Here is a 274,497-nt window from a genome sequence, read left to right on the forward strand (position 1 = left end):
GTCCCCCAAGGGGAAAATTGGGCAGATGGGGATTCCCGGCATCACACAGGGAGTGTGGAGGGCGTGCCATGAATCACACTGAAATCACCTGCAGGACAGCCCAGCGCTTCCTCACCAGCTCCTGTTGCTGCCACACAGGGCTGGAATGGATCTGTGCCTGGGAGCTGTCTCCAAAACCCTACACAGGCATTGGGACAACCCTGCCAGCCCCAGCCTTGTGTGTGAGTGTGCGTGTGTGTGGCAGGGAAGGAGGTGGCAGGATTCTCCTCCCTGCTGCCTCCACTCCCCGTTGTGCACTTCTGGGCAAAATCCATTTGCTTTGGCTTCATGTAGGGCCAGAAGATTCGGCCCATTGTGCTGTGGCGCTGAAGAGCCGGCGAGGAATTGTCAGCCATGCTGAAACGGTTACATGGGGAGTCATGAAAATTTACTGCACCACTCTCCGGTCCCTCGCCAAGAAATAAAAGCAAAAGATCACAACAGGCATTTTTTTAATTTGAAGCAAAATTAAAAAAAGAACGGATCTGCACTCAGAAAACAACAACCACATCCACAGATCAAAGCAGCTGCTCTCCTCTCATTCGGGGTTTTAAGAGGTTTCTGCAGCTACAGAGATGTTTACACAGGGAGAGAGATACATACATTGTGCTGTCTTGATGCTGCCTCTCCCCCCTTCATCTGGCAAAACATTCCCTGGGAGGCGATATGAGGTCATTCCTAGCCCCTGCCTTGTTTTCCTCAAGCTGCAAGGCTGCGGGGCAAGAGGCAATTCAGTTCCCATTAGCACACACACATTTGCACTTGGAACCCTCCCATGTACATTTTGCCTGAGGGGAGCCCTTGCCTGCTCGTTCCCAGAGGGAATTCCAGCAGCCGGAGCTGCCGTGAGGGCCAGCGGCTTTGGCAAAGCCCCTGGGAAGGGACACGGAGCCGGGAGGTGGGCTGGCATCTTCTGCAGACCAGCATCTTCTGCAGACCAGCCGTAATGTTTCTGTGGCTTCCACCACTTTTACGACGAGAGGGGCTGAACGGCTCTGGGGAGCACTAATGGACTGTAAAAGGCTTTTTCCCCTCTGCCTCCTTGGCTCCAGCCCAATTCCGAGCGGCAGTGAGCCCCACTCCGGTGCTTGCGCAGGGACGGAGGCCGTGGGAACGCGCCAGGGCAGGCTCTGCCTTCACCTCTTGGCATCAGCACCTTGGTCCTGCTGCTCCGTGGGCAGCACCCGCTTTGGCAAGCAGATGGGTCCCGGCTGTGAGCCAACCTGCACTGTGCAAGTGATAAAAGCCTCCGAGACGATTCTCCCCATCTTTAGCATGGGTTTAATGCCATGTGCTAGGAACGAGCTGCATCTTCAGCTGTGTGTGCCTGTGTGATGCTGAGCCAAAAGCAGTTTCTGAGGCTGCACAAGAAGCTGCTGAGAAGCAAAAGTCCCCGAGGCCCTTAGGGCTTGCAGAAGCAGCTATTCAACCAGGCAGGGATACTGCAGGCAGAGAGGGAACCAGATTTCCCTTTCCCTCCAGTTCACGAGAACCAGAGGGTCAATGCTGCCAGTCCAGGGCAGGTCCCCCCGCTCTTTGCCCGACCAAGCAGCTGGGGGGATGGATGCTGGCACCACATCCCGACCCTGAACACTTGAAGGTGCTGGCTCGAGAAAACAGCAGCCCAGACATTTCAATGCCCCAGCAAGGGCTGTGGTCTACAACTTGGAACAGAATAGACTATTTTTAAAAACCGAGAGGAAAACACAGTACTCCCAGTAACACGCCAACAGCCCAGGCTCACGCGGCTCAGCTGGTCCCCAACACTCGTCCCTCATTTCCCCAGCCTACAGTTTGATCCAGATGCCTCCAAGGTGGGTAAAAAAGCACCAGGTCCCACTAAATGACTGCCTGGCACCCTGTGACACCTTTTTTCCAGAGTCATGGGGCTTCCCAAAACGCTGTCTGCGAAAGTCCTTGTTTGTAATTCCCAGTCTGCAGCAGGAGAAGGTGACACACGCTGAGGTGAAGTGACTTACCCCGGCGTCACCGGGAAGGTCGATGGCAACGCCAGGAATAGCCCTGTTCCCAGTTAACCACTAACCACACTTATCCCAGAATAAGGGTCCCTTTTTCCAGCTGAATTTATAACAGCTTTCCAAGTGACATAAGGTCTTACAGAAATAGGCAGGCTTTTATTCCAGAATAATTACTGGGAGATCGGACTGGAGCGTGTATAATTACACTGGTGTCGTTGCTGCTGGTGAGTCGGACCCTGTGCCACTGGGAGACAGCTTTTATCTCATCCTACTTTTCCACGAGCACATGTACGTCAGCTGGGAGATCATCAGGATGTGGGTGGAGAAGGAAGGGGCTTTGGGTAGAAAGGAAAGTGATGTATCACTCTCTACAGATCTGTTAATCACATTTCCCATAGAAGATGATAAAAGGTCTTCAGCTACTGAAGTCAAAAGGAGTCTTTTGGGGTGTGCTGGGTCACACCCCAGATGGACTCAGCAATGCTTGCTGCATCTGCTTTGAGTCAGACACAGCTTTGGAGCAGGTGGGTTTTTTAAAATACTTTTTATGTCCCACACTAGTAAAATCAAGCTCTGAGTCCAGGTCGAGGCCTGAAACACATTTCTGACAGAAGCTGTGGGAACATATTGTAGGAAAACATCTTTTGAAAGTAACCTCATCATTTATCAGGTGTTGATGTGTTTGTGCATTGGCAAGAATGTGCCTCCAGAAATGGGGCTGTGGGGGGCTGCTCTGCTGCCCACAGCCGTGACAAGGCAGGGGTTAACTGTGACACCACGGGAACTCCAGGACCCAGACACACATGTTTAAAAGTAGCACTTCTCTCCTTAAAATAGTTTATGGATCTTACTTGGGGATAAATCCAACACCCTGGAGCAGAAGGAGACCTATTAATTCCTGAGTTTTTTCACGCTGTAGTAAAGCAGCGGTTTTATTTGCCCGCCTTGTGTAAGATGTCAGTCATTTTCCCACTTGCATTTCCATCTACAATTTAACAAGGCAGCAGTTTATTTCCAGAAGCCCCGGCCAGACCCCAGCCAACTGCGTCAATATTTTGTTGCTTACACAAATGCCACCATTAAAGTCAATACTGCATTCCGGGGGAGGCTTTTTCCCTTTCTTTTTTATTAGATGATGCATGTACAGCTCTGGAAATATGGGAGGGTAAGAGCAGCCTCTCCGAGCCTGTACCTGGTGCAGAGGCACGGGCACACTGCTCAGGGCACTGCCCTGACCAAAGGCATTTGCTAATTAATTCATTCTTCCAAGAGACTTAACTGCCTCTTGCCTTTGGAAACCAAGGTAAAACCCGAGCCAAATCCAGAGGCTGTCAGAAAACATGGAGAGACCCTTATTGAGTGCAGAACACTCCAGAGGAGGGAGCTGGCTGGTGCCAGCCGCGGAGCCGACGGGGGGCAGGCGTCCAACTCCAACCGGCCCTCCGCTCTCCCGCACGGCTCCTCAGGGATAGAGGGGAGAGGCAGAGTTTGGCTGTGCCATGGGCTCCCCACCATCCTCAGCCTCCTCCCACAGCACTGCTTCGGGGTGTCTTTCCTGTGCTGCAGCAGGTCACCATGGGCTGACCACGGCTGCTGGCTTGTTTGAGGGATGCTCCTGCAGCCCACACTGTCGTGTTGCCTTTGGCACGCTCTCCCAAGAACCCTCAGAGGTTTTCTGGTCCAGCATGAGCTCATCCCTCTGCCCCAGCCTCCCCGTGCATGGGGCTCTCAGGGCACCCCCAGCACCTCCCTGAATCCACACCCACTCACCCCCCCCAAAAGCCGGGGGGGGTTTAACCCTACACACGGCTAAAATGGGATAAAATCCCAAGGGGAACAAGGAAAACCCAAAGAACAAGGGGCTGACAGCCCAACCAGCTGGGGAAGCCCGGCAGGATCTCCTTCCTAATTCCTGCATCAGACCACTTTTGCATGAGAACAGAGCGGCCTTAGTGTGTCAACAAGCCCTAAATGCCCGAGGGCAGCTGGAAGTGAGATGACATTATTTTTTTTATTTAAAACGGACTTCTTAACCTACAGGAAAGTAAATGTTCTTCTAGGATGGCCAAGAAAACCACACTGGGATTTTCCAAATGGGCATGACTGACTGTTTATGAGCAGAGGCTTCCAAACGCAGGAATAAATGGCTTGCTCTCAGCAGGTTTTCCTTTCTATATTTACCCTCACCTGAAATGAACATTATTGCACACTGCAACACTTATTCCCTCTGATCAGGGGAGCGGGTGAAGAACTAACCAGCCACAACATGTCAAATAAATTGTTAATCTGGTGTTTGCACGGGCAGGGGGAGGAGGGAGTCCCCTGGGTTTGGGGCAGGCCCCAGGTCCTGCTGACAACTCCCATCCCAGCTCTGCAGGAATGCTTTACTTGCTTGCTGCTGCTCCTGGCTGCTAAGAGATGGAGCTGGGCCCCTCGTGGAGCTGATCCACTGCACCCTGAGAGGTCTCCAGCCCTGTGGCATCCAAGCAATCCTGATCACAGGCAGCTGGTGGAAGGAGGAGGCGTCTGGTGCAAGGACCTGCCCAAGGCTGCATGAAAAGTCTTTTGAAGAACAAGAAAGTGCATCCAGATCACAGGTGTAGGTTCAAGCATTAGATAACCCTCTCCAAAGCACTGTGCTTTGCCATCCGTCTCCACAAATTCCAGGTTTCACACTGGGTGTTTCTCTGCCTGTTCTCAAGGTGGGAAGTCCCTATGAATGCAAAGGGGTGGTGCCTCCCAGGGACAGGTTCCCTGCAGGAACAAACTGTTCTGCTGATGCCCAGCTTGGCCCTAAAAGACCTAGAAGTTTCCTTGGTAAGGGGCTGGGGGCTGAGCCATTGTGAACCAAACCTCACCATGAGGCTGGTCACTCAGCTGTAAAATCTCCCCTAATCCCAGCCTTGGGGAAAGGAGAGGACAGGGAGATCACCTGCCTCTCCAGGACATTGCCCACATCACATGGCTCCTTGGGTCATGCTCACACCCATCACCACCTTCAAATCTGGGCTTGACCTCCCATTTACCTTGAAGTTCACTAATTGTGCCATCCACTCTGGCACGCCAGCCAGAAAAGGGGCTCACATCACCCCAGGAAGAACAGGGAGGATTAATCCTCCATAGTAGTGGGGGAAGTTGATCAGTCATCAGTGTCTGCGGGTGCCAGGGAGGCTTGGATGTGGGCAGCAGGGATGAAACAGCCTTGTTCTGCTCAGAAAGCTTCCATGTACTCATGCCAGATGGGACCTGGCTCTTTTTCCCCAGCTCAAACTTTTCACTTTTGGAAAAGTCTGTCCTTGTCAGAATAGCTGAGCAAACCCTTCCCCAGGCAGCCATTCCAAGAGAATTTGTGTTAATCCAGATTAACGAACATAAAGCAATCTAGATAAACCGCATTAAGCCAAGAACACCTTTGAACTTTTTTTTTTTTGATCACAATCCCTCCCTGAGCGCTGTGTGTGGTTTGGGCCTCCCCGTACCCTCCAGCTTCCCCAGAGCCGAGCTCTCCACCGAGCCCCAATTAAGTCAAGTCAGCAAATACAAAGATTATCCAGAGCCAGCAGCACCAGTGCTTTGCACGGGGAGCCCAAACCTAATTTTGGGTGTGGAGGTGTCCAAAGGGGTGAGATGGCATGAGAAGCATCTCCCCAGCTCCATGCACAACTCCCAGTCACAATGCCTGACCTGTGACCAGGCTACCCATGTGAGCATGAACCAAACCCCTCCAAGCCTCAGTTGACCCAGCAGCAGCCCATCCCCTAAACACACAGATGACACATTGGTCTGGAGCACCCTGAGAGTGGGCACTGCCCACAGGAGGCTGGACAAGACAAGGGCTGGTTTGCTCCAAGGGGCTGCTCCCCATAGCTCAGACTTGGCCACTGTGACCGAGGTGGCAACAGCCAGCTCATGTGCATGGGATGTCTCACAGGAAAGGTTGTGACCCACCTGAGGAGTAGGGAATTGACAGATACCATAGCTGCTGGTGAAGCATGTGCTATGTTATGGGCACATACACACCTTGCATGCCCACGCCACAAGAGCACTGCAGCAGATACTCACTTCTCCAGAGGACTCCCAACCAAAACCAGGGATTACGACAAACCCAATGCCAAGACATCCTCTCACCTGGACAAGGTGTAAAATACCCCTTCACACGCTTGCTGGGACACTGGGAGCTCCTCAGGATCCAGCTGTCTGCCCACGTATTTGCACCAGCATCCAGCACGGGAACAATCCAAACCTTGTCTGGCGCCCAGGAGCTCCTGCAAAAATAGCTTTCCTGGCGGACTGGGCAGAGGAAAACTCCAGTCTTCCCCTGCTCTCCCCTCCACACCCTCCCAAAACACCTGCTAATGCTTTCTGCTCTCCACCCCCGTTGCCTTCCTCCTGTAAGGCCAATTTCCAAGAGCCACAGATGCAGCTGCTAGGCTCCAAATTCCCTCCCGTTTTGGAAGTGAGGGCTGTGACACCACCGGGGCTCTGCCTCTCCTGTTGGGACGAGGTTTGCTTTTCACAGAGAGCCTTCTGCGGCTGCTCAGCACAGCAGCTCACAGCTCGGGGCACTGTGCTTCACTCCCAGGTGATTTGGATCGGGACACACCAGGAAGTTTGTTTTCACCTCCTCTGTCGGCGCGTGGGCGTGCAAACAGTGACCAGTTTCTCCGCTGGTTCGACTCTTTTAAATGGGGACTTTCATATTCATCAGGCTTGGAAAAACATTGCCATCTTTTAAACAAAAAATCCATTTCCCCTTTCATTGGGAAGGTATTTCTGTTTGCACTGGCAGGCTCTCCCCCTTGCCGCGCCCAGCACGGTCATGACGGTGGGGCTGCAAAAGTGTGGCTATTCCACAGGTGAGGAAGGTCCAGCCATGGAGCTCTCTCTGCTCCTGCCAGGAAAATGGGAGCCTTCTTGGAAAGCTAAGCCCTCCACACCAGGCTGGGTTTAATTTCTTAGGGAACTTGCTTCAAGCAGGGCAGAGACCTGCGTGGGCTCTCCACAGCCCCTCATCAATGAGGCAGCTTCATAGCCCAAATGGTCCTTTTCCAATGTGATCACCAGGGTTACAAATTTCTGAGGTGATAAAAGGGAAAATTGGAAATCTCCCTGTGGAGTTTGCTGCCTAACACTCCAAGGATTCACCCTGAAAGACTCAAAATCCCAATTTCCTCTGTTGGGATTTCAGCTAGATGGCTTGGCTAAAATAAATGAGATTAATCTAATCAGAGAGATGGATGGAGCTCATTAAAACAGTAGATTAAAAGAACCCACCCAGCCCTATTACCAGTGCTCCTGAAGTCTTCTGCCTCTGCAGCAAGCTAAACCCACTCAGGAATTAGATTGCCTTGCAGAAATCTGCAGGAAATGCATTAAAAATACATTGTGCTATTACAATCCTTCATGTCACCAGTCACTTGGGAAAGGAAATTAATGCAGGGCAAATGCATATATATTTAAATACTTCCAATTGCTTCCTCTGGGATCAGGATTTATAGCCTGGAAGCAACGGGCCCTTCTCTGAAACAGAGACAAGAGCAAACTGCAGTCCCCTCAGGAGCTGTGCTGTTCTACTCCCTATAAATGCTATTTCCCCATCCTCAGCTTCCTCATGGCAAGCTAAAGATCAGAAAAGAGCAGGAGCTGGGTCTGGCATTGCACAAAGCTGCACAAGGAGCACCGAGGGAAATTCTTGAGCAGGATTTGGGCCAGGCAGGTCTCACAATGAGCTTTACTGGTTTTGTTTCTCTTGACCAGTTGCTTTCCCAGTCACAAGCTGTCCCCACGATTCTGAGCAGCCGCCCCATCCCCATCCCCGTCCCCGTCCCCGTCCCCATCCCCATCTCCATCCCCTGTCCCTGCCCTGTGGCCCGGGGGTTCTGTAATCTCTCAATGCTGCAGGTGCTGGGCGGCAGCTGTCATGGATGCTGAGGAAATAAATTAAAAAGGGGGTGAAATTGCTGGGAGAGAGAAAAAAGGCAAATTTTTTATTGGCACGCAAGGAGCCTCATCCCAGGGTTTGTGGGTTTGCCCTTTGGAAGGATTAACCCCAATCCCAGAGAAGTGCAGGAGAGGTTACAGCAGGTGACTGGAGTCAAGCCCTTCCTTCTGGAAAGGAAAAAGACAAATTCAGAGGAATGAAGGAGGAAGGATGCACGTGTGGTGGCTGCACGGCCAGCAGATCTCCCTTCAGCTCCCTTCCACAGCCGGGCCCCGCGGCAGCTCTCGGGGTGGCAGGGCTGGGATGGCCGGGGTGCGATGACAGGGCCGGGGTGCGATGGCAGGGCCGGGATGCGATGGCAGGGCCGGGATACGATGGCAGACCCCCGGCTCCCCCCGGGTCTCGCCGCCGCGGCCGCCCTGTCCCTCAGCGCGGCGCCGGGACTCCCCTCACACCGGGGCCGTTGTCCCCCTCGCTCCCCCCTCTGCCTGTAATGGGAGCGCCCCGCCGCCCGGCCTCAGCACGGCGCCTGGCGCGGCCCATTCGCGGGGCAGGGGGGAGCGATTGCGGGGAGTCTCGGCCCGCCGGGCCCGAAGGCGGCTTTGGGTTGGGCCCGGGACCCCGGGACGGGGACAGCGGCCGAGGGCAGTGCCCGGTGATAATTCGTTCAGTGCCTGGTCATCATTCGCTCAGTGCCCGGTGATAATTCGCTCCGTGCTGGTGTTAATTCAAGGAGGCCGGCACTAGGGGTCAGCCCCGCGCCGAGGATCGCGGGTCCCCTCACACCCTCAGCCGGCGACGTGGTTTGTCTGTACACAAACCTGCACGTTTTCACTCGAAAGCTCCTCAGTAAATGCTTTTAACCTCCTTTTCCTCTCCAGGCTGTGGCTCGCGTTCCTTCTCTTACTTTTATCCTGCTTTTCTGCAGCCAGCTCTGCACCAGTTCTCTCCTGGAACGAGCTCTGGGCAGTCACTGGTGACATTTCCTCACTGACCATTGTGCATGAAATTGTCCTTAGAGCAACTTTGGACTGCTTCTTCCACACAGGTCTGCGTGTATATAAATAAATATCTATATATTCAGGCTTGGCTTTTCACTGTCTCGTAGCAAAAAATGTGTGAGAATAGGGATGGAGATGGATTTGTGTCTGACTGTAGAAGTACCAAGAAAATAAGATGGCTCCTGGAATAAGCAAAAAAAAGTTGGAGCCTGTTTTATTTATTCATTGCTTCACGATTTACTAAGAAGTTCTTAAATCTGATGAGTGTCAGGTATGAGTCACTAATATGGAAAGATTTAGAGGCTCCAGCTGTGTAAGCTGTGATTGTGACATGAACAAAGCAGACGCTGCAGAGGAGCTCTCCTCTGAGTTATTGGCGTCTCAGCTCAAGACCTGTTTAAGTGACTGACACTCTCTCACTGCAGAAACAAGCACTAGCTAGAAAAACATTCTGTTGGTCTTCATGAGGGCAGGGAGGGTTTCTCTAAGAAGTGCTGTGCTCTTTTTACCCCTCAGCTAAGACAGGGCAAGTGATGCATCTGATGAACTTTCTCAGCATTCCAAAATAGCCTCACCTTTTTTACTGCAGTGTAGAACCTTCAGTTCACTGTCTCATCCCAAAGAGGTTTTCAGGGTTTTGCATTTGCTGAATGTCACCATCCAGACCCTCTATACTCACTCGATGTCCAGTATGAATGGAAGAAATTCCAGGAGGTCTTGGAAAAGCTGCCTAGGAAGTCAGGGAGAAAAGAACTGCTCCTACAGGAACTACTAAAGCACTAAATGGACCCTGGATATTCCAAACCTGATGCTTTCATCACCTGCTCAGTAACAGATGAAAGAAATGCCTCTAAGAGCCAGAGGCCTTTTGGATCCCTCCCTCCAGGCCTGTCACTGGCACATCTCACACAGTGAGCCTCTGCCTCTGCATGCAGAAAACAGAGCTGAGAGCCTTCCCAGGAGGAACTGGGAATTCTCACAAGTTTGAAGGATTCTGAGATCCTGCGAGGAATGAGGGAATGCAGTTAGGAGGCCTCTTTAAAAAGGAAAAGCTGCATTTGATGTAGACTTTTTTCCTAGCCTGCAGAGATTTCTCTATAGCTGCCTGTCTCCCTCCTCAGACTTCATTAAAGGTCCTTCTTGGAGGCTGAAATCTATCCAGTATAACATTCTGTGGATACCAGTTCCTGGAGCCTAACCCTGTGCTGGGACGTGTGTCAGTGTAAGCAGTTCCCTGCTCTCCCCTGCTGCTCCTCCCACACAAACAAATCCCCCCAGCCTGCAGTGCCCTCCAAACCTGCTTCTTGCTAGCTGAGCATGACCAGGCTGGTCCTGCAAACATCTTGTGCGTTTGTTTGTTCCCCTGGGTCACCCCAGAGAGGCTGAGCAGCAGCAGCCCCCACCCCACAGTCAGAGCAGCACAGCAGAGCCAGGTCTCACCTCCTGGTAAACCAAGAATCCATGGATCTTCTCTGCTGGGAGCCTGGGCAAAGGGAATTATTCCCTGAGGTAGGAGAAGGGCTCAAATACCTTCACAGCTTTTTCATAAACACACACAAATAAACAGCTGTGCTGCCTCTGCACCTTCTGTAGAAGGATCTGGCTGGATTCTGTCCCCTCCACACCACAAGTCACTGATGTGGCTTTTTCCTGCGTGAAAGAAATTGGATGTTTGAAAAAGAGAAAGCAAGGTGAGTAGAGCTGATCCTGGAGCGCTCTCAGGTGCCACACAGTGTCCTGCTGGATCCTGGTTTATCTGCATCCCTACAGAGCATTCCTGGTTCCTACAACATCCTCCTGCAACAGGACTGTCCTTAATCCACTCCTGGCTGCCTGAGGAAGCTTCTCTCACAGGAAATTTCTCTTGACTGACCAATTATTTTTTATTTTCATATTTTTCCTCCCTACCGGGCAGTGGATTCATTCCCTCCTCAGCCTTTTAATTTTCCTCGATGGACAATACTCTCAAAAAGATTTCCCAAAGGGCCTTGGTTCCATTCAGGAGGAGCTGCTGGAAGCTGGGTGCGGGTTTGGAAGTGCAATCTACAACAGGCAAGAGTTTGGGAATTCTCAGGAAGGTATTTCTCCCAGCTGCAAGTTGGATTATTTCTGATCACATTCTCCACGTACCATGCAGGGGTGGAATCCATTCTCCTCCAGTTTCTCAAATCTTGTAAAAATCCATCCGACAACTCCATGGAGGCCAGCAGGAGGTGACCCTTGGCACATCAGGATCTGAATAAACCTCTCAAAGTAGCAGTCTTTTTTCCTGAAAAACCTGTCACTATTTGGTGGGGAAGGCAAGGGGCTGTGGAGCTCATTGAACTGCAGTGCAGATCAGGCCTTTTTAACTCAAGGTGTTCATTCTGCCTGGGGCCTGTAACCTCTGCTGAGGTGTCAGTCCCAGCCAGGGCTGTGGCTGTGAGGGATAAAGCATCATGGTGTTTCAAACCATTAAACCAGCTCAGTGTATTTCATGTCAGCCTGAAAACCTGACTCGCCTTGTTATTAGAAATGGAACATACGGTATAAATTTAGCAATCCCTGGTGTATTTAGCATTTCACATCAGCCAGATTTTACTTGACACGAAAATCTGAACTTTAACCTGTATTTAAATGTCTGGATTTCTTGCTCTAATTTTACATACTGAAATGTCCTAGTTCCTTGCAAGCCCCAGCTATTTGCTGGGTAAATGTTCTGAACTCTGGCTGCCCAGATGGGTGCTGGTGTCACAGGAACCACTCGCTGCCACGCTGCAAAAAGGGATTTCAGTGGCTATCTCCAGTACATGACAGCCCCCAGGGACACAGTCCTTGCAGATGTACATTAGTGGGGGTAAAAATGAGCTTTTCTAACCCTCCATCACGTGTAGAACACACCCACAATGGCTGCAGACCCTCGTGCTGCCTTTAACAGAACATTTGGATGTGATTTTACGCATAAATTAGTCTCAAAATAATAATACTGAATGTTTGGGTCATTATGACTGACTGCAGAAAGAGCAACCAAAGCTCCCGAACCCCCCCAGCCAGTGCCTGCAGGATGAGAACTGCCCTGCTTTGACACAGACCCCCAGGAGGACTTGGGCACAACACTGGGGCCACACACAACAGCACACACGTGTGTCTAAGGTTGTTTATTAATTCGGTCTGTTCTAAGTTGTACAATTATGAAAACAACAAAACGACTGCTGGAAGCCCAGGAATATTTACAATCTCGCCTTGTTGTAGTGAGGTCAGTCTATGTTGTTGCACAGATTGGTTATGTTTGGTACCACAAGATGTTTAAAATTCAGACAAATTTGAACAGATTAACAATTGTATATACAGGAAATAAAAGGAAATTCAAGTATCAAAATACAGACAGATTAAATAACATTTGTATTACAAATCAGCCCCACTGCCATACATCACAATTAGCAAAAATGTCCACATTGCAAACTGAACTCGACTGTCTCTGCCCTGTCAGGGAATCCCAGGTTATTCTTCTGTGGGTAAGAAAAATGTCTGAGCTGGGTTGACTTAGCGAGAACAGCACAGGTACTTTTCTTTTGGGAAATCATAATTAAGGTAATACCAATGTGAGATCTAAAGGGGAGACCTTTGCAACACGACAGCGTTGTGAGCGCTGTGCCGGCTCCAAAACAGAGATCTGAGCAGAGCCAGGGGAATGCTGCTGCTGCTGGAAACTTCTGAGGTGGTGGAAGGAGCATTAAAGCATTGGCTCCACCTCAGCTGCACACAGAACGGGACGTGTTTGGGGCTTTTTGGCATCTGCTCTGTGTCTCAGCAGTCTCCTGAAGGTACAGACTTCACTACAGGCACAGCCTTGAAGGTGCTGCATCTTCTCTCTGGGAGGGGGGACAGGTGTGTACCCCAAAAATGTTGCATAATTTCTTCTAAAAAGAACAATCCCAAAGCAAGGTTAAAATCAGCTGAACAGCTAAGATTAGAGCTGTTCTTTTTCTTCTTTGTAAACACAAAATAAAAAAAAAGGATAAAGCATCTTCAATTTGAAAAAAAAATCATTCCCTCCTATAAAAAGAAAGACAAAACTCGGCAACTTTGTCTGCCGGGCGTGAGTGAGGGCTCAGTCCACAAACCAAAGTCTGTGAAACAAAATCTGTCTTTAAAAAGAGGAACAAGGCCCAGGGCAGCCCCAGCTCCTCCTTGGCAGGTAATACAGCAGATGCAGTTGGATGCAATGTCATGTTCAGCACCAGAAATTTGGGGCACTTTCCTCCAGATAGCACAAAACCCTGCAGGGAGGAAGAGCCTGAATACTGCACAGTGGGTGGGTGAAGGTGGCCAGGAGCCAGCAAGTGGCACAGCCCAGGGTCAGTCTCCAGCACCGAGTCCCTCGAGAGACCCCACCACACTGAACTGCCAAAACAACTGCTCTGTCTGTGAGGTGAGAAAGGGAGTATCTGGCTAAAGAATGGATCACTAAAGACAACCACAGGTTTACACATGGGGCTGGGATGGACCACCAGGGTCCCTGAGCCCAGTGCCTGAAGATTGGAGTCTTCATCACCACGTCACCTCCAAGCCAACCTCCAAAAAAAGCTCACGAGTCAGAAAGGAAAGGCGTCCCTCCTCCCAAGCAGAGGTTCAATTTGCAATCTCACCAAAGACTTGTTGCCAACACACCAAATATTTACATTTACACCAGTATGAATTGCAACATGTGCATAACAAGGAATGTTAGGTTTCCTAAATTCATCGACTTAACCCAAAATCTCCACTCCTCCTTCCCAATCCTTTACAGGTCTGTGCCCTCGGGATTATGGTTCACTTCCCTCCCAGCCTCACTGGTGAGAGAGACTAAAGGAAATCCTGACATACAGCAGCAACTGGAGTTAAACAGGAATTACTTGGGCACAGCGTTCCCATGTGGCAGCAGGTCCCACAGCCCTGCCAGGGCCTGACGAGATCATGACGGACGCGCTGCGCTACATTTTGCATCTGAAGAATTCAAATCACAACCATTTGAACATTCTCCCCAGAGGGGAACAGTCTGAAAGCACGTCAGTCACAGCCCAAACCACTGTGAAACACTCTGTAATTCGGAATAAAAGCAAGCACACAGCACCTTTGAGGTGGTGTCTTTGGGGACACTGGGCTCAGATAGGGCCAAGCCACCCTCAGGCTGATGTGGTTTGTCCTTGGGGATGGACTGTTTCAGTGTAATGCCCAAAATTTAACTCCTTATTTGTTCATCTTCTGAAACGGTTGCACTAATTAAATAATCAGCTAGTATCAAAAAAGTGCTAAATCACAATTGAATATACTTAAAAAAACCCCCAACCCTTCAGGGCATAACTGCATTTAAAAACAAGATAGGTGCACAGAGGCTGGAGCAGGGAGTCGTCCCCAGGAATTCAGTGCGGAAATGGGAAGAAACGGGGTCCTTGCCATAGAAATGTCAAGTATTGCAACACGACAGTTCAGGGGGATAAGGAAGCTTTGTACCATCGAGGATATTGGCCACAGCTGCTCTGGGGTGAAAGATCCTTTGCAGATTCTTTTCCTCAAGTTGCTTCCATTTGCTACAAAAGCGTGGAGTGGCTTGGATGCAGATTTAGACCACCAGGTTCTCACATGGGAGGAAGCGATTTCCAAGAATTTGGCGTTCTCTCCTGTTCCCCCAGAGCTGAAGCAGAGTAAGTACCGTCAGAAATGCGCACACCACGCCCCTGCTAAGACTTTCTATCGTGCTCCTCGCCGGACTGCGGGATTCTCAGTAAATAAAAATTTGTGTTGTTTTTTTTTTTTTTTTCCTCACGAAAAAGCTGCAACGCTACATTGAAACCGTGAACCGGATTTGCTCTGTGTCACTTCGTTAAAAAAGAAACGGGTCGAAAGATGTTTTGTCTCAAACTAGAAAAGGCGACATCGCTCTCGGCCTCCGAGTCTCGAGTTTTCCTTCGCTAGGAATGGAGAGAGAGGCTTTCCTCGGTGGAGGATGGGTCCCTTCCCCCCTCTGCTCTGGGAGCCCTCACCGAGCAGCCACGCACCCACTCCGAGGCAGCCACCCGTGCCAGAGGGAGATGATCTTCATGTCAGGAGGCCACTGCATCCCAGGTCTCTGCCCCGCTATTACATCCCGTGGTAGGAGACGGCTGCCTGGAGCTCAGCTTCGCAGAGGCAAACAGAAAGGAAGATAATGGAATGAATTTCCGAGCTATACAAAAAACACGTGCTGGGAAAGGCGAGGTGAACGGCCCGGAGATGGGACACAAAAACCATCAGGGCTATGGACACAGAGCGGCAGCGGCGCGGTTTGGGCAGGGCTGCCTGTGATCCCCGCTGGGTTTGGTCACCTTTAGAAAGGCACATGCTCTCCTGACCCCGATTTAGGGGGTGTGGATGGACCTGCCCTTCCCAGCCGAGAGCAGGGGGAGATGAAGAGCTCAGACTCTCTGACACTGGGCGGATGTGTGGCAGCTGCATGGTGAACACCTCCACACAGAAACTGCTCTGCCACCCACACCAGGGACTTAGTTTCTCTTAAAGGGACACAGAAATCTTCAGGGCATTCTTACAGCTTGGAAAAGTGCTGAAGGAACCCAAACCCAACCTCCCAGAGAAGCTCAGGCACAGCAATGTTCTGCTGTCCACAAGGCCTGGGCTGGCAGTGTGGCCCTGCAGGGCCTGGGCAGTGCTGACTCTGTGTCAGGGGGCTCTGTGGCATATGAAATGTATGCACTACACTGAGCTTTCCTTTGTTTTTTTTTTTTTTTTGCTTTAAGACAACACTTTTAGTCCTCTCACTGGGTTCCCACTAGCTGAGCCCTCAGTCTGAGGTCAGTCTGCCATTAAGTTGCAAATGACTTGGGAGATCAAACTCATTCCTGAGAAAGAGTTAAATAAAGACTTTGAAACATCAGATTTCACCACAGGTGAGGGGAAATGGAAGATCTGAGGCAGCAGCTCCAAAGCCATAGCAAAACTCAGACAAGCTGCTGCTGGGCCCTAACACCAGGGGCAAATAACCCAGGGCTGCTCCCTGACCTCTCCCTGCTGATGCTGCTTGTGGTGTCCAGCTGACACCTCCCCTCCCCAGCCCGCAGCTAACAAAAACATGTGCCTTTGAAAGCTTAAACCACAGGCTGCCATGTGAGAACTACACCAGCACTCAGGAGAAGTCTGGCGAGTGTAAACACAAGGACTATGAGGGGAAGAAAAACCTACAAGGGACTGAAATGCATGCAACCAACTGTCCCCTCATGTCTGGGGGGACGGAGCTCACAGTGGGAACCATCACACCCAGCCCAAACCAACGCTCCCCCACGACCCAGAGCAAGTTCTGTGCTGGGCTTGGAGGAGGGAGACTGTGGGCAAGGGTGGCCGTGAGGAAATGGAAGTGCCCGTGTGTTATTTGCAGAGAGCATCACAGTGGTTAGTGTCGGTTCGACTGGCAGGGAAGGAGAGGTGAGTTCACTGAACAGTACACAGCCGTGGCTCAGTCGGGAAGAGAAGGATCTAGGAGGAGGGAGTGTGTGCACCGTAGAGACAAGAGGTCTCCATCAGTCCAAGGACAAGGTGAGATAGAAAAAAAAAAAAGGCCTGGGGAGCATCACATTGCCCCAGGGATTCACAGTGCCAGAGCAAGGGGGGAAGACGTGAAAATAGTGGGCGGCTTTTCTGGATCCACATCTCCGACTGGCAGCCTGCCCTCTCTGCTCCTCCCGCCTCAGGGGCAGCTACAGCGCGTTACCCTTGTTTCCGAGTAAGGAGATTCACAGTGTTCAGCAGCGATCAGGTACAAAAGCCGTTTAAGTCTACAGTCTCCTAAGTGCTGCTGCCTTGGACGCGGTGCCTACGCGGGCTCAGGGCGAGCAGCTGGAGGAAGAGGGAGTTTAGAAGAGCAGACAGATCAGATCGCAAAGGCACGGTTAGACGGGGCGGACGCGGGCGTTTGCTTTAGAAGATAGTGGTCTCATACTTAGTGCTGAGGGTCCGCTTGGAGTCCTGCTTGGGGTCCACGACCCAGGAGACACTGGCATGAGACTGGGAGTCTTGGTCCACTTCAGGGGGATCCAGCTAGAAAATAAGGAGAGAAAGGGCATCTTAGGACATCCGTGGTTCTGGGACAGAATGAGCGGGGATTCAGCATGGAGTGCCTGCCTGCCTACTGCCCGTCCCAAAACCGTGCACGTGTGCAAGGAAGCAGCTCTTACTGGGGAGGCATTTGAGTCCTTCACAGCTAAAACATGTCTGGCCATGTCAGTCTCAACCCAGCACCCCAAGATGATTCCCTGCATTAGGCTGCGAGTCCCTGTCACCATCAGCGACAGCTTTGCTCATCTCAAACAAGCATGAAAAGCGGAATGCTACAGAAATGGGACAGAGGGAGACAGCTCCTGGCAGGCAGGTGAGCTCCCACGTGATCTACCCTCCTGACCAAGCACGGCTCTTTCCTCTTGTCCTGCTAAATCAGGGTGCCACGGGGAAGTTATTACCACCCCAGCAGGAGCAGCGGGGTTAGCTGAGAGCTGCCACACTGCATCAGTGGGGGCGGGAGGGAGCGGCAGATCCCCAGGGTTCATCCCAGCGTGGGCCAGAACGAGCAGGGGGAGGAACAACAGCGAGGCAGGACACGGGGACACAGCAGGAGACACAGCAAGTGGGGAGGCAGCCCGGGTCGGTTCGGAAGGGAGGAGGGCAGGAAGAAGGGTAAAGACCTTCACTCCAGGACTAACAGACTGCAGCGGCAGGTAGGAGGGGCGGTGTGTTGTACAGGTGTGACAGTAACAACAGCGGGTGTCGGGAGGGAGCGGCACCTGAGCGGGGGGAGCAAGCAGAACACAGACAAAAGGAGACATTAAAGGAAGGCAGTGGCTTGTGCAGCAGTCCCTGCTCCTTAGCAGCTCCAGTCTTGGCTGGTTTTGGCTATGGGGAATCCCATACTGCAGCTCACCTACGTATCTCACTGCAGCTCTGCAGGGTTTGCACATGGAAGCTTGTGCTGGACCCAGCAGGGCACTAAAGCCCCATCCCACCTGGGCTATTTCCACCTCTGCCTGCCCTCCTGCTACCAGGAGAAGCCCCAGCCCCGCAGCAGAACTGACAAAAGCACAGACCTGCAGTGCCAGCAGCAGCACAGGGCACCTGGACCACGTCTGGGCTCCCCCCCACCACCCAGGGGAGGTGCAGGGGTGTGGTGCCCACAAGAACCCCCAGCTCAGCCCAGCAGTCGCTCCTGCCCACGCCCACGTACCGCGGATTTCCTCATGCCTGCTCGTGGTTTAGGCACCGGTTTGGAAGATTTTGTTTCAATCATTTCTCCTGCTCCAGCACCCAGAGGCTTTGCCCTCTGGGCTTGCAGGGCGAGCTGGTAGGCGACCTCGAATGCCTGCCCCAACGTGAGGATGATCTCGTACGTCAGGTTCTTTGAGAGAACACAGAGAACACAAAGCTGTCAGATCACACTTGTGCTCAGAAGCTGCTCTAGGGTCACAGACCTTGGCAGAGCTGGCGCCTTCCCATCCAGCAGGTCATATCCTGCTGTGTCCCTGGCAAAGCCAACTGAGCTCCTGATGTGAGGCAGCCTGGACCACGCTGCCTCCCCCAGGGCCCTGTGCCCAGGACCCCCTGCCCACCTGTAAAGCCCCACCAGCACTGCAGTTCAGGAGCATAAAGAAAAATAGCCAAAAAATCTTGTGCAATTTTGATTCTGCTCAAGTATAAAAGCAAATCACACTTCTACCCTCTCTGAGTTAAAAGGTTGTTAAATCAGCCCATTATGCTCAACATAATTGAGAGCGTGTTAGGGGTTTGTGCACAGCACATTCCCCAGGAGGGAAAGCTCCTGCCCTGCTTTATTCAGTGCTGGAGACAGCAGTAACGAAGCCAGACAAATATTCTCATTGTCCACAGAGTTCCAAAGGACAGGCATTTTGAACCAAGACTACTTTATGGTAAAAATGGGTGAAAGAACCCTGGAAAGGAGCAGTCTGTGATAAGTCAATAAAGCTGAGGGATGAAACAAATGGGCTGTGAAGGACTGGGAGATGTGAGATGTGACGTGACAATGCACTCACCACATCCACAGTGCTGAAGACATGGCAGTAGTGATGGCTGGTCTGCAGGTCCTTGGTGATGTAGGCAAACGTGCAGAGATCCTCAGGGTCCTGAGCAGCACAGGAGATGTTCCGGATCTCGTGCTCAGCAATGACATTCTGCCGGGGTCAACCACAAGCACCCGTCACCCTTCTGGAGATGGCAAATACACCCGGCAAACAGTGGCTGTGGAGGGTGTCCTGAGGACAGGGAAGGGCAGCCTTCCAGCCAGATCACTCCCAGCTCCCTCCCATGGCAGGAATAAATGGCAACCTGGTCCACAAGCAGCCAGTCTGCCAAGCCTTTGGCACTCAGGTGATCATCACCACCTTGGTATTCTCTCCCAGCCCCTGAAGCTCCCCAGGACCAGCAGTGGCTTCTGGAGCTATAAAAAGTGATCTGCAGCCCCCAGGCAGGTGGGATTGCAGGCTGTGTCCCTCCAGACACCAACTTTGAAGCATCTGCAGCTCACCTTGTTGGAGGCATCGATGAATTTCACTCCTTTGTATGTGATGGACAGGATTATGGTTGGGATCTTCTTCATGTGCTCCGTGGATTTCTTCAGAAATGAGAATATTCAAGTGACCAACTGCGAGTGGATGTTCCCTCTTCACCCCTGCCCTGCTCCAGCCCACCCTACCCCATCCCAGAGACCCTCAGGCCCATACAGGAAGTTTTGGGGATCTGGGACCAGGAGGAAGAAAGTTAGCTCCTGGTGGAAGCAGAGGGGAAGAGACAGGGACATGAAGAGAACCCAGCCACCACTTCCTCAGTGAAAACAGACACTCTCCCAGTGCACTGGGAACAATGCTGGGAAGGAGCAGTTGACCAGAGACAGTGGCACTGCCTGTTTGGTGGCTCCCCTGGAGGGTTTGGGGAACCACTGAGTTCCCCCCTCCCCAACCCACATCATCCACCACAGGCTGCGAGTGAAGCCCCCGGGGTCTCCGTACCCTCATCTTGGCACAGGCGTCCTGGGTAGACTCTGTCCCTCGGAGGTCTTTGATCAACATGGAGCCCAAGTACTGCGGGAACGAAGGAGAGATGTTAAATCCTACTAATCCCAAGGCAGTGACATTTCCCTGAGATCCCACAACCTGGCCCCCAGAGCCTCCTCATCCTCACCATCCCACAAACCAAAAGCCACTTACGTTGGCCTCGTACCCGCAGGACTCGAAGATGAGCTTCTCGGGCTGGTGCTGCCAGTTTTGCACAGGGGCATATGGGGCTGCCAGGCTGGGGGGGCGCAGGGTCAGCTTGGACTCCCGACGGTCCTCCTGCACGGGAAGAAACACGGATGTGAAGCCACAAGGGGTTCAACCTGGGTTGGAACAGCTCTCAGGGGGGCTCTTTGAGCTGAGGGGATTGAGGTTGGCAATGACAAAGTGCCCCAGGAGCTGAGTGGAGGCAGCACATGGGGTTAAGGTGCCAGTGCTGGTGGAAGTGTGAGCCATCCATTTTTGAGGTGAAACTGAGGCATAAAGGAGCTGCTGGCTTTAATGTCTGAGGGAAGCTGAGCCTGACCAGCTCCCTCCCTGCATCACCCTCCCTTCTCTCCCTGGCTCCAGAGATGGGGGAGCCTGTGCAGAGGGCCCCAGGACACACAAAAGCACCCACTAACCTGTGCTTTGTAGCGCTCAGCTCTGGAGTAGGGAGTGACCTCAGTGCCACGATCGTGTTGCCTCTTGGCAGTGTCCCCCCCGGCGGGCAGCAGGAGATCAGCAGATCTGCCTGTGCAGGAGTCGTTCTGGCTCAGGGGTGACGACGTCTGCGACATCAAATCCTGGCACTGGAAGGAGCAGACACCAAAAAGGGTCACAGTCAGCTTGGGCTCTGCTGTGCCCCCCATTGCCTAACACAGGATGCATTGAGGGTCAGCTGCTGCTCTGGGGGGCTCCTGCCTCAGTGCCAATCCCACCCTTTCCCTTCTGCATGAGACACTGATTTGCTCCGGGATGGTTTCAGCCATGTACTCAACCCTTTCAGCTTGCCTCTGCCTCTGCAAGCTTATCCCAGGAGGCCAGGGGACATGCCAGGCTAGGGGCAAGGTGATTCCAGAGGGGTGGGCTCCCCTAAAGCACTAAGCTGAGCACCCGAGGGCAATGATGATCAGCCACCCCAGCACAGGAGCCCCGGGAGCCGCCGCCAGAGCGCGCCCAGGGCCCGCAGGCACGGCCAGAGCTCGGCACAGCTGCGGCCGCATTATTCCCATTCAGCCCACTCGCTTGATTTGCCATTGACGTCCGCCCGCCCCCCGCGCCGCAGCCAGCGCTGGAGCTCAGCAGCTGCAGCGCCAGGAAATGCTGCAAATGGCCCATTCTCCCAGCCAGCCTCCCCGGGCAGCATCTCAATCAGCTAAGCAGCCCTCTCCCCACCTCTGCCCTGCTGCTTTCCAGTCTCGCCCGGCTCACGGTGCAGATCCTTGGCTGCTGGTCCTTCCCATGCTCCAGCACAGGGGGTTGAGCAGGGGGTCTGTACTGGGCACCCTCCCAGTGCAGCACCAGTGTGAACTCTCTCTGTTCTCACACTTGAACCCAGTTCTTAAAAATTCCCCTGTCAGCAAGCAGAGCACAAGAGCCCAACTCGTTTCAGCTAAGGCTGGGTTGGAAAGCTTTGGGAATCCAAGAGGGCAGAGCTCTGCAGCAGGGCAAGGACCAGATGTTTAGGATGGGTAAACTCTAATCACTCAATTCCTGCTCCAGGAAGCTGATTAGCAATCTCTGGGAGGAAAGCAGCACGACATGCTACCCCATTCCTGAGCTCACAGCGTCGCTCTGAGCCCAGCAGCTTTTGCCAAACTCAGCTCTCAAAGCCAGTTTTCAGGAAGAACGGGGAATGTGATGCTTCCCTCCCAGCCAAGTCCCATAACAAGGGCCTGACATCCAAATGCTGCCACTCCTGTAGCAAAAATCAACATCCACACATCTTGTCAAGTGTTATTTGGCAGTGAGAGCAGAAGCTCTCAGCAGCCCAGCCGGGCCAGGAGAGGGCTCCGGATCCCAAGGGTGCAATCAAACACCAAGTCCCAGCTGCAGTCCCTCTCCAGCTGGGCTGGGTCACTCCTGCCTGCTGAAAGCTCCCACATCTCTGACCAGGAAACAAGGGCAAGAAAGTGGGCTCAGAGCTCCCTTCTGTGCAGGGCAGAGGTGGGAATGTCACCTTGCACCCCTTCAGTGCAGGCACCTGATCCCAAGGGGCAGCCAGACCTTTCCCATGGAGTTAGCATCCACAGGCTGACCTGCAAGGGCTGGAATTATCTTGCCCCACTCACTGCAAGGCTGCCCCTCCACAAATACTTGCTGCCTGGGTGGCTGGAGAGGATGAGGTGAGGCAGCTGAAAGGACACCACTGATTTCTGCCAGCACTGACACACGAGCCAGGCAGGGAAGCACGAGCAGGGACTCACTCTCAGCTGAGAGAACCGTGGTGGCTTGGCTGGTGGCTCCTCGTAGGGTCTGTCTGCCAGTGAGGCAATGATCCTCTTCCGATGGCCCAGCAGGTTCACTTTCAGCACCTGCAGGGAGAGATCACGGTCACCACGGGCACAGAGCTGCTCTCAGAGACTTGTAGCAAGTCCCAGCTCCAGGGAACAGGGCAGGAGAGGGGTGTCACTCACATTTACTATCTCGAGCTCCCAGAGGTTTTTCACAGTGTCGATAGAGCTGTAGCCACTCGAGAGGAAGGACTGGATGTAATCCTGCAGCCCCAGGGAGTCGAGCCATGCAGGAACTGATGGCTGGCTATTCCCATCACAGCCCAGGGGTTTCAACTGTGAAAGCACAAGAAAGGTGTTGAAAGCTGCAGGAGCTAGGATCCCAAGGCATATGGGGTCAATGAAAATCTGTTTACAGGCCATCACCATCTCCACTAGCCAGTAACAAAAGCACTGTACAAACAAAGAATGTTCTCGGGATCAAGACTGGCAGGAGTAACAGTCCCAGCAGGGAGCTACCACCATCCACATGGCCTGGAAGACCAGTATACTCCTCCTCCTCCTCCTCCCTGCTATTCCCCAAGCCCTTCCCACAGCCCCGGAGATTCCTCCATGGCCGGAGGTGCAGGGTCTGGCTTTTGTTTCCCCATCCTTGGTCGGTGCTGACCTTCGGGAGGGAGCGAGCAGCCTGGAGCAGCTTCCGGCGGTGCTGCGGGTCACCGATCCCGATATCCCGAAGGTCCTGGTCTTCCATGACATTACAGCCCTGTGGGGACAGGAGGGAGTGACATGGGAACACGGGACAACAGGAACCCACAGGTGTGTGAATTAGCATCACACAGTTACAGCACATATCCTGGCAGCAGGAGGAGGAGGAGGAGGAGGGTAAGGAAGGCTTCCAAGGCTGGGAGCTCTGCCCCATGTACCGACCTTGGGCACAGAGGGCTGACACGAGCAGAGCTGCAGCACAGAGAGCACTGCCCTCCCCTCCCTGCTCTGGCTTCCAGCCTTTAGCCCCGGGGCATGGCTTACAGCCACCTCCCATGGGATTCGACACACACAGGCTTTTAACATCCTGAAACAGTGCCCAGCAAACCCCAGCCCCCTCCATGCCCAAGCAGGGGCTCTGAGTTCTCCTCAGCCTCCCTCCACAGCCACAGGGAAACCTGCACTGCTTTCCTTGGCAGCAGGGGAAGGTCAGGCGTCTCCTTCAGCCCTGGGCAGGGCCAGAGATGTTCCAGTCACCCCACACTGTGCTGTTAAAACCCATTTACTGCCCCTTTCCCCCTGCAGAGCAGAAGCCCCTACCCCCATTTAAAAGCCTCTCTCATGCTTCTCTGCCCTCCTACCTGGGCAGAGCTCAGCAGGACACTCTCCCCACGCCTGGCAGAGCCACTCTGCTGTGTGACTGAAGGCTTCAGCTCGAGCCTGCACCCCCTCCCTGGCCCTGCCTCCCTCTGCTCCCCAGAGAGCCCCAGCAGGTGTGTGCCGACAGCACTTCACTGTTCCACATTCTGGTTTTATAAGAGAAACCCAATTAATGCCGGCCGCAGGGAAGGTGAGGGCAGGTGAGATTGCCAGGCACCCTCCATAAAGGGCACCAAGGGTTTCCTACCCTTTCCCATCCACACTTGTGTGGGATTTCAGCACGTGTGCTTGTTCTGCTGAGTGCTACCTGCTTTAAATGCAGCGAGCTGCCCCAGAGCAGCCACCTCCCGAGCGTGTCCTTGCTCCTGGCCACGCCAGCAGCTGCTCTGCTCCTGCCAGGCAGCATCGCTGCCACTTCCATGGCAGGTGTGGTGACAGCAGAGCAGGATGGCACATGGCTCTCCACCCAGGAGCTGCTCTTCCCTCGGCCACAGAGGACTGTTCAGGGAAACAGGGAATTAACACCAGAGATAAGAGATGCCCAGAGATCTCTGTGCCAGGCAGGAGAGCTGCCCTGCAGCCCAGACTAGTCATTTAGCAAACAGCAGTGGCAAAATGAGCAGTGGGTGGGAGGAGGCAGAGCCCTCAACACCCCCTGATGGGGCTCCTCTGCCTCCCCCTCCCTTGGCGGGTCAGATCCCACACACTTCATTCCTGGAGAGCTGGGAGGGGACAGGAAAGCAGAGCCGGAGCTGACAGCCACAAAGGCATTTATTTGTCTGAGAGCTGTTTAAACAACAGAAAAGTTGGGACTAAATGGCTCTGCAGCCCACAGAAGGGGGTTCATTCCATGTTTTCCCAAAAGCCAGTTCACAGACTGTGCCAGTCGGGGCCATTGTGCTGGGAAGAGCTACTGCCACTGCCCCAGAGTCCCTGTGGACACCAGACCATGGCCAAACCCATCTGCCCTGCACCCCACAGCCTGTGAGCAAGGCCAAGGGACACCGGGGCCTCACCTGAGTGGTGACACTGCACACCATGAGCTGTGACAGGATGGAACCACATCACATGAACTGTTCTGTGCACCCCTTTACTGCACAAAATCAGTAAGAAGAGGCAGGTTGTTGCTGAAAGCTCCAGGCTGCCGATTTGGTGCACAAACAGCAACCCTCCTGGATTGGGAACAAACTCCCAGTGATTAACACAAGGAGCTGCTGCTGCCAGGGCAGTGACCTCTGGCTGGTGGGCAGCAGCATCCCACCAGAGAGATGGAAACATCCCCACCCCTTTCTTGTTCATGAATTTTAAGCCAAAGAGCCACATTTAATGTGCATTCCTGTAACAGCAGGAGATTGTGTGCTCGGCTCCAGGGAGGAGGGAAGGGATTAATGGGGATTAACTCCCCTGACAGACACCTCACCTGGCAGGAACACAGCATGTGTGCAAGAAATTCATCTCCCAGAGATGGCTTCCAAAGGGCTTTTTGAAATGGACAAAGAGGGCCAGAACAAGTGATGGGATTTCTCCCATAAGTTTGGAAAGCAAAGTATTACTGCCCTGTGTGGAGGAGGAACAGGGAGGGACTGAAGTGCCCACAGCATGTCACACCTCAGGTACCTGAAACCTGCAGATCCCAATGCCTGGACCTGCTCTGTGTCCTTGAACTGCCCATCTTGGTGCTCTGTGATTCCATCCCCCTGCAGAGAGCCAGGGCTGAAGCTGGGGTAGTGCAGGGAAGATGTTGGCAAGGGTAGAGCTCACAGCCAGCCCTTCCCTTCGTGCCACCCAGACAGCAGGAACAGTCTGCAGCCAAACGAGCTGTGACAATGGCAGTGCGTAATTTTCATGTATAAAAACTAAACAAGCTTGCTGATCCTATTTACATTTTCACTCATGCTCACTTTCCAGTGTTGATCCCTTTTTGGTGCTAATCCCCTTTGGCAGGGCTGTGATCCCACATGAGCAGCACGGAGCTGGTGGCTCTGCTCTCCTACAGAGAGTGGGAGACCAGTGCCAGCCTCAAGGCAGGGCTGTAGGTGTTCTCCCACCTTTGGCATCTCAAATTCCAAGAAAGTGGCTTGCTCTGTAGCAAGGATACAAGGTAGTTAAACACTGTGAAGCCTACAGCTTTCTCCTGCACTCCTTATTTTTATGTGTCACATTAAATTCCCTTGGTGGCAGTCCATATTCTCTGGGTACTTAACAAGGATAGACAAAGCGTAGCAGCTCCGAACAAATCATTCCAGCCCCTGGTGCAGGAGAAACGTCCTTCAAACCCACCCAGATTTCAACTCCCATGGAAAACAATAATCTGCCACTAAAAGAGAGAATTAAATACAAGGACACTGGAGATCTTTTAACCTTTGCCAGCCACACAGAGGAGCCAGACTTTAAACCTGTCTGCACTGAACATGCCCTCAGACAAGAGCCAAGGGGCAGAGCTGCTCTGCATGGGCCACTGCTGCTTTTTGGTTTTAGCCAAAGGTTCCTTTGGTGTGTGCCACAGGTCAGCAATGCCACCTCCCAGTGCCCCTCTGAGGGCACAGAGCAGCCTCAGCTCCCACCAGCCCCTCCCCAGGTCCTCTGAGGACAGGCTCAGTGTGAAGAGCAGGGCTCTGGGATGTGCTCTGCCATCAGCCCAGTCCTCCAGGAGCCTCCAGAAGCAGCCTCAGAGATGCCAATTAGAATCAAAGACTTTCCCAAGATGTGTTTCCTATTTTATTCCTTGTGACAAGTGCTTTTACCTTGCATGTTCCTCCTGGGTGCCCCAGCTCTGCGGGGCTGAGCAGAGTGAGAGAGGCTCAGGGCTGGCCTGGGCCAGAGCTCTCAATGTCACCCTCATTTTGGGGCAGTGAGGGACACCCAGCAGCTCCTTCATCCCAACATCTCACCGTGTGCTCTGTCAGGAACCAGCCCCCGCCTGGCTGGTGGTGAAGGGACACGGGGTGAAATGCATTACCTGGGGCTGAACTCCTCTGCTCCAGGCAGAGAACTTTGGTTGCTCAAAGAGCTGAACCATCAGCCCAGTCAGACACCAGAACTGGTTAGGCTGAGTTCCACCCCGGGTCCCAGCTGGCACAGACGGGCTGCCAGGCAGCCTGAGGGGACTTCATCCCCCGACCTGGCCTTCAGCTTCCTCCAAGCCAAACTGAGCTCCTCCATGGAGAGGCACAAACACACACCACCATGAGGGACACTTCTGAACCCTGTCTTTGCCCTCCACCCTGCCCCGAGGGAGGGCAGGGGTCTGTCAGTGATCCATGTCCTCACTGGGAGCCCTGTGGGATGCCGGTGCAGCCAACCCGCCTGCAGAGACACAAGTTCTTGGAAAAAGAGTTGGTTTTGGTCACACCTCACTGCCTGCACTGTAGTTAACAGCCCGTGAGGCTCCAGGTTTCTCATTAAAGGAGAAAAAAAAAAGTCAGAGGTTACCTGGCAGAAGGCAGCATCCCCTCCTGCTACCGAGGTGACCCCAAAGTGACTGAGCCAAAGGCAGCGCTGCCGAAATCTGCCAGATTCCTCCTCCAGCAGGACACTCTGCAGGCACTTAACTACCCAATTTTCAGATGCTGCTTCTTCCCCAGAGCCTGGCGTCTGTCCATGCTCTTGTTCCAGCTAAGGAAGGGCCCGAGGCACCGAGTGTTCCGTGCAGGACGCGTGGCCGGGCCGGCAGCGGATGGACCCCGATGGCAACGCTGCTGTGAGCACACCCTGCCCGGGCAACCACGGCAGGACAGGGACCAGGACGTGTCTATCGAAAGCAACAGATGCAAAACCCAAACACAGCGTTCCCAGACTCCAAAAGCTCCTGCAAACATCCCAAGCAGAGAGACAGCTGAAGGCTCTTTGTGCATACAAAGTGCACACAAAGCTCTTTTTCTTTTTCCCCTGAGTGCATTCGAGACAATTTGCATCTTGTCGAAGATTCTGCTGTCACTGCTATTGCTTTGCTTTTGGCAGCCTGGATGTGGGAGATGGAGACGTGTCCAGCTCACAGCTGGGTCCTGCACACCCAGATCTCAGAGCAGGGAGACCCCATTTCTTCATGCAAATCTGTGTTTGTAATTGGCCTTGTGATCTGTGGAGCTTGGTGCCTTCCCTTTCTGGCATCTGCAGTCTGGGATACTTGAGTAGGAAGCAGGGGAAAGGATCTGTTTGCCCACAGGCACAATGAGCAAACCCCAGCTCTTCACAGAGCATTAGTGGGGAAAGGGGCTTGTACACAAAACCCTACAATAAATCTGAGATTAGCACACAGCCACTTCATTTTTGTTTAATTTTCTTCCCCATGTAGACTGGCAGCGTGACAATGGCAACGGAGGGAATCGGTCATGGTTGTCAAGTTTAGGCAATTTTATTGACAGAAAAAAAAAATTTACTGTAACTTTATTGGCTTTTTTAATGTTTATGGGGCCTGGAGCTACTAATGAATCAAATATAAGTATCCTCTAAATTGCCAGTTCTGGTCCACCCACTTTGCTCCTCAAAATCCACTCCAACCTCTCTGCTCCCTGTGGAGTCCATTCCTATTATCCAGGGAACTTTGGCGCAGCTCTGTCACATTTCCCAAGATCCTCAAACTTCCTTCAACCCCAGATCACTGCATGCCTCTGCTCTCACCACTCTCTTCCAGAGGCAACCCAAACATCCCTACCATGGTGGATAAAGCACAATCCTTGAGAACCTCCCAAGGACCAGCCAGAACCCACAGGGGAGATGTCAAACAAAATTCATTGAATTGAATGAAGCGATTCCCACTCAGGGGCTTGGCAGAGATCCTTACCCCAGGGTCCAACCCCACTCTTAGGGGCTTATTTAACACTGCACAGTCAGTCTGGGGACACTGGCACGTGTTCCTGGGGGCTGGCAGCAGTGACCAGATCCAGAAACAGCCACCCAGAGCTTCTGCCCAGCTGAGGAGACCTTGCTCCAGTTCCAGCCTGACACAGCCCAGGCATGAGCTACACAGGGCTCACCTGAGCCTGAATGAAAATCTCTGCACTAGCTGAGGTCAGGCCATGTTCTTGCTGTGTTTCAGCAAAAGCAGATGCAGTAAAACTCTGTCAGGGGTCTCTGGTTCCCCTGGTCCTCACAGATCATTCCTGGGTGCAAACCGCTACCAGAATGTGTCAGTGCAGTTTTGCCCGAATGGCTACTATAAAATGACAAGTTCTTTATGAAAATAGAAAAAAGCTCTGGGGCAGACACATTCCCAGAGCATGTCCAAATCCTGGCTGCTGCCCAGGGAGCCAGCAGCTGCGTGCCAAGCTGGGCCATTCAAAACTGGATCAGAGATGAGTGACTGAGGACACAGGAGATGCCAGTGCTTCAGCAGGGCAGGTACCAGGTGAGAATGAGGATCATGCAGATCACATGAGGATCATGTCAGCCCACACCCAAAACCCAGGATCTGAAGAGCAAAGGAGACCTGGCTTTGTTCACACCCAGTCAGATGTGGATTGGGGCTGTCCTCGGCCCAGGAAGGCACAAGCTCAGCTCACACCCCCAGCCAAGGTGAGCCAACCTGAGCCAAGGCCTCAACTCCACATTTATCCTGGTTTTGCCTGCACACACAGAGAGGAGAAGAGGAAGGAAAGGCTGTTCCATTTGTGAACAACACTGCAGGCTAATCTAACATGGCCCTGAATTGCATTTAATCAAATTAATGTCACTACTCTAAATTATTTGCAGACACCCCATTCTTCCACCACCATCATTTTTCTACCACTTCTCCCCAATTATAAAAAAATAAATAAAATCCCCCAGAGGAGCCCAGGGCACTACACACAGAGAACAGATTTCCCTTTCTGACGCTGTCTCATTGAATCAGCATTAGCTGCTTTCCACACACTCCATGGGAATCCAGGCTTGAACAATAAAAAAAAGCCATAAAAATGGTTTATGTTCTCTTTTACCTGCTCATTTGTGAATGAAAATATCTTTGAACTGAATAAAAAGTTCAACTCCAGAACACTGGTACAACTGCCAGAGCACGCGGGGTTTGCCCTTCTCAGATGTCAGCCCAGAGGAAGCTGTCGGGGCAGCAGCAAGATCCCGCCCTCCAGGGGAAGGGGAAAGCTTTTGCAAGCATCTCGGGTACATTTATGGGATCTGTGGGATCACAAAACACTGTGTGAGGGAACAGGTAATGGCATTTCCTTCCCCACGTCTGTGGAGGAATTCCACCATCAATTACTGCAATTCCTTCTCATTACAGTGGCCACGTCCTTGCCCTCTCCAGACGGGCAAAGTCCAGCCTGCTGTTTCCCTGGGTTAATCCCTGTTTGCTGCAGAGACCAGGAATGCACTGGCCATCCCAAAATTCATTTTCTATGGACTTCCCACGAGGGGCATCTGTGGCAGATTCTCTGGTGAGCACAGCAGACACGATGGGGCCAAGCTCCAGGAGCAGCACAATCCCCTCTTGGTCCATATTCCGGTGACATTTTTCCTGCTCTCCCAGCTCCCCAGCTCATTGCCCACCAAGGACAATTAAATGCATTTATTGTGCACTTTTCTGGATGACACTTCTCACTCACTGCTGTTGTGATCTGACCTTTCATTCCCCTCCTCTGGTGAGGGATGAGGCAACGAGGCTCCAGGAACTCGCTCCTCCACGTGGGAGGCAGCAGTGCTGCTCCTCCCGGGTGCTGGGGTGGGCATTCCTGCTTCACTGGAGCTGTTCACATTTGGCAGGCAATGCTGCTGAGGCTTTTATCCTACTTGCAAAGCTGTATTTTTGCTAAGTCAAGGACAGCACAGCCACTGCCAGCAGCTTTGCCTCGCTTGTGTTCACCCACTGCACAAATAAACTTTCCCCTCTGATGAAGGAATCCCAGCGGGCTGTGGAGCAGAGCAGGAGGATTGGAAGCACTATCTCCATTTAAGCTGTTCCTAATCCCAGCTGCCAGCACAGGCTGCTGCCCAATTCCAGCTCCATAAGAAAAGCAGCAGCTGAGTGTCCCAGTCTGACTGCCCCGTGGCAGTGGTGCTGGCCATGAAGGTCACTTGGTGGCAATGCAGAAGGTGAGGGAAGGAAGCTGCTGTCCTGGACAGTGGGGTTTGTGCTCGAGAGTGGCAGAACAACAGGGAAAGCCTCTTTGCCATGCCCATAAACAAGGTGTGGCTACTGTAGGCAACCTGAAGGGAGTAGAAGAATTTCTGCAGACACAGAGATGTGGCCCAATATGCAGATGTGGGAAGAAAACTCAGTGTTTTGTAAAGCTAAGCTACCCTAAATCCATCTTTTATCACCCTTTTCTTCCCTCAATCAAGCCAGAAGATTACACAATCCAAGATCTGTGCAGACCTTGGTCCCTTCCCAGGAACACGTACGCTCCAATGTCACGTCACATCCATGTCCCAATAATCCTGCTGACTTGTGCCAGTGATACCCACCCCGAGAGCAGCCAATGCTTCATCAAGATCAACTTTGTCCCAGATGCAGAGCTGGAATTCCCAGGAGCAGAGAGGAGGCTCCAGAGCACCTTTCCCTTCCACAGCACAGCCTGTGAGCCACTCATGGATCCCACTGTCACCTGCAGGAGCCGTGGGTCACCCGAGCCCCTCTCAGCTGTTGGTCAGCAGATCCCAAGAGGAGCAGGACCCTCATCCCCTCCCTGCTGCCCACTCCAGCTGCAGCCTGTCCAGTGAGGCCGGCACGTGGCTGGAGCACAGCTAATCCCCTAATCCCCAGTTCCTGGAGTTCTGAAAATAACGGAATTATTATTTTTGGAAACAACACATGTTTCTGCCTTCCTATATTAACATCTAATTAAGAAGCCAAATATATTTACAGAGCACTTTTCAAACTCCCTTTACACACAGTGTGCTCATGAATCATTTCCCTACCTGGGGGTAAAAGCTCTTGTGACATGGGGCATAGATTAACACAGGAGCCAGCTGAAAATACCCAGGGAATCAAAAATTCCTGAAATCAGACCCGGCTGCAGTACAGGCCACCAAAACACCAGCAAGACCAGCACCCCTTGTTTGTGTCTCTTACAAAAGAGACACACAGGGGGCAAAGAGTAAACTTTAAACCCTGGTTCTCCAGTGAAGAACAGCACCAAGCACTCCAGTGCCTGCACACACCAGCTCTGACAGGTCCCTGCTGCAGGGACAGGATACACTCCTTCTTAGACTGTTCTTAACCTTCCTCTGAGTTGCTATTTACTACAGGCTGAGTATCTTCCTCAGTAATTAATGGTTCTTTTAGGACACTGCCCTGCTCTGTAGCTGCACAATTTCTGCACACTGAACACTCTTCTCCTGCAAAGCTCCTGGGTTTCCCCCTCAAAAGGCACCTGGTGACCCTGGAGCAAAGGGACCATCCTGGCACCCTGCAGGTGTCTGAGCAGGGAGCAATGCAATCCACAACCCTGCACAGAAAAAATGTGTTTTCATATCAAAGGACTCCAATTTCCTAGTTTGGGCTACTAAAACTTAATTAACCTCATAACCCACCTGGCGATTTGCAAACCATTACCCGGCGTTCTTTGGACCTTGAAATATTGAACACAGTGAGGCCCTAAGAGGGACTAAGCCTTTCATAGAAACTGTTTAATTTCAGGAAAGTAGCACTTTTAGCTTGGAATATTCTCTGTTAGAAACTGGAAGGGGCAGCCAATAAAGCAATGGTTGTGCAAAGAAGAGGACTGGGCAGCCCAACACTCAGAGCTCAGTGTCCTGAGCCTCTGCTCTGCCCAGCTTCAGTGTTCACAACAGTTTTAATAATTCATCCAAGAACATCAAAAACACCACTAGATCCAAATTAACTACTTGTTCCTCACTTGTGCTCTATCTGAAGGTTTTGCTCCCCCAACACCAGAAGCTGAAGGCAAGGAACACCACAGAAGGAAAGATTCTAAATAATTCAACTTTCCTGCTGAGCTGATGTATTAGCTTGGAGTTCTCAGGGCTGGGATGAATGGATTTAAAGCCAGGGTTGGCACGGGTGCCAGGGTCAACTTCCTAGGAAAGGAGATAAGCAGCAAAATGGAAATCAGCTGGGGTTTGCAGGAAATCTTAGTGAAATTATTTGACCTTTTAAATTTAAGAGGAATGAGAAAATGACTGTCCCATCCCCTGGATCCAGCAGCAGCCAACTGCTGCAATGGGAGCAGCCACCCAGCACTGGACACGGAAGAAAATCGTCCAGCCATGAAGACAGCAAAGCCTACCATGTACCAAACCACCACACACACTGAGGGACACACACAGGAACCTTTGCTACTGGAGTTCTGAGCTGAGTGAGGTCCATCACACCTGGCCAGGCAAGGGAAAGGTGTTTTATCTGTAACTGCTGGGTGAGAGCAGCCACTGACACCACAATGATCACAGATCCATCAGCAGGGGATCCCAAGAGGATCTACAAGGTTATTTCATTTAAATTTGTTGTACCATCTCCAAACAGCTCCAGCACACACAGGGATGCTGAACCCTCACACATCCCTGGCCAAGAGTCCACTGGGTTTTGGGACTGGGCAGGTGGGACACGGGGTGAAACCCACAGCAAACCCCAGCTCTGGAGGGGAGTGTTGGCCCTGCCAGGGGAAGGGAAAGCAAACGGCCTGGCTGCTTGCTGTGGAGACCAGGAGGCACAGCTGGATAGATCCCACAACATTTATCCTCCTGGTCAGGTAATTTTTTAAAGGCAGGGTGTAATTATGCTTTAAGTAGCCCAGCAGATGCTGCTCAGGTGTGTGCTTCCTTGAGCCTCCATCCTCGCCCTTCCCTGGCTTCCTGTCTCTCTCCAGCTGCCCCTCACACCCTCCCCACCAGTGATGGCCACTGTGTGCTCCCAAAACCCCTCACCCAGCTCACATCCTCCTGGTGTCACCTCTCTGCACTGTCCTCAGCACCAGAGATGTCACCACTCCCGTTCCAAGGCAGGATGCTGCATTAGCCAAAATGACTTTTCCAAAGGTTTACGTCCATTTTTTTGTTATTTGCCAAACTTGGAGCCCACGTTCAAAAGCATTTCTTTAAGCCATGCAGGGAAAACCTCTCCTGCAGCACCACAATTTTCCCTCTTTGCAGTTCATCCATCATTCCCCGCAAATTCTCAGATTTTTACACCATGCTGCTTTAAGTTTCTAGACACTGGTTATTAAAACCCCTCAACCCTGAGCATTACCGTGTCACCATCATTAGGTTTCAGAGCCAACAGTGTCAGTGCAATTAGGTACAGCTCATTAGCATACTGCCTGCATGCTCTGAGCAAGTACAGTTCCAACAAGAGGTCTGCTGCCTCCTTCACAGCCCAGAGCACAGACAGCTCAGGGGCTTCATCAAAACACCAGCGAATTTCAGTTCCTGTTTCTGGAGTAAATTGGATAATAAAGATTTAGAGGGCAGATAAAATAAAATTTTCTACCAAAATTTTAGCGAGAAAACCAATAACCCTCATCTATTCCTTCTGCCCAACCAAGACCGTCGTGCCGGGCGGGAGAACCCGGCTGTGCCCGGCGCCCACACAGGGCATTGGTAACATGGGAACCTTTGGCCAACCCATTCCCTGGAGCCCAGGATCCCTGCCAGGCACTCACCAGGAAGCGAACATCGTCGAAGCCGTTCAGGAGCAGCTTGCTCTCGTACTGCTGCAGGCCGATGGACTCCAGCCACTCCCCAACGCTCTGCTCCAGCATCCGCGAACCTGACGAGAGAGGAATCGGCAGCCGCTTGAACAGGGAGAAACCGTTCAGGCGGTAGCAGCGGCACTCTGAGGAGGACAGATGGCATTGCCACATCATAGTCATTACCATAAGGAAACTCAAAAAATTATGCTCAGAGTACAACAAATCAGCGGGCAGACAATTCCTCTTGTGTGCACAGAGCATGGACAACAAGCTCGCAGTGCCTCCGTGGGCTCCGGGTGCAAATCTGTACAGCAGTTCACACTCAGAAAAGAAACTCCTCTCCCGGGCAAAGATTCAGAGGCGCTGCCGGGGCGCTGAGATCACAGGCACTGCTGTCAGGGCTCGCGAGTTCCTCGCCAGGCAAGCACATGAAGCCCAACCCCACGGGGATGCGGATCCACTCCTTGGCTCAGCGGAAGGGGGCGGGAGGAGAGCAGCAAACTTCCATCCGAGGCATTCCCAGGCAGTCACAGGTGTGAGGGAAGGGAGCAGAGCTGTGCCAGTCCTCTCATCCACGCACCTCTGGACACAGCCCTGGCTCAGCGGGGAGCACGGAGCAGCCTGAGAGAAAACAGCTTCATGCAGCCGAGCCAGGTCGGACACGGCGGATGCTCGGGAAAGCAGCAGGAGCCCAGGCAGAGCTGCTGTCCGCGGGAAGACACGCAAGACAAAGGAAGCACAGACTGCAGCAGCGGAGAGGAAGGGCTTGTGCTCTTCGTCCCCAGCAGTCCTGAGAGAAGCAAACCATGGCAGGGGTTTCTTCTCGCCGTTACTGTGTTATGGGCACCCCAGGCACACGTCCGGCAGCCCTGGCTGGCTCTGTCATTCTACAGGCGATCCGGTCACTTGGCATTCCAGCACACTCCCTGGACCTCTTGGCATTCCAGCACGCTGGCCACAGAGAGCCCAGCCCCACCGCTGCACTGTGTGACAGCACAGCCAGGACAGTTCTCACCCAACACTGCTGGTCCTGCCAGGTGTTGGGCACGCACCTGGATTTGCCCTTCCTTCATTTTCTTCAGCCGAGCACAGCCGCTGGATCGAGCCCCTCACTCAGCCAGGGAGCAGCTCTGCAGGAAGGAGGCATTTCGGTTCCCTGCTTCCCAACCACGGCAAAAGAAAAAAAGCAAATGCAAGCACACTCTCTCCTCTTCCTGCAGCAGCTCAAGTCCGAGCCATGCCCTGGCACCTCCCCTTCAGCCTCTGATAAAGGAGATTCCTCCCAACACCTACGGAAGCTCTGGCAGATGAGCTCTCCCTTCCCTCACATCTGGGATGAATCCAATGACTTGTTACTCTCCTCTAGTAAAGCTCAAAACCTTAAGTACGACCAAAAAAAAGTTCAGAGATCTCCTTCTCATCAGGGAATTTGCTATGCAAGACAGGCAGATTTTCAGGCTTCCTGGCATGCCTGTTTCCAGCACGGATGCAAAGAAAAGGATGATCGGGAGACCCCCGTTTGCTTCCTTTGAACCTCCAGGTCAGCTGAAGCAGTTTGGTACCTTCCAGCCATCCCTCCCCACTGTGCTGCAATGGCTGCACACACAGAGCTCACGGTGTTATCTGCAGATTCCTGGGGTAATTCCTGCTGTCTGCTCCCGGGGGTTGCTCCTGTGCCGGTATTTGGGAGCGCCGGCCGGTCCTTCCAGCGCACGCGGCAACGCCGAGATCACAAAAGGCTTCTGCCTCCCTTCCCTGAGCCAGCCCATGCTCCGGGGCAGCAGCTAAGCCCGGACTGTGAGCCAGGAGCTCCCGCTCGCCAGCTCTCCATCCTCTCCATCCTCCCCTGCATCCTTTCCCCCGCCGGTCCCTGCGCTCCGCCGGCGGCTGCGGCGGCTTTGTCTGAGCCGCGAGCCCCACGCTCCACGCTGTCCCTCCCTTCTCCTCATCCTCTCCCCCCTCCCAGTGCTCCCACCCGCCCGGGAGGGAGGCAGCAGCTCCGTAACTCTCCAGTGGAAATCACTGACTCCTCAATATTTACTCGATGATGGACAACATGGCTTGGGGGTTTTAAAAAATGATGTCACAGGTCTGCTTCGACAGATCCAAGTGATTTGTGGCTGGCTCAGAATTAATTTATCAAGAGAGAGGTGAGGAAGTGCCTGCTGCCTACCACAGTATTCCTGGGAGCTGTCGGGGTATTGGGAGGGGGAATGAAACCACAGCTGGGCTCCTGAATTTAATTTTTGAAATTACTTACTCTCTTCAGCCCTGCATGCACTTCTAAATTCATTTCTGCTTTTAAAAGGGAAACCTACAGCGATACCAACTGCAGGCTTTCTGTTTACAAAACCCTTTCAAGTCATGACAAAATGAAGAGAGTGAAGTATTTGGATGGAGGGAATGGAGGAGTTTCCTTTAAAAAGAGAAGAACCCACACCTAAAACATCCCAGGCTGAAATCTAAGATGCCTAAAACTAAAGTACACCTGATATCTCTGTGTTACAAGGATGGTACAAGAACAGAATAGAATAATCACAGTACTTGTGCCCCTGGCAAGATCTTGATCACAACTTCTGACTGAAACAAATTCATATTTCTCAGCTCTATCCTTCTCTTTATGCTCCACATTCTGGGAATGCTGCCTTTGAGAGGCCTGCAGCTGGCAGAGCTGGAATGATGAGTGTATTCCCAAAGCTGTGGTGCTTCCTGTAAGGCTCTTCTCAAGTCCCTCAGCACAGAGAAGAAGAGGCTGCCAGGGTTCAGGAGGGGCTTTCAGGTCTTATTGTTTCAGTAACAATCTTTAGTGTGACGTTTGCATTTGTCTGGAGGATGAAATCGTGCGTGAGCTATGCTGGACCAACATCACCCCACTTGCTCATGGAAATTTGGTGCAGAGAGACACAAATGTCTGTTCCAAGGCCAAAGTCCCTTAAGAAAGAGGGCAGGTGGAGTTTGGTATCCCTGAAATGATGGTGTTCCTTGACTGCCCAAGTTCCAAGAAGGCCTAGGCAGCTCTTATCCAGACACAAGGCAGTGGTACAGAGTAACTGCTCATACAGCCAGCTCCAAACACACTTATCCCTACAGGAACTGCCAACAAGGCATTTCACCTTTCCAGACCCCAAGCTAGTCACAAGCCTCAATATCATCAAACCTCACTCATTTTAAGGATGAGAGAGCATTTGGGGAGCTCCCTGCAGTTCCCATGCACATTCACCATGACCTGAAGCATAACAACAGTCCCACAAAGCCCTGTGGAGGAAAAGCCAAATGTGTGAGAGCTCCCAGCCAGAGGCTGGCAGAGCTCTGCCTGCTCCAGGGAAAGGAGGCACAAACAGGGAATGTGCCCAGCAGAAGATCTGCACAAGAGGGATCCCAAACTGAGAGTGACAGAGCACAGCCTGTGGGAAAAGCCCCAGCTCCAGGACACAGCAGCTCCTGTGTCCACCTGCTCCAGGGTTTCCATCTTGCTGAGAGCTCCCTGCACAGCTGCAGGTCTGCAGGAGCACTGGCTCTTGCTCTCTCCTCCATGTCCGACCTTTCCCTGGTGCTATCAATCCATCACATCCCAGAGCTGTCGAGGGCTGTCAGAGCAGGGAACACAAACCCACCCAGAGCTTCACCTCCTCTGCAAAGCCACCCTGGAAAGCAGAGCCTGAATCAGGCTAAACTCCCACTGGGAACAGTGGGTTCCTCCTCACCTAAGCAAAAACCTGAGTGACAAATGGATATGAGGTGAGCTCTGTCACAGCCCCTGTGAGCTGCATGTGTGGATCTGCATTAGCATCTCATCAGGAGGAGCTCCTGCCCATCCTGAGTCAGAGCTGTTCTGCTGCAGCAGCCTGGAGGTGAAGGATTTAAAAGGACAGAATCCCTCATGGTGGCAGCTCTCCAGCAAGCTTCAGTTCTGCTTTTGCTCACAATTCAAAGGCAGAGAAGGGAATTCACATTTTAAGTGCCCTCCAGAAGCCTTGTTCAGTGGATATCAACACACGCAGGTGCACTTAGAAATGCCCAGGATCACCCTCTGGCAGATTAACCACATGCAAAGGGCACAGCGAGCATGGCACCCACACTGACCCACCCGTGGCACCATCCAGCCCTGCTCAGCACAGCTGCTGCCCTCATGGAAAGAGCTGGGAGGAAAATCCTGCAGCTGCATTCTTCAAATTTAAAGCAATCTTCCCAAGGAGGGTAGAATTAAAATTGCTGGCAGCAGCATTGAGCATCGTGTGGGAACCCAGGTCTGCTCTCCTGTGCCACAGCATTCCTCTCCCTCCCAGAGTCAAAGCAGGTGAAAGACATCCACACACAGGAGCCAGCACCTTGTTTGTGTGCAGAGCACAGCCAGGACAGATGGACACATGCTGGGTACTCTACCTGAGATCCTGTGCTGCTCCTGGGAAAAGTCAATGCCTTCACCGATGGAACTCATGATCTTTTCAATCTGGAAATAAAAAAAAGAGCATGTCTTGCATTATTCATAAAGCCTCAGGAAAAAGTAAAAGCAGCCCAGGATTTCACCTCCCACGTGACAGCTGAAGAAATCCAGCAAAGGATGTTAAGGTATCTCTGAACCAGAGGAGGTATCCTGAACACCTTGACAGGTCTTTGCTGGGATGGATGGCTCAGAAAGGACATGTAGAGGTTGAGACTCTGCAGAGCCATCCCTTCCACAACTTGCTAGTGCCTGGAAATAAAAAGCTTCAACAAAACCATCCCTCTGGAGCACAGTCTGAGGGTAAGAAAGGAGCCCCAACCTCCTCACTCACCCTGCAGAGCACACAGCCCCCTTACACCAGCAGTGAAGCTGCAGCAATGCTGTCACCCACTCTTCCCCAGCAAGCAGACTGGGAGCTCAGCTTCCCCACACTCTGTTTTGTTGGGCACTTTTGTTTTGGCTTGATTTCTTTTTTAAACCACCACATTTCCCAGTCCTTTGCACGGAGCTCTGCTCCCACCAGACCAAGTGCTTCCAAAGGGTTTGAAAACAGATTGTTTGGAATAGCAGCATCATGGGGAAAACTCCTGAAAGACCCCAGGAGAGGGGACAGGAGACAGCTCCATCTCTGACCAAGCAATTCACAGGCTACAGCTCCAGGTAAACCTCAGGCAATGAGGGAGAAAAGGTACAAGCTCTGCTGGAATGGATCCGAGTCCACTAAAGAGCTGCATAGAAATGGCTGCATTTGCGACACACACAAAAGAATAAATTTATGCAGGTTGCAATTCCCAGTGAACCTTCAGGAGACTTCCTTAAATGAGAAGAGAAACTTTTCATGCAATTCTTGAGCAGAATTCGTAAATCGAGGTTTCCAGTGCAGTGGTGCAGAGGGAGAACTGACAATTCCCAGGTTAGTTTGTAAGAGGAAAGACCTGACAAATTGCAGCTCAATTGGTCAGTTCAGACACTTCAATGGTCTCAGCACTGAACCCCACTGTTTCTCAAAGAGCAACACATTCAAGAGGCTCAGGGCTGGTTGCTTAGCCCAGTCTTCATTCTATAACAGAGCAGAAATTTAAAAATTAAAAGAAAAAAAAAAAAGAAAGAAGAAAGTGCCTCCAGTAAGACTCCCAAAAGGGAATCTCCCAAGCAAACATTCCTGTGAGGCACTTCTGAATGGCTGCTGCTGAATGCAAAGTGACTGGCTACAGAGTGGGGGAAGAAACCTCAACTCTTATTCAACTTTTTTTCTCCTGGTCATTTAAGGACATATTTGGGGAAGGAGTCCAAGTTTCCCTGGACTTCACCCCTGGCTGCCTCTGTCCTGCTTGGCTCCCAGTGTGATGCTGTGTTTGGTGAGTCCCCAACCACCCCAGTGGTGTGAGGAGCTCCTGGGGATGCTGAGAGAAGCTGGATCTGACTGCCATGCACACTCAGGGGCAGTTTGGAGCTGAGCTCCACCACAGAGGAGTTCTGGTGAAACAAAAAAAATCTCCTACAAGGCTCCAGCCAAGGCAGATGTCCAGGAATCCCCTCCTGCAGGGGTACTGCATTTGCAGTGTTCAATGTCCCCAGGGACCAGGCAGTCCTGTGAGCTGGAACAGAGCTATTAAGGATGTAGGTCCTCTGCACCTGGAAAACCACGAGGATGAGCACCTCTACTGGGCTTGAAATACAGTTAATGACCATTTACTGGGAGATTTGAAAATCAGCCTGGGAAAACCATCAGAATCCCAGCACATATAGTAGAAAAGGGAAGTATCATCTAGAAAGAAACTCCAGGAGGGGTTTGGAGTCAGTGGACACATGGATCCTGTCCTAAGGCAAAAGCATTCTTTGCTCCTCAGCCCTTGGATGGAGCCAGGACCGATGCTGGAACTGCTGGATTCATTCCAACAAGAACCACCACAGCAGATGGTTTTGACCCCAAATGCAGCAAATACTCTCCAGCAAAACCTCCACATTTCAGAGTGCCCTCAAGCACCCTCAGGACATCATGGCCATGCAGGACTGGAGGGAAATACAGGGATGGTGCAGAACCAGCCCCATTCCCAGGTAACACCAAGGGCCCTGGCTGTTCTACTCCCTTCCATGGACAGGCACCGAGCCCGAGCTGCAGAGGATTTCTGGGACACTGCTTCAACCCTGAGCAATTTGGGTCTTGAGGTCAATTCAGTTCAAACTCCAAAAGTTTAAGAACAGTAAACTTTGCAGATTGGTGTCCATCAGCTTCGGGACAAGGTACATCTCTGAGCTGGAGCTGCTCTTGTACTTTGGGAATCTCTAGCTGGATTCAAATTGCAAATTAACTCTGAGGCCAAGTTCCTTTGTTTCCATTGTGCTGCTCTCTCCTAATCTGAGAGAGAGTTGATGCTGTCCATGCTCAGCCCCCAGCACTGCCAGCTCTGCAGTCCCAACACTGCCTTGAGGACTTGCAGGTGCCTCTGAAGCACTGAAACACCCACGACCTTTTCCTCAAAAGCAGGGAATTGCCTTGTGCTATATAAAACTGAATGGAAATTAAACAATCACGTGGCAGAGGATTACCTTTCACAGCCCTCCTCTGCCAAGTGCTGGTCACGGTTACACACAGTCCCAGCTATTACCATTAATGCAAAGGGAAATCCTGGCCTGCCCTCGGCTCTCCATGAAATGCAAACACCTCAAACAGACTCACACACCACCTCAAACACGGATTTACGGCTGACCAGCTTGATTTAACTGTTAGGAGGCTGCAAAGAGAAGAATGAGGGGAAGGACAAGCCTGGAGAGGGAATCACTGCTTTAGAGCATCCCTATCCTCTGCAGCCTTTCCTCAGCTGCACTCCAGCATGGACATGGGGCTGAAGAGAAGATACCTTGAAAATAGCCTACGCTAGAGTTTTTAGGCTGCTCTTTCCCACTGGTTAATTATTAAAATACAAAAATACCATGTTTAAATATAGCGCTGCAACTCATACTTAGTTGTAGCCTGAACACTCAGTTCTGATTTGTTTTGGCTTAACCTGTATTTTTCCACTGAAGCACCAAGTGCCCATCTCTGATTGTGCTGTGGGGTTGGTTTGGGGTGGGGATTCTATGGTTTACTTGTTTTACAGCCACAGAAATAAAACCACAAAATGCTTCCCCCTTCTAAATTAATACAACCATATCTGTTATCCCTGATGCAGAGGGGCAGCTGGCTCCACGCAGGGATAGTGAGGGTGAGCCAGTGAGCCCTCAAACCCCACCGGGGAAGGAGAAACTCCTGCACAGCTGAAGTCCTCTGGGAGAAGGAAAGGCTGCAAGGATGGGAGTGTCCCTCATTAACCCCACAGCAGGAATGTGCCTGGAAGGAGCTGTGGAGCACTCACCAGGATTGGAGCTCTCGGATCTATTTGCACATTTGCCTACATTTGGTGAAAGACAGAAATGCCCCCAAAAAAAGAGCTGGGTGTGGCCGAGAGTGCAGCCGGGCTGGGGCGAGCTCTCCAGGCAGGCAGGCGGCCATGGGAACATAGCAACTGGCCAGTGACTCCAAAACAGAACCCGACTCCAAACAAACCAGCCCGAGCAGAGTTCTGCTAACAGAGGAAGAGCCATTAGTTTGCAGAAGGCCAGCGAGGCCAAGGCAGCCTCGTGCCATGCCGAGGTCTGTCCTGCTGCAGGACAGGAGGCATTTCCACCCCGGAGTCCTGCACAGTAATTCCCCACCTCAGTGCTCATGGCAGGATGCAGGACGTCTCCTGTTCTCTGATCCCAGCCTGCAGGAGCTGCAGGGACCCACACAGGGACAGGTCCCACACCTGTGTAGAGGGCAGTGACAGCCCTGTCCCCAAGGGCACACAGAGGCTCTGCTCCACAGCCAGCCCCGTTCCACACTCTGCCCTGATGGATGCCAAGCCATGGTGTCCATACTGACCTCTCCAGCTTTTCTTCCCCAAGCCACTGCTGAAGTTTGAAGTCAATGAATCCACTGGCAGAACTGAGGGCCATTAAACCAGCCCCAGGGCTTTTGCCCCCGGAATTAAGAGCTTCACACAACACAGGCTGTCTGCCCACACACAGAGTAGGAGCCTCATTTGGACAGCACCAGATTGACCATAACTCTGTCAGGGTGACACTCACTCAGTCCTGGAGGCACCTTGATGCTCCTGGAGCTTTCTGAAAGGGGCTTCATAAGCCCTCACCTTACAGTCACCATCAATGCAAATGCAGAAGTTTGTTCTCAGTCTCTGCACGCAGCATCAGAGGCTGCCAAGGACACAGCAAGGTCACCCAGAGAGAACTAAAATCACAGAATCCTCAAACAGTCTGGGTTGGAAGGACCTTAAAGCTCATCCAGTCCCACTCACTGCCATGGCCAGGGGCACCTTTCACTATCCCAGGTTGCTCCAAGCCCTGTCCAGCCTGGCCTTGGACACTTCCAGGGATCCAGGGGCAGCCACAGCTTCTCTGTGTCAGGGCCTCCCCACCTTGTGTGGGTCGATGTCTTCTGCTTCCTCTGTGGCCCCTTACCAAACTGGCAGCTTTAAAATCACCAGTGATTCCTGAGCACCAAGAAAAGAACCTGCAGTGCACCTGCACAGGCCTCAGACTGAGCATCGAAGTTACTCAAATAAAGGTCTGTAATTAAATAAAACCACACAGAACCAAGTGCACACTATCTGCCATATGGAGGGCATTAGTGCACTATAATGACACCCTGCAGCAGGAGTATAATTAAGAATATAGCAGGATTGCCATTATAAATCCTTATTACTGAGGGTTCATAACCTATTGTACAAACCCGCCCGGGGCTCAGGCTCAGCAGACAAGAGCAGCTCCAGCAGCAGATTTCAGTCTTGAAAGCTACTTACAATGTTGGGTGGAAAGGTTATCAGGTTTTTAAATTTCTGCAATTCCAGTGTCAGGAGTTAAGACTTCATTATTTCCAACCTCTAACAGCTGGGGGATGGGGCAGATTTGGTTTTAAATTATAAAAAAACACCACCCAAACAAGCTGCATCTACAGTTTGAAACCCCTTTGAGCACAGCAAACCCCCAGTGATGATGTGAGCAGCCCCTGAGCACAGCAAACCCCCAGTGATGATGTGAGCAGCCCCATCACAGCATAGCAGGTCAGCTCTAAACTCCAGGGGAGAACTTTGGGCATGTGAGGTCGACAGATGATGCTGAGGCAGCACAGGATCACTGACACTTCCATTCTGCACCAATACCACAGCAAACCTCACATTACTGACTGATACTGCACCCCTGAAGGAGGAAGGGAGGCTGCTCAGACTCAGCTGGAATATATCCTGGAGCAGAAGAACGGCAGGACTGCAGCATCCACCAGCATGTCTGAAAGGAATGGAGCAAGAGTGGGATCTAGGATGATAGCTGCTGACTTCTTAATACAGGTACAAACCTGAAAAATTTGGATTTAGGCCATGAATCTCATTTCTAGGTTGGTGACAGCCCTAAACCACTTCTGGTTCAGTTGATGCTTCAGCTTCTGTTCTCCCATTGCCAGCCCATGGAGCACACGGCTCATATTTCACCACTCAGTATATTTCGTGTCTCCAAAAGACACCAGCCTGGATGAACTCAGCATAACAAACACCAGAGGCCTGGAAAACATAATGCTCCATTTATGAATTCAAAGCTGAACTGCACCAGCCAGTTGTTCACGGCACATTTGAGTGCTTGAATCCAGAGTTGCTGTGCTCCATCCTCCCCGAGCAGCCTTCCACAAAGCATGGAGACTTGCTGAATTTATTTCAAATCATTCTGCAACTGTTTGCCAGTGATAAAGGCAAACACATTTTCTGGCTTAATATGGTCTCTGAGAAATTCATTTGGATGGAGACCAGGGCCTGTTGCTTCATGCCACTCTCCAGCCTGTGTTTTTGTACAAATCCCAAAGTTACAAATACAAACACGTACTAAAAGGAACTTATGGTATAAACTTGAATTTCACAACAGCGTGTGATGGATCTGCAGTATCACAGCCCTCCAAATATCCACGTTGTTTAGACAAACAGTAAAATCCAACACTGACATGATAAAGAGAATGGCCAAATGCAGTAACACATCTGCCCACAGCAGGGAAACAACTGGAAAATAGCTATTCTGAGTCACCATAAAAAAGAAATTCAGAAAGCACTGAATCAATTCACTGTCTTTCCATATCCCTGCATCCTAACACAAACCCCAAAGCAACATAAGGCTCTCAAGCAAGGCTGGCTCTGGCCTATGGGACAGAGCAGTGAAGCTGCTCCAGGCTGGAGAGAGAGATTTAAAGACTTTTTTTAAAATAAAAGCTTCAGAAGTGCTGGAAGATGCGATGTAAAGCGGAAGAGAACATAATGAAGGACTGGATTTAGTAAGGACACTGCAGCCGGACATTTCTGTTCCCGAGAAACAAAAACGTCCCCAAAACTCCCATGATCACAAGGCTGTTACATAACCAAAACATCCGTCAGGAGCACGAATCAGTCACACAGGAATCAAAAGCTTCTGATTCACAAATACTGAGTTCACACACTTGAGAAGCTCCCAGAAACACACACACAGGTGGATGGAGCTGCTGTACTGGCAAATATTATCCCTATTGTGTCCAACCCTTGCTGCTGGAACAAAGCATGCCTGGTCTTTACATTTGCCTTTCAACACACCAGTTTTCCTGTAAAACCAGTAAATTGTCTTACACTGGCTTGAATTGGCTTAGTTCCACATTGGCTCACAATTCCAACAGGCTGGGCCTTTGCAGCAGATTTAAAAACGGTAGAAACACAAAAGCTTTCACTTCAGAAAGTTCATCAGGCTGGAGGAAATCTCATCAGTGGGGGCAAAGAGAAGAGATTGGACATGAGGGATGATGTAAGAATTCCTGACCTTAGCACAGGAAAAACAGGAGGAAACATTGGGATCTGGAGACAATAGAATAATCAGCCCAATAATTAAGCAGATTAAGACCTCGATGGCCATGCTTGTTTAGCAGAAATCAAGACCAAAAATACTGACCCCACTACTGCTTCTGCCCTAGACAAAAGCGAATTACAACTATTTCAGACAAAGGGGAAACTGGAATGTGAGCTGAGGGCGAGGGTCTGCTTGGGGCAGGGGACACCTGGGGACAATTCAGGGCACCCTGCCTGGTCCTACCAGCCAAACCAGGGCAAGCTGACATTTGAACACCTGAACCAAGAGAATAAATGACACATTTTGGGAAACAGAGGCTGATGCCTGAGCTTTTACACCATGCAATTTCACCAGGCACAAAACCAGCAGCTCTTCCTGAGTAACAAGGAGAATATTTGCATTTTCTTTCAACGGTGCTGGCTGGCAGCTCTGAATTTCAACTCCTGGCTGTTTTAAGGCAGTGGCAGGTTTTGCATCAAAAGCTTTCCAGAAAGTTTCACATTTCAATGCAAATGTTGTTAATCCTCCCAAGTAAGCCTGTAATTAAGACACTGATTCCACAGGGTACTGGAGCACCCAACAGTCCAGACAAGGTTTAAAGGCACCCACCCACAGCAGCCACAACCTCCATCAAGTTGCATCCCAGCTCCAAGCCTGAGGTGGAAGGCACCACAGATGTGCCATCTGCTCCTGGCATCCATCCTTAGGGGACATCAACAGCCCCAAAACAGGTCAGGAACTGGTGAAACACCACATCCATGGTTACTGCAGATGCAAAGCATTCCTTTTGAAGGAGACACGGAGCACCACTGCAGTTAGTCATCAGAGATGAATGTCCAGTGCCATAATTAGCTACAGAATATCCATTAGTTCTTCAACTTATTCACTTGGGAAAAGAAAAAAAAAAGTGGTGGACTGTGCACCTCCTTTTTTCTAAGAAAACCTAAAGTAATGTGCATGTTTTATTCAGTTCCCTAAATTGTTTTTGGAAGGATGTTTAATCTCTTCCTAGGAGGACTTAAGTCAGAACACAGAACTACAACCTCATTTAGTGAGATGGATACTGGAACGTCCAAAATTCAAATTCAGGATGGGAACAGATGACTTGATAGCAGGCAGCTGGAAGTGGAAGATATCAGGGGATGGTAAGGGATGTCAGGAGCCAGGTCTGAGGCTAATTCCCAGCAGCCTTCCCTGTCCTTTGCCCTGATCATTTAGCAGATCGTTTTTCCTACCAGCACCTAGGAGGCAGAAGAGCAGCCCCATGTCTTGACTGCAGACATCCCTGCTCGGAGCCTGGAGCATGAACCAGGCTGAAGGGCAGGTCTGGAGCTGCTCTGGAGAGCAGGAAGGCAGAGCAGAATCAGGTTAATCTGCCCAGAAAAGGGGGCTGGCAGTGGGGCTGGGGGCCAGAGCCCCCCTCCCTCAGAGGTGCAAATACAGGTTCTGAACCAAACCCCCTGTGAGCTGCTGCTGCCCCACTCATCCCTGTCTGCCCAATATTCATGAGCCAATGATGAAAACCAAATCCATCACTCCAGCCCTCAGACAGGTTTGGAAGGATTCAAATATTGATGCTGACTGAGAGCTCTACCCCCTCACATGCCTCCTTGCCCCTACCCTGCTTCCCACCAGAGCAGGACTGAGCATTTTCAGTCCTCACCTCCCTGGGCAATACATGGATGTTTGATGGAGGAGTTTCTCTGCCCTGCTCACACAGAAGTCCCACCTGACAGTAGCTGCAGGGGCACCACGGTGCACTCCCAGCAAGGAGCAGGGGTCAGGAGCAGACGGGACAAGGTCAGGAGCAGATGGGACACGGGCTGAAGGGGCTCCTGGACAGCACAGGGACAAAGCAACACTCTGGGCCAGGTCCTTGGAGCAGGGGAGCTACAACTGGGAACAGGGATGAGCTTTGCCAAGTGAATCATTGCTTCCCCATCCCACCCTTTTGGCAAAGCCAGCACCACCTTTCACTTCCAACAAAGGGCATTGGCAGCGCTCGGCCAGGGCAAGGACGTGACCCTTGGCTTACAAACAGCAGATTTTCTGCTGTCCCCAGTCAGCCACCACAGCCCAGAGCAGGGTCAGCTCAGGCTCTGCTGTGGATCTCATCTGTCCAGGGACACCACAGATGCCTCCCCGAGCCCCTGTGCCCTGCACAGACACACCTACTGCTGGCCAGGCCAGCAGGCAGAGTCCTCAGCTTGCAGGGTACAGCTGGGAGCCACAGAGAGCTGCACATGATCACTTCCCTCCTTAGTCACCTGCATAAAGGCCATTAAAATTAATAGAGTGATATAAATCTGCCATTGTTTCCCCTCAGCACAGAGGGAAAGCCAAACCATTGCTAACAGGGGTGGCTCAACAAGGTTTATACTGCCCTGGTAAATGCAGAGGCTGCAAGTTGCATCCAATTCTGAGCAGCTGCATTATCCCATCCAGGAAACTAATTCAACATACAACCACAGAATTGCATTTATGTTTAAATCTCACTGTTGCCATTATGACTAGCCAGACTTTTAAAGAAGTGAGACCTGCCCCACTGCAGACAGATGTGAATTTTTCACATTCTTTCTCTGATTTCCTCACCTAAACATGAGGGGAAGGAAAAGCAGATTCCTCTCCTGGGGCTTGTCCGGTTGCCTCAGGGGAAATGAGGGATTTGTTTACAGGCAGGAGGAAGCAGCTCCGAGGGTTCATCTGAGCAGAGGAAGCAGAGGCAGTGCAGGCAGCCCAGCACTTGACCTCTGCTACCAATGCAGTCGTGCCAAAGGCTTCTGCCCTTTGAGTGTCTGCTGCAAACAGCTCAGATAAAAGCACAGGGAATTATCCAGCCCTTCCAGAGAACCTTCTGCTGCACAGCCTTTCCCTAAGCCATGGTACAACTGACCTGGGCAATTAACAGTGAAGCCTCTCCAGCCCAAGCAGCTGCAGAGGAAAATATCTATTTGGCAACCTTGAGACCCAGCAGGGAGTGAGGGGGAGGGAGAGAACGGACTGAGGGATGGATTCTCACGTTGCTCTTAGCATCTCTAAATACCTCCCTCTTCCCCAGATGATAATTTTCTCTCCAAGTCAGGGCTGGAGAGGCAGCTGAGCATCAGCCAGTGCAGGGGCACAACCCTCCCCCGGGTTTCCACGCCCGGCACACGCGGCTCCACACCCCCAGCACCACGCCAGGGGTTTTAGTTCCTTTTCAGAGTACAAAGAGTGGTTCATCCGAGCTTATCTCTTCTGCAGCCCCGGCTCTCCCAGCACAGAATCATCCCCAAAGAATGTTTCAGTAATGTTGCGGTGCTGAATTTCAGAGGGACACTTAATCTTGCCCCAGTGGCTCTCTCCAGGGCCAACTTTCTGAGCATGAAATATTTAACTGTCCGTGGGCGTCCGATATGATAATAAAGTGACTGCTAACCAGCCGCTGAAATGAGTGTGTGAGGAGGAGAGTGGAGCTATCAAATACACAAACCAGCCTAATTACTGTCTTCCTTCCATCCCCATGAACCCCCAGGCACTGCTCACACTCCCCAGCAGCAGGGACCCAGCAACACAACACTTCTAAGATACTGGGATAGTCAACAGCAAAGAACTGGAAGGAGGAAATAATGTTGGTGAAGGGCATTGTTATCAAGTCTTTCTCATTTTGGGGATGTGAAAACATATTTGGCTTGCCTAAAAGAAACCAAGCCCTGTATTTGAACAAAAAACTTTGAAACTGCTTGCAACTCTGCTACTCCCCCACTCCAGTGAACTTTATCTTTTGGCATTTAACACCTTGCAGACTCCGAGTGAGCACGTGCCTGTTAATGCCCTGTGAGTGTTAGCAGAAGCAATGGAACCCACCCAGGACCCCTGAGGGCAGCATGGCAGAGGGGAGCTCCTGCTGCACAGTCATTCCTGGCACAGAGGATCTTCAGCAAGCTCAGCCTTACCTCATCCCACTCCGAAGCGAAGGATGGGGATTTCTCCAGCCGCTTCTTCCCGGTGCTGCAGTTGGAGAGCGATTCGCTGCGGCTCCCCATGGCATCGTCCTCCGTCGGGGAGCAGGTCAGCAGGTCAGAGTCCGACTTAGACAGGCTGCGGCTGAGTTTGAGCTCGGCTTTGGGCTTGCTGCCCGGGTGGGCTCTGCCCACAGCTCTGTCCCCCTCTGGCTCAGCACCGCCGGGGTGCTGCTGCACGTGGGGCGTGACTGCGGCGCCGGGATCCGCCCGGCTGACGTGCTGCACCGTGGCGTACACCACGGTCTGCGTGGGGTCTGGGGAGCTGCTCCCTGCTGGTCCCGACGAGGGTAACTCGGCGTCCTCCAGCTGCATAGCAGCAGGGTGGCTCGTGGCTTCTGTGTCCCCCTTGTCGGCGGAGGAAACGAGCCTGAAAGGGTCCTCGCTTATCTCACAGATTGGAGAAGAGCCGTGGAGCAAGCCTGAAAACTGCTCTGGCACCTGGATGTCCTGGCTCTCGGCAGAGTCCTGGCTGCGGCCGCCGCTGCTCCTCCTGTGGTCTTCAAGGGGATGAAAAAAGAGAGGAGGGGGGAAATTAAAAACATGGAAGAAGCAGCAGCAAAATTCCAGCTCTCTCCCTGCCCTCCCTCAGCAAGGGAGGGAGAGATAAAGAGAGAACAGTTCCGTATTGTTCCGCGTGCTCAACTTGTACCCAAAGTCATGGCATTTATGAAATTCCAAACACTGGCCCGATTTACGCAATCTGGCAGCTCTCCGTGTTTTTTATTCCTGTTAACACTAACTATCAGGCCTTGCTATATAAGGCCAAGAGAAGTGCTAACTATATCCTGCAGAGAGCAAGTGAGGTGGGAGCAGCAGAGACGGAGGCTCCTGGAACATCTGATCCGTTTCCATAAAGGCCAAAGCGTTATTTAGAGCCGTGCGCCCGGCTCTTGGCACGGGCTGCAGGGTGGGAAAACGCCTGGACTGCAATCGACCTGCGAGTTCCAAAATCCGCTCCCAAAAAAACCCACTGCTTCCCTCCCTAGTGGCTTCCGAGTTTAACCTCTCCTCCCTGCTCAGGGGAGAGAAATAAACAGTTTATGCAAGAAAAAAAAAAAAAGCTTGAGCAAAAAGTCTCTTTTACAATGAACTGAGCACAGAGTGGTCAGAGCTGGTGGAGCACTGGCTGCCCCAGAAACGTGACACTGGTCCCCAGCTATTCCTGCCCCAGCAACCTTAATATCAGGTACCAGGGTCCTGCATAAACCATGAAGAATTGACTGATCCCAAGTGCTGACACACACACACACACACACACACACACACTCACCTTCGTCACAGCTGAATGAACATTTCAACTGCAAAAGCAAAACTTTGTCAAGCCAACAAGTCTAACTTTGGTTTCCTAGGATTCCTTCACCCTCCCAGCATTGCTTGTGAATTTTAACTGCTTCCATTTAGTGCTGAAGAAACTCTTCAGTCTGAGGACTAAAAATTGATGCTGCAAAGGAACAATAAAGCAAAAGGCTCCGATAATGAGGCTCTGAAGTGCAGAGAGGATGTTTGGATGTGAAGAGGAAATCACTTGCTTTGCAGACAGCAGCTCTGGGAAGCCAAGGCAGAGGAACCCTCCTTTCCGTGAGCAAAATAATGAGTTCTACTCTAACTAAAAGCAGCCTGTTAGCAGCAGCAGAGAGTCCAACTCAGCTCCGAGCACCTTTCCAGCACCAAGCCTGACCAGGGGATTTTCAAACACCAATACCCATCGGGCTTTGTGGTCTGTGCTCACACCAGAAATGGGCAGGAAAAGGCTGAATTAGTAATTTCCCTTTGTGTGGGGGTGCCAGGTACCCCATGCCTGATGAGCATGGTGAGTCCCTCTCAAAGGCACAGGAGCAGCTACAGCCCTCACTGGGATCAAGTGATGCGAGGGATTATCTCATCCTGGATCCTATGAGTTAGAGATTCCAGGACAGTGAAGTAGTTGTTGACTCTCTTGCACAGGCACATAAACCACCAATTCTGTGACTGGAGCTGCCAAGGGGAAGGCAGGTCCCAGTGCTGGCTGAGAGGGACCAGCAGCAGCACCCCAGATTACAAGGCCAGACTAAACCCAGTTACTTTGCATAAAGCTCTGAAGCTCCAATGCTGGAGAGAAACCTCAGAGGACAAACCTCAGAGGAGATCAGATGTGCTGCATTCACACAGGACAGACTGGTACTAATGCAAAGCCACAGAGAGGTTAGCGAGACAGCAGTGATGGGACAGTCACATAAACCTGTGGGGAAAGAAAAACTTTTTTCTTCCCAATCTCTTCTCCTCCTTGGAAACCATTTCTTCCATGCCCTAGCTGATCCTTTACTGACATTTCTGCTGAAGGCAGAGGCGGCTGGCCAAAGCTGGTGCCACGTGCTCTAACACTTGAGTCCAGCCAGAACAAAGTGCTCCAAATCCAGCTCCAGCACCTCACAAAAGGGCTCCTGTTGGACAGGAATCCCAGTCACCCACTCATCTGCGAGCTGAAGAGGGACTCTGAAACACAGGGCAGCTGCCAGGGAAGGAATGGAGTGAGGGCAACAGCACTTGCTCAGAAGTTGTGAGAAATATCTTGAAGGAGACATTTCAGAGCCTGCTCTGAAAGCTGCAGACAGAAGAACTAATGTAGAAAGTAATCTCAGTCTTTTTGTCATCGAGGTGCACGCAGCAGGAACATGCAGGGCTCTCCAGGCCTCTCCTTTTAGGGGATCTGAAAGATTCCTCCTCCTCCAGTTACACCTGAGTTACACTCAGAAAGGGTCCTTGGCACAGGGACTTCTGCCCAGCTCCCTTCATGGATTTCACTCCCTTCACTGATTTCACACCCCAGCAGAGATCATTTGACAGATCCTGCCTTTTTCAGCCACAGCCTGATGCAGGTCTCACCCACAGGAGAGGTTGTTCCCAACCTTTCCTGGGATCAGGAGCCCTTCCTGGGTACAGACTGTCTGCATCCCAGGGAGGATTCCAATAAGAACTTCTCTGCCAGCAGCCTGAGGACTCCAGATAGGAAGCACTTCCCTAAACACTCCACCCTAAGCTGTAACCGCCCTGCCTCCACTGGATTTCGTTCCCTGTGTATCAACAGCAGGATTTGTCTCACAACCCTGGATTAGGAGAATGAATCTGTTCCTGCAGCTGCTGCCTGCTCAAGCTCCCCAACCTTAAAATTAGAGAGGGCATACAGCAGCCTGATTTGCACGTGGAAAAGGCTGCCCATGTTACACTACGCCAGAATTTGTCAAGTGAGGAGCAGGCAAATCTCCCTCCTGTAAAACAGAAGGACAGAGGAAGAAGCTGGCCTTGAGGGGTACATAAATATCCTTCACCTACAACAGAACTAAAACACAGCCCCACTCCACAGCCAGCTACTCTGTGTGGAACCCAGCTGAGGATGGCACACCCCTGTGTTAACCTCACCAAGCTCAGTCATTCCAGGCAGAGTTTATCCACCTGAATTGTGCTCTTTTGTATTCCCTCTTCAGAACGGGCAATGAGGCACTGCCCTGCTTAGAGAGATCATTAATGTGACTCTGCACAACACCATGACAGCAGAAACACAAGCTTGGGCCTGGGATATGGGACAGGAGTCTGTCCTCTGTCTGTGATAACACCATGTGAGGACACGTAGACTGTTTGAACTGTCCTTCATCTTCAGCAAACCAAGAGCTGTCCCTAAACCTTTGCCTGCAATAACCAAGTGTCCCCACAGAACTCCCACAGAGATGTCCACCCTGCAGTTTCAGCAGACACGTTCTGGCTCTCAGAAAAGGGCTTCTTTCAATCTCTCTGCAGTGTGTTATGATTTCACTGCTGGCTCATCCCAGCTCTCTGGTTAGCAGCACAGTCACACTGTGCTGGTTGAACCAGTACAACCACAAAGAAAATCTCTAACAGGAGGAAAGACAAAGTGGGGACTTCAAGCTGGACCTCCTACGGAAGCAGCACAGAACAACCTCAACAAGTACCAGTTTGTAAGAACTACCAGAAGGCACCAAGTCAGTCCTACCTGCAACAGGTCACTGCTGACAACACCTGGGTGTGACTGTTGAGAAGCCAAACAGGCCAAAACTCAAGGCTTTTCACCCTCCATTAGGTCCTCTCTGGAGGCAGCAGGAGCTGGAAAGTTTCCTCCTGGTCACACCACACACACTCCTCCTCTTTTGCCTTATTTTAACACCCTGTTACAGGGCCTGAGTGCCCTGACTTCACACATGTGACTGCACACCAAAGTGGATGGGAGAGCATTTGGCTTAAACCACTTCAGATCTCTGCCCAAAACATGAGGCCAACTTCTCCCAGTGCTCCAGCATGTGACAGCGAGCTGCTCTAACACACACAAAGGCCACCAAAGCCAGAGGATAATGCCACATTCATCTGCTGGCTGGACACAGGACAACTGGCAGCCAGAGGAACAAAGGCAGCTATCACACATGAAAGGCACCATTAAACCCGCGTGCCTGAAATTCAGCTTTCCACTGCCCTGAAACGCCCTTTCAACAGCCACAGGAACCCAGGCCCTCCTCTCCTGACCAAAGGCTGCTCCAGGACTAATCCAGAAGGCCAGACCCTCAGATTGAGAGCCAAGAAGCAGTTCAAAGCCATGCTTCAGCCTGTTCCATGTCTTGGGATTGAGCTGCTGCTTTTGATGCTCCAGGATCCTTCTGACCCCGAGGTGGGAAAATTCTCCAACACCTCAAGCAAGGCTTCGATCTCTCCCTTGACTCTTGCTTAATTCTGCCACTCCTTAAATTTATCTTCTTCCCCCATCATCAGTGCTGACTGCATTTAAAGAATGGGAAAGTCAGGGAAGAAGAGGAAAAAGTCAACTGCATCCTTGGATTTCTCCCACTGTAACAGTGGGAAGGGCTCCGGGCTTGTTACCAACACTTTCCATGGAGTGCAAACTGTAAAGTCACAGCTTTGATCTTTCCAACTGTACATTAAAAGATAGGACTCTGCTCTGGATCCATAAAAGGATCCATAAAGGTCTTCCTGCAGCCTCCTCTGTCTTCAGGTGCTCAGGGGAAGAGATCTGCATCAAGAACAGGCAGCTACATTAGTCTGAGATTTTATTTTGAGCTGACACATAATTAGGACACACCTCCACTCTTACCAATCAAGCCTGGACACAGCAGCCAGGGGAAGGAGTGGAGCAGCTGGAATAGCTTGTGCCTGAGTAACCAGCAATAGCTGCCCATGATGAAAGCCTGAAAGCCCTGGCTCAGGCTGTTGCCCAAGGACTGTTCCTGGCTCAGGCTGTTGCCCAAGGACTGTTCCTGGCCCAGACTGTAAAACACCAACCTAAAAAGCTCCCAAAATTTGCCTCTGGCAGTGAGGGGCTTTGGCAAGTGCTGGTGGGAACACAATGACCTCTTGTGCCACCCTGGAGCAGCCAGGAGAGCAGCAGGATCAATGATAGGAGGGGAGAAAAGCTGCAGGTCTGACAAAGCAGTCAATGAGGCACCACCTCAAGTCCTTGTTAGCCCTGTCCATCCTCAGAGGGAGGGGGATTCCAGTGTGAGAATCCAAACTAAATCCACCCAAATTCCTGCTCAGGACTTCTGAAAAAAGCGGAAATCTTTTCCCTCTAAACAAATCTTTTGTTGTTATTGTTGAAGGAAGGCCAAAAACAGCCTAACACAAGAGATAAGGTGTTCCCAGATGCTTTGTAAAGCTCTAAGGTCCTTCCAGAGGAGGAGAAACTGCCTCAGTATCAACCTGTGTACCCTGTGGTCTCACACAGTTCTTGTTCTTGCTCTACACATTTTTGTTTTCCTCCTCTGTTAGTTTCCATCTCAAATTAGCTCTAACACAGAGCAGGATGTTGATTTTACAGCAGGATAGCAGAAACCTGCAGCGCCAGCTGGATGGAGAGCACGGCTCACTGGAACGCTCGTGTTGCTCATCTTCCCTGGCAGAGGCACAGCCTCCAGCCTCTCACCCTCTGCCTTTGCTTGGCCAGGCATGAGATTTGGGCATTTCTGAGGTCACAGAGCAGATCCTTGCAATCTCTGAACTGTCCCACAGTGGAGCTGCCCTTCCTCCATGTACACTCTGTACAGGAACGCTCAGAGCTCTCCTTTACAGAGAGATTACCAGGAAACACAACAATCACCCTCCAGCCCCCACCCAGCAGAGACTTTCATTGTTCCACTTGCCCTCTGCCCCCGTGTTTTCCTGAAGCACATGCAAGCAAACAGCTCTGCTTTTTGGATGGTCACTCACCTTTTGTTTTCCTGTCCACTGCAACCGGCTTTTTAGTTTCTGCTGTAAGCAACAGCTCGTAGGGGTGTTCCTCTTCCTCAGCTCCACTTCCCCTGCTTTTCCCCCGGGCAGCAGAGGCCTAATGAAGAACAGCACAATGTGGTGGTGCTCTGCAAAGCAATGCTTTGTCCCAGCATAAACCCCACAGTCTCTATACCATGGGTTAAGCAAAGAATTGGCAGAGGTAACACCTCCACTGCGGAGCCTGAGCCAAAATGTAATACTCCCCTTTGGGTTTTTTGAACCCCCTCAAGAAAACCCCACCTAAACCCCTTTAATTTTTAGTATTTCAGGCTGCTGACAGCTTTCCAGCACTGACCAACTGTGCAAGGGCTGCAGACAGCCTGGAGGGGGAAAAGAGCTGAGACCGTTATTCCTGTTCATCCCATCTCAGGCTCGTTGTTGCTATTGGAATTTGCATCGTCATTCACTTTTTAGCTGCCGGCCCTATTAGGACAGGGCTGAAAAGAACAAAAGCCCAAATCCTGCCACCTTCTCAGGCATCTCAGATCTGCATTTCTGACCTCAGGATGTATGGCATATTCAGAACTAAAGTGTCCTCAGGCAGCACTGTATGAACTCAGTTTAACTTCAGGACGTGCAGAAATGATTGTGCTCATTTAAATCCTCCAAAGCCTCTACTTAGAGCTGGTTTGTAACCCTGGCAGATTCTCCTCGAGCTGTTCTGGAAAGCCACCAGCCATGTGCAGGATGAGGTTTTGGTGCAGGATCCAGACCAGTCTTGCTGCACACTCACACATGTTGGTCTGTATCAATGCCGAGGATGACAGGCACTGCTTAACCTCGTGTGCCAGCCCAGTGCTGAAGGGGCTAAAGTGGCCACCAGGGCACCCTGCCGGCACAGCCAGCTGCCTTTCAGCACCATCTCCTGGCCAGATCCTGGCAGGTTGATGCAGTCCTGTCCCAGGAGCTCAACATGACCCAGGAATGCACCCTAAGAGGCTCCAAGGGAGCTGGGGAGGGGCATGGAGTGAGAGAAAATTGTGAATGCCCTGGAAGTGTTCAAGGTCAGGTTGGATGGGGCTGGTTGAGAGGAAGGTGTCCCAGCCCATGACGAGGGCTTAGGACTGGATGATCTTTAAGGTTCCTTCCAGCCCAAACCACTCTGGGACCCCATGTGTGACTATACCCAACTACAGTGGGACAAACTCAAACCAAAAAGCAACAATTCCTGCCTGCTGCCAGGACAGGGAACAACAGGTCTGAACAAAACATGCCCCCAGAGAGGGCTTCTACTGCTCAGACTGCTGGACCTGCCACTGCCTTGCCAGCAGAGCACAGAGCACCTCCTGCTTTTCCCCAAAGTGAAAGCACCAGAGCTGCTCCAAGGGCAAACTGGTGCCTACCTGACTGCAACCCAGCCAGGAGCTCTGGAAGCTTAAAAGAGTCTTGGAGAGGCAACCAAGAGTCGGCAGCATAGACAGGATTCTGACATCCATGTGCTGTTCTGCACAAACCCAGCTGGCTTTTAAAGTGACTTTCCCAATGGGAGGAAATGGGCCCTGCCCGGCATGGGAAATATTTATTTATTCTACCTGCTTTGAGCAGGAGCTGCCAGGCAGACCTGCTCCTTTCCAGGTGAAGGAGCTCATAATGAGCAAATTAGAGAAAAATTCTGACCAGATGGTGGCACAAAACCATCAGACCAGAACAGCAGGTAAGAGGTTCTTGCCAGGGATCTTGGAAAAATCCTGCCCAGCAGCAGCCTGTTAGCACAGCAGCAGCCTGGAGCTTCAGCCAGGCTCTGGTGGTCTCCTGACACTCCTGTGGATGATGATTCCTGTGCTGTCCTCTTTAAATGCACCAAAGGCAGAAACTCTCCAGCAGCACACAGTTCCCAGTTTCTACTCTGTGAACTTTCACAGGCCTGGTGACACTTGATTTTCTCCATCTCTCATCCTTCCAAGCTCTAAATAGTGTTCCAGGTTCTAATTAATTCAAAATGAAGACCATTGCTGGAGAACACTGCTTGCTCTGTGGGCTTTATGACCAGGAGCAACACCACCAAGTAAAGTTTTCTTTCAATGCAGTTTTTAGTTCTTCAGCCATGTTGTTTGCATGCATAAATGTTCATTGCTAGCAAAGCCCAAAAATAAAATGCTGTGAACAGTGAGGATGTAAGGTGTACTTAATCCACAGTAGAGGACTTTGAAATATTTTTTCAAGGGTAACTCATCTCTTCCTCTTTTCTCCCTCCCCAGAGCTGCAGACCAAACTCCTGGAGCCAATGTGGCGCCTTGTCCTTGATCTGCACTTCCCTTCCAGAGACAAGCAGTAAACAACTGGAACTGAAGTTTAATTTGACAGTGCAGTCTCTTACTCAGCTCCAAACCCAGAAGGTTTCTGTAGATAGTGAAAGGCACCACTCAAGCACCTCCAAACAATCAGCTCCTTTGCCTGTTTGTACCAACGCTTTTCCGTGATGAAAGTGAAGTTTCTTGTTTATGCTCATCTGTTTTGACTGATAGCCCCAGCTTGGCAAGGAATAAAAAGACTACTTTGGAAAACTAGAGTTTGGCCCAACCCCAGAATACTCAATGACTAAGTGTCCTGGCTCCAATGGGAGAGCAGGGCTGGAGGGTGGCAGATTGGGATGCTGCAGCAGAATGTTTACAGCATTCCCAGAGCATGTGCACACCTGCCCGGCCCAGGGAGAGCATGCTCTGAGGTGATAAAAAATGGGCAAGAGTCAGAAAAGCAGAGCAGGCCAGGAGGAACAAGCAAAGTAAAAGGATCAGGCCCAAACTCCTCATCAGTGTGTCCAAAAGGTCATTTCAAGGCAGCCACATGCTGCCTGTAAGTTTCGTCACTGAAGTTGGTCACAAATCAAAGTCTCCCAGCGAGTCACTCTGCCATTTGCCAGCAAGATTCCCTTTAATGGATTGTGCTTCCAAAGCCATTAAAGGCAGGACAACACAGCGGGTGTTTGGTAATTAAACATGGCAAGAAGACTCAGCAGGAATGATCAGGGCACGTTTCCCTCCCTCGTGTTTATTGTCATAAACAAGTTCTGCTTCCCAATTACTCCATGACCTGCTGCCCAGCTCTGCTCTGCCACAGCCAGGCACAGGACTGGTCACCATCCCCTGCATTTGAACAGCAGGGCAGGGATCAGTCCACAGTGTCACATCCCAGTTTCCCTGTTCATACACAGCTCAGAGTTTACTCCCTCTCTGCAGCCGTTCTCTTACAGCAGGCCATGTTCACCTGTGCCTCGTGTGGAATTGACACTCTCCAGAAAACAGATCTCATTTGTGCCTTGCAGAACTCCAGCAGATCAGCACATTCAAAGAAAGCACTTTCAGAACCAGAGCCTGCTCTGACAGCAGAGGTGGCACACGCTCCACGAGCTTCACACACAACCCACTGCCTTTGGGAGAACACAGAAATCCACAGCATTTGGATTTGCTTTGAAGGTTTTCCTGGGTGTCAGCAGAAGTTGCCAAGGCACATTTGTGGTTTCCCACAGCCATGTCTCCCACAGAGTCCTTACATCTGAGGTTCACAGGCAGGTGAATAAGACAAGCAACAGGAAGTCCTAGCAGCAACAATATGAAATGGGAGAGCTTGAGTTCCATCAGAAAGCAGCTCACATGCACTACTGGGCCAGATCCTCAGATGAATTCAAGTCCCTGATCCCTGCTCATGTCAGTGGGACACACAAGCCCATGCAGCTCCTCCACAGCTGGGAGCTCAGAGGAAGCAGGAACTCACAGCCCCTCTGTGTTTCAGTCCAACTGAAGATGCCTGTGGTGGGATCATTACTAGTGGGCAATGGTCCACATCACAACGTGGGTCAGAAAAATCTCTTCCTAAGGGAATTCTCAGCCAAGAATAGGAAAGTAAGGCTGAAGGTCAACTCTGAGGTGCCCTGGAAGAACCGGACAAAGGAAGTTCCCATGGTAAGGGACAGCAGCAATGCTGAATTCTTCACATTCACAGCCCAACGAGCATAGGAGGTAACAGCATCCTTGGCTCCTCCCAAACTATTAAAACTGATGTTTAAACCACTCTCCCATGAAACACCCCAGAGCCAGCCCCATGTACCTCACAGGGAGCACTGTGGCCTGTCTTCTTCTCCACATTCTGCTCCTCCTCTTCATCAGGCGGGGGCTTGGCTGGTGGGGGAGGACGTTCCCTCTGCAGGTGAGACAGACACTGTCAGCTCATCCCTTCTGCCCCCACCAGCTCCATGTCCCCACTGCTGTGGATGCAGCAAGGACCTCTTCAAATTCATCTGGGTGGAGGAGAATTTCAGCCCTAACAGCACAGAGCTGGGCAATGGCTGCTGCCTTTCCTCCTCTTTCTCAGGACACTGGTCTCACTCAGATCCAAACCAGCATCTCCACAGCATGACACAGGGAAGTGAGCAATGAGCTGATCAGAAGAAAGGGCTTGTGGCTTAATGAAACTGATGCCAGAGGCACCTTTTATAGTGGAATACTCTAGGGATCAAGAAACTATGCTGCACTGCTCTCCTCCCATATCCCAGGATTGCAACTGAGCAGCTGGAGCTGCTGCCTGGTCCCGAGGCTGAGAATAAGCCAGAGCCACCTCCTGCCTGGCCACAGCTCCATCTAATGGCAAAGGGAGCAGCAGAGCTGCACTGCTCCAACTCCAGCAAGCTACTGCAGCACGTCCCTCTTCCCGCTCTCTTTTCACTGCAGTTCAGCTCTTGTCTTTCCTTAGTTGTGACAGAACTGAGCTTATTTCACACCAGACACCATCAGCACAGGACAATGACAAGATCTGATCAGTAACACGACTGCCTGGTACTGGACACCAGAGAGATCTGGCCAAAACGTCCATTATCCAAAGCTTTTGTCTCATTTCTATTCTGCTTGCTCTCAGCACAAGCCAAAGGCTGCACCTCCTCTTTGCACAGAAGGGAACCAAGGTTACTGTGCCCCCAGCAGTTTAATTGTTCACTGCTGCTCTGCCTTTTGTCCAAAAATGCCTCAACAGAGCAGGCTTTGGAAAACCAGCCAGAACACAGAGCCTGAAGCTGACCCAGCACTGCAGGGCCCGTGTCCCATCTACCCCACAGCAGCTTTCCTGCCGATCGCTACCGGGGCAGCAGATGCAGCTGACAGAAGGTGAGGAAGACTTCTCTGGGGACAGTTCCAGGAGCTCTGCACTGCCTTGTAAAGCCTGGAGTACCCTCTGCAGAGCTCTGCAAGTAATACACAAAAAAAACCCCCCTTCCATTGCCAACTAGACTCCAACAGGTTATTACAGGTAATTTCCTGAGAGCCTTAGCTTTGGTAAAGCAGTGAGACATGAGAAAATGCTCCATACAAGTTTCCAGAACTATTTTCAGGACAAGAAGCCAGCCCTTCTGCAAAATGTAATCTCCTGACAGACAAAGATTCACTAGCACCAGTGCACTGCCAGAAGACAGAAGGATACAACACGAGGTGAAATGAAGAAGTGGCTGCTTTTAGGCAATCCCTGTGAACAGGGCTGGGAAGGAGAGGCACCTGCCTGCTCTCATCAACGACAGGGAAGGATTTAAAGATTTCCTCAAGCTTGGGCAGCCTGCTGCAAAACCGGACCCTGCAGGTCAGCCCCCTGTGGCTCTAGGGCAGGCAGGGGTGAGCTACATACAGGCCTGACTCCAGCTGCTTTGAGGCCACTCGGCTCAGCCTCCTTATTCACAGATTCCCGGTCAGATGATCTCCCGCTGGCCAGGCTGTCCAGAGAGTGGCAGGACGTGGCATTGCACAGAGCTTCATATGGGCTCTCCTCTTCAGGGTTCACATCAAAATCGATGATCAGCTCTGTGACAGCTTTGTCCACATCACCTGTGGGAGGAAGAGAGAGATGGGATTGTCACTGGATCTCCTGACCTCGGTGCTGCCAGGGAGAGGAATGCTGGTGATGCCCACCCTGAGATGTCCGGCCCGAGGGATCGGTGGCTGGAGCGAGCGGGGCTGGAGCAGATTTCTCCACAGCTTTGGCACTTTTCTTCCCAACGGTGTAATCTGCAAGGGGGGTGGGGGACAGGGTCAGCTCATGTCACTCTGGCTTTCTGTCCCCTTCAGCGCATGGCACTTCCTCCCTCGTGGGTGGAAGGCCAACTGTCAGCTTATTAAGTGTCCAAAAAAAAATAACATTATTAAAACTTGCAGCTCAGATCCCAAAATAGAAGCATGCTGCCTCTTTAATCACAGGCACAAGGGTAGGGATGGTCCTTTGAACTTTCAGAGTCTTTAATCAGAAAGCTGCAAAGCTGCTGCATGGACACAGAGCCATGCAGCAAATTCGTGTTGTAGATACAAACTCCATCACTGAACAGAGTAATAACAAGAGAAATCAATTCCAGCTGCAGCCCCCTACTACAGGCAAAGCCAGAAACATTCAGCTGATGTAACATCCAATAGCAGCTCCCTCCTGGGGAAAACAGCCTTTATCTGCAACACCTTCGGATTTAAAGCCCACCTTTGTCTTCGGTTTCAGAATGAAGCTCAAACATTCCAGCCTCACAGGCACAGCTTAGTTAAAAGTCTGAGAAGTGCTTTGAACCTGCAAAGCTCCCAAATGCTCAGCATGAGTAACACACCCCAGCTCCAAATGCTTCTGATCCTCCCCACAGCTGAGAGGAAATGCAGACAGTGTAATTACAAGGTATGAATTTAGCCAAGATGTCACATTTCATTCCCGAATTTGGACAGACACAATGGACCAAGCTCCTTTATAAAATACAAGTAATCAAGGCCTTTTCTGTAAATCTCATCTGCAAATTCCATGCCCAAGCCTCACAACGAGGCGAGGAGCAGGATGTGAGATCTGTGGACAACGATTTGCCTACACAGACACGTAAAGGGGAGTTACACAGAACCATTTCTAAAGCTGTTACTTTGCATTCTGCAAGCAGATTTAGGCTATCCTTAATTTTAATTAACTCCTAAATCGAGCTAAACAAAGCTCAATTAAGCCCATTTAAACTGTAAAAGTCACGCCACACTCCCTCAGCAAAGGGCTAATCCTCCTAAATTCCCCCAAGTTCTCCTCCAAACATTTGGTCTGGAGAAGCTCACCCCAGCGTTTCAGCACTAGTTCTTCCAGCACAGCCTGAAGCTGCTTTGCTTTCAGCACTTTCCAGGTCTAGAAAAGCACATCCTGTATCTGCTCCAGCACAATCATCACCTCAAATTTTCCCCTCCTCCCCAGAGGCAGAGCTGCATTACCCACCTTCAATAAGAGCTGCTATGTGCTGGCTTTTCTGGGAAGGAAGCTCCCTCACAATGTCCAGAGCAGTCAGGCCTCTGTTATCCTTTATGTTCACATCAATACCTGTGGCCACAGGGGTACAGAGGGTAAAAGCAAGAATATTGTCTGACTATGTGCAGGTTGGTGTATTTCAAGTCACATGAGTGATCATCACTGAGGGGAGCTAAAAGGCACTCTAGAGACAAATCTAAAGCCAAACTCCAAGAGCCAATCTCTCCTACATCCTGCTCTGAGGAGCTCTGACAGCTGGATGGAGAAACCTGCTGCACTAGAAAGGGATTTCCTCAAGCTCTGGGTGAAGGGATCACCACATTAGTGCTTCAAAGGGGGAACATTCTCTCACCTGCAGCCAGCAATATTTGTACCACATCTGTCTTGCCAAACAAAGCAGCTTCGTGCAAAGCACTGCCTTTCTCAGTCTGCAAATTAAATGGAAACATAGCATGAAGCCAGACAGCAGGGAATGGTGAGGGAGGCATGGCTTAGAGGGTTACAGAAGCAATAAATACACGGCTGTACACGAGGTGTGGGCAGCACTACCTACAGCTCAGGATGGACTGTCAGTGTTATTACAATGCTGAGGATGTGGGATGGAAAAATGGGGACGGTTCCATCAGAGACACCAACCAAGGGCCTTCTGCAGCTTGGCAAGAGGTCATGTCCTGACAAGGAAAAACAAGACCCACATACAAGCCATTGCTGTGAAAACAGCACATTCACAAGTGGCTTGATAGGAAGAGACATGTTTGCCTATCAAGAGCTCAGAGCGCTGCAGGGCAGAACAGCTTCAGCTACAGAGTGTTTCTGTCCCTCACTCCGTGTCTGGGGCTTTGCCCAGCCCCTGCACAGGCGTGAGCCATGCACAGCACCCAAATCCCTCCGGGCAGCCTCCCCCAGCAACCCCGAGCTGCACACACAGCCCAGCAGAACACACAGCTCTCCTCAGCTTCTGTGAGTGCTCCCTCTGCGAGGAGTCTATGTGGAGCTCTCCAATCCCAGCCCAGCCCCACTACACCGGATACCTGGTAGTTGCTGTCCATGCCAGCATCCAGGAGGACGTGGACCACTGCCTTGTGACCGTTCCTGGCTGCCAGATGCAGCGGAGTGTGTTTCTTAGTGTTGCAGCTGAGCAGGTTGGGGTGGGCGTTCAAGAGCATCTTGACCACTTCCAGCCTCCCGTAGAGAGCAGCCAGGTCCAGGGGTGTCTCGAACTTGTTGTTTCGCATGGTGGGGTCGGTGAGCTCCTCCAGCAGCACCTTCACCACCTCGGTGTGGCCGTGCTGGGCCGCGCAGTGCAGCGCTGTCTCGTTGTCGTTGTTCTGCGGGGCACAAGCGGCACCGGGTCAGCCTCGCTCCAGCATTCAAGTTTCAATGCAAAAACAAGACCAAAAAAAAAAAAAAAAAAAAGAAAGCAGTGGGGAAGCAGAGAGCCCAGTCTGAACCAGCCTGAGCAATGTTTCACCGTCTCCCTGGGTGTTTAGCATCCCCTCACAAGCTCATTGATTGGCCCAGACACAGCTTCGGGGATGTCCAGAATAACACACTTCAGCTGTGGGAAAGAGGGACTTTCCAAGCACTAGGGTCAGAATCCAGGGGCTATGCTAAAGTTTAAGGGATGTAGAGCTGTATCCAGATTCCCACCTGCAGAAGGCAGTCTGGTATCTTGGCAGCATCCCAGACTTCAGGGTGCCACAAAAATAAAAGGCTGGCAACCTGTTGTGTGAATTCTATTTGCTGGAGCTTCATCGTCATCATTTCAGATTTAAACTTCAATTGTTTCAAATCCTACTTATCCTGGTTATAACAGTCATTCCACCTCTGCAATTCTGGCTGCTTAGAGAAAGGGAGCACCCAGTCCATGCAGTTTGTGAACCAGAGAGCTGTGCAATTCCACCACCACAGGAACAAGCCAGGGCTCAGGTCAGCTGAGGGAAGCAATGTCTCAGTGACAGCTGGAAGCCAGACCCAAACCAGAGCATGCAGCAGCAGCCAGGCTAAGAACCAGCAATGCAAAGCCCAAAGACGAGCAGTACAACGCCCCACATGTGTAGGTGCAAAATAGGAACATGGTCTAATCTAATAGAGTCTTTTCTCAAATTAAGGTCCTCTCAAGTTTCTAGTTTTACTACTGTGTGTCACCCACAGAGGGATTCTGGTTTAAGCACTTTAAAAACAACTACCTGACAATATAACCCCAAAAACATTTAATATAAACAGTTACACTCTTCAACTGAAAGCATCGTGGTTCAATTTGTCAATTTAACAACATTTCCAATAAAATAAACAGAATGTTCTTGTCCTGCTGGAGGCAGCAGCACCACTGCAGAAGGGAATTTGATCCCTGCCTGCCTGCTGTGAGAGCACAGGCACGCCTTGGGACACTGCTCAGGATTTTGCACCATATCACAAATATGCAGGGCTGTACGAGCACTCAGATCCAGCTGAGGTGTTTAGTCAGTCCTGTCAGGTGTTCAGAAGTCCTGTCAATCCCCCAGTTGTTTGTATCTGGCTTTTGCATCACTTCTCAGCCACAGGCAAAGCAGGAGAGGAGCAGGAGCTGGGGGAGGCTCCCCAGGTGCAGTTTGTGCAGCAGTGAAGGGAAGGAGGCAGAATCAGGCACATGCAGGGAGAGGAGGCAAACGGGGGCAAAGCATCAGAAGGTCCAAGGCAAACAGGCTCTATCCCGAGGGAGGCACATACATGTGGACAGAGGGTACTGCAGGATACAGAAGTCTGCACAAAAAATATACAAACGGAGTGAGAGGGGACAGAGTAGAGAACATCAGAGCTTGCACCTGCCTGTCAGCTCACACTGCTGCTCTCGGGCATTTACAGGGCTGGCAAATCCCAGTATTCCCATTTGCCAGGGTTGGGAGTGCAGGATCAGGGAGCCCACCTCGGCCCAGGCTCTCAGCCTGCCCTGTGGCATGAGGAATCCTTGCTGCCAGGCTTTGTGGAAAGACTGGATGACCCCAGCCCCTCTGAGCAGCAGCTCCCTGCCCCAGAGCTGTGGGGGCACACGCTGCCATGCCAGCCCTGGCCACTGAGGAGTTCCTTGGCTAGGACTGTCCCCCTCTCCTTTCTCCCTAACATAGGGTAAGTAACCCTGTGGGGGCTTTAAAGCATGCAGCAGCTCCAAGCACCTGCCTGAGGGCTCAAAAACGGGAACACAACATTGTTTAAAAATCTAATTGTTAGAGACTTCCCTCATCTTCCCGGCAATTCAGTCCAATTTTCCCTAAGTAGATTGGGGCTCCAATGCTCGAGGCAAAATCCCCAGACTTTCCTCCTGCAGCAGAGATCACCAGGCAGTAAAACTCCCCTGAATCATCACAGCAAGTCTCTTCCAATTCCAGATCGTGCAGTGGTAACTCCCACTACTGCCTGAGTCTTTATTGCCTCCATTTTGGGAGAGTTTTGAGGAGCCAAAAATACTACAGCTCTTCCAGGCAAGAGTTTGCTCCCTTCCTGCGTCACCTCTCCAGGCACAAACCAGAGCAGTGAGCAGGAGTGCTCAGACCTACAGATGTATCAGAGATGGAAAAGGAAAATTCCATTTCAGCAGCCAGAAGGCACATGGCTTCAAATTTCAGAACTACTTAGAAAAATAGAGCACTCAAGAGGGCCTAGGGGCTGCATTCTTGCAGAAATCCTTACATCCCCCCAGCTCTCAGCTGGAATAGAGGGTCTGGGAGCAATATCTGTTGGCAGAGCACAAACAGGACATGAGCAGGGATGGCTCTGCTTTCTTTAGGGCTCCAGCACAGGTTTCAAGCCCTGATAACGTGAAATCACTCACCACACACAGCCCTGCTGTTCCTCATCCCATGCTCAATTGGAGAATCCACAGCCCCTTCAAGTGCTGTGTCCATTCTGCAACCCCTGCTCCCAACACAGTGACACGGCCCTGACTGAGCAGAGGGAGACTGGGTTTAAATAAGGGAAGGTTTTCTGACCTGCAAAGAGCTCAAGGGTTGAATAAACTGCCAAAGAAAGGCCACAGAGCTGTGCCTCTCTGCGGTTTTTGAGAAATTGGTGGGCAAACCCTGGTCAGGAATGGTGTAAGGAGACTTGATCCTGCTCCAAGTGGCTGCACAGCCTTTCAGTCCCACCCACCCTACTTCTGAGATTCCTTGGCAGGATTTTTGTTGGTGTCTGAATGTCCAGAGTCCTGCCCTACTGACAACCTGCTCTTTGGCTGCTGCTGAGAAAACACCAGAGTCTGTGTGAGAGGTACAGCTCCACATGCTCTTCATCAAACCTGGCCAGGAACTGGAGCAAACCTGCTCAGAACTTGTGATGAATCCAACAACTGTGTACAAATCATCTCCCTCTCTTTAAAACCAAAGCAAAGATTCCCAAAATCTTGTCTTGCTCTACAGAGCACCTCAACCATTATGAACACTGAACTGAGGCTTTAAATGCATTCTCCACAGTATAAAACCCAAATTAGCAGACTGTGTAAACAAAAATTCACAAAAAAAGGAACTCCCTGGATATTCCCTCTTTACATTCCTTCTTCATTCAACATCCCAATACTGGGGTGTGTCATATTTTACTTGGTTATTGATAATGTTTTAGGAAGCTTGTTTCAGGCAACTGAACTGCTCAACTATGATGTTTTCACAGGAGACAAAGGCATCAAATTTCCAACTGAGTTTTTGCAAAAATCCCTGATTTGGATGAGCTTCATGGGAACGCATTTGTGCTCAGAGGGTGGGCACTGGTGACCCTGAAACAGGCCTCTGCAAAACCACACCTAACTCCCAGCAAGCACAGGAGCTCTGGATGTGTGTTTCTAAGGTCCTGCAGACCAAGCAGAGGAAAACTCTACAGATAAAAATCTGCCATGGATGGCCGGATCCAAAATAACTGGCTGGAAGCAGCTGTGGCATGGTGGCTCATGGCAGAGGTGTCTCAGGACAGAGCCATAGATTGTTTGCCACCCCTGGCTTGCAGATTGACTAGAAATAAAACTGAAAAATGGTGTCTGAGAAACCACCACCAGGAATTTGATCTACTTCTTCAACAGCTCAGTCTCAGCACATTGCACAATCTGATGTTGTGTCCTTTGTAGCTCAAAACAACTAAAAACAAGAGAGGAGCAAAACAGGCCAGAAAACAGGAACAGGAGACCAGGGCTAAAGGGTCAAATGACACCACAGACTGAACATCAAAAGAGAGACTGATGTAATAAGCAGGACATAGTAGACTGGGGAAGGGAGGCAGGAACATCTCTGCCATCCCTTCTCCCCACCACCACCACCACAGGAATTAACTGTCCATTCAAACAACACACACAGCATTATGCATTTGGTAGGAGAAAAGGCATCAAAATTCACTCCAAACAGCCCACAGAGAAAATGCAACCATGGTTAAGCAGGGAAAAAAAATTCCTTCTCTTTGCATTTATCAGCAACATCAGCACATGAAACAAAACCTAGAACATTTAATTGAAGTAACTTTACCTTTGGGAAGTCATCCAGCCCAATCAAGCAAACTGACCATCACTGCGAGTCCTACAAGGCTAAGCAAGGAAGGAGCCCCCAGGGAAGTAAGGAAAAGCTTTCCTTTAATTATGTTTCTATAACTGCTTTGAAGAGAGAAACCCACAGTAAATCAATGGTCCCATTTTCCTTTCCCCCAAGCAGCTGCAAAGTGAACAGGTATTATTGCACCTGGAAGCACGCGAGTGCAGCTTGGAGTGATGATGCAGTGAAATGCTGACAGCAAAGTACACACCTTGGCATTGATATATGGGTCAAAGGGGCCGTACTTTTTGAGTTCTTTGATCTCAAGAGCATTCTACAAAAAGGAAGAGGAAAAAGAAAAAAAATGTGATAATGAAATGGGTGAGATACAGCAACAAAGCAATGGGTGACTCCAAGGGGTGGAAGGCCAGGACACAGCATCTTGTTCCAGTCAGAGCCATGGCCAGCAAAAGCCATTCCAGCTGGGATTGCTGTAACCTGGACCAGGCTCCAAGCACAGGCTCCTCACTCCTTTCATTTAACAGGGTTCCTACTAAACAGACATTAATGAAACATTATCTGCAAGCATCATACTAAACTCTGGATCTTTTGTAAAGATCGCCCCTCTAGCTGCCCTACCCAGAGCAGAACATTTACACTACAGGCTCTCACTCCATTCTTGTCAGATGGACTGAAAAGGGTTACCTGCACTCAAGCCTCAGACTGAGTGCCTGCAGCTGTGCCTGGAGACATGATTAACCACAGCCCCAAACTGGAAAACTGTCACCAGAGACATCAGAACACACATTCCTCATTATTCCTGCTCACTGGAGGAATGACAGAGAGTTGCACTACAACCAGATTTTTCATTCCATGCTGTTTTAGCAGCATTTATCCCTGGGGCAGCCTGGTGCATTGAGTAACCCGTCCTGGGAAACCTCAGTGTGGCACTTGGGTCCCTACAAAGAAGGACTGGGACTCCTAAACCTGCCTCTGAAAGGAGTTTGCTCCCCAGCTTCTGAAAAGCTACCATGGAGCAAATCAACAGCAGGGACTCCCCAGCTGCTCACCCTGACTGTGAGCTGAACTCAGGCCAGGAGTGTCTGACCTACCTGGGAATTACCTCTGGAATGAATGTCCAGGTTCAGCCCACTGGCACCAAGGTAGGCAAAGCTATTTTGGCTTATTCCTTTCCTCCTGAGACAACACCTGAGTGGTTTGGGAATTCATTCACAGGGACAACAGATGTTCCTGCCTTAGGGACAGGACAACCACAGCCCACTGCAGCTATACCTGATTTGGGCCTGTCTCTCTTTGTCTGCTAGACTCACCCAGGGAGGGGCAGTTAGTGCCAGCACTCAGCTGGCCTCACTCCTGAAACCAGCTCCTGTAAACAAAATTCTGCAACAACAGGAATATTTGGGCCTTCCAGCAGTAGCATTTCAGAAGTTCCCTGGAATTTAAGATATCTCTAATGCCCACGGGGCAGTTCCACAGGACCCAGCCCTCTGCAGTGGACACAGCTGTCTTGTACTCCTCTGCACTCCAGACCAAAACCATCAGCTTGACAAAAGGAACAAATCCAAGAGGCTTTTTTTCCTTGCCTGATTGCAAAAATAATTCTTTAAGATTAAGCTAGGGATTTATCTGGGGGCAAGTAGTGTTACAATTGTCTTAGAATTTACGAATTAGTGAACTGGAGTAAGTGCCAGAGACAAGCCAGGAGAGCAGCTAAGAGAGCACGGCCAAAGAGACTGAACAAAGCTGCTTGGATTAGTTCCCAAAGGAGGGAGCCAATGGATCCTTTGCAAAACTAGAAACCTGCTCAGCTATCCAGCAGCTGAAAGGAAAACTGTGGGTTAGTTTTAGAAGCCCAGAAGCAGGAGATCACTTCCTAAGAATTGAGCAATTCTCATATTTATGTGTCTCTCTATAAAACTTAAATACCTTTTCATCCTACCACTAACTCAGAACTGAATGTTTTGCTTTAGGCAGTGCCCCTCTTATCCCACCAGCGAGTAGAACCTTACAACCATTGCTACTGGTTTGGGAAGGGTCAGGAGTCAGCTGAAGGAGTCTCTCTCCATGCCAGGGAAGTGATTCAATGACACATTAGAGAAAATCAGGCAGACCTGCTCATTCACTTTGGTGTGTGAAGGGCCTTGGTGGATGAGGAGCTTCACTATGTCAGCATCTCCCTTCCAGGCTGCCAAGTGCAGGGGGTAACAGCCCTTACAATCTGCCACGTTGGTGAGCGCGTCGTTCCTCAGCAGAACTTCCACAACATCCCTGCAAGAGACAGGAACTTCAGTGAGACATTCAGTCCTTCCTCCACAGCTCACATTCTGCAGCAAGTACTGAACAAGAAGTTAATCTGAACAGGAGTGTTTCAGAGAGACACTTGAAATGTGGTTTTCAAGTGTTCCTATTAAATGCTGCCAAAGGAAATGAAAAAAAAAAAAAAGAAATTAATATTGCTGAGATGAGCTCAGGGAAGATGCACATTATCTCCATGAACAAGGGCTGAAGGCAGCCACAAGCCTCTGCTGCAAAGTGAATTGCACCAGCACAACGAGGGTGAATAAAGATTTTAATTCTATTTGATTTCTCAGTATCTCAGACAGCAATGAGCAACACAAGATCTATCACACTAAAGTTATTTAAAAATGTGATATGCACACAAGACAACTGGAAAGTGGTGCAGGCCCAGATCACCCGACACCAGAAAGATTGTAGGGCTTGTCACCAGGGGAGCCCCTTTCACTCGGTGCTCATCCAAATTGCATAGAAATAAAAAGGTGGTTGAAAACCTCAGCGTTTGGAGATGTAAGATCACGTATCACAAAGCAGTGACATTCTCCACTTCCCCTGAAGATGGAGTAGTGCTGCACCAGTGCCTCAGCTGGTGAGTGAACCACACATCGGTGGCCAGGGAAGCACAAAGCATCCACCCCCTGCGACCCCAGGCATGGGAGCAGGACTCACTTGTGGCCATTCAAAGCAGCGTGGTGCAGCGGGGTGTATCCAGTGCTGTCAACGCAGTTCACGTTTGGCCCCCTCCAGATGCTGCAAGACAAAAACCAGACAGGGAACACTTAGGCAAAACCAAACAGGGACAGAGGGCAGGGCCACACAGCTCTCACACCAAGGTGGGTGTCTGACAGCTGTGGTCAGGGGCAGGCACACAGAGCAGAGGGGTCAGTGTGCCAGCACATGGAATCATTCCCCTGCTTCACCTCAGCCTCCTGCTTTCCAGTCAGAGCTCCCACTGCCACACATCCTTCAGCCATACACAGGCTTGCCAAAAAGCATCTTCAGAGGAACATGTGTCTATTAGACTGAACCACAAGAGACAGCAAACCACTGACCCACTGCTAATTCACACCCCACAGAAGAATTCTGATGGCTCTGGGAAATTGTCCTTCCCCACAGCAAGAGTCACAAGGGGTGGGTGTAAGTCAAAGACTGTGGGATACAGAGTCTGCTCTTGGTCACCCCTGTGATTCCACACGAACTTCTCACTGTCCTAAAATCACTTCCATCTGTCAGCTGTTGGCAGTCTGTACCAAAGAGTAGGTGGTCTCCCAGCACTTCTGAGAGCATTAACTTCCCTCCCTTGCTCAAAAGTCAAGCAGCACAGATTTAAGTATTAACCCTGGCAAGGATTACCCTTCCCCAGCCCCTGCAGGGTGTCCTGCTCACATCAGCACAGAATGGCACAAGTAAGAGGCCAGTGCTACTCCCGAGCTCGCTGTGAAAGGAGTGTGGTGTCTGCTGTCCCGCACCAGGGCCACCACCCTCTCCCAGAAACAGGCATGAAACTCAAACCAGTACATCCTTATAAGCAAACTGGAATTATTCAACGTTCCTGACAATGGCCCTCTCCAGTACAACCCATCATCTGTGTGCTGGCCTGTTCTATACACCATCCTTTTAGCAATTACACGGGGCTTATTAGCCCTGACAATCTCACTTGTGCCAACATGGTGCATTCTCCTGCTTTATTTTCTTTGGGGGTAAAACTTGACAGCACCCTCTGATTCCCAGCTGAAATGGTTTAAAATCAGCCAGCTGTGGCTCTGTTTGAAGCTGGCCTTCTCTGAGCAATCCATTTCCTCCCCAGCATGAAATCACAACGACTCATGTGGCTCAGAGGCTTTCTAAAACAGCAGCCATCACTGGGGGGCTGCTAGCCAGGAGCACCTCAGTGCCACACAGCAGGAAAGGACCAAACCCAACCAACAGCAATCTTGTGAATCTGAGTGGAACTCCAGAAGGGAATGAAGCAGCAGCAGGCTCACTCTGGAGCATGTTTCAGTGGGAAATGGAAAGTCTGTCCCTGTCCTTTCCAAGTACTCCTGATCTGCAGAGCATTATAAAAGGCTTTGCAGTCCTGAGACAGACCCGAGCTCTGCTAGAGGACAGGCAGCTAAGGGGAAACTTTATCCAAGAGGACAGGCAAGTGAGCCACAAAATCCAATTTGCAAAGGATCAGAGGCTTATCCTGAGGCATCCTGCACGCCACACACCATCCTGTGCACCAGGAGGATACACACATGCAGTGCACCTCCAGCTCTGACAACATTGTTCACAGGATGATGGCTTAAACTACATCCAGAAGGTCAGAGAGACACCAAAAACCCCCACTCAGAGCGTGTGGGAGTGCCTTGCCTGATCCAGCTCTGCAGTCCTGAAGCATGAAGGGGACTGAGTAGCACTCAGCTCTGGTTTGTTCCTGGCAGTGGGCTCTTGCAGTGTGGTTGCCCAAATAATTTATTGCTGGATTTAACACGGCAATTAATGGTTAGAACAAGTGCCAGAAAGCCTTGTGTGCAGTCTAGAGCAGTTGTAACATTGCACCTGTGCTGCCTTTGCTTGGGCTGTAACCTGGGCAGTGCCAGCGTCCCGTGGTTTTACACATTAAACTGAGCCGTGTTTGGAAGCTGAGCTCAAAGTGCTTGAGGGTGAATACATGAAACACCAGCAGCAATTAACACAAATGTTTCTTTCAGCTGAAGTTATGAAACAAGGAAAACCAGGGTCAGTGGTACAGTGGGCAGGGCTGGAGACTGGAGCCTGGGGCATCTGTCCCCACTGGAGCGTGGTGTCCCCATGATAAAACACTTCCCTGGAAATCTTCAGGTCAGTGCTTTAGAGTAAAATGCAAAGTTTGTTCAAGAACTTCAAAGGAGGGGAAAAGCTGGAGCTCAGGAAGGAGCTGGCCCAGCAATGAGCACTGGATGCTGCAGAAACCAACTGCCAGGATCTAAAGATATTTTTTAAAAAACATCTGCTGTGTCCTCTCTTCCCCTTTGACTTTTTATTCCTGCAAATAAAGAAAGCTTTTATCAAAGAAAGGTCAAATCACCCCATAAGATCAGACTGAAAGGATCCAAGAGGAGAAGTATTTATATTTAGACGTGGGGACTGCAGCAGAGTACATCACTCCCTTTCCTCCTCTTCCTCTTCAGCTCTGCCAAAAAGGCCATACAATTCTCCTGAGGTATGGAAACAGGGTGCTGAGAAAAGCAAAGCACAAAGCCCAGAACTCTCTGTGACTTTGGGCTGTTTCTGATTAAAAGAGAAATCCCAATTCCAGCACAGACAGGAGAATGCTGTAAATACAAGTCCCCAGTAAAGGTCTGGAGCCAATTTGACCACTGCTGCTTTTTGATTTCTTTTCTCCCCCAATGCCCCAAAAGCCCTTCACATCAAAGAGGGGGGTTGCTTTTACTCTGTAGTCTCTGTACTTAAAAGGATTACCCAGGTCTCACCTGCCTTTGCTGCACCAGGGCAGCATCTGAAGATGCTCCTGATGGCATCTGCTAAAGACATCTAAGACTGAATGCTGAGGACATCAGGAAAACTCCGAAAACAGCAAAATCTGCTTCTTTTAAACTGATTCTTGTGCTCAGTTTTCTCTTGCTCCGTGATTCAGCAAGTGCTGTAGGCCTTAAATAAAGCTTCCTGCTTGTGAAAACTGCTGAATAAACCACATGGTTTAGGTCACAGTAAAACCCCAAACTACCTTTAAAACAGGACCATATTTGTCCTCTTGCTTTTCCATTTCTTTCTTCCCATCTGCAGTAGTAACTGTGCCCACAAAACCACCCCAGGCAAGAAGCTAAGGCAGGGCCAAGCCTAGAGAACAACGTGGTGTTTTCAGCTCAAATGGTGAACTTTTGGGGCTGATTTCTGGTCTCACTGATATGGGTTAAGGAAGCACCAGGAGAGCTCAGGCCCATGGACGCCCTGTATTTACACACCCTACACCAAAGACAAAAAGCACAATGAAACACCAGCAAACAGGAGTGGCTTAGCCCAAAGGCACCAGGAAGTTTAAAGCAGCTGAGCACTGGCCCCAGATGTTTGTGTACTTCACTCAAAGCCTTAGAGACAAAGTGTCAGGAGGGCAAGTGAGGGGCTGGAGGCAGATTCCCTCGAGTCCATTGCCCAGAGGCCACCACAGCAGGTCAGTCACACACCCCAGCTATGCACATCCCTACAACCACTGGATTCCTGCAACCAAACTCGACCCTCGCTTGGTATTTCCTGCTTACAGAGGGAACACAAACAACCCAAAGGCTTTGGGCAAGGCCTCAGGGTTAGGAAGCTGCTCATGTTTTTCTGAAGTGTAAGGGAGGCACTGCTGCAGCTAGCAGGCAGGGATTGGCATGATGGGACTCCCAACAGAGCAGGGACCCTGCTTCTTATGCACCCCAACCACCAGATACTACAACAGCTTTTATAAACAAAAGGCTGATGCAAGGCTGGAGAAGATTAGAGTAGAGTATTGCTGGGGAAAGGGACTGTCAGCCCCTCCTGGCAGGTTTTGCCAAGGGGAACACCTGGTCAGACTCCAGCTGTCAGAGTGGCTGCAGAGGAAGCCAAAGCCATGAGCTTCCACTTCTTCACTCCTCAACTTGTGGCACAGATTTTAACTTGCTGTAAGAAAATTGGGTAGATTTACCTCAAAGGGTCATGAGCTCGAATACAAGATGCCAGAATGGATAGGGAGAAAGCAAGGACCATAATAAAGGCAGGACACACAGAAGTGACCCAGGTGACATCACACAACACCACAGCCAGAATGAGAACTGCTGAGCCCGGGCTCTGTAATCAGACCCACTGACCAGGGATTCCAGTGAAAATCCTCAGGTTCAGTCCACTTTGACTGACACACTGCAGCAGTCAGAGCCACGCCTGGCCCTCTGCACAGAGCCAGACCTCCAGCTCCCACTTCACCAGCTCAATTCTGAGTGAAGCAACAGCTCTCAACAATTGCCAACAGCTCCAGCTCATTGCCCAACACCTGCAGACAGTTCAGCTAGTGTAAGGTCAACAGGGAGCTGTGAGAAACCAGCATTTCCACCAGTGGAGCAACACTGTGCAGCAACCAATTCTCTGATGGCCAAATGATTCCTTCTCCCACGGAAAAGAGCAGAGCCTTTCGTTCCTCGGGTGCAGTGGGTGGCCAGGAGCAGGAAACCTGCGTGGGTCTGCAAAGTGACAGCAGCCTGCAAAGGATCAGTTCAGGAGCTGGGAGGCAGAAGGTGAGCTCATCTGCTTCCCTCAGAACCAGTTACCATCTCCCACTCCTCATTTCCAGGGGAAGCTGTTTTGGGTTGGCATAGATTTTTGGGTTGGTGTAGCCGTGGAAAGGAGTTTTAACCCTTTAAGTGCGGCAGAAATAAGATGCACAGCTACATGGTCGTCTTTCATGACAGGAAGAAAGAGCCAAGTTTATTCAGAAACACACTTGGTTTTATAGCATGACTGCAACTCCCAGAGTAGAGAAAAGGTGATTGGTTCAGAGAGAAGACACCCCATGGCCAGGGCCTGGGCACACACCACAACAGGTGTTCTATCTTGTTATTAATTCCTTTTTATTTTGACCAAATTATCACCCTGGGAGAAATTCTCCCTAGCCTTGAGCTGGACCAGCTTATCGGCTGGGAGCAGAGCTGAGAAGCTCCAGCCTGGAATATTTTTCAGGCTGTAATTTACTTACTTTCTCAATATGTGTTCCACAGGTTGGCACACATTTAATTCCTGGGCTTGCAATTCACATTAGAAAGGAACCAGACAGGGTTGGCATCACTAATAGAAATGTGTCCACCCAAGCTAAAATCCCCCATTAGGAAGAGGCCAGCCCCTAGCCTTATGGATGGCTCCTGGCAGTGAAAATGCATTTATTTAAACTTAATGTATGGTGGGGGGTGGCAGTGGGGACAGAAAGGCTGGGTCAGGCATGCAGCATGTGCTACATCAGAGAATCCCTCCGAGCAGGGGCAAATAAAGAGCTGCAGGACAGGAAAAATATAGGTCTGGTTTGAGTGCATATGCTGCTCTTTATTCTTAAAAGCATTACAGGCACTCTGCAACCTGCTCCCATCCCATTAAGGAGCATTCCCAGCTGATGGCAGGCCATGGAGCAGGAGCAGCCCCACAACACAGGCTCCAACACTGGCTCTGATCTCAGGGCCAGAGCCAAACAAGCTTTGCTGGGAGAAGTACAAAAAGGGTCAGCAATCGAGTCAGAGAAAGCCAAGCAGTGTCCCTAGGAGGGGTCCAGGAGCTCTGGGGTCTGATTTGTGTGGCAGTAGGAGCATCCCCCTGTCCACACCCTGGCCAGAGGCAGCATGATGGCAGGGGAAGAGCAGGGAAAATGGGAAGGCAGCCACCCAGCATGGAGATGGGAGGGTTTGACATGAAGTCTGGGCTCATGCAAGGTGGGAAAGTGACCCCTAAAAGAGGATAGAGATTTGACAATATTTGCCAAATGCCGACAAACCTCTCGCTGAGGTTTACTGAACACTGATTTTGTGTCCCATTCTCTTCTTCTGCATCTGACTAGACGGGATTTTGAGGAATAGGAGCAAAAGGAATCAAAACACTCCTGCAGAAATTCAGTGCACTGAGCAGCATTATCAATGTCATAAACCAATATCCCGGAACTGCAAACAGGAACCAGAGCACTGCTCAGGTAAACATTCCCTGCTCTCCATTTGCAGCTCAGCTCTGCTCCCACAGCACTGGTGAAAATGCACTAAGTGGAAGAAAAGACAACATTAAAAAAATAATTAAATAAGATGCAGGGAAAATTAGCAAGATATGTAGATGGTGCAGGCTGCAGGGTTCCACTGAAGCACAACTCCTTAGAAAGGTGCCACACTTTTCCACTTCCCTTCATTGAACACTTCCAGAGAAATAGAAGGAAACTCTGGGCAGCCACAAATTCCTGATCAAAACCACCAAGCAGTTGATGCTGCAGCACTGAGCTGGCTACAGCTGGCAACCTTGCACCGGGCTTTCCCTCCCCCTTCTCCTTTGTGAGATGATTTAACAAGCTGCAGAATCCCACGGGACATGTCAGCCAGCCAACAGCAATGGAGCATCATGTCTGGAGCCCAACATGTCCATCTGCACTGCTCCCTTCCCTTTCAGGCACAAAGCTCCGAGCTCGGAGTAAAAATGTCATCAAAAGGAACTTGTACAGAAAAAGTGGTGGTAGAGGACATGCCCTCCCCCGCCTGCCAGAGCCCCTGCACGGGATGGATGTGTCAATTAAGTGTTTTGGGATGGCAAAAAACGTGTCACCCTCTGCTCACTGTCAGACAACGTCAACAGGATCAGAACACCTCGAAATTAATGTTTGTTTCCATCACACACAGAGATCTGATCCAATACACATCTTAGTGGGAATTTGGGATTTCTAGCACTTAGAAGGGTATGGGGAACGGTGATACTTTATTTAAATCTTCATTTAAATATGGACACCCTCCTCCTGGTGAAGTCTCAGACCTCTGTACAGAGAGACAAAAACCACCCCATGTTCTCCCCATCTCAGCACTAAAAGACTTCTCAAGGTCTGCCTGCTCAGCCCAGCCAGCCATGCTCCAATGCTCCTCTGGGCCACCACGGCTTCTTCCTGGGCACTGGCCTGTCACTTTGTGCCATGTCACCCACACTCATGTGCCCCTCAGCCTGGCTGCTGCCCACCCCTTCCCAAACCCTGCTCACACCCCTCTCAGCCTGGCTGCTGCCCAGCCCTGACGCCTGAACGCTGAGCCGGTGTCTGACCCGGGGCAGATGAAAAGCAGGTAAATAGGCCAAGTCAAGCAGAGACAAAGATTCAGGAACCGAATTACCCCTTCCCTACAGCAATTAAAAAAGCAAACGCAATTATTTTGTACCAACAACTGCACACAGAGTGCACTTTTGCCTTAGGGAGACTGGAATCAGTGAGACAGAGATTCGCACGACATCTCCCTTCCCCGGTGACATTGCCCAGATCAGTGACATGAGGATTCTGGATTGGTGCTGGCACTGCAGTGCTCAGTTCTGTGCACGTGGGGAGACCCCAGGACGCTGGGAGGGACCCCTGGACTGCAGCCCAGGACATCAGGACAGGCAGGAGAAACACGGAGCTGGAGTGAAAAGGAAATGAGTCGCTCTGATAGCAAACAGCAGAATGACAGGATGAGAGGCAAGGCCCTCGAGGAAGGGGACACGGGACTGGAGAATTCAGAGCCACAACAAAGCTTCCACTGAAGCGTTTGGAGCACACTTTACCCTTGAACACAGCCCACACCAGCTCACCCACATGGCTCCATTTAAGCCTGTATCAATCCCAGCTCCAGCTTAACCAGGAGTCCCTGAGGGCTAAAGAAAGACACAGCGAGGAGAGATTAACTGGCAACAGTTCGGGACACAAACAAGGCACCGACATACCACTGACTCCAGAGACATTCCTTCTTGATGAGCTTTTTAATTGGGTGCCCAAAGAGCAAGTGACAGGGAAAGGAGAGAGCAAACACAGCGAGAGGAGGAGGGCAAACAGAGAAAAAGACCCCATGGTGGCTCAGATGGGGACATGGGGGACACACCTGAGCAGCCACAGAGCTCTGTGATCAGCTCTGCTTGCTCCTGGTGGATGCTACACAAGCACAGAGAGCACTGACTTAGACAACAGTTCCTAAGGAAAAGCTCAGGAAAAGAAGGATGGAAATCAGAAAGGACATCCTTTTACTCCAGAGGCATCCTTGAAATCCAGTCTGTTAGCAGGAACAGGAGTGAATGGCCAAGGCAGGAAATTATTCCCAAATCCCGAGATAGCTCCTAGAAGTTGTCATTACTTGTCTGCGCTATCTGTACAGAGATAAGGTTAGAGCTGAAAAACACGGAGTGCTGAGAGCTGAGGGCATGAGCCAGGCAGTCAAACACAGGGATGGAGCTCTGGGAACCCTGGGGAAGGGCAGGGAGCGCTCCCCAGGAGCTGCCAGGGGCAGCTGCACCCACCCCTAATGCTGGAAAACTGAACCAATAATGGAACAAGCAGCAGAGAGAGATGTTCCCACATATTTCACGGCGGATCTGCAGCTTCCAGTCCCGGTTTCACCCAAATGTCAGCTCTGACTCTCCTTACAATGACAGCCTCAAACAGCTTTTTTCCTCACCAGGAAAAAAAAACTCGGTTCTTTGGGGAACATTTACAACATAAGATATTCCAAACCCCTTGAAATATTTCTGCCCACTTCTCTGCAAGAATAACAGACTCAGCTCTGAGCCTTTTCTCTGTTCAATAGAGCTCTCCCAGCCAGAAGCTGCTTTCAGCAGCAGAGCCTTTCCCAGCCTGACATTTTTAATGTACAGAAGGAATGTACATATGCCATTCAGACTCCTAAATATATGCAGGATAAAACTCTCCATTACTTCAAACAATTTCAGGGTTACTGTGATTGTCCCAGCAAATAATTATATCCCAGCTGTAACAACTCACACCCATATAACAACCAGGATTCTCAGAGCTTTTAAGCCAGTTCTCTTTAGTCTTTATTTTCAGTAAAAAGAAATGTCAAGGTCACATCCTGTTTCACTCCTTCTGTGAAATAATTTCTGTTGAGATTAGAGGAAATATTTCCAAAATGCCAAATTCAGCACAAATTCCACACGTCCTCCAAGTCCCATTTTCAGCTGTTGTGACCCAGAGCAGATGAGCCACAGTAGCTCAGACACATCTTCACAGCCTGCACCACGCTGAAAGGAGCTGTGAAGGGGGCACAGGGGCAATGTAGTAACTGAAAATGATGCAAAGGTGGCTACTAACAACACTCCAGGACAGCCACAAGTCATCCATGGGGATCATGGGATGAATTGAGGTCAAACATCCCTTACAGGGCAGTCAACTCTATCAGAGTCCCCACCGTGAGAGAAACCATGGCTTCAGAAATCACTGGAAAGAAGCACTAGGAAAAAACCAACTCAAGTCCGCAGGACAGAGTCTCTTATTTAAATCATATGATGGATTTCACTGTCCTTGTAACAGAACCAAGATAACGACTGAAGGCTTTGAAGTCTTCAGAGCTTAAGGCTTTATCCTAATCCTGTTCCTGATTCCTAAAAAAAAAAAAAAAAAATTGTGCTGATTCCTGAAACTGAAAGCAGTGAGGAAGAGCCTATGGAGCCCACCTGGGTCCCTGCATGGGGGTGCTTCAAACCTCAGCAGGCACCCAGCCTCTGGAATCGGATTCTGTTCTAAAATCAGGCACTTTGTAATGCCAAACTTGAGCGGATTTCTCAGTGTCTAATTAGGATGAGGCAGAAGTCGATTCACCTAATTTCTAACCCACTTCAATATTAGATTTGAAAGACCACCTATGACATCTTCAGCCTTGCTCGCCTCAGGAGTCTGCACAACAGCAGGCAACGGGATTAGATAAAAATCTAATGAGATAATGTATTTACATAATATTTATGGCACTCACTCTCAGACAGGGTTTTGTTCTTGGGTCCTCAGTACGTGGCACTACAGACACTTCCTTTGAACTGGAAAAAGCTTGAAGTTTATTTTTAAATCTAATTTCCCTTTAAAAGAAACCATGTATTTAAGTATCAAGGGAGGAGTTCGAATGTACCTGGGCTTACCAAACCTAAACACTAACTCCAGCTCAACTTTCCTTCAGCTGAGTAACTCGGGCTCCTGCAGAGTGTCCAGTAAAGCCATGCACACACTCCTCCTGTAATTCTCTCAGCACCCTATGTCAGATACATCCCCTGAAACCCTCAATAGCCATACATCAGCAAGCCAAGCATGTACACACAGTCCCAGCACTTTGCATCCTGCAGCCTCCAAACATTTCAACAGCTCACCCTCACTAATCCTGGGGAAATAGCCACCTTAACATCCTGCGTGTGCCAGAGCCAGCTAAAATCCTTGGCTTAGGAAAAAATAAAAACCACACAAATCTACACACTGCTGAGATAGAAATAGTTCCAAACTTAAGCCCCTTATCCAGCAGTCTGGAGGCCCAACTGGATTTTCTTCCAGGATACAAACATCTGCAGGAATCCCTGCCAAGCATCCAGCACCACATTCAGTTAGAATTAAAGAGCAATCAAAAAGTTGAACTCCAATCTGATTCATCCAAACTTCTCAAAGCCGAGTATTTCTCATTGAGTTATGGCACCAGGACAAAATAATTTTGGATTCAGGTCGAGAAAAGTGTACGTGATGTGACAGATACCCAGGTACCAGGTGGCATTAATGCCCTGCCTGACCCAGGGCAGGGCATTTCCCCACCCATGAGGGGGCAGGAGCACAACCTTTTGGAAGCAGGACATAAAGAGCTCTGAGGCTCTCCAGGTTTTGTGAAGAAGGCACATCCACACACTCCAGCTCAAATTTCATTCCAAAGGCAGCTCGCACCTTCCTGCCCTGTCTTTATTTGAGCCCTTGCCCCCTCCCCAGCCCCCAGGCTCTCACTGCCGACAGCCAGCCCAGGTGCACCGACATTTCCAGCTCTGTTTTCCTCCCTCCTGCAGACAGCAGCTGTGTTCACTTTGCCAGTCGGTTGCTATAGAAACAAATCAATCCTCAATAGTTTTATTTTTACCAGTTTCTGTGAAATAGGATTTATCTCATTTCCATGACTAAGCTGTGCTCTGGAGCGAGCTCTTTGGGACAGTGACAGTGCCAGCTCAGCACTGGGCAGAGCTCGTGCTGCAGTGACAAGAGGAAACGGCCATCACCCGTGCTCAGAGGCACCTTCTCATCTGGAGGACACTTCACCTTGAAAGGATTCCACAGGCAGAGCACTCCAGCACCCCGCAGCTGCATCTCAGGAGCAGAACAGAGCAGGAGTGGATGGCACAGCCCGGAAAGGTGATGGGCTCACATGGAGTGGGGGTGTCAGCACATGTTCTCTGCTGAGAGCCAGCCTGGCAGTCCCCTGGGCACTGCCACAGGGGTGGCTCAGCCTGCAGGAACTGCCTGTCCTTTGTCCCAGGGCAGCTGAGAGGGGCTTTCCTTCTGCTCTGGCATGACACGGATGCATTTCCTCCATTCTGTATTACCTGTACTCTGTGTCACACCTTTCACCTATATCTTTTCCATCCTGTTTGTTTGTCTTTCAGTCTCACTGAAATGATGTGTTACCTCACAGAAATCCAGCTGGATGAACGCTGTTTCTTGGCTCAGCTGCTCCCAATACACCAAATACTGTTCCAACCATTCATCTCCAGAAAATTCTGCTCCCTGCCAAACAGCTGCAGGGGACCTGTGGCACCGAGTGGAGCAGCTCCACTTCACCAATACTCATTGCTGGGGCATGACCTGCTGCACACAGGGAGCAGAAAGGAAAGGGAGACTCTGCTCCTCTGCCTTTCCCTCCTGCTGGATCCAGGAACAGTGCAGCCTCGGGAGACAGGAGTTTGTTAGACCTGCCAGCTGCAGTGTTTCCCCTGGCACAGCCAAACCTTGAGAAGAGGAGCTGGGGATGGCTGGGCCCCCTCATTCCAGCCAGGCCAAGCTGGAATCTTTGCACTGGAAAGTGCACAAACCCATCCGTCAAACACTGAGCATCCAGCTGAGCTCTGCATCACTCCTGCTTTCAGAACACACAGTGCCCTGGCTGTGCTCAGATCTGCAGTGATATTTCTTCAGTTTCAGGACCGATGACACGAGTGGAGGCCACAAGGCTGTGGACACATCAGGATGTCATCACTCAAACACCCCAGGTTTGGTGACAGGCATAGCTGTGTTTTGTTCCCAAAATTCCTCACACAGCTCAATGGCAGGATAAGAACTCGGGGTATACAAACCAAAAAGCCATCAGGGAACCTCACAAACATCCCCTCAGGGATGTCTCACAAGCACCTGAGCACAAACAGCCCAGGCTTTGTACAGCTGTTCAGGATCCTCCAGCCAGCGCTGGAGCCAGGCCCAGGCATGGTATGGGAAATAAGAAAATGCATGTAGTGGATGTGTTTTGCTGCTCCTTCCATGAGAAGACAAAGCACAAACCTTAGGTGAGCCCTGCAAATACTCCTGGGAAGGTGTGTAACCTGGCAACTGGAAAAACACCTGGGAGCCTTGTGCCTGAGCTCTGCTCCAGCCCCTGCCACCATGGGACACTGGGACTGTTCACAGCCTGCACCAACAGCAGCAGCAGCTGCCTCGGTTCCAACATCCTCAACACAATGGAGCCCACCTGATGCTCCTCACCTGACACCAGGACCCCCATGACACTCCTCACACCACATTTTAGCTCACAGCAGCTCCCTGATAGAGGATTTAAGGTAACCTGCATGAGCATATGGGTATTTCCAAAAGTCACCTGGCCCTTCAAAACACTCTCAAAGCAAGGCAAAAACTGGGCTTGTGTTCTCACCCTTTGACACAAACATGATGACACACTGACATTCCCAAGACAGCGAGTCCCAGAGCACCAGAGGACTCAGCACATGGGTAAAGACTGATGGGAAGAATGTTCAGCCCCTCAACACCCACCCGTGCAGAGCCTTCCACTTCCAATCCCCCTTTCTGCCAACCAAGCCCTGGAAACCTGGAGCTGCCCACAGCCCCTTGGGAAGGGAGCAAGGCAGGGCTCTCTCAAGGGGGTTTCACAGGAAGGAACCCACCCACCCATCAATTCCTGAGCGTCCAAGAAAGCCCCAGGTGCTGTGAAACGACAAGTCCTGCTTTGCCCACTGGCTTGGGCAAGTGGAGCAGGACAGGGCTAATGCCACTGCTCTGGGGTCCCTGAGGGAGGAGAGCTCAGTGTTCCTGACCCAGCCCTCAACATGGAACTGCACTGAGCAAAGCACGCAAACAAAAACTTTCCAAAACTGCATCACAGAATCACACAGAAACAAAACACCGCAGAGTCACAGCCAGAAACTGCAGCCTTTGAATTCTCAAGAAAGTACTTAGGAAACAATTCCCAGGCGAGCGCTGGTTCACACCTGTGCCTGTGGCACAAGCACCTTCAGCAATGCCTGTGCTCGGGTGTGTAATTAAAGAGGGATCCATCCCACTGCGCCGTGTGCACGGGAGGGTGTGGAAAGGAGGTTTAAAGTGAGTGAGGTGATTAATCACAGCAGCAGGACGAGGGGAAGACCCAGCGTTGCCCTGTTCTGTGGGAATGCAGCAGGAGCAGCTCCCTTGTGATGGGAAAGGGGAAGAGAGGGAAGCACCTTGTTTGCACAACCCTGGAAGCTGCACCTTGGAGCCTCCCTGCTGCTGTCTCTGCCGGACACTGCAGGACTCTGTGCCCACCCACAAGGCTGGGGACACATGGAGGGACAGACATCCCGACTCTGACAGGGCAATCCCTCCTTCCCTGGCAATGGCACCGTGTCCCTTCCCCAGGGAATGGCAGCACAGGCACAGTCAGAGCCTCACCCCCAGGAGCACACCGGGCACTATTAGATCCCTGCTGTAAACCATCAGCCACACCAGAACAAATATCAAACCCCACTCTTCGAAAAAAGAACTCATTTTTCTGACTCCTAACCACCCTTGGACTGCTGGAAGCCTCCTCAAGTGTTCTGCCATCCCACCACATCATTCTCTAATCCAGCCTGACCCCTCACCAGACGAAACGGTTGAAACTGGGCTGGAACAAGGCTTGTGGCTTCTGTGGAGCAGCACTTGGCCCTTCCCACAACAGATGTGCACCCAAACTCCTCATTCCCAGCAGAAGCCTCTCCTGCTACACTCCCTGGGGACTGCATATCCCATCTGGGGCTCGGCAGCAGCCTCAGTTTCCCCCTCTGGCAACACAGATCCAGACTTTTCACAGCAATAGATGAAAATAAAAAGCTGCTTCTGCAGATTTGGCTTTAACACAACCCATCCCTCATTGCTCCTGGCAAAACCTCCTGAATGCAGCCTGATAGCTCAGCCACAGATTGTTCTGTTGTTTCCCGCCTTTAACTTCACAGTGAACCACTAAAAAAAAAAAAAATACAATACATCAAATTCTGCAGCCTCGATGCAGAAGTGGCTCATAACCCCAGGAAACCTCAAGGATTCACAGACCATCTCTGATTTCTGGGCTTGCTGTTGCTCACAAGCCTTAAGCTGTGCATGCACGGAGTGGGTTTTCTCTCTGGCTGCTGCTGCTCCTCACACGGTCCTCCTGCCTGTGCTGTGATCCATGGCTGGATCTGAGAAAGCTGGGCCTGGCCGAGGAGCCAGGATCTGCTCCTGACTGCTGGGCCAGGCCTCCAGCAGCTCCCCAGGCCCTGGCAGATCCCAGGGGCTGCGTGGATGCCAGCAGGGAGCCAAGCCTCCCAAACCCTGGCAGCCATCACCTCTTTGTGAGCCCACCATCTGCTCTGGCAAATCCACACTCCCATTTTCCCCCTCCTGCATCCTTCTCATTCCCCCAGCCTGCTGTCAGCATTCCTGATTCCCATCAGCATCCCACTGGGATTTATTCTCCTGCCCAATGCCCTCAGTGTTACACCCTGGCACATTCACCCCTCGAGAGAGACTTAAATTGTCTCTGAAGTTCCTCCTCCTGAGGCTTCTCCCACTCCATCCCATCCTGCTTCCTGCTCACCTGCAGCCATAGGTGATTGGAGTGTGTGCTGCCTCCACACCCAGCAGGCCCTGATCGGCCTGGGAAGGAGCAAGGCAGCCCAGACTGTGACAAAGTTCACATTTAACTGATAACAGACTGATGGCAATTCAGATTACCTGATAAAACACCACATTCCAAGGAATTTACTGCCAGGGGCATTTTCTACGCTTCATGGAGCAGCTTTTGCTCTCTTTGGAAGAGAAATGGCCCAAACCAATGAGTGCCAGCTCAGAGCAGGTGCCAGCTCAGCACACACCAGGTGTAATGTGGGAATTCCAGGGAATGCCTGGTTTGTACCCCATTCAAAACTGTATCTTTGAGACAACTGAAAAGCAGAACTGACAGAAAAAGCTGCACCTCAGGAGAGAAGGGCTTTGGGAACAGGTTATCCAAACAGTGGGACTTGAAAAATAAATAAAATAGGGACCTGAAATTGGGTGGAGAAAAGAACAAAGGCGATGGCCCAGCAAAGTGTTTATGATCCTGTTTTAGGAATGAACTCCGGGGGTGGAGAGCAGCTCACAGTTCCCGTGTCAGGAGAGATCCTTACAGACATGAGGGGCCTCGGCAGGACCAGGGGCTGCCCGAGGAAGGGAAAATATGAAGCACACAGCCCTGACTGAGGGCAGGCTTCTCCCCACAACCAAGGAGAGCAAAATCCTGCATTAGAAAAGTTCCCATGTTCTAGCATTGGAAAAGGTGAGGCTTTCTCCACCCTAAAGTTCACCTGTCTGGTCCCTACAGCCTGTCCCAGCCTGTCTCCTGCACCCTCTGGCCTCTCCCTGCAGGGACACTCAGCTGCTTCTCATCTAAACCTCATCACAAGCTTCTCACCTGGAGGAGTCTCCTTACACAGAGCCAAAGCCCAACAAGTGGTCAGGAGGTGGGAAACAGTCACAAAGCCCCTAAATGGCAGCAGGTGGCACACAGGAGGCGTTGCCATGCCCCACAGCCTGCAGCCAGACCAGGAACTTGTGTCACAAGCACAAATCCCAGCTGTACAGGGAGGAACAGGTTCAGGGGCTGGGACCTGGGCAGGGGAAAGGGGCAGTTCCAGCGTCACCAGCAGGTACATCCAACAGGAAGTGAACACAGAATATGAGTGACAGCTGTGACAGTCACCCTGTCTGTGCAGGGAGCCAAGCTCACATGTGAGAAACACAGTAACAGGTCAGAGCCAAAGGCATGGCCTCTCATTCTGGCACCATGGGGCTGATCCAGGACCATGGCACCGTGGGCACAGTCCCAGGGAAAGGCAGGGAAAAGGCACCATCGTGCCCAGCTGCCGTCAGAGGCAGTGGTGGATCTGGTTCAGCTCACAGGGTGTTTAACTGCACCGACCCTCTGCATTGATCTGACCGCCCTATGGGCACATCCATCCCTTTCAAACAAGGACTCAGACTGTTTAATATATCAAAAGAGGAGAACAAAGCTCGACCCAAGGGTAGATTTACTTTTCAGAAAGGCAAACGTGTGCTCCAGGGCAGGGTGAGCTCTCATGTCTGCAGGCCTCTGCCACCAGCACAACCTGCAGATATCCAACGGGGTTATGTGAATGTTAAAACTGATCGAATTCGGCCAAAAAGGAAAAAGTTATACCCCTCTGAACAGTCAGACAGTCTATCAACAGAGTCACTTGGCACTGGACACAAATCTCCTCCACACATCCCAATACAAACCAATTGCTCAGGGACCAGGAGCATTCCCAGCAGACGCCGAGGTGGCCCAAAGCTGCAGCTCCAGGAGTGCAGCAACAAGAGGTGATGCCAAAAAATAGGGAGGAGAAAAAAAAAACTAACAAAGGTCCAAGAGCTTCAACCAGCAAATTCCACAGCACGGGGCTGGGGACGAGCCGACCCCAGACCCAGCAAAGTGCCACCGCCAGCCGCGACAATACCAGCGCAGGGCCCGGACACCTGCCCCAGGAAAGCGATCTCGCAGCTCTCCCACCGCAGGAACCTGCCCCGGCCACGGAGCCCTCCAGACACACCACAGCCTGCCAGTGACGGCAGGCAGCATCTGCACAGCAGCGCTTTGATGCCAGGGGGACAGGCCACCAGCCGGCAGCACCCAGCCCTGTGCTGGCTCCAGCCAGAAAGTCACTGCCCTCCCCTCTCCCAGCCCACCGGCCCCTGGCTGCTGGCCGAGGGCACAGCAGCCCGACGAGCTCCGCCGCAGCTCCCTCTGGCACGGCCCCCTCGCACCTCTGGTCCCACCGAACTCTCAGGGGTGCCCAGGTCACACGTCCCTCCCAGCCCGCTGCGATGTCTCATCCCACTCCCTCGATTCCTACCCGGGGAACCTCCGGCTCCAGCCCACCCCCCTGCGGGACACACCGGGGACAGACCGCTGGGCTCTCTCGCAGCGCTGCAGCCCCGGGAACCCCGGCAGCCCTTTGTCCCACAGCCCTCTCGCTGCGCTCCATGAGCGCATCCAACCCCTGCAGCGTCCTCCAGCCCCGCTCCCCTGCAGCCCCCAGCCCCACGTACGCGAGCCACAGCTCCCGCTCCCTTCCTGTCCCGCAGCCCTACAACCAACTCCCGGTCTGCGGAGAGCCCTCACCTCATCTCAAATCCCTCGGTCCCCGCCACCGGGGCCGCACTCACCTGAGCAAGCTGGACAGCGGGTGCCCCACACCGACGCTCCCGCCGCTACCGCCACCGCCTCCCCCCGCGGAGCCGCCGCCGCTGCCACCGCCACCACCGGAGCTGCCGAAGCCGGAGCTGAGGCGCTTCCCCGAGAGCAGCTTCTCCACGGCCGGGAGGTTCCCGGTACGCGCGGCCTCCAGCAGCTCCTGCTCCTTCCCCATGGCCGGCGCGGCCCGGGCGCCCGCGCTACTTCCGGGGCGGGGCCTCGCCGGGCTGGGGGCGGGACATGGGGGGGTGTGGCGCGGGGGCGTGACATGATGGGAAGGATGGAGGAAGTGGCGGGATTTCGTGTAGGCCCCGCCCCCTGAGTGCTGCCCGTGGTCCCTCAGCCGCGCTCGTTTTGGGCGGGTCTAGGGAGGTTTCCCGTGCGGGATCTCGGCAGCGGGGCCGCTCTAACCCCGTGTCCCGGCAGGGTCCGGGTGAGGGGAGGGCGGCTCAGACCGGGGCCGGTCGGTCCGGGCGTGCAGGGCCCAGGGCTGAGCCCGCAGAGCCCCGCATCCCACAGCTCTGCTGCCATGGCGACAAGCCCGGCCCCCTGCATCCCCTCGCGGCTCCCGTAGTTGTGCGTCATCAGGAGGCGCCGTTGGCATGGCGATACGCTCCGTCCCCATAGTGGCACCCGTGGATTGCGTCATTAGGATGCGCTGCCGAGTCGCTGTTGTCATGGCAACAGGTACCGCCCACCGGAGCGGTGCTCGCCATCATTCGTCATCAGAAGGCGCCGCCGCATCTCTATTGCCATGACTACAGACTCCACCGCCCACAGCGTCGCCGGTAAATGTGCGTCATCACGAGACGCCACACATCACCGTCCCCGTGGCGATAGGCTCCGCCCCCTCGCGGCGCCCGTAGTGTTTCGTCATCAGGAGACGCCGCGGGCGCGGCCATGGCGGACCCGGCCCGGGAGGCGCTCGGTGCCGCTGCTGCCCCGGAGCCGCCGCCCGCAGGCTCATCCCCATCTGCCGCCGGCGATGGGGGGGCGGCCCTGGGGGAAGCGGCAGCCACAGAGGGAGCAGGAGAAGGCGAGGTGGGGGAGGCTGGCGGTGGCAGCGAGCTCAAGGCGGAGGTGGCGGACGGGGAGGTGAGGCGGGAGCGAGAGCGAGGCCGGACCGGGCCGTGGGGCCGCAGAGCGAGCGCTGCCCTCTCGCCCAGGTGAGGAGCGCGGAGGGAGAGGCGGCGGACGCGGAGGACCTGGGACTGCAGGCATGTGCGGCCAGGAAGGTGAAGCTGGAGCTGAAGGAGCGGAAGGAGAAGAAGCAGAAAGTGGACGAGGACGAGATCCAGAAGATGCAGTGAGTGGCGGCGCGGCGGTGCCTGGGAGTTCGGGAATCGTGTCCCCGCTCCCGAGCTCACCGTTCCCGGTGCCGCAGCCCGTCCCAGATTCCCCCTCGCACCCTGCGTTGCAGCCCAGCGCTCCCCTCTCCTGCCGGCTCTGGTTGGTACCGCGGGAGGGCCTTCACGTGGCTGTCAATGATCGCTCTCTCCCGCAGGATCCTGGTCTCCTCCTTTTCCGAGGAGCAGCTGAACCGGTACGAGATGTATCGCCGCTCTGCCTTCCCCAAGGCCGCCATCAAACGGGTACGAGAGGGAGGAACAAACGCGCGAGCAGGGTGGGCTGGACGCTCCCCAGAACCCTTCTGGCGCTGTGCCACCCCCATGGCTCAGCCTGTTCTGGGATAGCTGAACCCGATGGATTCCAGCTCAAACCCCCACACCAGAGCCTGGTGCTGCAGCTCAGGCTCTGCCCCAAGCACCCCCGAGGGGCTGGGTGGGGCTGAGGGGTCAGAGCGTGCAGGGCTCTGACTGTCCTTGCCTGTCCCTGTCCCAGCTCATCCAGTCCATCACTGGCACCTCCGTGTCCCAGAACGTCGTTATCGCCATGTCGGGCATCTCCAAGGTGTTTGTTGGGGAAGTGGTGGAGGAAGGTGAGTGACACCTGCTGAGTGACAAGGGAAGAACCCGGGGTAAATTCCCTGCTTGGAGCAGGATGTAGAACAGGACCAGGTTTTCCATGGTTCTCCCTTCCAGCAGCAGCTCTGGCTCAGAGCAGGGCCCTGTGAAGCTGCCACAGCCCCTCTGCTTTCACCAGTGTTGCTGCTTCTCAGGCAGAGAACCTGGGGTAGCAGCTCTGTCCCTCAGCCCCAGAGCAGCTGCATAATGAGGTTAGTGCTACAGGGACAGAGGAGTTCCTTAAGCCTCTAAACCTGCCCCAGTCTTCCTTCATGGGAGAAATTTGGATCACTTTAGGACAAGGGCTGGGAGTTCAGCCATCTGTTCTTACTCAGCTGTCTGGGGATCCAACACATCCAGCCCCCAGGGCTCCAGAGCAGAGGCTTTGAGCTCATCCATTCCCTAGCTCCAGCATCTCCACAGTGGTTTAGAAGTTTTTTGTCCTGGTTGCTGCCCTGAGACTCCTGTGAGGGAGGAGCAGGCTCATTCCTGGCTCATTCCAGCCCCAAATATAAACGTTACCTGTTCCTTTCAAAGTGCACAGAAGCAGTAGCAGGGGATGGGCAGAGCTCAGCTGCCCCTGCCATGACCTCTCTCTGTTTGTCCAGCTCTGGATGTGTGTGAGAAGTGGGGGGAGCTGCCCCCCCTGCAGCCCAAACACATGAGGGAGGCTGTCCGGAGGCTCAAGGCACGTGGGCAAATCCCCAACTCCAAGTACAAGAAGATCATCTTCCACTGAGAGAGGCTGAAATGAGCTTCTTGTAGGACCTTCCATATGTGGCCTCTTCCATAAGGCCCCTTTGGGGTGGCCTGTGGGACCTCAAGGATGTTCCTGCTATCCCTGCCAACAATGGCAGAGCCTGGATGCACCCTTGACCTGGACTGGGTCTCAACACAGCAGGGTGAGGAACATCCAGGGGCTGCAGAGTATTTCCTGCTGACCCAGATGTGCCATCTGTACCCACATGTGTGGCTTTTTTTATACATTAAACTTATTCTTGTGTTCATAACGTGACTGGGGTCTGCTCACTGTGTGACCCAAGGTGCTCCGAGAGCTGCTCCCAGCCTGGGGCAGGGCTGGGAACACGTGCTGGGAGCTGGGACATCTGAAGTCATGGCTCAGCTGTGCTTCCAAATCCAGTGTTCCAAATCCAGGAGCTGCTCATGAAACAGCAGCATTGGGAAGGGGAAGGAAAAGCAGGAAAAGAGGCCTGAGCCTGGAAGGAGGTTAATGAGTTTAATTCTGCTCGTGGTTCATAGAACCAATAAATGCATCAGTGGAAACAAACTGCAGCAAAGTTCCAATACTGCCTAAAACTGAAATTCAAGTTCAGACTTGCACATTGCCCCTGTCCCCTTCCAGGGACCCTATGAGAGGTGCTGAAGCCACTTGGTCTCCCACAGCACTTGTGCTGGCCAGGACTCCCTGGGCTCTCACTGGAACAGTGGAAGAATCCTTAAATAAGAGGCTCCATAAAGTAAACTTTGATATTTACAATCTGTGGGGATCCAAGAGGTTTTGTCCTCCCACGTGTGTGGGTTTTGGGTTACAGTCCTTTTTACTGAGTTTTCATGGCAAAAGAAATGCTTGAATTCGTCAACAAAACCCATTGACTGAAGTTGCTGGAGCAAGGAATTTGCTGTAAACAACCTGGCCCTAGCTGTGCTCAGCCTGCACACGTGGGAGGAGCTGTGGGGACCCTGCAGGTGGGCACCAGGGCTGGGCAAACCCTTGGCATACCCTTCCCATACTCACACAAAATGTTATGAAAATCTGAAAAAGCAGAAGAGAGAAACCTCTCATTTTCAAGCAATTAATGAAGAAAAAGCAGGAATACCATGGCATTCCACCTCAGGCAAGCAGTTCTCTTGCTCCCCACAGGGAGAGGGAGCAGCACAAAGGTTTGGTGAAACAAAATCCGGCTCTGCTTGTGGGCGCTGGGCAGTTCCCAGCGGTGCTCACAGGGAGCTGCTCCACACGGGTGTGTTCCAGTGTTTTCCTTTTGGGATCAGGGCTGGCAGGTGGTTCTGGTGTCCCATCCCAGGCAGCCCCTCAGCCCTGCTGAAAGATTCCACCCAGTGCTAAAACCCCCACAGCTCCTTCCTCAGCGGCCACAGCTTCTCCCCCTCCCCATGGGGGAACTCGGGCACACAAAGCTCTGAGGACAAGGTGCATCCCAAAAAACACTCAGGTCATCTCCTTCTGAGACTGAAACAACCCTCCTCCCATTCTTTCATAGTAAACCTAACGTTTAAACAGTGCTTTGTAAGGAATTAACTCCTGCATCAATAAAGCCAAACGTGGGATTAAGTGGAAATGAAGTGGACTAAGTCTCCTACACTGCATCCATCTCCACACAAGGAATTACTGGAATCTGAAGGAATTTCTGTACTATCTTGACCCTGTTCTTGTGGGAATAGTGAGCTGCGTGCCCTCACTCCACAGTGGGAAATCCCATCTCTGTTTCCAGGTGATAGCAGTCCTGCTCTCCCAGCAGAGCCCTGACCCTTCTGCCACCCCTGTTCTGTCACTGCCCAGGTGCTGGCAGCACCTGGCGAGCACAGCTGGGCAGGAACACAAGGAAGGGTGAAAGAAGCAGAAACTCCAACATGGACCATTTCCAGATGTCAGCACAAAAGCAGGAGGCTGAAAGCCACCCACAGATGAGGAGACACGGGGTATCCCCTGGCATTTGACCTGATGTTTGTGGGCTGACCATGCCCTGGCTCAGTGCAGCACTCCCAGGCCAGAACAGAGCAAACTCCTTCTCACTCCTCCCATTTGTCTCAGCCAGGCCCCCTCCCTCCCTCTCCCAGTCTCTGCAGTCACAGCTGGTTTCAGTCCTGGAGTTGGACCCGTTTGGCAGCGAAATGACCAAACCTGCCCTGCTGGTGCTGGTCCCCTGTCCCTGGCAATGCTGGCACCATCAGAGCTGGAACAGGGGGTTGTACTTCCTGATCTCCTGCAGAAGGCGAGCCTTGTCCATGTTGGCTTCTGCCAGGGCCAGTTTCATGGTCTGGAGCTCCCTTTGCAACTCTGGCACTTGCTTGAGCTACAAGAGACAAGCAGAGAACAAGGCAGGAGTCTTCAAGGTACACAGGGAGCTGCTCCAAGGAAAACCAAAGCAGGAGCTTTTGGGATGAATTGCACAGTGAGACACAACCACAACGACAGAACTTCTCTTTCGGGGAACCTCTTGATTCCTGTTTATCTGACAAGGAACTGGAGACAGTGTGGAAGATGGAGCTAATCAGAAAACAAACCCCAACCAGATTCTGAAATGGAACAAGTGAGGTCATGCTGGGCAAGGTGCCCTCACTCCTCAAAAACACTCATAGTAGGAGGCACAGGCTGCTCCTCGGGGAACTCCCTTCCTGCAGCTCACCACACTTGCTCAGGACTGCAAACACACAAAGGCACAAGACAATTTCCAGCTCTCTGTTGTCCAGACAGCAACAGGCAGCAGTGACTCACCTGCAGCCCGCGTGCTCCTGCTGCTGGGGCTGGTGAGACAGACTCTGATGGGGCCTTCTGCTCCTCAGAGACTGACACAGGTTTTTCCTGTTTCACTGAGTCCTTCCCCTGGGAAGCTGGAAAGCAACAGAACCCACTCAGGTGTGAACATTTACACAACAGGGCTCTCAGAACAAAAAAAAAATTCTTTCCTTCTTTTTCCCCCCCCCTCCTCTTTTTACACAGGGAAATAAAATTCTCTTTCCTCTTTTAAAATGGAGAAACTAAAAGGTAATAACAGATCCTATCTGTGTGTGTCTAAGGAAACACTAGACACAAATTCTCACTAAGGAACAGAGGCAGGGACTGCTCCCACAGCAGGAAACACACCCAGGGACTGCTCCCACCTCAGAGCCCATCCTTCCCTGCAGCAACCACCCCATCCAGCACATCCTGGGGGTGCAGAGGGACAATAAAACCAGGGTGTTACTGACCTGTGAGATAGAAGACGCCGTCATCCCTGCGCCTCACCACGACATGATCCATTGCCAAGGTGATGGGGACAGGGCCAGGGGAGGTGGGGTACACTGGGGGGCTGTCATCCTGGAGAAACATGAAGCACAGAAGGGATGAGCAGCTGTGACAGCTCTTGAAAGGACTTCCCTTGCCTGCAGCCTCCTCAGGAGCAGCGTTCCTGACCAACAGCACTGCCAGACTCACAAGAGTGAGTCCACCCTAGGGAAAGGCCTGGCTTTTTGTACAGGCTCTACAGGTACACACTTCCTCATTCATCTCTAGGGCAGCTTTTAGAAGCAAAACCAAACAGTCTCAAGAAACGAAAAGCTCTGCAGAGACCCCCAGCAATCCCAAGCATCCTTTCCCAAGTGAAATCCTGAAGTGAGCTCTGCCCTGGGAGGAATCTCTCACCTTCAACGTGATTTTGGCATCCACCACCTCTATCTCCATGGGGATCACCTCCGGGATGATTTCATCCTCGAGGAAGGGTCCCAGGCTGGTGAGGCAGGACGTGCAGAGCTCTGTGGAGGAGCTGTGGAGCAGCACTCTGAGGAAGCCGTTGCGCTCGGCCAGCGGCGAGTGAGCGGCCGCGCACGGACCCGACTCCAGGCGCAGGCACACCTCGGGATGGGGCTGCCTGGCCTCGGGGCTCGCGGGCTTCTCCACACCTGGGTCTCCTAGAGCTGGGGCAGAGAGATCTCGCTGCACAATGGGAAGCCAGTGATCAGACATCAGCTCAGAAATGGCATCATGGAAAGCCCATTTCAGTCAAGCAGCCAAAGTGATCTTGGTCTGACATCATCCCTCACATGAGAGAAATCCAAATTTCCAAGAACTAAGAGCCCACATCACTGAACTGGCACTGGAGCTGGACCATTTAAAGTCCCAGGCACATCCCTCTCTCACCACACATTAAAACTGACCCCGTTTTGCACGTTCAGGACCTGGCTCAGTGCCCCATTCACTCTCCAGAGCTGCCCCAGTTCTTCCCCCCAGAACTGTCCCAGCTGCCCTCCACAGTGCCTCCATAGCTGCCCCAGTGCCCTGGTTCACTCTCCAGAGTCATCCCTTCGCTCCATCGTGGCCACTGGCAGGACTGGGAAAGACAGGATCAACGGCCTGGGAACTGCTCACACTTTCACTTCAGGTTTGGGGTTGTAGCTGCTTTTGGTTTTGTTTGGGGTGTTGGGGGGGATAGCTGATTGTTTTTAGGTTTGGTTTGGTTTGTTTTTTTTAAATTCAAATTTAGGGGAAGTACTGTAGACTGAAAGCATTTTTCTCAGAGCAGGAATAACTTCACAACTTCCCTAGATACTTTATTCACTCTTTTAATTCATTTCATGCATCCTAGCATTTTAAAATTTGGGATTTTAAAAATCCCAACCAATGATTACTAGGCACCACAGAGCCTGACTGTGGCAGGCACTTGGCCTGACTGTAGGCACTTGGGAAACATCTTTTAAATGCCAGATCTGAACCCTCACACATGAGTTGTGTTCAATCCTAACCACCCCAAACACTGAGGCCCCAGTTAATGGAATATTCCCTGAGGGAGGCTGGTATAAAAGCCTGTTCTAACAGTGCAGCATCTTACCCACGTAGCCACGCAGGAACTGCCACATGCCAACGTTGTTCAGCTGCTCTGGAACCACGTTCATCACTTGTAAAGCCACAGACAAATCATCTCCTTGTACCTCTACTGCACAGTTCACATCATTCATCTTCAGCACGAGGACAGACACCTGGAACAGCCACCAAGAGCTCATTGGTTACAGCAAACACCTCACTTCCAGAGCCCCTCAGGGACAGAATCCCAGTGCCAGGCACTGACCAGCTGCAGACTGGGGTCTTCACTCTGGGACGTGGAGCTGTTCACCTCAGGGGACACTCCACTCTCGTCCTCTGCCACCAGGCTGCCTCTGCTGCCTGTGTCATTGTGGGCCTGAGGAAGCTGCCCTGAAGGAAGAGGGTCCAGGCTGGGTTCTGAAATGGAAGTAACAACAACTCAATTCAATTTCTTTTTCTAGAAGTCCTGATGTCAGCATCTGCCTGAATTTGTGGCCTCTCTGGAGGTGCCATCCTCTGGAAAGGTCCCTCCAGCTCCTCAGAAAAGTTTAAGCAAGACAGGGTTGAAGTGAAAGATGTCCAGAGTACCCAGTATCCAACCAGCCCTTCCTAAATGCTCTGTACCACCCACCACCAGCACATCTCAGCCCCCACAGCCCTCAGGACACCCCTGAGATGTGCAGAGTCACCCCACACTGATTTACCCTCCTCATCTCAGAGAAAAGGCACCTACAAAAGCAGAAAGAGCCACTGTGAGGCAACTCCTTAAGATCTTCAGAAACAAGGAGCAGCAAAAGTGATTCCATAGGAACACAGCATGGACGAGCTGCCTGTGGCACAAAGCTATCACCCCTGTGAGATGAGGGTGAGGAGAGGAAAAGCCAAGGGCTTTACCAGAATCTGTGAGCATCACGAAGCCATCACTGCCATCACTGTCCACTGAGAGACCATCCTCGGGGCCACTCCCATCCACGGATGTGGTGTCAAAGGAATGCTGGGATGAGGTCCTCTTCATGGAGAAGAAACGCATCCGGCTGGTGCCCACCCCGCCCGGGGTCACTGCTCCCTCCTCTGCCTTGGGCACAGAATCCCTACAGAAAAACCCAACAAAAAACAGTGATAAAGGCAGGCAGCTGAGCCTGCAGATTATCTGAGCGTTGGTCTCTGACCACTTGCAAGTCACACTTCAGTATCTTCAGAACAGCCCCAAGAGACACTTAACCCATCTCCAATGCAAATACAATGGGAAGAAAGGGAGTAGCTGCCTCTGTGTCCCTCTGCTGCAGCCAGGGAGCCTGGCCTGCTCACCTGGCCGGGGGCAGGGACAGCATCCTCTGCATGGTGGAGGTCATCTTGTCCCGGCTCAGGCTCAGGGCGTCCTTGGTGAGGGACATGGCCTCCTTGGTGAGGTCCATGGTGGCGTGCAGAGCTTCCTTGGTGGCGTCCTTGGTGATGTGCAGTGCACTGGAGAGCTCCACCTCGATGTTCCGCAGCGGGATGAGCTCTGCCTGGCCATTGAGGGCGACGCCTCCTCTGCCCGAGGGCTGCGTGTCCGAGGCTGGGCTGGAAGGGAGAGCAGGGGGGCTCTGAGGGTGGCTGCTGGTCTCTGCTGATTTTTCTGCAACCAGGGCTTCCACAGCTTCGTGTGCTTCCTCTATCAAGCCTTTCTCCTCTGCGCCCTTACCACGGGGAGCTGCACTCAGGGCTCCGTCGCTCGCGGATCTTGGGAGCGTCTCCAGCGGGGCACTGGCACCAGCGTCCTGGATCCCACTGTCCTCTGGGAGCTCTGAGGTGCTGCCTAAGCCCTTCTCCGAACTGCTCTCTGATTTCAGCTCCTTCTCATCACCTGCCAGCCCCTCCTTGCTGTCTGAGGGTGAGAGCTCCGACTCGATCAGGCTGGTTGTGTCCGAGTCCAGGGATGTGGGCTCCACGACAGAGCCTGGAGCAGGGGTCATGAGCAGGGCCACCTCAGCACTGTGGAACATAACTCCCACACAAGCAGACATGGGATCTAAAGGAGACCCGGTCATTTCCTGGGTATCTTTGGCCAGCTGCTCCTGTAATGTTTGCAGAACTTCCTTCATCCTGAGCAGCACCAAGTACTGGTAATGGTTGAGCCGAATTTTGACGTGGACAGAGGAGGACATGAGCACGTGGATATCAGCAGAGGCTTCCAGCTCTTTGCTGTCTACCCCATCATCGACTTCGCAGTCAGATTCTCCCAAGACATCCATCGTGTCTGGAGCCTTATAGATGTTCTTCAGATCTTGGTCAGTCTTTGATCTTTGACAAACACCATGTTCCCTGGAGAGGTTCTCATTCTTGGAGTGGTTGCTAAAGCTAGCAGAAGGTTTGATTTTCACCTCAGAGGTGGCCAGTTCCTGTCGTTTAGATATCTGAGCTTGCCCCCACCTCTTGGGCAGGCAAGCCCATATGGAAAGGGGAAAAGGGTCAATAAAGCTAAGGGCTCTGCCCTTGGAGCTTTCAGCCCCCTCAAAGCCCAGGGAGAGCTCACTGAAATTCACAGACCACAGATCCTCAGAGGCAGAGGTTTTGTGAGGCAGCGGGGGAAAGCCTGGGTGTTTCTGTGGCCTGTCATCCACCTGGTAGGCGTGGCGCAGGAACAGGGTGTGCAGGAGGCTGAACCTGTCCCGCCCCCGGGGGAACGCGGCGTAGCTGGAGTGGAAGAACTCTGACCCTGCGAACTGACGGAAGAGGCTCTGCAGGTCCTGGCAGCTGCAGGAGGGAGCGTGGCGGGTGTTGGTGGCTGTCACCTCTGACATGCAAACACACAGGGCCTGTGGGCGGTCCCGGTGATCCGTGACTTTCTTATCCACGGGGATGCTGAGCTGCAGGGGGAAAAGAGGCACGACAAGGCACGAGTGAGAAAGGATGTTGGGAAAGATAAAGATTCGACAGGAATATGTATGTATAGCAGAAAGATCTTTGAATGTAGAATCTAAAGAAGGACTAGAAATGATAGCAAGTTTTGATATAGAATAAAAGAATTGCTGAGCCAGTCTTACTAGCTAACTAAGAAGCCAAAGGGTAAAATGAGTTGGAAGGGGTTTTTATGACTCAGAGCAAAGGATAAATCCACCTCAAACAAAAGATGTTTCTACCAAGCAAAAAGATTTTCACAGGCAAGCAAGAAAGCCAATGTTTCAAGTAGAAAAAAGATCTCAAAATTTTCCATTGCAAGAAAACTGAAAAACAACTTCTAGCTTAAACTGTAACATACTAACTTTTTGTGACTGGAATTTAGTACCATGAATATGGTAATGTTAGTAGTTACAATAGGCTATAGGTAATAGTAAAAGTATCGATTGGTTGTCATGTTTTAAGATGCTCTGCAACGAAAAATATATAATGCATTGTAAGCAGAACTAGAGTTGGCTTCAGACAAGCCTACAGCTGCTGCTGACTGCTGTGGGCTTGGCTCTTGTTACCCACCACCCATGAATTGTTGTATCATCTGGATATAATAAACAGCATTTTAAAGAGTCACCTGGAGCCCCACGTCCCTCGTTTTGGCTTTTACAAAAAGAATAGCTGAGGTTTATTCTGGATGAAAACTCCAGCTTTACTGCTCACAGACCAAACAAAACCAACACAAGTGGCAGACAGAGCAAAGCCAGAGGAAGGCAGCAGGTTTGTCTCCTCAGTATGGACTCCAGCTATGTCCTGGTCTCGTGTTCCTTTCACTGAGAGAACACTGAAGACTGGAAAAGGAAGGAAAAGAATGGCACCTTCAGCCTGAAGCCATCCAGCCGCACATCCACGTGCTCATCCCGCTTGCCCGAGTCCTCCAGCTTGTAGATGGCTTTGAACTGCTCCAGGCTGCGACACAGATCCAGGCAGAAGAGGTTTATCCAGAGCACACTTGGTGTGTCCAGGGTGAGCATCAGGCCATTCAGCTGCATGTACAGGTTTGGGCATGGAACTAGGAGGAAACATTAATGATAGCAGGAAAGGCCCCTCGGGTACTCTGCAGCTCAGTGCAGAACCTGCACTGACAGCACCAAGGCAGTGGCTTCACCACCCCTAGAGACCCATCGTGGAAGGGGAGCAGCTGTGTGCACCCAGAGGAATAAGGTGACCCATTGGGACAGCACCCAGAGCACCCCATGGCCCTGCTCCAGGGCTCTCAGTAAAGCTGAACCCCGGGAACTGGGCAAACAGCAGCTGCTGCAATTCCTTCCTGCAAGCACAGCTCTGCTTCCACATTGTGCACAAACTCCATCCCACCTTCCCACAGGAATAAAAAAATCCATCAGAAAACTAAACAACAATGGACAGAGAATATCTAACAGGGTTAAAACATCTAGACCATTGATGACACTTTAAGAAATTTCTGAAAGAAGGTGCTAACCTTGATGTATTACCTGGAAAATCCTGATTGTCTGGGAAGTAATATTCTGTGAATTCAATATGGATTGCAGAGACCTGGTCAGGGAGTTTGAAGATTTTTCTACTACAGGAAAGTAAGGTGGAGGGTTTCTTACTTTGCTGCCCAGCTGTAGAGACCTGAAAACAGAATGAAATGCAGTTGTGCAGAACTCAGACTTGGCAAACCGAAGTGTCCCAGTGACCCCACAGTTGCCTATATTCAATCTGCCTCATTTACACATCAAACATACAACTGCTTTCAAGCAAAAATATAATTTTCTTCTATCTGCTGATATTGCCAACTCCTCTCCTTTGAGGGAATTTAGTTCTTTGTGTCTTCTGTCACTGCTAGTAAGAGCTGTGACAAGCAGAATTAGGTGACATGAACAAACAGAACAGAAATCTGGTACAGCTGTCTGCAAGATCAGCAGCATGTTGGCAAGTCCATCATAGTATTTGGTGCTACAAAGAGCAAAACCAGCTCTTGGATGGATACAGAGCACATGGATGCAGGGCCTGATCCAGGACAGAAAGCCTGAGGTGAGATTTAAGCCTCCTCTGTCAATCCACATCCTCAATGACTTCTCAAAGGCATGGAATATTTTACACTGGGCTTGCCTAATGCTTGGTTTAAGCTTAGATAGGAACAGAGGGCAGAAACCTGTGGTTATGCAGTTCCCTCTGAACATGAAAACTATCAGCAGTTCACTCTTGGGCTAAAAGTTTTACAGGCAACATCATAACAGCATTTAGGTTCTCCAGGCAGCGTTTTGGATGTTGTAGGATATTCATGATTCTTTCAATCATATCTTGAATCACACTATTTCCTTTTCAGACGTGCCACTACCATCTGCAGATAGTGCTGAGCTCCCTACCTGGTGCACATCCAGGTCATCCACCCTCACCAGCACGCAGCTGGAGCGCAGGCGGTGCCAGGGCGGGTGCCGGAGCCGCGGCAGACTCGTGGGAGGAGCCCGGCCCTTCTCTGGGGGGCTCTTCTGGGGACTCTGGGGAGGGTCTGTGGGGACACACAGGCAGAACCAGCGGGGTTTTAGTCACCTTCTTTGCACCATCAAATCTCTGTGCTTACTGAGCACAACTAACAGCCCCAAAATTAGAAATGGATGAACGCAGATGGGCAGGAGAAACACTCAGGACTTTTGAAGGAAGAACACTGTGAAAGGTGAGTCTGTTCTGTGGCAAGAGAACACATTCCTAAGCCAGGTCTTAAGTATGTAATTTCATCCTTGTATCTCATGGAGAAACTCAACAATAATCCACTGCAGCCTGTCCATCCTTGCTGCAGTGCTCTCCCAGCCACTTTCCTCTGCCATTGTATTGATGACTTTTAGAATGCTATGCATTCCTGCACCAAAAAATCAGCCTGCTCAGCTGGGGACAGGCAACTAAAGATTTTGCTGAATGGAGCAAAATTGGTACCATCTCCTGCTTTTTTCCTGTTTTATCAAATAGCATTACCTGGTTTCCTTTTGAAAGGAGAAAATGGAGTCCTGGAAAACACAGGATCTGTTTCTTCATAAAGCTTCTCCATTTTACTTTGAAATTCACTGACCAATTTCTTTGCCCACTGTCCCCGAGTCTCCATTGCTTCACTGTACCTCACCCAATGCTTGCAGGCATCTCCTGCAGAAAAGCAAACATCCCAGCTTTAAAAATGTGGTTTCTTTCTTCCAGTCCACCCTGCAATCATAGAACAGTTCTTTAAACGCCTTTTTTATCCCCCTCCTCAGGTTGTGAGGCCCCATGCTCCCTACCTGCCCTGTGGAAAGGATAATAATCAAAAGCCATCCTCCTGAAGGTCAGCTGGATGGCACCACCCAACATCCCATGCTTCAAAGCACCTGTGAGGAACAGAGCAGAGAAACCATGGTCAGCTCTGCAAACTGAGCCCTGATCTAGGAAAATTCAGAACCACGTTGCTCTGGTTGCCACTGTGAAAAACGAAGTTTATTTTTTTGGTAGATTTTAAAAGGTTTAATAAAAGACAGTAAGAGACAAACAATAAAGTAAAAGGCTATAATGGCTGGGTCTTTGGTATTTAGTTAAGAGTACATTTGTTGTTTTAGAGACACTCTTTAAATTTATTAGTTTGTTGTATATTTATAGACTTATTATATATTTTCAAACTTTTCTATAAACTATTTTTTATATTCTAAGAATTGTTTTACACGGCTACTTTTTGAGTCTGCCTTTTTAGAGCATGCGTGTTTTTTGATTGTGGCGTTAATTTCTTTTTTTTATTAGTCTTAATTTGGGTTGTGGTCTTTAATTTTTACAGATGGACGGTGTTGGTAAATGGTATATTAGTAGTAGGTATCTTTACTGGGTGTTATTTAATTAAGTAGGTTGTTCACTTTTTATAAAGACACTTTATCAGTTTATGTTACTTTTAAAGAAAACTGTATTTTAAAAACTATTTTAACACTATACATATAGTATTTACCTTAATATTTGCAAGAAGCTAATACCATAATATGTATTTATAACACCATCACTGATTAACTGACACCACAGCCAGGATTAGGAATCTGCATTACCATCTTTAGGAATCTGCACCAAAATCTTATCCTAGGCAAGGAGAAGGACACCTGAATCAACTGTTTATGTGGTAAGAATCAAGCCTGGAAACTCAAATCCCAAACTGCAAAACCCCAGTGCTTCCCAACCTTCCTTCAGACACAAAAATCACTGCCTTGGTTGTTGTTTTCCCTCTGCTGCCGTTTTCCCTCCTCCTGACCTGGCTCCCGGGCGTGGCTGTCGTCGCAGATGTGCAGGTCCAGGCGGGAGATGAGCAGGTGGTAGGAGGATTCCTTCATGTCGTGCTTGTCAAAGTATTGCCCAATGCTGGTGGCATTGGGGCTGGCTCCAAAGGGCTGAGCCCAGGACTGCTGGGCACTGGGAGCAGGGGGGGTGATCTGTGCGAGAGGGATAAGCTCAGTGAGAACTTGAAGAGAGGGGAAACACAGAGGTTATAATGCAATTAATCAACTCATGCAAATCTTTCAGCCTGTAAGGCATTGGTTTATAGGATTGAATTGGGATCCCCAGGATCTGGAACCTTTCCTGTGCTCTCATGAGCAAAATCCTTTGTGGCTCTGCCAGCTGCATGCACTTCTCTTGGAAGATGTTTTAAGATTCCTGGGCTAAAAAGGCCAAGTATTCCCCATCCCTCCTGTGCAACCTCACTATGTGTGCACCCCTGCTTCCCTGGAGCTTCCAGCTGCGGCAGAAAATATTCCTCTTCCCTCACCCTTAACTTGGAAAATGTATTTTATTGGCAATGAATCCCACTCATTTGGTCACCTCTCTACCCCATAGCAGCCCACAGTCCACATGATACTGACCTGACCTGAGTTCCCATCAAGGAAAATGCTGTGAATATGGGCCAGATGCCACACAAACAGAAACTGTCCTTTTGCCTGGCAGACCAACATCCAAACTCACTCACCTGTACAGACTCTGGTGCCAGGCTTTTCCTCTGCTGAGCGGATTTCTCCATGGCTTCACTCAGAGACTCAGCATATTTCATCATTGCTTTCAGCTGAGAGTCTGTCAGCACCCAGAGCAGGTCATCCAGCAGAAACATCAGCTTGGAGGCCACCACATTACAATCTTTGGTCTGAAACAGCAAGGAAGGAGTTAGGACTTCAAAAATTGCCTCCACAGACATAGAGTCTTCATAAAACACAGAAGCAGAAAGAAGGGAGGCTGCTGTGAAACTCCTCTGAGAGATGGTATCTGTTGCATGTTCACAGCACCTCCTCTCAGATGGAAAGTAGTCAAAGCCACCTCCTCTTTAGGAGACAAATTGCTCACTGTGGAATTTTTATTTTTTTTTAAATCACCACATTTTCACTGACAGCTACAAATCAGGCTGCCAGGCTTTCAGCTCCTAGTAAGGAGATGATAGCTCTCCTTGGGATATTCGAAGGGATTGAAAAACTCACTCCATCCACGAGATCCTCCCCTGGGAAAGAAACTGCTTTGACATTTGGTAAGAACACAGCTGTCTCTGACAGAAAACACGGAGACATACATTTTTGAAGGGAGAGAAGGGCTGTTGAGGACTGTGGGAGGAAATATGCATCATCTCTGCACCAGGCAGTGAGACCACATCCTGCAAAGCATGGAGAAAACTCTCACCCTTCTCTTGAGAGAGATCTGGATTCTCCCCTGGTTGGTGATGAGTCTCAGAGGAGTAGTGATAGGATCCTGATCACCATTGTCTGTGGCATCTGCCTCTATCCGCAGGGTCTGCCAGGTGAGCTCCTTGAACGTCAGAACCTGCCCATGAGGAGAAAAACAGGAAAATGCTGAGATTTTCACAACTTCAAGGATTAAAAAAAACCCCACCAAAACACTCAGAAGACATGAAGTGAAACAAGGAAAAGTCATCCATCACACTTTTCTTCTGTGACCCCAGCACTAAACCAAGGGCTCACCTCTCCCCTCTGTGGGTCCGTGATGCGGGTGAGGCGCAGGTCACTCTGCTGCCAGTTGGGGTTCACACTGTAGCCCTGGAGCTGCCACAGCTCAAAAGAAGCGTGAAAGGCCTTGGAGTGAATCTTGATGGTGATGGAATTGACAACGATAAACATCCCCTCCACGACCTTCTCAGCAAAGCCATATTCACTGCAAAGAGAAGATCCCCTCATGTCATGATGGGAGGCATGGCAGAGGTAAGGCTCAGACAGGGAGGCTTTTAAGCAACACCAAAGGCACTTAAACCCGAGAGCAGGGAGGCCAGTGGTGAATGAAGGAGAAGAGCAGCCCCCACACCCCAGCAGGATGTCAGGGAGAAGCTGCAGGGCTCGGGGTCTGACCTCTGTCCAGCAGCAAGAGCGATGGGGGACTGTCCATTGGGCGGCCGAGGCTCCTCACACGTCCTCATCTCCACCTCCACCTTGTCCAGGTACTGCAGACACACAACGTGGGAGCCATGAACACCACACCAAGCCTCAAGCTCAGCCCACCAGCCCTGGGGTGAGATTCCAGGGCAGGGACAACCAACTCTAGAGTCTCAATGCTCATGTGTAAAAGTTCTCACACCATCAGTGCCAGTGGGTAACCTGAAACCCAGGGAGTGGGGAAAACAAACAACAAAAAACAGGCACAGGGCTGCCCTGGACTTCCCTGAGAGCTCATGTGGCTCCATCCTGCAGTGAAATGAGGGACTCATGGGAGGGCACTCGTGGCCCTATGTGCTAAGGGCTGGAGGATTCAGGTCCAAAGAAAATCTGAGCACTTGATGGTTTCCCTCTCCAGAATTTTTCTCAAGTAGAAGAGATTGTAAAAAGTGAGGAAGAGAAAGAAGAAAAGAAGAAGGAGGGAAAGAAGACGAGAGCAAGAGAGGCAACATTACCAGGCAGATTGGGTGTGTTTTCAGCTTTGTCCACTGGATCTGAAATTATAAAGTTGAGGTTATCAGAATGATCTTTGTATTGGAAAGTTTCAGAAACTGCAGGAAACCTCCTCAGCCCAAACTTTGAGCCCCATTTCTCTGAGAAATATCTGCAACGTCTCACTGTATCCAGGTCAAACAGAGACACAGACAAGGGAAAAGACATTCCAGACACCAGATCTACAAACCCAGCTGAGCTTTTGGATCTCATATATCATTAGGAGTAACAGATATTCTGCAGGTCAAATTCGGCTATGGGGAACATTCCTGGCCTTTAAGAGTTTACAACCAACTGCTGCTGCTACTGGAAGTCACACAACTCTTTTAAAGACTGTGCACAAATCAAAAAGCTCCATTTTATTTTCATACAGGAACATTCACTCTGCAGTTCTTGTAGGAGGAAGAACAAATGTTTGTTACTAAACTGAGCAGATCTGACTCTAAAAACAGAGCACATCAGATGAGTAAGACAAGCTCATTTTTACTGTCACTTGGCAGAGTAGAATCATATTTCTTTTATAGAAAGTCTCTTTGATGTCCTTAAAACTTTTGAGTTCATGTAATGCAACAGTGCTTAATACCATGTACAATGAAATAATCTGGCAGTTTATAACAACTAAATAACCACAATTTTTTGCTCTAAAAAGCACAAGGAGGAAGAACTTGTAAGAGTTCAGTGTGCAAAGTGCAAGTCCATGCACAATCTCAGCGATTCTGCCTGTAAATGGATAACTTCATCCATTTAAAGTTGCCTCTGCTCACCCTGATGGAGGCCTTGTTGCAGTAGACCCGGGTGATGGCGAGCCAGGTGGGCAGCTCCAGCACATTCTGCAGCACCTCCTCATCCAGCTCCAGGTTGGTCAGCTGCCCCTGACCCTTCAGCGTGCTCAGGTTGATTTTGTCTGGAGAGAGATTCTTGGTAAACCTACAAGGGAAGAAAGAGGAAACTAGAAAACAGATACCAGCAAAGCTGCTGAGACTGCAGGAGCATTTCAGAGCTATTTTAGTACCAGAGTTTGTTTGCTGTTTTGTTAAACCCTTTCTGACATTGTTAAGCCCAAGGCAAGTTGGTCGTACCAGAAAAAAAAAACATCTCTACACTTTGACATTTGGAGGATTTTTTTTGTTTTAAACTAAATTCAGATTTGAAAAACTGAAAATTTCCTTCTAAAGCTCTGGATCCTGGAAACCAGCAAAACTGCCCTAGGATAAAACCAAAGCAAACCAAAGCCAAACTCCAAAAGCTCAGCAGTTTTACACCCCCAGAATTGCCGTGTCAGCGGGGGAAAGTTTAATTCTCTAGATTCTTTTCACCCAGGAAAGCAAAAGATCATTAATGAACAACTTCTGTGGCTGTCTCTTTTTAACACCACCACTGCAGCCCAGACTGCTCTCTGGTCAGCAGGGCCAAACAGCATCTCTCCTGCCAAGACTGCCCCAGCTCCCTCCTCTGTTTTCTGTGCTAGAAATTTCTCCTCCCCAGGGCTGCCAGTGTTTCACCTCCCCTGTGTGCAGCCCTTCACATCCCTCATGTGCCCGAGATTTCAGTGGCATGGATGAAACACTTGCAGCAGGACTGCTCAAGAGCAGAGGATCCTGGTGTGAAAGTCTCTGACTTCATTAAAATCAGAGTGGCTCTTGAGGAAGCAGAGGAGCCAGTTCAGAGGGCAGCAGTTCACAGAGGCTGTACAAGTGTTAGCAACACTTCTCCATGTCAGAGAACCCCTCTGTGGCAGCAGAACCCCTCCTGTCTCCATCAAACCTCGCTCCTGTGCAGGAGCTGCCACCACGGGAGCAGGGGGCTGCACTCCCACGTCACCAGATTCCAACTTGAAGAGTTCCTGCCAGACAACTTTCCCACCACTGAATCCAGGGCTTATTTCACACATTCCTCCATGCCAATGCTAATTCTCATTCTGTACAGTGGTCCAGAGAGCGGGATGGAAAGAAAGCCCCTATTGTCAGTGTAAGGAGCAGGCTCCCAGTCACACACTGCCCTGCTCGCTCTGCCCCTGCACCCACAGTGTGGGAATTGCTCTGGGAGAGCCATGAGGAGCTTCTGGAACAGCCACAGCTCAAGAAGGAGACGAGGAACCAGAGCCACGCTGCCAGGATGCAGGTGCTGCAGCCACTGCAGGAGCTCGGGGTGCAGCACAAACCTGGCTGAGGCACTGGAGCAGCAGCTGAGCATCAGCCCAGGGCTTCCAGGGGCAAAAGGGCCTTTCCAAAGCAAACATTTTGTTGGAAGAGAAAGTCTGACAGATATGTTGAGATGCTGGTGTCAACCCTGTGCTGTTGATGTAGCACTGCTGGAAGGGGAGGGCAGCACACAGCTGTGAGTTTGCTCACTGCTGCTCTTCCATTCCCCTGCAGACAGCTCCTGGGCCCTGCTGTCCCCTCCTCCCCAGCCAAAGGGACACGATGACAGCTCAGACCAAGCTTACAACACCTGCCAGGCTGCACATTCCCTTCAAACCCGTCATCCCTTTAACCAAAGGCTTCTTGTTTGAACACGCCCAGGGAGGTGGCTGAGGTTAACCTGGCTTCTCGGCATCCACACCAAGAAATTGAAAATTCCAGAGTGTGTTCCAACAGCTGCTCCACTAGCAGGGAGCACTGAGACTCTGTATGATTTGGGCCTGGAGTCCTGTTGTGAGCACCCACAAACCCAGACACGGCTGAAAGTAAGAGCAAACAGCTCCAGAGGCAATCCAGGGGCACTCGTGTGCTGTGTCAGAGAACCAGCTCTGCTGAAAGCTGATGTCACTGTGTCCACTTAGGATCGGATGCTAAGAATAAACCAAACACAACAGGGACAGGTGGGTAATACCCAGCACTTAAGCTGGAAAGCTGGCGTGGACAGTGATCAGCTCCCACTGGCTGAGCTTTCTCACACCTGCACTGAAGGATCATCCCTGGGCTGGGAGCCTCATCCCAGGATAAGAGTGCTCAGAGGGGAAGCTGCTTTCAACTGCTAATGCAGAAGAAAAGCACAAGTGTTGCCAATAACTCTCTATTGTCAAGTCTCTAGAGGGGGGGAAGGATGCTTAAGCTTTCTATATAGATTTCATATATTTGTAGCTTTGTAGATTGCTAATCGTGGCTGTAGTTCCAGTAGTTTTCGTACCCTTTTCCCCTACATTTTAGAACAGTAAGCTGACCTCCTAAACACATTCCTGAAATACTGTTTAGTGTTATTCCAAGGAGGAGATCTACAACAAGGCATAATAAGAACAGGGGCAGAGAACCCCTTGGATCAGCTCCAAGGGGCTGACCCAGGGGTGGGTTATTGGGGCAACTCAATTTCCTATCGGATGTACCTGTTAGATATCCTAATTAATTAACATTATAGAATTGTAGAAATTCAATTCCGGGTGTTCCCATCACCACCAGGACACCTGGAAGCTTCCAAATAAAGGTCTGCTTTTTACTTTACTATTCTAACACGAGGGGTTTTTTTCTTTTGATTACAGGCAACAAAAGCACATGTCTGAACCAGGCATTGCTTTCCTTCAGTGTGTAGGTGTATCAAAAATACCAGCACACCGTGGAGGAACCAAAGCTATGAAACAAGACACAGTGTAGAGTGAGGTATGAAACTTGATCCAGCCAAACCAAGCAACTCTTTATCACCATCTCCAGGGAAAGGCTGCAGAGATCCTGCTGGGCAGGTACCAAACCCAACTCCAGTGCTACCAGACTCCATTAAAGAATCCTTTCATGAGGCATTCCAGATGCACCAAAATGTGCCATTCCACCCCCAAAACAGAGCTGACAGACCCCACCCATGATGGGGCAACAGAAGCTGGAGGTTTCGGAAAAAAAAATTAAATCTCAAATGGAAACAGATTCTTTCTTTTAAACCACGGCCCAAATTTCTCGGGGTATGTTGTCCATTATCTAACCCTGCTTTCAGCTGCTGCCCTGTACAGGGATCCCAGACCTTCCACTGGAATAACCTCCACATTTGAGCCATTTCATCACCTTCGTGTCAGACATGAGGCAGACAGGAGGCCTCAGGTGAGAGTTCCTGAGAACTCAATTCACAGGTGCCAGGTCTCTGCTGTTACCTGCTTTGGTCAGTGCCAGGGGAGAGGAAAAGCAGCGAGAGCAGAAGGTGTCAGATGTTCGCTGGCAGGCTCTCTCCATTCACACTCACCCACAGCAACGCCCTTGGCAGCACAGGCTGCTGGCTTAGGGAAAACTGAATGAAAATGGTGGCTATTGGGAAAACTGACACCAGAGGATATTTGCACTTTTTTTTTTTCTTTTTTTTGCAGCTCCATCAGAAGTCAAGCAGAGCTGAGCCAGTAAACTCACAGGGCAGCACTCCTTTTGAGCCTGATGGGATTACTGTGACAAAAGTCAACCCTGAAAATCTATTTGCTCAATCATCAACTTGAATATATATCAAAACATGATGTCACTACTAAAAACAACTGCCCAATTCCTCAGCCTGCATATCCAGAAGCCACAAACTCACTGATTGCAAGAGGAATTTGGGTAAATCTGACCGCTGGCCCAAAGCCAGGCTAGAATCATAAATAAATTTATGTTCACATTTGTAGCTGTCTCGCCACACTGTCTCCAACTGAGCAAATGCATGTACAGATAATGTCAGAAGACATCTGAAATCATAAAACTTCTCCTGAGATCCCTGTCTCATTACCCTGCTGCCACACGGATCAGGAACCTTCTTCTCAAATACTCAATTTCTGCCTCAGCCTCCTCCCTGCAGTCCTGCAGCCATCACTGGCTCTTGTACACAGCCACCACCCCCAGCTCCACATGAGCATTTCTATTAATACCTTTGTCACTATGGCTATTATATGGGAGAGCTAATTAGCTGTGCACCAGTGACCTTGATTTTGCTTAATGACAAGCAAAATCTCTTGGCAGAAGGAAGTGCATGGCTTGTGACACCGGCCACAGCTGCAGGGAGCAGCTGGAAAGTCCGTCCAAACACAGGTAAGGCAGAAAGGAGGAACTGATCAGCTCAGTGGGAAACCAGCCCAGGAACCATGGGCGTTTTTGCCTCCACAAGGGTCACAGCAAGGGAAGAGATGAGGATTTTCTGCTTTGATTTGGAATATAAATATGTAATTTCAGCAACTATGACAGGAATTGGACATGGGGAAAAAAACCACCCAACAACTGCATTCTGACCAACAGAGATTTGCTCCTTCCCAAAAATCTTTTCAAGTCTTGCCTGGTTTGGTTTTGGATGGGGCACTTAGTGAGATTTCCATCTTCCTTGGGAAGATCTTCTGCAACCCAAAAATCTCTGTGATGTGACATTTCACCTCAAATTAAAACCTCTTATCTCAGAAGCCAAAGAGTATGTTCACTAGAACTAAAGGTTCACGACTGCTAAAAGGAAAGGTCGGTGACTTTCCAAATCAGGGCTGCTCTCAAGGCAGGTAGGAGCAGAAGCTTTAAGTGCAGCACACATGACTGAGGATGAACTAAGAAATAATTTTGGAGGAAATAAAACTGGGCAAGTGACCAAAACTTCTGTAAAAAGGGAAAAAATAGCTGCCTCGAAGACGCACAGGAAGAACTAAAAGCTTTTTCAGGAAGAAAAGCCATTTTACCTCCTCGAACTTTGAGTGTTAGCATTCTGTCTGAGAGTGGGCAGACAGCTGCTCTGCAGAGTTGCACAGGAGGAAGAGAAACTCACTGAATTAGCAGAGGATGGGACTAATTATTGCACAGTATGAAATGGAGTTGGTATCACACCCTCTTGGCACAAAGCCATTTAGAGTTTAAGGGAATCCAATCAACACCAAACTTCCCAATTGTTAAGATAACAGAAAGCACCACATTTATAATCATCTCATCACTTGTCACAGCTCTGGGCACCCCAGATATCCTGGGAGGCAGCAACACTTTCCCAAGTGGACAATCAGCCTGAGAAATTCACCCTGCTTGGGTTACAGGGCAGTTTCCACTTAAGGAGGTACCAGCCTGTCCCACACTCCTTATCAGGATGGATTTAGGCACATCTGGTGTCCCTGTACACACATGCCACTGCTGGTGCCTTTCCATTATCAGCTTTCTGTTTTTCCAGGCTTCAACTGCATTGAATGAAAGGCTGGGCCTCTCAGCCATCCCAGGGCAAACACAAAACATCCTGATAAGTAATTGGGTTGTCTTGGCTCTGTGTTACCTCCTGCAACACAACCAGGCTAAGCGAAGGCTTAGGAATTCACTTCAGAGTTAAACTCGCAGGGAGAAAATCAGCATTTCCAAGCAAATCAGACAAAACCATTACACAGAGAAGAATTCCAGCTCATTCCTTCCCGAAGGTTGCAGCCTCCCTTGGCACCAAGGACACTTTCTTGTCTCAACAAATATTTCTCTAGAGCATTCTGAACACAGAGAGGCTCCTTGCTTCACAGCCACCAGCACCTTACTGGGTACTGGGAGCCCTGGAAAGCAAAGTAGGAACTCATCTGAGAGGAGAAGATCCAGCTCTCTACCAGGGGCTGAACTCCACCTTCACTGAAGAGCTGCTTTGCTATTTCCAGCTCCTTGCCTGGACACTCAGTAACGTTTAAATGCCAGCTGCACCATGCTCTCAACAAATCTGGAATGCAAAACCTCAGCACTTGCCAGGGAATTTCCCAAATCTAATCCTCAAGCAAATAACAGATGAAAGAATAATAGAAAGAAACCTAATAAATACAAGCACTAGTCCAAAGATCCACTTCTTTGTCCTGCAATCACTTTTGTTTCCAGTGTGCAGAAACAAACAGGTTATTACCTAATTCCAACTCAACTGAGCAGCTGCAGGGGAGGCAAGGGCTCAGGGAGTCCAGGAGAAATAAGAAGAGCCCTTTTAACTGCCTCTTTCCATCAGTGAGGCTGAAGGGCTCTAGAGAGGTTCCACAGGCTCAGCACAGGGCTCTGCAAGCCCAGAGCTGCAGGGAAGGAGCTCTGGACACATTTTCCTCCTGAGCTACTCAAGTGTAATGTACCTCTGCTGCAACAAGAGGCTATTTAGCATTCCAGAAACGGCACACACGTGTCTGGAGCTCAGGAGAAGAGGTTGGAAACACACTGCACCCAGCAGCTCCATAAAACTGATCACTTGGTTCTCCCAGCAAAGCGCAGCACAGCAACCATGACTTTACAAGGGAAGACTTAAGACTTTGTGAAGGGAAAATGCCACGTCCTGTCTGTGTCCACTCCTTTTTCCCACCCTCTCCTGAGTAAAGAAGAGGCAGATGTGTTGTTACTTCATCCATAATAGCTTGGGGTCCTGCCTTGCCATCAAGAATTCCTCTATATTAAAATTTTTAAGAGCAAAAGAAGTCATCAAAATGTACTGGGAAAACAAGGTATTTCCAAACTAAAACTGAGCAAAGAGTTTACATCCAGCCTTACATGCTTTGCTGGGCACGGCATGTAAGAATTTAGAGACAAGCTCATCACCAGGGGTTTGGTGCTATACCAGCAGCAGCTGCTGAGACTTGACAGAACTCCTTCCTCATAAACTGCCTCATAAAGTCCTGCCACAATCTGCTTCATGCTCTGGACCCACCCTGGGCTCTGGGGCACCAAAGGAACCATTACCTGGCTGAACAGCACATGCTGAACCGCGGGAGCAGGACGCTGTGCAGACAGAAAAGAAACGGTTTTTATCAGCATTTAACAGCTGGCAGCTCTGTGGTTTCATGTACTTCCCATTGCTGCAACAGCTATTTTAGGCAAATGATCATCTTAGAGATCGTCACAGAAATTTCCCTGATCACTGAAGGGGGATATTAAAGCAGCTGAAGCCAAAACTGCAAAGCTGGTCAGAGGTTTTGCTGCCTAAATCACTTGAGATTTTGTAGCTTCCTCAGGCCATTTCCAGATGTAATTTCTTTGCTTTCCTCCTTACCCACCATGATTGCTAAATTGCTTCCAGGCAATTTATAATCAAGGTCAGGAAACTGGGAGAAGCCTGAAGGGTTGGTAGTAAGCAAATCTCTCTTATTGGCAATAGCTTTTTGTGACTCTAAGGGTGTCCCACAGCCCTCACGAGCTGCATGTGCCATCCTGTGACTGCAGCAAGGACACAGCTGCAGCACAGTGCTCGAGCACGCAGCGATGCTGCAAAACACTTCAGGACAAGGCAGAGGCAAACAGAGCAGGAATTCAGGGTCTGTTCTCTGACAGCAGCGCCCAGACTGCAGCATTTGGACAAAAAATCCAAGCTGAGGGGGAAAAGTGCTATTTAGCTTCAGGGAATTCCCCACACTCCCGGGCAAAGGTAGAGCTGGTGACATGGCCTGACTTGCCTGGTGCAAGCCACAGAGCCCATTCCAATGATTCCTGAGTGGCACAGAACAAATCCCATCTTCTTGGTGGAAGAATGGCTCTTTCTCATCTGCCCACCTTTTCTGAGGAGAGGGATGGGTCCTCCTGAGATAGCACATCCAATTTCTGCCATCCTGATCCCAGGGAGTCTCTCATCCCCTGGCAGAATGACCACAAATACAAAGGCCTTTCTCTGCTCTGCCTCAGCCTGAGTGCAGTTCCTGATGGTGGGGATGGACAGTGAGGAGACCCAGCCCTGAGCAAGGGGTCCCAGACAGCCCCAAGGCCAAGTGCAGAACAGGCAGGAGTCACACACAGTGCAGTGCTGGGTCTGGGAGCCAGCTCTCAGCTCTTTGTGCTGGCACAGAGGCAGCACAACTGCATGGAAAGGGTAATGCCAAAGGCACCTTCAGGGACAGGAAGGGATTCCGAGATCCTCACATCCAAGCTAGGAAAACAACAGCCCCCAGGAGCCCACGCTGCCACGGGTCCCTGTTGCCAAACGGGTCCAGAACAAACTAAAACTACACCAAGAGCCTGCCTGGTCTCTTCACTTACCCATCAGCTGCAAATGACAGAGGGCAGGAGTCAAGGCAACCTTGCCTGGAAAAAGGGATAAAAGCCCTAATCCCTAGAATAGAGAGGCACTCCTCCATTTTTCCTCCACTGAGGTGCAGCACCATTTATGAGGAGCTCCATGACATTATTTCCCCTGGCTGAGTAGCTGACCTGCCCTGATAAGAACCTCAGGGTTACACCCTGCACATGCTGCTCCCCTGCTCTGCACTCTAACAGTATTTGTAATTCCGTTTCTGAAGCCTATCTCACTTACCTGAAAAGGTGGCTCCATCCTGTGCTGAGGACAGTTTGTCAGATCCACAATCTGCTATCCGTTCATTTCTGTGCTGCACATCTGTTACACATCTGCCTGCACCGGCGACACATGCTCTGCACTCTCCTCTGCAAACAGGTCTCGTTTTCCACACAGGTTTTCCTCTCTGGTAACACCTCTGCTATTGTTAATGCCTCTCTCATTTCCCCTCTGCTCCCTTTTCACTCTCCTTTCAGAGGTTCCCAAAGTTACTCCTCAGCTGCAGTTCTCTGAGGTCCCTGTCACAGTGAGACATATTTATGGTCTCCTTCCCCAGTGTTCAGACCTATCCCCAAACCCCAGTCCAGCTGCTCCTCTGCTGACACCAGCTTTTATTTCTTCCCAGCAGGACTGCACGTTGCATTTCCTCTGGAAGCCATGTCCCTTGTGCCTGTTACTCCACAAGCTCACAAGCTTCAACACGTGTCCCAAAAGAAAACGTCACAAAGCAGCTGTTATAGGCAGCAAGGGATAAACCTCTCCAACGAAATTAAATAAAAGCCATTTTGGCACAGATTTCCACTGCAGTGCTGAGAACTCAAATCCCAAAGTGGCACATGAAGTCGAGGCAGTTGGGCTTGTGGATAAACAGGGCCTTTGTCACACCCTGGGAACACAGATCTGCTGTGGCTACACCAACACTGTTTAAAACAAAACCAAGACAACGAGAAGCTACTTTCAAATAAGGCCAGGAAGAGGTAAAGGCAGCTCACTGATTTTATTTTAAAGCATTACACGTGCTTCCATGAATAATTACAGGATGGGGAACACAACCTTGCTCAGAGCCAGCAGCCAATGCCCAGGCAGCTCTCAGGGAGCCCCTGATGTTGGGCTCCAAACACTCCCCAGCACTGCAGCCCTGTGCCTGCCTGGAAGCAGCAAGAACTGAAACCACCTCATCCTGTTTGCTTTTCCAAGCTAAATATAGGACAAAGGAGTGAAAGGCACAGATGGCGAAAGCTCTGCAAGTTTTTAGGTTCTCCTGCTCTAGGAATTTAAGCTGCTGAAGCACTCCACAAGGCTGAGCCTTGTCAAATACCTTCCCAACTGGGCAAAGCCCAGCTATACTGATCCCTGCCGTGACCACCACGGCCATCCGGTCACACATGTGACATGGGATTACAGGAACAGTCAGGTGAAACACTTCATTCACATTTCCCTGATCCAGCTGCCTCTCCTGGCAGCTTTCCTGCAAATTTCCACATAGAAGAGGGACAAAAACACACCCCCGTGCAGAAAGGACTCCGAGTGGAGACACAACAAAGAGAACAAGGAATTATTTCATATGCAAATGTGAGAAGAAAATAAAGGCAGATTAATGATTCAGTAGCAAAATTCTTCCAGGCAAACCAGCGTGGCTGAAAGAAAACCCAAAGGGAGGGTGAAGATGAGGCATTTAGAAGAAACAAAACTGGAACCAAAAAACTTAATCTTCTTTATACACCATTAAACTGGGTTTAAATTGCATTTCTGCAAAGATCCACAATTCTCAGACAAGTGAAGGGTGGGATCAGATCAATCCCCCAAACAAAAAAGTCTAGCTAGTAGGAAAGCAGGCAGAAATGCTGACTGTTTTGGGACTCCTTGTTCTTGGAACTGCCCAAATGATACACAGGTGAACACTAAGAAGAGGCCTAATCAGAGGGAAAAAGAGGCACTTTGGGTAAGAATATGCTGTAACAGTGGTAAGGAGAGACTGAAACGCAAAATTAAGTGGAAACGCCAGCTAAATTGTATTTATGTGAAGAAAGAGAATTGTCCATGAGAACATCACCCACAGGAGGAGCACCCAGCTCTGTTTCATCCCCTGTCAAGAACTGCTCTCACTCACCTCTCCGTGCTACAAAATATTTCAATGCCTCCTTACCAGGAGGCTGAATACGGACTGATCACAACACCCCTACGTGAGGTGAATGAGACAGAAAGCTCGGAGGCTTGGGATGTCAGGCATGGCAGAAACCCATTTAAACCAGCACCCACAGCAGCTCCACCATCAGCTCCAACAGTCCTCCTTTGGGACAATCCCAAGCGAGCTGGAGCATGGAGCAATTGGTGACTCCAAGACAGACCCTGCACTGCCCACAGGGTGTGTGGGGATGCTCTGGGGCTCCAGACTGCCAGGATCCACCTCAGAGGGCTGGGATTCAAGGATCACACCAGCACTGACCCCACACGGGTCACTTCAGGCCCCTCACTCTGCACCTGAGCGTACCCAGCAGCAGGGATGGGAAGGAGCTGCTCAGAAAGCACAGAGGACAAAGCGCTGTGCCCTCACCTGCACCCTCACAGCCACGGCGCCTTTCTATTCACGCTCCTCCGACACCGCAGCGGTTCACAGCGAGGTCGTGCCCACAGCCATGAGATAACGCAGGCAGCTCTTTCCTCGTGAAGGGAAACCGAGGCACCGCTATGTGCCCAAGGCCCGCCCCGAGCAGTGGCAGAGCCGCGGCCGCAGCTGCGTTTCCCCGGCAGAGCCTCACACAGGGAGCACCCCCTTTTCCTCAACGCCCCTCGCAGCGCCTCGGATGAACTTCACTGAAAATGACGGAATACAACGCCAACACCCCCCTAGAGCCGGTGTCAGCCCGGGGCTGTTCGTGTTCCCCCCTCACCTCGCGAACTCTCGCTGCCCGTGCCTCAGGGCCGGCCCCGCCGGGCCGCGACACCGGGGCACCGGCTGGGCTCGGAGAGCTCTGACTCTGCCACTCCGGGCAGGCTGGGCCCGCTGCCCGCGGACACCACAGTCCCCACGGCCCTCGGATACCCCCTGACCCTCGGACACCCCCCGGCCCCGCGGCTCCACAGCCCGAACAGGCCCTCAGCCCCCGCCGGGCCCGGCAGTTCCCCACAGGCGCTGCCCGGCGGTCCCCAAACCCCCAGGCCCGGAGCCTCGTCTCCTGCAGCCCCCCGGCAGGAGGAGGATGAGCAGGATGAGGAGTAGGAAGAGGAGCAAGCGCCTCACCGGGAGAGGTGCTTCAGGATCTGCTTCTTGATGATGCCTGCCATGCCGGGCCGGCGGGTCAGGCCCGCGGGCGGCGGGACCCCATCGCGTACCGCCCGCTCCGCACCGCCCCCTGTTCGCTCCGCACCGCCCAGCCCTGCCCGCACCGCCTCCTGCCCGTTCTGCACCGCCCAGCCCTGCCTACACCACTCCCTGCCCGCACCGCCTCCTGCCCGTTCTGCACCGCCTGCCCCATTCCCGCACCGCCCAGCCCTGCCCACACCACTCCCTGCCCGCTCCGCACCGCCCAGCCTCTTCCCGCACCGCCCAGTCCTGTCCGCAGTGCCTGCCTCCTTCCCGCACCGCCCCCTGCCCGTCCCCTTCCCGCAGGCACCGCAGAAACCTGTGCACAGAGGGGGCAGCTCACAGTGGGCCCCCAGATCTCCAGGGATACGCTCTGGGACCCCCACCTAGAACCCAGTCCAGGACCAACCCAGGAGCCCCAGGAACCACCCCGGGATCCTCCAGGACTCCCCACCCAGAGCCCACTCCAGGACCAATCCAGACCCCCATCCCGGGATCCTCCAGGGACCACCCTGGAACTCCCCTCTGGGCCCCACTCCAGGACCAACCTGGGATCACCTCCCCAGACCACCCTGGAGCCACCTCAGGATCCTCTAGACCTCCTTCCCAGGGATTCCCCTAGGCCCTCCATCAGCTCTGAACTTCCCTCACAGCCCAGCACTGCTCCCCACTCTTATTTTCTTCCCAAGGAGAGAGTTCAGGACAAGGCTCCGAGTCTATATGGAAACAACATCAAGGCTTTATTCTTGTTTCTATCATTCAATAGGGGGAAAAAAAAATAATAATACAGTTGAAGAGACACTCAAAAAGCCAGACCTCCTCGTACAAGTCAGTGCAGGAAGTGTCCATCCACACCCTGAGGTGACAGCAGAGTCCCTCCACACACCAAGTACAAAGCCCCAGGGACACAGGTCTGTGGTGTTCATCATAGGGAAGGTCCTAATATGAAAAGGCAGCTCCATCTCTATCTGTCTGGACGGGTCATTCCTGGCCTGGTTGGCACCATCATGGGTCTGGAGGGGGGTCTCATCATTGGGGGCCCTGGCATCATTGGCATGTGTCCTCCCATGGGTGGCCTCATCCCAGGAGCTGCCAGAGGAAATACAGGTTAGACAACAGCTCTTGGGAGCACCACCTGCCCAGTCATGGTACAACATGGATAGCTTGTATTGGGATGGACCTTCAAGATTTATTTTCACTCCCCTGCCACAGGCAGGGACACCTTCCACTATTCCAGATTGTTCCAAGCCCCATCCAATCTCGCCTTGAGCACTTCCAGGAATTCAGAGACAGCCACAGCTTCTCTTCACAGCAACATCTGCCTCGCCACCCTCAGAGGGGGGAAATTTCACACTGTACAGTGGGCAGGTTCTCTACCCTGCTCCAGAGAACTCCCATTTTTCAAGATCTGGCAGCTGCCGAGCTGGATTCTGTTCCCTGAAGGAGCTCAGCCACCAGCAGAGGAGGAACCAAGCTCCTGGGTTATACACCCATTCTGACAATATTCACTCACAACTTATTTCCAGCCACTCAAGAAACACCCGAGCTTAATTACTGGTCTGGGAAAGTGTTCATTTGGAGAAAAATGCTGGTCACAAACAAGCACTGAGCACCTCTGCCAGGAAAAAGCAGGGGCTCTACTGCACAGCCCTGAAACAATGCTTTCCATCCCACTTCGCCATTTCTTTTCACCAGGCTGCTGAATATCACAGATTGTGCATTTATCTTGTGCCTTTAAAAACACTTAAAGAACACTTTCAGGCACAAAACAATAATTGCAAAGACACTTCACTACTTCCAGTGCACGTGTGTGTGTGTTCCCATAGATTTGTTCTGGGAACTGCTCCAATAAGGTATCCCTTGAGAATTCTTCAAATGCCAGGAAGCTCAGGAGTAAAATGGATCAAAGACATTTTAGTTTACAGTTCTGCTAAAGCCTTTTCCAGGCCCATTGTTTCTCTGGAACACATTCCTCTGAGAGGGTTTAAAGAGTAAAATTCATGTAGTGCAAAAAAATGCACCTCTTGTGCAAAACCTGAGAGCTGGAGCAATCAAACTTGTAAACAATTACTGCTCAGAGCACAAGGAGAACAGCTACAACTTCCCAGAGCCATAATTCCAGCTGTGCAGGGGGTTGATGACTCTCAGGGAGAAGCAAAGGGGCTTTAACTAGTGGTTGTAAAATTGTTGTAGTCTCCCCATGCAGGGGAAACAGTGACACAGGTGTGACCAGCCCAGCACTGAGCTCCCAACAGACGGTGGGACAGAAAACATCAGCCAGACCCTCCCCAGCCAACCTCACCATGGCAGAGTTACCCCATCCCAGACTTACCAGGTCCAACTGGCATCATTCCCGGTGGGGGTGGGCCCATCATTGGCATCATCGGGGGCCCCCCCATGTGTGGGGCTGGCATCATGCCGGGCCGGGGGGGGCCAGCTGGACAGACACAACAGTTACACACTGGCACTCTCAGGGCACTGCAGTTATTCACAGCACATGGCAGTAACTAATGCCTCAGTGGCTTTACATCTACCTCCATTCCAGCCCTGATTGCAGGTGTTAGGAAGTGACCAGAGGAGGAATACTCTGGGTACCAACTCCAGCTGTGCACACCCAGCACAGGGAGCTGCATTCCCAACAGCAGGACTTGAGGCTGGGAGGACTCTGGGCCCTTCACCAGCTCAAGAGCAAAAGGTTATCAAAGTGATTCTATTTAGAAAAACCAACCCAAACCAACCCACTGTGCAGTTCTAACAAAGCCACCTGCACAGGAGCCCCATGGAATGAGCGATTGTCACTGCTTCTGGTGCACTCAGCATCCCAGAAATCAGACACAGTAAGGACTGAACTGCTCTTACACAGAGCACAAGCTCAAGATGGCTTGGCTTCAAGCTAAAAGGCCTTTTCTTTCCAAGCTGAAGACACAAGCAGTAGAGCCCCAGAGGGCCATGACCCCAGTCCCAAACTGTCCCAAACTTACGGATGCTGGGAGGAGGTGGAATCATGGCTCCAGCCGGAGGTGGTGCCGAGAACGGGGTCGGTGGAATTTTCCCTTGCTGGAATGCAGCCGCTACATTGGGGGGGAAAAGAAAAAAAAAAAAAGGAAAGAAAGAATCCCAGGGAAAAAAAAACCAGTTACTAGGCCGAGGAAGCGCCGGGTCACTCGTCTGTGTCATGCCCCGCGGTCACGTCATGCTGCGTGTGCTGCTGTCCCCACGCTGGACACATCCCTGGCACCTGGGGAGCACCTGAGACTCCTGGAGACAATTATTGTTACAGCTGGGACTAGAGAGCTCCTGTGTGGATGTCATACCCCTGGGCAGGGCAGGAGGGTGGGTGGGAGAGAAAAAAAAAAAAATCAACCACGTCGCGGGATCCGCAGCGTTCCACCGGGACATGCTGTGCTGGAATGGCAACAGGGTGAGGGCTGGGCAGGGGGCAAGGAGCAGTAAATGGGGGGCAAGGAAGGGGAGAAATTCCACTGGTATTGACTGGAAGGAAGGCAAAAGATGGGGAAGTTGGAAGCATCACAAGGAAAACAAAGGGAAATAGAGTGAGGATGAGTTAGGTGATGTCTGGACCAGACATTTTAGGAAAATCACAGTTGGTTGGGTACTGAACACTCCCCAGGGAAGTGGGCATGGCTCTGAGTCTGTCAGAGCTCAGGGAGCAGCTGGATGATGCTACTGGTCACATGGTTTAGTCTTAGGCAGTCCTGCATGGGGCTGGGAGAGGGATCAATGATCCTTAGGGGTCCTGTCCAACCTGACAGATCCTACGAGCCAAGGAGTGCTGCCATAAAGGTAATCTGGTGCTTGTATTCCTTTCACAGAGGAAAGAGATATTCCTCAGAGCAAAGAGGAAAAGGACCTCTTCAAGTGACAGAAGAAACAATGCCACACTTCAGTCAAGCCTCTAAGTGCCAGAAAAAAACACCACTTGGGAGCCGAGGGCAAGCAACTCCAGCATGTGAAAAATGAAACAATCAACATGTTTTAATTTCCATTTCCCTATTTTTGGAATTCTTATCCGTGCTCCTAGCATAAATCTGCCACTGCCAAGCAGTACAAATTTGTTATGTGGCCCTGCAGGATATCACTGAGAGCAGTGGCATGGAGCCACTGCCACCAGGCCTGGGAGGAAACCTTAGCTCTTGTATGGTAGGCAGAGCTCTCAGGCTCCCCTAGGACAGCCCAAAATCTGAGGAACTCAAGACTCACACTCCAAGTTTTCACTCATGGCTTGCTAAGCAAACACTTTCCAGGGAAGTGAGGAAAAGTCAAGGTGGAAGCAGGGAAGAGCAGCTGGAGGAAGGCAGGGGAAGGAACGGGGAGGCAGCCAGGGTCACAGAAAGATTGGCCTTACTTGTTTTATCAATCAGGCTCTGGGCTTGCTCCTCCATCCATTTCTGGTAATAGTCCTTCACGTTCTCCTTGTGCTTCCGGCCACTGCAGTGGGTTTTTCTCACGGAGGGCTGGGAAAGGTCACAGAAACCCTAAGGTTATGTTCGTTATGATTTTAACCACGTCTAATTTAGCAACATAAAGTAGGTTTGTTTCTGTACCCAAGCAAAGGAAGGGTGATATGCAAAACCTTTATGTGAAGTTTTATCAGCACGATAAGTGTTGACTCTCCAAAGGCCGCTCTGAGGCCCCTCAGCTACCTTCTCTGACCGTGCCACTGCCCCGCTGGAGAACACCAGGGACATGGAACGTTCTCCCTCTTTCTTGCACAGAAGGAGAAAACACTAAGGAACACCGCTGTATCTCACGGGACCTGCTTTTAGCCGGGGTAAATTTTATTTTAATGCTCTTGACGCATGAAAGAATTAAAGCCGAGGCTTTGGTACTCACCGAGTCATGGGTAAGGTACGTGTCACAGTAATCACAGTAAAACCTGCCGGGGAAAAGCCGGGTTATTCAGAGCCCCCTTTGCACTGTGAGCGGCAACGGAGCCCCGGTAACGACCCCGCAGGGTGCCGGGGCTCGGCCTGCCCCGTCATCCCGCTCCTCACGGCCCTGGGCTCGCGGGGAGCACCGGGACCCTGGAGAAGCACCGAGCCCCGCCCAGAGACCCCCGCCCGGGCCCCTCGGGGAGCCCCGGCCCGGCCTCCCGCACTCACTTGGGCATGGTGCTCCCGCCGCCGCCAGCCGGAGGTGACGCACACGCGCAGCGACGCGCTCACACGGCGCCGCCGGCCGCCGCTTGACCCCCGCCGGCTGCCGTAGGATCCGGAAGTGACTGCGAGTGGGCTCCGCTCTGTCATTCTCCCCGCCCGGCAGGTGGAGCCGTCCCGCGCCCGCCCGTCCCTGTCTGGTCACGCCACCATGGCCCGCCCACAGACCCGGCAGCGCTGACATCACCGCCCAGCGCACGGCGCGCAGGTTTCGGTGGGGCCCCCGGCGCTGCCAGAGCGTATTCTCCTTGTTCTCTGTGTTCTTCTCACGGAACACACCTGGTGGTTCCGATCACGAGCCGCGCACGGAGTAGCCTCGCGCGGTGGACAACTGCATGAAAAACATCATTTTTAGGCAGAAAAAAAACACCGAAAGGGCTCCCGTCGAGCCTTGCGCCTTTCGTTTGCATGGCGCCGCATGACGTCACAGCAGGTTATTTGCATACACAAACAGACGCACTCGCCGCCATATATGGATGGCAGCGCGCGGGTGTGGGCGGAGACGAGCGGTCGCCCCGCCCCCGGTGACGCAGAGGAGCCCGCGCGGAGCCCTCGCGTCACGAGCGGCGCTCATTTGCATGCGCGGCCCCGCCCCCTCGCCCTTGCCGCGCTCCCTCCCTACCCCCCGCGGGCACGCGGCCCCGCCCGACACCTCGCGTGGGGTGACGCCGGCCGGGGGTGACGTCACGTGCCGCGCGCCGCGGGGCGGAGCGGCGCAGGCGCAGTGCCGGCGGCGGCGGCGCGCGCGCACCCACTGCCCCCCCCCCCCCCCGCCTGCCCGCCCGCCCCCGCGCGCCCCCCCCCCGCGCGCGCGGCGCTGAGGCGGCCCCGGCCCGGCCGCGGTGCCCCCGGGACCCCCGGCCATGGAGGGCATGGACGTGGACCTGGACGCGGAGCTCATGCAGAAGTTCAGCTGCCTCGGCACCACCGACAAGGACGTGCTGATCGGCGAGTTCCAGCGCCTGCTCGGCTTCCAGCTCAGCCCCGCCGGCTGCGCCTTCTTCCTCGACATGACCAACTGGTGCGGGCCCGGGGCCGGGGGGGGGGGCGGGTGGGACGGCCTGAGGGGAGTCGCGGGGCCGAGGGACGAGGGCCCGGTCCCCCCCCCCCCTCGGCCCGGTCGCCTCAGGGCCCCGGCGGGGCGGGGGGGAACTGGCGGTGTTTGTGCTGGGCCCTCTGCCCCCTTCCCGGGCCGGGCGGGCGGCGCGGGACCGGAGGCCGCTGCCATGGCCGTGTGGGAGCGGGACGGGGCCGGGGCGGACGGGGCTGATTCTCGGCCCCAGCCCGGGGTGCGGGTTTGCCGGTTCGCCGGTCCAAGGGCCGCGGAGCTGTTGGAGTGGCGAACAGGTACATGGGGCGTGTGAGCCGCGGGCAGGGACTGCGTTCGGGGACGGGCTGTGGCGCCCCGACTTTGAGGCAGCTTCAGAGGAAGGGAAATTGTGGCAGAAAGGCGCTGTAGGACCCTGGAAGCGGCCACCGTGCACGTGTAAGAGTTACCAGGGTGTTTGGGAAAAACTCAGCGTCAGCCTGTGGACTAAGGGTCTCTGTAAATCCTCTGACTCTCGGGTGTGTGTTTGTCTTGATAAAGGCTGTGTGTCACTGCCCAAGGAAAAAGTAGGCACGGGTTATCAGGGAAGCTGTAGCTCGAGAAAAACAGAGGAGATATTCAGTACAAGGGTGAAAACCAGCAACTAGGAGTGCTCTGGTGCAGTGAGCCCAGGAACTGTAAAAAGGATGTTGTTCAGCAGCTGCTCTGTGAGTCGGGGAATTTGGCTCGTTTTAAGCCCTTGCACCTCTCAGCCCATATCCAAAATGTGTTGACCTAAAAGCTCTGCAGGGTGGGAGCTGCAGGAGAGCAAACGAATGCTGTGTGTTTCAGACACGGGGAACAGAGGTCACTTAGCTAAGCTGTGCTTAGAGGTAGAACATCAAACCCAGAAACCTCGGCTTTGGAAACTGAAATCCAAGGGGAGGTCAGGGTATCAACAGTTGGGAGAAAACTTGTGTGGAATTGTTCAGCTTACAAATAGGGATAAGACAACTTAGTCGGCTTTTTGGTTTTGCTTTTCCTTCCTCCTACAGTTCTGTATCAAACTCTAGTGGCAAATAAGCATCTGCAGAAGGAGTAGGGGAATAGCACGTAATTCTCTGTGTTTTGTAAGCTGACACACTGTGGAAGAAAGTCTCGAGGAGTTCAGGAGTTTCCTTCTAAGCAACGGTTGATTCCCGGAAGATGCTTTCCCACCTCATCCATGTGTCGGTGACATGACTAAAACTGACACTGCACTGTAATCCTGGGGGTTCTGTGAGGTTCCTGGGGAGAGCAGGGAACAGAGCTGGACCTGAAAGTTACTCCTGACGATTCTCTGTGTAGCCACAGTGTTCCTGGTTTGTGCTGAAGCAGCTCTTTTTCATTGAGGAATATTGAATTCTTGTTTGAAATAACAGCATTTCAAATCCAGTCTCAGAACCAAGGGCTTTTTCAAATGTTAGTTTCAACTGAAGAAGGTCTGAAGTGGTTAAAATAGCCTTAATTTCCCAACTTCAGTAGTTTTGGTTCTGAAAACATCGGTTTTCACGTTTTTTCTGAAGTACTAATTGATAAGTCTTGTGGCTGGATGGGCATGTTGGGGTGGTGAGATGTGTGTGCAAACAAACACGGGCTGGGACTGCTCTGAGGGGGCTCAGAGCCTGTGTGAGTGCCCGTTCTCAGCCTGGCAGAGACTGCTCCTTCTCCCCCAGCTTGGTGCAATTCCTCGTGCTGGAGTGCCCTGTGCCTGTCCCACTGCCCAGCTCCCACCCCTTCCTGGATGGCCACAGGGTCGTTGGCCCTGCTGGGCTGACCCTGCGCTGACCCTGCTGTCCCTCAGCAGGGACAATCAGGACACGTGTTCTTGTTCTGGAAGCGCCTTTCCCATGTCATTGAGGGGCCCCTTGCAGTCCACACTGCCCAGGTGATTCAGGTGCCCTACCAGGTTTGCCTTGTGTGGCCTGGGATTAGGGTCAGAACCTTCTGGCACCAGCATGTCCTGCAAATAATTTGTCTTGATGAGACTATCAGATCACTTTTCCAAGTGTTAAAGGCATGGCATGTTCTTTCAGGAGTGATCCCTTCCTTCTGCATCAGGATTGATGTTCACCTGCAGGAAATGATGAGGGAGCTCATGGTAGGGGACAGAAGTGCACACGTTGGTGTTCCAGGTTCTCTGTAGCAATGCCCCATGTGTGAGCTAATTAACAAAGACATAAATAGTTTCACTAGAACTTGTTTCCAGGTGTGAAAGCTGCTCTTTGGCAATAGCTGTCGTCTCCAGACCCACAGTTCCTTCCCATTTTGTGTCTTTCATATACTGTAGGGAATACTCAGAGCTTAATGTGCTTTGAAGGACCATTTCCAAGATCATCATTAGTAATTGTGGTCAGAGGATTTATAGTAAAGTAGCAGTTCTGCTGGAATGAAGGAATTACTTTTAAATAGCTTGTTTGGCCAATCTGGGGGGAGAAATTAGTGGCTGACTGGGGAGAAATACCTGCAAGTAGCCTCTAAAAGTCTATGTCCACTTCTCCAGTTCCCAGGAATGCCCAGTGCCCCTTCAGACCTCTGTCAGGCTTGGGCAGTGCTAAGGAAGTGCCAGCTGGCTTTATTAAGTGCTGCAAAAATGCTTTGGGTTGAACATAGGCATCCAAAGTTTTGGAGGCTGTTCCTTGATCTGCAGGAAATACAGGTTAAACCCTTTGTCTTTCCCTGGTATTTATTAAACACTTTCCTAGAGGTCTGTCTGTTTTCTGTGCTGACTTCTTGCCTTCCTGCTGTATAAATCCCATTCCCGAGGTCCTAGCTGTCCATTCCCCAGCAGCAGCACACACCATCCTGCTTTACTATTTAGTTATTTGTTTTCCATTCAGAGAGGCTGAGCTTTCGCTTTTGGCCTAAAACCAAAAGTGAACTTCTTTGTTCAAAAAGCAGAACCAAAAATGAACTGTTTTGAATGAACGTTTCTTCCTTGGGAGGAAACCCTGGGCAGTGGAGTGGGGAGGGCATTTTGCTGCCGTTGCATCCAGGATCAAATTCCCCTCGGTTACCTTGGCTCTGCTCCCTCCCCTCCAGATGTTGGGCCCCACTACAGGTGGGAGGTGGGGAGCTCGTGGGAGAGATTCTTGTGGTGTAGTGAAGTCCCACGTGTTGCCTGCAGCTCCACAGTGATCTGTGAGATGGTCAGAAGTGAGTCTGAACCCTTTTGGCCTTGGCTTGCCTTCACAGGGAGCTCCTGGAACTCCATAAAAGTCATTGGATTCCTCTAGAGCTGGTGTGGAAATCGTATTGGGACAAGAAAAATGAATGATTTTCTTTTAATTGGAGTGCATGCCAGCTTTGTGGGTGAGAGGCTTGGAGATGCTTTAATTCTGTGAGAAAGTGGATTAGTTTGAAGTAGCTAATGGTGGTGGATTTAAAAATCCATATTTTAGTGTAGCTGGCTCAGAGATTGCCAGTTTGGAAGAACTAATGTATATTTCAATAATTTACATGTAATATTTCTTTACATTCTCTTTTTAGCTCTTGTTTAGAAAGCTGAATTTTTATTAGAGCAGTAGGTGTGATATTTAATTGAAATGTGTCAGGTAATGATGGTTTCCATTGTGTGGGGGGAAAAAAAGCATTATTGTAACAAAGCTTTTTGGATCCAGCTTTAGGTGAAAAAGGACATTATTTGTAAGGTTGTCAGATCTCTTCTGGAGATCCTCGTGGTTTTTTCATCTGCTTAGGAGAACTTGTAGCTGTGTCATGATTTAACTAGTACTCCCAATGTGATGTTTTGCATGAAGTTTATCTCTGAAAATACTGCAGAAATCTGCAGTAAAACCTTATTCTCTCTCATATCAAGTGTAGGGCAGTTCTGTGCTATAATTGCCTTATAGATTCACGTTTCCATCCCTGTGGGTGGGCTGTTCAAATTCTTTATATCCAGTGAAACACCTGTATTGCCCAGAAGTGGATGTACTTAACTGAGGGTCTAAAGACATGGTTTAGCTAATAGGGGTTTAATTGCTTTTCCCATGACTTACACAAAGTGTAGGTGCTACTCAGAAAAACACTTCAGGTATATTTGTGTAAGAAGTCAGGACACTCAGAATTTGACAGAACAGACCCGTCAAGGGGATTCACTCACACAAGATGTGTTTCCCACAGTGGCTCACACCAGCATTGCTCCTAATTTTTAACCTCAGGTGTTTGCAGACACCTGCAGCATGCAGATGTCCTCTGAGAACCGATGTTTGGGCTGCTCTTCAAACTGAATCCAGGTTCTGACAAATGTGAGGAAAACTTCCCCACTGACCTTGAGCTCAATTTTGACACCCCTTCCCTTTGGTGGGGAATCCTCCATCATGGAGGAGGCAGGAAACTGAGAACCTGATTCTGCAAATAAATCATTCTTCCCTGGGAATGCCTGTGGGTTTTCACTCCTCACCCAGCATCCATGGGGCAGTGACAGCAGTGGGTGGGATTTCTTGTTGCTTTGCTTCCCGTTGTTGTTATCAGGTGACAGAGACCAGAGTCCCGTGTTCTGTGACTCAGTACACATTTGTCAAGCAATCTGTGTCTTGGTGTGACTCTGGTTGGGTTAATATTTGTTTATGGGGACCAGCTGGGGAGAAGGGTTGCCTCAAAACATTGATGGGGTGTTGATAAGCTTTAGTAGGGAAGAAGGAAGCTGAGGCTTTGGACTTGATGGCCATCTTACTCTAACCCAGTTGGTGACACATTGTCCTCACAGGCAGAAGTGGCCCCCCAGAAGCAGATCTGGTGGTTGCTGATGTGCTGTCACCAGGATGTCAGGACACTCTGGGGAGCTCTGCGGATTGCAGGGGGTGCAGAGTCATTTACTCCCTTGGGTTGGGGAGGAAAAAGAGGTTTTAAACTGTTTGGTTCTCTTGTGGCTCACTTGAAACAGAGTGAATGTCTCAGTGCCATCCCAGACTGCTGCCTCTCTGTGTCCACAGCTGTCTCCTAATGCTGCTAAAAATAGCAACATTACAGAATTAAACAATTTAAAAATACTTTCTTAGAAGCTTTTATCTAGTGTGTAAAAAAAAAAAAACCCACACCTCTTCTCCAAAACGACTCAAATGTTTGACCTGATTATTTTGAATGAAATCTAGACTCTACAGAAATTGTATTTATAACTGTGGAACATACTATAATTGTGCTCCAAGGTACAAAGCATTGAAAAATTTGGTGCCTGTGGCGTGAAAGCATAAGCAGGTAACTGTAGCAGAATTGGGAATTGGATACAATATAATTTTGGTCCAGCTGGACTCTGCCTTAACATGCCCCAACTTGTTCTCAGACAGTTTCTGTAGCTTAATCCCCCTTCACTTTCCTGCAGACAATTATAGATTGGTAACATAGTTTGTACTGAGGAATTGGCAGTTACAGAATCTCCTGTGTACTGGCAGCTCTCAATGACTTTCCACTGGGAAGAGCTGTTGCCTGTTTTCGGTGGCAGCTCCTGCTGCGACATTCTTGGGATATTTTACCCCCCACTTAAAGCTGCTGGGACCAACTGCTTTGGGAGGGCTCAGCTGCTGAGGATGGTGCTGGGGGCTCCTGCTTGCAGCACCATTATTGTGCTGCTGCTGTTGGGCAAGGGGTTGTGCTCGGGTGTTTCATTGTGCTCAGGTGTTTCATTGTGCTCAGGTGTTTTACTGTGCTCAGCCCTGTGCGGGTATCTCGGGAAGGTTTCAGCAGCTGCTGTTGGTGTTTGTGTGCACATTAAAGCTGCTCATGGAAAGTGAGTTCTTTTGATGGTTTGGTGCTCTGAGGACGCTGTGCCTCTCCTGTGGGCTCTCAGTTTCTCTCCTCGTGCTGCCCCTGCAGACACAGGACTGCTTCTGTCACCACAGGTTTCTGTATTCTTCTTAGAACACCCTACTTGTATGTGGAACAGCTGCCTTCAGATAAGAACAATGAAATGTTTTTCTGTGCCTTCATGTGAAAAAAAATACGTAAATTAAATTAGTCAGATCTTTCCCCCCCTTCAGCTGTGTAAATTCAACTTAAAGCTTTCATCTTCCCTCAGTGGTCCTTTTCCATCATGGGCATCTTCTAAGGTAGTTTCCCAACTTCCTACATAGTAATATTTATATACATTTAGTATAAGAGTGGTCAAGAACGAAGAAAACTGACACAGAAATTTTGCTTTCTGATATTCTGTCTGCTGAAGGATATTAGCTGATTAAAATTTCAGCCTTTCAAAACATCTTGAGACTTTGCACTTAATTGCCATGTGTCATCCCTATTGAACGTTTGAATTGAAAGCTCCAGGCAGAAGTGCTTCCCTACAGCATGATGTGCATGTCTCTTCCCCCACCCTCTTTGGCCTTCTTCAAGGCTTGGAATGAAGCATCTCCTGCTTCAGGAGTGATGGAAGCTGTTGGAGATGTCCCAGCCTGGAGTATCAGCAATCCAGGTCCCCAGGAGCTGAGGTGAGGAACATCCAACTAAGAGACAAAAGGGGTTGCCTCACTTGCATGTCTCCCATATGTATTTTTAGTCTTTCTCCCCTGTATCATGTAGAGAAGTTCCATTATTTGGGAGTCAGAAACTGTCCATCTGCTGCACTATTTCTTTTTGTTTTTTAACAATAGACACCTTATGGGGTGCTGTGGTGCCTGGTTACAGACCGCATTTGGAGAGCGAGAGGAGGTCTGTGAAGGTGGAGACTTGAGTTACAGAAGGAGTCTGAGGTGTCCTGCATCATGTGTTCTGTGCTGGAGATTTTATTGTGCTGTTTAGCACTGCCCAGCGTCTACATTGCATATTTCCAGGAAATGTCACCCGGGTTGCTTGGCTCATGACAAAACACTGCACCCTGTGACTGCTGAGGGCACCTGCCTGGCTCCTCCCTCCCTCCACGGGACAGACCTTGGCACCTTCCTTCCAGTGACCAACTCCGTTTGTTACCTAAGAAATATTGCTGGCTGTTTCTGCACGACCTGAGGGCTGCATCCCATCTGAAATTCCAAATGGAAGGTGCCATTGCAGGCAGCATTCTGTCTGTTGTGTTCTCCAGCAGCTCAGGAGAAGCAGAGCCCTGCAGTGTTCCCCAGGAGCAGGCCATGGTGGGTGCTGTGCTGTGGCCATGGGCAGGAGCCAGAGAGAGGAAAATTTGCAGGCTGGATTTTGAGCCTAAGCTGTGGTTTGATTTGAATTTTTACTCTCCAAAAATCTGTTCTTTAAAAAAATTACATATTTTTCTTTCTCTCTCATCATGTAATTTGACAATATATGAAAGCTTACAGATTCCTATAACGTTTATAGTTTAAATTCTAATGTCCCTCATCCTGTATGTTCAAAGCACCTGCTTGTACTGCTTTTCTTCCAAGAAACTGCACTTCTCTATGCTGAAAGAATTCTCCATATTCTGGGGAGCAGAAGAGTCTTGGGCCCATGCCCTGCTTTGCTCTCTGAGGCCTCATCACTCTCAGTGCTTCGGTGTCTTCAGTCTCCTAAAAAAGTCTGATACAATTAACTAAAAGATAATTTCCATTTACCTGTATACTCTTGGTTGTTTGCAGGACAGGGAGGTTGTGCAAGGAGGCCTCGAGTTTGTTAACTGATTTGGAAGAGTTTCTTCTAATTATGAACACTGATTTACTTAATTAATTAATGGCTAAGTTTAACATAACAAAAAGCTGTCTGGAAAAAACAGGGAAGGGAAAGAAAGGCTCAAGATGAGCCACCTCTTTGCTATCACTTAAGAGTTTATAAGGGATGCCACCAGAACTATTAGCAGAGAAGATTTTAACTTGACTACTGTAATTTAGCTCCTGAGGCTTGAAATGAAGCAGCAGAGCAGAAGGATTGATGTGAAATGGAGCATTTTGGTGTTGTGTGGGAAAAGCACTCGACACCCAGGAGTTATGGGATGCCCTTGGAGAGGAAGGAGTGGGATACCCAGAATTAGAGCGGATTTGGTTGATGATGTGGAGCTACAACCTGTATTTGCTTCCTGCTCCCCTCTGTCTTTCTGGAATCTTGCTCTAAGGGCTAAAATTGAGCTCTGTGCTGAGTCCTGGGTTCACCTCATCACTGGGGTGACTTGTGACTGCAGACTTTTCCCAGGATCCTGTCAGACCTACTCTGTAAGTGTGGCAGGGCTACACACTGCTGCGGTCCAGGACTGCTCTAAAAATGGAAAAATTGCTTAATTTGGGGAATGTAAGGAGGACCTGAGACCTGGAGGGCCCTGTGAAGACAGAGCTGCGTGGCCACCTCTGTAATTAGGAGAGCTCAATCATGTCAATTACACTGGCTGGATTTGCAGAGTTATTTGGTTTATAATAGTAATTTGTCTCCTGTGGCAGAGAGCAGAGGGTGGTAAGTAGTGTGGTGTAAGTCACACTGAGGAGTGAAATCAAACAGGCAGGAATGTGTGAGCAGAAACCTTTAGATGATAACTGGACCCTCTGGGAGCTGACTCTTGTGTCTGTCCCTGCAGTGTCTGCAGCTGGGGCTATGCAGTTACAGCTGGGCACAAGGGTAAAGACCTAAAAAAACCCCAAATGTTTATTTAAAGATATACTAATCACGGCCTTGAGTGTGTTTGCCCTAATGCATCTCTGTCATTAGGGTCACATTTGTTTGTGAGCTGCACTGATGCTGTGCCTGTGGCAGAAGAGCCAGTGCAGGGGGTGCTGCTTGTGCTCAGCTGCCTGCACGTCACCAGACTGCAGAGTTCACCTCTGCAAGTGGCATTTTCTCTGGAGTGCTGCCCTCCAACTGATGTTGGGGGTTTTGGGGCAAGGGAGGGGTGGGACAGAGCCAGTGGTGGTGCGAGCTGAGAACAGGAGCGAGGTGTGAGCTGGGGGTGCCTCTGGTGCACAGAGCGCAGCCGCTGCCACTCCATCCCTATCTCCTGGGCTTGTCTGTGTCAAAGAACATGAACTCAAGGCAGATTTGCTTTGTCATCCTGACTTTGGCTTTTGCCACTGTGAATTTCTCCTCAGTTTCTGGAAGCTTCTTTTAGTTTTCTACTGGAAAGTCCAAGAGGCATTGAAACACATAGAAGGGCTCACCTCAAACATCCCCCATCGCACAGATCATACGGTGGGAGTGGAGAGGTGGGTTTGGGAATATTTGACCACAAATGGAACTAATCTGTTTCCAGCATGCCTTGTTCTTTAGTTAGTTTTTAACTCGATGCTGCAGAGGAGTGTTGTTGTTTCCCAATGGCAAAGCGCACTGAAATATGACCCCGGGATGGGAGTGCTGGCCCCAGGCCTATGTGCACAAATAGCCCACTACCTTCTGAGGCCTGTTTGCAGCCCAGCAAACAAACACAGCCAGGCTGCCTCACAAAGAGTTGCAGTAGAAATCTGCCCCTCAGAACCTTTATTTTTTTGCTCTCAGTGTCAATAAAACGTCAGTGCCACTGATTCCAGAACCATCACTCACAAGATGTTGTCGTCCATCTGAAAATGTAGTTATGTAGTGGTGGATTAGGAAGAGAAAGAGCTGCATTGCTGTCCTTTGTATCTCCTACAATACCTTTTGCCTTGGATTGCTGTACTACAGGAAGAAATCCTAGTGCAAACTAAGCTACAGCTCATGGTGTTAGCTGGGTGAGCGAGCAGGAGTCTCTTGGCACAGCCCTGGTGTGAGTTATGTAAATCTTGTGCAGTGTATAAGCAACAGGCGGTTGGTGACGTAAAACTGAGCATTTGTCTCTGTTTACTGGCTAATGTGACATGGCCCCTTCCTGCAGCATTTGACTGAGCTGGCGGGATTAAATAGAGCCCTGACACTCCTAAGCAGAAAACGCCTCAGGCTGAATAATGGTTTCTGCTCTGGAATTCAGTGTTCTGGCCACGACACGGGACCCGGTGCCTCCTGTGTTGGACCAAAGTCCGCTCGGCACGGATGGCAAAGGTCTGGCTGTGAGGCTGGGGTTGCTGAATTGCTGATCGATCCCCGTGGCCATGTTGTGCAGGACATTCCTCCCGTGCCTCCTTAGCAGAATATCAGGAACTCCTGTGACTCACACAGCGATTATCTGCTGGCTGCTGGTGCTGTGATGGATGGATTGATTGCAAAACTGATGGGGCTCTTCGGGTCCTCTCCCAGTGCCCCCAGTGCGGCTCTATTCCCTGCTGTCACCCCCATTCTGCTGCTGCAATTTGAGTCCCCTGAGTTTTCTGTGAGGTGAAAGTGACACTGCTCCCATGCAGTTCAGATTTTATCCAGAATGTCTGATTTGAATGTTTTTTGCCACGATCACTGTAGGAATTGAACAGGAGGCAGTTTCTTTACTCACTGCTTCAAGCTTCTTTCCAGCTGGCAAGCAGCCCCACAAAGCCCTGTGTTTGCTCTTGCTCAGGGTCATGCTGCAAATGTTTCTCTTGCTTTCACCTTGGCTCTCTGACTCGGACACATGACACCCCACCACTATCCAGCCCCTCAATATGTCACTGTGCCCACACAGAGCAGCTTCTGCAGGGCTTTGGTTTTAGGTGGTGGTTCCCAGTTCCTGAAGTCTTGATTTTGTTGGTTTTGGTTTTTTTTCCTATCCTACTCAAAAAAGCAGCACAGATTTCTGCAATCCTGAATAAAAAAAAGCAGTTGTTATGCCCGTTGCGTTTGGGGAGATTTTACTCATCTCCATTCTCACAGCACCCACTCACAACATGTAAATCAGGGCCATAACCTCTCAGACATGTATAAACAGAGGAATTACATGACTTGCAAACACTTACGTAATGACTTAATAGTATATCGTGGAACTGAGCTAAGGCTCATGAATCCTCTTCCTGCCTGACTGTTCCTCTTCTCACATTAATTATCGTGAGTTGTAGCTACACCGTGCCTCAGGAATCAATAGCTTTGTGGCTTCCTGAATGTCCTTAATATATCACAGACTTGCACTGTCATTTATCTTTATTCAGTGAAAACTTTTAACTCAGGTGGTTTGTAAGTTCCTGCGAGTTGTGACTACCCAGAGCTGAACAGGCACTTTATAGATGAATAAACAGTTTGTGCCTGATGGTATGTTTCAAAAACAGCAAGGCTGGAGTTATCTGTAGCTACTGGTGCCCTTTGACCCTGAGAGTTATCAGAAGAGCATTCTCTGTGTTTTGTTCCTCTTGTGCTCCTTTTGGATCTTGTATGCCAAAATAAAATGGAGAGGTTTGGTTGGTCCTTTAGAAATTAGCTGAAGTAACAAGGCTGGTGTGAAGAAACTGCCCAGTGCTTGCCTCCTGTGGCATAGCTCTTCTCTGGGTGTCTCCTGAACTGTTCAGCAAGTTTCATAAAGAACTGCTGGAGAAGATGCCTCCAAGACTTGTAAATTCCAAGATTTCCAGGGAAAATAGAAGCAGAGTAGAAAAGTAATCTAAACCAGTGTCCCTGGCAAGAAAAAGTGCTGTATTTTGAGCTCTGTTATCTTGGAAAATCCACATGCAATAGAGATAAAAGCTTTTACAAAACACATGAGCAGCAGAGTTATTACAGTCTGGATATTTTTGCTGAACTGTTTAGGATGACATGACCTGTGAAAAGGGCCTGACCTACCTGTACTTCATGCTGTAATGTGCTTTTTTCCTTTTCAGGAATCTACAAGCTGCCATTGGAGCCTACTATGATTTTGAGAGTCCAAATATCAATGTCCCCTCCATGTCATTTGTGGAAGATGTCACCATAGGTGAAGGAGAGTCCATCCCTCCTGATACCCAGTTTACGAAAACATGGAGGATACAGAATACAGGTGAGGCCTTTGGACTGCAGCAAACCCCACACAGCAGGTGCTGGGATCCAAGGGGAGGGATGCTGACTTGAGGCAGGAAGCTCCTGTGCACTCACGTGGGCTGGAGCCACCCTCAAGTGCTGCCAGCCCATGCAAGTTCCCCTTCTTGGGTTGGTACAAACATTTTGTGGTGGGATGTGCAGCTCAGTCAGGTCACCAGTCTTGTTCCTCATGCCACCACATAAACAAACTCTAGGAAACTTGTAGACAAACGGGGCAGTGACAGAAGGATCATGTGGCAGGTCCACTTCAGGCAGAATTGCCTTTTCACATTCTGAGAGGATGCAGGGCTGGAGAGACCACATTCCAGTTTGAAATAAGTCAAAGCAGTGACTGGGATCCAGGAAGTGAGGCTGGGCTAAGTGCATTCCCAGTGCTTGATCTGGTGGGATGCAGTCAGAGAGGAAAATGAGATCCATGGATATGAAGGAATCCCATGTCCTCAAGCAGTGCAGTGATGGAACGTTGCATGAACATTTAAACAGTGTGTCTGAATTTAACTGACCTGCTTGTACTTGTGTGAGGGAGAGCAATCCCACACTGAGATGTGATGTTGGGAGTCATCACAAGTCAGGTTCAGCTCTCTCAGTATTTCGGCTTGTGAATAGCTGCAGTACTTGGACTGAATATCCACACTAAAACCACACTAAAAATCTAAGAGTATTTAATTAGAGGAGGATGTTTAAAAACACTGATTTATAGAGAATGTTTTCTAGAGGAAAGATTTAATATTTCAGTGTCCTTTTTCTGCCTCCTTTTGTTTGAAAGTACAGAGGAAGGGTTACACATGGAACTTGCTTGACCTCCAGTACTGTGAAAAGTTGATTGGCAATTTTTTTATAACTGTCCCAAATACAGCTCTTACAAATCCAGTAAGTGTGATAGGTCTTGTTACTCTGCTCTTAGTATCTCAATCTGTGTGTGTTATGACTACACCTCTATCTTGGGTCCTTCGACTCCTCCCTTCCTTGTTCCTCTGATGTGCCATTTCCTGGATGCAAATTCAGCCTTAATTTAGCATCCTAGTTCAGGGGATGTTTCATTGTTCTTGGAATGTTTCACTTTCTAAAATCCCGGGCCTTCTGAAATGAAGGACAGGAGCTCATCTTGACTTAGGATTTCCTGTCGAGGCTAACTTGTTTTGGCTTCTGTGTGGTTTGAACCTGGTTTGTCAGACATTCACCTGTGCCCTAACAGTGATGCTGGAGGCCAGAGCTTGGTACAACCACGTTGCTGAGGGTTAGTGAAGTGCAGCTTCACATGCTGGCTATGACTGTGCAGTGTGAGGAGGACTGCAGCATTTGAAAACCATTCTTTGGTTTAATTAAGGTATAGTATCAAAGGGCTGTAGTGTTTCCAGATAATATCTACTTGTTAGGCAGATAACTGAAGCAGTGCCAAGGTTTTTAACAGCTCTACAGGAGTCCTTGATTACATGACTTCAGTTCTGGAACATAAAATACCTGAGGCGTGTGTCACTGGAGCGTTGCAGGTCTGATGAGTGTGACAGGCAGAGCTGAGAGATTGTCAGTTTGAGTCATGTGAGCTGTGAGCTCAGTTCAGTCAGGTTCTCATATGTGTCAGTAAAAAACAATGCCCTGCTCTGGTACCTGCAGGACGGTGCTGCCTTGTCTGCCAAAAGAGCAGTTTGTGTAGTAGAACCATTGCTGAAAGGGCAGCAGGATTTAACAGCCTGGCTTCCTCTCCCCACTCTGCCCCCAGCTGCTGCTGGCTCTGCAGGACACTCTCTGCAATTTATCATCTCCTGAGAGATGAGTGTACTGAAATAGAATGACATAATCATAATTTCATTTTATGAGGCTTATCAGTTGCAGCGTTCTAGGCACCTTGCAAGCCTAAAGCCATTAAACCTGATAAAAATCACATAAATAATTTAAACTAAACCATGTTGCTGGGCTGCCAACCTCTGCAGATGAGGCTTCATGCTCAAGTGCCCCACGCCCCAGGCTGAGGTCAGCCAGACACCCAGCTCCTCTTTCAGAGCCCTGCTCTCTCAGCACCTTTCCAGCTGTACTGGTACATCCCCCACACTGAACATCAGCTGCACTCGTGCACATCCTGCTCTCCCTGCAAGGTTTTGAATTCCACAAATAAGGACTTGACAAGAAAACCAGCCGTGTCTTCACTGGAGTATCCACAGGGATTAAATTAGCAGGCAAGCTGTTGCAAAGGATGCTCCTTGAGGTAACGTGAGGTCAGAGCAGCCTCCAGCACGCTCGCCTTGGACCAGACGGAGCAGTTCCAAGCTTCATGGTGGTTCAGCTTTCTGTAGCCATTTCCATCAGCCTCAGCTGAGCAGGAGGTGTTCTCAGTCCTTGGCTTAGTCATGTGACATGACTGGGGAAGGAGCAAAAGAAAATTGTGCTAAACTGATTTTTCCTGAGTCTCAGAAGCACTTTTTCTTTCTGTCTGCCCCAGCACTTGTTATCTTTGGCAGCAGTGCCTGCGTGCAGGAGCTGTTTTGTGTCTCTTTGATTGCCAGGTCATGCTGTCAGTCCCAGTGTCTGCAGTCTAAACATGGATCTCCACAGATAAATCGTGTGTTCACAACCCTTCCCACCTTTGCACAAGCCTGAGAAAAGGGTTGGTGAAAGGAGAGAAATCCGTTTAGGAAATAGTGCTGCCACTTACAGTTACACCTCAAACTATGAGTTCCTCTTGAGACGCCTAACAGGCTTAGAAAGAAATGAATCCCTGAAAGGACATGTTGCCAATGCTTTGTATAAATAACAGGTATTTGATGTGACGTGGTTCAGGAGCTTCATGGAGGGAGGTAGAAATGGGGGCACACAATACAGCTCTGCCCTTGTCTCTGCCTCTGGGGAAGGGGAGGTGTGTGCAGGTTAAGTTTTTTGTTTGGTTTTTTGTTTTTTTTTTTTTTAAGCTGTTACACTGTGACTTTGAGAATTTTTTTGTGTAACAAAGACATAGAGATTACTCAGATAGGAATTATTCTGCTGGTCCCTAAATGCACCAGTTAAGCCTGCTCTGAAAACCAGGCTTCCTGAGCATCCACTGCTGCTGTGTCCTGTGTATCTTGGTTTCCTTTGACCATCCAACAATTGCCCAACTGTTTTAACAAGCGTGTTTCATCCAGTCTTACACAAACAGACAAAGCTTTTCCTGGTGTACTGTCAGTAATTCCCTCTCCTGTCTAATCCCAGGGACGGAGGCGTGGCCCCCAGGGGTTTGCCTGAAGTATGTCGGTGGAGACCAGTTTGGCCACGTGAACATGGTGATGGTGAGGTCCCTGGAGCCGCAGGAGATGGCTGATGTCAGCGTGCAGATGTGCAGCCCCAGCACCGCCGGAATGTATCAGGGACAGTGGCGGATGTGCACTGCCACGGGACTCTACTACGGAGGTGAGCAGCCCCTTCCCAGCCCATGTCCTCACTGGGGGACAGCAGGGACACCGCGGGCCCAAAACAGAGCAGGAGGGCACAGGTCTGCCAGCCCCAGGGCTAAATATAGAACACAGAGCGGGGGGAAACATCAAGGGAGCTGATTTGTTGTCTTGGTCAGTGTTTTCTAAGCACTGGAACAAATTACAGATTGCATAAAACTCTGGAAAACAAAGGGATGTGCACAACTCTTGCAGAGACTCTTCCCCTGTCGGTCCTTGTTGAGATTCTTTCCCAGTTTTCCATTGCTTAACGTTGTGAACTGCACATGAGCATAAACTAGTAGTGAAAACCTCATGTGAGAAGTTTATGCCCACTGTTTAATGCAGTGATTTAGTGCATCCCCTGTGAACTATTTCTCTGATTAAAACACACATTTGGCTATTTTGCCTGGTGCTTCAGCCTGGGCCTCAAACATCTGCCTTCAGTGCAGCCTTCCCTCTGTTTTCTGCCAGCTTTAGTTTACACTGAGAACATCTTTGTGTCTCTGTTGGAAGCTGGGAGTATCCCAAGTTTCAGAGTTTGAGTGAGAGGTGTTGGCTCATGGAGTCAAAAATACCAGTGCCCAGAAGGAGGGGGCTGCTGGCCCTGCCACACAGCTTCCCAGTCTCTGGAGGGTACACAGTGTGTCCCTGAGGGATGGGCAGGGATATCCCCGTGCAAGTGGAACAGCCTGTCCAGTTCGTGTTGCTGGTCCCGTGTGCTCACAAAGCCGAGGGTTTCCCAGGGTTTCTAGAGGGTTCCCATCCCCTGACAATGGGAGATGTCCCTGCATTGCCAGAAGTTGTCACTTTTACAAGCACACGACCTGAAGATTGAATCCCTTTGGCCGCCAAGCTCTGAGTCCAAGGGACTTTTGCCCTGCAGCCGAGCTGGTGGCTTTGCTGGCGGCTGCCCCCAGGTCTGGCCCGGCGTTCCCGGGGCCCGGACGTTCGTCCCGTTTTGGGGCGGGGGCCCAGTGGTGCCAGCCCGGGGCTGCACCGGGGCCGCAAGGCCGTGAGAGAGCGGCAGAGGGCGCTGCGGGGCCGCTCCAGAGCCGCCTAAAGGGGGATGGGGGTGGGTGTGTGTACAGGGGGGTCAGTGGGGTGTGTGTGTGTGTACAGGGGGGTCAGTGGGGTGTGTGTGTGTGTACAGGGGGGTCAGTGGGGTGGGGTGTGTGTGTGTTCAGGGGGGTCAGTGGGGTGTGTGTGTGTACAGGGGGGTCAGTGGTGGCTGTGCAGTGCGGTCAGTGGGGGTGTGTGTGTACAAGGATCAGTGGTGTATGAATGCAGGGGTCAGTGGGGGTGTGTGTACAGTTTTCAGTGAGGGGGGTTAGTCGTGTGTATTGGGGGTCCTGGCCCTGGTAGCGTGTGGAGTTCTCTAAGCAAGTCGTATGCCCCTAAGGTCAAATCCCACTGTCCTCAATGGGCTCCTAAAATTCAAACTGCTGGTCCCAGCCCAGTTAAACTGGGGGCACTGGAACCAGTACTGCTGAAGCTTTCTAAAAATGTGCTTTAAGCAGCAAGTCTTTTTCTTGATAGTGTAAAGGACGGAATTCTTTTGCTCCTTCTGACCCTTCTTCATAAACTCCCATCTAGTGAGAACCCAAATGTGTATCTTTCCACAGATGTCATCTGGGTGATCCTCAGCGTGGAAGTTGGAGGACTTCTGGGTGTCACACAGCAGCTGTCATCCTTTGAAACAGAGTTCAACACGCAGCCGCATCGCAAGGTAGAAGGAAACTTTAACCCATTCGCCTCTCCACAGAAGAACAGGCAACCAGATGAAAACAACCTAAAAGACCCTGGGGGTTCCGAGCTAGGCACAATCAGCAAAAACACATGGGGGCCTGCTCCTGACCAAATCGAACAAGATCAGAATGGACTGTCACAAAACTCTGTAAATCTCTCCCCCAGCAGTCACTCGAACAACTTGTCGGTAGTGACGTACAGTAAGGTAGGTGCCCTGGGCGAGCAGGAGAACGGGTAGGGGAGGAGCCTGGCAGGTGTGTAATTGCTCTTCCTTCCAAACTGCAAAGCCCTTTCCTTCTGCTTCTGCCAGACCTGCTAAGGAAGGTTCTGAATTTGACTGTCTGACTCTGCCAACTCCTCATGTTATATTAAAATATTTTTTGCCTCTGATAGACTCTACCAGATCCACCTTTTTGTTTTTGCTTCAAGTCCTTCTTAAAATTTATATAACCTTGTTTGGGTGCTGTAACTGCAAGTGGCTGGAGCCTGCTCCGGTTGCGTGTGCAAATAAGTCAAAATATCTCTCTAGATGTGTCCTGAGTTTGACATAATTTTGAACAGAGAACAAATAACCACACCCTCAAACTTCAGATTAGCCAGATAACTTCTTTTTAGCTGGTGTGGGGAGACTACAGTGCTCACCATTTGATCCCAGAAGCTGCCTGCAGGAACAGTCAATCAAAGGACTGCTCCTGTCTGTGTCCTTGTCTTGTTCATAATTGTAGGTGACTTTTAAATTATCTTTACTTTAAATCTCTCTCAAAAGCTTGCTTGGTGGATGCTATATGAGTCTGAGTGATATTTTGACTGTTTTTATTTGCTTGTGTGTGAAAAATGAATTGCAGGATTATTTACAATTCAGAATCCACCTGTTAATGCAGCAGTATGTGTAGGTGTGTACTGTCGTATGTCAAACTACTTTGATTTTTTAAATCCTTTAAAAATGCTTTACTGTACTTTGAGCAGGCTGTGTAGGACAATAACACTTGGTTGCTGAATGACTTAATAAAGCCCTACTGTTAGTTCACCTACAACACTTTAGTTCCTCCCTGGGTGACCTGTCCTGTGCCAGTGGATCTCGTTTTAGTGACCTTCAGCCCAGGGCTGTGCATTTTTTATGGCCAGCACGTATGGGGTGAGCCTGACTGCCCCCCCTTAGTGCTCCCAAACATCATCTCTGGGCTGGCTGCTGCTGCCAGGCTCTGCTCGTAACAGTGGAGTGGATGGCTTGGGGAATGATGACCTGTCAGTGAAACAGCACTGAAGTGGCAGTGCTGAAAGTCACTGCTTTGGTGGCTGCGTGGTGGGGTCGTGCTGCTCCCCCAGGGACTGGGCTGGGGATGGCTTCAAAGAACACGGGTATGAGGAACCAGAGCCCGTGGCAAGGAGCAGCTGCTGTGGGAGAGAAGCCAACGGGAGAGTGAAGCATCACCTGAGAGGTGTCACTAGGTTGAAGTGAGCTGGTTTAGCTGGGAACCCAGAGCTCCATGCTCTGAGGAAACGGGGGTGGTTTTAATCTAACTCCAAACGTAGGGCAGGTGATCTTTCCTCCCCTTTTTCCTGGTTGTCTTGTTATGGGATTGTTTGTTTATTTTTGTATTTACAGAATATTCTTGTGTGGATTTGAGGTGGATTATCTGAGATTAAAGCAGACATTTTGTTTGCTGGCTTCAGAGGGGACAACTTTATGGTCCTTTTTTTGGTTTGAGGTGAGGGATATGGAAAAGCTACTTGATTTTTGGGTGGTTTCTCTCTACTGCAGTTCTTTCTGTTTGTGACGTACTAAGACAAATTATTTTGTCCTTTGGAGGCTGTTCTGGTAGGTCTGAAGATCTGAGTGCTGTTCCAGCCTTGCCTGTCCTGCCAGGGCAGGAAGTTTTCTGCCACAGATCCAGTATTCATATTGGTACAATACTGGTTCTGTAGTAAACAAGTTTGAGGGAGTTGGACATCCCAGACACCTGGTCTGGTTTGAAGTGACCAGGTGAACATTCCCTTTATTCCCTGGCCAGGCCTCAGGGAAAAAAAGATGCAGTTTTGTTTGGCTTTTTTCCTTTGTGTGCATGGTGTCCCCAGTTGGAGATGCTGCTGGAGCAGAAAAGGGGTTATTAGAGGTGATGTCAAGAGTGTTGAATTTCCTGAGGAACAGATGGAGCTCCAGTACCTGTTGGGAAAAGCTGTACCTGGCCCATCTTCTCCACATCCCCAGGGGCTCTGACCTGTACTCTGCTGCTGCAGAGGAGAAGGAGAACTACTGCATTGGGAGTTGCTGCCCTGTGATTGAATATTGATGTGAAAGGCTTTATTTCAGGTTCTAGAGCAGACAAAAGAGCACTGAGGGTTGGTTAGGTACAGACTCCCGAGATTCCTGGATTTTATTTATCCTGGGCAGGATGTCCTCTGACATTTTCATCTCCTTGGGAGAGGGAGGAAATCCCCAGTTGTGTTTGACAGGGCATTTGGTGAGCAAAGGAGATGGTTCGGGTTTAGTTAAAGTGTTGAGAAGAGCCTGTGTCCTGTATTTAGAAATAAGCCCTTAACTATTTCTCAGACCACTGTGGAGGCTTCCTCTGCTGACAGACACTGGGGACACCCAGTCAGGCAGTGCATGAGACCATGAAATCTTTGAGATAAAACGAGCAGTTTCTGGCATCTGCAGGTGTAAAACATCCTCGAAGCTGCCAGACCTTGTCGGAATTAGTTCTCCCTCTGGTGCACTGAGCAGGTGTGACTTGTCCTCTGGAACTCCCCACTGGAGTCAGGATTGTGGTGATGCTGATGTGCCATCTGCTGCTGGGTTAGACAAGTACAGCAGCATTTCACACCTGGAAACGTTAAAAATGCTTTTATACAGCAGCAGAGTGGGTGTCCTAGGGAAAAATAAACAAAACCAGACACCGAATTCCCTGTAAGTGGGTAAGATGCAACCTGTGGCATGGTTGGAATAAACTGTGTGCCCTTTATTCCTGCTATGGCACCCACCTCCCTGGGGCCCCCTGCCCACCTTCCACACACACTGCAGGAAGGCTGCAGGCCAGGGCCTGTCAGGGCTTTGCTTGAAGCATGTTGTTGTTAAATCTGTTCCCAGTGGAGTTTTTGCACGTTCTTAGATGTAAAGATGTGCCTAAGTGCAGAATAGGATGCCCTGAAATCCCCATGCACAGATACTTTATTCTCTGGCAGTCGCTTTCTCTGGATTCTCCAGAGATGTGAGGTTGACACAGCTTCCTCCTATTTACTCCTGTCTCATAGCAACCCTGCACAGTCGCTGCTGCTCTCTTGTGACTGGCTTTTCCATTAAAACCTCAAGATCCAGTCTTACAGTGCCTGGGAATTAGAGTTTAATTGCTTCACTGAGGAAAGAAATGTACAGTTTTCATGTCTGGGAAGATCAGGAATGAATAGCCATATCCTGACACTTAGATTGTACTTAACATCTCTATATAAAATCAATAAATCTGTATCTAAACCTGCTGCCCAGATGAATTGAAGAATCACTTCTCTCTATGTCATGCAGAAAACTGTGATTCTGCAAAGAGTTGCCCAGACAGGACACTGGGCATCATCCCTGACAAAGCAAATGGTGCCTGGCTGTCCTGGTCGTTGCTTGTGCTGCTCTTCAAAGCCCAGTGAAATAGAAATATATTTGGAGTTCACAGCTTTAAAATCTGCACTTTTTTTCCTGCTGTGTTTATGCTGCCCATCTCCCTCTGTTCTGTGTGGAGCTGAGCTACTTGGCAGCTTTCTGTACATAAGGGTAAACCACCCCTGTGTCCTTGGAGCCTTTAACTGGCTCCCCCTCTCTGAGCTTAAATGTCGCTGCTTCTAGAGCCACGCTTCTCCCAAAGCAGGGCTTTCAATTTGCAGATTTTTGGAGTACCCCTGTAAACTTTAGACAGAAATACTTCTACTGGAAACTTGGCATCAAACTGTCTTTATGCATGAGGATGATGCCTCAAAAATGTTTGCATCCATGAAGGAGGAGAGAAGCTCCTTCCATCCTGGTGTCTGGGCTTCACACCAGGCTGGTCACTGTGTGATTACATCCATTTAGACACAGTGGGAGAAGGTTGGACTTGGAGCTCCCAGGGCACTGCAGCCTGGGCTGGGCTAGCATGAGCTGCTTTGCCTCTCTAGTGAGAGATCGATGGTTTGGATGCTGCATGTCAGCTCATCCATGAAATCCATGTCCTTGCAGACTGTGGGAAGTGCCAGATAATCTGATTTTAGCCCAGTTTAGCTCCATTGCAGCCCAGCAGAGTTGCCTGTTGTTTGTCCTGGTCCCACAGCACATCAGGGAGTTGTGCATGGGAGCTCAGGTACCTGAGCCCTGCCACCTCCTCACCCACAGGCACCTGAACCAGCCCTGCCAGTGCCTGCTCCCAGAAGGTCCTAAACTTCCTGGTGGTCTCCCAGCCACGCCATGTTTGCACAGCATGCATGGAATAAAACACAAGTGCTGGATGCTTTGTTCTCTGTTTGTGCTCAGTTTACGTAAGCGAGGTTGGAGCAGCGCGGGGTAGGAGCGGCCTGAGAGGATGGGGACCGGCAGCCTGGGCTGGGGCCACTGTCAGTGTCCACTGGGAGACTCCTGTATTGCTGTGCAGCTGTGCATCCACCTCCTGTCCCTGGAAGTGTACCTGCATTGATGGTGACTCAGTCACAGAGGTGAAATAAAGAGCTGTCTGAAAGCCTGTGTGTGATGGTTTATGAAAGATTCACTTAATCCTCACTTTGTTCCCAGCACAGGTGCCTCAGTTTACAGAGCTCAGTATTCACAAAGGGTTTTCACTTCACAAAACATCTCACTTCCCTTCTAGAGGCACGAGTCAAATGATAATTTATACCAGTAGTTGTCATGCAGAGTCTTGGCTTGGTAAATCACAGTCCTGTGTTGTCACACGCTGGTCTGTGTGAAGAGCCAGTGCTCCCACCAGCAAGTGAGCAGTTACTTCTGGGGAACATTCTGGAAGAACTGCAAGTGAATTTGCAAAGCTGCAGCTGAGCTTTTTATACAGACAGTGATCCCACTTGGAGGATAGATGGGAATGCACCAAAAATAGTGGGAATAATCCTTCCCTTGAAACAACTTGGGAAAACTGCAATTGTCTGCAGAATTATTTTTGCATGTTTGTGATGTAAAATGTTGCACAGAGGGGATAATTAGGCTTGAAAATGTCATACAGGGGTTTGGTATTTGCATTGCAGCAGTAACTGAAGTTTTCTGGTATCAAGCCCTTAACACTGTGCTTGGTGACATAAATATCATGGGACGGGGGGGTGGAATCACCTGCACAGGATCTGCACTAAAGCAGCTCTCATTCGGCTTAAAGATACAAGTGGGGTTCAATTTTGCCAAGTTCTCATGTCCAGTAATGAATCTCAGGTAGGTGAAATGCAGTGAAGAGTGGCAATTCCAAAAGGAAAGATTCGGGGCTTTTCCATGGTGAAATTCCCTGCGTCAGGAGGAGCTGACTATGGTCATGGATTGTGGGACTGCTCTGGCATTGCCAGGGGAACTTATTCCAGGGTGTCAGGTGTTCAGTGCAGGGTGGCAGGTGGTGCAGAGCTGTACATGCTGAGGAATCTCTTGTGCTGAGCTAAATTCTGGTCTAAGTTTGCATAATTGCATAGCTTTAAATTAGGTGCTCCAGAAACCAGTATGTGAAGGTCCAGAGGGTTTCCCTGCAAACCAGCTCACGGTGACTTCACAGGGTCTCTCCAAAAGCACAAATGAGCTGCTCTGATGTCAGCCAGGGTGACTGACTGTTCCTTACACCACAGGGGGATATTTGTGGAACCTCCAAATTAAAGCAAGCAAGGTGGTTTTGCCTCTGGTGTCCCCTGTGAGGTGACACAGGGTAAGGGACCCACAGGGTCCTCCCAGCAAAGGAGCAGGGGATGGTTAAACCCCTCCTGAGCTCACCAGGCAGTGCCTCAAAAAAAGCCTTGTGTGCAGGGAGCTCAAAGATGAAGCAAATTCTGGCAAATGTGTCTGTACAGGTAATCAGCAGCAAATCCTGTTTTCCCTCTGCAGAATGCTAAGTACAATAGCTTAATCCCTGTGAGGTGAGACTGCTTGGGATCCTGTTTATACATTGCTTTTCCTCTGTGTTCTTTTTCTGTGCACCTGCTCACACCATCTTAATGTTTCTCCCCTGCTTCTCCCCTTCCCCCTGTTTCAGTGAGTATATTTTTGGAAATGTTGGATTTCTCAGTCTCTGGATTTTGATGGGGGCATCTCCTTCCTCAGGTGAACTGTCATGTTGGAATCTGCTGGCTGTTCTCTTTTGAAAAGCTTTACAAACTGGCATTGCAGCATATTCCTGGGGTAGAAGCGTGTTTGTTTTTCCATCACTTGCCTATATTTCTGTCTGCAAACAGCAATTTCCACGTTCCCAGTCTTTCATACTTCCCACACAGTTCAGGAGATGTCCTGGTTAATTGTCTGCTGATCCTCCTCTTGGTTGGATTCTGAGAGTTGCTGAGAGCTGCTTCATTTTGCCATTTGCTTGTGTTTACCACCTGATTATATCCCCAAGAATGAACTTTTTCTCTCCAGCTGTAGCAAGATTATAGACTGTTCATGGCACTTCCTCCCTAGTCAGATCTGCAGCAGAGCTCTCCAGCCTGGGGTTTGCCAGTGACGTTATTCTTTACACAGTCTGTGTTCCTCCTTGTGGCTCCACAGCCCTGGCTCCTGCAGTGAGGGGATTTTGAAGGTGTAGAACACACAGGAAATGGTATTTCCTAGGAAATTTGCCTTGTTAAGGGCAGAGTAGTGAAAACTGAGGCCAGAGCTTCCCTTTCAGCCAAAACAGGAATGATTTGAGCTCTCACTGCCTTACCCAGGGTGTGCTGGGAAGAGCTGGACTGTGTTTAGAAGCATTTGCATAATGTTCTTCCAACTCTGCCATGAGATACAAGAAGTTTTTCTCCCTCATCTCCCTCCTGACCTCAGTGTGTGTCTCGGTTTGTGTGGGGGTTGTGTCTGCATCACTGACAAACTTCATCTCCCTGTGAGCTGGGGCATCCCTTGCTGCCTTTGGTCTTTCTTCTGCTTCCTGATGAAACCCTGGATAACTGATCTGGACAATAGAAGTTACAAAAGGACTTCCTGCTAATTTGAGACCTGTGACTAGATCTGACATTTAGGTGACTCACTTCAGGATGTACAGGAGGGAAATGGATTCTGTAGGAAGCATTTTGGGGGTTTTGGTAAAAGGTCTGGTTGATTTCACTGGAAGCAAATGTGTTGTCACCTTGAGAAGGTACACATGGCACTTGTGGGAACACGGAATTTTTTTTTTTTCTTGGGTTTTTTTTCTGGCATAGCCTCTTACCCAGTTCCAGCCCCATGTCTCTGGGAAATACTGTAGTGGTTGCAGGGGCTGGGCCTGCAGGTGTTGTAGCACCTATGGGGAATTCTGGTGTAGAAAACACAAGTTATTTTGTGGCCTTGGCCTAAAAAACATCTGACAGAGGTAAGTGCCCTTTTTCAGGAAACCACCCCTGGAATGTGTGGTTTAGGAGTGTCCTTGGAGCCACAGTGGGGTTGGTGGGAAGCCCTGGGCTGGGCTGGGCATTCTTTGGAGCTGAGCACTGAGTGTTTTGTTTCTTGCCTGTTGAAAATTGATTATGTCTCCAACTTTCTTTCAGGGTTTCCACGGTCCTTATCACTTCGGACAGTCTTAAAACACAAAAACACAAAACGGGTATCGACAAGAGGAGAGTTTAAGAAAAAGCTGACTTTTGGGGGAAGGGAGGGGGATTCATGTGGCAGACAGACACAGCGTGGACCCCCCTTCTCTGCCTCCGTGTTCTGGAAAAGAAGAAAAAACAAAAGCCCAGTAACTTAAGACTAGCTGTTTCCAGATGAAAATCCAAAACCTGAGTATGCATGTGTGACTGCTGGATTTCAGAGTGGTGTAAATGCTATGAGGAAGAAGAGACACCAACACTATGGGTTTTTAGAAATCATCTTCACACGTAATTAGGTAGCTTAAAAAGTTTAAAAATGAAAATTTAAAAGCCATCTTTAAAAAAGAATATTTTGCCTACAGAGCGGTTGTAGTTTGAGCAAATGTTTAATTTCTGTTTGTTTCTTGTTCTTTTATTTTTTTGTTTTTTCCTAAGGGACAGCGTGCATTTTCCCAGAATGTCCTGGTTTGCTGCCGAACGGGACTGGCTCAGCACCTGCTGGGGTTTGTGCAGGGACTGCTTCTGTCAGGCTTTTTTTAATGCCAGGTTGGGTCTGCACCCAGCACTGCGTTTTTAACAGCATCTGCTGGTTTTAGTTACCGACTTTTTAATCTTTTATTTCTTCTTTTCCTTTTGGTTTGGGTGTTACTGTTAAGTTGTCCGGCGTGTCCTTGGGAACCACGCTATGGACAAGTATCAGAGTTGGAGAGGGAGACTCTGGCACTTCTGGGATAACATGGAGGGCTCATCTCCCTTCCCCCTTGTACAAGAAGTACACAAGTACACACCCATGTTAATAAGAAACTGATTTATTCAAGTTCCTGAGCTGTCCTGTGTGGTTAGCAGTTTAAAATCCCTTTTTGTTCACTCTCGTGTGCAGTAGCTGTGCCTGGAGCTGTGTGCCAAGGGGAATCTTTGTAGCTGTAATTCACCTGCTGGTAGTTGCAAAGCTTCACAGACATCCTGTCCTTTTCATTTGGAGTGTCCCCTCTCTCTTTCAGAGCATAAGTTTGCATTTGTTTTTCCTGTGCTGAGGTGTAGCTTAGAGGCTGATCCATGTGTTCTGGAGCACAGAGCAGGAGTTGGCACCACCAGCTGGGAACCACTGTCACCTCTTCTTCTGCCTTTGTCCTCTGGGCTCGGGGCTGCTCTGAGGCTCTGAGTGGGCTCTCAGGGCTCATGTTAGGGGAGGGTTTGCAAAAGATTTGGGTGACTCTGCTGTTCCTCCAGCCTGTTTTCCTCCTGTTCTGGACTGGGAAGTGCAGTGTGAGGGATGCAGCTTGGTCTCAGGCACTGTGCTGAATTTATTCTGAAGTGCTGTCCCCACAAGCAGAGGGGAGTGAGCCCAGCCAGCACCGTCCTGCCCAAATGAACCAGGCTGGAACAGCCATCTGCCAAAGATACAGGAATATGCAAAGCTCTCTTTACCTTCTTCCAGATCTTCCCAGTGAAGGCTTTTCCCTGTGTCACAGCTGCACACTGCATGGCTTTGCCCTCGCTGCTCTTGGCGACTTTCGTTTTTGTGGCTGGTTTTGAATGGGGGACTCTTTTGTTGCAGTTACCAAGGAGTGGTACCTGGGTGCATATGGATGGACCTCGTGGGGCCAGTGGGAGTTCCTTGTGTCCAACAGAGGAAGGATTGGGCAATGGATTTTGTTTACATTTCAGAGGTTCAGTTCTTACACATCACCATGAGCTGAAATCTCCCTTCAGAAATCTCTTAGCTGGGACAAACAAGTACAGGATCAGAAACTGCCTGCATAGAAGTGGCACCACAGGATTTGAACTGCCTGACACTTGCACTTGCAGTCTGGTGGGCACCTGGCTGTGCCCTGGGTCTGGGGGAGTGTTGGGATTGAAATGAACCTGCTGAAAGTGCTTCTTCTTGGAAGGTTTGGTTCTTGTGCTGTAACATTTTGCCTTGGATTAGTTCTGAGCATTAGATCTGAACATTGATCTGGGGGGTGATTTGCAGCTCCACACTGTGGTGTGGGCAGGTGGAATCTTTGCTCACTCCCTCCTTTCCTCACAGGTGGCTCACGAGCCCCTCTGAGGAAATGAGCATCACACCTGCAGCACTGCTGCTCCCCTTCCGAGGGCACTGAACCCCTGGAGACAGCTCTTGGTCCAAGTGACGAGGTGATTCCTTATCTTTATTAGCTCCTTGTGTCAGCTGCATAGTGGAAGGGAGGGGAAATCAAGGTTTGAGTCTGAGAGTTAGATCTGGTGCTGTGACCTTTGCCTGGTGTCAGCAGAGGCACCTGGGACACCCTTGCACTCAGATACCCCCACGTTGACTTTCTGCTCCCAGGCACGTGTGCTCCTCCCGTGTCCCCTGGCTGCCACAGTCGTGTTCCTGTGCTCCTCCTAAAGCTGAATTTATTTCCCTTGTCTTGAAAAATCAAAACCTGCATGCACCCCAAGTAGCCATGTGCTTTCCCACTCTGAAGGCACACACACGCATTTGCAGTCTGTGGTGTCCTGGTGACAAGGGTCACACGTTCCAGGCTGTGAGGAAAGGCAAGGCTCTGACATCTGCAGCTCTTGCTGCTCACATCCTGCCCTGCCCAGGCAGCTGAGGATCCATGGAGTGCTGGCTTTTTGGGGCCAGGGTTGTGGCACTGGAAGGATGTTTAAAACGGGTTGCTCTATCTCTGTGTTTTTCCTTGAGTAAAAACTGCTTCTCTAAGGCCAAAGGTGGTTTTATATCCTGACTTATTGGAGTTTTGTGGTGTAACCAGCCCTCAGATTGCTCATGTTTCAGGTGTCCAGCTCTTAATGGGGAGATTGAGATGAATTTGGCAAAGTTCTGCCCAAGTGACTTCGTGACACTGCAGATTGTATCAGCTCCCATAAGGAAAAGGGTAATGTAGGACATCTCTGATGGCTTTTAAGTGGGTCCCAGTGGTAAGCAAGAGCCACTTGGACCCTGTCACTACCACAGCCCAAGCAGTGTCACCTCCCAGCCTTGGCATACTGGAGCAGGATATCCCTGGGACTGGCCCCAAAGTGTCAGTGCCACGGGAGGGGGTGAAAGAGTGAGAATCTTCTGCCCACACCTCAGGAGTGCTGGATTGAATCCTTCCAAGGCTTGGGAGCTGGGGCAGAGCTGTGCAGTCGGAGAGCAGTGGTGTGGGTGGGAAATGCACGCTGTCCCACGTCTGGGTTTCTGTTGTGTTTAATTTTTTCCGTGTGTGAGTGCGTGGGTGGTTCCCAGCCTGTCTGTGCTCGCCGGGGCAGTGCATGTGTAGCACGGGATGGTGTGTTGCCTCTCTGAGTCTGGGAGAAGTCATATGATAGCACATTGGGGGTGAAAATAAAGGAAGCTTTTTCCTTAATGTATAAATGAATATTTGTATGATTAAATTAACACAGAAAAAAAAAAAAAAAAAAAGCTCTATAGCTGTTGAGAGTTTTATTGAAGCTGCAAAACTTCTGAGTCTTTCACCTTGTAGTTAAATGTATCTGGTTTGCTCCATCCCCAGAGTGTTTCCAGACACTTAGGCACAACACCCTTAAACCCAGCTCCAGCCCTAATTTAGTCCAAATTGCTGTGAAACCAGACCCAATTCGCTGCATACTGAGGTTATCAAAACGCCTATCAAGCCCCTGGGTGAGGGTGGGGAGAGGCCATGGGGGTGGCTGTGAGGAAGGGGACTCCAGATTCCCTCCTGACAAGGTCAGGTCACTTCTCCACGACAACCCCTGAGGAGGAGTGGGATGATCTCAGCAATCTCCAAACGAGGGGCACAGCACACAGCGATGCCACAGCTGCGTCCCCAGGTGCTCCTTGTGGGGCTGATCCACATCCCAGCCCTTCCCTCAGAGCCTGGTGCAGGGTGGGCTGATGCCTCACACTTCAAACAGCCCAGTCCTGAGGGATCAGACCTTCCATCTCCTGAGTGGCACAGGAAGGCAGGAGTGGGAATTTGAAGGGAGGAGGATTGGTTTGGGTTTTATTTTCTCACAGTCCTTGAGGAAATAGCTGGTGCTGTGTATTGGGATGGGGGCACAGGAAGGTCTCACTTTGCTCGGCACCTGCACAGTTGTCCCAGGTGGATCTGAGTTCCCAGTTGAGGCCTTGCTGCTCAGGACACCCAGCCCAAGCATTACTTGGATAAACTGCACCGTGGAGCAGCTCAGCTGAGGCCGTTCCTTTGCTTACCTGGGAGCTTGTTACTAATCCCCACGAGAAACCTCACTCTGTGTGTGCTGGCTTTGCTTTTATCATTTGAATAAATGCCTGGAGCTTTCATGTGCCGGTTAAGCTTGACTGAAAGCCTGACTGGGAACAGACATCCTGCTACCTGTGCCTGGGGGTGTTTGTTTTGTGCCCTGAGCAGAACGCGCCCCTCGAGCTCGGGGTGCTCACGGGTGTCCCGAGGCCGCTGTGTTTGGGCAGGGGAGGATCGCCCGCCCTGCGCACTGCCCAGCTTTGCATTTACTCCTTATTTGCTCCAAAGAATCTGTTTATCTTTAGGGTTGCAACCTGTCAGAGGTTGCCAGCACAGGACAATCCCATCACACCTTTAATGGTATCTCCTGAGCGGGCAAATACCCGGCGGGATTGCCGTGGTGGAGGTCATCCCGCGATCCCGGCAGCTGAGCTGGGCAGGCGGGCAGGATGCCAAGGCAAACGGGCACTGCAGGCACCTGGGAGCTGCTTGGGTGCTGCTTTTGCTGCTTTTTTATTTTTTTAGGGGAACCAGATCGTCGTCCATTAAAAGTTGCAAAATTAATTCTGGTTTTATGCAGGTTTTTTTTTATTCCCAAAGCAATGGCAGTCAGAGGGAGGGTGTTGTGATGGATTACAGGGATGAGGATGTGCTCAGCACCCAGGACTGCTCGGGCCCATGCCCTGTGCCTTGTTGGGTACTCATGCCCCTCGGGCTGGAGGGAAGAGCCAGGATCTGCTCCAAAACCTCCCCAGCACCACTGCATGTCCTCACATCTGCAGGCGTGACCTCGAGAGCTCCAATGGACACCTGCCCATCCAGGAGCAGCACCTGGAACAGTGGCAGAGAGGATTTTTGTGATTTTTGTTTATTTTTCCTCCTCCACCTGCTACATCCTGCAGCAGCAGCCTGCAGCGTGCAGCACTCTGCTCGTGCATCTCTGCAGATCCCTTGGGAGGCACAGGGGAATGTTAATGAGCCAAGGGGGAAATGAGGCCAGGCCAGTGGTGGGACGCTACCAGAGGTCTATGGGGAAGGAGCAGGATCAGGGGGAACTTGGGATCTTTCTGGAAGCTCTCCACAACCTGCTCTCTCTGCCTGTATAATTCCCAGGAATGCGCTGGAAAATTCCCAGTTTCACAGGAATTACTTAAGGGAATCTAATCTCAAACATTTCCTACCCCGTTGATAAAACAGCCGAGCAGTAAAAGCTCGCAGGTCCCAGCGGGGAGGCAGATGGCACGCGTGGGCACGGACCAGCCCTGTTTGTCCCATGGAACGCTGAGGGCTCGGCTCTGAGCAGCAGCTGCAGCTGGGCTGGCTCCAGAGCTGCTTCTTCGCTCGTCATATTCCCGTCTTTTTGTTATCTCTTCCCTCAGCAGGAGTGACGCCTTCATAGAAACTTTGTGTGGGGGGAGGAAAGTTTGGTTTTCACCACTTCACACTGCGGGTGAGCGATGCAGTGTCCTGTGAGGTGGGTCAGCCGTGCCCAGGAGTGGGGACACCGCAGGAATCACAGCTCCATGTGCTCCAGGGGAAGGTGTTGGGGCTGGGGGGAGACTTGGACCTGGGGGCTCCCAGCCGAGGTGTTCGACCAAGGTTTGCTGGCAACAGGCCCAGCCTGGGGCAGGTGCCAGCAGAGGGAGCTGAGGTTGTTCCTCGTCCACTTTGGAGCTGCTGGATGTGGCTTTTCCAGGCTTCGAGTCCTGCTGGTGACAGTGGCTGGGCAGGCAGGAGCCGTGGGTGTCCCCCCACCTCCCAGAGCAGCTGCTGTTCTGGCCAGGCTTGGCAGGGCAGTGGGGTGGCACATGTCACCTGGCCTGTCACCACCACTGTGGGACTGGGGCAGTGCTGCAGAGCCAGTCAGGGGCTGCTGGGCAGGGACTGCATGGGCACAACCCTCTGGGACACAGCAGGAGGGCCACGTTGTGTCTCATTTTGAAGGGTGACATGTGTTGGGGACAAAAGGGGGTCTGGCTGCTCTGCTGTCGCCCCAGGGTTGTGCACAGCTCTGTGTGAGGGAGGGAGGGATCCCAAACCTTGGGGTTGGGATAAGGCCCTTTTTCCAGGCTCTTTTCTAGGAAAACCATGCCACAGGATGGGGCTTTCAGCCTCTCCTGGGTCTATTTGCACCTCTGGTGTGGAGCAGCTGGCTCAGCAAGCTCTGTGCAGCATTGGCATCCAGGGGAACAGCAAGAACTCACGTTCCTTATCTAATCTGCAGCATTTTCCCTCCTTGCTGTTTGCTGTGGCTGTGTTTCCTCAATTAATTGACAGCTGCAGGCTGGGCTGTGACGTCAGCCTGTGGCACTGAAGCCCCAGGGTGGCATTGGAGGGACCCTGGGATGAGCCCCTCAAACCCTTGTGAGCCCAGCAGGGCCATGAAAAACCTCTGGTGAGAGACACTTGAGGACTAACACTGCTGCACTGGGCAGGAGAGAGGGTCCCTGTCCCCAGCCAGGCCACAGGGACATCCTGGCTGAGTTTGAGGGACACTTAAACCCATCCTGTGCTGCCTCCAGCCCAGCAGTCACTGGGCTGCCCTAACTGGGGCTGCTCTTGGCCAGAGCTGAATTCTGCACAGAGGGGGTTGGGCCATCGTGGCCACTGTGCACTTGGGGGTGTCCCTGCCGAGTCACCCGGGCCTGGCAGAGCATGGCAGCAGTCCCAAAGCCCCCATGTCTGCTCTGCAGTGGGATGGGGAGAGGACAAATTCCCAAACGACAGCTTTGTAGCAGCCTGGTTTGTCCATCTTGGGAAGGAGGGGGTGAGTGGGGCTCAGCGCCCTGCAGGTGCCTCCCCAAGCAGGGAACTCTCCTTAGGATGAGCCTGGCTGCTCTGCCTTGCCCGTGGGGAGCAGGCTGGGAGGAAGCAGCTGAGGGTGCCTGAGAAGCAGGTTTGTCAGAATTTTAAAGGGATCTAAATCAATAGCGATAAGGAAACAATTATTTAAAGAGCAAACAAATGGAAACTGCTAAATGTACCTTCTTTTTTCCTTTTTTTTTTTTCCTTGTGGGTGAAGGGTGCAGGGCTGATGCCTCTGGGTGCTGGGAGTGGGTCCCTGCTGGGACCACCCTGGGGTGGGCAATGGGGCAGCTCTGCTTGCTCAGCCCAGCCCCAGCCAGGCTGGAAACGGGCCTTGCAGGACAAAGTGTTGTTACATCCCACAAGGAAAAAGGTTTTATGGGTCATCTGGAAACGCTAATCCCCAGGTGAGCCCATTTGTGACGTTCGTGAGCCTGTTGGTGGTGTCACAGCAGGGACAGAGGCAGTCCTAGGCTGATTTGGGGACACTGATGTGTGCTGCCTGCACCTGCTGGCTGCGTTTTGAGGGGGAAAGGAGCCAGGAGTGGTCACCGAGGCTGGGCAATCCCTGCAGAGCAAGGATATTTCTGCAACTCCTCCGTGGAGCTCAGGGTTCTTCGTGGGATCCTGCAGCTGGAAACCATCCCTGCCCCATGGAGAGCATTTCCCTGCCCTGCCTGGTCCAGGACCAGGGAGCCAGTGGAGGATCCCAGTTCCCCCAGTGGAGGATCCCAGTTCCCTCCAGTGGAGGATCCCAGTTCCCCCCAGTGGAGGATCCCAGTTCCCCCCAGTGGAGGATCCCAGTTCTCCCCAGTGGGGCTGTGGCTGTCACCACCGGGGCTTTGTCTCAAAGGGCAGCTCATTCCCATCCTTCCCCCCCCATGGTGTTTTCATCGGCTTTTGGTTGGGGATTAGGCACATGTTGACAGAACAAACATTTTGCTGCACTCAAAATCCACTGCTGAGGAGAGAAGTGATGTCCTTGCTCTGCTGGTGCCTGAGCCAGCACCGGGATGGGGAGAGCTGGGCTTGGGGCAGGGATAGCCCTTTGGGGGGAACATGGAGCCATTTCAGGTCACATCCCACACCAGGGCCAGAGCTCTGTCTGCTCCTTCACAAAGCATTAATCGCTTTCTGCTTTAATATCCTGCCCTGTGAAACCAGGGATGCCACAAGGAATGCTGCCTCTGTCCAGCAAGGCTTTGACAGGTTCTGGGGCCCCCCTGCCCAGCTCCCGGTGCCCATCACAGCTCCCCCTGCCCAGCCCTGGCTCCGGGAACTGCGGCTCCGCACTGTGTTGGTGTCAGGAAGGCTGACAGGGCTGGGGATACCCAGGAGCTGTCTCAGGAGCGTTTCCCTATTTGCCAGGGAAAAGTAAATTCCTTCAAGCTCTGTGGCCAACCCAGTGCCTGCACAGTGGGGGAAGATAGGACATGGGACTTGTTTTGGGGTCCTGCCCCACCCCATTTTTCCTACATCATCCCCCAGATCCTGGCTCCTTGCTGAGCCCCCAGAAGGTGCTGGAGCCGGGCGATGCTCACGGGAGTGACACGTTCCCTTCGGCTCTCGGTGAGTCACCGCTGAGTCACGGCTGGCTCTGCGGGCAGCTCCGTGTCCCCGGCCCGGTCCTGCACCCCGGACCCACGGCCCCATGGGAGGCTGCGGGATGTGGGGTCCCTGCCCTCTGTGCACAGGGAATCCCTCCTCTCCCTGCTCCCCCGGCCTTGCAAACCTGGCTCAGTGGCTCAGGAGCGATGGGAGAGGGGTGGCTGCTCCCTGCTGACCCCCTCCTGCCCCTCACCACGCAGCCACTCACCCTCCAGCCCCACCAGCTCTTTGCTGAGACCGGCCAGACTGTGGGGTTTGGGGTTACTTTTAGGGGTTTTCCCCCTGGGGCAGAACCTTCTGCAGTTCTCCTGGGATGGACAGTGCAGAACCCAAGGGGAAATCACCACCAAGAGCGTCCCCTGCTCCGGGGACACCGTGTGCTGCCCTGGCCCTCAGAGCTGCCCCTTCCACCCTCTCCCACTCCGGGTGTTTCCCTGCCCAGCGGCTCCCACGCTCCTCGGGCTGTCGCTCCGTGGGGCCGTTCTGCCCGAAGATCGTTTTGCATGTGGGGAGAACCGGCAGCAGAAGAATGAATTTGCATTTCTCAATGGCACCCAGTGTGGGAACCAAAGCCGCGGAGGGTTCCGCTGCCACTCGGCCCCGCACCGGGGCTGTGTGAAAAGACAACATCCCGTCTGCTGGCACCGGGCCCAGCCCGTCTCACCTGGCTGCCCGTGTGTGCCTGGGAACTGCTGCTGCCGAGCGGCCCCGGCCCCCGGCACGGGCAGGGGGTGCTGCCCCCGCTGCCCCCTGTGCCGGTGGGATGAGCAGGTGACAGTGACAAAACAAGAGTGCGGTGCCTGTGTGGGTTATTTGGGGGAGTTCTCTCCTGCCGGATGGGATTTGGGGTTCGTGTGCTGATGCAGCACATGGAGAGCCCAGACCAGGATCCTTCCCCTCCTCTGCACCCCAAATCTCCGGTGGCGGTGCAGGGGGAGCCGTGACCTTTCCTCACCCTGCGGCGAGTGGGGTGTGCCCACGCCGCCCTGAGCCCTCTCTTCCTGGCACCTCGGGGCGACCCGCAACCATTTCCAGGCTTTTAATCCCAAGAGACAAAAGCAGGAGTTTAATGCCACCGGAGGAAGAAAAGAACAGAGCTTTGGGAAGGGAACAGCAAACACGGCGGTGGATCCGCTGCTCCCTGCCTGGCTGGGTGTCCCACGAGTTCCCCTGCGTCACCTGGGGTGGCACTGGGAGTGCTGGCCGGGAACCAGAGTGGGAATGGTGGAGAGCTGGTGGCCCAGGGGCTGGCTCACCCTGGTGTCTTCGTCCGCCTCCCCCAGCTCGTCCTTCCCCAGCTGCCCTCCCAGGCATGGCCAGGCTGCAGAAGAGGGACTGTGGCACCCTAGAGCCAGACCGTGTCACCTCCTGCCACCACAGGTGCTAAGCAGCCTTTGAAAGGTGCCAGGTGACCACCAAAGTCTCTGTGTTCAGCAAAGGGATGGTACCTGGACACCCCCGTGCCATCAGCGCGGAGCAGACACCAACACCTGCCCTGCTGGACGGAGCCGACTTCTCCAAAACTCCCTTTGCACCCTTGAGGGCTGCCCTGGAATGCAGATGACACCACGGTCCCCTCGCAGCGGCACGGGAGACACCGGGAACCACCTGATTCAGTGCGGATGGAGTGTGGGAGCAGCGACCAGGAGCTGGAGCTGGCTCCGAGCAGGGATCGAGCGCCGGAACAGGGACCGAGTGTCAAAGCGGGAGCAGGGACCGAGTGTCAGAGCGGGGACCGAGTGTGAGAGCGGGGACCGAGTGTCAAAACAAGACGAGTGTGAGAGCGGGGACCGAGTGTGAGAGCGGGGATAATGTCGGAGCGGGGACAGTGTCAGAGCAGGGACCAAGTGTTAGAGCAGGGACCGAGTGTCAGAACAAGACGAGTGTGAGAGCGGGGACCGAGTGTGAGAGCGGGGACAATGTTGGAGTGGGGACAGTGTCAGAGCAGGGCCGGGAGCCCCGGCTCCTCTATCAGGGTGGGCCGCGGGCGGGTACCACAGCAATTACGCGGCTGTTTGTCCCGAGCACACACGCAGCCCCGTAAACGGCGATTATGACAGCAGCTGGGAGATGGGGGAGCCAGGGGGGTAATAAAGAGAATAAAGAGGAGCGGCCCCGCTTGCCCTGGGGCTGCACGGGAAGTGGGTAGGTCTGGCTGGGATAAGGAGTCGGAGGGGATTCCGACTGGGCTCTGGAGCCATCCCAGCAGTTCGGGAGTTCTGGACACTCTCCCAGGTAAATCAGCACCGGGACGTTGCATCATCAAAAAGCACCATGTCCTCCGTGCACACCTGCGGGTTCCTGCACTTGTGCTCCCTGACCTTCTGGGTAATTTTGGGCTCTACTGGAGAGACCTTCTCCCCTCCCAGGACCCCTCCAAGGCGTGGGGAGAATGCATTAAAGGTACTTCAACCATTTCAACCATTTCCAGTCTCCTTGGGCTGCTAAAAAGCCTCAGAGTGCCCACCCTGCAGCCTGGGACTGAGGATTCATCCTGTCCCATTGTCACCCTGTGGCACAGGCATGGGGTGCAGGATGCAGCCTCCCAGAGGGTCTCTAGCTCTGCTCAGGGGCCACCACTGTCCCAAAAGTTGTGCAGGAGCTGGAGCAGAGGAAGATCCACCACTGCAGGGGATCAGGAAACACAGTTGCGTGTGGGGACAGGTCGGGCTCCATGCTCTCTGTGGTTTGTGCAGTGACATCAAGGGCCTTCAATAGTTTTATTATATGTGACATGGCTGCTTATGTATTATTCTTGTGATGCAGCCAGAGATTAGCTGCAGGCAGGTGGGCAGAGATTCCTCCAGGCTGATTCATGAGTCGTTTCTCCATCTCTCCCCTCCGGCCGCGTTCCCAAGCATTGAAGTTTCAGCGGTGGCAAAAGACACCGGAATCGGAGCTGACGGGTTGACACGGAGGACAAGGAAAAAGTGCTGAAAACTGCGCACACGGGGCAGAAAAGCCAGACTTCATTTCCCTCTTTTGTTATTCCTCAGGTGTTGCAATCTCCCCTTTTCCTGGTTTGCATGTGCAAGCAGATCTGTGTGGAGCTGCGATTGCGAAAGGTGTCGGGGAGAGCCCGGCACGGCCGGAGCCCGGCGTGGCCAGAGCCTGGCGTGGCCAAAGCCCGGCACAGCTGGAGCCCATAGAAACTGGTGACACTGGGTGGCTCCAGCCCCCGAGCGCTCAGGGAGGTAAGCAGAGGTCTCATTTTGGGGCCTTTCACCCAGTTTTGCAGCGCTGTGCTGCACTGCCCAGCTCTCCCTGAGCCCAGAAAAGCAAATGTTTTTTCCTTTAATCTCTTTCCATTATCGAGATCCCGCTGCTACTGATAAGCAAAGTAGGTAAAGTTCTTTCAGACCGAGGTGTGAGTTTGGCAACAGGTTCCCAGACAGGCCAGGATGACCCGGGTCTGGGATGCTCTGGATCTGGGACTGGGAACTCCCCACTGCTTGGTGACATCTGACACTGTCCAGTGTCCCCAGTCGTGCTCTCTTCCGCTTTGCTTCTGACTCCTTCTGGTGCTCTGGTCTGGTGTTTGCTCTGGAGAAAAGTTGTAAAGAAACCAAATAAACACGGGTGACCTGGAGGTGGTGTCACAGCAGATCCAGCTTGCACAGCCTGTGCAAACCAAACCCTGTTCACCAGACATCCCCCGAGCCACAGCCCGGCCGTGGGGCAGGAGCGGCCACAGGAAGGGCGGGATGGCCGTGGTGCTTTCCCAGCGTGGCTGGGGCCGGGCTGGTGTCGAGTTTACACGTGACTCCTCTCTGCATCTTCAGTTTCCGCAGTCGAGACACTCGTGTTTCTGTGCTCTGGGGAAGGGGTCCATGCTTAGAGGGCCGTGGCCCCAGGGCTGTGCTGGATGCTCCTGCTGCAGGTGCCCTCCGGGGATCCTGAGGTGTGACACAGGAGCAGCTTTGGGTGCCTGTGGGCCTTGCCCGAAGCAGTGGATGCTCTGAGTGGGCTGAGAGCTCTGCTGTGGCTGCCAGAAGCACTGGGAGAGCACTGAGTGGCCTGGACCCCCCCTCCTGGCTGTGCCACATCCCAATCAAACATGCCCAACCCCTGGCAAATCCCAGGCAAGGGCTGGTGACTTCCCAATACAGCTGCTTGTCCTGGGATCCCCCCACAGCCGCTGCCACGTGTCCCAGGCCCAGCCGTGTTTACCAAAACAGGGATAAAGAACTCCCCTGGGACACGGGAGCCCTGATCCAGGGGGAGCTTTCCCCACGATAAGATAACATTGAGGCATTTCAAAGGGAAGCAGAAACTCCTGGTGCTGCCGATAGCAGCGAAGCCCTTTCCCAGTGCTCGCTCCGGGGTCTCCTTCCTCCAGGGTTTTCATTTCCTCACAGTAAACATTTCTGATGGATGCTTATCAGCCGTGCCTGCCCCGGGTCAGGGCAACGAGGGATGCCAGCCCTGCCACCGCTGTGTGGGCTGGGGACAAGCCACGTGCCTGTGGGGACGTGGTGACGTGGGGCCAACCCGTGGGTGTTTGTGGTGGGGTTTGCTCTGACGTGGGTTTTTAGGGCACGGGGGAGTTTGGTTTTGGCAGCGCTACGTGCACAGGAGAACTGCCTGAACTGCCCTGCCTGCTTCATGTGCTAAAAAAAAAGACAATAAATACCAGCTCGGTGTCTGTCTTGCTCAGAACTGCTTTTTCCTGCTCATGCCGGTGGGGACAACCCGGGCCTGGAGTGCAGCACGTTCTGGCTGTGCCCCCGTGCCCCATGCTGCAGTCACGGACTCCTGGGCAGGAGACAGTGCTGTGTCCCTGAGGCGGGAGGGTTTGGGGGCTGTCAGGGGCTCCCTTCACTCCCAGCAGTGCACCCTCACTCCCAGGCTCCATCCCTGGAGCATTTGGGCAGGGGATGGTTCTGGGGTTCAGGCCAGGGATGCTCCCGTGGTATCCCTCAGGGATGCTCCAGGTCCCAGCACGGCCCAGCCTGCTCTGGGAGTGATGTCATGCCATGGCCACTCACACATCTGACTGCAGGTCTCTGTGCTGCAGGTCTGGCTCCAGGAGGGCCCAGGTATCTGTCCCTGTCCCTGTCTCATCCCATGTGAGGCTGGGAAGGGGTTAACGGTGCCCGGGTTTGCCCCTCTCCCCTCCCAATGCCCGTTCTGGTCTGAGCCCGCCCTGGACGCACCTGCCAAGGGTTAACCCGGCCCGGGCTGTTCAAACACCTCGGCTGAGGTAAGCACTGCTTGTTTGTTCAGGTAAATAAGGAAGGAATTGGATATAATGGGCAAAGGAGGCTCTGGCTGAGCCCTGACACTCACTGCCGGCGTTCCCCTCACACAGCCGCCGCTGGCTTCGTCCCTCTGCTGTCCCCGGAGCCACGCGGGGTGCCCCGTTCCCATCCCTGTCCCCACCCCGCCGGTGCCCACCGGGGGCCGATGCGGCTCAGCCCGGCCGTGCTGCCGCGGAGCCGGCGCTGAGCGGGGCGCGGTGCTGCCGGCCGCGCTCCCCGCCGGGGCTGGGACACCTCACCTGGGGCCATGGTCCCCGCAGACACCGCGCCGAGCGCCACCGGGACGGCTCTTCCCACCCTGCGCTGGCATCCATGTGGATTCTGAGCTCGCACACCCTCCAGGTAAGGCGTCCCCGCTGCCACGACCCCCGGCTCCCCAGCACCCCCCAGCCCACCTTCCCTCTCTCCAGGGGCTCCTGCTCTTGGCAGCAGTTTGGGATGGACACGGTGCTGTCTCACGTCTGAATCCCATCCCACAGCTCCTTGCACCTTCAGGTGTCGGTTTGTCCTTAAACAGGGACAGGTTGTCCCTCGGTGCGAGGTTCCTGGCATTTCTCTGGATGGTGTCACCCAAAATGAAATGCGATTTGCTATTTGTTATTTCTGTGTCTTTGCAATCTCCTCCTGCTCCTCCTGGATGGAGCCAGGACTCCTGGGGCTGGCTCCTCCTGAGGCCACCTGGTAACAGCTGGGACCCACCAGCCCCTGTGCCAGGCAGGGGACAATCAGCTTTGGGGCACTGTGTGACAAACCAGCAGCAGGGACCCTTTATGGAGCATCCTGGGTGGCTGTTGAGGAGATGTCAGCTCTGGGGTGTCTCCGTGAAGTTGAACCCCTTTTCCAGACCTGCACTGTCCCAGCTGCTTTCCTGCTGGGATTTTTTTTTTTTGTCAGCCCTAAAGTCACTTTGGCTGTGGGTTTGGTTTTTGTGGTTCTGCTCGGTTAGTGAAACACAAACGCTGTGAGGGTGCCAAATCCCCACAATACCGGTGTTCTCTGGGGCTGGGAGCACGGGGGGGAAGGTGCTGCTATAAATAGGGGCTCCCTGGCCCCAAATGGGGAACACCAAGCTCTGCTGCTCACCGGGGGGACACCGAGCACCAGGCTGTGCTCAGGTCACTGGCAGGTTGTGCCTGTCCCCTGGCACTGCTGTTTGCCTCCCTGCGCTGATGGAGAGGGCAGCCTGACCCGGGGCGTGGGGACTCGTGGGGACACCTGGTCCCTGTGCCAGCAGCCATGCAGGTAACGGCAGGAGGAGCCAGGGCACCTCGGTGGTGTTGGAGGAGGCTGGTGGGGAGCCGAGGGTCCAGGGCCTCCAGGGAGGGCTGCGTCCCCTGGGGGTACATCAGCGTGGGCTTACCCTGTCCCCAACCCTGTCCCCATGCAGACACCAGAACCAGCTTCCCGGACTGTCACCTCCCCAGCCCCCCAGCGCCGTCCCCAGTCCCTGCCCTGGCTGTGGGGAGGTTTTGGCCAATCCTCCTTCCTCCACCCAGAGATAAGAAGGGTGCGTGGCACAGGGTTTGGCAGCAGGACGTGGCACAGCTGTCACTGGGGCTTGCAGGGTGCGTGGGACATTGCTGGCAGGATCTCAAATTGCCAGCAGCCTCTGAACACCCACTTGGGTGCCTGCTGCAGCCCTGGGCTCTGCAGGCACCCCAGGTCTCATTTCCTGCTTAATTCAGGCTGTTCTGGGGAGTCTGGAACAGCTCTGGGTCCCACACATCCCCAGTTCCTCCTGGGACAGCATAGCACATCCCTGTCCCCAGCCTGAGGCTGGAGGTGACCCTGGAGCCTGCCTGGCCCTGGCCCCCCACCCCGGCTGCTGGGAAGGGTTTCGGAAGTGCCCGGGGACTTGGGAGACATCCCGGGCTCTGTGGGCAGCTCCCCTCCCTCCCTCCCGGTCCCACGGGGCTTCCCGAGCGGCGCTCTGGCACAACCTGTTCCACCACAGATTTGATTTTAATTAACGGACCCATTGTTCGTGGGTGAGGGGTGGGTGAATTTGTTTTTTCTTTTCTTTTTTTTTTTTTTTCCCCACTCTCAAGGGCTGATCCCAGCGTTCCACCCTTGCTGGTGCCCGTGTCCCACCCTCAGCCGTGGTGGGTTGCACTTTCCAGGAGAGCTCGGGGTGGCACGGGGGTCCTTGGCTCCATCGTTTTCCCCCTCGGCTGCAGGGTCTGTGTGGGGCTGGGTCCTGTGGAGCTGAGCCGTGACCCAGCACCACCCACAGCCCCGGGCTCCTGCTGGCTGCGTGCCCTGAGAAGTGCAGGAGCCCCACCCCAGCCCCATCACCCCATTCCCGTCCCACTGCCCCATCTCAGCCCCGTGGGGCCAGGACTGCCCGTGCAGCAGCAGCGGCCAGGGAGCGTCTGCCAAGGCTGATGCAATGACCAGCTCAGCCTGCCTCAGCTCGGCCAGCGAAGGGGAAGGGTTTGGGTGCCGTGTGGGCCACTGCACCTGGGGCTGCACCTCCAGCTCTCCTTTTCCAAGGAAATGCAAAAAGGGGTAGGGAAAGGGGGGAAAAGGCCACCTGAAGTGGCTTCTCAGTGCAAACAGGTCCCACCCAGCCGGGCCGCCAGCGTGCCAGAGCGGGAGAAAGTCAAACAGCGGCCCCCGCCCTGAGAGTACAGTGCCCTTGGTGGGGCACAGCTCAGGCTTTTGGGGACACTTCCCGAGGGACTGGGTCCCTCTGGTCCCAGCTGGGAGGAGGGGAACAGGATGAGGGGGAAGATGGGGTTGAGGCTGTCCATCCTGTGGTGTTCCCGAGGTTGGATCACAGCCGTGCTCCTCCATGTGTGAGGATGAACCATGACCTCAGAGCATCCCAGAGGCCTTGGGAACGAGGGGCCCGTCCCCTCCCCAGAGATCCCCATGGATCTGTGCAGCAGCAGGAGCTGCACAAGCTGTTGCCACTTCCCTTTTGTGCCAGGAGCAGCGTGAGGCTGGATTTAGGACTGATCTCCCAAAGCTCTTCTTTTAATCCTGAGCAAATCAAGGAGAGGTTTGGAAGCAGGCACCATCTCTCAGGGAGACTGTTTGGATGGTGGAGGCAGTCCCAGACCAGGAGAGGGTTTGAGTAGCCTCTTCTCTCTCCTCCTCCTTGCTGCAGTGCCACCAAAACCACCCAGGGATGTGGGCTCCATCTCCGGAACCCACAGTCCCTCCCCAGGTGCCCACAGGCTCAGGCTGCTATGGTGCTGTTTAGGTGTCCCTGGCTCTTCCACAGGTTTTTCTGAGCTCTTTGGGCTATTCCAAGGATGAAGTGACTAGCCTCCCGCAGGTGCAGGCAATGCAGAACTTCAAAACCCATATTCCTGGGAGCACTGACTCCTCAGGAGCTGCATTAACTCCCTTCTGAGTATGGGACAGGGGGCTGGGTCCCCAGTGTCCCTCCTTCTCTGACCACCCCCGTGCTTGGGGGCTGTGCTCTGCCTGGAGGAACCTTGTGGGATCTTTTCCTTTTATGTCTTTTAAATCTTTTACCCTCAGCTGGGGTTTGGAACAACAGGGCACCCCCTTTCCCTGGCCACTGCCCCCTGTTCCCCTTCGGGGCTGCCTGGTGTCCTGAGGGGTTTCAAGCTTTGCACGCTCCTTTCTCATTGCTAAAGCTCTTTTTTCTGCTTTTAAACCACCAATTTGGGATGGTTCTTCTTCTTGTAAAATACAATGCTGAAGGTGAAGGAGCTGGGCAGTGCCCTGGCCATGCCCTTCAACAGCTTCTCCCTGGCGGGGCTTCCCTTTCCCGAAGTCTCAGGATGGTTTTTAGGGAGGTTTGTCCACGGATGGAGCCATTCCCTGGTGTTGCCATGGAAATTCAATAGGTTCATCCTCTTCTCCATGGCCTCTGGGACTCCCTGCATACAGAGACAGATGGGGACAGGTTGATTTTGGGTAGTTTCTCTTGCAAGACAGTGAAGGTAATTGCAATTATCCTGTCTTGCAAGGAAAGTTCTCATGTAGGGCTGGCAGCAGTGACCAAGGGCTGGGTGCTGTGGTGCTGGGCCTGGTCCCTCCTGGGAGATTTGGGTCTGGGGGCTGTTTTGCCTCAGGTGGAAGCAGCAGAGAGTATTTTCCATGCTCAGAAATGTGTCCCTGTGGCTGAGGCATCCATTGCCACCCCAGGGCTGTCCTGTACACGAGCTGAGGAGCCCCCCCGTGTCCCCCACTCCTCCTGCCGAGGCCTCAGCTCCACCTGGGACTGAGCTGCTGCCAGCCTGGGGTGTAACCCTGGGGAGACCCCAAACACCCAGACCCTGAACAGGGGCCAGGTCCTGCTCATCCCCTGAGCTCCTTCTCCCTGCTGGCTGCTGCTGCAGCTGTTGATCCTCCCAAACCGGGGACAGCCCCCCCCAGCCATGGCTGACCCCACACTCATCTGCAGGCTCCGGGGCACAGTGGGGCTCTTTGGAGGGTTTTTCCCCTCTAACAGGCTTAGTTCCTCCCTTTGTGCCTGGCTGCTGGGCGGGAAGGCAGGAGCGGTGCCGGGCTGAGCTCTGCTCCTCTCTCTCCCCCTGGCAGGTTTGGAGCCGGCGCTGAGCGGAGGGATGGGCAGTGCCAGCCCCGGGCTGACCACTCTGCCCCCCGGCCGCCTCGCCTGGCCGGACCCCGCGCTGCTGCCACCCCCGCGGGACCCCGACCCCCGCAGCTGGGGCTGCCCGGAGAGCCCCAGCCCCCCCAGCACCCCCGAGCAGCCCCTGCCAGCCTTCTGCCTGCACTACTTCGACATGCTCTACCCCGAGGACACGGCCTGGGCCACCAAGGGCGCCGGGGAAGCGTCCCACAGCAGCCAGGGAGGGCGGGAGGAGGCGCGGAAGGAGCCGGAGCAATGTCCCATCATCGACAGCCAGGGGCTGGGGCTGGGGCCCGAGGGGGACCTGCAGGACAGCCTGCACCTGGAGGAGCACTCGCTGGAGCAGGTGCAGAGCATGGTGGTGGGCGAGGTGCTGAAGGACATCGAGACAGCCTGCAAACTCCTCAACATCGCCGCAGGTGGGTGCGGCCAGGGAGGGATGTGCTGGCGTGGGAGCCAAAGCCACGCTGCATTTGAAGGTCTGGGGGAGCGTGGCTGTTCCCCCACGGGAGGAGGGGAAGGTTCCAGGAGGGCTACAGCCCTGTGTGAGGGTCTGGGGGTGCGTGGCTGCTCCCTGTGCAGGGAGGAGATGGCTCCTGGGGGGCTGCAGCTGCATGTAGGGGTCTGGAGGAGCGTGGCTGTTCCCCCACAGGAGAAGGGGATGGTTCCAGGGGGCTGCAGCCGCGTGTGAGGGTCTGGGGAGAGCAGATGGGAGGAGGGGACGGCTCCTGGCCACACTCACCCCCCTCGCCCCCAGACCCCACGGACTGGAGCCCCGGGAATGTGCAGAAGTGGATCCTGTGGACGGAGCACCAGTACCGGCTGCCGCAGATCGGGAAGTCCTTCCAGGAGCTGTCGGGAAAGGACCTGTGTGCCATGTCCGAGGAGCAGTTCTGCCAGCGCTCGCCCGCCTGCGGCGACATCCTGCACGCCCACCTCGACATCTGGAAGTCTGGTGGGTGCCAGGGAGCAGGAGGGAGCTGGGGAGGGTGGGCGATGCTGTGCAGCAGGAGATGCCCCCCTGATACCCCGCTCCTCCCTTCCAGCCGCCTGGATGAAGGAGAAGGCTGCTCCTGGAGATGTGAGATACTGCGGTGAGTTCTGTATGGGCTCAGCTCCGCTGGCCCCACTCGTGCTTCGGGCAGGTCCGGAGGACTTGAGGGGTCCCTCCCTGTGTAATTGCAATTATCCGGAGCACTGGAGCAGCTGCTGCTGTGGGATCTGTGTGGTTACATTGTCCCTGCCCCAGAGCAGCCCCACGGCGCTCTGCAAAATCCTGCCAAGGGGAAATGGCTCCAACCCCTCACTGGCCCTGTCCCACACCCCCTGCACCTCTGCGGGCTGCACAAGGGCAGGATTGAGGTGTCCTCCCTGCTCCAAGACAGGGAGCAGAAAGCAAAGCTTGCAGACCCAGTGCCTGGGCTGAGCCCGGGGGACCCTCTGGCGTCGGGCGGGGTTCCCTGAGGACTCTGCAGCTCCCTGGGATGGGGCACAGCAGCGAGGTCTGTCCCTTCCCTCCTCTCATACGTCCTTTCCCGTGGCAGGAGGTGACACCAGCTGGGCAGACAGCGAGGTGGACTCGTCCTGCGCCGGCCAGCCCATCCACCTCTGGCAGTTCCTCAAGGAGCTGCTGCTGAAACCGCACAACTACGGGCGCTTCATCCGCTGGCTCAACAAGGACAAAGGTGGGCAGGGATGCTCCAGAGGCCCCGGGGCGGGCGCTGGGGGGCTGAGGTGGGGCAGGGGATGCTGTAACCCTCCGTGCCCCGCTCCCCTGCCAGGCATCTTCAAGATCGAGGACTCGGCGCAGGTGGCCCGGCTATGGGGCATCCGCAAGAACCGCCCGGCCATGAACTACGACAAGCTGAGCCGCTCCATCCGGCAGTACTACAAGAAAGGAATCATCCGCAAGCCCGACATCTCCCAGCGCCTCGTCTACCAGTTCGTCCACCCGGTGTGAGCGGCGGCGGGACCGGCTGAGCTCCGGGAGAGACGGGGGAACTTGGCTGCCTCCCTCTGCTCCAGCCTCTGCCAGCAGCAAGGACCTCGGCTGCGGGGCGAGGCTTCCCCTGCCAGGACCTGCTGGCAACGGACACAGGGACCCCCTCACCTCCAGCAGGCCCTGCAAGGACTGTGCAGAGCCCTCGCCTCGCGTGGGAAGGGTGGGCACGGTGCCTGAGCTTGTCCTCCCTCCTCTCTTCCCTCCCGGGTTCTGGCTGTAGGTGGTTTCACCCCAGCCATTGTTCAGGGAGGAAAAAGCCTGGGGCATGAGCTGAGACAATGGAACCCACAGGGACAGGGACACCCACTGCTGCTCATGGTGGGGTCCTGTCCCAATCCCTGTGGGAGAAGCCTAGCACCAACCGAGGGTGCTGCCTGCCGTGGGAGCTGTGCCACTGGGGACTGTGGGCACCCCCTTGGGCCAGGTGCATCCCCCCTTTGGTTTTCACTCCAGGACATGCTCAACTTCTCCCCTTCACAGGGATTCAGGGCTGCAAATGGGAGTTCTGCAAAGGGGGCAGCTGTAAATGTGGGTGTGGGGCTGTGCACACATCCCCAAGCTGGGTCCCTCATCCTTGTGCACAGGACCACCAGAGTCCTCCTAAGACCCCAGGTTCTGTGCCCTGGCACAAAGCTCTTCCCTTAATTCAGATTTTACTTGGACTGCCTGATTCCGGAGTTTGGGGGAATGAAGATGGCAGCTTTGCCATTTCCCTCTGCCCAATAAATCCAGAGTGTGATCCGCCGAGGCTGGACTGGGGCAGAGAGCTGGGGATTGCTTCACCTGCTCATTGCACCAGAGTCAGAGTTACCTGGCAATGTTGATCTTTTATATTATAGGTTTTTCTGTTTATTTGCTTTTCGGTTTTGGCTGGTGATGAGTTGCGGCTGAGGTTCAAATGCCGAGGGGTGGCCCGGGCTTCCAGGGATATTCTGTGGGAGCTTAAAAGGAAAAACACCTGGTTCTTGGTCTTTTGATTTTTTTTTTTGTTTCCCTTAAAAAATCTACCAGTGCCAGCTACTGCCTTTCCCTTCTGTTCTTGCTCCGTGCTGCTCCCAGAGCAGCAGATCCAGACAGCCCTGCTCACATCCTGGCAGGAGGGATGGAGGGCAACGAGAAGCAGGGGAAGGAGGAAAACTGCCCTGGCCTTTGGAAAAGGGGGTGGAAAAACGAAAAAATGGGGGGAAAGAAAAAAAAGCAGTGTGTTTTGTGATCTGCTGTGTGTGGCTGACGCAGCCAGTGCGGGGGCACTGTGAGGATGGGTCCGTGGTGCCCCAGATCCTGTGTCCCACTCACAGGTCCTCTGGCAGGGTGAGGGAGGGAAGGAGGTGACACCAACCTGCTGTGCCAGTATTTTCACAGGCTCAGGAGAACGCTGGGTCAGGGCTGGTGCTTGGAATGGCCCCAAAACCTGCATAACTCGAGCCCTCCGTGGGTTTCCCAAGGCTTTGTCCAGCAGTGGCACAGGAGTCCCCAAAGGCAGTGTCTATTCCCCTTGTCCCCCCAACCCCCAGCAATGCATCTGAACTCCCCATCCTGCTGCTCCCCAAAACCTTGGGGTGGGGGTGCCATACCTGGGGGTGCCTTGGGGGTCCAAAGCCACCCCAGCTGCCCCCCCGGGGGTGAGACAGACGCACAGCAAAGGAGACCCCAGAGCCAAGGACGCTGACAGAGCTCGGTTATTTTCTCTTGCTGCTTTTTGTTGTTGTATCCACGGAAATACAATCACGAGAGATATATATATTATATATATACTTCTTAAATTACACAATCAATGTACAAAAACCAGGGTGCATTGCTGAGACAGGTGGTTGGTTGGGTCTTTTCTGACTTTGTGGTTTTTTTTCCGGTACCTGGCAGGGGCCGGATGGCTCCCGCCCACCGTGCCCAGCACACGGTGCTTCCCCTGCATCCACGAGAACACTGGATCCCTGGGGCCAAAAAATTCACGAACCAACGGAGGGGGCAGGATAGGAGCAGGAGGAGCGTGCGGGAAGCCGATGGCATTGATGCTGCTAAGGGTGATGGTATGGAAAGAAATGAAAGATGATCCAAAGGGAAGAGCTCGGGATGGCAAACACACCCGAGGCAGGGGGTGGCCGTGCTGGGTGGCAGCAGCCGGGGGAGCTGCGGGACGGGGGCAGAGCCCAGGGGAGGAGCAGGAGAGCTCCGTGGGGACAAGCAAAGGGCAAAGCCTGCGGCCACTCTCCTGCCTTGGCGTGTTTGTTTTCGGCCGTCTTTGCCAGGCAGCTGCTCTGCCTGGGCTGGGTTTCCTGAGCCATCCTCCCCCGGCTGCAGCTCCTGCCGGCACCCGGCAAGGCTGGGCCATGCACATCCCCCGTCCCTGCTCTGCTCCAGCCTCTCTTCAGGAAGGGGTGGATGGGCACCGTGCCCAGCAGTGCCCAAGGCAGTCCTCGCTATGCCAGGCTGGGCACGAAGGTGCTTCCAGCAGCCCTGGGCCCTGCTGGGTCCTGCTCCGGATTTTAGGGCCATCTCACCTGGATCTGGTGTGCGTTGGATACCTGCCCACCCGCAGGGCGATGCTGCTCCCTGCAGTACAGACCGGGCATCGGCTCGGGAGCCTCCGCCCGCTCCAGGTGTGCTGAGAGCCCAGCCGGGAGGAGGAGGAAGCTGAGGAGATGCCAGCAAGCTCCATGGCGGGGCTGGTCCCACCTCACCTGGGCATCTCAAGGATGGCCGTGGGGCTGAAGGGGGCATTCACCCCCTCCCTCGGGGCGGGAGGATGAACTGGGGAGAACATGGAAACACCAAAAAAATAACCAACGGAGTCAGACTCCAATCCCTCTTGGTTTTCTGGGATGAATTTGGTTGGTCCCAGGAGCTTCGGCGCCGTGCATTTCGGAACAGTTCCAGCCAATCAGAAGGCGGCTCATGATTTCAGTATCTTTAAAAACCAACCAATCAGAAGCTCTCACTGGTTGGGCTTTAAGATCTTGAGGTATCGGCTTTTCGCTCAGAAAAAAAAAAAATTCAACTAACGTAGACGAACGGACAACGTCATCTTCCGCTTCACGTTATCTTAGAAGAAAGCGACTATGCAAAATACTCTTCGGAGACAACTCTTAAAAAAATAAAAGCTTGGTCGGAAAATATGTCTGAATCTCTAAGGGTGAGGAGTGAAGGACCAGACGGCAGAATGGCTGGTTGGCTGGTGGAGAGATGGAGACAACGGAGGGTGGATTTATCTGCTGACGGTGACGAGGAGCACACCACAAGACTTAGATTGCCTCCACGTAGTTGGCGGGGTACAGCCCCAGCTGCCCGTTGTCCAAGCGCCCTTTGCACCACCCCTGCTCGTCTTCCTCACCGAGTTTGGTTAGTTCATCACCTGGAGAGGAAGGTGGAAGGGAAGAGCTCATTGCAGGTGCTGGAAATCCTCCCACTCCCTTTTTCTCCCTGGGATGGAGCTGCTGGGGGTTTGCAGGACTCATCCTGGGCACACCAGTTTGTAGGGTAGAAAAGCAAGGGGTGACCCATGAGCCCTCACATGCCCTGTCCCACCACTGCTCCTGTCCCTTCTTTGGGCTCAGCTTCTGCCTTCCCCTTTCTGACCGTTCAACTCTGTGAAGGGCTGGGACAGCTCAGAAATTATTTGTGGGGTTTCACACCCACACCTCCAGCAGACGAGCCCCATCCTACCTGGCACCGGCAAAGCACCGTACCTGCTTTGAAGCTGAGCTCATCCTGCTCCTGCCCGTCGTAGTCGTACAGAGCCCGCACCCTCACGCCCTTCCCCGCCGACTCCTCGTCGAAGGGGTTGGCGCCGCCGTTGGCCTCGCTGGTGTTGAAGGAGTTGCTGCCCTCGTCGTCGGACCACTCGGCGCTGTAGGTCTGCCCGCGGTCGTGGCTGCTCACGCTGGGAGGGGAGGACAGGGAGGGGTGGCTGTCACCGAGGACATCTCGCATCCCCAAATGCTTGCACAGGTAAAGGCCGTGCCTGTCGCGGCACGTCCCGTTCCTGCCGGCCCTCACCTCCCGCGCTCGCCCGCCTGAGCCCCCGTGTCGCCCGCGCTACTGGCGTTGGTCAGGGCCACCCCCTCGCCCTTCTTCTGCTTCTCCTTCCGCGTTATCGTGTGCGTCAGGTCCGGGTTCCACTCCTGCAAGCACAGAGTCACCAACCCCTGAGTGCCTGGCTGCCCCACAGGGCTGCCAGCACCCAGCCAGGGCTCCCAGCCTCACCTCAAACTGGGGCCAGTTCATGGGCATCCCGGGGCCACTGGTGCTGCGGAACCACCGGAGGTCCTCCTGTGCGTCCGACATGCGGATGGTCTGCTCCAGCTCCCGGTACACATTGGCATAGCTGAGGGGAGAGACGTGGTTCGGGGGGCTGTGGGTCAGGGTGAACCCCTGGGGACAGTGTGGGACAGGGACATGCCCAGGTTGTGTCACTTGGGGCTAGGTCGTGTGTCCTCCAAGGCACCAGGGGGCGCCAGGCTCCTGCACAGCCTCCTGCCACTCTGGTACCTCTTGGTGGCCAGGACTCTCTGCCCCTACCTGCTGCTCTCGGCCAGGTTCAGGTGCCTCTTGATGTCCAGGAGCATTTCCTTGAGAAAGTTGAGCCTCTTCTCCTCAAACTGCTGGCACTGCTCGAAGACCTGCTCCATGCTCTCGATGTACTGCGGGGTGCACTTGTTCAGCTCGTCCAGCACCTTCTCGTACTTCTCCTGAGTCTGCAAAAACACAGGAGGGACCCTGGTTGTACCTCGAGCCCCTCAGAGGCCGTTTCTGGGTGCTGAGGTCTGGTTTGGGGGTCACCAGAGCTGGGGAGCCCAAACTGAGCCAGGAGCTTCAGTGGGTGAAATCAGCCCCCAAAAATGGGGCAAATCCCTGCCCAGCTCACACTCCCCTGAGCACTGCCTGCAAGTCCTCATCGTTCTCCAGGAGCACAGGGATGGGAAAATGGGAACTGATGGTGGAGAAAGGGATGTGATGGCCATCTCCACTGGTTTCCTTTGCCCTACACCCCATGTGTCCAGCACGGGGCAGTGCCTCGCACCTTTTGCACATCTTGCTTGCACTTTTCCACTTTGTCCTGGAGCTTCTTCTGCTGCTCAGGAGTGTTGGACTGATCTGCCTTGCTGTTGGCTTCACGGGTCATGGCCAGCTTCTCCTCCTTGCATGCCAGGTGATAGGCTTTCTTGGCTGTCTCCAGCTGTGGGGGGGACAGGGAAAGGACATCAGAGTAGCAGTCACAGCCCCCTGCCAATCCCTCTGCCTGTGGGGAGGTGCCACGCATCTCTCCCAGCCTGGACTGGGCACACAGAGTTGGACCTGGGCACACAGAGATGCCCCAGGACATTCTGTGCTTCTCTCACCTCCTTGAGCTTCTTGGCCCAGGGCTTCTGGGCTTTCCGGAAGCCATCCTCAGCCTCCTTGGCCTCCTTGAAGCCCCCCATGATCTGCTTGTGGTAGGCGTCCTTCTGCCAGTTCTTGACCTTCTCGAAGTCGTCGTTCAGGAGGCTGTTCTTCACGTCCTGGTGCAGCTCGCTCACCTTGTCCGCCTCCGTCATGATCGCGGCCCACGCCTTCTCCAGGCTGCCATACTGGGGACCTGGGGGCCGAGGGGACAGCTGGGGGTCACCCACTGCCCTCACCCCCTCCATTTCTGCCAGGTGAGGCTGTAATGGTACACAGGGACCCAGGTGTCCTGGGGAACCCCTCCCCCCGGGGAAGCTATGGAACCTTTCTCGATGAGCTGCCTCCACCGCTTGGACCAGTCAGTGAGCTGCTGGGCGTAGGACTTCTCGATCTTGGCCCGCTCGTGCACGCAGTTCATGAGGTCATTGCAGAGCCGGTGTCCATCATCGATCCTCTTCACTGTGCGCTTGTAGTTCCCCACCTGGGATGGGCACAGGGACAGGCAGGTGTGGGGGCTGTGACCATCCTGCCTGGCTCAGCCCCAGCTGGCCTGGGGTGGCTACAGGGGAACCATCCGGCAATTTGGGGGTGCAGAGATGGAGCTTTGGGTTGGGGCTGCTCAAGCTCAACTCCCTCCAACCCCTCTGTCACTCAGAGACAACCAAGAGACCTTGGGCAGAGCCAGCTCAGACACAGAGCCACCACAGCAGGGATGCTCTCAGGCAGAGAAGGGAGGGCAGGGGATACCCCGGGGCACAGTGTGACACGGCAGTGGGGTCTGTGGGAGGAGAGGATGGCCAGGACCAGGACTCACCTCCCAGAAGCTGTCGGTTGTTTCCTCGGCAGCTGATGCCGACTCGTCGTAGGAACCCGACATGGCTCCTGGCGCTGCCTCGGGGGTCAGAGCAGGAGCTGGGGGTTTCCTGGGCAAACACCAGCCTCATGCACTGAGGGGACAGAAGAGGGGAGTCATGGGGGCTGCACGAGACCCCCATTCCTCCTGCCAACAGCTCTGTGGGGCAAGACAAGGGGGACAGACAAGGGGACAGTGCCTGCTCCAGCTCTGGACCCACAGACCCCTGCAGTGCCCATCACACACTTGGTGCCATCCAAACATCCCCAGATCCAGCGGTGCTGGGAGGGAGTAGCAGGGAGCAGCACAGTGGGCGCTCACTGTGCCAGACCTGGCTCAGCACTGGGAGCTGCTGGGCGAGGGGCCGTGGCTGGGTCAGGGGATGCACTGCCCAAGAAATTCTCATCCTGATATTCCACCCTAATCCGTCTTGATCTTCAGAAAAACGGTATCCCCAGAGCGTCACGTGTCCCTGCTGTGAGGCTTAACCCTTTTCTGCTTTCCTGAGGGCTGGGAGGGGGTTGGTGCTGGGGGTGACATTGCACAGGGACAGAGCGAGGACTGTGGTGGCCGTTTCCAGGCATTCTCCTCATCCTGATCTGGATTTGGACGATGTTTCCACAGGAAAGCACTGGGGCTATCCTGCACGGCATCTGCCACCGGGATGGGGACAAGGTGGCCACGAGCAGCTCAAATTTCCTCCTGCCCTGTCCCCAAAAGGGCTGGGGAGAGGGATTTGGCCATGAACCTCACACATCATCCCTTCCTTGGGGAGGTGGAATGGGCAGAGGGAGGCCCGGCTGCCTGTGCCCTGCCGTGGAGTGGGAGGGCAGGGCTGGGGACACAGGGTCCTGTGGGAACACTGGAGAGTGCCCACGGTCTCCAGCTGTGCGCACAGCTGGCCCTGAGGTGTCCCCGGGCTGGGGCAGGGCATGGCCCCAGGCGAATGGGGACCTCAAACAGTTACTGGAGCGCGCGCAGGGCTCGCTGTGCTGGAACTAACAGGGCCTGGCAGGGATTTAGTGATATAACCAGGGAGGCACCAATCCCCTCCACCCTCCCCAGACGGTTAAAAATAAACGCATGACTGTCCCTCGCTCAGCCGCCGAGACGCAGATGGATGGGGGACAGCAGCGTCCCCCTGCAGCTGGCAGCACGCGGCGCCAGCGCCTGCCTGGCACCCACGGCACCACCACCACTCCTACTGGCACCCACGGCACAGCCACTGTCACTGCCTGGCACCCACGACACTGCCACTGTCCCTGCCTAGCACCCACAGCACCGCCACCACTCCTACTGGCACCCACGGCACAGCCTCTGTCACTGCCTGGCACCCACAGCACCACTGTGCCTGGCATTCATGGTACCACCACTGCCACTGCCTGTCACCCGTGGCATCATCACCAACCTTGCCTGGCAGCCATAGCACAGCCACCGCCACTGCCTGGCAGTCACGGCACCAACATCATTCCTGTCTGGCACCCACGGCACCATCACTGCCACTGCCTGGCACTCACAGCACTGCCACTGTCACTGCCTGGCACTCACAGCACCATCACTGTCACTGCCTGGCACCCAGAACACCAACACTACTCCTGCCTGGCACCCACAGCATGGCCACTGTCCTTGGCACCTACAGTGCCACCACTGCTCCTGCCTGGCACCACAGCACCGCCCTCCCCACCCCAGCCCCCGCAGGCTGCCCCGGTGCACCTGCAGTGGTGACAGAGCCCCTGGTGGCACAGCCCCAGGGGAGCCTGCAGGTGCTGAGTGCATCGTCTCCCTGAAAGCCGCGGGCACAGCGCAGTGCCCAGTCCTTGTGCCCCTGGGTTTTGCTGCAGACACTGCACTGGCACGGCAAGGGCACCCTCAGGGTGACAGCCCCAGCGTGCCAGGGCTGGAATGGGGACTGTAGGGAGGGAGCACACCCATGGCTGGGTGTACCCCAGGACCCACGGGCACAGTGCCAGCCCCAGCTTCCCTCAGCGAGCCGCTCATGCCACGGGGCACTGTGGACGTGGCTGCCGCAGCTCCCTCTCCAAGTCACTACCTGGTCCGAGCCGCAGCCCCGGGGTTATTTTTGGCTCTGCATCACTTCCCAGCTAACGCTGCCGCCTCCTTGCCACTCTCCTGCCACGCACCCCACGCGCGACCATCCTCGCACGCCCTCGTACGTGTGTGTGCCCGCACCATGCCAGGCCGCCTCGGCTGCCTGTGCCACAAGTGCCAGCCCCCTGCCAGCCCCTGCCAGCCCCCAGCCCTGCTGGCACAGCCCATCACCTCGCATCAGGGCGGCTGGCGGTGATGCCTGGCGCCTGCAGAGCCGGCGGCCGAGCCGCGGCGTGGAGAGCTGCCAGCCCCAGCCATGCGCTACTGCTTGGGTACCCTCGGCCCGGGGGGCTCCGCTTTGGCCCCTCGCTTCCATGGAGCTGCCAGGGAGAAGCCACGGAGCTTTTGGCATCAAGTGACAATGGAGTTTGTCCCAGCTCCTGCTCCACGTGCCCTTGGGCTGCTCCTGCAGAAGGGGCCCCCCTGCGCGTCTCTCCTGTCAGCCTGCTCAGCGCTGAGCACTGACACGGTTCTCCTCACCCTCCAGGCAGCTCCTGCTGCCCTGCTGCTGCAGGGGGGTCTCTGCCCTCTGTGGGGGCCAGGCCGTGGCCGTGGCCCTGCACAGGCAGGAGGCTGCTGCAATGCAGAGGCTGGTGCTGCTGACACTGCGGGCAGGGCATGGGCAGCTGCCTGCACCCCCATGGCAGAGCCCTGGCTGGCAGAGCCCCGTCCCCAGCAAGTCCTGCTGTCCCCTGTCCCCAGGTTGCTCTCTCCGGGTGTGTTTGTTGTCCCAAACCCAGCATCTCTCCTGCAGCCAAGCAGCAGGGATGGGGATGTCACACTCCTGGGCACATTGGCTGAGCCTGGTGGGGACCAAGGGTAGGAGTGGCTGCAGAGCCTCTGGTGCAGGCTCCTCTGCTGCACAGAGCTCCTGGCCAAGGCAGGACGGTGGCAGATGCACTGCAAGGAGAGGAGCAGAGCACAGAGCGAGATGGTGTCCCCATACCTGTCCCCATCCTGACCCCGGGCAGGTTCACACCAGGTGTGAGCCCCATTGCTGGGATGGCAGTGGGTGAGTGACCATTGCTGAGAGCAGCCAGAGCAGGGGGAAGCCACACTGGGAGCTGCACTGGTCTGTGGGAATCCAAGCAACTGGGCTGGGCCTTGGGATTTTGGCCACAGGAAAGGTCATTTGCTCTCCCTTAGCACAGGACTGATTGAGGGTCCATTTCAGGGTGCAGAGCCAATGCCACCGTGATGCACCACTGTGGCCACATGACAACCACTCGTGGCAAAGACAAATGGATTCAGCTGAGAAAGTCTAGAGGAGCCTGGCAACAGCATCTCCCACCATGTTCTGGGGCTGCCCTGCTGCATCCACCACAGCTACCAGGGCCCATGTGCTGCTCCCACTGCAGCCACACACAGGGCCTGAGGTGGCCACACATGGGAGGTGAAGTGGCCGCATATGGGGGATGAATTGGTCGCATATGGGGGGTGAAGTGGCCACCTGTGGGAGGTGAAGTGGCCACATATGAGGGATGAAGTGGCCACATATGGGAGGTGAAGTGGCCACATATGGGAGGTGAAGTGGCCAAGGCACAGCAGCAGGTCCCAGGGAAAACCCACGACACCGACGTGTTACAAGAGGCTTTGCAGCTGCAGGAGCTGTGCCTGGTTTGCTGCTCAACTCTGACCCAGCTGAGCTGCTGTGGGATTCCCACCCCAGGGCTGGGGCAGAAAAACGCTCCTGGGGCTGGCAAGGGTCAGAGCTCAGGGAGCCAGGGAGCATGGAGGGGTTTGGCTGTGGTGTGGCCCCCTCCAGAACCCCCATGTGGACCCTGTGAGGAAATGGTTAAGTGAGTGCTGCTGATTCACACTGGCAGCTCCACACCAGCAGCGCCCGGGGCTCGGGGCTGAGCAGCCTCAGCATCCATCCTGCCCCAAAAACAAGCCCAATGCCAGGCAGGTGGTGAGCCTGGGCCCTCCCAGGGTACTGTCTTCATGGGAGCAGGCTCATGTAGGGTCCCTCCTGCATTTCCTGGCAAAACCCCTTTGGCTGCAACATGAGCAAGGCTGGAGCCCTTGGGCTAAGAGCCAAATCCAGAACGGTGGGTGATTCTCCATGGGATTTCAGCCAGAGCAGCACCCTAGGGCTGCCTGGGACCTGGTGTTCCAGCAGTGTATGAGGTGGCTGCAAGGGCAGCAGGACCCTAGAGGGGGCACATAGGTAATGGTGGGAAACTTCTGGGAGCCACTTTTCCAACAAATCCTGGGTGGAATGTGCCTATGGAAGCCCCCTTGTTTCCATCAGGGTCATCTGCATTTATGGGGGGATCTGAGGCCTGGGGACCTGCTGGACCCTGGGGGGTCAGGGCTTGTGGGCTCCCCCAAACCAGAAAGGAGGTTCAGTGATCCAGGAGCAGTACCAGGAGCCTTGTGTCCTGTGCACAGCCGGGAGGCCACCGGGGGCCAGGTGCTGCCTGGTTGCAGTAGCCAGGGGAGATGCATTTGCTCCAAGCCCTGGCAGTGATCTGCTTCACAGCTCATGTGGGCTCTGCAGAGACCTTCCCCTTCCCCCTGTGCTCCCAAAATCCCCCTGCTCAGGGCACCCATTAATCTTCTAGGGATTTTAGGAGCCTTGTGTAAAAATTTCTGGAAGCTTGCTTGGCATTTGCGGATAACGCAAGAGTCTCTCCAGGGGAGCCTGCAGCCCAGCTCAGGGACAGCGGATGCGCCGGGAATGCGGATGGGGAATGTGGATGGGGATCCCGGGAGGGGCAGCAGCAGCAGGATCGCCAACCTGAGAATGTGCTCAGGCTGGGAAAGGGAGAGGGGGCTCATCCTCAGCTGGGGGTTCCACTGGCTGCCCAGCTTTGCAGCTCTGTCTCATCCTGCCGCCTCGGCTCGCCGCGGTAAACAAGGCTGCTCGGACACCGAGCAGGGATTTGTGCGGTCCCGGGAGCCGCGTTTAGGCAGAAATCCAAAGATGAGGTTTGCAATTAAGCCCAGAAGTGGCAAACAGGGATGGTGGAGGATACGGCGGTGCCATCACCCCGCTTCCGCATCAGGGAGGGGGGAAGCGGAGCGTCACGCGCTGGCACGGGGGTCCCGTCCCCTGAGCCTTGGTGGGATGGACCCGGAGCTGGTGGTGACAGAAGGCAAATGGGGCTGCTGGGAGCAGGAGAGGTGGAGGGACAGCGGAATTTCAGTTGTCTGTGGTGGGGAAGCAGACTTGGAGCCAGAGGGGACAGGAAAGTGGGGAGATGGGGCGAGCAGCAAGGGAGAAGCTGGGATGACACTGCTGAAAGGAGGGGGTTCAGCGATGGGGTAAGGTGTTTATTTGGGCAGGGGGACAGCCATGACAGGGACAGCACAAATTCCTCCCATTAATTGCAGATGGGGAAACTGAGGCACAAGCCCGGAGTGCGGCATTGCAGAAGGGGTGTCCCCTTCCCCAGCACCCCATTGGACACACAGAGGGGGTGAAGGTCATAGATCCCCCCCAACCTCCCTGGCTTGCAGAAGGGATCAGGGGACATTGCGTCCTGCCGAGGGGTGCAAAGCCATGCCCCACTGCCCCCTCCTTGCACAGCATCCCCCCCGCCGTGCCCCCATCCCCGCAAGGAACCAGGGCATCCTGCACCCCATCCCGCCAAGGGACCCCGGCATCCCGAACCCATTCCCGCAAGGCACCGGGTGTCCCGCACCTCCTCGCCGCAGTGGACCCGGCTGTCCCCGCGGGGGCCGCGCTCACCTGCCGGGCGCCGGGGGGGCCGGGGGGGCCGGGGGCCCGAGGCCGGGGCCGGGGCTCCGCTCGCTCCGCTCCGCTCGCTCCGCTCCCGCCGGGCAGCGGCGGCGCGCACGGCCGCGGGCACGCGCCTGCCCGAGCCGCCCGTTGCCATGGCAACCGGGATGGAGCCGCTGCTGCGAAAATCATCGGGGGGGGGCGGATGGGGGGGGGGGGAATGGACCCCCCCAATCCCCGCGTCCGCGCCCACCCCGAGGTTCCGCACTGCCGCCAGCCCCCGCAGGACCCGCCGGCCCCAGACCCTCGCCCAGGGCACCCAGCGGGGCCGGGCTGCGGCCCGGGGGTACGGCCTGGGGGGGCTGGGTGCCGGGGTCGGGCCCCGGGCTCCACTGAGGCCTAATCGGACTCGTTTCCCGGGGCGGGGGGGCTCTTTGGGACCCCCCCGGGGTTCCTGCTCCTGCTACCCCGGGGATAGTTTTCCCTCCTGCACGGGACGGGGCACAGCCGCGCACTCCCTCGGCTGCTGCCCCGACCTCTCTGTCACCCCCGCGGTTGCAGGGGGGGTTTGGGGCTGAGCCACAGCTTTTGCAGGAACAAACACCCCAAAACGCCTTCGGAGAGGCAGCCGGTGCCGCCTTCTTGCCAAATGTGCCAGCTGGGAACAGGCTGGCATGAGAATCAGGAACAGCCTTTTCCCCCCGGCAGGGCTGGGGAAGGGGGTGAGGGGGCTGCATCCCCCAAGGCTTCCCGGAGGGGAGCGGGGCAGCTCTCCCTCCCTGCCATCTGCCCATCTGCCTCCTCCCAAGCCCCGGGGCTCATGCCCGAGGTCACCGGGGCTTGTTACGGGATGGGATTCCAGGGGGCAGAGGGGGCTGGAAGCCGTCGGGAAGCAGGCAGGATGCGGGTGGGGGTGATGACAGGCTCCCCGACACTGCGCCTGCATCCCCCCGCGAGCGGGGGATGTCAGAGAAATTAAAAGCCAGCAGGAGACGAGAGCGTCCAGGCGAGTAACCGAAGCCGCTGCAGAAGCTGCAGTAATGAGGCTGCCGGGGCCGCCGCCGCCGGGATCAGGTTGCCCAGAGAATGCGACCCGGTCCCGGGGGGCTCTGCCGGCCTCCGACGCCGGCTCAGCTTTCCCCTAACAAGCGCCTTCGACTGCCTAATGAAGCTCGGTGGGGCTCTCCAGCCCGCCTGCCTTCCGGCTCCTTCCAGCCCCGTGCCACCCGAGCCAGCCCACCTCATGGCCAGACAGAATGGCCCCCGGAAGGTTTCATGCCCGGCAGCAGCTGGGGTGAGACCCCGGTGATTTAATCCCAAACAGAAGTGGGATGGATGGTGGTTCCTTCAGGAGAGGGAGATCTTAGCCTGTTGGCATTTCGGGGTGAGGAACTGGAGGGTGCTGAATAACTGGTCATGGCTCTTTCAAGCAGTGAGTTGGCAGTTCTCAGCACAGGGTCACTGCAGGCACTGCTGGGATGTCCCAGCTGCCATCTGCCCTGACAGCATCCCTGCTGCAGAGAGGAAAATGTCCTTGGCTTTAAACATTAGGTGACAAATGCTGTCCAGGATGGTGACCTCAATGACTTAGGGGGGTTCCCCAGGGCAAAGAACCATTGCCACCAGCTTTGTGGTCTATGCAGGTGGCACCAGCTCAGGTCTCCTGCCCTGCAGCTTGGGCTGTTCCATGATGGGAGCAGGTGGGAGCTCTGCCTCCTCGGTTCTTTCACCAAAAATTCGGTCACGACAAACTTTTCCCCGGCTCTCACCATCCCACCGTTTACTGTTTTCAGTGGTAAGTCACTTCTCCTCCTGTAAATGAGCTTCCTTGTGGGAAGCAGCAGACGGTATTGGCAGGAAATAAGCCCTGATTTATCGGGCCACTTGCCGCTCTGGAATTACAGCTCCATGAGCACAAACGGAGAAGTCGGAGAGCACATGAGCCCACACCGTGATCCCGGCGGCTGCTGGAGCCAGAGCGGGCAGGAATGAAGAGATGCCACTAGGGATCAGCCGCCTGCCCATCACCCAGGCAGGAGTGCCGGCCTTCGCACGAATGGGGGGGTTTCGAGCACAGCCATCTCCCGCCTGCCTCCCCAGCAAGGGATGGAAAACGTGTTTCCTAAATCCCGGCAGAGCCCCGAGTTATGGGGCTCAGCTGTTTCTGGGAGCAATGGGAGAGCCCGTGGGCGGTCCAGGGAAGACTGGTGTGGGTGGGGGCAGAGGGCATCCCAGGCATCCCGAGCCCATTCCTGTCCTCCACTGCCTCTTCCCTGGGGCTCCAGGGGCCGGATGAGGCCAGTGCCCCACGCTCGCCCCGTGCCCGGGCTGCGTCGCCGCTGCGGATGTGCCGCCGGTCCCAGGAGCCCTCCGGGGAGCTGGGAGAATGCAAGCGCTACTTTGCATCTCTAATTAGCCGCGGAGGATAATTGGCGGCTCTGCGGCAGACAGGCAGCCATTGTGGAGGGCCCCGCGCGTGGCAGGTGCTCCCAGAAACCCAAATCCCACCGAAACAATCCCCTTCTTGTCTGCCTGTGACTGGCCGGGGCATCCTCCGAGCCCTTCCGGGGAAGGGGCTGGGGCCAGGACATAAAGGCTCCATTTTTCCTGGGAAGCAGCATGAAGCTGGCTGCAGGCAGCTGCCTGAGCAGCCCATACATTTCATCCATGGCCACCACAGTGGTGCTGGGGCTCGCTGCCTCTGGCCTCCCCTGCTGTGCCATGCCGGGGGCAGCCGGACACTGGTCTGGCTACCCCTGCAAGGCTGCTGGATGTGGCCTCTCCTCCTCCAGGATCGTCCGCAGGAGCTCAGCAGGTCTGGAGTTTGCCTTCAAGGTGTTGCACAAACGCCGGCCAGGCTGGCAGCCCTGGGACAAAGTCTGTCCCTGGGCAGAGCTGTGCCAGGTGCTGTGCTGGAGGAGCCTGGCTCCATCCAGCCCTGGCAGGGAGCAGCACAGCTGGGGACAGGGCATTCCCAGCGAGGGGGATCCCACTTAGAGCCAAGCCCAGGCTTTGGGCTCAGGACGCGGCCCTGGTTGGTGCTGACGCGCTTTGCTGATGTCCCTTCTCTTCTCGCCCTGCCCTGTGCACGTCACTGTCGGTCCCTGCCAGTGCCTGGGCTCTTTTCCCTCAATCCTTTCACGGTTAAATCCCGCTCCCGTCCTGCCGCAGCCCCTCCGGCGGCCGCACACCCTGGGAGAGGAGGGAGAGGAGGGAGAGAAAGCGGCCAGGGTAGCACAGGCAGGGCAGGGCAGCACCTCCAGCATCAGCCGAGCCGCTGCCTGGTGAATTCCCCGATTTTCTCTGCGCTCATGCAAAGAGAACACAAAACCCCAGGAGGTGCATAGGACTCTCAAGGTTTCAGCGCGGGTTTCGGGGCTGGGCGCGCTGGGAGCCGCAGTGCCTGATCTCTGCTGTGCTGCGGCCACGGCCTCGACCTGGACTTTTGGCTTAGGGATGGGGTTTGCCCAGGGAAGGCGATGCGGGGGCTGCAGGATGCGGGAGCAGCCGGGGAGGCTGCCGGGAAAGCTCTAATCCGTTTAGCAAAGCACTTGCTTTGCCATTTCCGAGGCAGGAGGTGCAGGAGCTGTGAGGAGGAGATGCAGCAGAGGCAGGGACAGGGACAGCGACAGCGACAGTGTCCATGGACAGCGTGTCCGGGCCAGCAGGGACAGCTCCTGCTCCGCAGGACGAGCAGGGGTGTGCGTTTCTCCCGAGGGATGCCGCAATTGTCGCAGCATCCTGGGGGTCACCCTGTGGGAGCTTCAACCCAGCTGCCCCCGAAAGGAAGAAAGGAGGGGATGACACGGTATCAGAGCCTCAGGATGGCACCGGGCAGCTCCAGGAATGAGGCGCATCCCTCGCTCCCTCCCGTTCCCCACCCGGCACGGTCCGGCACAAGTTGGAAATCACTTAACACGGGTCGGGAGCGGGTTCGTTTCCCAGCGCAGGGCGCGGACTCGGTTCAAACACCGGAGGGGACAGCGCTGTCACAGCGCCCCGATGCCCGGCATCCCCTGTGCCCCCCGGGGACAGCCCTCCGCCCCCCGCCGTACCTCGGGGCCGCGGGGACAGCGGCGGAGCCTCTCCCGGGGCCGGCGCTGCGCATCGCGGGCAGGTCGCGGCAGATGGGGCGGAGGGAGGGGGTAAAGATCAGCTCGGAGATTAGGGCGGCATTTTTAGCCGACCAATCCCCGGCCCGGCGCGGCGGCTCCTCGGCCGCGCAAGGTGACAACGCGAGCGCGGAGGGGATGGCCATAAAGCCCGGGGGCGGCGGGGGTCCCTGCGCCTCCCCCTGCCCCCTCTTGCTGTCCCCACCCGGCGCTGCTCCGGGGGTGCCATGTGCCAAATGCCCGGTGTATTTAGCGGTACAGCGGGGCCGTGTCCCCTTCCCCGCTGTCCCCGCTCCTGTCGCTCCCGGGGGGTTCAAACCCCCGGACAGGGCGGGAGAGCCCCGGGCTGGGGGAGACACGGGGTGTGCCCAAGGGGACACAGCTCCAGTCCCATCCCGCCGGAACGAGAGCCTCCAGACGGGGTGGACGCCGGCTCCCGGGCGGGTGTTTTGGGGAGCAGAGCACTGCGGTGCCTCCGGGAGCCTCGAGCCCTTGGGCCGGGTGGGACCCACGGCTCTCCGGGACCGCTGGCAGGGCTTTACAGCCCCGCTCCCAAGGACACCGGGCACCGCGGGGAGCTGCGGGTGACACGACTGGGGACACAGGGGGATGTCACGGCTGGGGTGGCACGGGGTGGACGAGGCGGGGGTCGCCTGCTGACCCTATCAGGCACCATGGCGGGCTGCCCGCTCCCAGGCGGGAGGGGGCCTGCGCTCCGCTCAGGCAGCGCCGTGGCCACCCTCGCCGCCGGGGGGGGGCCTTTCGCACGGCGGAAGCGGCGGTCCGGCGCACGCGCAGCCCTTTCCGGTCGGGCCCCGCCGCTACCGCCACGGTGAGGCCTCGCTCGGGCCATCGGCCCCGCATCGCCGCCATCCCGCGGCCTGGAGCCTCCTGCGGGATATCTCCGCGATTGGGGCGCCAGGCCCGGCTGTGCGGGGAGGGAGGGATTGGGGGCGCCAGGCCGGGGGGTGGTACCGAAGGTCCAGCGCTGGCACCGGGGCCTGCTGGCCCAGCGCTGCCGCAGGGGTGGCCCGTGATCCTCAAGGGTTCAGTCATGCCCAAGCACGGGGAGCTCCGCGCGCCCCGGGCCCGGCGGGTCCGGGAGCGCCGCCCGTATCCGAGTTCCCGTCCTGGGGCGCTGCCGGGGCCGGCTCCGGCTCTCGGAGGGGCGAGAGGCTCCCACGGCTCCCGGTTCCCGGGTTCAGTTTGAGTTAATAGTAGCACCAATGGCGTCCGCGGCGGGCCGGGACAGGCTCCCTCCTAGGTCACAGCCCTTCCCTCCCTGTGCCCGTGTCCCGCTGTGACCGACAGTGCGGGGGATGATTAAAGGAGTAAAGGCTGAGACTGCTCCGTTTTCCCTCCCGAGGAGCAGCCCGGTGGGAAGAGCGTCCCGGGGCAACTCGGGGTGCACTGGGGTCACCCAGCAGGGTTCGCTGTCCCCGGCGCAGATGTTGGTGCCCAAATGTCACCGAGCCCCGTTTCCTGTGCCCTCTGCAGATGTTGATGCCCAAGAAGAACCGAATTGCCATCTATGAGCTGCTGTTCAAGGAGGGGGTGATGGTGGCCAAGAAAGACGTGCACATGCCCAAACACCCCGAGCTCGTGGACAAGAACGTGCCCAACCTGCACGTCATGAAAGCCATGCAGGTGCGAGGGCTTGGGGGCACACGGGGTGTTGGTTCTTGGGGTGTGCTGCATTGTGTTCTGTGCATGTGAATTGTTCCCCATTCCCACATTCCTGTTTTCCACTGCCCTGCTGAACCCCAGGGGCTGTGAGGCACTGGTGGAGGAGCTGGGAGGGGCTCAGCCCTAACTGGGAGCTCTCTCTGCAGTCCCTCAAGTCCCGGGGGTACGTGAAGGAGCAGTTTGCCTGGAGACACTTCTACTGGTACCTGACCAATGAGGGCATCCAGTACCTGCGGGATTATCTCCACCTGCCCCCCGAGATCGTCCCGGCCACGCTGCGCCGGAGCCGCCCCGAGACTGGCAGACCCCGGCCCAAAGGTCAGCTGGGGTGGGCACAGGGGTGCTGGGCAGCCAAGGGTGGGCATGTTGGGCTGTCAGGAGAGTGGGGCTGTGGGAATTGGGTGTAAAATTGTGAGCAGAGCAAGGAAACGTGGTTGAGATTTGTGGCTGTTGTACCTGGCAGTGGACTGGTGTCTCCTGAGAGGGTGGGGAGAGCTGGGACCCAGAGGGACATGCTCTGAGTGGGGATTGGGACTAGGATTGCTGGGAACATGCCTGCTGAGATTGGAATATGGTGGAGGTACTGTCCAGGGCCGGCTGAGCCCCACCTGGGGATCACCTGTGGCCAGGTTGGGTGTCCCACTCTGCCTTCCCCACGGACACTGAAGGTGCTGCTGAAACAGGGCTCATTGTTAAAGGTCAACAGCAAACTTGTGGTGGAGGAGCAGCAGAGCCAACAAAAGTGCTGAGGGGTTTAGAACGTCTCTCTATGAGGGGAGGCTGAGGGAGCTGGGCCTGGTTAGTCTGGAGGAGAGAAGACAAATACCCACAAATATCCCCGGGGATGTACCAGAGGATGCTGCCAGGCTCAGTTCAATGGTGCCCAGTGACAGGACAAGGAGCAGTGGCCAGAAACTAAAACACAGCAAGTTCCACCTCAACATGAGGAGGAACTTTGCATGTGGGTGGCAAAGCACTGGAACAACTGCCCCGGGAGGGTGTGGAGTCTCCATGTCTGGACATATTCCAAACCCACCTGGACACATGCTTGTGTCACCTGCTCCAAGTGACCCTGCCTTGAGAGGGGCTGAACTGGATGATCTCCAGATCACCGCCCATCTGCTCTGTGATTCTGTGTGTTGAAATTGCAGCTCTGATTTTTCCCTCGGTGGGTTTTCACATCCCTGAGTGCAGGGGGTGTAGCCAGATGTGCTCTGGCTCTGGGGGCTCACATGGCTTGTGCTTTTTTGGTTCTGAGCCACACTAGGAGCCATGGGGTGCTGGGAGTTCACCCCCAGCTGCTGCAGTTTGTGTCTGAGCCAAACAAAATGGGAGCATCACCTGCTTCAAAGGAAGGAATTGCAGAGAAACTGAGAATACACTGCTTTCTTTGATCTATGAGTTGCTTAGATGTTCCAAGATTTGTTCTTTACATGCTGTCTTTATGCACTGAGCTAAAGGAGCTGCATCCCAGCTGGAAGGGAGAGAGGGAGAGGTGGCAACTTCTGGCCAGGGTTTGTGCAGGAGGAGCTGTGTGTGGTGTCACAGCCTTGTCCTGGTGCTGGAACCCTCCTCAGCCCCATCTGGGCAGGGATATGTGGAAGGGCTGCACTTGTTGCTCTTTTTTGCTATGGATGACCTGCCTGAGGCAGCAGCAGCCTGGGAGCCACAGAGGTGGTGTAATAAAAGAATTATTACAAGAACTGGGTTTTGTATGGCCAAACCAGTGCCTGGGGACGTGCAGGAGGACACTGGGGTGTGCCAGCTGCCCCTCAGTGGGTCTTGCCTGGGTGGGCCCAGCCTGGGCTCCAGGAACATATCCCAATCCCTGAGAGGTGGTGGTCCCACCGTGTCTGGGTGTTCCTACAGGAGTTTTGTCTGCTGTTAATCTGAGATTCCACAGATAATCTACTTTTACTGTCATGAATGTGTTCTGTGGGGGGATTTGGGGTACTGGCACTGTGGCTGTTCCAGGTTGGGGTCAGAATTCTGTCCTGTAGTTTGTCACTCAGCTGTGCACAGGCTTGTTTGACATGGCAGATTCCCAGTATTTCTGGGATTTTTAGCAACAATAATGTTCAGCACTGGTTTGATAACCAGAAGACTGTTGAGATGATGCTGTAAGCCCACTTCTCACATTATTTAACTTCCACCCTGCCACAAGCTGGGACACCTGAGCAGATTTCACCCTTAAAGCGAAGTTTCCCTTTACTAAATCACTTTTTTCCTTAGGTTTATTCTCCCTGATGTGCCCCAGGTGCAGCACTGCTGGCACACCCGATGCTGTTCTGCACCTTGGGGTGCAGGAAGGAGCTGTTTGTGCCCTGGCTGAGCAGTGTTTGAGGCTCTGCTGTGTGTTGCAGGTCTGGAGGGCGAGCGCCCGGCGCGGCTCACGCGGGGCGAGGCTGACCGGGACACGTACCGCCGCAGCGCCGTGCCACGTGAGTGTGCCCCCCCGCCCTCCTGGGGACAATTTTCCCACCTCTAAGGCTCCTCTGAAGGAGAAAAGGGGAAGATGAGACTTTGGGCATAGCTTAAGAGTGTGTATGTGCAGGTGGATGGGAGGTTTGCTGGAGTTCAGTCCGGCTGAGCTGTGGGATTTTCTCTGGGGTTGGTTCAGTAACTCTCAGACTTGCTCAGTTAAAGCTGTTTCACTTTGCTGTGTTCAGCCCGGTTATAGTTCTGTGGGATGGTTAAAGCTTTGCTTCCAGGCGGGAGAGTGCTGTGCTGGGCAGGGGTTTCTGTGGGCACTGACTGCTTCTCTCTCTGCAGCTGGTGCTGACAAGAAGGCTGAGGCTGGTGCTGGAGCAGCCACAGAATTCCAATTCGTGAGTATTTGCATTTGAGCTTTGCTTCTTTTGTTGAAGCCTTTGATGAGAGAAGCTGGAGGGTCCTGCCTGTGGGACTCTGAGGGTGTCAGAGAGACTGGAAACTGTCACCCTTCACAGGCAGCTTACTCACTGTGGGGACAGGATGTGGTGGGACAGAGGCCAGTGACAGGTTTGAGAGCAAGCCGAGCTCTTTGGAGATCCATAATTTTATACGTCAAAAATAAAAGTATTTTAGGTGTGAGGCACAGAACTGGCTGGAATGGGTTGATGTTGGTGGCACTCACCTGGCTGACCTCTGCCATCAAAGACCTTTGATGATGTTTGTTCTTGCTGTCATTGCTTGACACAATGATTTCTAACACTCTCCTTTTGCTGTTGCAGAGAGGTGGATTCGGTCGTGGACGTGGTCAGCCTCCGCAGTAGAACTTCGTGCTCATGTTTTGTGTATAATAAAAGAGGTGAAAATGTCACTGGGTTCATGCCTGTGTCTCTCTGAAGTGCACAAACAGAGCTCACGAAGCACAGTGTGACTCAGATCTTTGGCATCTGGAGCAGCACTTTGGGAGTGATTAAATACAGGTTCTAGTGAAGGAACTCTCCAAGTTTAGGGGGTGTGGAGGTGAGTCCTGGAGGAATGTGGGAGTGTTTCCCATCTGCCCAGGGCAGTGATGATTCCCAGCAGTGCAGCAGGGCTGGGCTGTTCTGCAGATGGAGAGCTCAGCTGTGCCAGCCCATGTCCCTGTGCTCGGGACATAGCCCGCGTGGGCGGGTCCGCGTGTCCTGCACCGCTGCGCTGCCACCTGCACTGTCACCTGCACTGTCACCTGCGCTGTCCCTTACAGGGACCGAGGGCGGCGTTCGCCAACGTTGGCGAACGTTGTGGGGGGGGGAGTGGCGCAGTGGCCGCCGCCCGCCGCCAGGCGTCGCTCGGCAGCCGGTGACAGCGACCGGTAACGGGCCCGGCATGGCCGCGGTGTCACCGGCAGGAGGAGTGGACACCCTGCTGGGTGTCACCGCAGTGGCAATGGACGCGGACCCGCGGTGTCACCGGGGGTGGACACACACACACACGGAGTGTCACCGGGGCCGTGTACACGGCCCCACGGTGTCACCAGGGATATGAACACACACACGGAATGTCACCAGGGGGATGGACACGGACCTACGGTGTCACCGGGAGGTTGGACACGGACCCGCGGTGTCACCGGGGGTTGGGGCCTGGCGCGGACCCGCGGTGCCGGCGCGGCCGCAGCGCCCCCACGCGGCGCAGGGCGGGCGCTGCTGTCCCCGCGGAGCCGCTGTCACAGCGGGGCCACGTGCGCGCGGCCGGCCCGGCCCCTGCGCCGTTTGCGTAAGGCCGAGAGCCCGCCGCCGCCGCTCTACGCCGCCCGCCGTATTCCCGAACGCGGCATGCGCCAGTGGCGCAGAGCGCGCGAGCCGGGGCGGGGGCGTGGCGGCGCCGCCTGCGCGGGGGGAGCGATTCTGGAAGCCGCGCTGAGCACTTTGCGTAGCGGGCGCGCCGTGAGGGTACAGGGGCAGCACCGCCTCCCCGCCCGGCAGCGCTACGCCGTTTGCGTAGCGAGCCCCAAGATGGCGGCGCGGTCGTCGTCGGCGGTGGCCGGAGCGCGGGCGGTGGCGGCAGCGCGGCCGGGAGCGAGGGCAGGGGTGAGGCGGGCGAAGGGCGGCAGCGCGTAGCGAGACCCACGAAGCGAGACCCAGAGAGAGACTGTCGCAGGCAGGCGCTCCCCCCGCGCCCCCCCGTCCTTCGCCACCCGGCGGGTCCCGCCCGCCCCCGCCCTCCGGGTCGCGCGTCCTCCGGCCCCGCCGCCCCCGGAGCGGAGGATGATGAAGCTCAAGTCCAACCAGACGCGCACCTACGACGGGGACGGCTACAAGAAGCGGGCGGCCTGCCTGTGCTTCCGCAGCGAGAGCGAGGAGGAGGTGAGGGCCGGGCCGGGGGCGAGGCCGGGCACGGGACCCCCGAGCCAGCCGGGGTGGGGGGACTCTGTCCCAATGGGGTTTTATTTTTAATGGGCGTAATTCAGCGTGGCTGGGGGAGTTGGTGCTTCCCACTTGGTTATTGCTGTCCGCTGGAGCCGGGGAGATGCCCGGTGGGCGGCGGGACAGGCTGAGGGCAGCGCGGGAGGGGGTTTGGCAGCCGAGGGGACCGACCACGCTGGCAGAACTTCAGTCCAGCACATCACATGAGATGGGAGAGGAAACCTGACCTTGGATTTATAAAAAGAAACTGGGATAAAAGGGGACTGATGGAGTGCCAGAAGTTGCTGTCCAGAGAGCTTGGGAGGAAGTGGGAATTAAAGGTGGATTGGTTGGTTTGAGAGCGGCCGCGTTGCTAAGGGGCTGCATTGTCCGGGAAGTTACAGTGAGAAACTTCGCTCCGATGTGCGATTTTACACGAGTCTGTCTTGACACCTCCTGAAGGTGGGCTCGGGGTGCTCAGAGCAGCAAGGCTGCAGGTCTGCCTTCTGCTGCTGCTGCTGGAGTCAGGCATACACACTCCACTGCATTTGCTGTGCCCGAGTGGCTGTGCTAAAGTCTTTGTTCTCCTGATTATCATATTTGTAGCTACAGGAAATCGGAAGGGAATACAGACAGTTCACTGGAGGAAAGGCAATTAGCATACATCCAGTGAGTATTTAACGTGAAGGAGGCTGCACAAGCCCTTTGTAACTGTGCTGGCGTGATGAGGAGTGTCAGCGTTTCAGCAGAAATGGTCTGAAATGACAGCAGTGTGTTTGGTGCAGCGTTCAGTGTAGCTGGTCCTTCCCACGGACTTCCAGGACATTTATGGACTGACCGTGAAGAAGAACATCATTGTTTTGTGTGGTGATGCTGAGGATGCTCAGCACGGGTGGGTGAGGGCGTTTGAGTGCCCTGATGCCATTGTACACAATTAGTGGGGCAGTTTGCAGGCTATTCTCGAGAGGTGGAGGCTTGGCCATGTGTGACTACAGTGTGGTCGAGGGTAGAAAAGTACTTTTAACAGGTGCCTGAGGCAGCCAGCATGTGACTGGTTGTGAGTTTTATTTTAACACACCTCAGTCTGCAGTGTTGTGCAGGTTCCAGCTGATCCCTCCGGCCCGTGGGAGCTGGTGACAGAGCCCTCATGGTGCTGGGGACACCGAGGTGTGTTAATGACAGGTGTCAGAGCCCTCACTGTGCTGGGACACCAGTGGCAGTGTCACAGTGCTGACCCTGAGGTTGAAGGAGGAAAGTGAACTTGTTCCAGAGGCACGCTGCCATGGGATGGATGCTTCCAGCAGGCTCAGCTGTCAGGTTGGTGTGAGGCTGAGATTTAAAACCACTTTTGTGTCAGTTGTGTCTCTGCTGTGATCTCCACCTACAGTGGATTGAATTTAAACTCCTTCAGGCTCTAGTTTCTAGGTAAGAACTAGAGTAGAATGAACTGTTTCTGGTTTCAGGCAGGGTTTGGGGAAGCTGGCTCCCTGTGCTGGTTGTGCCAGGTCATTCCCAGGGGTCTGTAAACTCTGGGGAGGTTTTTGGGTGCAGGGCAGTGGAGGTTCTGGGTAAGCATCATGTTGTCCCTGTGGTCGCTGTTGGTGGCCTCGTCCCTGAGCTCGCAGTGACAGCTGGCAGTGGCTCTGCTGCCCTGGGACAGCTCGGGGAGGGAGCAGTGGAAGGGCTGCAGTCCAGGCTGGGGTGGGTTCCTCGGGGTGTGCCTGGGCTGGGTTCCCTGGGTGAGTTCCTCAGGGTGTGCCTGGGGTGGGTTCCCTGGGGTGGATTCCCTGGGTGGGTTCCCTGGGTGAGTTCCTCAGGGTGTGCCTGGGGTGGGTTCCCTGGGGTGGATTCCCTGGGTGGGTTCCCTGGGTGAGTTCCTCAGGGTGTGCTCTGGGTGCTGCTGGTGAGGAGGCACCTCAGGAATGAGGCAGGGAAGGACAGTTCTCATCTCAGAGCCTTTGAAGGGCTGTGTGTGGTACCTGTGAGTTGAAGCCCGAGCTGAAGCTGCATCCTCTGTTCCCACCCTGCTGTGGGAGCTGCCCAGGAAGGGGTCTTGTCACAAATACATCTGGGAAAGTTTTTACCCAATCCCGTGGAATTAACCCCACTGGGATGGACTTTGTGCCCAGATCCTGCCCTTGGCCAAAAGGTGTTGAAGTTAAACTTGTGTCAATGAGTGAAATCAGCAAGCAGGACACCTTATTAATTTTCCTTTCTAATTATTTCTTGGGCTAATTCTCATTTGCTGGCTTTTAAATAAACTTTGAGAGAAGCTGACTGGTGTCCACTCACTGCTGCTTGCACTTTTTTGATGGCAAGGAAGGTGTTACCTCTACACATTTAAGTACAGAGTTTAAAATGGTTATGAAAGATTTCTTGGTTTGCTCTTGGACAATAATACTTTTTAATGTAACTGACGTATTTTATTATTGATTGCTTCTATTTAAATGGAAATTGAGATCTCTTTAAAAGGTCTCTCTAGGGAGGGGAGAAAGAGCTAGAGCCAAAGTATGTACATTAAAGAGCTATTAAAAGCTTTGTGTTGGAAAAGAAGACAGAAGAAAAGAAGCATGTTTTGATAAATAAATTAAACTTTCTGTATTAAAGTAGGATTTTTCCTAGGACTGGCTGTTTCTCATTACTGTTTCTTTTAAGTGCTTAAGAAACAGTAGAACTTTGCTCTTGCCTTTCTTCTTCATTTCCTGCTATGGATTCAAAAAACCCATTTTTTCCTGTTTTTAACCCCTCATTAGTTCTTGAATTAAAAAAATTTGTCAATGACAAGAAGAAATAAGAGATTTCTGTTTACACTTACAGAGGAGGCTACTTTCTTCTGTTTAGGTGTTTTCTCCTGACTCTTCAGTTCGCTGATACATTTTTCTTTGAAATCTTTGCAATCCCTGGAGATTGATGAAACACCATTTAGTTTGGTGTTACATTTACAAATAAAGAGTCTTAACAGAAAAATATTTCGTTCGTTTTTAGTTTTAAAGTGGTTTATTTTTTTCCCTATGCTGCTGGAGGTCGCACATTGTCTCTGCATTGCTGCTACTCTTGGGCATGAAAAAAGCTCTGGAACGTTTTTGGAAGACCAAGCATTGGCTGAAAAGATGCCTTTGTTACTTATCCCTTTAAAAAGCAGCACAGGGAGAATTCATTTCAATGTGAATCTCAAATGGAGAAAAAAAAAAAATTACATTTTTTGGGCATTGTGGAACCCCCCCAAATCACAATCCACTTCCTTGGGCAACAGGGAGAGCTGGGGCAGCAAAGGAATTAATTCAGAGAGTGGGAACAGACTTCAAAGGACCTTCCAGCAGTCAGACACCAGGACCTAGCTATTCCCATCCTTTCCCATGGCCTGAACACCCGGGATTTTTGCAGAACTGTGGAAGGAGAGTGCGGAGGGAGAGCTCCCAGTCCTGCTCTGGAGTCACTCAGTGCATTCATTGCTTGGGGTGTCCCTGCCCCTCAGCATTGCCACCGAGGGGTTATTTTTACATAACACACGTCTTTTTTTTTTTTTTTTTTTTTTTTTTTTTTTTTTTTTTTTTGTGTGGATCATCTGTTTCCATGTGGAAACATCCCAGAAAATGCCACTCATGCCCCGGTGTGCCCCAGCAGCTGGAGCCCTGCTCCGGGTGCTGTTTGACAGCAATAAAGGGGCACCGAGGGGCCGTGGGTCCGTGCAGGGGCACCGGCAGGTTTGAACATGCCCACATTGTGTCTGTGAAAGGACAAGCTGCTCGTTAACCACGGGTTTTTTAAAGACTTTTTTTTTTTTTTTTGGAGAAAATGCCTCGGGAAGAATCTTTTCTGAGCGGTGAATGAGGCCTGAATGGAGCTGGGAGAAGAGAGGTTTCACCCAGGGGCCGGTGCCCTGGCACACGCCGAGCCCTCGGTGGTCACGGGGAGAGCGGGGCCGGGTGGCCCCTGGGAAAGCCATTGGAATGCAAACGAACCTTTTTTTCTTTTCCTTCTGGCCTCTCCTGGGCCGGTTTTTACTCCAGCTGTGATGTAACACAGCAGAGCTGGGATTGGAACCCGCCGAGTGTGGTGGGGATCACGAGGTGTTCCTGGGCTGTCCCCTGTGCCTTGGCTCCAGTGTAAACCAATAACAGCTAAAACCACTCGGAGTGCTTCACTGCTGGGATGTAAGTGAGCCCAGCATCATATGATCATCCTGCTTTCCGTGGAATACAGTCTCAGAATCCCTGTTCTGATGGCTGGGCTTGGCTGTGTGCTCCCATCTGCTGCATAAAAAGGTTGTGGTTGAACCCAAGTGAAATTCCCACATCTCCAGGGGGATAAGGGCCGGTTTGGAAGTGGATCTCTTGCTTCTCCTGTCCTTCTCAGCCCTGTAGATTGTGTAGAATCTGTAGGTTGTGTTCTCCAAAAACAGGAGCATGGATAAACCTCTGCAAAACCTGGCTTTCATCTTTTCAAAGTGTTTTGCCTTCCCACAAAAGCAGCTGTCACTAAACAGTTTTACAAGCAATTCCATGGTCTCTTGTACTTTCCCAAACAACAAAAGAATGAAAATTGTTAAATTTTCACTTCATTTACTGGAAGCTCAGCAAGCTGTTGTGAAACTGAAGAACTGAGTCAGTTTTGTTCTGCTGCGACTCAGGGAAAAGTGATGACTATGGAAAGAGGGTGTGCTCCACCCCGGGTCTGTGGAGAAGGACCCAACAGTGGTGGCTGTGTCTGTTCTCTGCAGAACACTGCTTTGGATTCTCTTCCATCTCAGATTCATTTAGTGCTTGACTAGAAGCTGGTTTTGCTACCTTTTTCTCCTCACTCTGTGTGCTCTGTGTTCCCTCTCTTTTTTTAAAAAAAACCCTTTGCCCAGTTGCCTGACTTGGTTCATCTGAGCACCCTTCAGACAAATTCCTGCAGTGTGGAGAAAGGTACCAGAATTTGGGGGTGCACCCAGCAGGGACTGCTGCCAGGGGATCTTATCTTTCCATGGATGGTCTCTTACAGTCTGGAAAAACAACTCTTTCCCTTCTTAGTAAAAAAAAACCAACCCACCATGTGCTTGGACTTCTACATTCTTTTAAAATAAGGAGAATTTGCTTGGATAGAGTAGAATTAACAAACTCAGTTCTACCTTACAAATAGCAAACCATGTGGGAATGCTGTAGGGGACATCCAGTGGTTGGGCCTCTGTTTCTTTAAACACTTGTTATTTTTCAGCCCAGCTGAAGGACTGACTGCACAGACCAGTCAAAGATCTCTCAAATTTTGTGTGTATTTGTTCCAGAATTCCTGTCTCTGCCACTGGATATTTTGCACACTGACTCTTTGTTTTCAGAAATTTCACATTAACCGGTGAAATTTGGAGGGATACAATTACCTGCTGGGTAGATTTTTGTCAGATGTTTCAGGGGTTACTTCTCCTCCTGCAAGTGACATATATTGATGCTGTGTGTAGAATTAACTACTTCTGTTTGAGCAGCTTTCCAAGAGTTTGTGTGTGCTGTATTTCCTGAGTAGGGTGGTTAGTCAGAACAGTGTGCAGCTGCTGACAAACAGAGTCATTTGGGCTCTGTAAAAAGCCCAAATACCTCTTCGTTGCATTTTTCCCTCCCTTACTAAAAAAGGCACTTTACAAGCCAGCATTTCTCCTGGAAAAGGTGCGCCTGGACAAGTTGTGTAAGCACTGAGTGGTCACCAAACTGGTTTTGACAGGCAGAAATAGGTTCTGGGGTTTGGGGTCTCTCTCTGGGAGTGCCCCTTATCAGCCCTTGGCTTCTGAAAGCAGCGGCTGCTGCTGCAGGCGGTTCAGCTGCTCCTGAAGCATGGGAAGGCATGTTGCAGATAATTTCTGTGGTTATCTAAACCATAATTTCGCTGGAGGGGGAGGACTTGGGATTGTGTTCCTCCCTGGCAGGAGCAGGCAGTGGCTCTGAAGTTGCAGGAGTGCTGCAGTAGCAGTAACAGGACCTGTGGAGTTCTGGAGCCAGAGCAGCAGCACTGTACATGGTGATTTATTATTGTTATTCTAACTAGCAGCCTAAAAACCAACAGAATCTGCTGTATTTTTTCCTCTCTGGTTATAGGACTGTAGGTGCGATCCAAGCACTTGAAATGACTTGAACTTCTTCCAGTTCACCTCTTGCTCCCGTTCCAAAACTTGTGCTTTACTTTTGTCAAGTTCTCTAGTGCGAATCCCTTCCCTTTTGCACGTCCTGCCGTGAATTTCCCACCTCCAGCTCCTGGATCCCACGTTGTTGGTTAAATCCCATTATCCCACGGATCTGGTGCAGGTGCATGTGCAAAAATAACACTTGTCTAAGGAAACATATCCTGTTGAGGAGCTGGAATGCTCCTGGCAGGACAGGCTGTTATGGGCAGGGGAGGGATTTCTGTGGCTGGTAAGAGTGTGTGTTGTGGTCCCAGCTGCTGACCCTGCCAGGTGCAGGGCTGGCTGTAGCCCTGCTGACCGCGGGCTGGACTCACTCCTACCATGTGCGAGCTCCAGAACGTGCCTGGAATAGCAAGAGGGTGGGAGAAGCCCTCCCGTAAGCCCTGGCTGTGCCCTGGGGCCGTCCTGCCTTTGCAGTTTGGCAAAACACGTGATTTGTTGGGGACTCATCAAGGCTGTGTTGCTGCCGGGGAAATGAGATTAATTTTGCACAGCTTTGGTGACAGCAGTGTCCCTCTTCTCCCCCCTGCTCCTCCAGTTCTCACCCCTCGCTGGTCATAGGGCTTAAAGGTGATTTGGTGTGGTCAAACGAGCATCTCACTTTTGTCAGGTAGAAAAACATTGCAGTACTGATATTTGGGGATTGGGAGAATGTTTGTTGATTTTGAGTGAGGCACCCAAGGTGTTTGTTATGCTGGACACAGCGGCAGCTCTGGGATCTGCCTGGCCATGGGGGACATGGGAGCACAGCTCAGCTCCTGAGAACACACTGGTTTTAAACTGAAACTTGGAGACAAAGGCAGGTGGAACAGCAAAAGCCTTGCAGTCAGCCATCTTCTCCTCCCAGCTCCTGCAGCCTCTGCCGCAGTGTTCCCTTGCAGGCTGTGCTCTGATAAATGATGCTAGAGTGGGAAATGAGGTGCAGTGCAGAGAGGTTTGTGCTTCAGTCACTGTGCAAATGATGTGATTTATGGCTTAATGTTGATAGAAAACACGACAGTATTGATATAAAGCATGTCAATATTGAGGGAAAACCTGAAAATATTGAGGGGAAGCCTGTAAGGCAGTGCAGAGGCTGTGTCAGGAGCCAGCAGCTATGGATCAGCTCCTGGCAGCAGGAGGCTGCTGGGCCAGACCCTGGATTTAACATCTTGCCTGCTGTTCCCTTTGCTGGCTGCCAGCTCTCCAAGCCCTGGCTGGCACAGGTAGGTAGCACTGGTTTTTCCTGGAAGTCTGGAAGGTTCTCAGCTCATTTTCTACTCACACTGTGGCCCAGCTTCTCTCAGTGCTGTGGCCCTTTCTGTCTGCTCTGTCTGCTGTGGAGCTTCTTTCGAGGAATCCTGTTCCTTGTGGTGTAGCTGCTCTTGTTTTATTTATGGGTGGTGGATGTTGTTTAAGTCCACCATAGCGTGGAAGAACCTGGGAATCTCTGCTCCTCTGTTCCACAAATGGCAAGTTCATTTTCTGCCTGATCCTGGCTGCCCAGTTTTTGCTTTGCAACACCCCATTATTCCTGTGAAAAAAGACAGAAACCCTCTCGATGTGAATACAGCAGGTTTGTGTAGGTTTTAAAGTCAGCCTTGTGTATCAGGGATGTCCAGATTTACCTTGGGGACCCCTTCACCCCTTTTTCCATGGAGCTCCTTTTTCCATGTGGCTGTGGGGGCAGCCTTAGATGTCTTGGTGTGTTTCCTGTCTCCTGCAGGCGGGGTTAGCACTGCTCAGGTTTGTTTGGGTTTGTTTGTTGTGTTCAGCTTTGAAAGTTCTTGCCATGAGGCTCTGCTTGGAGCCCCTGCTGCACACTTCAAACTTGGCTTATTTTTCTAAACTTTCTCTTTTGTGGAGGATTGTGTGGGAGAGTTTCAGCAGGGCCAGCACCTCAGAGAGGCTGGTGTTGCTCATTTCCCTGCTTTGAAATGACATAATTGTCTTTGAAATCCTGGAAAACACAACTTGGCTATGTGACCTGTTACCTGCAAATGCTTTTCCAAAAAGTCTGCAAGACGTGGCTCCAAAATCCAACTCCAAAATCTCTGGCAGACCAAGAGTCTCTGTAGCCATTTTAAACACAGTTGCCTGGCAAGGATAAAATGGAAATGTCTGACCTTCCTACGTGTTCTAGCCTGATTTAAAAACATAAGTAAATTTTTGTTTATTTTTTGATGTCTGTTTAGATTAAATTAACTACTTTAGAATGTATTAAAATAAAAGTTATTTATGTAATAAAGAAGTTAATGAGCTAAAAAGCCAGCTGTACCCTGGGCTGGTCTACTAGGAGGTGGTGGAATGAGATGGGCTTCAAGGTCCCTTCCAACCCAAACCTTTTTGGGATTCAGATGATGACAACTTTTTCCTTGATCCCTCTGAATGTGTTGCATGTATCAGGATCCAGGACTGATGTTGGAAGTGTGGTTTTTTTTCCAACACAGCAATGTCTCCCCCCCATTTGGAACTCAGTCCCTTTGTCTTTGGAGTGCTCATTGGTAGCAATATCCTATTTGAAGTTGTTTTAAAAGAATGACCTTGTAGGGCTTGTTTCCTGCTCTCTCTTGATGGGATTTCCTTTTTATTAAACAGGAAATAGTCTGATTACATAAAAGTGTGAGAATGACAGGTTTTTCCTTCCCAGCAAGGGTTGTTCATGTTAATTCTATTCAAAAAATGCTCAACTGCCAGAGCAGCTGAAGTTAATTTACTTTGCCTCAAACCATTGTTTACACCCAGAAGTTCCTCCTGGTGTGTTGCTGAGGCATTGTCTCAGCCTGAGCAGGTTTCCTGGAGCAGTCTGTGTCCAGGGTTCCATAGCAGATCCTTGTTCTCACGCCTGGAAGGTGGCAGGAGTTCAGGGGTATGAGGTGTGCTGTGCTGAGTTTCAAAGATCTGCTTCTGCAGCTTTTTTTGGTATTTTTCTGTTTTTTTTTCCCCTCCTTGAGCTGGAGCTCTGAATTGCAATGGGAAGTGGCAGAGCTGGCGCTTCCTTACCTGGCAGCAAAGGTGCACTTGAAATGGCTGTTCCTGCTCCTTCAGCTTGGTCCTCACAATCACCGACTGACCTGGATCAGAAATTTGAGTCCAAGCTCTTCTGGATGACCATTGAGGATGGAGTAGAAGTCAAGTACTGTGCTAGGAAGAGGCACAGTGGCAAAGTGAGGTGGCTGGGGATGGCCTGGCAGGGACTGGCTGCTGTCCCAAGGGCTCTGAGGATGAATGAAGTTTACATTCCCTATTTAGGCATGGCTCTCTGGTGGTGTTTTACGTGGACTGGATGCCTGGGGGAAAGGAATTCTGCCTTCCTCTTGGAGAGGGCCAAATACTTGCAATGTCACTGTAAAGCAAACTCCATTCTGTCACAGCCTGCCCAGAGGATGGGGCAGGCACCATCCCACTTGGAACTGTGGAAGCTTCATTTATTTCCAGTATGAGTTTGGTCAGTTGGCAGATGAGAATTTTCAAGATAAACCAACTGAAAAACCCTGGAAATATTGTGCTCGTTTTTGTTTTGAAAATTTAGTTTTGACTTCTGTAGGTAGATTCCTTTGGGTAATTAGTGCAAATCTTTTCATATCCCACTGGCAAATCAGTGTTTCCCCAGTAAAGCCTGGGATTTCAGTGTCTCCACAGTGTAACTCCCAAATGTCTGACACTGTTACAGCTGGCCTGGAACCTAATTGGACTGGTATGTTGGAAAGTTTCTGGAGCAAGTCGCTTTGGCTGCGAGCTTTGTGCCAGTGAAATGATGAAGTACAGCAGGATGACTCTAATGAACGAGCTTTGTTTAGAGAGCTGGACAACAGTATTAGTGTTGTTTTAAGTTTCCATCTCTGCTCGTGGATGTATGGCAAGTAGATTTAATGAGCACAGTGTCTCACTGTTCTTTGGGACAATCTCTAGCCAGTTGAGAGTGTTAGTTAGAGTTTGTCTTGCTGGGAGGTGGCAGATGAGAACCTGAACTTCTACAGAGCAGAATTACCCTGGAATAAAAAAGACTGTTTCGAGAAAACCTGCCACAAAGCATGTGTATGGCAAATCCCTCCTGGGAAGAGGGTTGAACCGTTTTTCTTATTCAAAAAAGTCTGTCCTTCTGTGCAACCCTTTCCTAGGGGGGTTTAAATTTAATGTGTTTAATATAGGCTTTTATTTTGCTTATACCTCACTGAACAACCTCCTCTAAACCAAAAGTAACCAAGTGCTGGCTGCAGAGCTGAACTCCTCAGTGCCTACTGCAAAAGAAGTGACAAACAGTGGGGCTGAGAATCTGTGCTCAGGCAATTGCACATAAATAGTGCAGTGGGAGTTCCTGGACATGTCCCTGTTGTTAGTGACAGAACTGCAGGGACAGGCGAGGCCAAAGGCACCAGGATAACTAAATCGAGATATTTCTGCAAAGGATGGAGGTGCTGGGCAGCATCTGTGCATTTCTGTTGTTGCCCGAGGTGCAACATGTTGTATCCCGAGCTGTGAGGACTCTGCAGTGAACTCACACTGAGAGTGATGCTGTGTCCAGTGCTAATGAGTGTTTTGATGTGCAAGGACATTTTTTTCCTACAATGCATCAGAGCAGGGAGAGGCAGTGGCTGAAGTAACTCATAGTGTGGGAGTGCCTCGGTGTCACTGCTCCTGGAATTTCCATGGCTGTGTGGATGGGGCTGAGGGAACAGCAAACACAGGCAAAGCCTTGCCTTGGCTGGGTGGTGTCTGGGGGTGCGTGAGGCACAAGGACAGTCTCTGTCCTGGAGCTGGGCTCTGAAGGGAGCGCTGGGGGTGCCCCATGAGCTGTGCTCTGCTCTCCACAGGTGCTGCTGGTGAGCAGTAGTCGCCATCCAGACCGATGGATTGTCCCCGGGGGTGGCATGGAGCCCGAGGAGGAGCCCGGCGTGGCCGCCGTGCGCGAGGTCTGTGAGGAGGTGAGTGCCTTCACCCTGCCCTGTCAGCCCGGGCTCTGTGCCTTTGTTTTCATCTCTCTTCCTTCTTCTCCTTGAGGTGGAGAGGGAGGCATGGTCACTGGTGATATCCCCATCCCACGTGGGAGAAAAACAGAGTCCTAAATAAAGAGAACATGGGAATGTAATTAAACGTCTCAGTTGGAATGAACTTGTCCTTGTCTGATACCTTTAACTGGAAATAAAGTTCAGCTCTAGTCACTTCAATGTATATATAGTCTCTGCTTCATTTTCTGTGTAGGAGAACTTCAAATTTCATGCTTTTGTGGACCTGTTTAGTAATTGGGTAGAAGGTAGAAATAAACCCTTAGGAGCCACTAAATACACTCCAAATATAGGGACCTAAGTATGTTTTGGTTTAGAATACATTGTGAGGTTTATGCGAATAAGTGAAATTGGCCATAAGTTACCAGCAGCAATTCCTAAACTGTGCATGGGTTGATTGGTTTGTTTTCTCTTTTTTGCTTGAAGCTGTTTCAGGAAGAAGATCAAACACAGATCAAACACAGATCAATGGGCTGTAGGGAGAAGGCACATTCTTCTCTTAAAGCTGGAAGAAAAATTTTTTCTTCTTAAGTGTAAAGGCAGCAAATGGCAATTGTCTGCAGTGTATGTAAAACATGTCTTTAGAATTTGCTTCTGAATATTAACCAGTTGGGGAGATGCTTAGGTTCAGAAATGATTGCATGATTATAGATGGAATGGTGAAGTAGGTTCACAGTTACATAAGGCAGGATTAAAAATGCTTTTGAGAGGGTTATAAATCTTTGGGCTCTATGCAGAACAGAAAGCAAGAGCTAATTGAGGGGACTTGGGAGGAAGCTTCTCCTCTAGCTGCTTTATTGAATTGTCTGGTATGTGCAGGTTTCTTTCTCAATTATTTGGAAGTACCTGCTGCTGTCTAACAAAACCCTGAATATTCAGACTGTTGGACTAACCAAATGTGGCAGATCTCTAGTTCTGTTTCTCTTTGAATGTTTTTATAATCTAGCAGTTTATCAGAAAGAGATTATACAGTCAAAGTTTATTTTTGTAAGCATCTTTAGGTCCCTCTAATACTGGGAATTGCTGCTTGCAAATTTTATTTCCAGCTTGTAACCCAGCTCCTTCTTTTCCAGTAACTCGGCAACCTTTCAACTACTTCACAAGCCAAAGTGAGTGTAACCAGAACAATAGAAATATTTTTAGCTGCCGACTCCTGCTTTTCAGCCCAAGCATTATTAATAATGAAGTGATTTGATACAGAAGTCCAGGGTTCATTCAGGAGGTGCAGAGCTTCGTCTCTCAACCCTTAAAATAAATGTGCAGGGGCACTCCCTGTGCGGGCAGCAGCGCCCTGGGAGAGCCGCGCTCTTTCCATGACAGCGCTGGCTGGAAGGGAGCCCTGGCAGGGCTCTGCCTGTGCAGGAACTGGTTTGGGCTGGCTGAGATAATCCTGCTCCTCGGCTGGTGTTCCCTGCTCACGTGGAGCGCTGCCCGCTGCCAGTGTAACTCAAGCCCTGGCAGCCTGGCAGGGCTGAGCTCTGCCCAGCGAGGCACCTCTGCCCGGCTGCTCCCGACATGGAACGGTGGCAGCTCGGAGCACCAGGAGCACCCAGCAATCACCTGGGCACCCCCGGCTCACCTGGGCACCCCCGGCTCACCTGGGCACTTTCGACTCACGTGGGCACTCCCAGCCTACGTGGACACTTCTTGCTCACCTGTGCACCCCAGCTCACCTGTGCACCCCAGCTCACCTGGGCACCCCCGGCCTCGAGTTCCAGGAGCTGTTTGCTTCCTGCAGGGGGATGTTGGAGCACAGCAGGAGTGTTGGGAAAGACAGGAGCAGTCACCTTCCCAGTTCTGCTGTTGGTTTGGCAGGAAGGGTTTCAGGAGCTGCTGGGTGCCCCTGCTCTCCATTCCATGTGAATCCAGGTGCTTTGGGGTCCCTTGCTGAGGCTGATTTCTGAGTAGGTCTGAGGTCTTTGCTTCTCTCCTGGGTCACAGGTTAGCTGAGCAGTTGCAGTTTGTTGCTCGAGGTTGAAGAGGGAAAATCCAGTTTCCCCCATGTCAATAAGCAATGCTGCTCAAAGTTGTGGGAGAAATGTGTGGGGTTTCTTTCCTTGACTTTGGTATGCCTTTTCCAATTTTAATAAGAGCCAGTTGGAAGAGCTGTAAGAACTTGTGACTTTTTTATTGCTTGTGGCTTTTGAGGATGACAATAGGCTGTCTCTTCTCAAGTCATTCTCTTTTGCATGGTGTGCATTTTTTTTCAAAACATGCTTCCCTCAACGAATATTTTAACTTCTGCATTCACTGTTTTAATTTTACTGTGTATGTGTTTGTGTTTATCCATGTTATTGCTGGAATAATTGTCATCTGAAGTTACCTAACTTTTCCCTCTTTCTGTTCCAAACATGAAATTATTCTCAGTGAAGGCTGTGATTCTTCTGTCCCAGTTTGAGTTCAAGTCCTTGTCCTAGTTTGGGGTAGTCCTTATCTATATTAGTCTGTATCAGCACAAATATTAAAGTAGACAGGTACCAACACTTGTCATGCTTGCTGTTGTCTGCATGAAATTGGAAGTGACTGGAGTTGTTGGGCATTGTTTGTGCAGAGTGACAGCAGACACACAGCAGCTCTGGGTCAGAGCAGCCTCTTCAGAATAAACCCTCTTATTTTCGACAGCTTGCTGAGAAGTGCTATAGTCAGTCTTACAGAGCTGGGAACTCCATGTGTGTTCCAAAGTTCACCTTGTGGAAGGTGTGTGCCCTTTTCAAACAGGTCTTGGTGCTCATGGAGTGTGTTCTTTGCTTAGGAATAAGGCGTTTTTATGGGTGTGAGCAACTGGTGAACATCATGGTTTAGAAATAGATGCTTTAAACTTATTATAGAGTGACTTTGAAAAAACCCTCCAAACTCATCTGTGAAACTCAGCACCAGTTCATTTTTCACTTAGAGCATTCTTCACATCCTGACCTTTAAATATGTAGTAAATGTCAAATTTTATAACACTGCAGGAATGTTGGTTGTGCTTTCTTCATGGGAGTCAAAAGCCAGATAATCTGTGCTTGATCTGTGATCAAACAGGAAATTGGTGCCAATATCAAGAATAGTCCATCATGGCAGTACTTTGATCTGGTTGCTAAAACGTTTTTTCCCCTCTTCTGAACATGCTTTATAGATAATCTTTCGTGTTCCATGTATTTTGTTAGTGATTTAGAACATAGATATTGATATCTTTCAGTGCTAAAATAGCAAGATTTTTTTAAAAGTACTGCAGGGCCCAGAGATGAAGGATGAGATGATGGCCTTGAACTCCTCCTAGTTGGTCATACCCAGTGCAAGTGGTGGCTCAACGTCATTGTCCCTTACCCTGTGTACTCAGACTTCACAGAAACGAGTGCAGTGTCTGAAAGTTCTTCATCTGACATGGAATTTCATTTCTATTTCACAAGTGTAGAAGCAAATAAAGGTGCCATGCAGTAGAGAATCAGATGAATGAGTCTGACCCTCTCAGGGATGGCAGAGTTTGCCCAGCTGGCCTGGAATCAGCATCTTTTAAACGTGTCCACAGCCCTCCTGGGTGGGATTTGCACCTTCAGTAGTGCAGGTCTTAGAGCAAAGATTTGGGTGTTCTACCACAGTCCTCTTGCCCAGCAGTAATCTGTAGTAGATGCAGGCTTTGAGCCTAATAGAGCAAAGTAAAATAGCTGAAATTCCAACCCACATTTTCCTTAGCTCAGATGGAAGGAAATAAAAGCTGTCCCGAGGAACAGATGGTGTTGCTGCAGGCTGCTTTTTGCATCTGACCCCAACTTATTTTCAGCTTTGAAACCTGAACCTGCTGTTCTTGGATGTCTTCAGTAATTTTTCTTTATTAAAACAAGTTGTTCCATGAACAGCAGAACTAGTAAAGCTTCATTTCCTCCGGGTTTTTGTTCCTGAGCTCCCAACCCACCCCTCTGGGTGCGGTGGGGGTTTGAAGTGTGCAGCTGGCTCTGGCAGTGTCTGTGGCTGATGTGCTCTTGCCAGAGCTGCCTTTTCCTCCTCCCTTGGATCCTGGACACTGATTTAGATCAGCAGAGCAGGGAAAAAGCTCATTTTGCCAGCTCTGTGTGTCCTCTTGTACCTGAGTGTGCCTCTCCCAGTGAATCCTGTCGTGTGATTGCCTTGCTTTGTTTCCACACCTGCAGCTGGAACAGTTGGTGTGGTGCTCTCCTACCCTTGTTGATGGGTTCAGGAGCATCCTCTGGGGATCCTCCTAGGATTCTCCATTACTTTGAGGATTGCAGCACTTGCAGTGTTTAGAGGGGCACAAAATCAATTGTGCTGCCTCTGCCTCACTCCCTGTTCTGGCCCAGGAGGGCAGAGCATTCTCAATTCATTTACAATTGAGGAGAAAATTCCTGAGTCATCTGCTGCAAATTAAGATTTAGAGCCTGCTGCAGTCCTGGGTGAGCCTGTGACTGTGCCTTAACTCTCCAAGAAATGCTTGTGGCCCATATGAAAGGAGGAGATGGGGAACTTGCCCAGAGAGGAGCCTGGCAGTTCTCTTGCTGGTTACCCAGCTTGACCTGTTAGAGGTAACAGCTGTAGGTGATTTTCTCAGGTGTCTTGGGCAACTTCTATGTTAGAAATTTGTGTGAGACTGTGAATTCCACTTGCATGCTTGTTTGTTCCATTGTACAGAGACCAACTCTCCTGCTGGTGTGAGAGTTTAGTGCTCTATCAAAAACATGTGTATGACAATCCTGTTGGTGTTGGGTGTCCTGTATGTTGACTTTAAAATCCACTGTACCTGGAAAATGGGCTGAGAGAGGCACTGGCCCACAGGAGCAATGGCTGATGTGTTTTGCAGGCTTTTGCTTTATAAAATCAGCCCAATGGGTTTTTTTGAACCAAACCATTCTTTTATGCTGCCATTTACAACTGCACATGAGAAGTTCGTGCATGAAGCAAAGCTCAGAGCTTTCTGCAGTTGTCTGATGATAATTCAATGTGATTTTTCTACAAGACATGTTTGTCTTTGCATCTTTTTTTGTGCCTTTCTGGGCAAATAAGACCAGGCAAGACAGAGCAGGAGGATCCTGGTTTGCAGACAGTGTTATTTCCACCGTCTCTCTTTACCACCACAGAAGGAAGGGCTCCTCACCTCCCTCTGCTACTTCCAGCACAGTTCTAGAGCTGGGATAAACTGCCTGGGAGGCTGCTTGAGCAGAATTCATCCTTCATCTCCAGGTTGGCCAGTTGCCTGGAGATAAATTTATTTCTAGTCAGACTTGAGAGTTCACTAAACCATCACAACAAAATCCCTGGCTTCTGATTCAGTGCCTACAGGTAGGGAGAGCAGAAATTCAACAACCTTTTCCAGGAACCAGTGAAGCATTGGCTTAAGACAGTTATTTTACAGAAATATTTGCTTATGCTTCACTTTTTACTGCATTCATGTCCGTATGTTGTGAAGGTGGAAGCCTCCAGTTCCTCCCTGTGTTTCTGCTGCCTGTTGAACACAGCTTAGCTAAAAATAAATCCCAGTGCTGAAGGAGTTCCTTGAGGGAAATGCATTTGAAGCATTTGCATTCCAGATGCCTTGAGAAGGCTGAGCCCAGGTCAGCAGGGTTGGCACAGGAGGTGGAATCGCTCGCCTGCAAAGGTCAGGAGGCTCTGCCTGGCTCGTCCTGGGCACGTGGGCACCGACCTCCATGGAATTGCTGCTCCTCCATGGAATTGCTGCTCCTTCATGGAATTGCTGCTCCTCCATGGAGCTGCTGCTCCTCCATGGAATTGCTGCTCCTTCATGGAATTGCTGCTCCTCCATGGAATTGCTGCTCCTCCATGGAATTGCTGCTCCTTCATGGAGCTGCTGCTCCTTCATGGAATTGCTGCTCCTCCATGGAATTGCTGCTCCTTCATGGAGCTGCTGCTCCTTCATGGAATTGCTGCTCCTCCATGGAATTGCTGCTCCTTCATGGAGTTGCTGCTCACTCCAGAAATAGCCCCCAGAGTCACAGTCAGTGAGGCACCTCTGGGCTGAGCAGGATGTCACAAGTACTGGTGAGACAATAAAGCTTGTGTCCAGAAGTGAAATACAAGATTCAGTTGATTCACTTCCTGGAAGTGGAGCTCAGTGAGTGCATTACCAAGAGGATTTATAGATTCCTGTGACTGCTTGTAGGGAGGCAGCTCCAAACCCTTTGCTCCTGGGGCAGTTCCACATCAGCACCCTTTGGAAGCAGGAGTGAGGTGTGCTCTGGCTGGATTGTTTGGTACCTGTTCGTGCAGTAATCTGGAACTTAACCAGGACAATCATCTCATTAAAGAAAGTTCTTCCTTTCTGACAGCACAAGACTGTGCAGCAGCTGGTCGGTAGGACAGAGATTTTGTCTTATCATTAATGTGATTCAAACAACTTTTTTTAAAAAAAAGAGAAGCCTGGCATAATCAGATCTGTGTATCTCATCTGCAAGAGGCACAATTTCCCTGGGCTGTTCATGGGATGTGTTCCAGCTGCCAGAGACGGAGCCGACTCTACCTCCCAGTTGTGGCTGGGTCGTGTGCCAGGCTGTGTGGGTTGGTTCAGACCTGTTAAATCATGGAGCAAGATCTCATCTTGTCTGTAGCATTTGAGTTCCAACCATTTACAGTCATAAAGCAGAGGGAATATAAAGCAAAGGCAGGAGAATGGGCTGGGATTTTGCACAGAGAGCTGAGGAGGGCAGGGAGGGTGCCAGCAGAGAGGTACCAAAAGGGCACCAAATGTAATGGAGTGGTACATCCTCAGTAGTATTCAAACAGACAAAACTGTTGCTTAGATCTCTTGATTTTTGTCTCTGCTTGGTTCAAGAGCTTTATTTCAGCATGTATCTCCCCTTTGTGTTATATCCAAAGCCCTCTTCTTCCTGCTGCTGGGACCACATCAGAGCAATCTGTGTTTATATTGGCTTCTTTCAGGTGTGTGCAGGACACCCTGAAATACCTGGGAACTGTCACATCACTTGGGGTGTAAGTGAATGTCCTACACATACTTTTTTTCCTTAAACTCTGGGTAAAACTGCCAAACCCCAAAGCAAATGTTCCCCGTGCTCAGGCTGTAATAACCTGCAGAAGAGATTCCGGTCACGAGGACTGTATTGGTATGCAAGGAGTAACTCCTCAAATATTTCTTCTTCCTCCAGATTGAATTCAAAATTGTTTGAATGTAGGAAAACAAGGAAAAAAAACAAAAAGCCCTGGGAATGCATGGATGTTAAGTGCTCGGGATGAATTTCTGTCTTTTGCCTTGTGACTGTGTTGGTTTAAGATGAGCAGAATTTTAGAGCGTTTGCTTCCTGTCCTAAAGGAACTGGCCCTGCACACAAAGTAGGAAACACGTACTGAGCTGTTGTTAAAGCATGTTTCTTTTCTCTTTGAACTTCCCTAGGCTGGAGTGAAAGGGACGTTAGGAAGATTAGTGGGAATTTTTGAGGTAAGTTTCAGACCTGGGCGGTGTGAAATTTCGTTGCAAAAAATCAATGGCTCCGCAGGGTTATGGAGTGAGTGGATGCTGGTTTGGTGCAAACTTCAGGGTCCCTGGTAAATAAAAACACACCCTCTCAGCAATTCTGATCTTTGCAATGAGCACTTCAGTGAAATCACTGGTGATAACTGGTGTGGTTGAATATTCTTGGTGCTGCCAAAAGCTGGGGAATGGGGTCCCCCCTTCATTTTTAGCACTCACAGCCACACCTGGCACAGTCAGCAGGTACCAGACACGGCTCTTCTTGCTGTTGTTCTGTCTCTGACTCCTTCAACCCTCGTGAAATAGGTCAGAGCCTTCCCAGCTGAAGAACTAATTGGTAAGCACATTCACAAACCACTGCTCCACAGATCAGGAACTATACTTTTGGGTGTCCCTATTAACACTTTCAGACGTCTCTGATTTAAAATAACAGTTTTTAGTAGCTAAGGATGAGTTGTGCTGTGGGAGGAGCTGCACCCAAGGTGGGCAGTTTGCATCTTGCAGTCCCCAGTGCCCTCCTGCCTAAAAATGTTTGTTGTTGCTCTTGGTTGGTTGTTACTCTGTCCCCTTTGCCTTCCAGAACCGCGACAGGAAGCACAGGACTTATGTTTACGTACTCATCGTCACCGAAGTGTTGGAGGACTGGGAGGACTCTGTCAATATTGGTAAGCTTGGTGCATGCTGCATTAACTGATGGAAACAAACCACAAGTCAGCTCAGCATCCCTCTGGCACCTGGAGTCTGTGTGAGTGTCTTTGGGAAAAGTTGCAGTGGTGTGTCCTTTGGTTGCTTGGGAAAAATATTGTGGTGAAATTGATGCTTTTGTCACCTCTGTGGCCCAGAAGAATCCAAGTAAGTGTTCAGCTGCCTCTGCAGCAATTTTGTGTTTAATTCTTGCACTGGAAGGTACCAAGCAAAGAGCATGGAGAACTGTCCTGTGTGAGACTAGAGGAATACACATGGGCAGTGTGGCTTAATCATTCCCTGTTACCTTTGAAATCTTTGTGTTTAAATTTGATTCCCAAGTGGGAATGAACCTGTTGTTGTCACAAGGTTTGTGACTGCACTGCAGCAAATGGAACATGACTCCACTCAGGTTCTTTATGGAAAGAGTAAGAACTGAGAGCTATCCACAGGAAACTGAAGTCCACTGGCAAATGGATGGAAATTGGGTGGTGCTTGACGTGTGTGTTGTGAGTTGTTGTAAAATGAGCATTTGGCTTGAATAGAAATTGTAGAAATAGCAAAATAATGTTTGTTTTTTAAATTTAGAAATGCAAGACAGGGGATGTACTGCCCCAAACAAACACCTGTCCCTGGGGATGGGGAGCAGTCAGTGTGGGGCTGGAGGGGGAGAACATCCTTCTGTTGCATCTACTGATTTGTCTCTTTGCCCCCAGGAAGGAAAAGGGAATGGTTTAAGATAGAGGATGCCATAAAAGTTCTGCAGTATCATAAACCAGTGCAGGCCTCATATTTTGAGACCTTGAGGCAAGGCTGTCTGGCCAACAACGGCACCCCAGTCATGACCACGCCGTACTCCGAGAGCTCCGTGTCCGACATCAGATGACTGACGAGGTCCCTGCGAGAGCAATTCCCAAAAGCAGACTGAGACCTGGATTTCCCTCCCCTCCCTGTTTCCATGCCTCCTCCCTCACACCAGGCATGGGCAGCCGCCTGGGGCAGAGCAAGTGTTCAGAGTGCTGCGATTTAGTGCAAGGTGGGATGATTTTTTTTTTTTTTCGTTGGCTTTTTTTGCTTTTTTTTTTTTTTTTTTTTTTTTTCTGATCTGTATTTTGTAAAATACATTTTGTGCATGAAGTGCCCCTTTCCTGGTACTCCGCTCCACGGCCTGGAGGCTGCCAGCCCCGCCTCTGCCTTGTGCTCTGAAGTGTCCCAAGTGTCCCCTTCGTGTCACCCCAGCCAGAGCCACTTTTTTTTTTTTTTAATTAAAAGACTTCCAATGTGAGATCAGCTTTTCAAGTCTTAGTCTGTACTGTAAGGTGCTGCTCAGACCCGTGTGGGGATCGCTTGCAGCACATCTGTATAAACTTTTTTTTTTAGATGGAAGATCTAACATTTTAATTTTGTGGGAATTTTTTTTTTAATCCTGGTCTGCTTCTGAAAAGAAGGGTTCATAATTAATCTGTTTGCCTTTTGTTCTGTTTTTTAAAAACACACATTCTGTGACAGTGCTAGTGGCTGGGCCAGTTTACTCCCCAATCCAGTATCTCCTGATTTAGTGCAGTGACACTTGAAGTTGAGGGCAGAGTTTGGATCACCTGCAGACATCCCTGCGGCTTCTTTGACAGCTTCTGCCAACGTTTCTGCATTTCCACCCGAGCAAAACCGCACGGAGCTGGTCTGGAACCGCTGGCCAAAACCAACCAGCCTGAGCAGCTGTGACAGCGCCCGGATGGCGCCGGCTGCAGTGGGAATGGGGGCTGCAGGGGGGGTCGGACAGACAGACAGACAGACAGACTGACTGCAGTGTGGCTCACCAACGCTGTCCCTGCTCCCTGCTCGCGTCTCTCTTGTCCACATGCCTTACGCCGTGCTGAACTGGACACTCGGGCTTTGTGCTGAAGCATCGGATCGTGCTCACCGGAGAACCACGGAATCCCGCGGGGGGGGGAGAAAATTCAGGTGTTCAGTCTCTTGTCCTGTGGTTCTGCAGCACTTATGGTGCAGTGTGGAGCGTGCTCGAGGTGTGCCCTCCGTGAAAGGTACAGCTGCCTCCTGCAGGCAGCATTCCCCGGGGCAGCAGCACAGGAGAGCTCCCCGATGCGTCGGCACACTTCACACAGGGGTTTGTTGTTTTATTGCTGTAAGTTTCATGCTGTCTTGATTTGCCAACAGTGTTGTCTAGTTGGGAAATAAAAGGGGAAGGGTTGGGGTTGGGGGGGTGGGTTGGGACAGGTACAAGTTTTGGGAGGGGCATTAATTAATCCCTGGCTTGGGACAAGAAGTGGTTGCTGAGTTCAGTAACTTCTCCTTTGTCAGAGCAGAGCCAAGATGTGAAATTAAATCTGCAGTACTTTTTTTTTTTTTTTTTCCGTTTTTTTTTTCCTGCTCTTTATTTAACAAAAAATATTCTAATAAACACTCACTGTTCTGGAGTTTTCTCTCTTCCTGAGAAGCGCTTACAATATGAAAATCTAATAGAAATATCCATGGAGCCTGGGACAAGGGGGAATGGTATCCTTGCTGGTTTGGCAAGAAGCTGTTCATTTTAAGATCCTCTTCTGTTCCTTTCCTTGTTCTCCCTGCTTTCATCGGTGTGGAGTAGCAAGGCCAAAAGCAGTGCCAGTGATCGCTGACATGGAAAACCACGCGTAAGGAACAGCCCATTATTCAAGGAGTAGCTCAAACCCAAGCGTCTGGAATTGAGCCTAAATTACACCAGTTCAGCTCACTTCAACTTAGAGACGAATGTACAATCCTTTCTCACTATGTGCTGGTCAGCCTGAACCAAACTCTCAAAAGGGCTTGAATAATTCTATCTGGAAGTGTCCAAGAAATTCCCAGAGTTGCTGTCCCCGTGCCCTGCGAGGCACCTGACACAGCCATCTACTGCCTTCAACGAGTCTTGGTCTCTACTGTACAGATTAGTATGTTGGAAATGCTTTGCAACAAAACAGCTGGTACTCCTGAAAGAGTAACTGCAGTTTTAATATCAGCAGCATGCACACTTTTGTTTTTAAACTAAAAATGTTTTTACAGGGCTGTTAAACTGACAATTTAGGGTAGAATATTGTTAATGACTTGCTAATGGCTTATTTGTTTGGGTCAGAAAAAATAAATTGTGCCAAGAAAGTGTTTTAATGTGGCATGGATTGATGCTGTTACCACGGAGTGGCTGATGTTATGCCTTGTAACTGGAAATGGCTCCTGGGGCAGGAATAGCCTAGATTGAAGAGATGCAGATTTCAGACCAAGCCCGAGTCCTTTGCTCCTTGAACCTCTCCCTGCACCACACAATTCCCATCTTCCTCAGCATCTGAGGTTCTGTCTAGAGCTGGTGCAGCTGCACCCCCAGCAGTTGGAGTGATTTTATCTAAACTGGTGTTAACTGGTTTGGGACTGACCCTGTCTGTGTGAGGCACAGGGGAGGGTGGCTCTGGTTCTGCAGTCTGGACGGTGCTGCTCGATCTCCTTGTTAGGGCCACTGTCCTGAGCATGCTGAACCCCAGGGGATGGACCTGGGACTCCCAGCCATGCTAAAACTGCTGCTGTTCCCAACTGGTATTGTTGGATAGTGGGATTCTTACCTCAGCTGGCCTGGCCCTTATGTGGAGCATCACTCTGTGTCTCAGCATGCTGTGGGAGCAGTTCTTAGCTGGCTCTCAGCCTGGCTGTGCTCTCGGGGCATTGCTGGGAGTTGGGTACGACAGAAGGTGTCCCCAGACACCCTCAGCGAGGTGCAGCAGTTGTCTGTTCCCCCTGTCCTGGCAGGTCTCCAATGCTGGTTTGGGGTATAAGCAGGGTGCAGCTGAGGAGGGGCTGCTGCTCTTCATCACCTCTGGGTTCTGGGGGTCCCTCTGCAGCTCCTTAGGGGCACAGTGATGTCACTAATGGGGTCCCTTCTTCCCTTGCTGCTTTTCATTCCTGTGGGCATGGCCCAAGGATGCCCCACTCTTGGTACACCAGTGAGGGGCTGGTGACTCCAGCATGGGAGCAGGAGGAGACACCCCTGGAGTACCTTTGTGTCCAAGTGCTGCTCGATCCTTCCAGCAGGATTTGTCAGATCCCAAACCTCTGTGATGGTCTTACATGAAGTGTAGAACTCAGGAGGCAGGTGGACATCCATCTGCAGAGAGAGCTGAGGGTGATGAAACCCAGCAGGGCTGGAAGTGTGTGGCTCTCGCTTTGGGAAGTCTCTCCCAGACAAGGATTTGTTGTGGTGGAAAGGGGATTTTGGTTCTTTGGTTATGGCGGCTTGGAAATCACGTGGCAGGACTGAGGTGGTTGCTGTTGGGTGGGTTTGGGTTTCAGATGTGGCTGTGCTCACGCTGAGGTTGTTCAAAGGCACATTTCAGAGAGAGGAACCCTTTTGCTGTGCAGAGTGGTGACCCCAGGTGGGGATGAGGGGATTTCCCTGCTGGATGGTGGGTGCTGCCTGGCTGGGCCTGGGAGGTGCTGCCTTTTCCTGGGAGAGAAGAGTGAAAGCAAGGGAGGGTTTTTTCCATTTTCCCTTAAATCTAGAATTCAGTAAAGTACTTCCGGTGGCTTCCCAAAGATGGATTGTTTGAGTGGTTTGTTGGAACCTCGGTGTCACAGCTGTGCCTGCCCTGTCTCAGGCCAGTGTTGCCACTTGCCAGCAGCACTGGCCGAGCTGTCCATGCTCTGTGAGGTCAGCAGGGCCAGCACACCCCAGCTCAGAACTGCCGTGGCACTGGGAATTCTGAGCCATTGGCATTCACCTCTCCAGGTGCTGCATTAGGCAGAACATTCTCTGGATGTGGAGTTAACAGCCACTGTGCAAACTAAAAAGATTTTTTTTTTTTAATTGAAAACACATTAAATTTCAGGCTGTAAAACCTCCCCAGGACCAAGGCAGTGACAGCAGGGAGGGGACATGGTGACAGTCTCCTCTGTTTGGGTTGCTTCCAGTTTAGCCAGGAGGGCGTGTTCTGGGAATAGAGGAAGGGGGCAGAGCCTGAGGGCTGCATGTCAGGGTCCCTCACCCATGGGTGCTGGGGGGAAAGGTGGGAGCAGTGTTTGGGGAGTGGAAGGAGCAGCATTCCCACCAGCTCTGTTCCTGTGTAGTTGGATGCTGTGAGCTCTTCCCTTTTGTTCTGCAGAGCACCGAGGCAGCTCATTCAGCCTCAGCTGGAATGTGCCTTAAAGCAAACTCTGTAAAGGGAAAAATGAAAAGGGATTGGAATCTGCAAGTGTTGCTTTTTCCGTTGTGCGGCCACAAAGTATTCAGTGGCTAAAAATGTGGGTAGGGAATGTGAGGAATCCTCAGTTCCCTTCCCGGCTCTAGCAGGGGCTTTGGGCCTTTGCCTCAGCTTTTCCATGCAGAAGCTGTGTTCAGCATTCCACAGCGAGCAGGGATCAGAATCTGGAAAGCTGCACAGGTCCAGCGAGTACCCCTTGTACAGGAGCTGTAGGTTTCCCTGTCTGTTCTCTCTGTTTTACCCCAAACTGCCGTGTTTGTGTTTTCACACGGCCAGATGCAGCACCCATCCCTGTGCAGAGCATGCAGGAGGCACTGGGGGTTGGTGAGGGGTTGCTTTGGGGTTTGACCCTCTCAAGTGGAGCCGTGGCTGGTGCTGGGGTGAGATCAGAGCTGCATCTTCAGCCAAACCTGCCCCAAGCAGTGACTGGTGCAGTGTGAGGAGCTTTTCCCTCTGGCTGGTCTTGCTCCCAGGCTGGGTTTTCCCTCCTGGCTCTGTTCTCCTGCTCAGTAAGGCATCATCAGGTGGCTGCAGTCCTTCAGGGATGTGGTGACCTCATGGCTGGGGTGTCCCTCAGCTTCTCCCTGAGCCCCTGACACACACAGGGCATGATCCTCATTTTCCTGACCTTGGAATGAACTAATCCAGCTGCTCTGGGCTGCGGAGATCCTGGAGTGCTGTGCTGGGGGAGTGTCAGGGGTCTGTACATAACTAAGGTGTAGCTGGTGAAAAAGAAACTGAACTGGACTGAAGTTGTATTTAGGAGATTTATAAATCTCTCTTTGGTGCTAGTCCATTGAGGTTTTTTTATTTTCTTCTTCTTTTGTTTGTTTTTTCTTTTGGTGGAAAGATGGGAATTTTGATGTTATACTTGATGAATTTGCTTGAGAATTGCCTCAGAAACCTGGGGAGGTCTGAGAGTGTTTGTTGAATTTCCTGTGTGTCCTATTTTATATTTATTAAATCAGAAAATCTGGAATGATCACTTTGCATTTGCTGCTCAGTCCTTCCATGAGCTCTGTGTACGTGGGGCTCTCCTGGCAGTCCCCCCAGAGCAGGAGAATGGGACCCCAGACCCCAGCTGAGGGATGAATGACCAGGGCCCATTGTCCAGCCTCCTGTCCATGGGCGTGTTTGCCTGAGGCTTCTTCATTCCTCCCCAAAAGATGAATCTCCGTGGCTGGTCAGGGCTGTGGGGCTTTGCCTGTCTCTGGTTTGTGTCTGAGCTGGTACCTTTGACCTCACCCCCACGACTGAGGGTGGGACTGACCTTGGTGTGAGGGAAAACAGGTTCTGAGCCCTTCCAGACTGATCCAAGTCATCCAAATGTCCAGGCCTGGAGTGGGGGCTGATGGTGAAGGATCCCTGGGTGTTGTGCTCCATGTGATGGTGGGGTCGGTTGGGATGTGGTGAGGTTGGTTGGATTGTCATGGGGTCAGTTGGCATGTGGTGGGGTCAGCTAGGATGTCTCATGGAGGTTTTTGTGCTGCTCCTGCCACCTGGCTTTCACAGGGAAGTGTCAGCAAGTTTGCAGAAGGAAAACTAATACAGAGAATGAACTTGCTGATTTATTAAGATTAAAAGAGACCTGATGTTTTCAGTGACTTTCTGTGAGTTGCAAGTGAAATACTCAATTCGTTGTGAATTCAAGATGGTTTTGTACTTGTAATTCCCATAATCTGTTTGGGTTTATTTTCCTGGCTGCATATCTCTGTTCCTCACTCCAGCATTTGGTGTTTATAATCTCCTGGTGAACTTCACATGGGAGGGTTACAATAAATTACATAGTTTGCAGAAACACTTTTCAACTGCAAAGGCCCTTTGGAAATGGAGCATTGCAACGGATGCATTTTCTCTTTTTTACTGACTCATTCTTACAACACCTTTGTTCAAAGTCCCACACGTGAAGTAGAAAACACGTTCTGTTTCCTTTGGGACTCTATCTCAGTTGGAGCCTCTGGATAATGGAGGTGTTCTGCTCCTGGCTGGCAGGTGCAGGACATCCCTACATGATTCTGACCTTTCATCTGCAGTGTCTCCACAAAGGCTGCAGGGCTCTCCGTGTGTGAAACTGGGTGGTGCGGTGGGGTCCTGTCACGAGGGGTTTCCTCTGTTGTGTGTGAGAGGGAGGCCATCACTGTCCTTAAAAGAGTGAAAAATTGAAAAAATTAAATTGGTGGATGCCAGTTTGCCGAGAGTGTGGGCTGTAATCTAGTGCCAACCAATAAACACGCCAGTATTTCACACGGCTCTGCCTCCTGCCTGGTCTCTCCATCCCAGCACTGTTCCCTGTGTATGTGAACTCGGAGATCGGGCAACGGTGTCACCCAAGGAGAAATCCCTCCCTGCAGTGGCTTGGGGGACAGTCACAGCCTGGAAGAGAAGCTGCAGGGATGTCACCAACAGCCTGGCGTTGAGACGGGCTCCCCGATGGGGCATGCACCCTGCAATAAAAAGGGGCATTTTAAGGAGAGAGCCTCTGAAGGTGCTTCCATCTCTTTCACAAAATCCTTCCCAAGGGAATAGCTGTAGGAGAGGCCGGGTGGAGCCTGCACCGACAGCACCAGCACCCCCGGCCGTGCGTGCTGCCGCTGGCGCTGCCGGCCCGGCCACAGAACGGTGAGCTCAGCAAACGCATCCTGGTGTGGAGACCCATCCCTAGGAGAGCCTTTCCAAATTCCCTTTGGGATCTGGATGTGACCGGGCCTCTCCTGCAGAAAACACGGTGCCTGGTGCCCTATGGCCTCGTGCTGCAGCTGCGGCGGGGAGCCCAGGGCAGAATTAATCCGTGCTGACGGCGGCGTTAATGCCTGAGCGGGCGAGCGGCGAGGCAGAGCCGGGGCTGTGCCCCCGCGGGGACGGCGACACCCGGCCCCCAGCCCGGCATTTCTGGGCGGATGAGCAGCCGGAGGGATGCGCTGGCTGGAAATCCGGCCACTTGCGCTCAGCTGCTTAAACGGCAGCTTAGCGGCTCAGCAAAGCTGTCCCCAATTATGTGCTGGGGGCCGAGCAGCGCAGGGGAGGGGACTGATGTCTCACAGCGGGGTTTGGGGCAGAAATATATTTATTTCTGCTATTGCCTGTGTTGTTATTCCAGCTTTTCCCCTCTGGCTGACGCCCCTTACACCCCAGTCACGAAGGTGCCTTGTCCCCAGGAATGGGTGCCGATGCTGCCCTCAGCCCCCCCAGCATCCTTCCCCACCCCAAGGCAAGCAAGAGGGAGGTTCCTCTAGGGATGAGCAAGTCCTGTGCTGCCCCAGGTTTAACTCCCCTTTTTCCCTCATCTAGGTGCTCGGGGAAGCAGTGGATTGATAAAAAAAAGTTCACGTGGGATCTGGGGATGCTGCAGGTGTCCTGGGCTGGCTTCTGGCCATGTGGAGGGGCTTGGTGACCCCCGGTCCCCTCCCAAGATGCTGCTTCCCCTGGACCACGCATGCTCCTCCTGGCCATGTGCTCCCACTCGCTCATGCTCTCCAAGGAGCTTTCCTAGAAATGGATGGATTTATTTTTAGCCGTGGCACAGCAGGGTTCAGCCGGGAGGGGATGGGCAGCGGTGGATGGTGTCAGTGCTGGGCTAGAGGGGAGTGGGGGTCCCACTCTGTGATCTCCCCCTTGCAGTGGTGAACAGGGGCTGGGGCTGGTTTGGTGAGGGTCTCTGGGGCAGGGGGAATCAGCACAGACAAGGACACCAGTGCCACTGCTGGGGAGAGTGGGGTCAGCGTGGGCTGGTGGGGCCAGCAGGACCCCTGGGGAAAATGGGACACTGGGAACAGCAGGTATTGACCCCTCTCGGGATGGCTGGTGCCCTTTTCTAGTCTGGCGAGGGGAAAATAACCCTGCATGGGCTGAGCAGGAGGTGAGGGCAGCAGTGCAGGGACTGGCAGTGGTTTAGGCAGCGATATGGGCAGGGTGCAGGAAGCACTGCTGGCAGATATGCAGGCAGGGTCCAGGCAGCAGAGCAGGCAGCAGAGCAGGCAGAGTCCAGGGTACAACTGAATGTGCCACAGGCAAGTTCACCCCAGACTGTCGCTGCTCTTCCCCACCAGCTCAGGAGGCTCTGGACGCTCCGCAGTGGCCAAGCCCTGTCCTGCTGCCAGTCCAGGGGCTGTGTCCCCCCCACTCCCCCATATTCAGGCTCCTCTTTCACCTCATTCCACTCGATTATTTTCTGTAGCTGTTGGGAAGCGCCGTGGGGCCCAGCGCTCCCTGGTGTCCCCCGCTCCTGCCTGACCCACTTAGCGGGACCATCTGGTCCCTGCGGGCAAAGCGGATTAGCCCTGCAGCGGGATCAGGGCTGGGGCGCTGCCACCACTGTGGGTGACACTGCTGGCACCATCACAGCCCCTGCCTGGACTCCCCACGGCTGCAGCCTGGGCAGAGCAGCCACAGCAGGAGCCCCTGGCCAGGGACCCAGAGCCGCCCCCACTGTGGATTGCCCATGTTCCTGGCATCCCCTGAAACCCAGCCCTGAGGGTTGGTTGTCTCACACCACACCTGCATCTCCATCCATCCATGGATCCATCATCCATCCAACCATCCATCCCTCATCCATCCATCATCCATCATCCATCCATCCATCCATCCATCCATCCCTCATCCATCCATCCATCCATCCATCCATCCATCCCTCATCCATCCATCATCCATCCATCCATCCATCCATCCCTCTCTCTTTCCCCATCCACACCCCAGCTGTGCACTCACCTGGCCAGATGTGTAACCTCCCCATCCCTCCCTCCATTTCTCTGCCCACCCTTCTGCTCGCCTTTCCTTGTGCCTTCCACCCCCCACCAGGGGCCTTTTCTTCCTTTCTTGCCATTTTTTCCCTGTTTTTTTCCTTCCTCCTTCTCCCGGTTTCCCATTGTTCCATTTTGCCTGACTCTCTTCACCCTATTCCCCATTTTTCCATTTCCCCTGTCTCTCTTTGCCCGGCTTCCCACATTTCCATTTATTTTCCCGTTTCCCCTGGCTCTCTCTGCTCGGTTTCCCACATTCCCATTTATTTTCCCGTTTTCCCTGTCTCTTTTTGCCCGGTTTCCCATATTTCCATTTATTTTCCCGTCTTCCCTGTCTCTCTTTGCCCGGTTTCCCACATTTCCATTTGTTTTCCCATTTTCCCGGGCTCTCCTTACCGCGTTTCCTTTTCTCCCCTCACGCGTTTTCCCGCCTCCCCCCTCCCCCCTCCCGGTCTTTGCTGCCCCCTGGCGGCCGCGCGCCGCCACCGCCCCGCCCTCCAAGCCCCGCCCCTCCCGGGCCCCGCCCCGCCCCTTTCCCGCGCGCGCGCTCGGCCCCGCCCCGCGCCCGTCACGCGCCGCGCGGGTTCCGGGCGCGGGCGGCGCGCGCAGGTGGGCGGGGCGGGGCGTGGCGCGCGCGCGGGGATCCCCGGAGTGCGGGGGGGGGGGGGAGGGGGGAGCTCGGGGCATCCCGAACCGGACGAGGAAAAAGGGGGGAATTGGGGTGGGGGTTGGGGGTCCGGGGGTGTCCCGGGCAGAGCCCAGTGCGGGAGCCCCTCCTGCTGGTGAAGGCGGATCCTCCCTCCCCAGCTCTGCATAGAGGAGGGTGCGGGGTGACCCCATCCCCCACGGATGGGGGATACCGGGTGGGGGATCATTAGCGGGTAGTTGGTAATTAGCGGGCGGGAGGTGGGTTATTACCTGTGCGCTGGTCATTCCTGAGTGGTGAATTCCTGGGGTGGGGTCATTCCTGGGTGGTGGGTCAGTGCCGGGGTGGGGGTCATTCCCGGGGTGAGGGTCATTCCTGGGTGCTGAATTCCTGGGGTGGGGTCATTCTCGGGTGGTGGGTCAGTGTCGGGGTGGGGGTCATTCCCGAGGCCGGTGGGTGATTCCCGAGGCCGGCTGTGGGTTGCAGAGCTCCCGTCCGTGGGGCCGGACAGGCGCGTCCCCCCCATGCGGGCAGGAGCCGGCGCTGGGCCATGAGCAACGCCACGGCCCCCACGGCCCCGGGCGCGGCGGGGGACTCGCTGGTGGGCTCCGTGCTGGGGCCCTTCCTCCTCCTCACCCTCCTCGGCGCCCTCCTGGCCGCGGTGAGTGGGCGGGCTGGGGACATCGGGGGGCAGCGAGCCCAGCGCCGAGCCCCGCGCTGCTGATGCCTTTCCCCGCAGGTGATGTACGTCAAGAAGAAGCGCAGGTGAGCGAGGCAGCGCCGCTGGGGGGGCCGTGGGGGGACTGTGGGGTCACCACTCACCACTGACCCCCGGCAGGTCCGACCGGCTGCGGCACCGGCTGCTGCCCATGTACAGCTACGACCCGGCTGAGGAGCCGCCCGAGTCGGAGCAGGAGCTGCTGGTGGAGGCTGAGGAGGCTCAGGTGGGTTGCTGTGGTGGGAATTGGTGTTTATCCTGTGTTTTTTCCATGAAAAATGTAAACAGCAGCAAGTGAGGTGCCTGTCCCGAGGGGGAATCGTGGGATCATTCAGGTTGGGAAGGACCTCCAAGAAGGTTGAGTCCAACCTCGAGGGAGTTGGGCTTTGGGTGTAATCCAGAGGTTTCTGGGAGGGTTGGGCTGCGTGGGCAGTGCTTTCCCCACCCGCCACGATGCCCTGGGCTGCAGGTGTGTCCCTCTGTGTTCCAGGTGGTGCCCGGCTGGGGGGGACCCTCGCCCTCTTGGCCCCCGCGCAGGGACTGGAGGGCCTGACCCTGCCTGGAGCACCGGGACCGGATCCTGCCCGCAGGAGGGAAGGGAGGACAGTGTCAGCACTGGTACCATCAGCCAAAACAGGCAGGATGTGCCCACGGTGGTGCCACGATGCCACAGCCGCTGCCCTCACCTCTGAGCACTGACCAGGACGGGACATCTCCCACCTCAGTGCCTGATTTTGCCTTTTTGTTTTGCTTGAACTGCTCCAGCAGCCTCTTGGAAAATGCCGGGAGGGCCCACAGGGGCTGGCAGACTGGCAGGGAGCAGCGGGCTCTGCTGGTACGGGATGCCTGGGGGAAGATGGGGTAATAAATGTGTCTCTGCCTTGGCCCCGAGGCTCGGTGTGGGGCTGGGAGTTCCTGGCCTTGGCTGGGAGTCTGGGGGGCAGCAGGGCTTTGCCTGTTTGTGTTTCCATCGGCAGCTCATCCCCGTGGATGGCTGGTGGCCGCCACCAGCACGGATGTCCCTGTGGAGGAGATGCCCGGGGAGGAGCCACCCCTGCCCCACCCAGCCGGGGCCGGGAACAGAGGCGTCACAAACATCCATAAAATGTTTTATTCAAGTAACTGCAAATAGGAACCCAAAAGGTCGTTAACAGTGAACCAAAAAAGAAACCCAAACCAAACCCCGATTCTCTCCCGCCGGGGCCGCCCGGCACCGACCTCCGGTCCCGCTGCAGCCGTCGTGCCGGGGCAGAGGAGTAGGGGGAACATCCTATGGTCCCCCCACACCTCTGCCCTGCCAGCCTCGATCCCTTGAAGCAGCAGAGCGAACTAGACCTCAAAATAACGATTTTTTTAAAAAAAGAAAAATGGAGCCCAAAAAAAAGGGGGAAAAAAAAAAATACCCCACAGCCCCCAGCAACACCCCGAAAACAGGAACCACCGAGCCCACGGTGCCCCGGCAGCGCAGCAGCACATCTGTGAGTTCAGAGAGTGGAACTTAAATATCCAGAGGTAGTTGTGAATGAAAGGAAAAAAAGTACTAAACAAAAAAATATATATATACCAGAACCTATGAGGAAAGGGCTGCCTGGAGCCAGCCATGCTCGGGCACCCCTGGGGATGGGCACCCCCGGGGATGGGCACCGGGCCCTGGCAGCGCTGCGGGAGCTGCTCCCACGCACAGTGCAGTCACCCAGGACTGGGGGGACAAAGGGGGTTGCCCAGGGTAGCAGGGCCAGAGCAAAGGTCTAATGCATTGGGGGGGGTCTCACCTTCACTGCCCCCCCGGCTCTTGCCTGCAGAGGCCCCAGGGCAGAGCCCAGTGCTGGGGGAGGCAGCCAGGTGAGATCACTGCGTGGGGGGCAGTGAAGGTGGGGGGTGCCAGCCCCGGCTCTCTGCCATGATCCCCCTTTCCAGTGGGGCTGCCCCGAATCCCAGGGCTGGGGAGGGGGGGAGCTGGGGCAGGTGCCCCCCCCGGGCGGGGGCTGTGGGGGCCGCCCGGGTTGGGCCATTTTCCAGTGCTGCCGTTGTCTGAGGGTGAGGAGGGAGCGGAGGAGGAGGGAGGAGGAGGAAGCCAGGGCGGCACAGTGGGTCTCTCCCCGTCCCTCTCCCCCGGCCGCTGCGGGGCCGTCGGGCGATGAGGTAGCGCCGGTTCGGGAGGTGTCACTGCTCCTCCTCGGATGACTCCTGGGAAATGTTCACCTCTTCCTCGTCCTGCTGCTGCAAGGCAAGGGAGCGTGGCCGGGGGGTGTCAGGGAGCGCAGCCCCACTGCACTGCCCCTGGACAAAGGGCTGGCCACACACATCACAGCCCTTGTGCAACGAGGGAAACTGAGCACCCTCCTGCATTAAAGGACTGGCCCCGACTCCAGCTTGGAGAGAGGTGAGAAACCCCAGGGTGGGCTCACAGTGAGGAGAGGAGACCACACCCCTGACTGTGCAACACCTCGGTGGCTAGGACGGCGGTCCCCAGTGGCCACCGGGGGGTGGTGGCAGCCACGGCTGTCCCTGTCCAGTCCCGGGTGTCCCCGTCCAGCCCCCAGGCCGGGGTGGGCGGCCGTGACCCCGCACGCGGCGGTGACTCAGGGCTGAGTGAGCCTGAGTCACACCGGCCCCCGCTTCCTCCCGCTTCATTCACAAAAACGCCACCGCGCCTGCCAGAGCGGGACATCGTGTCCCCGGCACGGCCCCGCTGGCACGGGACAGGCTCCTCCCACACCGCCCCCCTTACTGGGGTCCCCAAACAGCCCCTGGCACTGTGACACCGGCACAGGAGACCCCAGGATGCCACCTCGGGTTTGCCACCCTCAGCTCTGCAAGGAATTTCAGTGGGAAAAAGAACAAAATCTGGGACACGCAGGGAAGGGAGATGAAACTGTCCGGGTACCTGGCAGCTGCCTGAGCTGCGAACTGAGGGGAATGGAGAAAAAATGGAATGGAGGAGGGAAAGCTCAGTAAAGGAAGGGGGTGGCTGCACCCACGGGCTGCAGGAATGCTGTGCAGGGATCTGGGCAGGCGTGTGCCAGCACGTCCCCAGGGCAGGACCAAACACCCAACGCTGCTCTTGGGCCTATGGGGAGGTGGGGGGGGCAGGATTCCTGAAATCCCCAGCCCTAGGGGGTTTGGAGCCCACCCAGTGCCGTGTCCTACTCACACAACTGCTCTGAGCTCCTCCAACCTGAAAGCATCCACCCTGTATTCATGGGACTCTCTGGGGAGCTGCTGTGCCCCCAAAGTGCCCAGCGCCCTGCCAGGGTGGGTAGGGTAGGGAAAAGCCCACTCACCGATTTTTTGGGTCGCCCTCGAGGTTTCCTCCCTGGTGTGACTGCAGCTTTCTAAGCCAGGACAACAAAAAAAAAGGCATTTTGACCAGGCTGTCCCCAGGATGCTGGCAGGGGTGGGCGGTGTTCCCCTTCCTCCCACCCGTGCCTGCCAGATTCATCACTCCAGTGGCATCTCCTGGGGTGCTGCTGCCAGCCCCCCGAGCCCCCCCAGCCCTGGGATGCCCCGTGAGTCACAAGGTGGGTGCAGGATGTGAGTCGCGTGTTTTGCAAACAAGTTTATCTCGGGTGTCCTGGTGCTGACACATGGTCCCCAGCTCCCCCACCCTCCCTGGGCCAGATTCCCACCTCCCAGTCCCCACCTCTGAGGCAGATCTGCCCTGATTGTCCATAATTGAGCTCAAACCAGACCTGTGGTACCAGCACCCAGCTGGAGCAGCCCCATCCCCGGGTACCTACCCTGCCCTTTGTGGTGGCCTTGTTTTTACTGCCCTTCGGCCGTCCACGGGGTCTCTTGGGGGTCGGGGCCTCGCTGGGCTCCTGCTGGAGGGAGAGCAGAGGGGGTTGCATGCACAGAGCGGCTTCCAGTGCACCCCAGGACACTCCAGCCTGGGAGTCCCGTTGTCCCCAGCAGACCCCACTAGGGCAGAGATGCTCTTCCATGTGGTACTGGGAGCACTGGTCACACTGGGATTGGCGATCAGACACCAGGCACAGGCTCCTGTGTCTCCTTCAGCTGGGCATACGTGACCTTTTCCACCCCCAGCATCACCCACTCAGCTCACGTGGATGCTCCCCACGGCCCCTCAGCTCAGACGCTGCTTGCTGCTGGTGCTGCAGCAGCCGAGGAAGCTTCGAGGAAGCCACAAATCACCTTTTCTGCAGGAAAACGATGTGCACAAACCCCACCTGCCTTGGGGGGGGGGGGCTGAGCGGGGTTTGGTACTATAAAGGCTCCAGCAGCATCTTATCTCTCTGAGCAGCTTTTGCTAATGGGGCTTTAATTAGCCTGTCTGCAAAGGCAGGTTCAGCAGGGCCTGGGGAGGGGCAGGAGAGCCCCCAGCGAGGGCCAGGAGTTCTGGGGTGCTCTGGAGCCCCCCAGGAGGGTCTTGCTGGCGAGTCCTGGGGAGGTGCTGCTCAAAGGGGTAATGGGGCTGCACTGGGGGTGTCCCCAGCCTAGGGGCGTAGGTGTGGGGGGGGTTTCCTGCTGCCCCATACCCTGGGGGTGCCCAGTCCCTCCTTTCTCATAGGGGACCCCACGTACCTGCGGCTTCTTCCTAGGCCGCCCTCGGCCCCTCTTCTCCGACACGTCTTTCTCCCCTTTGGAGGCCAGGGGCTGGCTGGATTTGGCGCTGGATTCACTCATTGTCTGTCCCGGGAGGGAGGAAGGTCAATCAGCCATGGCTGTGGCTCACCATGCCAGCCGTGCCATCCCCCAGCCCTCACCTGGGCCAGGTGAGATGCCCCCTGCATGCTCTTGGCACTGGCTGCAGGGCAGTAGCCCAAGGCCATGGCATGGCCACCCTGCAGGCCCAGCCAGTGCTCAGGCAGCTCCTGGGGTCCCCTCAGGTGTTTGGGGAGCAGCAGCTTGGCCAGCCCATCCTGCAGAGCCTGGCCCTTTTCCTCAAAAAGAGGAGAATGGCTCCAGGTTTAATATGAAATCCCACATGTGCTGCTGGCATCCATGAGTTGGGACAGGATGAGTGGTGCCACTGGGGACCATGGGTGTCACCAGAGGGGTGCCAGGACCCTGGAGTGGGGCTCAGGGTCCCACAGCCCTGCTCCCCTCGGCACTGCTGCACCCCTGCCCCTGTTCCTGCCACCTAGCTGGGGTTAGAGACAGGCACTTTAACTTGGGGACACTGGGCTGTCACCTCCCCTGTGCCTGTTCCAAAGGGCCGGGCAGCTCTCCCTTGCTCTTGGAGCAATCCCACAAAGGAAAAGGCTCCATCTTCCCCTCTCCACCTCGATGCTTCCCAGGGGCACAGGGAAAACCTGCTTTTCCAGAGCCGTGGGGCAAAGCCATGCCCGTCTGCCAGCCCAGGAGCCGGGAGGATGGACTCAGGGTGGCAAGGAGCAGGATTGCTGCCACAGGCCTGGTGCTTGCTGGTGACCCCACGCAGGGCCAGGTGACCAAGTTCATGCTGGGGACACCTGCCCAGAGTGGAGCTGTGAGGCTTCCCAGCAGCAACAGAGGCAGGTCCAAGGTTGTGTGCCCAGTCTGTGTGCTGATGGAGGCACCCTCCTAACTCTGGGATAATAACGCTCAGTTTTGAGGAACTGGTCTCGATTTGATGGTATGGGAGCACTTGGGATAGTGGGGCTGCAACAGCAGAAGGTGCTGAGCCCCCTGGGACACTGAGCCTCACTGGGGAGGGTGTGGGCAGGACATGCAGCCTGAGGAGCCACACTCAGACCTCTGAGCCTTTTCAAAAAACAGGCGTCAGCTCCTGCTCCCCTCTGGAAGTGACTCATGAGTGCAGAACAACAACAACAAAAACCACCCTCGGAGTCTTTTTTTTTTTTTTTTTTTTTTTGGGAGACAGAAACCATGCCGTAGTGTAAACACCCCGAAAATATTACTCACAGCATCCCAGAGCCCATCAAGGAGTCTCTTAGGGAAAAAAAGAAGTATGGTTTAGATTTAGGCCAGCAAAGGGCCGGCTGCTGGTTGGGCTGGGACGGGGTTTTGTCTCTTTTTAAGTCAATCTCTGTGAGAGGCAGCGCAGCCTGGAGCTGCTGCGTGCCCCCTCCCGCAGCTGGAAACAGATGGGCCCAGCATGGCCCCCACCCTGCCGTGCTCTCCACCCCTGGAGGAGGGACCAGACCCCACAGCAGCTCCGGCTGGGAATGCCAAGGGGACCCTCCACGGGACAGAGATGCCGCTGGCTCTGCCCCCCATCCCCCACCAAAAGCAGCTCCTGCTGCTGCAAAGTTGTTGGTGCTGGGGAAAGCACGTGCACCTCCCACCCATGCTTCTGCATCTCACCCATCCATCCCTCCTCATCCCAGCCCTCCCTCCAGCACCTCAGAGCTCTCCCCAGGGGGCTGCAGAGCTGGGGGGACTCAGGGAGCCCCGCTCAGGCAGAGGGGGTTGGGAGGAGGATGCTGGAAATGGGGGATGCTTCTCTCCCATGCCAGCACCTTCCCAGCCAAGCCCCCCCTGTTCCCGAGAGCAGCCCCAGCTCCCCGCAATGCCCCCGGCTCGGCAGCACCGGCCAGGCCCGGGGTGTGCTCCGAGCCTGTGGGACGATGCCGGGCACATGGCGGGAGCAGCTCCGGCCCTGCTCACACGCATCAGAGCCATGGAGGGAGGGAGGGAGCAGCTGGGTTGCCATGGAGGAGAGGAAGCAGCTGAGGGAGAAACCTTTCCAGGCAGGGAGGAATCAGTGGGGGACGCGGGCAGGGGCTGCCCGGCTCCCCGCGGCCGAGGGAGGGGGGGAAACATCTCTGCACGGTTTGGAGGTGGAGGGGCCACATCTGCCTCTCGATTGATGGAGCTGGGGGAAGGAAACCTCCTCCCCTTCTCCATCCCTATGGATGCTGAGCCGCCGGGCTCTCCTCCCCCAGCCCCATGGCTCCCTCTGCTCCAACCCCGAGCTGGGCTGTCCTCAGCAGCCACCTCTAGGTTGCACAAGCCCAACCTGTCCCCTCGGAACCGCGCTCTCGGCTGCTCCTGGGCCTGGTCCTGCCTTCCCAGCTGCCTGTGCTGGCTTATGCTGCTCCGTGCAGATAACCCCATAAATCCCCCGCTCCTGCCACCTACTCTTAGATTAAACAAACTGGCCCAGGAGAAGCGGGAAGATAGGCGGGGGCTTAGATCTTAAAAAAATAAAATTAAAAAAAAAATATATATATATAAAAATATACTTATATATATATGTATAAAATCTCTTCACGCCCAGAAAATCCAGCCTGATGGCAGCTGGAGAAGGATCCCAGCCGCACCTCCTGGCAGAGGGATGGGGAAGGAGGAGGGGAAGGAATCGTGGAGCAGAAGTTGAAGAGCCTGTTGGGCAGGGGTGCGGGCCGGGAGGGATGTGCGGGCTCCTCCTTAGCACAGACCCGCCGTGGGGCTGCTCTGAACCCCACCCCGGGGCTGCCATTGAGGAAAGTCCCCCCCTTCCTTCCTGGGATGCATAATAAAAGGAAGTGATAAAGGAAAGGAAGGAGGGAGGTGGAGGAGAAAGAAAAGAGGCAGGAAGGGCACCATCAGGGCTTTGTGAAGCCCCTGTCCTGGGGGGGGGTGGGTAATAAAACCCCTCGTGGAGCCAGCGCTGCTGGCGGGGTGCGGGGCTGGCGGGATGCGGGGGCACCATCCGGGGGGGGGTGGCTGAGCCCCAGCACCGCAACTTCGCCCCGAGCCGCGTGTGCGCGTTCCCCGTGAGCCGGGCTTGGCCTCGCACCGGCCCCACGCACCTCCCGCCATCCCAGCCCCCAAGGCCGGGTCCCGCTCCCACGCCCGTGCACCGGCCGCGGCCCCACGCACCTTGCACGGTCCCGGCCTCGTGGGCTGTCCCGGGGCCGTCCCGGGGCCATGCGGGCCCCGAGCGCGGTGTGGGGCGTTTGCATCACCCGCAAACCGAGTAAGTGCAGCAAAGTCGCTCGGCGGCGGGAGCAGCGGCACCGGGGACCCCCGCCCGTCCCCCCCCCCCCCCCACCCCGTTCCGCCGCGGCCCGCCAGGTGCATCACCCTGCTATTAACAATAATTAATACCAATAATAAAGCCAAGCACCGCCGGCCGCACGCAGCCGCGTCCCTGCAAAGCCCGACACGCCGGGGCCGAGCGTGCCCCGCATGCGGCGAGAGGAAGCAAAGCCCCGGCCCCCCGCGCCCCCCGCAGCCGAAGGAAGAGGAAGGTGGCACTCACAGTCAGCTTGATCCCGGAGCCGGGTGTTCGCGGAGGGTTTTGGGGGCGGTTTGATGGTTTTGTTTTTCCCGGCGGGTCTGTGTTGCGGAGCGAAGGGACCCCCCGCCCGCGGCGACTGCGGATCTGCAAGGAGAAGAGAGAGGCTGCGGCTCAGCCCCGCATCCCCGGCCCCGCCAGGCCCCGCGTATTTATATAAATAATAAAGAGAGAGAGAAAAAAAAATTGCTCCAGGAGGAAGGAAGCTGGGTCAAAATCATTTGCAGGGAACGAGGGAAAAAAAAAATGGAGGGGGGAGGGAAAGGGGGGAGAGGGGGGGAAAAAAAAAAACCGGAGCGAGCTCCTAGCCTTACTGGAGGGGATCCAGCTGCTAAAAATAGCAAAATCACACTCGAAATTAAATAAGGGCAAACAGGCGAAGGGAGCTCCCAGCGCCGGCGGAGCGGGGGAGGCGGAGCCGGGGCCGCATCACGGCGGGGGCGGCGCGGGGCGGCGCGGCCGGGAGCGATAGGGCCGTTCAAAGGGCTGCGGCGGCGGCTGCGCCCCCGGCCCTGCCTGCCCGAGGGTCCTTGCAGCCACATGGAGGGTCCCCTGGGAGGCTGCAAGCAGCGCCGGGAAGGATTGAGACACCCTCGTGTTCCCGCTCCGGGAATGTTCCTGGATGGGGCTGTGTGGGGGTGGGGGGCGGTTGCCCCCCCCCCCCCCCCGGCTGGGTGGCCCCACGATGGGTGCCCCCCCCCGATGGAAACACCCCCAGCTCTCCCCTCTCTGTATTGTGGGCTGGCGTGGGGGGTTTGGTGTCCCCCCCCGTGAGGGCAATCACCAGCCAGGACTGGGCCATGTGTCCATGGCCAAAGCACGGTGCTCCTGTTTGCTGCCTCCTCACCAGGTCAGACTCCCAACAAAAAAAGGTTCTGGTCCCCATCTGGAGGCACCAGCAGTGGGGGCTCCCTCCCCGGGGCTCCCAGGGCCGCCTGGATCGTGTCATGATATTAATTTAATATTTTACTGCAGCACCTCTGGCGAAAGGGAAGGCTGGTGTGGGAGCACATCCTGCTCAGCGCAGGGGAGTTTAGGATCAGGTCCTGCTCGGCACAGTGGGGTTTGGGATCAGGTCCTGCTCGACACAATGGGGCTTGGGGGGCTTGTGAGCAGCCCTGAGGCTCTCCTGGGCTTTAAGAAGGTGCTGGGCTCAGTCTGCAGTAAAAAAACTTTGTTCAGAATTCCTCTGGTCAGTTTGGAAGTGGTTTGGGTCAGTCTGGAATCAGCTGAGACCAGCTCTCGGGTGAGGTACCCCAAAAATGGCCCCTGTTGTGCCAGGGCCGTGTTTGTAAGACATGTGGAGCATTTGGACTCCAAATTGCACTGGTTTTCTTTCATGAGATACCTGGATGTCCAGAGCTTAGGATCCCATTGTGTGAAATTTCTGCCAACTGTGAAAACAACAATCACAAATCTAATGGAAACTCTGATTTAGGTGCTTTTGACCATCCTGACTCTAAGGGTTGGACTCTGAAGTGAGGATCTGAACTTCAGACTGCTGGATTTAAGTTTCAGGCAAGTTTTTATTAAAATTTTAAAAAAAAGGGGACCTTTAAAAAGAGGAAATGTGAAAGTATCAATAGCTGCTTGTGCAAAACTGCTCTGGCAGGCAAGGTTTGTGATGCAAAACAAACCAAACCCAGCCAGGCTTGGGGCACTTGTTTCTGCTAATTGTTATTTGGATTTTTCAAATCCCCTGCAAATTCCCCTGCCTAAAACACAATCGGAGCAGTGTCTCTTTTCTGACAATTAAAAAATGAAAGCAAAGAGGGGGAAGAACCCTCCTGCAAGAGGGTTCCTGTTCCCTAACACCTGCAGGAAGTGCAAGCACCACCCTGCCTGCACCCGTGCAGCTCCTGGGTGCGTCTCCCCCATCCCAGGGCCTCAAGTCCTGGCAAACGGTTGTTTGCAGACCCCAAGTATCCTTTTCTTTTTTTTTGGCGAAAATAAATGTTTCCTCAACCTGCAGGCAGCCCTGCCTGGGTTTGGATGTGGCTTTTTTTACACCAAGACTGCTTCTCAGGCTTCCCCTTTGCTGTGAGCCCAACAAGGAACTTGGTTTGTGTCCTGGCAGAGGCTCGTTGTTATTAATATCTCTCGTTATTTACTGTGCCGTGCCGGTGAATGGCAGCAGCCTGAGTCCTGCAAACGACTGGGGCTGCTCTGCTTTAATCCCTCAAAGTTTTGGCAGCTCCCCACTCTCTGAGCCCATACTGGGTTCACCCGTGGGGCGACCACTTAGTCTTTAAAGAAAAATAGTGCTGCAGTGGTGCCCCAGAACTAGAGAGACGTGGGGAGATGGCCTAGGAGCCAGGTACAGGCACACAGCCACGTGCAAGGAGGGGAGAACAGAGGAAAAACTGGGCTGGAGCAGGGCCCAGGGCTGCAGTCCTGGAAGAACATTTTCACTTTTGTTTCTGCATTTGGGCTCCTGATTTACAGCTCGTAGCCAAGTGGGTTTGGGAGCAGGACTGGGCAAGTTCCCCCATCCTGCGGTTGAGTTCTGCAACCAGAGAAGAAGCTGAAAATGGCTGGAAACGGGGAAACAAATGATTTATTATCCCCCCACGGCAGCTGAGCCCAACGCGGGGCACGGCGGAGCAGCCTGTGCCGTGCTGGGCTGGCATGGCACGGAGCCGTGCAGCCCCGGTATCCCGGGGGTCCGAACGGGCTGGGAGCGGCTCCGGGATCCGGGATGTGAACAGGGATGTCCCGGCCCGGGTGTTCACAGGCTGGCCGGCCATGGCGCGGGAGGACAGGGACAGGGACGTGCCCTTTGTTTCCCCTCCCGGCTTTGTTTCCCCGATGGCCCCATTGATGAAGCCCCATGTGGCCAAACAGCCCCGACCCACCCCAAACCAGGCCTGTTAATTTGATTAAATGGCTGCTTCCTCCTTCTCACCCCTGAAGCAGATTGAGCTCTCACCAGGGCAGCGTTTTCCTGCAGCCCGGTTCTGGGGACAAATTCCTAAATCACCTGATAACTTACAGGCTTAACGCCGCCGATTTGAGCCCGGAGTTTGCAGGACGCTGCCCTAGGCCAGCGCCGTGGGGTGTACAAGCTGCAAATGGGGCGTGCACACGTGAATTATTTCGTATCTCGATTTATTTAGCCAATTTCAAGCCTGGGAGGAGACCTGGTGGAGAAAGTGGTGCTTGAGAAAAGCTGCGCCTCTGGAAAGTGCCCTGAAAAAAAAAAAAAAGTGCTTGAAGTCACCCCCAGCTCCTTGGGCTCCTCCGAACCGCGGGTGCTGAGTGGCTGTCCCGAAAAGCATACATGGGGGACCAGAGGGTGGCCCTGAGTGGCACACATCTTATCCTGCCCTGCCCTGCGTCCTGGCACTGCCAGCGAGCCCCGCAAAGCTGCGTTTGGGATTTGGGCGCCTAATTCCTGCTAATTTCCCTGGGAAAGAGGAAACCCGATCCTCTGAGTCAGCTCAGGTTGTTGGGTGATTGGAAGGGCCACCTGGCTAATTACAGCGGGTGTGTTTGTCACCTCCAGAACCCTCTGGAACAGCAGTTAATGGGGCGTGGCGGGGGCTGGATTCCCCGACTGGGAGCTGTGGATTCAGAGAATTTTGTGGCGGTGGGAAGCAGAAGGATTTGGAGGTGCTCCCTGCTCTGAGGTGCTTGGGGCTGCCATAAGCACAGCCCCCGCACAGGGAAATGCACATAAATAACTCCCTGTACCCTGATGATCCCGAGACAGCATCGGCTGATCCATGGCGGCCGCAGGGCGAGCAGGATCAGCCGGTGGGGCTGGAAAGCGGCTCAGGCTCAGCCGCCCCTCACCTGCACGTCTTGACCTGCGGGGACCTGTCCCTGCCCGTCACCCCTTCTCGGTGCCAGCAGGGTCTGGCTTAGTGCCACTCTTGTCCCCTGGGATGGTGTGGGTGCATTTCGGTGGGATGGGGATGGGCAAGGGGCCGTGTCTGGGGTGCTCTGGCTTGGGCACTCCATGCTGGAGCATCCCATGAATTTTGGGGAGCTGCTCGGGCCCCCCGTGCTCCTCGGACACCGGCTGTGCCACCTCCTGGGCCTGGGGTGGCTGCTGGCTCTGGCAGGGAGCGGGATGCTCTGGGGCTGCAGCCATCGCTGCGCGGCTGCACAATGGCCTTTTGTCTGCGGGGCTGCCCCGGGAACATCCCGCCATCCCAGTTTCCCAGTAACATGAAACCTCCTCGGGGCTGCCTGCCGGGAGCACAAAGCCTGGGGCTGCTGCGGGGGGCAGCCCTGGCCCCGTTCCCGGCTCCCCCCACACTTCGGCACATGTGCACCGAGCGTGCTGGGGCTCAGGTGGGTGGGGGGAGGCTGCCAGCCCAGCCCGGGTTCCTCCCGCGTGGCAGGAATCAGGGAAGCGCCAGGAATGGAGCCATGTGCCGTCCTCTCTGTGCAAGGATGCGGCTGACCCATGGCTGGGGGTGGTGGTAACTTCCTCGCCTCTGGTGTCCCCACGCAGGGAATGTGCCAGGGGGTGAGAAAATCCCTGCGGGGCCCCCCTGGAGCCCCTTCCCCTCTGCCCTGGCCTGGGGGCGCCGCGGGGAGGAAGGGAGGGAGGGGACATGCCGGGGAGGAGCCGCTGTAAATCATTAACGGAGACGCGGTGGAGGGGAATGCGAGGGTCATTAATCGCGGGCTTTCTGGCGGGCTCGCAGGGGAGTCTGGCCGCCTGGTATTTTTTTAATCAAGGTATTTTATTGCACATCAAATCTGAACAGGGCAAAGAAGGAGGTGGTGGCTGCCGGCAGCATCCAAGGACGGGCGGGGGGATGCACTGCAAGGCGCTTGCAGGGGGCTGAAGGACACGCGGTGCAAGGGACAGGGGATGTTTTTCCTGCTTTTCCCAGCCTTTCCTAGCTCCTCCATGCCCTGGAATCTCTCTGCATGATAGGGAAGGACCCCCCCATTCCCTGGCCAGCTGCGAGTTCACTGTGGCAAAGGGGATGCACCAGAGAGGCTGCTCTTATCGGGGCTCCAAGAAAACACTTTCCCCCCAGCCAAATTCCTTGACACTTTCCCGTTTACTCAGCTCCGGTTGGAAAAGCATCGAGCACCGGGGGACTTCCCTCGTCCCCGTGACTCAGGTGCTGGTCACCGGGGGTGACTCAGCCGCTGGCACAGGGAGGCCCGGGGTGACACAGAGGCAGGGGAATGGGAAAGGGAGGCGATGCCGGAGGTGACGGGACGGGGAATGGGGCCAAACTGGCTGCTGGTGAAAGGGAGAAGAGAGCTGGAGCCGGAGCAGCCCTGCTCGTGTCCCCTCCATGGCCTGGGGATTTGACCCCAGGCTTTGGGAGGAGATGGGTCAGGGCGGGCAGGGGGTCACCTAATGGCCGGTGAATGACCCGAAGCGGCAGGCCAGGGCGGGATGGAGCGTCCTGGGATGGAAGCGGCACGTTTTCCTGCGGGGAACGCTCTTCCCACGTAGCCAGAATCAGAGAATTATGGAATAATTTAGGCTGGAAAAGCCAACGCTGCGGTTTCCTGCTGCCACCTAACGGGGAGAGGCTGCGGCTGTGGAGCGGGATGGAGGGAGGGCTCCGCATCCTCCCCCCGCCCGTCCCTGGATGGGTCCCAGCATCCCTCACCGGCAGTGGGATGGTGCTGGCGTGGGCTGGGGGCAAAGTGGGGCCGGGCCGGGCAGGGCCGAGGCACGTTCCCGTCTCTCCCCCTGGCAGTGCCCGCGGGGAGGTGCTTGGTGCCCTGGGAGGGACATTGGGGGGGTTCTGGTGACCCGGCGGCAGGGCCGAGCCCTCCACGTGTTGCTCGCTTTGTCCCCGGAGCTCAGGGCTCAGGGACAGCGCGTTTGTCCCTATGGGGGACCCGAGGGCACACGGCGTGTCCCTGCCACTGCGGTGCGGCTCTCCCGGTCCCTGGGAATGTGACACCGAGCCCGGCCGGGATTAGGGCCGGCTATAACGGGCCGGGGGTCACCGCTCCTTCCCGGCTCCGGTTACTCGGTGCTGGCCCGACTCTGCCACGGGCTCATCTTTCAAATGGCAGGGACAGGCTGGCGGGGCGGCTGTGGGGGCACCGAGGGGCTCAGGGGCTGGGAGGGGGGGTCCGAGGGGTTGGAAGGCACCGAGGGCCTGAGCACCCCAGCCCTCCGTGCCCCTAAATCCACGGTGGTGGGGAGCAGACTTGGTTATCCCTATGGCCCAGGAAAAGCACCTTCCCCACCTTCAAAACTTCGGTGAGGGGGCAGGATGTTCCTCAGCGCTGCCGTGCCCTGGTACCCCCCACCCATCATGAGAGCAGCCGGGTGGGAGTTTGCCAGGCTGTCACCCACCTTCCCAGCCAGCTCCGGGCCCGCGGAACGGCTCCCTTGGCAACTGCTCCTCCGTGGGTAGGAGCGGAGCCGCACGCGTGGCTCCCCTCGAGGGGAGCGTCACGACACGGCGGGCGCGGGCTGGGGGGCGGCTCCCCGTGACTCGGAGCTGGGGGAGGACAGCGCTGTTCCCATCCCTGACGAGCGGTCCCAGAGTCCCTGCGGGGTGGGAGAGAACACCCCCGAACGAGCCCGCCCCGGCACCCACATGTGGCTCTTAAATAGAAGGATGTGGCTTCTTGGAGAGTCCCTGCTCCCCAGCACCTGTGGAAGAGGTTTGGGGTGCATCAGTTGGAGCAGGGATCTGTCCTGGAGATTTAGGGAAGGTTCTGAGGGGGGTTGTGGAGCTGTAACCCGTGTTTCACCTCCTGCACGAGGTGATGGGAGGCCGATGCACAGGAACTGCTTGCTCAGGCTGTGCCACACCTTTACATGTGGGGCAGGAGGGGACAGTCCCCGCCTCAGCTGTGTGTGTGTGTGGATATAGGACAAGGATTGCTCCAGACACCTTTTCACCATGCTCTGGGCCGGAGGAATCCCCCGTGCCGGGTCCGTTCTGCTGCACGGCTGCAGTGAGTGCGGCTTCCACGGGAAGGCACTGCTGGCCTTTGCTGGAGGTGCTGAGCCCAGCTCTGGGACCCAGCGCCGGCGCAGGAGCGTGGGCTGGGGTCTGCGGCAGCCGGGGGTCCCCGGGGCTGGCAGCTCCTGCGGGACCTGGCCCTGGCCGAACCTGGCTCCGATCCTGGCTGCACAGGTTCCTCCAGATTGTGTTTCACTATTCCCCCGTGCTGAGTCCCCCTCCCCTCAAACATCATCTCCCAAAGCCCTGCTGGGGTGCTCTCTGTCCCTGGGACCCACAGCCATCTCCTCTCCTTCCCCACTGCTGAGCCCCCTTGAAGCTGAGTGATGCATTCGCTTCCATCTCCCCCTTGTCCCAGGGGACAGGGATTTGTTGGACTGTGCTATAACCAGTGCCCAGGAGAACCTCGAGCCCTTTGCCCGGGGCTCGGGGAGCTGTGGGAGAGACAAAAAGCAAGGAAAAAAAATATAATAAATGTTTTGAATATTGTGCAGTGAAATGGGGCTGGAGCCTCTGCTGAGCTCTGCAAAAGCAGGGAAACAGGAAGGAGCTCCGAATGGATTGACAGCATCCAAACTGGGAGCAGAAAGGAGCTGGGGGGACTGGAGGGGTTTGAGGGGTGGCTGCTGGCAGGTGCATGAGCCTGTGGTATGTGAGAGGTGGTGGATGTGACTGGGATGGATCTGGATGGGATCCAGGGTGCTGCTGGGGGAGCTGCTCCCTCCTGGGATGACTTTTGCTGGCGCAAAGATGCAGCCACGAGGATGGGGAACCTCTTGGGATGCTGCTGCACAGTGTAGGATCCTTCCTCCCTCTCCCCGAACCCTTCTGTGACTTTTCCAAAAGCCATTTTCTGGCACGGGGGGGGTCACACCGACACTGTGTGTGTGGCCCCTCCCAGCACAGCCCCTCACTGCGGCACCCGATCAATGACCAACATAATTACTCCTGCAAAGGCAAATCCGTGCTGGCCTCGGCTGCTTGGTTGCACTCCAAGGAAGACAGTGTTTCCTTGCAAGGATGAGGCCATGAATATTTTATGTCCGAGGAGGATATTTCTTTCAGGAGGTTGTTGCATGAATTATGGAAAAGTTGGGAGGAGAAGACGGGTGCTGCTCGCTGCGCTGGCACCGCGGGGCTTTACCTCGGGTTCCTTTCCCTGGGTGCTGGGCAAGGTGTGCCCCTCACTCCCCACCACAGCAGCAATCAGAGCGTGTTGGAGGAGCCTCTGGTGCAAATCCATCCCAGTTTGGGGCAGTTTGTGTTCTCCGGCAGAGCAGGTTGGTGCACGCAGAGTGAACGGGGCAGTTTTGGCACGGGGTTGGATGTGGGATGGGTGCTCAGCTGGAGGTTTGTGAGGGGGGTACTGCAGCTTCCCTGGGCACCTGGAGGGGACAAGCAAGGAACGGAGCCTTCCCTGCCTTCCCCCATCTCATTATGCCTGAATGGATGCTTGAGATGCTGGTGCTTGGTGCTGGGCCCACCCAGCATCCCGTGGCTTTCCAGTGCCTGTCCCTCACCAGAGCCGGTGCTGCTGCTCCCCTGTCCCTTCTGCCCTGTGCCCTGCCCATGTCCTGCATCCCAGATGCTGCTGCCACCTTGTTCCAGCATGGCTGGTTGGGAAAAACGCGGGGGTTGTCTTCCATGCCATCCCTGCCTTCCGTGTTAGTTAATGTGTAAAGATTTTCCTCTAATTGTCCTGTGGGTGCAGAGGGAGTGTGTGCTGCCTGGCCGTCACAGTTAATTTTACCACCAAATGTTCTCTCTCCTTCCCTATTCTCCCTTTTTTTTTTTTTTTTTTTTTTGAGATTTAAAGAAAACATTTCCAGCTGCTCACGATCCCTGTGGGTGGATAAAAATCCCCTCCTGCACCCAAATGGAAACGCAGACAGAGCTGTCTGTCCCTCTTTCCTTTGCCAGTGCTGGGTTTGAGGGACAGGGTTGTGCCTTTGGGATGTTGCACTGGGGACAGGGGGACACCTCTGGCTTTAAAGACAGAATTGATGGAAGAACAGGAAGGTTGGTCCATGGGAGCAGGGTGGCACCACTGGGACCCCGGTGCCTCTGGGGTGCTGGTTTGGGGGCAGGTCCTGCTCTCTCTGAAGCATCAGCACAAAAAGCTGCTGATGGTGCAGGATGAGGGATTTCCAAGAGAACATTGTGCCTCAGCTTTTCATGTTTCTGTATTATTTAAACCCCAAATCTGGAGTTATCACTGCCCAAAATAACCTCTGGCCACTCAGCACATCCCTGGGCCTGAGCCCTTTCCTTCTCTTCTATAAAGCAACAACTTCTAACTGGGATGGGAGCAGTTCACCAGTTGCACTGAGTGGATCAGACTGGAGGGCACACCCCGCAGCCGCCCTCGTGTTTTCCTGTCAGCAGCAGAGTGGGATGCAGGGCTGGGCTCCAAGGCTCCCAAATCCTCTGTTCCTTCCCTGGAGCAGCAGCTGCAGGAGGGAGGCAGGACATGGCCCAGAGCATGGAGCTGACAAAACTCCCTGTTTTTAGAGATGCTGGAACCACCTCAGGGTTGGTCCTGCAGCAAAGAAATCTTCTTCTTTACTGGGGGCTGGGGCTGGCAGGGTCCATCGCTGTGCTGAGCTGTGCTGGCCTCTGCTTTGCTCTGCTCCTGGGGGTGTCCCCGTGTCGCCCTGCCCGGGCTGGTGTCTCCTCAGACTCTCTCGCCATTAGGTGGAAGTGTTGTAGAGGAGAAGAGCGGCGGTGCTGCCGACTCCGTGCACCACCAGTGGCCACAGCCAGGCGCGGGTCCTTTGTCCCCGTGTCGCGGCAGCAGTGAGGTGCAGAGGGGAATTTTTAGGCTGGATACACCCAAGAAAGAGGAATAACCCCCCGAGAAAGGCTCTGAGGCTGCAGCAAGAGGAGGTTTGGCAGGAGAGAGGCATTGCCTCAATGGCAGTGTGCTCCATCCCCTCGCTGCTGCCATGGGGGAAAAGCCCAGGAGCCCAGGAAATGTCCCCCTTGGTGGCCTCTGAGAGGCAGCGCTGGTCCTGTGGTGTCACCTGGGGTTTCTCTGGGGGTCCCTCATCAGCTGGGGGATGTGGGTGCCTGGCAGGACCCTGGGCTGCAGGAAAGCCTCTGGTGGGAGTTTGGCACCTCCAAAGCAGGTGAAAGGCTGCCAGGGAGCTGCCAGGGAGCTGGCACAGCTGCAGGAGCCTTCCTCACCAGGAGGAGGAGGAGGAGTTGTCATCACTCCCAGCCTGCAGCCGAATCATCCCTCCTTCATTGCTAATTCCTCCCTGCAAGCCCGGATGGGCTTTTTCTTTTTTTTTTTTTCTCAGCATTTCTTTAAAATGCAACTTTTCCCATCAAGATCTGTTAGTCATGAGGCGTATAATGAGTTTTATATATATTTAAGTGGTCTGACATTCGGCATCCCATTATCCCCACTCCTCGAGAGAGGCACGGACCTGATGTGTGAATGTCAAGCCCATGCGAGCACAGGCAGTGCCGTTCCTGCTCTCCAAAGATCCAAATCTATTACCCACGTTCGTGTGCTGGGGTGTGTGGGAGTCTCTTTCTTTGGGAAAGAAATCCAAGACTGCTTTTTTTTTTTGTTTTTTTTTTTTTTTTACCTCCTTGGCCTATTATTTAGGTGATTTTGGAGGGGCCGAGCTGGACTGTTCTGGTTTTGTTGTGCAGTTTTGTTTGTCCCTTTGGTAACTGCCCAGCTCAGGGTGAGCTGATGGCTGTTTGCAGCAGCTCATGCAATTCCTGCTGGAAAATGTCTGTGGGGGCTGAGCCGGGGTCACCCCACTCATTCCCTGCCAACTTCCACAGAGACTTTTCCCATCCCTGTCCTCTTGCTATGGCTCTGCCTGACGTCAGTGAAAATCTTCCCTTTGCTGCAAAATCCCTGAGGAGCAGGACAAAAGTGTCATCACGGCTCTTCTTTCTTTCTTTCTTTTTCTCCTTAAATCCTTCTGCTCTTTTCTTTTCTTCTGACCTGTTCTTTTATTTCTTCCTGCTCCACCAGCACTGCAGGACCCGTGTCCCTGTGCTGCTGCTCCTCCCGGCCACGTTTCTCCCTCAGACAATTGGGACACCGGAAAAACATCCCCAGCCACCCCCACCCCTTACCCTGAAAACTTATTTTTCTTTAAATACACATGAAAATAGCTCTTGCCAGGCCTCATACTTTTTAATTGTGTAGATATTACAGCTAATTACGGTTCTATTAATATTTCACTTTGAATTAAAGATTTATTTTCCGCACCCTTCTATCCAGGAGGGAATTGAATCCACAACCAAGGCGATTGCAGCCCCCAGATGAAAAGGGCCGGGTGTGATTCCTGAGCCTCCATCTCTTTGACAGGAGTGACCCATGAGGAGGAAGGAGGAGGTGGTGGCTCAGCCATAAATTATTCAAAGCCCTTTTGCAGAGCTGAGCCGGAATGTCCAGTCCATAAGATGCGGTTTCAAGTTTTCCTATATTAAAAAAAAAAAAAAAAAAATCAAATTGCAAGCAGTTGTGTCTCCTGGATGGCGCTTGGTGGCCTCAGCCAGTGGACACGGTGACCTTCCCAGCTGGCCAGGGGCCAGGGCAGGCTGGAGCTGTGAGCCCAGAGCTGGGGACAGCTGTGGGATCAGTGGGCTCAGGGCACGCAGAGCCTCCTGCATGGATCCTGTGAGCCCGGGAGCTCAGGGAAAGGCTGCTGGAGGTGCTGGGGCACCCTGGATGAACACGAGCACAGAGCTGGGAACCAGCTCAGCTCAGGCTGTGGCCCCAGCCCTGCCCTCGGGACTGGCTCAGTTCCTCTGGCTCTGTGCCTGCCGAGGGGATATCGATCCTGGCAACCTTCTCCGTGTCCATTTGCTGATGGCACCGAACTCTCCTGGAGGATTTGATCAGCTCTGACCCAGGCACTGAGCAGGAGCCCTCGCAGCGACCTTTGTGGGGTTTGCAGAGCTGCTCTCGGGGTAACCCCACACATGGGCTGCACCCCTGGAATCACTGGGGTGTCTCCCATCCTACCCACCATCCTCTCACCATGCCATGGCCTTTCCCGTTGTGCCTCAGCTGGATTTCCAAATGTTAATTGGGTTCTGACGTTCCCGGTGGTGACACGAGCACTGTGCTGGTATTTTGGGCTCTGGCTGACGGCTGGCAGAGGGGTGTGAGAAGGGGAGACGTGCAGGCCCTGAGGCTTGGAGAGGAGAAGAGAGGCACTGCCAGCTCAGCCGTGGTGGGAAGAGCATCCTGCAGTCCCTGGGACTCGGGTTCCCAAGACTTTGGGATTATAATTTTCCACACTGGAGCCAGGGCAGCAGTGAAGTATTCCTGAATGAGCTGGCTGCTGGAGTAGCTCAGGTGGTGCTTCAGCCAAAATTCTCTGTAATTTCTCCCAAACACCTTCCCCAAGGGATTCTTTGGGACCTGGGACCCAGGCTGTGAGCAGAGCACCCTTGTTTCTCCTTGAAGGTGAACACGTGTCCTAGAAACCCCCAGGAGCTGAGGGCTTCACCCGATTTGGAGCAGGGACTTTGACCTTAGGGTGCCTCTAAAAGCTACTTTTGGCAAGGGATTTGTGCCTGGCTTATCCTATGGTGTCTGGAGTCACCTCAGGCCTGGCTTGGGGCAGGCAGGGGGTCCTGTCCTCCCAGGGGCTTGGTCTTTATGTCCCCTTCCCGTTGATCACAATGCAGATTTCCTTTTGCTTCAACTCCTGGCATCAGTGCTGCCAAGGCTGAGGCTCGGGGGGTGGTGGGGCTGTGCCCCCCTGCTCTGTCCCACTACAGCAGAGGAACAACAAACACCACAACCACTCTTGTTCTTGCTGTAAACAAAATCCCTGCAACAGCCTGGTCGCTCTGCAGGAGCCGCGCTCTGGGCAGCATCCCGTGAGCACCTGGATCCACGGGAATATTCCAGTGGCAGGAGGGCGGCTGGGCAGCTTTTCAGGAGGTGCATCTCACTGGGGAGGTTGCAGCTCTCTCAAAGGCCCAGCCGGGGCATTGTGCTGGAGCTGGGCAATCCCCAGTTTTGCTTCTGCAAAATCGGCTCCTCTCCATCCTCCTAACCAGGATTTGGGTGGAAAGGAACCTTTTATAAGGGCAACCAGCCCGCTCGGGCCCCAGCTGACCCTCACCAGGGCTGGGATTTCGCTGTTACAAACGAGCAACACAAGTCACCCCGTAGGGAAGGTGAGGCTGGAACTGTGTGTTTGTGGTTCTTGCTTGGTTCTTTGGTGCTGGGAGGGGCAGAGAGCCCTCCCCACAGCCAGACCCCGCTTCGTTTGAGCGGATGGGTCCCCCTAGGAGGGGCTGGGAGCCCTGGCAGCCCCGCATGCCCGCAGGTGAGCGCCAAGGTGTGCCCTAATTGCTCCGGTGACCGAGCAATCACCACCGTGTCATTACCGTGATGGATCGCAGCAGTTAATGTGTCAATGGCCATTACCAGGGGGTTGTGTTTTCTCTGGATTAATGAATCGACACAGCACGACGGGCTCCTCGGAGCCGCGGGGCCCGGCGGGGGGGATTGATGGGGAAAGCAGGCGAGGCAGGAGCCGAGCTCCGCGGGGCGGGGGGCTGGCAGCGCGTTGTGGGAGGGAGAAGAGAAGGGCAACGGCTTGGGGTGACGAGCATCCTCCCTCGTCACTGCTTGCGGGAGCTGCTCTCACCTGGGAAAGGGAATTTGAGGATGGCTGTCACTGCAAGGAGCTGGAGACCCTCAGCAGCCTGGCGGGGAGACCCTTCCGCCAGGAGCCGGGGGTGCGCTGGGGCGGGGGTCCCCGCGCTGCGCTAGTGCTTTAAGAGGCTGGCAAAGCCGGCGGCGGGCTTCCCAGCTCCTCTTCATGCAAAACTTCCCCGGCCCCGGCTCTCCTCCTCCTCCTTTTCCCCCTCCTCCTCCCCCTTCTCCACCTCTTCCTCCTCCTCCTCCTCCTCGCCGCGGCTGCGGTGCGCGGAGCGCGGCGGGTCCCGCCCGGCTGCGGCTCGCTCGGCTCCCGGGCCGGGCCGGGGCTGGGGGGGCCGGGGCCGCCCCCGCCGCACGCCGCAGGGCCCCCCCGGGCTGCCCGCGCCCCCGGGCCGGGGGCGGATCGCCGCACCGGGCACCGGGCGGAGACGGGGCCAGCGGCGCCGCCAACTTGGCACTGCCCGCGGGTAAGTGCGGGAGGCGCGGGGGGAGCATCCCCGGGACGCCCGGTGCCCCCGCACCTTCCCCCGGAGCCGGAGTGCCCCCCGCTCCCCCTCCCTGCAGCCTCGCCTCTCCCCCCCCTCCACAAAGCTCCACCGAATTTTCCGCCTTTCCTTCTTATTTTTGGGTTGGGGGGGCTGCGACAGCGGGGGCTGCAGCCCGGAACCCCCAGCGCTCCCCCCCTCTCGCACTCATTGCATTATTCATTGTTGGGGACTGCGGAGCGCTGTCCCCTCCTCGCCTCGCTGTGTCCCCTCCGGGAGGGGCACGGAGGGCACCCCTTGTCCCGGTCCCCAACCTGCCACCTTTGTCCCCAGAGGTGCCTACTGGCCGGCCAGGGCTCCGGGAGGGGAGCGGGGAGGCTCGTCCGGACGGAGGGGGCTGGCAGGGGTCGGGGCAGGAGGCAGCGGGCAGGGGCGGGTGGCCGTGACCGTGGCCGAGGCGCCGGCGGGGGCTGCCCTCGCCTCGCCGCAGCGGGCAGCGCCCGCAGAGCCGCCGCAGGGCAGGGCAGGGGGGACAGGAGAGCGGCGAAGGGCTCAAGGTGCTTCCCCTGCCAGCTCGGAGGGGCTCTGGGGGATACGACTCTTCCCCGGCGCTGGAGCGACCCCTCGGAGGCAGCGCTGGGCCGGGCAGAGCCGCGCTCCAGCACGGGCTCCGTTTCCTCTCCGGAGCGTTCTCCCGCTCCTTGGCGCTCTCCGGGCGAGCGGATCTGAGGCGCCGGGAGCCGCTGGGGAAGTTGGCAGCCGTGAGAAAAAACCGGAGAACTCTCCCACTGCCTGCCCGGGTGCAGCCCCGGCAGCCCTCCTCCTCCTCCTCCTCCTCCTCCTCCTCCTCCTCCTCCCCTCGGTGTGATGAGTTTGCCGTGCTCTGCCAGCCGGGTGATTTTCCGTGGGCTGCTCCGGCACTGGGGGATGCCCGCTGCCTTCGGCGGCGGCTGCGACGGAGAGGCTGCGGGTGAGTCACTGCCTTTGCCATCGCCATCGCGCTGCAGGTGACCTGTGGCTCGGGGCTCGGCGGGAGTGGCACAGGGCAGGGCTGGCGGTCACCGCAGGAGCCCGCCGGCAGTAGCCGTGTGCCCCGGGCAGGGCTCGGGGAGGGACGGAAGGATGAAGGGAAGGAGCAGAGCTGATCTGTTGAATGCAGCGAGGAGCTCGGGAAAACACCACGAGAACTGCCAAAAGAAAAAGCTCTTTTCCTTCCCTGCCTCTGCGCCCTGTAAGCAGCGTTTATCCGCACCAGGCAGCGGGGGAAGCGCTGGGGGATGCGCTGGGCAAGGCTGTGGCGGGGGGGACAGCTGGGACAAGAGGTTTTTCCCTGTGACCTGTCACCTCTGCGCCGGGAGGCTCGGTCCGATGGGATGTGCAGAGATCCCGCCTGATTTTAGCCAGCCTGGCCGAGCTGGAGGGGCAGTGCCGGAGGCCCTGGTGAGGGAGGTCCCTCTCTGTGATGGCAGAGGGTCCCCAGGGCAGCCCCAGGTGGCTCCAGCTGCCCCAGGCTGGGGGGCTACAGGCAAAGCCCTTCTGAGGACAGCATCAGACACTGGGCTAGGGATGCTGAGCTACACCCCGCGGTGTCGGAGCAGCGTCAAGGGGATTTTCATGTGGGGATCCAAGCTCGAGTGGAGCCATGGCCTGGTCCCACATGCCGGGGGCCATCATCACCCTGTGGAGGAGCCTAACGGCTCCCCAAAAAAGAGCATCACGTGCTTCAACTTTGGCATCAGGCAGGAGGAGGATGGATTTGTCAGCTCAGCCACCCCCTTCCAGCTCTTCCCAGAAAGGCAACGGCTTGAAGAAGTGGCAGGTCCTAATTATAACATACGTGAACCCGCGCCCGCCGCCCTCCCCGGCTTCGCGCCCGCTGCGGGCACCGGCTCTTCCTCCCGGGCGCTGCGTCTCAGGGAGGATTTTCCTCCCTGCAGTTCCCTGGATGGCCCCGCACCGAGCCTGGCTCAGGATGGGGGTCTCTGGAGTCACCGCCGGGGGGGTGTGGGCAGGGGCTGGCAGTGCCAGACCGCAGTGTCGGGGCGTAGGTGTGATGGGAAGCGGGGACACGGCGCGCTGCCGCCGGCACTGCCGGGCACCGGCAGTCAGGCCGCGCTCTCGCTCGGAGCCAGCACCGTCCCAAATTGCAGATGGCGATAAAAAATTAATTGCGGGATTCTGCTGCACGTGGCAGGAGCGGGGACGAGCGGCGGCTCCTTCCCTCCCTTCCAGCCGCTCCTGCTGGAGCTCTGCGCCGGCTGCCGGCGGAGACCTCGCTCCGCCTGCCCGCAAGGTGAGCCGCTGTTCTCTCTCCGTTTGCTCCGGGGCTGGATCCTGCTCGCCTTCCCCCCCTGCCGCGCCATCCCATCCTTCAAAGTGAGGGATTAGCCCTGACCTGCTTGGCAGCGGGAGGGAGACGGAAGGAGAGGGCTTGCTGCAGTTAAGGACATATATAAATACGGTGTGATAAATATTCCCTGGATCTCATCTGCGCCCTACGGGAGCACTTTTGTTTGGACTTCAGCATCCTTCAGGAGATGCTCCGGGGCACTGAGGTGGGTGGTTGTACCCAGCTTTTCCTCACCGTGGGGCTCTGAGCCGGGTGCTGGCAGGACCTTGTTGCAGAGAAGACGAGTTGGTACCTTGGTGATGGGCTTGGGCTTGTGTGAGCGGTGTGATATCGGTTCATGCATCGTTCGAGGGGTTGCTGGGGTGAGGGCTGCGTTTTGGAGCTTGCTGGGGGGGTTTGGATGGCACAATCCGGGGTCTCTGCTCACGGCTGCCTGCTGAGCCGTGGCCTTGCCGGGGTATTGGACCTGAATACTTAAGGTTTTGCTTGTCGGGAAAGAACTTAACCTGGCATCCCCTCCTTCTGTCCACGTCTCAATTCTGCTCTATTTCATGGAGCTTTTGCAATTAAAAAGACCAGGAGCCAAGCAAAGTACCCTGTAGCTGCTTGCTAGCGGGAAGAGTGAGTGTACACTAATTGGGATATTGTGCTGCCTGCTGGCTGGCCCTGCTTGCTGGAGGAAGAGCAGGTGGGGAAAGAAATAGCCTTGATTTTCAAAAAGATGCTGTGGAGCTGGTAGGAGCCAGTGTGGCTTAAGCTGGCACAGCCCTCCCAGTGCCAAGGCTGGGCTGGAGTCTCTGGTGCAGGTGGACCTGGGCTCTTTGGCAGCTGGGGATGTGCAGGTGAGTGCTGGGTGCTCTTGGCTGATTATTGCTGCATCTCCTGGGCTGTGTAACCAGCTCAGCTTCTGCTGGGTTTAACGAGCCCCAGAAAATGCTCTGTCTCTGAACTGGGAGATGATGGATCTGCTGCAGGCAGAGCTCTGGGGAGTGGGGTCTGCTCGGAGAGGGATCTGTCCGGAGTGTCCCATCACAGCCCAGCCCGGGCAGTGCTTGCGGGGACGTGCAGAAGGAGCTGTGGGAAAGAGCCACAGAGGTGATGCCTGGGGTGGCCGGTGGCTCCTCCAGGCACTGGAGAGGGTTTTGCAGCAGGAGATCTCTGTGATGCGGGGGAATTTTTAATCGGTTTGATTTCATGTAGTCACAGAATGGCTCGGGTTGGAAGGGACCTTAACGCTCCTGCAGTTCCAGCCCTTGAAACGGGCAGGGACACCTTCCACTAGACCAGGTCGCCCCAAGGGGGGCTCGCCTGCCCAGCTGAGCCTTCTCCTGTTCCTTCCAGGGCCCTCCGCGGCTGGCGATGCCGATGGCCACCACTAGAGGGGGGCAGGATGCCACCGTGCTGCCCGGCCCCGTGTCCGGGGTGCCGGGACCCGCAGGGCTCTGCCTGTCCTGGGGCAGCAGCACCGAGCACCGGCTCCCTCTGCCCTGGTGCTGCTCAGCCCAGCCTGGCTCGGGCAGGGCATGACCCACGCCCGGGCTCTGGAGGTCTCGGTTTGGTTGGTGCTTGTGCCACCTCCCGGATCCGGATGGGGCTGCGGCACAGCCGGGATGGGGGCGATGGGAAGGCTCTGTCCTCACCCGTGCTGTGCTGGTGCAGATAGGAGAAAGCAGAACTGCTCCTTCCTTTGGGGCTGGGGTAAGCACGATGAGTGATGATCCCATCGTGTTATTCCCACCCTCGGGGTTCCCCTGTGGAGCCGTGCAGGTGGGGCAGGAGCTGTGCAGGTGGGGCAGGAGGGCGGCTGTGGCCCCTCGCTGCCCGGAGCGTGTGGATAAGGGAGTTCTCTGCTCCATGAGCACCTGCTGTGGGCAGGTGTCTTCCAGATGTGCATCGCCCTCCAGATGTGCCCCTGGTGGAGCAGCTGCTTTGGGGAGGTTCAGGCATGGTGGAACCAAGGTCTGGGCTGTGTGGAAGCAGTGACTTGTGTGTGGCTGAGGGCTTGCTGGGGGCAGGTGGAGGGGACAGGGCTGCTCATCTGTCACCCCTTCCTGGGCCGTTTGCAGCAGGGGCTCGTGGGGTAACTCCGGCTCCATCTCCCCCGATGATTCCGTGAGGGTTCCAAACCAGTTCCCTCCTCCTCTCCCCATTATTTGTGCTTTCTTCTTGCCTGCCGTGATATTTTTACCTTCAGTTCGTTCAGATTATATGATCAAAGGAGCCACAAAGGGGAGAGAACAGAGAGGGAAAAAGCTTAAAAGAAGAAAGGGAAAGGCAGCGGGCTCTGGGGGCACTGCCAGCTCAGCGGGAGCAGCCGTGGGCTCTGAGGGTTTTCCTGGGAGCGGGTCCGTGGTGTGAGCATCCCACCTTTGATGGGCAGAAATGTTGCAGCTCCAGGGATGAGGGTGGGAGAGGCGACCTGCTTTTGGCTGGTGCGGGGCTGTGAAGGCGGTTGTGGTGTCGGAGCATCCCTTCATCTCCCCATCCTCATCTTCCTCCCCAGCACGGGCAGAGCCTGACCTGCTCCCAGGCCGTGCCAGGAGCCACATTGCCCTGCTCCGTGCCCACTGGTGATGCGAGGGGTGCTCCTTGCAGAGGAGACAGGACCATGCAGAGGGCTGATCCCTGATCCCCATCCCAGCAGGGCCGCACTCTCCCGCCAGGCTGGGGCGGGGGTTTTGCTGCAGCATTCCCAACCTCCTGCCTTTGGAAGCACGGAGCTGGGCACCGGGTAATTCTGGTTCCTTAAAAGCCCCGGCTGTCAGAATCGCTTTGGAGATGGGCCTTCAAGCGCTGCGGCGGGCGGGCAGGTGCATAATTCATGGAGGTGAGTTGAAGCCAGGGTCCTCCTGGCTGGGATGGCAGCGGAGCGGGAGCACCCTCGGGGCCGGTGAGGTTCGGTCCGGCAGCCGTGGGCTTGGGTGCCGGCTCTGGGCTTGAGCTGAGATTAATTTAAGCCGTTTCCTTGGTCTCACTGTTGCTGCCTGTCCTGCCTGGGGAATGCATTTGCCTGCTCGGCTCCGCGCTGCTTTCGGTGCCTGCATTAATCATGCGCTGCTCTCAGCATCCATCAGCGGCTGCTGGGAGGCGGCAGGGATGGGCACGAGGGGGAACCTGTGTCGGGGGGAAACTGAGGCAGGGGCTGTCTGCTGGGCCGGGGGCAGCTCAGGTGCTGTCGATATCGGCTGCTGGAAGCTGTCGATAACGGAAGCAGCTGCTGGTTCAGGAATCCATGGCCTGAAGGGAGAGCGGCGGGAGCGCCGTGCTTTGGGTTGTGACTCGGATTCAGAACGCTGGGTTTTGGCGGAGCTGAGGATGCAGAGCTCAGTTTGTGGGGCTCAAGACAAGTGGGCTGTGGAAGGTGACTGCAAAACTCGTTGGGAAAAAGTAGAGGTGTTTTAGGATAGGCAGGGATCAGGGTGTGTGTGGGGTTTGCCCCACTCTGAGCACTTGAGTGTTGGGACTTGTGCCACCCTTGCAGTTCCCTTAAGAAGGGACAGGGTCTCAGGGCCCCCTCCAAGCTGGTCACTGACCTGTCCTGCTCTGTGGGGCACGGTGTCCCTGAAGCCCTGACTGGCCCCTCTGCCCGGATGCAATTTGGGCTAAGCCAAAACCCCTGTCATGAATCAAAGACCCAGTGAATCCCAAATCTATTTTTTGCAATAATCCCCGGTGCTAATTTCCGCAGCTCCCTGATGAAAGCTGGAATAGCCGACGTCCTCTTCCTGCTCCTGCTTAATTTTCTCTCTCCCCGTTTCCCCTGTCCCTCCAAGGTCTCCGGAGGAAGGACCCGAAGCTTTGCGTGGGCTCCTGTCTCTGCTGCTGTCTCTCCTCCCTGGTGTAGCCATGCAGACCCCGGCACCTTCCTGCATCCCGACCTCCCGCTGCTCCTTCGGGGCCGGCAGCACCGTCGGGAGCCGCTGACGGTGCCGGAGCGGGATCCCTGCGGAGCCATGCCGCCCTCCCGGCCCAGCCCGGCCCCCTGAGCGCCGCGTTCCCGGCCCGAGCTCTGCCCCAGCACGGCCTTGGCGATGAGCGGGGGTCACTTTTGCATGGAGCGTTTGTCCTTCTGCCTCCTCCTGAGTGCCTGGAGCTGGGGGTGGGCTCCCGGGGGTGCTGCCAAGCCCAAAGGCCAGGGCTACCCGCACATGAACTCCATCCGCATCGACGGGGACATCACGCTCGGGGGGCTCTTCCCCGTGCACGGCCGGGGCGCCGAGGGCAAAGCCTGCGGGGAGCTGAAGAAGGAGAAGGGCATCCATCGCCTGGAGGCCATGCTCTTCGCCCTGGACCGCATCAACAACGACCCCGACCTGCTGCCCAACATCACGCTGGGCGCCCGCATCCTGGACACGTGCTCGCGGGACACGCACGCCCTGGAGCAGTCTCTGACCTTCGTGCAGGCTCTCATCGAGAAGGACAGCACCGAGGTGCGCTGTGTCAGCGGGGGGCCCCCCATCATCACCAAGCCAGAGCGGGTGGTCGGTGTCATCGGCGCCTCGGGCAGTTCCGTGTCCATCATGGTGGCCAACATCCTGCGGCTCTTCAAGGTAGGGCTGGGCCAGGTGAAGAGAACCCCTCGGCAAAACCCCTGCAGGTGCTTTGGTGGCGTTTCTCCACAAGTGCCTCTTCCTCCACAGCTGGGGGGAGGCAGAGCTGGTGTTGTTCAAAATGCTTCTCCTGCCTCCCCCAGGTCCCTGGGGATCCCTTCCTCCATCCCCCTGCAGTGACGACACTCGGAGCAGGAGGATTTCTGTCTCATCTCCCCCGGCTTTGTGGCGCTGGATGGGAGGTGGGCTGAGGGTGGGTTTGCTGCTGGTTCTGGGGGATGCTCTGTCAGGGGTGTGGTTATACCCCAAAATGTAAATTCCACCTGAGCCAGGTGGCTGGAGGCTGCGATGGCCCATGGCAGGGGACAGCTCTCCTCCAGCCTGGGGACATCAGCCAGACTGGGGACACTTGTCCTGTGTCAGCAACACCAGGGTGCTCAGGATGTGATGGGATGAGTAGGACTCTCTCTCTTGCTCTCTGCCAGCCGCAGGAATGCTGAGGAGCTGTTAATTCCTTCCCCTCTTGCTGTACATTTATTTATCCACAACCACGTCCCTGGGCTGCAGAGTGTGTGAACAAGGGTTGCTCTGCAGAAATGAGGGAGAAATGTAAATATTCTGCACCTTCAGTGGCAATGGGGGCCCCATCCCATCTTGGCCTTCTCCCAGCACCCTGAAACGTGTGTGTTCTGCAGGATTGGTGCTGTTTCCCCCTCTCTCTTCCCCCTCCTCTTCCTCTGCCAGCCCAGCGTGCTGAGAGCTGGGTCCCCTCCTGGGAGGGCTGGAAGCTGTTAGTGAAGACGGAAAAACCAGATCGCTGATGGAGTTTGATTTTTCTGGGTCCCTTTTTTTTAAAAAATGTGTTAATGTTCCAGGCGACGAGTGAGAGGGCTATTCAATAATTAAAATAATATAAATTAGAGGGAGTGGGAGGAACTTAAAAGCTATTTGCCAAGACAAAAAAGATTGAATACTTGCTCTGGAGAGGAGGAGGGATGCTGGCAGTGTGGAAGGAGACAGGAGAGTGACAGTCAGAATAGTCAGGGGCAAGTGAAGTCTTTCTAGGTTCTTTTTTTTTTTTCCCTCACCATTCTCTTCCAGTTTAGTCCTTGGGCAGCCCTGCCCCAACTGAGCAGCCAGGCACTGGTGCTGCTGCTGGTGCACTCTGAACCCCAGAAGCTTTAATCCAGAGCTGATCCCAGCCCAACGGGACAGGGAAGAAATGCAAGTGGGGAGATGAGCAGGTAGAGGATGGAGAAAACCCCTTGGGAGAGGAGAATAAGGAAAATTTCAGCCTTTCCTAGACAGCAGTGAATCCCAGTGTGGGGGTTGGTGCCCTCCTCAGTGGTCCCAGCACAGAGACACCATTCCCATGGGATTGGGATCTCTTCCCACCCGTCTGGGCACAGCCATTCCTGCAGCAGGCAGGGCTGGGGGTTTGGGGATTCTGGAGTCTCTTCCCCCTGCCACGACCCGAGTGCTGCTGCTGCTCTTTGTTATTCAAACACTGCTTTTATGGCAGGGACATGCTTAAAATGAGAATAAGGCGACTTCCATTTCACGCCGCCGCTGACCTTTAAGCGCGGGTGACTCTGCTCCGAGGTTCAGCAAAGTGTTGGCTGCCTCGGGCACAGGCAGCTGCCTCTGCCCATTCCCTGGGGCATGGCACTGGCTGGAACTCTGCTCCTGCTTGGCCCCGTGTTGCTGTGTCACTCCCGTCCCCCTCGGTGCTCCTCCAGCACGGGGATGCTGGCGGAAAGTGCTGGGAGCTGGGACAGGGACCCTCCCTGCGGGGTGTTCCAAGTGTTCGGAAGTGCTCAAGTGGTTCTTGAGGAGGGTTCCAGAACATCTGGAAAGGCTCCAGAACATCTGGGTTATCCAGCAAGAAGCATGGAATGAATTAAAGTCCACCAAGGCGAGGAGTCTGCACGAGTCCTGCAGAGCCCTGGCTGGGAGCGGGGCACAGCAGCCCCCCCAGTTTTCCCCCTTCTCTCCTGTGACCATGAGCACGCTGCAGGTGGCTGTGCCTGTCTCAAAATGATGCTTTCCCTGCTGTTGTCCCTTTGTAGCATCCCACACTCCCTCCTGTGCTCCATCCCCTGCACAGCCCTCCCCGCTAGGCTGGCCTTGCTCCTCCCTGCCAGGGCTTTTGTTGCTCCTGCACTACATAAATAAATAACGGGTCCTTCGTTAGCTGCCGCCTCCTAATTAAAGCTGTACATCAGTGGAACAACTTGCAGATGCGGCATCCTCTGTCCAAGCCGGTTTCATTACTCCTCGTCGCTCTGCCTGCAGAAAATCCTTTCCCCAAATCCGTGTGATAGCATCTCTGTGGCGTCACTGCCAGAGCGCTCTGGCACGTTCCAGCTCCTTCCCACCCCTTGCTGCTGCCTCTCCAGCCCCAGCTCTACCCACCACAGCGGTGACGGTGTCAAGGAAACCAGGATTCCTCCTGCAAATGGGATCCCCTAAAAGCTGCTTTGGGATCTGAGATGCGTTTTTTGTCCCCACCCAGAAAGAGCTGTGCCAAGGTGGGGTGAGCAGCCAGAGGCTGGGTTTGACACGTGCCAGGCACTTTGAGGCGATTGTTTCCTGCGAGTGCAGCCGCTCTCTGCAGCGCAGGGCTGTTGTACAACATGAATAATTCACCTGAGGACGGCGCTGCCCGCGCTGCAGCCGCGCACTCTGCACCTGCAGACCCGCGATGCCTGGGGCTGGCAGGGGCAGAGCTGGGGCAGCCCTTGATTCTGAGCCCCCCTGGCAGTGCTGAGCCCCCCTGGCCCGTGTCGAGGTGCCCCGAGGCTGTGGGGGCAGTGGGGTGGAGCCATGCAGGACACGCTTCCCCGCTCAGCAGGTAAATAACCTTCACCGAGCGGGAAGGTGGCCGGGGGACGCTCTGATTAATCACCCGCTGCTGCCGCTTCAATTCCTTGCTCTTCACTTATCGAAACAAATCGAGGCTGCCTGGCTCCCCTTGGGCTGCCCCCAGCCGTGAGGGGTCCCTGGGCATGGCTTGTTGAGGAGTGGGATGGGTAGTGGCAGATCTGGGATCAAGGACAGCATCCTCTTGTGCACCTGCTGTACTTCCTGGAGTTTTATTTCTGTCTTTTCCCTCTCCAGGGAGATGCTGAGGGCTGGATCCCGGGCCTGACCCCGTGCCCAGGGAAGGGGCAGCAGGATGGGGCTGCAGCTCCTTCCATCCCGACGCCGAGTCCCGAGCAGCCCCGCTCAGCCCCTCGCTGCTCCAGCCCCTGCGGTGCTTAACGCTCTCCCTAATTAAAAGCTGCCATCCAAATGGCTCGATGATGGAAATTCTAATTAAATCAATTCCATCTTGTCGGCGAACCAGGGGTTTGCATAAGATATGCATGAAATTAATAATTATAGGGAGGGAATTAGCTGCTCCCGACCCTGTTTCTGGTATGGGGAGGTTGATGCAGGAGCCCCCGCTCGTGGGGTGCTCCTGACCAGTGTGCCCAGCTCTGGCTCTGCCGTGGTTTTGGGGTTTTCTGGTTGGTTTTTGGTTGGTTTTTGGATCTTCCTTCCTGCCTGCTCAGTCTGATGTTGACATCAATGGTTTAAGCCTGAGCTGGGATGTGCTGAAATCTCCACCTTTGCCTAATTCTTCTCAATCTGAGGGGATTCTGTCTCTCGCTGGTGGAGAAAACACCACAGCAGCTCCCGAGCCACATTAATGATGGCTGATGATGGAAGGTACCAAATGCAGCTTTCCCAGTGCATTTGAAGTCAGTCACAGCAGTCCATTGACCCTGACAACACCCCCACCTCCCACCTCTCTCTTACCCCAAGGGATGTTTCTCCAGGCTCGGGGTGCTTCTGGGTGATGGTTTTTGATTCAAAACAAGACAAGGAAGGGGATCCCCCTGCCCTGGGGTCACTCCCCACTCTTGATGGGACAAGGAACTCTTGGGGTGCAGGAGAGCTACTGATTTCCTCAACAGTGCTTGTCCCAGGCTGGAGAGAGCCAGACAAGAGACCACCAGTGCCCAACTTTGCAACTGAGAGATGTTTCCTGCTCCCTCTTCCCATCCTTCTTTCTAAGAACCTTGAATTCCCTGCCTGCATTTTACTTTTATGTACCTAAAAGGACTTTTGTCTTTTATCTGAGAAAATAGCTGGTGCCAGGAGTTGGGCTATCAAAAAGGCAGAGGGGGGGAAAGGCAGAAGAAATCTATGAAATGGTCATTTGGGAACTGGTATTTTATTTTCACTTTCATCCAAGGCAGAGGAGTGAGAGAAAAAAGCCCTTTCCTTTTGTTTATTAAAATACAGCTTCCAGTCCGTAGCCTGAGGATCAACAGGTATTTTCTGGGCTTTGTTTTCCGGCTGAGGCTGGAGCAGGATGGGCAGGCCAGGGTTTAATTGCAGGCTGTTGGAACTTGGGTGGGATGGTGGTGGCATGGGGAATAGCTGGGATGTCTCCATCACCAGTGCCCTGTGCAAGAGGTTGAACCAAAACTCTTGGCAGGGGAAAAATAATTTTGAGATCATTTTGGGAGCATCCCTGCTCCCACATCCCCTTTGACTGTGCTGTGGCCATCCTGCAGGTTTGGCAGGGAAGAGGAGGGATTGTGCAGGGAGCAGCCCCCCTGCTCCCCCCGGGATGAGCGATTGCCAGGCGAGCTCCTCACCTGCTGAGCAGAATTTTAATGGAGCCTCAGGCACCGGGCTCCAGTCAGAGATCCCCAACGAGCAGATCAGAGCCCCTCGGAACGGAGCACAAAGCAGATTGTCACGGGGAGTAATCCTATTTGTGCCTTGATAAAGATTCCTTCCTCTCCCTCTCCCACTCCTGCTCCATCTCTCCCTTTTTTCATCTCCTGTTTCGCAGGCAGGTAGAAGGGTGGCTGCTCCTTTCCAGGGGCCTTTTAGCATTCAGGTGCAGTCGTGGGTTTATAACACCAGAATCGCATTTAATAGAGAGAGGCAGGAGTGGGAGAGGGGAAATCACAGAGAAATAAAGGAGGAACTGGGAGATGCAGGACTGGAGGAGGATGGAGTGGGGCCAGGAGGGTTGGGACACCCAGGAGGGTCCATGGGGTGGCCCTGGTGCACATCTGATCCCTGGGATGCAGCTCTCTCCTGGGCTCCCAGTGAGTTGGCTGGGGCTTATCACACCAACTCGGATTCCCACAGCTGGTGGGGAGAACCTGGGCTTGATAATTTAATAAGCCTTTTCCATCTTTAAGATAAATGAGAATGTGTGGTGCATTTTGGAGATGGAAAGTGCTGTGTAAGTGTTAAACATTGCCTGATCCCGTGGTGCTAAATCATTCCAATGTGCTGGGAGAGGTGCAGGGCTCTGGTTAATTTAAGGGGCTTATTTAGGGCTCGGCCGGGGGGGGCAGGATGGGTTGGATCTGTCCTTCCTGGGAGGAAGCCAAAGGGAGATCCTGGCAGTGCTGGCTAAGACAGAATTATGATTTTTTTCCTTTGGTCTCTCCTGCACTGGATGCTGCAGAAGCCCTTTTGGGGTCCTCCTGAGCTGCAGGTGGTCCCCAAGCCCCGATGTCCCCTGGAGCACCTGATAGTGGCACATGCTCCACCAACCCTGTGCTCATCCTCAGTTCCCACCTCCCTCTGCCCCAGAGCAGGGTTTTGGGAGCGTGGCCATGGCTGTGGAGTGGAGATCATCCCCTCCTTGCCCTGAATCTGTGCCTTTCCCTGCTCCACCCCAGATCCCCCAGATCAGCTACGCCTCCACGGCGCCGGACCTGAGTGACAACAGCCGCTACGACTTCTTCTCCCGTGTCGTCCCCTCGGACACCTACCAGGCCCAGGCCATGGTGGACATTGTCAAAGCCCTCAAGTGGAATTACGTCTCCACCTTGGCCTCCGAGGGCAGCTATGGTGAAAGCGGGGTGGAGGCCTTCATCCAGAAGTCCAGGGAGGATGGTGAGTGGATCTCTCACGGGGTGGGAGTAGCTGAGACGGGAGGAGAAAAGGATGGGATGGAGGAGTGTGTCTGGTTGGACTCCTTGGGCTGAGGTGGGATGAGGATGAGGTGATGGATTGGTGTGGTTTGGGGGATGGCTCCGGAGCAGTGTGGGTTTTGGGGCTGCCCAAACAAGGATCCAAGTTTTCCAGAAAAGCTTAGGACCAGCAGTCCTGGTCTCCAAAATCTTGATCTCCAATCCAAAACTCTGCAGGGCAGGCTGCTTTTGGGAAGCATCTCGAGATCCCATTCCCTGCTCCCCAGCTCCACCGAGCTCTGTCTCACCCCCCCCTCTGTGCCTGAGCCACGGCGCTGGGTGCCTTCCAGAAGACAAGACTTTTACAAATACTCCCAGATTTTAATAGAAAATCAAGTTGGCACCACCACGAGCTGCACCCAATTTTAGTAGAATTATCCCCCAGGGCAGGTGCTTTAATTTGTCTATGGGCTTTGGACAGGCGGAAAGTCCGTGCTCAGCAAAACTCTTTGGGAGGATTTGTCTGGAGGCAGAAAGCGTTTTGCTGACGGGAGCTCTGGGATGCTTAGGGGGGATTAGCGGCCTTGGGAGCAGCGCAGGAGCTTTTGGGGACCCAAAATTAACCCCAGGATGGGCGAGGAGCCTTGGCAATCGCTGCTGTGAGTGCTGCTACCACAAACTCGGAGCTGCTCCAGGACCCCACGGAGGGGCTGGCACAGCACTGGGGTCCCTCCTGGCTCTGGCATCACCTCAGCCCCCCAGCACGGGGTGGGACAGGAGCTAAAGGATGTTTTTTGAGACAGTTAAACCCCTGCAGGGCACAGGCTGCTGCTTATTACAGGCTTAAGTGTGTCTGAATGGCACATTAGGTTCTGGCAAAGTCGGTGGGACACCGGCCTATCTGGAGCCAGTCAAACTGTGTTATGGCCTTATAAATGGATAAAGGGAATAAAAACTTCGAGGTGATGAGCTCCTAATCAAAGCCCTATAAATAGGAGCAGCCTTAATTCCGTCTCTCTCGTGCGCTCCCTGGCACAGGAGCCGGCTGTGCTTTTAGTATGCAGAGAAACCCATCTGGGGATCCATCCTGGGAGCTGCTCTTCAGGATTTTCACTTGAAAAGTGGAATATTTTTCACGGGGCAGTGGCTTCGCAAGGAGCAGCGCGTGGGGATGCTCTGAGTGGCGGCTGCAGGGCTGTGTGGAGCTGCAGGTGATGCAAAGGGGCTGTGCTGGGTGTGTGTAACAGTGCCTGGGGAGGGGCTGGGGGATGCTCTGCTGCCCCATCCATGGGTGCAGCCCCCCGGGGAATCCGTTCACGGTTCAAACCCACTCTCCTCCTCCTCCACTAAGCACCAGTAAGGAGTGCTGGTTGTGACTGGTGGTCCTGCTGCAGCATGAGCTCTTTTCCTTGGAGATACCTGTGGTTACCAGGAGCTCCTCTAACCAGATGTTAACGATCTGACAGCGTAATTGCAGAGTAAAGGAGTGCACAGGGAGCCGAAACAGCCCCGTGTTAATCCGGGGCTGCTGCAGTCCTGTAATTTGGGTATCCACATAACCTGGCGATTATGTGCATTAGTGATAATTTAGTTATCAAAAAGCAGATTTCCACGGTGCCTGCAGTGTGAGGGCAGCCCGTGTGGTGCCAGTGGTGATGCTGTGTCCCTGACACGCTGCAGGATGGAGATTTAGATTTGTGGGAGCTGTCTGTGTGGGGGCCTGGGTGGGCTCTGAGCTGCTCCCTGGAGCATCTCCCTTGGGAGCAAGTGTGGGGTGTCAGCCACACTGCTTTGCCCATGGAAGTAGGGTCACAGCCATCAATAATGGTGAGGCTGGACCAAAACCATGCTTTTAAATTTTCTTTCCTTTATTTTATGTATTTAAACCCCCCCCGAGCTGTGCCATCTGTGGTGGCAATGCCAGGCTGGAGGAAGAGCCAGGCTCTGCCCACTTCACCTCTCTGTCTTCCCCTGTGCAAAGGGCTCTGCTGGCACCAAACACTTTTACACAAGCACAGATCCATTGGGAGGGAGGGAAGGATCTGTGTCCTCTGTGGGATATTCCCTGGCTCTCAGTTGCATTTCTCCAGCAGCCTGAAGGATCCTGTGATTTGTTGCTGCTTCCAGGAGCCTCCAGCCCGTCAGAGGGACGGACAGAGCTGCGAGCTGAGCGAGGATGTGGCCTGTGCCAGGGGCTGGCCAGCTGTTGGTCAAGAGCTGGAGCTCCCCCGTGGGGGTGTTTATGCTGGGGGAACAGGCAGGAACAGCCCCAGCCCCATCCCCAGCCCCCACTCTGGCTCTGCCCAAGGGTTCCTCACGCACCCAGCTCAGGGTGAGCAGCTCCCGCTCTCCTCCCCACAGCGCTCCGCTTCATTTCTCATGCCAAGCCTGAGCCTTCAGAGTCGGGTTTTATTTCCATCAGGCAATAATGCTCATTGCTGTCGTTAGCAGCTCGCACTCAAGCTGTTTGCTTTCTGATGCATTATCAACTTGACCTTCAGTTTCAATTTTTAGCAGAGCCTCACGTTGAAGCTTCTCAGCGCAGTGGAAAATGGTTCTGCTTGAGGCACAAAGCGACCTCCGACAGCGATGCAGGGAGGAAACTCGCCCTGCAGATGGGTTTTTCTTGCAGCTGGGGCTGGCCCTGGGCTACCACGACAGACTGACCTGGGTGGCTGTTACATCTTTATTCATTTATCTTTTTATCTTTATCCATATTTGCAGTTGCTCTGGTGATGATGCTGTTGGCCCCTGGAGGTTGCTGGTGGCTGCACTGGTGGCTGGAGAGTCCTTATTTGTTAGAGTGCTGCTGTTTGGTTTTTAGCATTGCAGAGATGTTCAGTCTGCAAAGGATGTGTTTTCTTCAGCAATTTTTAAGTGTTTGAAGTGCATCCTGCTCCCAAAATCCATCCTACTTCCCCAGAGCATCCTGCACTGGCAGTGGCTGTTAGCTGGATTTCCACTGCACACCGAGGTGCAGGGCAGGGCCAGCATGGAGGTGTCCCTGCTGTCCCCACCTCCAGCCCCTCTGTCCAGCATTTCCCCACGCCCCTGACCCGTGGCATCATTTTGGTGGTTGGACAGACCCACCCAGCACCCTCTGGCTCTGCATCATTGAGGTCTCTGCTGTCTCCAAGCTCTTGGGGATGAGGCCTGGGAGGGATGTTTGTAACAGAGCTGGTGTGTGCCAAACTTGGCTCTGTGCAGAGGGGAATATTCCCAGCCCAACACGGGACCCCTTAGTTGTGTACCTGGATCAATTTTGCTGCCATTTCCCCCCCTCTATTGTTTCATCCTTCACTAAGTTTTCCATATTTTTAGTTAAGAGCCTGATGTATGTTTGTGATGCATTTGCTCATCCCCATGTGACATCCCTGGCTGTCTCTTTCTGGTTCCAGCCGGGTTCATTACTCGCGGTGGCTGCACCAGGAGGTCGCCCCCAAAAAGCCACTCCCAAATCTTGAGGCAGGAGAATTTGACTGCGGCTTTTCCATCTCACCACGCACAGGAGAGGGCGCAGATCTCTGTCCCTGATGGCTTCTCCTTAATCAGTTCATTCCTCGAGGCTTTGAAGTGACACAGACAATGAGTCCCGGAGCAGGGGAGCAGCCCACCGCTCCCAGTAAGGCTCTGGGCTCGGGAATCTCATGGGAAGGCTGGAGTTAGGAGTGGGAATGCCATCAGTGCTGGGCTGTGCAGAGCCCGGGGTGCCCAGGACTGCTCGGGCTGGGGGGAACATCCACATCGCTGTGCCCAGCACGGCTGAGCGGGGTCCTTGCTGTTCCCCTTCCCCAGTCCTTGCTGTTTCCCTTCCTTGGTCCCTGTTTCACCCCTTCCCCGGTCCCTGTTTCACCCCTTCCCCGGTCCCTGTTTCACCCCTTCCCCGGTCCCTGCTTTTCCCCTTCCCCGGTCCCTGCTTGCCGCAAGCTTGCCCGGCTCTGCGGGAGCCCTGGCAGAACCCCCCTGAGCCACGGGCTAATTAAGCACCGGCAATCAAGAGGGGGAACCGGAGTGGCTGCGCTCCCACCGAGCCGTAATGGTGGACATTAAACCCTGACCCGTGTTTGACAACAGGAGTTTCCCCCAGCGGCATCGGGAGAGTCCCCGGGGCCCTGGAGATGCCGGGAGAGGCGAGATCCCACCGGGATGGGAGGGATACGGCCACGAGCCTGAGGATGAGCAGGCGGCACTGGAAGGGGAGGTTTGGAAGGGGGCTCAGGTTGGCTTTTCCAGGCTGGTTTTTGCCGCTGGTGTCCTGTGCCACCAGTGACAAAATGCACGGGATCTCCTCTGAGCATCCTCTCACTGCTTGGCCCCAAATTGCCTTCAGCAGCTGCCTGTGGGATGTTTCCCCCATCCCCAATATTCCTGCTCCTCTTTAGTCCTTTCCCAAGCTGGAGGAGGAGGAGAGGGGTCCCCACGCCTCACCTGCTGCCTTGTCCCAGAGTCACACCTTGTCCCAGGTCAGGGAGCAGTGCTGTGCCATCCTACTGGAACAGAGAGAGTGGTCGCCTCCTCTCCATCGCTGCCACCTCCTCACTTGGATTCCTGGCTTCAGACGAGTGTTTTGACTAAATGGATTTTTGTGCTAAGACAGTGGGAACATCACTTGGCAAATCCCCTTTGCCTGTGGTGCTGGGGGTGTGGATAGTGCAGGTGCTGAGACACAGCTCCCCAAAGCGCACAGCCCCTGACACCCTGGACGTTTTGCTGTTGGTGATTATGCTTTCATTAATTAAGAAGATAAAAACACTGTCAGCATCTGCTGTGGGAAGCAGGGGCTCCCCGGCCCTGCAGGCTGTCACCTGGAGGAGCTGCGTTCCTCGTTAGTTTGATTTAACGAAGCAGCCGAGTAACATCACGGTCATTTCTGAGCTGCCATCGATTTAACCTCTTTTCTTGGTTATTTATGGGCTCATCTCCTGCGCCACGTGTGCAGGGAGCTGTTCCCTAGCACGAGTGCCTGGTGGCACTCAGGTGTGTGGCCGTGCCAGCCCCCAGCTCGCCTGTGGCTCTCGCCTGGCCCTGCCAGGGCTTTTGGAAAGCTCTCAGTGTTTGCAAACTGCTGCTTTTGTTGGATTTTCTCCATTGATTGCCATGGAAACTGTAATTAAGCTGCACGGTGGCCCCTGGCAGTGTGCTGTGACACCCCGGCCTGGCTGGGGGCTGGGTGGTGACCAGGGTGAGTGTCCCCAGGCTGGGACATTCCTGTCCTGCTGGCGCTGCCGGCTGCTGCCCGCCTCGCCTGGCTGATCTGTCTGTTTATCCAACTCCCTCCTCTCCATCCATCTGGCTCCCCATATGGGAAAAAACCAGCAAATTGGCCCAATTTCTAACCACAGGAAAATAACCCCCCAAAAAAACCCTGGAAAGCCCCGGCCAAGTGAGTACAGGGTGGGGATGCTGTGCCCCCCTCCCTGCAGCCCTCCCTGCCTGCTCAACACCCAGCACATCGCCCTGCTCTTGGGTTTTGGCTGCAAGGGGCCAAATTTTCCCAGTTTTCCTGCAGCCCCAGGTAGGGAGTGAAGTCTCCTGGAGCCTGTGCCCATCCTGTCTTGACCTGCTCCTCTCCAGGGCCATGCTCTGGGAGTCTCTCCCAGCCCTGGGTGGTAATTTCGCTGACCTTTGCTTAAGCTGTGATCTGTTAGTGGCAGGAGGCATCAGCCGTGTCATTTACTATGCAAATCGGGACCATCAATTACATCCAGAAGGTCCCACAATGTTTAATTTTCACTCCCATCTCTCTATTGGCATCTGCAGAAGTGCAGGAGCAGGAGGGCTGTGACATTTTGGGGCTGGAGGTTGAGAGCCCAGCAGTGAAGTGTGGGGACTCTTCCAATTGTCTCCTTTAATTTTAATTACCTGCTTTTGCAATGGCTCCTTGGAAAGCTGAGCTGGAACTTGGCCAGTGCCATAGGCATGGGAATAAACCCCTCTGCAAGGCCTGGCTGCTCCGTGAAGAGCTTGTCTGCTCTTCCCTGGGATGGTTTTGCCAGGGTTTGACCATTCTGTGTGCAGAACTCATTGCAAATCCTGGGCTGGGGAGGGGCTCGTGCTTGGAACTGTCTGGAAAATTCTCGCTGAGCTGCTGGGATGGGACTGTGTGTCTGTCCTGGAGACATTTGGAGTGTGATGTGGTGGTGGCTGAAGGTGACAGGTACCAGAGGATTGGGTGACAGGCAGAGAGGAGCTGCAGAGATACAGGGTGGGAGGAAATGTGGTGCAGAAGGGCTGAGCTGGGGGAAGAAGAGGGGTGAGGGCAGTGACCTGGGAGAGGAAGGGTGAGGGGAGGGCTGGGGGACATGTCCCAGGGGTCTGGGTGGTGGCCAGGAGGTCTGGGATGAGGAGATGGTGAAGTGCTCAGCCCCCAGTGCTGGAGAGACCCTGCTTTGCCTGTTGGGCTGAGGAGCCTGTGAGAGGAGCCATCCCCAGGGGCCAGGGACTCGTGGGGTGTCTCAGTGCCAGGCTCTCTCTGCCACAGGCGGGGTCTGCGTGGCTCAGTCCGTGAAGATCCCGAGGGAGCCCAAGCCGGGGGAGTTTGACAAGATCATCCGCCGGCTCCTGGAGACCTCCCACGCCCGTGCTGTCATCATCTTTGCCAACGAGGACGACATCAGGTGAGCAGGGGCCGGCCTGGCCGGGAGTGGGGTCGGGGCAGGGATGCACTGGGATGCACTGGGATGCACTGGGATGCACTGGGATATGTCTGCAGCGGGGAGAGGATTCCCCGTGCAGCGTGGCAGGGAATGTCTGCAGTGGGGAGCCACTCAGTGTGGCCACCTGGCAAGTGGCTGCCATCCAACCACAGCCACACAGAGCCCAACAGAGGAAAATCTCCCTTCCCATCGGTTTTGGAAGCCCTGGATGTCATGAGCTGCTGCTTCACACCACACAGGGGCTGCTCCGAGCTGGCCAGGGCAGGATCCAGGCACCGGTTCTGCTTTGCAGAGCAGCCCCAGCCCCAGCGTGGCAGAGGAATAGATCCTGGGGACATTTCAGGGACCTTTTGGGGACCTCCCCAGCACTTTGTGTCCAGCAGGGCCGGAGCTGTGGCCGCACTTGAGGGTGATGAGCTGCTCTGCAGGCGAAGCGGCGGCTGCAGCTCTGTTGTTTATGGAGCAGAATGATTCACATGGAGCTACCCCTGATTTCCTAAGTGTCTAATTTATTAATCAGCAAACATTATGTAAATGTGGGTAAACTGCAAGTTTAAATCAGTTTACATCAGATGTGCAAACTCTCCCAGTTTCATTTTTTCCTTCCTTAATAGAAATGTCTGCAGAGCCGACATCGGGTGGGGGTGAGGGGGAAAAGGGATTTACCTTGCAGGATAAATGGCAGCTCCTGTTAACAGGGCTCTGGAAACATTTACCCATCCAAATGGGATTGCAGCCCTGGGCAGTGGGGTTCTGCAGCCTCCTTTAGCCCAGGAATGGGGTTCTTCATGATCCTGACCCTGGATTGTGGAGCCTGGGAGATGGGAAGGACAGACTGGGAAGGTTGTAACTGGAATTCTTGCCTGGCTCAGTTCAGGTGTAAATCACTGATCCCACAGGAATATCCTGGGCTTGCCCTGGGGAAATCCTGCCCTGCACAGGGGCCAGGGGCAGCTGGAGGTGCTGCTGTCACAGAGTGGGACAGGGGCGGTGACAGTCCTAGGGTGGGATGTGCCCAGAGCCCAGGGCAGCCCGGGATGAGCAGGGAGCAGCCTGCACACCTCCCACTGCTTGCCTGCCTCTTCCCATCTCGTCTGCACTCTCTCCTGCATTTCTATGGGGTTTTTTCCTTTATTTCACATTTCAAACACCATCTGGACTTGAAATGATCAGCTGTGACTCGAGGGGTGAGTCACAACCTGCCTCGGCTCTGCAGGGGGAGATGGAGCTGCCCTGGGCCCCACTCCCACTTGGCTGGGGACTCACTCTGCCCCGAGGGGACAGAGCCTGGCGGGTCACATCCAGGAACGCTCCGTTCCCATCCTCCCACTGAGTTTCTGACCTGGCTGGGGCTGGAGGAGTGTGCAGGCTTGTCTGAGTGTCTGGCACCCGGGGGGATGCTCAGCAGGACTGATGGCATCTCTGCTCCCAGCTGCTGCTCAGCTGCCCAGTTGAGCCCAGAAGAGCCCAGTTGAGCCCAGCAGAGCCCAGTTTAGCTCCATACTGGGCACTGGCAGCACTGGGTGCTCCTCTTCTGGGGCTGGCCATGATGCACTCCATGCTGCTGCTTTCCCTGCCTGCTGCAGCATAACCTGATTCTTTTTTTTTTTTTTCTTTCTTAATGTTCCGTAATTAAGGGGAAATTCAATTACCAGTCAGCAAATATGCAAATGAAGCGGGAGAAGCAGCCTGTGTGCCCGGGCTGGGAGGACAGAGGGTGCAGGAGCTGAGTGGCACCGTTGGGTTCTGTTGTGTCCATGTACACTGGGTTGTGCCTGGAACAGGAGATGCCACCAGCACTGTGCCACTTTCCTGGGACCAGACAAGGAGTTTGTGGCTCAGCCTCTGCTGCTTCTTTCCACAGAAGGGTGCTGGAGGCGGCCAAGAGGGCGAACCAGACGGGGCACTTCATCTGGATGGGCTCGGACAGCTGGGGCTCCAAAATTGCCCCAGTCCTGCACCTGGAGGAGGTGGCCGAGGGCTCTGTCACCATCCTGCCCAAGAGGGTCTCAGTCAGAGGTAGGGGCTGTGCTCCAGGGGTCCCGTCCATTGCCCTCCTCAACTGCAGGTTTGGTCTGTGAAAGCTTTGTGGCATCACAGAATGGTTTGGGTTGGAAGGGACCTTAAAAACCTCCTGATTTCCCCACCAATCACCTCCTTATTTTCCGTGTGCCTTGTTTTCCCTACTCTCCCTTTATCACCAGTGTACCTAGAGATGTGTTTCCTGTTGCTCTCAAAGTCCCAGAAAGTCTCTGCTTTCAGAGGATCTTCCTTGAATGGATTTTCCACTCCCATCTCTGCCCGAGTGGCACTTTGGACACAATCCCACCACACTCTGATGTATCCCCATCGCTCACAAAAGCTCCCTTCCCTTCTGCCTGGGGAATCTGGGAATGTGTGATACATCTCTCTGTCATCCCTGGGATTTATCCCCTCTGTCCAATTTCTCCCTGGGCAGGTTTCGACCGCTACTTCTCCAGCAGGACCCTGGACAACAACCGCCGGAACATCTGGTTTGCCGAGTTCTGGGAGGAGAATTTCCACTGCAAGCTGAGCCGGCACGCACTGAGGAAGGGCAGCAGCATCAAGAAATGCACCAGTAAGAGCTGGGGGGCTGCTGTGGGGGGGTGGGGGCACATGGGGAGGGGTGTGGTTCTGGTTGTGAGCATGGAGCTCTTTGCCTGGTGGGGATCCTGTCAGAGCTCAGTTCCGGGTTCCCAACTCCTTCCTCAAGCCCCACTGTGCGTTTTGAGTCATTTCCAGCCAAAAGAGGCTTTAGGGACGAGTGCAGTAAACAAGGCAGCCGGGGATCTGTCTTGCTGACAGCGCTGCTGTCAGGTGATGGTTGGAGGCTCGGGGAGGTGACATGTTTACTGAGAGATGGGAGAGATTTACTGCCTGCCTGGCACCGGCTGAAGACAGATGATGGCGCCGTGGCTCGCGGGCTGCGACGTGGCAGGACTTGGGGACATTGGCACATCCCTTTGTCCCCTTGGGAGGGATGTCTTTTGAAGCCACGGACCTGGCTGTGCCTGCAAGGTTGGATTGTGATGGTTTTGCTTTTCCCTCTGCTTTCACCACTGAGGATGAGCAGGATGTGATTCCACATCCCTGTCCTTGCAGGCATTCCCCAGGGGTTCAGCTGGGATTGGGATGGTGCTTCCACATCCCCGTCCTTGCAGGCATCCCCCAAAGGCTCACCTGGTGATCTGGGTGGGCAAGCAGCAATGGCATGCCAGAAAACTGGCCCGTGACCATGGCCTTGGGTAGCCAAGAGCTTCTCATCCTTCCCCAGAGCATCACGGAACCCTTGGCACCAGGAGATGCATGAGCAGGCCCTGGGAGTGCTGATCTCCTCATCTCCACTGTGATGTAGCTTTTAAACAGGTGATATTTCAGGGCTAAGGTGTCAGTGGAAGCAGCTGAAACTACGACGTGGCAAATGTCCTAGGAGCTGTCTTTAAATCATTGGAATTTGTCAGCAAATAAACCATCTCCCGAGTGATTGCTTGGCAGATAGAGCAGGGAACTAACGCCTGGTGAAGCAAATCTCCTGCCTCTGTGGATCCATGGGCTCCTGCCTTGCAGGGCTGATGCAAATGCCCAGTTTGGGGCTGTTTTCCTCAGGTTTGGTTAGAGCCCAACATGCCCAAGAAATGCCAGCTTGGCTTGTTTATTCCACCCCAAAAAACAAACTGAAGGATCCCACCCTGAACCAGACAGGTCCCGTTCCTGGATGGGAGGGCTGGGAGGAAGGTGAGGGCTGTGCTGATGGAATTCCTGGTGGTGCTGCCTGTGTCACCCCTGAGATCATCCCTAGCACCCATCAGATGTTTGTCCCATGTGGAGAGACTGTCCCTGCTCCTGGCTGGGCTCACCCAGCCCAAAAACACGGCAAGATGTGCTGGGTGCCGCCAGCCCCCACAAAATTTGGAGATTCTCCATCCCCAGCTCCCTACAGACGTGCTGGGAGTGATTTTGATTAACTCCTGCCAAAAGCCAGGACCAGTGGTGTGCTGGGAATTGATTCTAATCCCGTCTCATCTGCCGCTGGGGAAGAGCTGCGTCCCTCCTCCGAGGGGGCCGCCGAGCCTCGTCACGCTCTTGAAAATTAATTACCAGCTCTGTAGAACGACGCACGACCCTGCTATTGTAATCAGCAGGTCACCTCCCTTCCATGGCCCTCATCTATTGGAGCGTGGCAGAGATTTATTGTCTCCAGGTTGGGAACAAGCCTCGGCTGTCTGCTCCACATTGCCCCTCTGTGCACCCGCCTAATTCCAGTCTGGAAAAAAGCAGCTGGGGCTGGGGCAAGGTGCTGACAGACAGAGGGACATCCTGGGGATGTCTCCTTATCTGCACTGCTCAGCCGTGGCACAGGGATGCAGATCCAGCCTCCACAGCCTGTGCTATTGCAGCAGGTTGGATTTTGGGATGAGTGCGGGATTGAGGGAAGCTGAGGAGCTGTAAGGGACCAGCCCTGGGTCCTGTGTGTCCCCTGGGCAGGACAGTGCTGTGGATGGTGGCAGAGCTGTGACATCCCCATGGGCTCAGCTCCCCTGGACAGTCTATTACAGCTCCTCTTTTAATGGCTAATTATCTTGACAAGACAGAGTGGCCTGTCTGCACCTTCGGAGATGAATATGGGGAAGGGCCTGAAGTTGAGGGGGAAGATTAATGGCTCCTGTCAATAATGTGGAAGGAGGGATCACCTGCAGGGCTTTGCATGAGTAATCTCCACATTCCAAAAGTGTTTTTATAACTTTGAAGGATGGGCTATGAATTCACCTCGCCGATATCATCTCTTCCTGTCGGTCAGTTCGTTATCAATTCGCTTTAGTGTCATGCCGGTGGCACAGGTCCCAGTACAGGGACCTCCAGCGTGGCTCACGGGGCTGTCCCCTCTCACCAGAGCTTCATCCCATCCCCAACAGCAGGGAAGGAAGGGATCAGCACCTGCTGCTTGGTTCCTGTGAATCCCACCTTGCAGGGTGTGTCGCTGCCTGGTGGAGCTGGAGTTAATTTTGGGAACCCTGGCGTGGCTTTCTAGGATGTGCTGCCTCTCCAGAGGAGGGAGGTGGTGCCCTCGGCTCCCTGACAAACCCTCCTTCCCTTAGGAGGCCTGGCAGGATGCCCGGCCATGCCTCGGGGCAGGGATGGAGGGGCAGAGGCCGGGGCTCTCCATAGCGGCGGTGCCCCTTGGGAGATGCTCTCTTAGCCGTAATTAACAGCGTGCTGCTCTAATCGGTGTCTTCTGCTAAGTGATAAACATGTTTGTGGTCCCATTAAGGGGGGTTATGACAGGGGGGAAGGCAGCTGTCGCTGGTAATTGCCAGATCCTTGCAGAATCCTGCCAGCCGGGGAGGCTGTGGGGTCAGCAAGGCAGAAGGGTGACGAGGGGAGTGGGGTGACTTTGGCAATGAGATGGGAGACAGGCAGGCAGTGATGGATGCTGCCTGGGCGGTCCTTGACACCACTTGTGGAGCCTGAGCTGGTGGAAACTCCCAGGAGGTGAAGGAGGGATGAAACACGCAGGGTTGAGGGTGGGATGTCGGTCCCAGCCCAGCCCATGTCCTGCTGGGGGACCTGGGAGTTCAGGGATGCCCCACGGACAGGGATGTGACATCCCAAGGGCTCTTGGAAGCACAGCAAGGTGCCAGCACCCACATTTTCAGAACCACCTGACGGGGAGGTTGGCTGTGTGTTCCCCAGGGAATGTTCCTTGGCTGTGTGTCCCCTGGGTGTGCAGGATTGGGAATGGGGTTGGAATTTCCAGCTCCTCCAGCCCACGGTGGGTTCGTTTGCAAGGGTTTGGGTGCAGCAGACACATCCTGGGCTGAATGGCTGGGGCACAGGAGGTGGAACTCCCTTCCCCTGTCCCCACAGACCGGGAGAGGATCGGCCAGGACTCCTCGTACGAGCAGGAGGGGAAGGTGCAGTTCGTCATCGACGCCGTCTACGCCATGGGACACGCCCTGCACAACATGCACAAGAACCTGTGCCCCGGCAAGGTGGGGCTGTGCCCCCGCATGGACCCGGTGGACGGCGTGGAGCTGCTCAAGTACATCCGAAACGTCAACTTCTCAGGTGTGCCATCAACTTCTCAGGTGTGCCATCAACTTCTCAGGTGTGCCGTGCCCTGGGGCGCTGGGAGGAGCAGCCCTGGGGCCTGAGGGTCTCTGGTTGTCCCCAGTGTGGGTCACGCAGCAGCACCCACAGTTTATTTGTGGTGCCATTTGGCAGCTGCTGCACTGTGAATGCAGCGTGGAAGGAGGGCAGCAGATCAGCAGGTGAGGAGGTCTGAGCTTCCACATCTCCTGAGAGCCTTTGGAGCGTAAATCCAGCAACAATCCTGCCCTCACCCTGCCCTCACCCTGTCCTGCCCTCACCGGCCATCCTGCCCTCACCCTGCCCTCACCCTGCCCTCACCCTGCCCTGCCCTCACCTGCCATCCTGTCCTCACCCTGCCCTCACCCTGCCCTCACCCTGCCCTGCCCTCACCTGCCATCCTGTCCTCACCCTGCCCTCACCCTGCCCTCACCCTGCCCTGCCCTCACCTGCCATCCTGTCCTCACCCTGCCCTCACCTGCTGTCCTGCCCAGCCTCTCCCCCTGCCAGCTCCTCCCTCCCAGCTGGCAGAGGTCCCACTGCCTCCCTCTGCTCTGCCCTTGTCTGCCTCAGATCTCCTCTGGAAGAACATCTTTTCCTCTGCCCTGTCTCCTTAATAAACATTTTCTGTCTGGTCCCCTTATTATTTCTATTTATCTCCACCCTCTGATCTCCTCCACAGTGTCTCTTTTATTTATTTTCCCCTCTTACTTGTTTCTTCTCTTCTTCCTTTCATTAGTATTTATCTCCAGAATTCACTTGATTTAACTTCTAAAGCTGCTTTTGCCCCTTTCTTAAAAGAATCAGTGAGGGAGGAGCATCGAGCCAGAGCCCCCCTGGAGCCCATCAGCAGGGTGGGGGTTTCTGGGGGTGCTGTGGGTGCTGACCCCCCCTTTCCTGCAGGCATTGCTGGGACTCCTGTGACATTCAATGAGAACGGAGATGCTCCAGGGCGTTACGACATCTACCAGTACCAGATCAGGAACTCCACCCCTGAGTACAAAGTCATCGGGCAGTGGACAGACCACCTGCACCTCAAGGTAAGGGCGTGGTCCAAGGGGAAGGTCCTGCAGGTTTCTCTTCTCACCACACAGGGTCTGGGAGCCCCTGGGTGCAAAGCCAGGCAGCCAAGGTGGTGAGGGCAGAGGGGAAGGTGTGCCCCAGGTACACACTTGTGTACCTTCAGCACGTGTGACCCCACCCTAGAGACTCCAGGTATGGGACAGGAGCCAGACCACAGCGGGTGGGGTTTCCTCAGGGAAGGAGGGGCTTCGTTTTGGGTTCCTGGTGTTGAATCTTCCCAAAACACCAATGGAAATCTTCACTACCTCCCTGTCCCCACGCCACCTTGGGCTGGGACCCTTTGTGGGATGTGCTGATGGGTTGAGAGTCCAGATGCAAGCAGATCAGGGCATCCCCTCTGCCCAGGTGTGCCCGGCAGGTGCCCGCTGTGCCCTCAGCATGGCTGGTGCCATCTGCCCTGCAGGTGGAGAACATGCTGTGGCCGGGGGGTGGGAGCCAGCAGCCCAGCTCCATCTGCAGCCTGCCCTGCAAGCCGGGCGAGAGGAAGAAGCTGGTGAAGGGCATCCCGTGCTGCTGGCACTGCGAGCGCTGCGACGGCTACCAGTACCAGCTGGACGAGTTCCACTGCAAGCGCTGCCACTTCAACGAGCGGCCCAACGAGAACCACACCAGCTGCACGCCCATCCCCATCATCAAGCTGGAGTGGAGCTCTCCCTGGGCCGTGGTGCCCGTGTTCATCGCCATCGTGGGCATCATCGCCACGCTGTTCGTGGTGATCACCTTCGTGCGCTACAACGACACGCCCATCGTCAAGGCGTCGGGGCGGGAGCTCAGCTACGTCCTGCTCACGGGCATCTTCCTGTGCTACGCCACCACCTTCCTGATGATCGCCGAGCCCGACCTGAGCACCTGCTCCCTGCGGCGCATCTTCCTGGGGCTGGGCATGAGCATCAGCTACGCCGCGCTGCTCACCAAGACCAACCGCATCTACCGCATCTTCGAGCAGGGCAAGAAGTCGGTGAGCGCCCCGCGCTTCATCAGCCCCGCCTCGCAGCTGGTCATCACCTTCAGCCTCATCTCCCTGCAGCTCGTCGGCGTCTGCATCTGGTTCATCGTGGACCCGTCCCACTCTGTCATTGACTACGAGGACCAGCGGACTACAAACCCCCACTTTGCCCGGGGCATCCTCAAATGTGACATTTCGGACCTGTCCCTCATCTGTTTGCTCGGGTACAGCATGCTCCTCATGGTCACCTGCACTGTGTACGCCATTAAGACCCGCGGGGTCCCGGAGACCTTTAACGAAGCCAAGCCCATTGGGTTCACCATGTACACGACTTGCATTGTGTGGTTAGCTTTCATCCCGATATTTTTTGGGACGTCGCAGTCGGCGGAAAAGGTAAGGGAGGAGGGGAGAGGCCTGGCTGGTGTGCAGGGCTGGGAGAGGCTGTGGTGTCTCGAGTGTGAAGAGTCCATCACTGCTCAGCTTGGGAGTTGGGGTGGGAAGTTTTCCGTGCTCTGTTGGCCCCACTGCCCCTCGTGGATGGGAGCAATGGGCAGCACAGGCTGCTCTGTGTGGGCTGGGGGAGGACGAGCCCCCAGGGCAGGTCCCTGGCGTCATGGGCACAATTTCTGCAAGGACAGGGACCCTGTGCTGCCCAGCCAGCCCCTTCTCCCTGTGCAGAGTTCCCATGGGACCGAGGCCAGCCTGGATGAGGCTCCGTGCTCAAGTGTGAGGGATTAAGAACAAAGAATAAAAATCTCATGAATGAGACCCAAATCCCTTTGCCTGCCAGCCAAAACAGGAATCATCGCATTTCTGTCAAACACAAACAGCTCCCGCCTGCCAGCCCAGTGCTGCTCTGATGAACAAACCTTGGAGCTGCTGGAAATCCCTGGGGTGTCCCAGCACCCAGATCCTTCTCTGGATCCCCCGAGTGTGTCCCCATGCTGCTGACACGGTGGTTAGAGCACATCTGTTGCAAAGGTTTGATGAGGGAAGTTTTGCTGTGGACACCTGAGTTTGTGCATCCTGGAGCGTCTCTTCTCCATCCCTCGAGGAGGCTGAGTCTGCCCAGCCACCCCTGACCTTGGCTCAACCAAAAAGTCCCACCAGGCCTTCTCTGGCTAGAAGTGTGAAGGAGAATTAAAGGAAATAAATGGAGCCTTTTGCAGCATTTCCATTTTGATGAGATGGCAGGGGAGATACTAACAAGAAAGCAGGTTTTTAAAGAAATTATTGCAAAACAAAAGCTCCCTGAAAGCCTCCTTAATGTGCTTGGCATACTGTGGGTAATAAAGATGGAAATGATAATGATTGTAGATTATGCGCAAGGTTGCTCACCTCTTCACTGCAGCTTGTCACGGGATAATTTAGGGCTGCTGAACGCTGCCTGTCAGGCAGCAGCTCCACAATAGGCTGTGCCTCTCGTTGGGGGTTGTAA

General features: G+C 53.7%; 13 protein-coding genes and 1 long non-coding RNA gene across 35 annotated transcripts in view; 8 read left to right on the forward strand and 6 right to left on the reverse strand.

Annotated features, from left to right (window-relative positions):
- Positions 1-12,082: 12,082 nt before the first annotated feature.
- Positions 12,083-89,404, reverse strand: ANKS1A (ankyrin repeat and sterile alpha motif domain containing 1A). 9 transcript variants are annotated; one of them, XR_015808767.1, is made up of 25 exons: positions 89,187-89,404; positions 71,696-71,776; positions 70,843-70,999; positions 68,982-69,044; positions 64,262-64,558; positions 63,583-63,658; positions 63,201-63,302; positions 61,895-61,990; positions 61,614-61,810; positions 60,054-60,146; positions 55,947-56,064; positions 49,674-50,239; positions 38,790-38,856; positions 34,377-34,483; positions 23,126-23,224; positions 22,642-22,794; positions 22,432-22,539; positions 20,647-20,814; positions 20,177-20,302; positions 19,979-20,050; positions 19,498-19,584; positions 19,007-19,178; positions 18,184-18,354; positions 16,909-17,006; positions 12,083-15,097 (listed from the first exon to the last, which is right to left on the reverse strand). XR_015808767.1 is itself a non-coding variant. In XM_014872737.2 (25 exons), the coding sequence occupies exons 1-25, from the start codon at positions 89,387-89,389 to the stop codon at positions 15,094-15,096; spliced, it is 3,447 nt and encodes a 1,148-aa protein (XP_014728223.2). In that variant the 5' UTR covers positions 89,390-89,404; the 3' UTR covers positions 12,083-15,093. The 9 variants fall into 9 exon arrangements, 8 of the variants coding, with proteins under 8 accessions (XP_014728223.2, XP_014728222.2, XP_088036639.1 ...); XM_014872737.2 differs by having other exon boundaries at positions 19,007-19,144; XM_014872736.2 differs by having other exon boundaries at positions 12,083-16,805; positions 19,007-19,144.
- A 678-nt stretch (positions 89,405-90,082) lies between these two features.
- Positions 90,083-92,193, forward strand: TAF11 (TATA-box binding protein associated factor 11). 2 transcript variants are annotated; one of them, XM_088180516.1, is made up of 5 exons: positions 90,083-90,255; positions 90,381-90,520; positions 90,719-90,806; positions 91,057-91,153; positions 91,787-92,193. In XM_088180516.1, exons 1-5 carry the CDS (start codon positions 90,115-90,117, stop codon positions 91,915-91,917), a joined length of 597 nt encoding a protein of 198 aa, XP_088036642.1. In that variant the 5' UTR covers positions 90,083-90,114; the 3' UTR covers positions 91,918-92,193. The 2 variants fall into 2 exon arrangements, with proteins under 2 accessions (XP_088036642.1, XP_014728217.2); XM_014872731.2 differs by having other exon boundaries at positions 90,084-90,309.
- Positions 92,194-92,401: 208 nt separating this feature from the next.
- On the reverse strand, positions 92,402-118,770 carry BLTP3A (bridge-like lipid transfer protein family member 3A). 5 transcript variants are annotated; one of them, XM_014872729.2, is made up of 21 exons: positions 118,666-118,770; positions 107,288-107,450; positions 106,487-106,525; positions 105,948-106,039; positions 105,567-105,756; positions 105,268-105,408; positions 104,573-104,743; positions 103,862-104,039; positions 102,879-102,965; positions 102,583-102,747; positions 101,979-102,121; positions 101,100-101,241; positions 100,464-100,657; positions 98,023-99,563; positions 97,609-97,805; positions 96,980-97,131; positions 96,743-96,890; positions 95,560-95,831; positions 95,127-95,235; positions 94,654-94,769; positions 92,402-94,231 (listed from the first exon to the last, which is right to left on the reverse strand). In XM_014872729.2, exons 1-21 carry the CDS (start codon positions 118,707-118,709, stop codon positions 94,106-94,108), a joined length of 4,410 nt encoding a protein of 1,469 aa, XP_014728215.2. In that variant the 5' UTR covers positions 118,710-118,770; the 3' UTR covers positions 92,402-94,105. The 5 variants fall into 5 exon arrangements, 4 of the variants coding, with proteins under 4 accessions (XP_014728215.2, XP_088036636.1, XP_088036635.1 ...); XM_088180510.1 differs by lacking the exon at positions 118,666-118,770 and adding an exon at positions 117,979-118,202; XM_088180509.1 differs by lacking the exon at positions 118,666-118,770 and adding an exon at positions 115,665-116,307.
- A 679-nt stretch (positions 118,771-119,449) lies between these two features.
- On the reverse strand, positions 119,450-124,327 carry SNRPC (small nuclear ribonucleoprotein polypeptide C). Of its 2 annotated transcripts, none has more exons than XM_014872733.2 (6): positions 123,852-124,327; positions 123,583-123,625; positions 123,095-123,203; positions 121,710-121,802; positions 121,061-121,165; positions 119,450-119,817 (listed from the first exon to the last, which is right to left on the reverse strand). In XM_014872733.2, the coding sequence occupies exons 1-6, from the start codon at positions 123,857-123,859 to the stop codon at positions 119,693-119,695; spliced, it is 483 nt and encodes a 160-aa protein (XP_014728219.1). In that variant the 5' UTR covers positions 123,860-124,327; the 3' UTR covers positions 119,450-119,692. The 2 variants fall into 2 exon arrangements, with proteins under 2 accessions (XP_014728219.1, XP_014728220.1); XM_014872734.2 differs by having other exon boundaries at positions 121,710-121,799; positions 123,852-124,323.
- A 366-nt stretch (positions 124,328-124,693) lies between these two features.
- ILRUN (inflammation and lipid regulator with UBA-like and NBR1-like domains) lies at positions 124,694-150,375 on the forward strand. 2 transcript variants are annotated; one of them, XM_088180314.1, is made up of 5 exons: positions 124,694-124,926; positions 136,512-136,666; positions 139,891-140,088; positions 141,734-142,062; positions 146,347-146,548. In XM_088180314.1, the coding sequence occupies exons 1-5, from the start codon at positions 124,769-124,771 to the stop codon at positions 146,353-146,355; spliced, it is 849 nt and encodes a 282-aa protein (XP_088036440.1). In that variant the 5' UTR covers positions 124,694-124,768; the 3' UTR covers positions 146,356-146,548. The 2 variants fall into 2 exon arrangements, with proteins under 2 accessions (XP_088036440.1, XP_014728216.1); XM_014872730.2 differs by lacking the exon at positions 146,347-146,548 and adding an exon at positions 149,517-150,375 and having other exon boundaries at positions 124,695-124,926.
- Positions 150,376-163,158: 12,783 nt separating this feature from the next.
- SPDEF (SAM pointed domain containing ETS transcription factor) lies at positions 163,159-170,938 on the forward strand. Its single transcript, XM_014872727.2, has 6 exons — positions 163,159-163,749; positions 167,929-168,399; positions 168,738-168,935; positions 169,027-169,074; positions 169,525-169,665; positions 169,762-170,938. Exons 2-6 carry the CDS (start codon positions 167,955-167,957, stop codon positions 169,938-169,940), a joined length of 1,011 nt encoding a protein of 336 aa, XP_014728213.2. The 5' UTR covers positions 163,159-163,749; positions 167,929-167,954; the 3' UTR covers positions 169,941-170,938.
- Positions 170,939-171,643: 705 nt separating this feature from the next.
- On the reverse strand, positions 171,644-186,160 carry PACSIN1 (protein kinase C and casein kinase substrate in neurons 1). Its single transcript, XM_014872625.2, has 10 exons — positions 186,067-186,160; positions 176,176-176,308; positions 175,686-175,842; positions 175,319-175,554; positions 175,000-175,155; positions 174,498-174,673; positions 174,183-174,303; positions 173,976-174,100; positions 173,666-173,859; positions 171,644-173,331 (listed from the first exon to the last, which is right to left on the reverse strand). The coding sequence occupies exons 2-10, from the start codon at positions 176,236-176,238 to the stop codon at positions 173,222-173,224; spliced, it is 1,338 nt and encodes a 445-aa protein (XP_014728111.1). The 5' UTR covers positions 176,239-176,308; positions 186,067-186,160; the 3' UTR covers positions 171,644-173,221.
- A 682-nt stretch (positions 186,161-186,842) lies between these two features.
- Positions 186,843-191,110, forward strand: RPS10 (ribosomal protein S10). The gene is made up of 6 exons (XM_014872726.2): positions 186,843-186,955; positions 187,621-187,770; positions 187,956-188,127; positions 190,173-190,250; positions 190,582-190,637; positions 191,022-191,110. Exons 2-6 carry the CDS (start codon positions 187,621-187,623, stop codon positions 191,061-191,063), a joined length of 498 nt encoding a protein of 165 aa, XP_014728212.1. The 5' UTR covers positions 186,843-186,955; the 3' UTR covers positions 191,064-191,110.
- A 1,084-nt stretch (positions 191,111-192,194) lies between these two features.
- NUDT3 (nudix hydrolase 3) lies at positions 192,195-219,342 on the forward strand. Its single transcript, XM_014872725.2, has 5 exons — positions 192,195-192,581; positions 203,565-203,675; positions 211,114-211,158; positions 211,772-211,856; positions 212,592-219,342. Exons 1-5 carry the CDS (start codon positions 192,483-192,485, stop codon positions 212,759-212,761), a joined length of 510 nt encoding a protein of 169 aa, XP_014728211.1. The 5' UTR covers positions 192,195-192,482; the 3' UTR covers positions 212,762-219,342.
- Positions 219,343-222,877: 3,535 nt separating this feature from the next.
- Positions 222,878-224,080, forward strand: SMIM29 (small integral membrane protein 29). The gene is made up of 4 exons (XM_088180231.1): positions 222,878-223,137; positions 223,216-223,241; positions 223,315-223,420; positions 223,685-224,080. Exons 1-4 carry the CDS (start codon positions 223,027-223,029, stop codon positions 223,745-223,747), a joined length of 306 nt encoding a protein of 101 aa, XP_088036357.1. The 5' UTR covers positions 222,878-223,026; the 3' UTR covers positions 223,748-224,080.
- A 211-nt stretch (positions 224,081-224,291) lies between these two features.
- On the reverse strand, positions 224,292-231,822 carry HMGA1 (high mobility group AT-hook 1). 7 transcript variants are annotated; one of them, XM_088180230.1, is made up of 6 exons: positions 231,697-231,822; positions 231,347-231,469; positions 227,740-227,844; positions 226,935-227,015; positions 226,479-226,529; positions 224,292-225,411 (listed from the first exon to the last, which is right to left on the reverse strand). In XM_088180230.1, the coding sequence occupies exons 3-6, from the start codon at positions 227,839-227,841 to the stop codon at positions 225,358-225,360; spliced, it is 288 nt and encodes a 95-aa protein (XP_088036356.1). In that variant the 5' UTR covers positions 227,842-227,844; positions 231,347-231,469; positions 231,697-231,822; the 3' UTR covers positions 224,292-225,357. The 7 variants fall into 7 exon arrangements, with proteins under 7 accessions (XP_088036356.1, XP_014728107.1, XP_088036354.1 ...); XM_014872621.2 differs by having other exon boundaries at positions 224,292-225,414; XM_088180228.1 differs by having other exon boundaries at positions 224,292-225,414; positions 226,935-227,018.
- Positions 231,823-234,473: 2,651 nt separating this feature from the next.
- Positions 234,474-237,756, reverse strand: LOC148220931 (uncharacterized). The gene is made up of 2 exons (XR_015808749.1): positions 237,566-237,756; positions 234,474-234,571 (listed from the first exon to the last, which is right to left on the reverse strand). It is a non-coding gene; the product is annotated as an uncharacterized LOC148220931 (long non-coding RNA).
- Positions 237,757-244,558: 6,802 nt separating this feature from the next.
- Positions 244,559-251,773, forward strand: LOC148220932 (uncharacterized). The gene is made up of 5 exons (XM_088180202.1): positions 244,559-244,610; positions 244,925-245,025; positions 245,312-245,415; positions 245,891-246,403; positions 251,557-251,773. The coding sequence occupies exons 1-5, from the start codon at positions 244,559-244,561 to the stop codon at positions 251,705-251,707; spliced, it is 921 nt and encodes a 306-aa protein (XP_088036328.1). The 3' UTR covers positions 251,708-251,773.
- A 26-nt stretch (positions 251,774-251,799) lies between these two features.
- The window catches only part of GRM4 (glutamate metabotropic receptor 4), a 28,316-nt gene continuing 5,618 nt past the window's right edge, over positions 251,800-274,497 (forward strand). Inside the window, exons 1-8 of the mRNA XM_014872615.2 lie at positions 251,800-252,333; positions 258,033-258,249; positions 264,748-264,883; positions 266,787-266,941; positions 267,381-267,521; positions 270,809-271,009; positions 271,934-272,070; positions 272,517-273,452. Coding sequence (XP_014728101.1) covers positions 251,815-252,333; positions 258,033-258,249; positions 264,748-264,883; positions 266,787-266,941; positions 267,381-267,521; positions 270,809-271,009; positions 271,934-272,070; positions 272,517-273,452 — 2,442 coding nt within the window. The 5' untranslated portion in view covers positions 251,800-251,814. The remainder of the gene's footprint in view (positions 252,334-258,032; positions 258,250-264,747; positions 264,884-266,786; positions 266,942-267,380; positions 267,522-270,808; positions 271,010-271,933; positions 272,071-272,516; positions 273,453-274,497) is intronic.

This window comes from Sturnus vulgaris, chromosome 29, assembly GCF_052056855.1.
Source record: "Sturnus vulgaris isolate bStuVul1 chromosome 29, bStuVul1.hap1, whole genome shotgun sequence".
Classification (NCBI taxonomy): Eukaryota; Metazoa; Chordata; class Aves; order Passeriformes; family Sturnidae; genus Sturnus; species Sturnus vulgaris.

Excerpts from the sequence above, each read along its gene's own strand:
- ANKS1A (XM_088180513.1), bottom strand. The coding sequence starts at position 89,389 with ATGGGGAAGGAGCAGGAGCTGCTGGAGGCCGCGCGTACCGGGAACCTC. Across the intron at positions 63,659-64,261 it reads GCATGGACAGCAACTACCAG|ACTGAGAAAGGCAGTGCTTT; the intron begins GTATCCGGTGTA and ends TTTAATTTGCAG. Across the intron at positions 17,007-17,647 it reads CTGTTAGTCCTGGAGTGAAG|CTGGATCCCCCTGAAGTGGA; the intron begins GTCTTTACCCTT and ends CTTATTTTCTAG.
- TAF11 (XM_014872731.2), top strand. The coding sequence starts at position 90,115 with ATGGCGGACCCGGCCCGGGAGGCGCTCGGTGCCGCTGCTGCCCCGGAG. Across the intron at positions 90,310-90,380 it reads CGGAGGTGGCGGACGGGGAG|GTGAGGAGCGCGGAGGGAGA; the intron begins GTGAGGCGGGAG and ends CCTCTCGCCCAG. Across the intron at positions 90,521-90,718 it reads GACGAGATCCAGAAGATGCA|GATCCTGGTCTCCTCCTTTT; the intron begins GTGAGTGGCGGC and ends TCTCTCCCGCAG.
- BLTP3A (XM_014872728.2), bottom strand. The coding sequence starts at position 115,515 with ATGGTGCTGCACCTCAGTGGAGGAAAAATGGAGGAGTGCCTCTCTATT. Across the intron at positions 102,748-102,878 it reads TTATCCTTTCCACAGGGCAG|GAGATGCCTGCAAGCATTGG; the intron begins GTAGGGAGCATG and ends GCTTTTCTGCAG. Across the intron at positions 94,770-95,126 it reads CGGCGTCTTCTATCTCACAG|CTTCCCAGGGGAAGGACTCA; the intron begins GTCAGTAACACC and ends GTTGCTTTCCAG.
- SNRPC (XM_014872733.2), bottom strand. Across the intron at positions 123,204-123,582 it reads CGTACCTTACCCATGACTCG|CCCTCCGTGAGAAAAACCCA; the intron begins GTGAGTACCAAA and ends GACCTTTCCCAG. Across the intron at positions 121,803-123,094 it reads GAGCCTGATTGATAAAACAA|TAGCGGCTGCATTCCAGCAA; the intron begins GTAAGGCCAATC and ends TCCCCCCCAATG.
- ILRUN (XM_014872730.2), top strand. The coding sequence starts at position 124,769 with ATGGAGGGCATGGACGTGGACCTGGACGCGGAGCTCATGCAGAAGTTC. Across the intron at positions 124,927-136,511 it reads TTCCTCGACATGACCAACTG|GAATCTACAAGCTGCCATTG; the intron begins GTGCGGGCCCGG and ends TTTCCTTTTCAG. Across the intron at positions 142,063-149,516 it reads CGGTAGTGACGTACAGTAAG|GGTTTCCACGGTCCTTATCA; the intron begins GTAGGTGCCCTG and ends ACTTTCTTTCAG.
- SPDEF (XM_014872727.2), top strand. The coding sequence starts at position 167,955 with ATGGGCAGTGCCAGCCCCGGGCTGACCACTCTGCCCCCCGGCCGCCTC. Across the intron at positions 168,936-169,026 it reads CCTCGACATCTGGAAGTCTG|CCGCCTGGATGAAGGAGAAG; the intron begins GTGGGTGCCAGG and ends CCTCCCTTCCAG. Across the intron at positions 169,075-169,524 it reads TGGAGATGTGAGATACTGCG|GAGGTGACACCAGCTGGGCA; the intron begins GTGAGTTCTGTA and ends TTCCCGTGGCAG.
- PACSIN1 (XM_014872625.2), bottom strand. The coding sequence starts at position 176,238 with ATGTCGGGTTCCTACGACGAGTCGGCATCAGCTGCCGAGGAAACAACC. Across the intron at positions 174,304-174,497 it reads AACCTGGCCGAGAGCAGCAG|CTATGCCAATGTGTACCGGG; the intron begins GTAGGGGCAGAG and ends CTCTCCCCTCAG. Across the intron at positions 174,101-174,182 it reads TGAACTGGCCCCAGTTTGAG|GAGTGGAACCCGGACCTGAC; the intron begins GTGAGGCTGGGA and ends CTGTGCTTGCAG.
- RPS10 (XM_014872726.2), top strand. The coding sequence starts at position 187,621 with ATGTTGATGCCCAAGAAGAACCGAATTGCCATCTATGAGCTGCTGTTC. Across the intron at positions 188,128-190,172 it reads TGGCAGACCCCGGCCCAAAG|GTCTGGAGGGCGAGCGCCCG; the intron begins GTCAGCTGGGGT and ends TGTGTGTTGCAG. Across the intron at positions 190,638-191,021 it reads CAGCCACAGAATTCCAATTC|AGAGGTGGATTCGGTCGTGG; the intron begins GTGAGTATTTGC and ends TTGCTGTTGCAG.
- NUDT3 (XM_014872725.2), top strand. The coding sequence starts at position 192,483 with ATGATGAAGCTCAAGTCCAACCAGACGCGCACCTACGACGGGGACGGC. Across the intron at positions 211,159-211,771 it reads GATTAGTGGGAATTTTTGAG|AACCGCGACAGGAAGCACAG; the intron begins GTAAGTTTCAGA and ends TTTGCCTTCCAG. Across the intron at positions 211,857-212,591 it reads GGAGGACTCTGTCAATATTG|GAAGGAAAAGGGAATGGTTT; the intron begins GTAAGCTTGGTG and ends CTTTGCCCCCAG.
- SMIM29 (XM_088180231.1), top strand. The coding sequence starts at position 223,027 with ATGAGCAACGCCACGGCCCCCACGGCCCCGGGCGCGGCGGGGGACTCG. Across the intron at positions 223,242-223,314 it reads TACGTCAAGAAGAAGCGCAG|GTCCGACCGGCTGCGGCACC; the intron begins GTGAGCGAGGCA and ends GACCCCCGGCAG. Across the intron at positions 223,421-223,684 it reads TGGAGGCTGAGGAGGCTCAG|GTGGTGCCCGGCTGGGGGGG; the intron begins GTGGGTTGCTGT and ends TCTGTGTTCCAG.
- HMGA1 (XM_014872617.2), bottom strand. The coding sequence starts at position 227,841 with ATGAGTGAATCCAGCGCCAAATCCAGCCAGCCCCTGGCCTCCAAAGGG. Across the intron at positions 227,019-227,739 it reads GGCCTAGGAAGAAGCCGCAG|CAGGAGCCCAGCGAGGCCCC; the intron begins GTACGTGGGGTC and ends CTCTCCCTCCAG. Across the intron at positions 226,530-226,934 it reads AGGCCACCACAAAGGGCAGG|AAAGCTGCAGTCACACCAGG; the intron begins GTAGGTACCCGG and ends GTCCTGGCTTAG.
- LOC148220932 (XM_088180202.1), top strand. The coding sequence starts at position 244,559 with ATGGGTCCCCCTAGGAGGGGCTGGGAGCCCTGGCAGCCCCGCATGCCC. Across the intron at positions 245,026-245,311 it reads CCTTCCGCCAGGAGCCGGGG|GGCCCCCCCGGGCTGCCCGC; the intron begins GTGCGCTGGGGC and ends CGCACGCCGCAG. Across the intron at positions 246,404-251,556 it reads CTGCGACGGAGAGGCTGCGG|GTCTCCGGAGGAAGGACCCG; the intron begins GTGAGTCACTGC and ends TGTCCCTCCAAG.